Source organism: Elephas maximus, chromosome 2 (assembly GCF_024166365.1).
Source record: "Elephas maximus indicus isolate mEleMax1 chromosome 2, mEleMax1 primary haplotype, whole genome shotgun sequence".
Taxonomy (NCBI): domain Eukaryota; kingdom Metazoa; phylum Chordata; class Mammalia; order Proboscidea; family Elephantidae; genus Elephas; species Elephas maximus.
Window position 1 is genome coordinate 20,764,593 of NC_064820.1, and position 288,358 is coordinate 21,052,950.

Genomic DNA, 288,358 nt, shown 5'->3' on the forward strand with positions numbered 1-288,358 from the left:
AGCGGGCTCCTCTCTCCCCTGGACACTTGTGTTTAGTCCCAAGGACTTCCGAGTCCGGAATGATCAGCTGCTGCACACCACCTCCACCCTCTTACCCCCCTGGACGAAGACTAGGCAAGTGGCTTAACACAAGGGTGGTGTTATTTACATGTCGCTGTCTGTGGCTGATGCTCTGTGTTTTTACATGGTATTCTTATATTCTGTTTAGATCAATTTTCTGGATTAATAGCAAATTCTTGGGAAGAGGAGTCAGGCCTTTAGGAGAAATGGCTGATTCCAAGCCTGATTCAGGGAACGTTAAGGTAAGGATGGAAATCTTGTGCTTCAAAGCAAAAAAACTGTCAAAGGCTAATGCAATCATGTCAAAAGGATATTAAGGAATTATTGTCATTTTCTTAGATGTGGTGATGGTGCTATGGTTCTATAGAAAAATACCCTTATAGAATGATTAGTCCAAAGAACTAGTGAACCACAAGTACCACAGCCTCCACCAGACTGAGTCCAGCACAAATAGATGGTGCCCAGCTACCACCACTGACTGCTCTGACAGGGATCACAATAAAGGGTCTCCAGATAGAGCTGGAGAAAAACGTAGAACAAAATTCTAACTCACAAAAAAAAGACCAGACTTACTGGCCTGACACAGACTGGAGAAACCTCGAGAGTATAGCCCCTGGACAACTTTTAGCTCAGTAATGAAGTCACTCCTGAGGTTCGCCCTTCAGCCAAAGATTAGACAGACCCATAAAACAAAACTAGACTAAAGGGGCACACCAGCCCCGAGGCAAGGACTAGAAGGCAGGAGGGTACAGGAAGGCTTGTAATAGGGAACCCAAGGTCGAGAAGGAAGAGTATTGACATGTCATGGGGCTGGTAACCAATATCATAAAACAATATGTGTGCTAGCTGTTTAATGAGAAACTAGTTTGTTCTGTAAACCTTCACCTAAAGTACAATAATTAAAAAAATAAAAAAGAAAGAAAAATGCCCTTATATTTGGATAGATAAATGCTTAAGTACTAAGTGGTCAACTGTCATGTCTGCAAATCATTTTCAAATATTATATAGATCTGATTATAATATATAGTATATAGATCTGAACTATTTGAATGGTTTGCCGACATGATAGTTGACTCCTTAGTACTTAACATATATGTTGTATATTTATTACATACTTTGTATATGTTGCTAGTTAGTTGTTGTTGTTGTTAGTTGCCATGGAGTCGACCCCAGCTCATGGCTACCTTGTGTACAACAGAACAAAATGTTGCCTGGGTCCTGCGCCATCTCCATGATCCTTGGGAGGCTTGAGTCCACTGTAGTGGCTAACTGCATCAGTTCATCTCATTGAGGGTTTCCCTCGTTTTCACTGACGCTTTACTTTTACCAACCATGATGTCAGTTTTTAGTGATTAGACTTTCCTGATGACGAGACCAAAGTGAGCCTTGCTACCCTCGCTTCTGAGGAGCATTCTGGTTATATTTCCTGTATGATTGGCTTGTTTCTTCTTTTGGCAGTCCGTGGTATGTATATCATGTCTGCGGTATATACATATAAATTTCTGTTATATATGTATATATACAGTGTATCTTTCATCTAGCTAGCTAACTGTCTTGCTAGCATATTGCAAAATACAAGTAGTCCCCAACTTCTGACGGGGTTCCATTCTGATGAGTCTTGTAAGTTGGCTCTGACATAAATCGAATATCTCATCTTTTTCTAGTTTCCATTATTATTGCCTTTTATTATCAGTATTTTTATAAATCCAATCTTTATTTGTCTTTGGGGGTTAGAACATTACATACAAACTAACAGATAAATTCTAATATATACATACTGTCATAGGCACCTAGTGCTGCTATAACAGAAATACCATAAGTGAATGGCTCTAACAAACAGAAGTTTATTCTCTCACAGTCTAGTAGGCTACAAGTCCAACTCAGGGCATCAGCTCCAGAAGAAGGCTTTCTCTCTCCGTTGGTTCTGGAGGAAGGTCCTTGTCATCCATCTTCCCCTTGGTCTAGGAGCTGTCTGCACAGGAACCTCTGGGTCCAAAGGACACACTCTGCTCCCAGCACTGCTTTCTTGGTGGTATGTGGTCCCCCTTTTCTCTGCTTGCTTCTCCCTTTTATATCTCAAAACAGATTGACTCAAGATACAATCTAATCTTGTAGATTGAGTCCTGCCTCCTTAATTTAACTGCCTCTAATCCCGCCTCATTAACATCATCGAGGTAGGATTTACAACACCTAGGAAAATCACATCAGATGACAAAATGGTGGACAATCACACAACGCGGGAAACCATGGCCTAGCCAACTTGACATACATTTTGGGGGGGACACAATTCAATTCATAACACATACATATATAAAAAATACATAAATCATAAAAATGTATTCTGACGGTGAAGAAGAATTGGAAGACATTGGAATCTTCTCAGTTTTGGTAATAACTCCATTTGTGGAAGGTTCTGGGTCATCTGGATTATCTCTGAGAATGGGGATGGCATTTCCAGTCAGAAAAGTAGTGAAGGTAGTCTGTATGGTTCTTTTATTTTTTTCTTCATGTGGTTCTCCCATGGCTAGGTGTTTTTGCTGCTTTCGTTGAAACATGTCTTATTCGACTAAGCCCTTGGAAATTTTTACCTCAGGGGATGATTATCTGGGTATAGAAATTAGACAAATTTTGGATAATCTGTGACAAAAGACCTCTTTAAAATCTTAAAAAACAAAGATGTCACTTTGCTGGCTAAGATGCCATTGCCCCAAGCCATGGTCTTTTCAATTGCCTCATATGCATATGAAAGCTGCACAATGAGAAAGGAAGACCAAAGGAGAATTGATGCCTCTGAATGACAGTGTTGAGGAAGTATATTGAATACATATCATGGACTGCCAGAAGAACAAACAAATCTGTCTTGGAAGGAGTACAGTCAAAATGCTCCTTAGAAGTAAGGATGGAGAGAGTTCATCTCATGTACTTTGGACATGTGATCAGAAAGGACCAGTCCCTGGAGAAAGACATCATGCTTGGTAAAGTGGAGGGTCAGCAAAAAAACACGGGATGATTGATGCAGTGGCTTCAGCAATGGCCTCAAACACCACAACTATTGTGAGGATGGTGCAGGGCTGGGCAGTACTTTGTTCTGTTGTGCATAGGGTCACTATGAGTCAGAGACAATTTGATGGCACCTAACGACAATTAACAAAAGAGAGATGCACCAGAGAAGCCTTTTGCCCTCCTTTTTCTCCACCCTGTCCCCCTCTCATACTTTCCTCTTGCCTTGCATGGTGTCTTGTGCAGTGTCAGAACCATCTTGTGAAGATCGGGATGATATTAATAAATAAAAATGGTAAGAGTTATATGCCAGGCCCTGGTTAAGGAGTTTATATTATAGTAACTAATTTTATGCTAACATCAAGTGTATGAGAAAGTCACCATTATTATGTCCAATTTAAAGATAGTGAAACTGAGGTTCAGAGAAGTTAAGTAACTTGCCTGAAGTCACACAACCAAGAAATGGCAGAGATCAAATTTGAACCCAGGAGAGCAAGGCAAAGCCTGCCCTCCTCATTGCTACACTATACTGCCTTTCTAGAACCGAGAGAAATGTAGAGAAGCTGCGTAACCCTAGAACTACCTATCTCTAGTCTTCTTGTTACAAAAGATTCTTAAATGTCTGTATGTTTAAAGCCTTGAGCGCTTATTTGGAGGTTCTAGAATGATTCTCTTCTATCTGGGAAGGTTGTTCTCTTTGTCTGAAAGGGTAGCTTTGGGAGGAGTGCACATGGAGCACGAGGGAGGAAGGGGATGCCCCAACCAGCCGAATTAGCCCCGGTGATTAATGGGTGATAGATGTTGTAGACAGACCATCCTCACATGCACCCGTCTGTCAGTGAGTTGTACTGTGATTGCTTGCATGTCTCCATAATACTGGAAGGTATGCCACTGATATTTCAAATACCAGCAGGGTCACCCATGTTGGACAGATTTCAGTGGAGCTTCCAGATTAAGACAAACTAGGAAAAAGCCTGGAGATCTACTTCTGAAACACAGCCAATGAAAATCCTATGGATCACACCAGAATATTAGCCAATATAATGCCAGAAGATGAGCCCCCTAGGTTGAAAGACACTCAAAATACGTAGTGGCAGCAACAATGCACTTGAACATACCAAAGATGGTAAAGATGGCATAGCACCAGGCAACGTTTCATTCTGCCATACATGGGGTCATCATGAGTAGGAGGCAACTAACAACAACAACGTTTAAAGCCACTTTAGGTTGGGTTTGTATGACTTGCAGCCCGAAACATCCAAGTGATACAGTGTTTTTGAGTGTGTCTTCTTCTGGATTTCCTGACTACAGTAGTCTACTAAATCATGTTCTATCAAGAACTGATTCACTACATTCCATGCCTTCTCCACCAGTCATAGATTAGGAAAACATCCCAACGTCAGAGGAAGAGTAATCCATATATGGTATATAAGGCTGGTGTTGAAATACCTAGACAGTGACACAACAAGGTAATCCAATTCTGCCAGCTTTCCACACAGAGCCTATAGAAAAGGCCAGTCCCTCAGCATCTGCCCATTTTCTCTGATAATGAAAAACGAAGTTTGTCCAAAGGTATTGTGGGAATGAGAAGCTCAGAGATATGGGGAGACTTCCAAAAAAAAAAAAAAAAAAATGTATGAAAGGATGCAGTGTGTTTACTTAAAGATTCAGCTCCTATTATTCACTATGTTCTCATCACGTACTCAGCGTCTGGACTTCCCCAGTACCCAAAACCCTCTTCTGTGACTAAGCATTCAGACAGACTTCAAGTTGTAATTCACTGATAAGGTGGGCTGTTTTTCCTTTCTGGCTTAAGAAAATTTGGAAATATATGAATGTTCAAGCCATTCTGTCAGTTGTAAACATGGGTTTTGGGAATAACGCTGGGAACTCTTGCTTATAATGGCGCATGCTATGCTGAGCTTGGGACAGAAGAGACTCCCATTCACAGAAAGCTGCAGGAAATTCCCTTACGTCTATGTAGTCATCCTTCTTTCTTCTCCCTTGCTGCTGGGTGGCCCCCCCGCTCACCTTTCACCCTCCACAACTTTGGCTCTTATGTCTTACTACATCCTAGGGTTAAGTAGAGCCAAGTTTGCAATGGTAGAACAAATGGGTGACCAAAGAGGAAGAAAGAGCAAATCTAAGTGGCAGACAGCTCCTGGGCCTGTCACTCACCACAGTCTTCATTCATCCTTTCACTCACTTAGCAAATAATTATTGAGCTCCTATTTTTTTTTTACTATATACTGGTGACCGCATGTGTGCCAAAGGAGAATCGCATTCCATAGGGTTTTCAACTGCTGATCTTTGAGAAGTAGGCCACCAGGCCTTTCTCCCGAGGTGGCTCTGGGTAGACTTGAACAATCAAGTGTGTTAACAATTGTACCACCCAGGTTGCCATGAGTTGGAATCGACTCCAAGGAAATAGGTGTTTACTACATAATGAATGCTGAAAATAGAATGGTAGAAAATCTCTTTCTGAGAGAAAAAGGAACCTGATTGAGGATTCCATGGGGTTTTACTTCTTAATCTTATTTCAGTATTCAGTGTATGCAAACACCCAACATTATATTTATATCAAGCCTGTGAGATAAGCTGTTCTGGGGTTATTATTTCACATGTGAGAGCAGCAAGACTGAGGTCAAATGCCTTTTTCATATGAGATGGGTAAGTGGCAGACCCAAGCCTCAAACACACATCTTCTCACTTATTTTTAGCCTACAGCCCTGGTGGTGAAATGGTTAAGAGCTTGGTTGCAAGTGAAAGGTTGACAGTTCAAACCCACTATCATGGATTGAATTGTGTCTCCCAAAAGTGTGTGTATCAATTTTGCTAGGCCATGATTCCCAGTACAGTGTGATTAGTTGTCCACCATTTTGTCATCTGATGTGACTTTCCTATGTGTTGTAGATCCTACCTCTATGATGTCAATGAGGTGGCACAGGCAGCAGACAATGGTGTTAGTGAAGCAGGACTAAATCTACAAGATTGAATTGTGTCTTGAGCCAATCTCTTTTGAGATATAAAAGAGAAGCGAGCAGAGAGACAGGGGGACCTCATATCACCATGAAAGCAGCCTTGGGAGTAGGGCATGTCCTTTGGACCCCAGGGTTCCTGCATGGAGGAGCTACTAGTCCAGGGAAAGACTGACGACAAGGACCTCCCTCCAGAGCCAACAGAGAAAGCCTACCCCTGGAACCGACATCCTGAATTCGTACTTCTAGCCTCTAGACTGTGAGAGAGTAGACTTCTGTTTATTGTAGTTACCCACTTGTAGTATTTCTGTTACAGCAGCACTAAACAATGAAGACACCCACCTAGCTGCTCCACAGAGGAAAGATGTGGCATTTTGCTTCTGTAAAGATTACAGCCTAGAATACCCTATGAGGCAGTTCTACTCTGTCACATGCTGTCACTATGAGTTGGAATTTACTTGATGGCACACAAAAACAGTGTGACACCTTACACCAGAGTCTGGCCTGGGCAGAGCCAGCCACTGAAGTTGTCCTCACTAAGTCTCCCTTCACTGTGACACCTTTCTCATAGGGAAAGGAGGGGGCCACTGGCGGCTTCCAGCTTGATCCTGCTGGTTAGTCTTTGAAGTGAAAAATCTCAAGTTCAAAGAAACTGTTTTGTTGAACTCAGCTATTTGCCCTTGATCTGCTAGAAACCTTAATTTAATTAGCAATATAAACGTTGTAAAGATTTCACTTTCGCATCTTCGTTTAACTTACAGTCTTTCTTTTATTCCCAAGTGACATGGACCAAATAAGGAAAAAAATCTTAAATAAGATACAGCCTACACAATGCTTGGAGCCCTGGTGGTGCAGTGGTTAAGAGCTCGGCTGCTAACCAAAGACATTGGCAATTCAAGTCCACCAACTATGGGGCAGTTCCACTCTGAGTTGAAACTGACTTGTTGGAGACTGGTTTGGGTTTTTTAATACAGTTATTCTATCCATGAATAGTTTCGAACAGTACTGACCCAAATATGTGTACTTCTCCTGCTCTAATGAGTAATAAGTTGTAGTGAGAAATATTTTGAACTAAATTATCTAGCTATGTTCCAGAAAGACAAACTTCCCAGATTCCTTCATGTTTGAAATCATAGCGTATTAGAAAGGAAGGTACTAGCATGTGCTGACATAATCCATAGTCAGACACTTTATATATGTTTAAAGGATTCAGTTCTTACAAAAACCCTGTAGGAGAGGTATTTCTCTCTCTATGGATGAAAACAGCTGACTTTCTTAAGCTCACACAGCTGAGAAGTGTGACTCTAATGCTTGACTCCACACCTGGTGGCTGCTACATCCTATTCTATGCTGTCTTTGGGTGGTGCAAACCACTGCTAACCAAGAGGATAGAGGTTTGAGTCCACCCAGAGGTGCCTTAGAGAAAGACCTTGCTATCTATCTGCAAAAAATGCAGGCATTGAAAACCCCGCGGAGCACGGTTCTACTCTGACACACATGGCGACTCCACAAGTTGGGATCTACTTGACAGCCAACTGGTTTTTATTCGGTGTTAGTAGTTTACTATGCTTTTCGACCTGCCTTAAAGAAACCACCTGGTCCACTTCTTCCCCTTATTTCAGAGATGAAGAAAACGAGTCCCTGAATCCTAGAGTACTTGCCTGCCCAGGCCTGACAAAGTAGAGACAAAACCCAGACCATGGACTCTCCAGAGGACAGTTTTTTCCCTTGTACTTTTGCAGATGAATAATGATGGGAAAAATTGTCCTAGATGAATGCACTTCACCTCTGGGTCCTAGAGAAAAGCTCCCATCCCGGGAGGTGTGGCTTGCCTCTGAGCATAGGGCAACAATGCTGCCAGTGATAACGGACATGTCAGGCCATTCATGCCACAGAGACTGGTTCACCCCATTGCCATTTGTGTATGGTGTGTGTCTACCATCAGTTTGTCGTACTGCAACGGCTTGCATGCTGCTATGATGCTGGAAGTGATGCCATCGGCATTTCGAATACCTGCAGTGCCACCCATGATTGGCAGGTTTCAGCAGAGCTTCTAGGCTAAGACAGACCAAAAAGAAAGCCCTGGCGATCTACTTCTGAAAATTAGCCTATAGAAACCTTCTGGATTGCAACAGAACATTGTCTGGTGCTCTTACATTTGACATATCATTAGAAGGAATCAACAGCTAAAGGAGGACATCATGTTTGGTGAAATATCAAACTAACAAGGGTGAAAGAGACCCTTGGTGAAATGGCTTGGCACGATAGCCACAATGATGGATGTGAACATTCTGGTGATTGTGGACTAAGCAATGTTTTTTCTGTTGTACGTAAGATCACCATGAGTCAGAGTCAACTCGACAGCAACTATATATCTATCTATGGTGTGTGAGTGTGTGTGTGTGTGTGTGTGTAAAAGTGAAAGCTATGGGTTTACCTCTCCTCTGCGTGACGGTATCCATTTTAGAAAAATATCTGCCTTAAGCATCTTATTCCAGGGAAGATCCCACGTGGAAGTAGAGATACTGCTTGCCAAGATTTCGGGCCCTCATCTATTTCATGCCCAACCTATTGTTATGTAGATGTGGTCAGTATTTTGGGGCAGTTATTCGAGTTCACCAAGTCCCACAATGGTTGGTTTCGAATGGTTCTAGTAACAAAGAACATGACTAGATCTTGAGCTAAAATTGGTACCTACCGCTCATAATTTTTTCCTTTCATTTTCACCTAACAGAAAACAAGTAGACATGAATAAGTGACTGTTAATTTTTTTATTATTATTATAATTTTTATTGTGCTTTAAGTGAAAGTTTACAAATCAAGTCAGTCTCTCACACAAAAACCCATATACACCTTGCTACATACTCCCAATTACTCTCCCCCCAATGAGACAGCCCTCTCTCTCCCTCCACTCTCTCTTTTCACGTCCATTTCACCAGCTTCTAACTCCCTCTACCCTCTCATCTCCCCTCCAGGCAGGAGGTGCCAACATAGTCTTAAGTGTCCACCTGATCCAAGAAGCTCACTCCTCACCAGCATCCGTCTCCAACCCATTGTCTATTCCAATCCATGTCTGAAGAGTTGGCTTCGAGAATGGTTCCTGTCCTGGGCCAACAGAAGGTCTGGGGACCATGATTACTGGGTCCTTCTAGCCTCAGTCAGACCAGTAAGTCTGTTCTTTTTATGAGAATTTGGGGTCTGCATCCTACTGCTGTTCTTCTCCCTCACGGGTTCTTTGTTGTGTTCCCGTCAGGGCAGTCACTGGTTGTAGCCGGGCACCATCTAGTTCTTCTGGTCTCAGGATGATGTAGTCTCTGGTTCATGTGGCCCTTTCTGTCTCTTTGGCTTGTAATTACCTTGTGTCCTTGGTGTTCTTCATTCTCCTTTGATCCAGGTGGGTTGAAACCAATTAATGCATCTTAGATGGCTGCTTGCTACCACTTAAGACCCCAGACGCCACTCTCCAAAGTGGGATGCAGAATGTTTTCTTAATAGATTTTATTATGCCAATTGACTTAGGTGTCCCCTGAAACCATGGTCCCCAAACCCCTGCCCCTACTACATCGGCCTTTGAAGCATTGAGTTTATTCAGGAAACTTCTTTGCTTTTGGTTTAGTCCAGTTGTGCTGACCTCCACTGTATTGTGTGTCGTCTTTCCCTTCACCTAAAGTAGTTCTTATCCACTATCTAATTAGTGAATGCCCCTCTCCCCACCCTCCCTCTCTCTCATAACCACTAAAGAATGTTTTCTTCTCAGTTTAAACTATTTCTCAAGTTCTTATAATAGTGGTCTTGCACAATATTGGGACTGTTAATATTGATGATACAAATGCGCTTTTTCTCAATCAGGTCATGGTCATGCTCTTTAAAATTAAGAGGAAAAAAGAAGGAGAAGAAGAAAGAAAGGAAGGGAAATCACAGTCTACCTCTGAGAAACTTCCAAAAGCAATGTCTCATTCTTAATCAGGAATCATGGCCAGTTCTGACTCCTTCCAGAACAGTCTCCATTGACTCACCCTAAAATGACCTCCCATGGATCTTTTTTTTTTTCCAAGCCAAAACCAAACCCATTGCCCTCGAGTGGATCCTGACTCATATCGATGCTATAGGGCAGAGTAGAACTACCCCCATAGGATTTTCAAGGCTGTAATCTTTATGGAAACAGATTGCCACATCTTTGTCCCACGGAACAGCTGGTGGGTGTAAACCGCCGACCTTTCAGTTAGCAGTGGAGCTCTTAACCACTGGGCCACCAGGGCTCCTCCTTTTTCTTTAAACGGTCTGAAATGTATACTTCCATTATGTGGCTGGAGTTTTCAGAAATCAAGTGTTATTTACGTCACTCCCTTTCTGTTGTTCTTCCTCCCGCCCTCCTCCCTCCCACCCCAGCCACACCCCCACCCCATCCACACCATCTCTTCAGCTAGGAAATTTTTGTAAAGCTTCTTACTGGAATTTGCTGCATGTGGTTAAAATCTCCAACCAGTAAAATGTGAGCTTGGCACATAGAAACAGTTTTGTCTTAGAGCCACATTCAGAGCAGTAAGTTAAAATGAGATACATTCCATTTTCAGGCGGCTCCTGGTAGAAAATTCCTAAATCGTATAACCTACTGACCGCTCTGAAATCTAATTAAAATTCAGAACCCTGAAGAGTTTTGGGAAACAGATTGTTTGTAATTTGTACTGAGAAATATCTCAGTACAAGAGGAAATATGGAGGGAGTGGGCAACACCAAATTTTATGTGACATTCTAATGCATCATTTCTTTTGCTTTGCTTTGCTTGGCTTGGCTTTCCTTCACTTTTCTTCCCTTCCCTTTCTGGAACATCACCTGCAGAATGCGGTGGCCAAAATCAGTTGATAATTGTGGAAGCTGGGTGGTGGGTACTTCAGGTGTCTTTGCTTCATACTTTTGTGCATGCTAGAAAATTCCCATAATTGAAAAGAAAAGAATGGCCAAGATAAGTTATTATGGCTGTAATGGTTAAGTGCTGGATTGCTAACCAAAAGGTTGGAGGTTCAAATCCACCCAGTGGCTCCATGGGAGAAGAGACCTGACAATCTGCAAAGATTACAGCCCAGGAAACCTTATGGGGCCGTTCTACTCTGTCATATAGGGTCACCATGAGTTGGAATTGACCTGACAGCACACAACAACGACAACAGTATTGGGCTGTTCTCAGCTTGGAAGAGCCATTGGGGAGAACTAAACAGAAGCAGGAATTACATTGGGTTCAAACTTATTTTCCAAGGAGGCCTTTTTTCACTGTTTTCCTGGAACCTTAAGAATGATGTATTCCCGAACTGTGTCAACATGACCCCGCCTGGCAGGGGTCAGAGATGGCATGAGTACAAGACAGTTGAGAAAGCTATGACATAGCTAGTGGCTGGCTGAGAGAGTTTCCAAATAGAAATATGACCAAATCGATGGTTTGCAATTCGAAAAGTGACTGAAGCCAGTGACCCTGAGACTTCAGTGCTGTGACTGCCACATATGTTCTGCTTATCTGGGGGCCAGGATATATTGGTTTACTTTGAAGTTCTCCATGATTGTAACTGCTACAGGTGTTGCTCTTTTGGGTAATTCTCTGCTGCGCGCCTTTCAAACACTGCAGAGTATACAATCAAGCTCGGGGCAAATTGCTCTGTTTCAGATTTTCCAGTGGAAAAGAAGAACGCATATTAAGCAGATTATTTTTCCTTCCTTTCATCACACCAGGTAAGCCTTCTAAACCAGCTAATGCCCCTTCTGCGAGGTCTGGCAGCCTCCAGGCAGTAGCTGGGTGAATCAGATCTCCTTCCTCTGCCATATCTGTGGCTCCAAAGATTCCATTTTTACCAGAGGTAGAAACCAGCTGACCACGGGCCCAGTGTGCTGGTGCCCTGGCAGCTCAGAGGACAGGGGAAGAACTGAATGTGTGTGGGGCCCTGGAGGCTGACAAGGCCTATCTTGCCTGCCAACCTGTCATTACCAAGGAACACCCAAGTTCTGGGCCCTCCGGCAATCAGTCTCTCTTATACACACTTGCTCCCTCCCCTGCTGCCCTGTGGGTCTTCCTCTCTGACTCCTGACTCCTCTTTAAATCCCCCGCCAATCCTTTCTACTGGGCCTCCTGGAAGCTTTGCTCCATGGTGGATAATCCCTTCTGTGTGCTCAGAGTCTTCAGGGCAGCTAACCCTAACTGAAGTCTGGCTCTCTCCAGATTATCCTGGTTTCCCACGTTTCCACATTTCATCTCTCGGGCTGGTGACTCAGCATTACACCAGCACTCCATGGTCACTTGCCATCCATTACTCCTCCTCCTTTTGGAAAATATGCCCCCTCTGTAGAGTCCTTGACAGTCTTTCATTCCTCTCTCCATCCTTTCTTCCATGCTGTCCCCTATTTGATCTCCTGATGACTGCTCTTTCAACCTCTGCAATTCAGTCAAGACACCAGTGAGTGAGTGTATGTGTGTATGTGTACATATGTAGTGTTAAGTGTTCCATCTGCAATACCCATGACATGGATTCTAATCTGGACTTTGTACTCTCTAGTTTGTCTGACTTTGGGTACCTTATTAATCTTGTTAAGCATGTTAAGTCTTCCATAAAATGAGGATAACTGTCGTTCCTATAGTATAGGATTGTTGTGAGAGTTAAATGAGAAGATCCACATAAAGCCATTAGCCTGTTTCTGGGATAACTCAATAGATGTTAACTAGTAGTATATTTGGCCTATTTTCATTCCTTCTCAATTCTCACCAGTGCATCTTGGGAAACTTCAGTGTTATTTTGAACTATACGAACTATTCCCATCCACAGCTCCCTGCCTTTCTTACTCCACTACAAGCCAATACTGCTGTCTTACAACAGCCTTCTGGTCTACCCTTTCTCACAGGCCACCTTCTCCCTGCCAGTATCACTGCCTATCTTTTCATCACGTCAGCCATGTCCATTAAAATCCTGAATGCCTTCGCTCCTTTTTATTTTTTTCTGTAGCACTAGCCTGTAACCTTCAGTCTTGGTCGGGTGGGTTACTTTCACTACAGTCTACACAGGCTATGCTAAGATGTGTATGTAATTCATCTCATATGAATGTCATGTTTATTATAGGGTTATGTTTTTGTAGGTTTTCCATTATAAGCATCTACATGGAGCAAAACGACTCCCTATGCGCAACACAAGCTAGATTACATCTGAAGAATGTGGCCATCTACCACTCACCTGGAGATTTGGGCTTTGCTCAGTAATGACCTTGATCTCCCAGGGCAAGTTGTCTAGGATGCTGGTTTGGCAGGGAGTTGGGATGGCATTTTTTACATGGTAATGATTGCTGGGATACAAGGAGTCCTGGTAGGCAGGCCATAAGGTTGCCATGTGTGGTTGTAATTATCTGAATTGACTCGTTGAGCTAGGGTGAGGAATAGGATAGGATCTGTGAACTTGTGAACTGTAGGATAAACCCAGTTATGTTTCTATGCTTCCATGATTTTCTTTGATTACCTTTTCTTTAGTACTTTTGCCTGTTTCAGCCTGTCTCAATCCTGCTGAGACGAAACAAGGTAATGGATTTTGTTCTGGCTTGGGCCAGATCTTTAAGACAGAGCTCATCTTTTGGGGGGAAGAATGGTGGTGGCAGAAAGTCTGCTAAGGCTTTCTAAACAGCTGTAGCCCATGGAGGATGCCTGAAGCGGTAGGTTAATGACCATCTTGTCCCAGTGTCTTAGTCATCTAGTGCTGCTATAACAGAAATACCACAAGAGGATGGTTTTAACAAAGAGAAGTTTATTCTCTCACAGTCCAGTAGGCTACAAGTCCAAATTCAGGGTGTCAGCTCCAGGGGAAGACCTCTGTCCATTGGCTCTGGAGGAAGGTCCCTGTCATCAGTCTTCCCCTGATCTAGGAACACCTGAGGTCCAAAGGATGCGCTCTGCTGCCTGCTCTGCTTTCTTGGTGGTATGAGGTCATCCCATCTCTGCTTGCTTCTCTCTTTTATATCTCAAAAGAGATTGGCTTAAGACACTATCTAATCTTACTGATCTCATCAATATAACTGCCACTAATCCATCTCATTAACATCACAGTGGTAGGATTTACAACACTGGGAAATCACATCAGATGACTAAATGGTAGACAATCATTACAATACTGGGAATTATGACCTAGCCAAGTTGACAGATATTTTGGGGGGACACAATTCAACCCATGACACTCAGGGACACATAAAGTCAGGAAACTTGGGGAAAAGGTTTAGCTGTGTGTGTGCCTGGTCTTTCTCATCATGTTGAGAGGTGACATGGCCCTTGCTCAGAATGGAATGGAGAAGAAGGGAGAACGCTTGTGGCTACTGTGAAATTAAAATATGTCAAAGTACTTGTATTTTGTTTGAGGTTTTATGAATTTCCAGAGTATTAGAGACATTTCTATCCAAATTACTGAAAAAGTCCCCCAAAAGACAACTCTTGATTTACCATCACGTGGAGGATTTATTCACTCTTCTAATGTTATTGTTGGATGTTGTCGAGTCAATTCTGACTCACAGGGCCCCCAAGTGACACAGTAGAATTGTTCCATAGGGCTTCCTAGGCTGTAATCATCACAAGGAACAAGTTCTGGTGGCACAGTGGTTAAAGTGCTTGGTTGCTAACCCAAAAGTTGCTGGTTCGAACCTACCAGCCGCTTCTCAGGAGAAAGATGTGGCAGTCCACTTCAGTAAAAATTAAAGCCTTGGAAACCCTATGGGGCAGTTCTACTCTGTCCTGTAGGGTCACTGTCTTAGTCATCTAGTGCTGTTATAACAGAAATATCACAAGTGGATGGCTTTAACAAAGAGAAGTTTATTTCCTCACAGTAAAGTAGGCTAAAAGTCCAAATTCAGGGTGTTACTTTCAGGGAAAGGCTTTCTCTCTTTATTGGCCTTCTCATCAATCCTCCCACAAACTAGGAACTTCTTTGCGCAGGAACCCCTCTTCCAAAGGATGTGCTCTGCTCCTGGAAGTGCTTTCTTGGTGGTATGAGGTCCCCTGTCTCTCTGCCCACTTCTCTCTTTTACATCTCAAGAGATTGCCTCAAGATACAATCCAATCCCCTAGGCTGAGTCACTAACACAACTGCTGCCCATTCTCCCTCATTAACATCATAGAGGCACAATTTACAACATATAGGAAAATCACAGAATACTGGGAATCATGGCCTAGCCAAACTGATACAGACATTTTGGGGCGGGGGGAATAATTCAATCCCAGACAGTCACTATGAGTCAGAATCAACTAGATGGCAATGGGATTGGTTTGGTTATTTTTCAAATCTTTATGGGAACATATCTCCAGGTCTTTTCTCCCCCTGAACTGCTGGTAGGTTTTGGTTAGCAGCTGAGCACTTAATCATTGTGCCACTAGGGCTCCTGCTCTTAAGGGTGGATGTTTAGTAATCAACTCTAATTGCATGGTGTTTAAAGGAGGCTGTACAATTTGTTGGGAGAGCTGCCTCCACAGCCCTGTTAACCCACTGAAGGCCATGTGATTTAGCACAAGCTACACACACACGCTTAACTTTGCTCTGTATTCCCTGAGGTTGAAAATAACTGTTTGTTTTCTTATCTTTTCCTTTAAGAACTCATGGAGAATAGTAAGGGAACGTTTCTGTCAAATACTTTAAGCAGCTCAAGGGGGCAGAGTGATTTTAAAATGCCAAGAGGATGGTGAGGTTTGAGGGCATTTGAGGAGCCCTACAAAAGGCACTAGAAAAAATAGACATGTCTCCAGAACTCACTAAGGGCTGTGCATTTAAATATAAATAAAAATCAGTTTTATATGAAAAAAATGGAATATTGGAGGTGGATGTTGGTGGTGGTTGCCATCGCGACAGCTCCGACTCCTGGTAACTTTACGTATAACAGAAGGAAATGTTGCCTGGTCCTGTGCCATCTTTGTGATCACTGGTATGTGTGAGTCCGCTGCTGCGGCTATTTTGTCAATCCATCTCCTGGCTGGTTTTCCTCATTTTCACTGACCCTCTACTTTACCAAGCATGATGTCCTTTCTAGCAATTGGTCTTTGCAATGATGAAGGTAGGTAGACAGGAAAAAAGGGAAAAAAAGGAAAAAATACAGGAAACTGCAAAGGTTCTTTAAAACCTGTGTTTTAATTCTTAGAATTCCGCTCTGATGTTTCTGAATTTTGTCATAAATAATTAGGAAAATTAGTTGACCTGGGGGGAAAGAAAAAAAAAACTCTCACTGTGCCAGGGCAACCCTGCACTGGTGACTTGTCTGTGTGGATGAGGTCTCTTAGTGGCCTCCGTCATAGGGAGGTGAGGAAGCCCGGGGACCAGGAGTCGTAAGCAAGTGACTCGTGATCTAAGTGCCTTGATGTTGTCTCTGTTGTAGCTTCTTCCTTGAGTTCCCGTCACGTCCTTTTCTACGCCACTTCCCCCTGTTGTTCCTCAACTCTCAGTCCAAGAAATTTAGTTTTAGTTTGATGAAGAAATCAAATGTGTTTAAAAAATGAATTTCGTTTCATGAATAAGTCAAATGCTTTAAAAAGTGAACTGTTGGAAGAAAGTCCCAGTGATCTACTTCTGAAAAATCAGCCATTGGCAACCATATGGAGCACATTTCTACTCTGACACCCAGGAGGTCACCAGGAGTCAGAGTCAATGGCAACCGTTTTTTTTTTTTTAAAGACGGTATTGGCCGTGGCTATTGAACCACAACCGTAATAAAGAAGCCCGCTTTGTTAAAAAAGCAAATAAAGAAAGAAAAAACAGGTTGGAAACATAGGTTTCTAGCCTCTTCACTCTGTTTTTCCTCTTCTCCATTTGCTGCAGCCTCCGAGAGGGCACATACCGACCTTATGTAGCAAGAAGACCACTTCTCCTGGGAGATTCTACCCTCACTTGCTTGGAGTCAGCTGGAGGCACATCAGATGCCTTTTAAAATTAAATATCCTCCACTTCTAAATCTTGTTTTAAAGCTTGTGAGTTGTCTAGATTTTAGTGCCTGTGAATATCAGTAGGAGTTGCAGGGTGAGGGCAAATCGAGGGGACGGGAGGAGGACGTTTTTCAGCAGAGCAAGCACAGTTTGACGTTTACAAGAGCTGCATGTTATCTCTGACCTGGCGCCTTGGTTCACATTCCTATGCGGACTCAGATTTCCCGAGCACGTGTATACCACACCCCCCGCTTTTCGCCACTTCGCCTTTAGGAAAGCCCTGCATTAGCGCAGGTATCCCCCACGTTTCGAAAGTTCACTTTAGGCCACTTCACTTTCAGGAAAGACCTACATCAGTGCCCGTTTTTACTAACTGAAAAGAAATCCAAAGAATATTTTTGTTTTTACGAGAAAAGGCAAAAGTGTTCAATGTTTGTTTTGCAGGGAGCTGTTAAAGAGGCAGTGGGCACCCCCCAGCAGTGAGAGTGGCATCACCAAGCTCCTTCTGTACCTACGTTAAATCTGCTTTATATAGGCTGTGTATTTATCATATTGTCTTGATTATCTAGTGCTGCTTTGACAGAAATACAACAAGTGGATGGCTTTAACAAGAGAAATTTATTCTTTCGAAGTCTAAGAGACTAGAAGTCCAAATCAGGGCATCAGCTCCAGGGGAAGGCTTTCTCTCTCTGTCAGCTCTGGAGGAAGGTTCTTGTTATCAGTCTTCCCCCAGACTAGGAGCTTCTCCTTGCAGGAACCCCGAGTCCAAGGGACATGCAATTCTCCTGGCTCTTATTTCTTGATGATATGAGGTCCCCATGTCTCTCTGCTTGCTTCCCTCTTTGTATCTGAAGAGAGATTGGCTCAAGGCACAATCCGAATTTGTAGATTGAGTCCTGCCTCATTAACATAACTGCTGTTAATCCCATCTCGTCAACATCATCCAAAAAAAACCCAACCAAACCCAGTGCCATCGAGTCCATTCCAACTCATAGTGAGTCGATTCCAACTCGTAGTGACCCAAAAGGAGAGATTAGAACTGCCCCATAGAGTTTCCAAGGAGCGCCTGGCAGATTCCAACTGCCAACCCTTTCGTTCGCAGCCATAGCACTTAACCACTAGGCTACCAGGGTTTCCCATCAACATCACAGAGGGAGGATTTACAACACTTTGGAAAATCACATCAGATGAGAAACTGGTGGATGGTCATAAGACTGGGAATCACAGCCTAGCCAAATTAATGCATGTATCTTTGGGGGACACAACTCAACCCATGATGTATAACATTCCTGCTTTTACCGTACGTTAGTGTTGTTTTAGGTTTTATGTGTTACTTGGTATGATCTGGTAGGTTATTTTTTGGGTCTGGGAATGCTAAAAAAATTTTCCCTTATAAATTAATGGTAATTGTTTCTTCACTTTACATCATTTTGGCTAACAAAAGCTTTCGTAAGAACACTACTTTTGGATAGCAGGGGAAATTTGTAGTGACCTTCCAAACTAAAACAAAAGCCCATTGCTCTCAAGCCGACTCCAACTCATACTGAATCTATAGGACAGAGTACAACTATCCCATAGAGTTTTTACAGCTGTAATCTTTATGGAAGCAGACCACCACATCTTTCCCCCGCAGAGCGGATGGTGAGTTTAAACCACCTACGTTTTGGTTAGCAGCCAAGTGCCTTAACCACTGTACTGCCAGGGCTCCTTATATTGACCTTAAACCCAAAACCAAACCTGTTGCTGTTGAGTCGATTCCGACTCACAGTGATCATATAGGACAGACTAGAGCTGCGTCATAGGGATTTGAACTGCTGACATTTTGGTTAGCAGACGAGCTCTTAACCACTGTGCCACCAGGACTCCATATTGACCTTAAACCCAAACCCACTGCCGTTGAGTGGATTCCAAGTCACAGCGACCCTATAGGACAGAGTAGAACTGCCCCATAGAGTTTCCAAGGAGCACCTGGAGGATTTGAACTGCCAACCTTTTGGTTAGCAGCCGTAGCACTTAACCACTACGCAAAAAAAAAAAAAAAAACCCAAACCCATTGCCGTCCAGTTGATTCCGACTGATAACGACCCTATAGGACAGAGTTGAACTTCCCCATAGAGTTTCCAAGGAGTGCCTGGTGGATTTGAATTGCTGACCTCTTGGTTAGCAGCGGTAGTACTTAACCACTATGCCACCAGGGTTTCCACCACTATACCACCAAGGGCTAATTTTGGATGCTGTGAGTTAGCTATTTGAAGCTTCTGCTGTTGGAAAATGGATACTTTTTTCTTGAGCCAAGAGTGCCTTGTGCAATTTTTACCTAAATATATCTTACAAAAGGAAGGGGCCTCTTGTTTTTTAAAACAATTAACTTTTGACAATATTAAAAACATGAACCAGGTTTATGAAGGGGTTGAGTCCATTTCCTGTGTGCTTTGACTGCAGTGCCCCCTAGTGGATATTTTTTGTGCTGCATGTGGGTCTCATTTTTGAGCCATTTTCACATAAACATAAGAATACATTTTAAGAAACATTATTTTCTAAGGTGGGCCTATATTTAGTTTCTTGTTTTTTTTCACCCAGCTAAGGTTCACTTAAATGCATAACCAAATTGTGTATATGAAGGAGCCTTGGTGGCACAATGGTTAAAGTGTTTGGCTGCTAACTGAAAGGTTGGTCGTTCGAACCTTCCCAGCGGCTCCACAGAAGAGACCTGGCAATGTACTCCCATAGAGATCACAGCCTAGAAACCCTATGGGGCAGTTCTACTCTATCACATGGGGCTGCTGTAAGTCAAAATCGACTTGATGGCACCCAACAGCAACAACAAATAAATCTCTAATTGTTCACACGAAATTTTCTCTACAACCTTTCTTCCTCATCTTAGGAGAGAAGGATAATGTAGTAAGAAATGGCAGAGGAGGGAATTGCCACAAGGGCTTTTGAACTGTGGTAGGGAACATAACATGTGCATGGAGAAAACCAAAATGCCGAAAATATGACTGTACTGAAGCTGGGTAGCTAAGAGTAGGATGATTAAATTTTTAATAAACAGCATAGGGACATGAATTCACTGACATCTACTTTGTGCTGGAGAACTTGTGCCAAGTAGAAGGGGAGGAAAAGGCAGGTCCCTAGATAAAGCTGAATTTTTTTTTTATTGCTTTGCATAAAATGTGTCCGGCCAGTGACCTTATTCCCAATTTGTCCAGCCAAGACCAGGATCTCCAGCTGTTGGCATGTTCTCACTCATTCTGGTGTGAAGTTTTGATGGAAGCAAAGGTCCTGGCCTCTCCTCCTTGCACTGTAGCTGCCAAGAGATTGCAGAACGTCAAAGTCAAGTTATCATCTTGTACTGTACACAGATTTGAAGGGATCTCAAAACTTCTCCAAATTAATTGTAAAGTTATTGCAGAGATTCTCAGATTTTACTGAAAAAAAAGTAATAGTGAAGTGAAAATGTGTCTTCTAAGTAACTGCATTAAAATGAATTCATTAATAATCAAACCACTCTTATCATCTGTCACCCCACCCACTGTCAGTTTGTTGTATCGTGGAGGCTTGTGGTGTGTTGCTGTGATGCTGGGATCTGTGCTATCAGTATTCAGATACCAGCAGGGTCACCCATGGAGGGCAGGTTTCAGCTGAGCTTTCAAACTAAGATAGGCTAGGAAGAAGGACCCGGCAGTCTACTTCTGAAAAGCATTAGCCAGTGAAAACCTTATGAATAGCAGCAGAACATTGTCTGATATAGTGCTGGAAGATGAGCCCCCCAGGTTGGAAGGCACTCAAAAGATGACTGGGGAAGAGCTGCCTCCTCAAAGTAGAGTCGACCTTAATGACGTGGACGGAGTAAAGCTTTTGGGACCTTCATTTGCTGATGTGGCACGACTCAAAATGAGAAGAAACAGCTGCAAACATCTATTAATAATTGGAACCTGGAATGTACAAAGTATGAATCTAGGAAAATAGGAAATCATCCAAAATGAGATGGAACGCATAAACATTGATATCCTAGGCATTAGTGAGCTGAAATGGACTGGTATGGCCATTTCGAATAGAATGATCCTACGGTCTACTACGCTGGGAATGACAACTCAAAGAGGAACGGCATTGCATTCATCCTCAGAAAGAATATTTCAAGATCTAGCCTGAAGTACAACACTGTCAGTGATAGGATAATATCTACATGCCTACAAGGAAGACCAGTTGATTCGACTATTATTCAAGTTTATGCATGATCCACTAAGGCCAAAGATGAAGAAATTGAAGATTTTTACCAACTTCTACAGTTTGAAATTGATCAAATGTGCAATCAAGATGCATTGATAATTACTGGTGATTGGAATGTGAACATTGGAAACAAAGAAGAAGGATCAGCGTTGGAAAATATGACCTTGGTGATAGAAACTATGCTGGAGATCACATGGTAGAATTTTGCAAGACCAACAAATTGTTCGCTGCAAATACCTTTTTTTCGACAACAAAATAGTGACTATACATGTGGTCCTTGGCAGATGGAATACAGAGGAATCAAATCAAATATATCTGTGGAGAGAGATGATGGAAAAGCTCAGTATTATCAGTTAGAACAAGGCTGGGGCAGACTGTGGAACACACCATCAATTGCTCATACGCAAGTTCAAGTTGAAGCCGAAAAAAAATCAGAACAAGCCCATGAGAGCCAAGTACTACCTTGAGTATATCCCACCTGAATTTAGAGATCATCTCAAAATATACTTGATGCATTGAACATTAATGACCAAAGACCAGACAAGTTGTGGGATGACATCAAGGATATTATACACAAAGAAAGCAAGAGGTCATTAAAAAGACAGGAAAGAAAGATTGGACAAAAACGAATGTCAGAAGTGACTCTGAAATTTGCTCTCGAATGTCGAGTAGCTAAAGCCAACAGAAGAAATGATGAAGGAAAAGACCTGAACAGAAGATTTCAAAGGGCAGCTTGAGAAAACAAAGTAAAATATTATGATGAAATGTGCAAAGACCTGGAGTTAGAAAACCAAAAGGGAAGAACGTGCTTGGCATTTCTCAAGCTGAAAAAACTGAAGAAAAAATTCAAGCCTTAAGTGGTAATATTGGAGGATTCTATGGGCAAAATATTGAATGATACAGGAAGCATCAAAAGAAGATGGAAAGAATACACAGAGTCACTGTACCAAAAAGAACTGGTTGATGATCAACCATTTCAGGAGGTAGCATGTGCTCAAGAACCAATGATACTGAAGGAAGAAGTCCAAGCTGGACTGAGGACACTGGCAAAAAAAACAAGGCTCCAGGAATTGACAGAATGCCAAGTGAGATGTTTCAACAAATGGATGCAAGGCTGGAAGTGCTCACTCATCTATGCCAACAGAATGGAAGAGATCCATATTTACACCTATTCCAAAGAAAGGTGATCCAATAGAATGCAGAAATTATTGAACTACGTCATTAATATCACATGCAAGTAAACTTTTGCTGAAGATCATTCAAAAAGGGTTGCAGCAGTACATTGACAGAGAACTGCCAGAAATTCAAATTGGATTCAGAAGAGGATGTGAAATGAGGCGTACCTTTGCTGATGTCAGATGGATCTTGGGTGAAATCAGAGAATACCAGAAAGATGTCTACCTGTGTTTTATTGACTATGCGAAAGTATTCGAGTGTGTGGATCATAACGAAATTATGGATAACATTGTGAAGAATGCAGATTCCAGAACACTTAATTGTGCTCATGAAGAACCTGTACTTAGACCAAGGGGCAGTTATTCAAACAGAACATGGGGATACTGTATGGTTTAAAGACAGAAAATGTGTGCATCAGGGTTGTATCCTTTCACCAAAAAATAAATAAATAAATAATTTTTTTTAATTCAATCTGTATGCTTAGCAAATAATTTTTGAAACTGGACTATATGAAGGAGAACACGGCATCAGAATTGAAAGAAGACTCTTTAACAACCTGTGTTATGCAGATGACACAACCTTGCTTGCTGAAAAGTGAAGAGGACTTGAACCACTTATTGATGAAGATCAAAGACCACAGCCTTCAGTATGATTACAGCTCAACATAAAGAAAAATCCCTGCAACTGGACCAATAAGCAACATCATGATAAATGGAAAAAAGACTGAAGTTGTAAAGGATGTCAATTTTACTTGGGTCCACGATCAACGCCTAGGGAAGCAGGAGTCAAGAAATCAAATGATGCATTCCACTGGGCAAATCTGCTGCTAAAGATCTCTTTAAAGTGTTGAAAAGCAAAGATGTCACTCTGAGGACTAAGGTATGACTGACCCAAGCAATGGTGTTTTCAATCACCTCATATGCATGTGAAAGCTGGACAATGAATAAGGAAGACCAAAGAAGGATTGATGCCTTTTAATTACGGTGTTGGCAAAGACTATTGAATATACCATGGACTGCCAGAAGAACAAACAAATCTGTCTTGGAAGAAATACAACCAGAATGTTCCTTAGAAGTAAGGATGGTGAGACTATGTCTCACATACTTTGGACATGTTATCAGGAGGAATCAGTCCCTGGAGAAGGACATCACACTTGGTAAAGTAGAGGGTTAGTGAAAATAAGGAAGACCCTCAATGAGGTGGATTGACACAGTGGCTGAAACAATGCACTCAAGCATAACAATTGTGAGGATGACACAGGATGGGGCAGTGTTTTGATCTGTTGTACATGAGCTCCCTATGAGTCGGAACCGACTTGAAGGCACCTAAAAAAAACACTTGCTCCACAGAAGAAAAGATCTGGCGATCCGCTTCTTTAAAGATTACATCTTAGGAAACCCTACAGGGGAGTTCTATTCCATCATGTGGGGTTGTTATGAGTTGGAATCGGCTGGGTAGCACACGACAACAATACATTTATATGTACATGTATATATCCTTTCCACAGTAAAATGAGAGAAAAGTGAGGGCTATTCTATAATTATATATATATCTCAACCCTTTGCTGTCGAGTTAATTATGACTTATAATGTACTGACTCCATAGGACAGAGTAGAACTGCCCCATGGGGTTTCCAATGAGCTGATGGATTCAAACTGCAGACCCTTTTGGTTAGTAGCCATGTTCTTAATCACTGTGCCACCAGGGCTGTATATATATATATTTAAAAAACCAAATATATGTATATATATATAAATCCAAAAAGCAAACCCCTTGCCATCAAGTCGATTTCAACTCATAAAGGTCGGTGATTCGAACCCATTCAGAGGTGCCATGGGAGACAGACCTGGAGATCTGTTTCTTAAAGGTCACAGCCTGAAAAACCCTATGGAGTAGTTCTGCCCTGCATACATGGGGTCGCCATGGGTTGGAAATGACTCAATAGCAACTAACAAGAACAAACACATGTACCTAAATGCATATGTACAAATACATGTATAAAATAGTATATACAGTGTATTTGTCTAAAATATAAAATTGTCCTTACCTTTCTCTCAGTTTACCATGGAACATGGAAAAGTTTGTCCTGAATGGCCACCAGTCCATGCACTGGCATTTGAAGACCAGTGGAAGCACTTTGCATTTGAACCTCATGTTCTTTGGAAACCATGGTTAAGAGCTCCGGCGGCTAACCAAATCTTTGAAATTAGGAATCAGGACTTTATTGTTGTGTAATGATACATAAACTCTGAGAGATTTGGCCCTCTTGAGTTACAGCACTTGCTTGCTGCTGGTCTCTGCCTGCTTTGGAAGACACGTGAGAACAGGAGACCTCAGAGTATCTCAGGTGCCATAATACCTGGGGGGACTGCCTGGTTAATCCCTCTGAGTTTACTGCAGAACTGTGCACGAATCATTCCAGACGTACGGGATTGTTTCCTCCCGGTCAGGGCCTCAAAAGAAGAGATTCCAGAGCGTCCCTTGACAATGCATTCCAAAGTTCAGGAATGCTCCCTCTCAAAAAGAAAATTTTCAGATGCTTAGAATCAGCAGTTTAAAGCTGGAATGGGCCTAAAATCACATGGTTGAATTCCTCCAAGTTTCAGAGTCACTAATTAGCCTCAAAGAGACAAAGGGCAAGCAGAGCTTTACCAAATGGTCTTTGGGGGAGGCCAGTGCTTCTCCCTATGACCCACATAGCTAATCACCACGGCCCTGAATAAGGATGCCCATCTCAGAGGGTGGGTTCGGGAGGGACCACCTGAGGGCCTAATACCACCCCTAACCCCAACCCTCTGAGGTGCAAAGTTAACCTCTTCCTAACCCTACGAGATGAAGAAAAGCCAACATCAGTTTCCCTTCTCCAAAGCCTTCACGCGCTGGGCTTGGACTTGGGCCTCTTTGATTCCCAAGCATTCTCTTACCCCTGCTCGAACTTTCTGTCATTTATTTAAAGGCCTGGTTTCTCAAATATTTAATTGCTAGATTTTTTTTTTCTTCAGATTCTTATTTCCTTTTTCACACTGTTATGTCCCAAATAAACCACTGTAATTCCAGTTAGTATTGAATATTTGCATGCCATATGCATTCTCCTGTACCCTTTGGGGTCTGTTTATCACACACTCTCACTTATAAATGACAAGCGTTTGCTCTTGTCTTTCAATTTGCTTTATTTTGTCTTCTTCATTTTGAATTGAGTGTGTACTTCAACTGTTTGACTCAGTTTGTTGGTTTTTGATAATGTCTTTGTAGTGAGGTGCCAAAGAGAAAAATTAATAACAGACATCTTACTTCGATTTTAGGGTTTTTCTTCCCGTGAAACCAAATATTAACTGTGAAAATTTTTACTTAACTTAAATTTTAAAAGCTATCATGGCTGCAGGTAGATGGAGGACCAGAGACCACCTGGTGACCTGATAACAGTTGATCTCAGTAGAAGGGGGAGAGTAGCCTTCTGTCAATCATGTTAAAATTCCCCAGCAGTTGATCTTTTCTTCTCCCTCCTCTTCTCGTTATAAGCTCCAGTTACAACTAGCCTGTTTTAAGCCATTTGCTGTTTTTTTGGAATCAGAATTGTCTCCCTATATGTATATAGAATAAATGCACGGAATAAACCATATGTTTCAATCTCTTTGAGTTTTGATTATTTTTAACAGAGTTGAACATGGCTCCCCCAAAAGATACGTCCACCTTCTAATTCCTGGAACTGGCATATTCTCTCTGATTCTGGCCCAAAATTGGAGTGGAAGCAATTTATTTGGAAAAAGGATCTTTGCTGAGGTAATTAAGGATCTTGAGATGAGGAGGCCTGCATGGGTTATTTGGTTGGGCCCTAAACCCTGTAAGTGTTCTTACAAGTAACGTACAGAGGAGACGGTGATGTGAGGATGAAGGCAGAGACTAGAGTGTCGAGGCCACAAACCAAGGAAGCCAGAAGCTAGAAGAGGCAAGGAGTGAATTCTCCCCTAGGCTCTCCAGAGGGATTGCGGCCTTATCAACATCTTGATTTCAGACTTCTGGTCTTCAGCACTGTGAAGAGAATAAATTTCTCTTGTTTTGAGTCATCAAGTTTGTAATCTGCAATGACAGCCACAGAAAACTAATACAGCATCCAATATTCTAAGACTGTGTTTAACACCTGCACCCCTCTGTCGGTTTGTCCTACTGTGATGTCTTTCGTGTTGCTGTGATGCTGAAAGCTATGCCACCAGTATTGCAGAGACTAGCAGGGTCACTCGTGGTGGACAGGTTTTAGCGGCACGTCTAGATTTAGAAAGACAAGGAAGAAAGGCCTGGCGATCTACTTCCAAAAATTAACCAGTGAAAACCCTATGGATCATATCAGAATATTGCCCAAGAATTCGACTCACTTACTTTGGATGCCTCGTTGGGAGGGACCGATTGCTGGAGAAGGACATCATGTTTGATAAAGTGGAGGGCCAGTGAAGGTGAGGGAAACAAAGCCTCAATGACATGGATTGACACAATGACCACAGTAATGTACTCAAACATACCAGCAGTCGTGGAGATGGCACAGGACCAAGCGATGTTTCCTTCCAACACAAAGTTGCTATGAGTTGGAGCCAACTCAGCCGCAGCTATGAACAACAACAACAACAAAATGTTTAACACTTTTCCTATAAGGTGTTGCCAGTCATTGTTCCCCATATTTACTGTTATTTTTCAACTGTCAACATTTCATTCTATCTTTAGGTCACTGATCTCAGTCATTTTGTGTATTCGTTACATTTTATTTGCCAATTTATGGACTGTGGTCTAGAACCAGAGGCTTTTGTGCCCTTAAACCAAACCAAACCCATTGCCGTCGAGTTGATTTTGACTCATAGTGACCCTATAGGACAGAGTAGAACTGCCCTATAGGGTTTCCAAGCAGTAGCTGGTGGATTCGAACTGCTGACCTTTTGGTTAGTAGCCATAGCCCTTAACCACTGCACCCCCCAGGGCTTCTATTAAACAAAAAGAAAATCAAACCTGTTGCCATGAAGTCGATTCCAACTCATAGTCACCCTGTAGGACACAGTAGAACTGCCCCATAGGGTTTTGAAGGCTGTAAATCTTTATGGAAGCAGGCTGCCACATCTTTCTCCCGTGGCATGGCTGGTGGGTTTGAACCGTCAACCTTTCAGTTAGCAACTGAGCACTTATCTGCTGCACCGCCAAGGCTCCTGTTGCACCTTACTAGTAAACAGAAAATAAGTCAGTTCATTTCTACTTAACAAATTTTGGAGCAAAAGCTGAGAAAAGTTATAGAATTGAATGATTTAGAGCCATTAAAAGATGTTTTTGAGTAATTACAATAATTATACTCTTTTAGCACTTAGTGTGTGTTTTGGAGCTAGACTCCCTGAGTTGGAATCCAGCTTTGCCATTTGATCATGGTCAAGTTATTTATCTTCTGTAGGCTTCAATTTCCTCATTGTGAAATGGGTATAATAATTGTACCAACTCACAGTGTTGTGGTGAGGATTAAGTGAACTCATATGTCTTAGAACATTACCTAGGACATGGTAAGCGCCATATACAAGTTCATTATCGTTTGTGTGTTTATGCCTTGAATATCTGATTAGTGTGAAACTTCTTAAAAATGGGGATGGTCTTAGTTTTCATAATCTTGAATTATTCCCTTGGGCTTAGAGCATCAAGCAAGCACTCCTACATATATAACTCTGTGTAACCCTGAATATGGAGCCCTGACAGCGTAGTGGTTAAGAGCTTGGCTGGTAACCAAAAGGTCGACAGTTCAAATCCACTAGCCACTCCTTGGAAACCCTATGGGGCAGTTCCGCTCTGTCCTATAGGGTTGCTATGAGTAGGAATCAACTTGATGGCAACAGGTTTGGTTTGGGTACCCCTGAATATGGGGAATTTATGCATACATACATATGTACTCATCTAGGAGCAAGTACGGAACTGTATGATCATATAGTATTAACTTTTTTTTATTGTGCTTTATGCTATTGATAGCTATATTTAGGAGGCAGCAGCCATAGTGGCACAGTGGTTAAGCTCTAGGCTGCTAACTGAAATGCTGGCAGTTCGAACCCACAAACTGCCCCTTGGGAACCCTATGGGGCATGGGGCAGTTCTACTCTGTCCTATAGGGTCGCTATGAGTCAGAATCAACTTGACGGCAACAAGTTTGGTTTGGGGATGCAAACAGTTAACAAACTCAACTGCTAACCTGAAAGGTTGGAGGTTCGAGTCCACCCACAGGCTCTTCAGAAGAAAGGCCTGGAGATCTCCTTCTGAAAAATCAGCCATTGAAAACCCCATTGAGCACAGTTCCACTCTGACACACACAGGGTTGCCACGAGTCAGAATTGACTCGAAGGCAGCTTTTTTTCCTTTTCTTTTCTTTTTTTAAGTATGGTTTACTCTTGAGCCTCGTAAGGTATATAAGGTTATTTCTTTTTACGGAATTTTGTTTTTTCTGAAGGTGCCACATTTTCTTATTTTTGTTCTTTCTGAAACTATGATAAGTTTTTAATTTCAAAACGCTCTCGCAGAACTTTGAAATGTCTTCTCAGTATAATTTTCCAAATTCCCAAACGCATCAGATAATCTTTCGGTTAGATTTTTTCCAGAGACCTTCCTTCCACAAACTACTTTCGACCTGATCCAGCGTGGACTGTGTATTGTCTAGGTTGGCTGCACAGTCGTCATAGTGAGACTAAGCTTTGGTAGTCTCCTGTGTTAGAGACCACCTTCCTGAAGCCCAGTTCTCCCTTCTTGCTTTTGACCCTCTTTCTGCTGGGGTCCTTGACTGTCTGAAAATGTCTATTCTACCCTTAATTTTAACAGATAGATTGGGAATAAAATTCTAGACTGAGAACCATTTTCTCTTAAAATTTTAAAAGCCTCATCTTCTTGCTTCTAATGTTGCCAACCAGATTCCCGATTCCATTTGCTTGCTTCCTCTCTAGAAGGTTCTAGCATTTTCTCTTTATCTCTGTTGTTGTTTGGGGCCAGAGTTGGCTCCAACTAATAGCGACCCTATGCACAGCAGAACAAAACGCTGCCTGGTCCTGTGCCATCCTCACAATCGTTACGCTTGAGCCCATCGTTGCAGCCACTGTGTCAACCCATCTCATTGAGGGTCTTCCTCTCTCTAACTCTAGGTTCTATAATTTCAAGGTGGTGTGCCTTGGTGTGGTCTTTCTATTCACTGTGCTTGACTCTCAGTGGCCCTTTTAATATGGATACTTGTGGTCCTCAGTTTCTAGGAAAAAATTTTTTATAATTTTCTTTGATAATTTCCTCTTCTTGGAATTTCAGTCTGTCCAATGTTGGATCTCTGGTTTTGGAAATTTGTCTTATCTTTTCTCTCCTGTTATCTACTTCTTGATATCTTCATTTTACCTTTTAGGGTTTTTTCCATACTATGTTTAATCCTTCTATTGTAGTTTACGGAAACCCTGGTGGTGTAGTGGTTAAGTGCTACGGCTGCTAACCAAAGGGTCGGCAGTTCGAATCCGCCAGGCACTCCTTGGACACTCTATGGGGCAGCTCTACTCTGTCCTATAGGGTTGCTATGAGTCGGAATCGACTCCATGGCACTGGGTTTGGTTTTTTGGTTTATTGAAATTTATGTCTTGATTATCATATTTTTGATTCCCAAGAAATCTCTCTTGCACTCCATTGCTGGTTTCATATCATCTTGTTCTTGTTTAATGAACATAATCTCTTCTTCAATAGCTCTGAGGCTATTGATTACATATACTTATATTTGTTTGTATTTATATTAAAATTTCTCCATTTCTGTGCATCATCTCTGTTTCCTCTGAAGTCCTTCTCATTTCTGTCTCCAGTTTCTGTTGCAAGTTTTTTTTTTTTTTTTTATTTAAATACCTGGCCATCCTTGGTTATTCTTTTATGATGAGGAGTAAGGTATTTGTCATGGATTGAATTGTGTCCCCCCAAAAAATGTGTCAACTTGGCTAGGCCATGATTCCCAGTATTGTATGGTTGTCCACCATTTTGTCATCTGATGTGATTATCACATGTGTTATAAAGAGGCAGGATTAGAGGCAGTTCTGTTAATGAGGCAGGACTCAATTTACAGGATTAGGTTATATCTTGAGTCTATCTCTTTTGAGATAGAAAAGAGAATCAAGCAGAGAGAAAGGGACCTCATACCACCAAGAAAGGAGCTCCAGGAGCAGAGGGCGTCCTTTGGACCTGGGGTCCCTGCACTGAGAAAGTCCTAGGCCAGGGGAAGATGGATGACAAAGACCTTCCCCCAGAACCGACAGGGACAGAGAAAGCCTTTCCCTGGAGCTGGCACCCTGAATTCAGATTTCTAGCCTCCTAGACTGTGAGAGAATAAGTTTCTGTTTGTCAAAGCGATCCAATTGTGGTATTTCTGTTATAGCAGCACTAGGTAACTGAGACAATATTTAAAAGTGATTTGCAAGCTCTAGGTGTGTGGGTGTGGGCAGAGCTTGTGGATGAGTGGGCTTCACAGTAGAGTGGCTGGGGGCAGAGAAGTCTCCATTCTCCTATTGGGGAGTAATTGCTTGGCTGCTGCCCTTCTGATAGCAGGTTGTGGGAAACGCGCTGGGCATTCTATCACCATTAGGCAGACTTTCTGCTACCGGTTGCTGTCAAGCGAACTCCTGGCGACCCATGTGCGTCAGAGTAGATCTGAGCTCCATCGAGTTTTTAATAGTTGATTTTTGGAAGCAGATCACCAGGCCTTTCTTCCAAGGTGCTTCTGGGTGAACTTGAACTTCCAACCTTTTGGTTAGAAGTCAAGAATATTAACCATTTGCACCACCCAGGGACCCCAGACATTCTGCTAATCCCATTTTCATGCCTGTGCCTCACCTTCTCCTCCTCTGTACTGGGTAACAATTTGACTGGCATCTCTTGGAGTCAATTTCTCTAGTCAAGGATGAGGCGGGGAGGGCAGAGGTGCTTGTTTTATGGAATGACCTAGAAGGGAACCTGGGGTTTACTTGCTCTGCGCTGAGACTTTCTAACCAATCCCTGCGCTGTCCCTTTCCCTGCCTTCTTCTCTTCTTTTGGGTGTCTCCTGCCTCTTAGTCCTGGATCTTTGAGGGGTTCCACAGGGCACATGGGCTTTCAAACTCTCCTTGGAAAGAATGCAGTTTAAAACCTTTTTCTTTGTTAAAGGCACCGGTCATAGGAATATTGTTGTGAACTGTCTGACTGGGGGTAGTTTATTATGCTTAATTTGGGTTGAAAGAATCAACTGAAACTGCAGGCCAGAATCCACAAAATTTATTAAGTTTGTTGTTAACATGGAATTCAAAACTGTAACAGAACACTAAATTATCACCAAAAAACTCCTAAAAAAAACCAAACGAGTGGCTGTCCAGTCAATTCTGACCCATGGTAACTCATGTGCGCAGAGCAGAACTGAACTCTGCAGGGTTTTCAGTGACTGTGAACTTTGGGAAGCAGATCACGAGGACTTTCTTCCAAGAAGCCTCTGGGTGAGCTCGAACCACCAACTTGCAGTTAGTAGTCGCTTAACCACTTGCATTGGCGCATCAACCATAAACTGTCACCAGTTTGAAAGTCAATTTGTATTCTTTGGGACATTAGGTTGTGTTCTTGGGGATGAATTGAGGGATTTCAAAATAATCATAGTTTGGTACGAAACAGCCCTTGCTTTGTTACTCTGCCCTAGGACAGATACGGGAGGGTGCAGTTTCCTTCCGTGGATCCCAAGGAGACTGAGAGAACAAGATTATTCAAGGGAATCAAATTGAAAAAAAATTAGAATATCTTAGGTTAAGTAATTTCTTTTTATTGGTTGTATTTAGCGGTTGAAGAAACGTGTACCTTCTGAACAGTAGAGCTCACGAAGGCAGAGGAATGGCATCAGAGAAGTGACGCTAACTGTCCAATAAATATTCTTGAGCATACGGCTCCTGCTGATGGTACTGGGCCAGCAGAGCTTTTCATTCCTTCCCATGTAGACAACGCCTTGACCTCTTCATTGGACTCTAAATCTCATTCTAAACTTCTGAATGATGCCAACATCTTGTAATAGAAATTAAAGTCCAAATGTGTTTTTAGCTGGAATATGGCAGGTAGAATGAATGAATGATCAATGACATTGGTAACTTAACATTTATTCATTTCTTAATATATGCCACACGCTGGCCTAAGTATTTCATAGGTATTACATCGTTCATTCTCACCACCCCTATATGAGATATCGTATCAGTCAGTTTTCACTCGACTGAACCCAAACCCAAAACCCATTACCGTCGAGTCAATTCCAACTCATAGTGACCCTACAGGACAGAGAACTGCCCCATATGGTTTCCAAGGCTTTAAATCTTTATGGAACCAGACTGCCACGTTCTTCTGCTGTGGAGTGGCTGGTGGGGTTCAGCAGCAGACCTTTTGGCTAGCAGCTGAGCATTTAATCACTGCATCACCAGGGCTCCTTTCGCTCTCACTGCTAACCTAAAAAGGAGCCCTGGTGGTGCAGTAGTTAAGCACTTGGCTAATAACCAAAAGGTCTATGCTTTGAACCCTACCAGAGGCTCAGGGGGAAAAGACATGACCATCTGCTCCTGTAAAAATTGTTGTTGTTGAGTGCTGTCGAGTCAATTCAAACTCATAGTGACCCCATGTGACAGAGTAGAACTGCCCCATAGAGTTTTCTAGACTGTAATCTTTACGGAAACAGATTGCCTGGTCTTTCTCCTGCAAAGCAGCTAATGGATTCAAACCGCTGACCTTTCAGTTAGCAGCCTAGTGCTTAACCGTTGCCCCAGCAGGGCTCCTTCCATAAAGATTAGAGCCTAGGAAACTCTATGGGGAAATTCTCTGTCCTATGAGTCAGAAAAGACTTGATGGTGCACAACAACAACACTAACCTAAAGTTGTCCGTTTGAACCTACCCAGCAGTGCCATGGAAGAATGGCCGGGTGATCTGCTCCTATAAATGTTACAGCCGAGAAAACCCTATGGAGCAGTTCTACTCTGTCACACAGGGTGTTGCCATGGGTCAGAATGGACACGACGGTTTGTATTTTGGGTTTTGGTCGTATCAACTGATGCAAAGACACTAAGCTGCGCTGCAGTGATACGTAGCCCCTGTGCTCAGAGGCACGTGCTTCTTTCTCACCCACATGAGGGGCCCATTGTGAGGCTGTGTCCCTGGGGCCCCAGAGGTGGAGCTGTGCCTGTGCAGGGTCTTGGCAATCAGGAGAAGAAGGATGGCAACCACGAGCTGGTTCTTAAAGCTTCTCCTCAGAAGTGGCACGTGTGACACTTCTTACCTCGTTTCAGTGGCCAAAGCAAGTCACATGGTTACTCCCTACCTCAATGGGGCAGGGAGGTGTTATCTTATCACACAGGGTGGCATCTCAAATCCCACGGCCACGCTTGATACCAAGGGGTGGGAATCTACAATCTTCTGCCAGAGGAAGGGCAGCAAATATTTTGACTGATACCGTCTGCCACCCGTCTGTCAGTTTGCTGTCCTGTTGTGTCTTTCATGTTGCTGTGATGCTGGCAGCCATGTCACTGATATTTCAAATGCCAGCAGGGTCACCCATGGTTGATGAGTTTCAGTGGGGCATCTAGATTAAGACAGACTAGTACGAAAGGCCTGGTGATCTACCTCTGAAAATTAACCAATGAAAACCTAGGGATCAAAAGAGAATATTGTTACTTTGGACACGTCATCAGGAAAGACAGATCACTGACGGGGCATCACGTTTGGTGAAATGGAGGCCCTCGATGAGATGGATTGACGTAGTGACGGTAACAGTGGCTTCAAACATGCCAGCCATCGTGGGGCTGGCTCTGGACCCAGCAATGTTTTGCTCAGTTGTACATGGGGTCACCATGAATCGGAGCCAACTCAATGGCAACTGACAACCACAGGTAGATATTATCACCCATTTTACAGACGAGGGAAATGAAGCGAGTTAAAGATGCCGTCTAATTCCGAAACCCGGGGAAGGAAGGAATCATTTGAATACTTAGAAGATTGTATACATTTCATCTAATTAAAATGCAAACAAGACAAAACACAACAAACACACAGTGTCAAGGGCTGAATAATGCAGAAGTAATAGAATCAAACCCTGCATGTCACTTTTTTAAGACAGAAAAAATTAATTTTCACCTGCATCTTATTTTCAGAGCTTTGGGTGGGAAAGAACAATAAAACATTAAGATATTACCTATTAAGACTAACTCCCAAAGATTTTTTTTTCAGAAGGAACAATCTAATATTATTTGTACAAATCAGATTCTAAAATCTAGACTTTAGAGAACTTAGGTGGTCTCAGCCAGGATCCTGCTTCACTTTGGGGATTTTCTAGTGTCTTACATTCAGCATTTAACTTTGAAATTTGCCAAATATGAGAAATAGCAGTTGCAGTGCGTCTTGTTATATTAAGGGAAAATAATTTCACGTTACTTGAAGCACTTTATTTTCGCATTTCCTATCCTTTCTCATTCTGAGCACAGTTGTCTAAACAGTTTTTTCTGCCATAAGACAAGTAAGTATACGCACATTCCAATACTCCAATGTGTTTTCCAGTATACTGAAATGTTCATTAAAAAGTAACCACTTCTCTGGGCTTAGTATTTGCTAGCTGCTGTCAAGTTGGCCCTGGACTCGTGGTGACCCCATGCAGGACGAAATGAAATGCTGCTCTGTCCTGCGCCATCCCCATGAACGATTGCACATCTGAGCATTGTGATCCAAAGGCTTTTCATTGGTTGAGTTCAGAAGTAGATCACCAGGCTTTTCTTCCTAGTCTGTCAGCTCTGCCGAAATCTGTTCAGCATCATAGCAACACCCAAGCTTTCACTGATAGATGGGTAGTAGCTAGGCATGAGGAGCCATGGCATCAAACCCTGTCTCCCACATAAAACAAAACAAAACAAACTCATTGCCATCGAGTGGATTCCAACTCACAGCCACCCTATCCCATTTTCAAGGAGCGGCTGGTGGATTCAAACTACAGACCTTTCAGTCAGCAGCCGAGCTCCTAACCACTACACCACCAGGGCACATCCAAAAACCAAACCTATTGCCGGCGGGTAGATTCCGACCCATAATGATCCTAGAGGACAGAGTAGAACTGCCCCCCGGGGTTTCCAAGGAGTGACTGGTGGATCTGAACCGCCAACCTTTTGGTTAGCTGCCGTATGATTTAACCACTGCGCCACCACCAGCCCCCTCCAGGGTACATAAACCTGAAACCCACTGATTCCGACTCAGCGACCCTAGAGGACAGAGTAGAACTGCCCATAGAGTTTCTAAGGAGCACCTGGTGGATTCAAACCGCTGACCGTTTGGTTAGCACCCATAACTCTTAACCACTGCACCACCAGGGTTTCACCAGGATACAGAGAAGGCAAGAATTCTACCCCCAAACCACCAATGCCCTCAGTATTTATTCTGTTACAGAAATTAGCCGACTGGGTGACATTGTGTTTTCTTGATGGAGCCTGCCACCTTGTGGTTGTTTGGAAAATTGGAACGGCAAAAACTAGTCCTCTGTAGACTTTTTCTTCAAGAAAGATCTATCGAGCACCTGCTGTGTGCCAGGCCTTGTTCCAGACACAGAATATAAAACTGTGAATGAAATAGACAAGAAGCCCCAGCCTCATGGAGCTTATGTTTCATAGCATAAGAACTTGTGCATATAAGTTACTATTTAGAAAGGTGGTTCACCTTGATCAATCTGCTAAGCAACTATCCCACCCACACGGGTGCCCACCCTCTCTACCGTTCTTCCTGCTATGTGTGGGTGAAACGTCCCTGCTCCTTTGAAGGCCAGCCCTTCCACTTGTGCTCCCCATCCAAACACCTCGCCTTCTCAAGGACTTTGCATCTGTAAATGTCGCTGTCCTCCTACATCATTTAAAGCACCCTCCCCTGGCATGTCCCCCATCAACATATACATGCTCTGCAGGCTTCTATGGAGCTCTGGTGGCACAGTGGTTAAGAGCTAGGCTGCTAACCAAAAGGCTTCTACAGAAAAAAGAATCCTTCTTTAACCTCAAGTTCTCTCTAGCTAATGCTCTATTTATCTGCTTCCCTTCACAGTAAAACTTCCCAAAGGTTATCTAGAGTCGCTGTCTCTGCCTCTGCTCCACTGGCTTTAATTCAGGGCCTCTGTTATCACCTCTCTTTTGGAACCACTTCGGACAAGGTCACACACCATCGCCAGACACAAGGGGCCATTTTCTGTTCTCAGCATTTAGCACAGTCTTTCTCTCTTTCCAACATGCCTTAAATGGGTTGCCAGTGAGCTGATTCTGGCTCATGGCAACCCCATGCATGTCAGAACAGAACTGTGTTCCAGACTGTTTTCAGTAGCTGATTTTTTTGGCAGGAGATTGCCAGGCCTTTCTTCCTAGGTGCCTCTCGGTGAACTTGAACCTTTAGTCTTTTGATTAGCACCTGAACACATTAGCCATTTGTACCATCCAGGGACTCCTCCAGCATGCCTAAAACCCTTTGCTGTTGAGTAGATTCTGACTAACAATAACCCTATAGAAAGGAGTAGAACTGCCCATCAGAAGGAGCTGCTGGTGGGTTCGAACTTCTGTCCCCCAAAAATATGTGCTGTAAATCCTGACCCCTATACCTGTGGTTAAAATCTCATTTGGGAATAGGTTTTCTTTGTTATGCTAATGAGGCAGTATTCCTGTAGGGTGTGTCTTAAATCAACCTTTTTTGAGATGTAAAAAAGCAGATTAAGCAAGCAGAGATGGGGGAAAATAGATGTCACACCACATGAACATCACCAAGGACGCAGGGAAGAGGAGGTAAAAAGAGACAAGGACCTTCCTCTGGAGCCAACAGAGAGAGAAAGCCTTCCCCTACAGCCAGTACTCTGAATTCAGAGTTCCAGCCTCCTAACTCTGAGGAAATCAATTTCTGTTCGTTAAAGCCACCCACTTGTGGTATTTCTGTTACAGCAGCATTAGATAAGTAAGGCAGTATTTTCAGTAGTAACTCCTCCCAGGGGAAAACAATGTAATGAGTTGGGAATGAGGACCAACTTTGAATTGAGTTGTCAGGGAAGCGCTGAGAATGTAGCCTTTGAGTTTAGACTTGAATGACGAGAGCCAGCTATGGAAAAATGTGGTGAAGGATGTACAGGGCAGAGGCAATGGCTCATTTAGAACCCCTAAGGTGTGCTGGGGAGCCCTGGTGGTGCAGTGCAGTGGTTAAGAACTCAGCTGCTAACCAAAAGGTCAGCAGTTTGAATCCACCAGCTGCTGCTTGGAAGCCCTATGGGCAGTTCAGCTCTGCCCTGTAGGGTCACTGTGAGTCAGAATCGACTCAATGGCAGCAGATTTTTTTAATTTTGGGGGACACAATTTAATCCATAACAATACCTTCTTTGGTTCTTTTTATCCCCCACCTCATCCCCACAAGAACCTCCTCTGCCTGGCTTATTTTGTATTCCCAGCACCCAGGAACCATTTCTGGCAGTAAGTAGGTGCTCAACAAATATGCTCAGTTTGCATATGGATTCATATCATATGAATAGTGCCCCCACCCTGCCCCAACCTCTGAGTAATGTGGTATTTTTGGAAAACAAGAGAAGTAGGGAGGTCACTGGACTGACAGGAGAATTTCTTTTAGCCCTTAAGCAGATATTTTAACTTTATGGTGATTTAGGTTCCTGTCTTAGTCTCCTAGTGCTGATGTAACAGAAATGCCACAAATGGATGGCTTTAAAGAAGAGAATTTTTTTTCTCACAGTTCTAGAGGCTAAAAGTCCAGATCAGGGTCTCAGCTCTGTTGATCCCTTTTGTGAGCCATCCTTAGTTTCTAGTGTCCTCCGGTGATCCTTAGCATTCCTTGGTGGCTGTCTTTCCCCTGTGTACACCTCCGTGTCCACTCTGGTCACCTTACAACTCAGAAATGATCAGGTTCAGGACCCACCCCACAGTGGTCTGGCCTTATTAACACAACAAAGGAAAAATCCTCTTTCCATACAGGCTCACACCCACAGGTACAAGGGCCAGGAACTCAACACATATTTTTGGAAGACACAAAGAAATCCATAACACCAGGATTCATCTGATATCCTGAACACAAAGAAAAGGTATTTTACTGTATAATATTTAAAAATATTCCTTTCTGAAAAATGTCCTGCTTACTTACCATGCTTAATCTTTTATTTCTCTTTAAGATATCTTTCCTTCTCCTCTAGTTGGCTGACTGACCTTGCTTGCTTTCTCTCATTTTGCTTGTCTACAAGGAGATAATTCCTGGCTAGACTGACAAATATTGCAAGCTGTTTTTCAATTAAGCCAAAAAACCAAACCCATTGCCATTGAGTCAATTCGATTTCGACTCATAGTGACTCTAGAGGACAGAGTAGAACTGCCCCATAGGATCTCGCCGTCTGTAATCTTTACGGAAGCAGACTGCCACATCTTTCTTTCGAGGAGTGGCTGGTGGGTTCGAATCACTGACCTTTTAGTTAGCGGCCAAGCGCTTAACCATTGTACCACCAGGGCTCCTATATTTCAATCACTGGATAATAAATGTAAAATTAATGAGATTAAAATAAAATAAACCTCAGAAGGGAGTGTAAGACCCTTTTGATGAAAGTCAGGATTAAATGCAAATTTTTCATCACTTTATGTGTCAGATTTTGAGCAGATGAAAAATCAATGTATGTAAAAGGAAACTGAGTGTTTTGAAGGAAGCTTCAAACTGATGATTTCGGCAGGAGTAAATTATTAGTGATCTAAATAAGGCGTCCACCACTCGTCTGCCAGTTTGTCATCCTGTGGTGACTTGCAAGTTGCTGTGATGCTGGAAGCTTGCTGCTGGTATTTCACATACGAGCAGGGTCACTCATGGTGGACAGGTCGTAGCTGAGCTTCCAGACTAAGACAGGCTAAAAAGAAGGGCTTGTCAACCTATTTCTAAAAAAAAATTACCCAGTGAAAAACTTATGAATAGCAGGGGAACATTTCTGATATAGTGCCAGAAGATGAAACCCTCCGGTTGGAAGGCACTCAAAATATGACTGGGGAAGAGCTGCCTCCTCAAAGTAGAGTTGACCTTAATGACATGGATGGAGCAAACCTTTGGAAGCTTCATTTGCTGTTGTGGCATGACTCAAAATGAGAAGAAATAGCTGCAAAAATAATTGGAACCTTGAATGTATGAAATGTGAATCTAGGAAAATTGGAAGCCGTCAAAAATGAAATAGGATACACAAAGATCAATATCCTAGGCATTAGTGAGCTGAAATGGACTAGTATTGGCCATTTTGAATCAGATAATCATATCGTCTGCTATGCCTGGGATGACAGCTTGAAGAGGAATGGCATTGCATTCATCATCAAAAACAACATTTCAAGATTTGAAGTACAATGCTGTCAGTGATAGGATGAGATCCATACGTCTACAACGAAGATCAGTTAATATGACTGTTATTCAAATTTACCCACCAAACCGCTAAGGCCAAAGGTGAAGAAACTGAAGATTTTTACCAACTTCTGCAGTCTGAAATTGATCAAACATACAATCAAGGCGCATTGATAATTACCGGTGATTGGAATGTGAAAATTGGAAACAAGAAGAATCGGTAGTTGGAAACCATGGCCTTGGTGATAGAAATGATGCGAGAGATCGCATGATAGAATTTTGCAAGACCAATGACTTCTTCATTGCAAATACCTTTTTTCAACAACATAAACAATGACTACACACGTGGACCTCACTGGAAGGAATACACAAGAATCAAATCGACTACATCTGTGGAAAGAGAAAACAGAAAATCTCAAGATCAGCAGTCAGAACAAGACCAGGGGCCGACTGCAGAACAGACCATCAATTGCTTATATGTAAGTTCAAGCTGAAGCTGAAGAAAATTAGAACAAGTCCACGAGAACCAAAATATGACCTTGAGTATATCCATCCTGAATTTAGAGACCATCTTAAGAATAGGTTTGACACATTAAACACTAATGACTGAAGACCAAACAAGTTATGAGATGACATCAAGAGCATCATACCTGTATAAAGCAAGAGGTCATTAAAATGACAGGAAAGAAAGGACCAAAATGGATGTCAGGAGAGACTATGAAACTTGCTCTTGAATGTAGAGTAGCTAAAGCAAATGGAAGAAATGATAAAGTAAAAGACCTGAACAGAAGATTTCAAGGGCCAACTTGAAGGATGAAGTGCAGTATTATAATGAAATGTGAAAAGACCTGGAGTTAGAAAAAAAAAGGGAAGAAGACATTTGGTATTTCTCAAGCTGAAAGAACTGAAATAAAAATTCAAGCCTCAAGTTGCAATATTGATGGATTCTACGGGGAAAATATCGATCGACGCAGGAAGCATCAAAAGATGATGGAAAGAACACAGAGTCACTATAGCAAAAAGAATTGGTCGACATTCAACCATTTCACAAGGCACGTTATGATGAAGAGCTCATGGTATCAAAGGAAGAAGTCCAAGTCTCTCTTAAATTTAAATAAGACAAAAAACAAATGAACAAAATTAAAATACAAATTATTTTATTTTTTTTCTGTCAATATAATGCTTCAGAAATCAATTTTTGGTCTGCAATTCTTTAAAATTCACACAATATGTTTGGCATTTAGTAAGAATCTGAGAGAAGGGGGTTGTATTAGCTTCCTAGGGCTCCCATAAAGAAGTAAAACAACCTGGGTGGCTTGAAACAACAGATATTTATTGTCTCAAAATTCTAGGGGCTAGAAGTCTAAAGTTAATGTGTCAACAGGGCCAACCTATTTCTGAAGGCTCTAGAGGAAGCTCTTTCCTTGCCTCTTTACAGCTTCTGGTAGCTGCTGACAATCCTTGGCTTGTAGCTGCATCACTCCAACCTCTGCCTCCATTATCACATGGCAGTTTTCCGTCTGTGTCTCTTCTCTTCTTCTTCTAAGGATTTAGTCATATTGGATAAGGGCCCCCTCTACTTCAATATGACCTCATGCAAACTTAACTAATAATATCTTCAAAGACCCTGTTTCCAAATAAGGTCATGTTCACAGGTACTAGGGGTTAGAATTCCAGCATATTTTTTTGGAGGGATATAATTCGACTGTCAATTGGACTGGTATTGGCCATTTTCAATTAGACAATCACATAGTCTACTATGCCAGAAATGACAACTTCAAGGAGAATGGTGTTGCATTCATCATCCAAAAGAACATTTCAAGATCTATCCTGAAGTACAACACTGTAACTGAGAGGATAATATCCATACACCTACAAGGAAGACCAGTTAATACAACTATTATTCAAATTTATGCACCAACCACTAAGGTCAAAGATGAAGAAGTTGAAGATTTTTATCAGTTTCTGTAGTCTAAAATTGATCAAACATGGAATCAGGATACATTGATAATTACTGGTGATTGGAATGGGAAAGTTGGAAACAAAGAAGGATTAGTAGTTGGAAAATATGGCCTTAATGATAGAAACAATGCCAGAGATAGAATGATAGAATTTTGCAAGACCAACAAATTCTTCATTGCAATCACCTTTTTTCACCAACATAAACAGCGACTATACACATGGACCTCGCCAGAGGGAAAACACAGGAAGCAAATTGACTACATCTGTGGAAAGAGACGATGGAAAAGCTCAATATCATCAGTCAGAACAAGGCCAGGGGCTGACTGTGGAACAGACCATCAATTGCTCATACGTAAGTTCAAGTTTGCTGAGCAAATAATCTGAGAAACTGGCCTATATGAAGAACGGGGCATGAGGATTGGGAAAAGGCTCATTAACAGCCTGTGTTATGCAGAGGACACAACCTTGCTTGCTGAAAGTGAAAAGGACTTGAAGCACTGCACTTACTAATGAAGATCAAAGACCATAGCCTTCAGTATGGATTACACTTCAACATAAAGAAAACAAAAATCCTCACAACTGGACAAATAAGCAACATCATGATTAACAGGGAAAAGATTGACGTTGTCACAGATTTCATTTTACTTGGATCCACAATCAACACCCGTGGAGGGGAGGTAGCAGTCAGGAAATCAAAAGACTCATTGCGTTGGGTAAATCTGCTGCAAAAGACCTCTTTGAAGTATTGAAAAGCAAAGATGTCACCTTGAAGACCAAGGTACACCTGACCTAAGCCATGGTATTTTCAATTGCCTCATATGCATGTGAAAACTGGACAATGAATAAGAAAGACCGAAGAAGAATTGGCGCCTTTGAATTGTGGTCTTGGCAAAGAATATTGAATACACCATGGACTGCCAAAAGAATGAACAAATCTGTTTTGCAAGCAGTACAACCAGAATGCTCCTTAGATGCAAGGATGGTGAGACTACATCTTACATACTTTGGACATGTTGTCAGGAAGGATCAGTCCCTGAAGAAGGACATCATGCTTGGTAGAGGGCCAGCGAAAGAGAGGAAGACCCTCAATGAGATGGGTTGTCACAGTGGCTGCAACAATGGGCTCAAGCATAACAATGATTGTGAGCATGGCGCAGGACTGGGCAGTGTTTAGTTCTGTGGTACATAGGGTCGCTATGAGTTGGAACCAACTCTACAGCACCTAATAACAACAACAAGTTCAAATAGAAATTGAAGAAAATCAGAGCAAGTCCAAGAGAGCCAAAATATGACCTTGAGAATATCTCACTTGAATTTAGAGACCATGCCAAGAACAGATTTGAGGCTTTGACCACTAGTGACTGAAGAGCACATGAGTTGTGGAATGACATCAAGGACATCATACATGAAGAAAGCAAGAGGTCATTGAAAAGACAGCAAAGAAAGAAAAGACCAAGATGAATGTCAGAGGAGACTCTGAAACTTGCTCTTGAATGTGGAGCAGCTAAAGCAAAATGAAGAAATGATAAAGTAAAAGAACCGAACAGAAGATTTCAAAGGGTGGCTCAAGAAGACAAAGTATTATAATAACATGAGCAAACGGCTGGAGATAAAAAACCAAAAGGGAAGAACACGCTTGGCATTTTTCAAGCTGAAAGAACTGAAGAAAAAATTCAAGACTTGAGTTCCAATAGTGAAGGATTATATGGGGAAAATATTAAACAATGAAGGAAGCATCAAAAGGAGATGGAAAGAATACACAGAGACATTATACCAAAAAGGATTAGTCGAAGTTCAATGATTTCAAGAGGTGGCATATGATCAGGAACCCACAGTACTGAAGGAAGAAGTCCAAGCTGCACTGAAGGCATTGGCAAAAAACAAGGCTCCAGGAACCGATGGAATATAAATTGAGATATTTCAATAAACAGATGCAGCACTGGAAGTACTCACTCGTCTATGCCAAGAAATTTGGAAGATAGCTACCTGGCCAACTGACTGGAAGAGATCCATATTTCTGCCTACTCCCAAGAAAAGTGATCCAGCCCAACGGAGAAATGATCAAGCAATATCATTAATATCACACACAAGCAAAATTTTGCTGAAGATCATTCAAAAACGGCTGCAGCGGTATATTGACAGGGAGCTGCCAGAAATTCAGGCTGGTTTCAGAAGAGGACGTGGAACCAGGGATATCATTGCTGAAGTTAGATGGATCCTGGCTGACAGCAGAGAATACCAGAAGGATGTTTACCTGTGTTTTATTGACTATGCAAAGGCATTCGACTGTGTGGTTCATAACAAATTATGGATAACATTGTGAAGAATGGGAATTCCAGAACACTTAATTGTGCTCATGAGGAATCTATACGTAGATCAAGAGGCAGTTGTTTGGACAGAAGAAGGGGATACTGAGTAGTTCAAAGTCAGGAAAGGTGTGTATCAGGGTTGTAACCTTTCACCATACCTAGTCAATCTGTACCCTGAACAATTAATCTGAGAAGCTGGACCGTATGAAGAAGAACAGGCATCAGGATAGGAGGAGACTCATTAACAACCTGCGTTATGCAGATGACATAACCTTGCTTGTTGAAAGTGAAGAGGACTTGAAGCACTTACCAATGAAGATCAAAGGCCACAGCCTTCAGTATAGATTACACCACAACATAGAACAAAAATTCTCACAACTGGTCTAAGAAGCCACAGCATGATAAATGGAGAAAAGATTGAAGTTGTCACAGATTTCATTTTACTTGGATTCACAATCAACACCCGTGGAAGCAGCAGTCAAGAAATCAAAAGATGCATTGCATTGGGAAAATCTGCTGCAAAGGACCTCTTTAAACTGTTGAAAAGCAAAGATGTCACCTTGAAAACTAAGGTGTGTGTGACCCAAGCCATGGTATTTTCAATTGCATGTGAAAGTGAAACAATGACTAAGGGAGACTGAAGACGAATTGACGTCTTTGAATTGTGGTGTTGAGGAAGAATACTGAATATGCTATGGACTGCCAAAAGGAAGGAACAAATCTGTCTTGGAGGAAGTACAACCAGAATGCTCCTTAGAAGCAAGGATGGAGAGACTGTGTCTTCCATACTTTGGACATGTTGTCAGAAGGGATCAGTCCCTGGAGAAGGACATCATGCTTGGTAAAGTACAGGGTTAGTGGAAAGAGGAAGATCCTCAATGAGATGGATTGACACAGCGGCTGCAACAATGGGCTCAAGCATAACAAAGATTGTAAGGATGGCACAGGACCGGGCAGTGTTTGGTTCTGTGGTACATATAAGTAGGAACCGACTCTACAGCACCTAACAACAACAACAAGAATTCAACTTTCAATCAAAAAAGATAAAAGAACGCAAACCCGTTGCCGTCAAGTCGATTTCGACTCATAGTCACCCTGTAGGACAAAGTAGAACTGCCCTGTAGGGTTTCCAAGGAGTTGCTGGTCCATTCCAGCTGTCGACCTTTTGGTTAGCAGCCAAGTGCTTACCTACTGTGCCACCAGGGCTCCAGATGTTAAAAAATTCCCTAAGGTCCATCCTTAAATCTCGTATGATTCTGGGGTCCTCAGATTCAACAAGGTCTGCCTGAGATTAAAGGGGCAAAACAGTTTCAAAGGCTGGGAAGCCTCAGACTCCTTTCCCTGGTGGAAATTCTGACACAGTTCCAAGGAGAGGCTTCCTATTTCTTCCCTCCACCTCTCCACCCTCCACCTGTATGGCCAATCCCTGCTGTAAACTCTAGTACAAAGTTGCCTGTCTGGACTACAGTATTTTTACTTTCTCATAAAAAATGCATTAGCAGAATTATAATATGATGGTCTCTACACTTATGAAGATTGATACAATAAATGGCCTATGAGAAAATTTTTATTCTTCAGTAAAAATCATTATTGAAAGACTGTCCTTTAGGAAATTCAGTATCCTTTACGTAAAGGATACATCAATACATTCTTCTCATAGTTGATTGCTGGGAATATTTGTCTCTCCTGACATATTGGAAACATTTTCTCTAGTGGGAGTTAAATAGTTCATAATATTTTTATTTTTTTCCCTTGGTTTCCAGCAAGCTTAGAGATAAATTCCTCGTGCAAACATAGTGACATACTTCAGGTTTTCCATTATTGCTCTTTGCCCTCACATCCTCCCTAAGTCAATACATAGCTCTTGTTGCTTTTGTCTTTTCCTTAATGGTCCTATTGGTGGTGTTACAAAATCAACATCTTTAGGGCACATTTTTTCTGAGCATGTCTTTTGAATTGGGTCCTAGGCTAATCAGGTACATTTTCTTCTATAATCCTCAGAACAACCCCATGAGGTTGGTAATATTCCCATTTTCCAGATGAAAAGACTAAGGCTTAGAGAGTTGATGGAATTCGTTCAAAGTCTCAAAACTAAAAAGTGGAGGCAAAGGCAGGATTTGAACCCATTACTATTGTTCTAGTGAAAACACTAGGCTGATGCTCCATTAGAAATTGTACAAATAGTTTTATTAAAGGAAAAAAAAAAAGTTAGATTCCACAAAATGGAGAATCACATGGGCACTCAAACAAGAGGCAGCATGTGTTCTGGCTTGCAGGGAGAGCAGTGAGGTATTTATCAGGCAGAGTGAAAAAAGGCAAAATGGTTTCACATCAAGGAGGGTACAGGGGAAGGAAGGAAAATTTACAAGGGCTTGTCAAACTACAAGCTTTCTTAACATCAGTTTCTAACCTAACATCAATCTCTTATTTCCAGATACAAATTGTTTAAAGCATTATTTCTAAAGCAAGCCATGTAAACATTCCTGATGTGGGAGTTTAGTGATTGATTATAGGCTGGTTCAACTTCAGTTGGAGTCCTTGAAATGTGAAAATTGACCGTTTGGTTAGGAAGGAGATTAAACCAGCTCTAACTTTAAACCATTCAAAATGTAAACATGGCCCATCTGGCTAGGAGGAAGTGAGTCAGGGCCTGATAGCAGTTAAGACAGCAAGATTATTTACATGTTGAAGGCACTGGGTTGGGTTAAGGCCTGGATTTCTACACTTTTTTTGTGTCACAAGCTATCAGAACTTTCACAGAAAGCTGGTTTGTCATTTGTAGAAGGCAGAGGCAGTCTTCAAACCTAGCTGCAGCTTAATTTAAAATAGAATTTCAATTTAGGTTGGGATTAACCATTTCAATTACGCCAAGAAGCCCCAGTTTTAAGGTTTTCTTATTCACTATCTGGAAACCCTGCTGGCATAGTGGTTAAGTGGTATGGCTGCCAACCAAAAGGTCCACAGTTTGAATCCACCAGGAGATCCTTGGAAATTCTACAGGCAGGTCTACTCTGTTCTATAGGGTTGCTATGAGTCGGAATTGACTCGATGGAAATAGGTTTGGTTTTGGTTGGGTATTCACTATCTAACACCTAAGCTTGGCCATTCAGTCACTAAGATTTATTATCTCTCCTAGCTGTGTTCCAAAGGAGTTCAGCAGGTGTCAAAGAGAACTGGTCAGTAAGCATTACTTTTTTTATAGAAAAATGAACAAAATAACGAACAGAAGACTTTTATCAGTAGAATTGATATTAACCCTTTCATAGGAGACTGAGACTATTACCCCAGAAGAAAGAAATAACATTTGAAAAAAAGAAAGAGCCTAATCTTATGGGTAACTAAATATATGCAACTCAAAACCATTTTGCACCTACGAAAAAATTTAAAATGCACTGGTGCTGGAGCTCTGGGCAAACGAGTTCTCTCAGGTTTTTGTGGTTCCACTGAAGTTGTTAAATCTCATTGGAGAGCAAAAGTTATAAAAATCGGCATAGCCTTTGATTGATGGAACTTATTTCTAGGAACTTATACTGAGAAAATATTTCAAAAGTAGAAAACTATGGGCTTAAAGCTGTCATAATAGCATTATTAGGAGTCAAAAATGGAAAAGAAGATAATTGACCTCCAAAAAAAGTCAAATGCTCGAGTGATTTTGACGCAGCAGCAATCCTGTGTAATAGGGAAATCATTCAGATATACTGAGAAAGACATACTGCGTGGAAAACTCATGTAAATTCCTTGTCAGCTCTGTTCCCCTCTATTCCCCTTCTTTTCTGACCCTAATCACCTGCAGCTAGATCAGACTTCACAGACTGAAGGGCATACAGAGTTCTCCAGTCTGCCAAGTCTACCCAAGACTGTAGATACCAGCTGTAAGCTTGAAAGTCCCAGTAACGCCCTTGTTTCTGACCTGCTAGCTACAAATTTGGGATTTTCCCACTACCCCTTTAGAATGCCAGTCGTAAGATCAGGAGTCCTCAGGCGTCCTCACTTTTGATCTTCTGGCTACAAATATGGGGGTTCCTTCTACCCTCTCAGGATACCAGGCATAATCTCAGGGGTCTGCAGCCTCCCTCACGTCTGACTTGCTGCCTTCCACCACTCCCTTGGGTTTGCTAATTTGCTAGAACAAGCCACAGAACTGAAGAAAAGTGCTATACTTAAAATTATAGTTTTATAGCAGCCAAAGGATACAAATGAAGAAACACATAGGGTAAAGTCTGGGAGGGTTCCCAACATGGAGCGTCTGTGGCCCAGAGCCTTTATTGGGGCTTCATTAAGTAGTCATGATTGATTCAACCATGTCCCCATCACCCCCAGGTTGGCTGTTACCACGTGGTGGGTCTGGCCTGGCCAGCCCCTCCCTGAGTCATCTCATTAGCATAAACCCTCAGATGTGGTCTGGGGACCTCAACACAGACACTCTAATTATTGGGGAAAGTTCAAGGTTTTAGAGGTTATCTCTCAGGAACCAAGGACAAAGATCAAATTCTTTACCCCACGCTTACAATGTTATATAGAAAACAGAATGCAGACTTTGTAAGTGTGTTATTGTGGGCCCATCGATACATAAACTAAGTGAATATATGGACGGAGTAGGTAGGGCTGACTATAGGCTGAAACTGCCTTCTTCCTGTAATCACTGCTCATTTGATAACCAAAAAGCCTGTTGCCCTGGCGTTGATTGCAACTTGTAGTGATCCTATAGAACAGAGTAGAACTGCCCCATAGGGTTTCCAAGGAGCAGCTGGTGGACTGGAACTGTCGATCTTTTTGGTTAGCAGCTGTAGTTCTTAACCGCTGCACCATCAGGGTTCCACTCATTCGACAAATCCCCTCAAAATGAACGAAGCTCTGGGGGGAAGATTTTTTGTGCCAGAGGTGGGCTGGGGTGTGGCATTCCAGACACCTGCACCACGAGTGGAATGTCTGTTTGCTCTCAGGTCAGAATGAGTGGAGATAAGGGGACAAAACTCAGAGTGTTGGAGCTGGAGCCAAGCTCTTCATCCAGTGGAGTCACTAATTGAAAGATGAAGCAGCAGAAAGGTGGGTAGGAAGCAGAAACATGGTGCTCAAAAAGCAGAGCCCAGAGGAAGATGCTGAGAAGGCAAGCTCCATGCAGTGATTCCTCAGCCTGAGACATTTCTCCTGAACACCCTCCAAAATTCTATATTCTCATTACCAAAGTGGGGCTCAAGCATAATGATTGAGGGTTGACTCGACGGCACCTAACAATAACAACATTACCAAAGTAATAAATGGCTGTTGCAAAACATTCATTCAGTGTAGAATTTTATAACATGGCATTAGAAAGCTGAACTACTCTTCACCCCCATCTCTGAAATGCCACCAATTCTCAGCAAGAGCTACTGTGCAGACTTGCGTAAAATCCTACAGACGTTTTCTCATATATTTATTTGTAACATACATGGGATAATATTCTATGTATTGTTCAACATTTTGTTTTAGGGACCTTTCCTATGTTTTTTTTTTCTTTTTAAATTGTGGTAAAAGTATATATTCCTTCCATCTTCTTTTGATGCTTCCCGCGTCATTCAACATTTTCCCCATAGAATCCTTCACTATTGCAACTCAAGGCTTGTTTTTTTTCTCCAGTGCTTTCAGCTTGAGAAATGCCAAGCGTGTTCTTTCCTTTTGGTTTTCTATCTCCAGCTCTTTGCACATGTCATTATAATACTTTGCTTTGTCTTCTCATGCTACCCTTTGAAATCTTCTGTTCGGCTCCTCTACTTCATCATTTCTTCCTTTTGCTTTAGTTACTAGACGTTCAAGAGAAAGTCTGAGTCTCTCCTGACATCCATTTTGGTCTTTTCTCTCTTTCCTATCTTTTTAATGGCCTTTTTTTTTTTTTTTTTTTGCACGTATGGTGTTCACAACTCGTCTGGTCTTTAGTCATTAGTGTTCAGTGTCTCAAATCTATTCTTGAGATGGTCTCTAAATTCAGGTGGGATATACTCAAGGTCGTATTTTGGCTCTCGTGGACTTTTTCTAATTTTCTTCAGCTTTATGTACTTTGGACACGTTATCAGGAGAGACCAGACCTTGGAGAAGGACATCATGCTTGGTAAAGTAGAATGTCAGCAAAAAAGAAGACGCTCAATGAAACGGATTGACACAGTGGCTGTAACAATGGGCTCAAACACAACAACGACTGTGAGGATGGCACAAGACTGGGTGGTGTTCCGTTCTGTTGTACACGGGGTTGCTATGAGTCAGAACAGACTCGATGGCACCTAACAACAACCCAAAAATATATATAACAAGATACTTGCCATTTCAACATTTATCACATGTACAATTCAATGATATTAACTACTTTCATGGTATTGTATGACCATCACCACCATCTGTTTCTAATTTTTCCACCACCCTTAGCAGAGGCTCAGTGCCCCCTAAGCAATAACTACTGCTTCTCCCTGGTAACAACCAATAAACTTTGTCTCTATATATTTGCCAATGTATATTTCATATAAATGGAATCATACACATTTGTCTTTTTGTAACCGACCTATTTCACTCAGAAGATGTTTTCAAGGTTCATGCTTATTGTAGCATGCATCAGGACTTCATTTTTCTTTATGGTCAAATAATATTCCATCATACATACACCTTGTTTATCCATTCATGTCAATTTTGATGCAATTAATATTTTAATTACAATAAAATAGCTTTTCCTTTTTGTTACAAGTCTCCCAGTAACACTGATGTTTCAAGAAGGGAACTATGATTTCTTTCCTTTTTTTTTTTATTTCTTAGCATTTTATTCTGCTTCTGCACCTGAGTGAAGTCCTTTTTTGCAATATCTTATTTAATCCTCACAACATCTTTATAAGTAGATACTTTACTTACTGAGAAGGAAACAAGTTCAGAGAGATCTAGCAATTTAGGAAACTATGCTTTTTTCATACGTGGGCACTCTGTCCTCCTTAAAACTACTAACACAATACATGTAGGTTTTTTTTATTGTTATTTTTAAATATCCTCAATTGTTTGTGTCATTTTTTTGTTAACACATTCTAAGCCTGGCTTTCTTGTTTATCTTACCTTTTTGCTTGGGGAGAAATCACTCTGACATGGAGTTCAGCTTATCTCAGTAGGAGATTCCAGGGCTGGAGAAGCAAGAAGGTTATGATAAGTATTTGGGAGTCTTAGGGAATCTCTCAGAAGAGCAGAGTTAGGTAGAAGTTGAAGTTTGGACAGTGTTTGCACTTGGAAAAATAAGCAAAGCTGCACCTCCTTTTTTTATTTATAACAAAAATCTGCATGCTTCGCACTCTGTGTGGCAACTTGCTTTTTGCACTTACCAGTTTCTTTTGGACACCCTTCCTGGGATTGGATTTAAAGTAAAAACATTTTGTTTCCCAGTAGTGGGGTGATCTAAGCGGAGAAGCTGATGGTGCTGAGTGGGCGCGGACTTAACGCTCAGGCGATTTAACACCAGAACCTCTACAGTCTAATTTATTCAGAAGTGGAGCCACGTGCATAATCTGTTTCCCAGCATTCTTTCTGCTGTTGTAAAGCAACTTGTGTTCTGAAGGGTTTAGTGGGTGATTACGGAGGAAGGGTAGCCCAAGAATTCAGGAGTGATTTCCGAGGGCCAGGTTTCTCTGCTCTAATCCCCTTCCTGGTGTCTGGGGAGACAAGGAGGCACTGCTGGAAAAAGGCCTCGCTGGGTCAGGGTGCAAACACTTGTTTATCCTGGGTTTTATTTGTTTTCTTAATAGAATAATACTGGTGAGTAGAAGGGTACTAAGGAGGCTTGGTGGTGCAATGGTTAAGTGCTTGGCTGCTAATTCAAAGGTCGATGGGTTGAACCTAGCCAATGGCCCTGTGGGAGAAAGACCTGGCAATCTGATCCAGTAAAGACTACAGCCTTGGAAACCCTATGGGGCAGTTCTCCTCTGTCGTATAGGGTCCCTACGAGTCAGAATCAAGCTGATGGCACCCAACAAAAGAAAAGTACTTTGGGCTAGGAAGGACGAAGAGGATTGGTGGCACACTACAGGCTATGAGATGGAGGAGAGGGTTGGAAATGAGAAATACTGTCCCAGGGCAGCATGAAGGCTTTCTGTTTCAACTTGGTAGTAAACAAATGTTTGTGCTGGTTTCTGAGATATCTTTTTACAGAACATAAAGAGGAAGGCGAAATAAGGAACTGAGGTTAAGCTGTTTTCTTCCAGTTACTCAGCGTGCAGTAACAGGGAATAGAATTTGAAATCCCCAGTTTTAATCTTTTGCATTGCTCTTGAAGTGACCACCTACATCTGTGTTATGGGGGGAAAAGCGTGGTCAGGGAAGGGGCAGGGTGCACGAGGCCAGTCCTAAAAGGGAAATCTCCCTGAAAGTTTTGCTCCTCCACATCTGAGGCCTTTCTGCAGACAGGCTGAACCACAGCAAGGGGCGGCTGTACTTTGTGGCATGTGCTTGTGAAAAAGAAAATCAGGCCTTTTCCAGCTGGGCAGTAAGTTCATGCCCATCTGAGCCAGTGTTTCTCAAGTTTGGCACTATGGCCATTTTGGACAGGATAAATCTTTGTGGTGGGAGCTGTCATGCGCACTGTAGGATATTTAGCAGGACTGCTGGCTTCTATCATTTGATAAAATCAGTTGCCTTCAAGCCGAATCTTCTACTGTTCAGGTAGTGCAAACAGTTAACACTCTAGTCTACTAACCAAAAGGTTGGAGGTTCCAGTCCACTTTGGAAGAAAGGCCTGGCAATCTACTTCCGGGCAATCAGTGATTGAAAACCCTACGGAGCACTGTTCTAGTCTGACGTGCATAGGGTAGCAGTCAGACTGGACTCTACAGCGAATGGTTACCCCTAAATGCCAGTACCATCCTCCCACCCCGCAGTCGTGACAACCAAAAATGACTCCAGATGTTGCGAAATGTCCTCTTGGGGGCAAAATCCCCCTGGCTGAGAACCACTGATTTAAACAGAAGTTCTTTCACCTGCTATGAGGCTGTAAAAATCCAGGGGTGGGAGGGCAGGATGACGACAGACGAAGTAACTCTATGGGTTTCAGTATTTTCCTCTGATTAAAAATCATAAATATATTTACGGGGAGAAAAGGTGTACGTATTATGTAATATTGACTGTCTGGCCTTTAGTTTGCAATTCATAGAGGAGCCTTTGTGAACGAATTGCAGCAGTCGAGAGGAATTTGCCTTCAAATTCTATAGCTGGGTCTCTAAGTTTAGATTAATTTAGTGGCCTTGAACGGATGCTATTTATAAAGGTGTTGAGCAGAGGTGGCTGGGCCAATGCTGGGGTGACACCACTGTCACCCTAAGTTTGCTTTTGTGTCATTCACACTGGTCTGCATCTTCTATTTGGGATCTTAACCTTCTTTCTTCTATTTAGGAAAAAAGGAAGAGGAACCGAAGGCAAATGCAGGGCCTCTTGGGTAATATGGAGGGTACAGAGAGGGGAGTCCGGGGTAAGATTTCGAGGTGAGATGAGGTTTATGTAATAATCTATCGTATCTGTCTAAATTGACACGATATAGTTTGAAAAGCTGAGCATACATTGACATTTTTGTGAACAGACAAGTAATACAAGTGATAGTAAGTCCAGTATTTTGCAAACAATTCTATGGTAAGTCCTTCGGCAAAATGAGTCATCACTGAGGAATATGTCTTTTTTGATAAATATTTTCATAATGCAGGTTTTGTTTTTATTGAAGCAAGTTAAGCAGACAATTAAAAATAACAATGGAGTTCATTTTACAGCCTATGAAGTCCAGCTTTGCTTATTGAAAATATATTAATTCCATTTGGACAGTAAAGCAGTTTTTTTTTTTCTTTATGAGCCAATTAAATTTTGGCATCTTTAACAAATGCCCCCAAGTCCATTAGTCTGTAATCCAAACAGCTATGTGACACTTTCAAGATTAACAATATTAGTATAACAATTTTCTAAACTCCAGAGCTCCAAACGCTTATTAATTAATTCCCTAAAAAAAAAAAAAAAAAGTGCATACACCCTAAAAAATGTTAGATGTGAGAATGAACAACTAAAAAAGAGACTAAAAGGGTCACCAAATTGGATTTTATATAGTGATGAATTTGTGGCAAAATGTAACATTTTGGTCACCATGTGACGATTTGACGTATATCTACAAATCCTGCAAATCTTCCACTCTCAAGATTAGAACACCGTCAGTCAGATAAATCATTATTTCGTTAAAATAAAGGTGTTTTTTTTTTTTTTGTTTGTTTTTTACCTTTAAGAGGACTAGTAAATCTGATGTTAGACAAAACTGAGCTGACCTGCAGTTTTCCTCTTTGGTATAAATCTTTCCCATCGGTTTCTATGGTAACCTGTGATCTGTATTCCAATCACACCTTTGAAGGGTTGGTTTTCTCCATCATGAAAATTTAGCCGCAAGCATTTATGTCGTCTTCTTTTAAAAAGATTGGGAAAAGAAAATAGAAAGATGTTGACGCCCACAGGCTTATCATTTAAACACAAAAGGAACATACATTTCCTAATTTTAAGATAATTTGCATGCCTAGAAGATCACAGGGAAGATCACTGGGTGCTTAATGAAAAACGACTCAGCTCTCCTAACAGACACAGTTGGTAAATGTTTCGGGCATAAAATTGCAAACATTCATCTAATGGGGTAAAAACCTAGCGTCTTACTCACAAACGTTTAAAGATGACAGCCTTGGAAACCCTGTGGTGCAGTTCTACTCTGTCCGATAGGGTCCCTATGACTCAGAATCCACTGGAAAGCAATGGGTTTGGTTTGGGTTGGGTTTGATTCTCAATGGGGAGTGACTTGTCTCTCAGGTGACATTTGGTAATGTCTGGAGACATTTTTAATTGTTATGACCGGGGAGATGCTACTGGCCTCCAGTGGATAGGGGCCAGCCAGGTTGCTAAATACCCTGCAATGCACATGACAGCCCCCACAACAAAGAATTATCAGCCCCCTTTTTAAAGGTTGATATGAGGTCTGTGAGACATCTAGCCTCATAGACGGGTGTGCTGGAATCAGGGAAGTAAGCCTTTAGATAAATAAAATGCTTTGGCAGCAACTTTATTTGTAATTTGCTTCCCTGTTCTAGTATCATATTCACTTGTTATTTCATTTAAATGGCAAAAAATAGAAAACCTAAAAAACCCACTCTGTTCTTATGACCTTTTGGTGAAAATGCAAACAGTTTCAGCTTGCATGTCTTGAACAAATTTTGTGCGGCCCCGTAGAAACTGCTAAACCGGGTAGTCAAGGCTTTTTCCGCTACAAAAACTGCTAGAATAGTAGTGGGTCACCATCGCCACGTCGCTTAAATTATATACAGTTAAGTTCTGAAGGAGCCCTGGTGGCTCAGTGGTTACATGTTTATCTTCCTGTTATGCAAAAATGGACTTACCTTTCTTCAGTTGGATAAGGATTCAGTTGTCTTTGTCGTCTGATCCCCCCCACCCAAATCATTTTGTCACCTCCATTCTGGAGGTCAAACCTGTCCCAAATCCACTCCCAGGTCAGGGGGGCAGATCCACCTTGGAGAAGAACTCAGTGGGATTCTTGGCAGGGATGCAGGCAAGCATGAAAGTAATCCAAGCACCGCCAGAGGGCGCTAAAATGTTGCATATGAAAGTTGCCAAGGTTCAGACGGTTTTTGCAGATTTGTAAAATTGGCTTTGTCTAATGAAAGGGCTACCATTGGACGCATTTCCCTCTTGCCAACAGGTAAGCAAGGTGAGCAGGACTTTCCCCTCGGTGGTTGTTTTGTGTCCTGGTGGTACACCTTGGGACACCCAGCACCCCGCACCTGGCCAGGCTTTGGGCCGTGCGCTTCCCAGCAGCCCGCTGGGGCTGCCTCGTCTAAGGCTGTTTCTGAGAACTGTGGCCTCCATCCAAGCACATCCATCCAAAAATACTACGGCTCTTTTCTCAGGGTGCTTCTCTTCCCTCTGTCCTCTCCCAAGTCCTGAGAGCATCCTCGCTGTGCCGACGCCGCGCGCCCTGCAGCCGGACTCTGGCCGTCGCGGGTCTCCCGCCCGGCTGTCTTCCCGGCTCAGCCCTCCCGGCTAGGGGGCCGCCTGCCGTGCGCGTCTCCTCCGCGGAGGCGCGGGGCAGAGTTGCCTGCCGTTGGAGGCCACCCTCAACCCCGCGGACGTATGTCCCGGTTGGCTGAGGGGAGCCACCAGGTCACCCCCAACCCCACTGCCCTCGGTGGGAGAAGCCACCTCCCCGACGTCGGGGGTGGGAGGCATCGGGGTGCTGAGAAGGGTGGCTGGTGGCACGGTGCGTCGTTCCACCTCGAGGCAGCCCTTAAGTCTGAGAGAGAGCCTGAGCACTTCTTGTTCAATCCTTTCAAGTGAGAGAGAGAGAGGGAGAGGGGGACGGACGGTGACAGTGAGAGGGAGAGGGAGCGAAAGTGCCCACCGACAGCCCTGGCGCGGCTGGGGGGAGGGAGGGGCGCCGGGGCCCGAGCAGAGGGGGAGGGAGGTGGGGGGAGGGCTGGGATGGAGGGGAGGGGAGGGGGTTGGGATGGAGGGGAGGAGAGGGGAGGCAAAGGGGGCCAGGATGGAGGGGAGAGGAGGGAAGGCGGCCTGGGGACCCTGATGGAGGGGAGCAGCTAGCGGCGGGAAGGGTCGGGAGGGAGGCTGGGCGGGCTGGCGGGGGGTAGGGGAGACCGTGATGTAGGTGAGAGGAGGGGAGGGGAGGCGGGCGGAGGCTGGGACGGAGGGGAGGGGAGGGGAGGGCGAGCGGCGGGCGGGGTCGGGGAGGGAGGCTGGGCGGGCGGCTGCGCCGGGGGAGGGCGCTGGGCAGGAAGGGGAGGGGGAGCGCGAGCGCGAGAAATGCAGAGGCTGCAGCGGCGGCGGCGGCAGTAGCGGCAGCGGTGACGGCGGCGGCGGCAGCGCTCCGACTCGCTCCTCGCTCCGGACTCCGCCGTCGAGCCGGGGAGAGCGCCTCCGCCAGCAGACACCAGCCGGGCCGACGACGCCAGCGACCCGGGCCCTTCGGCGGCACTGCGCGCATCCCGGGCGGTACAGGCACCCAGAGCCGGTAAGGAGGCGCGCCCGGTGGCCCCGCTGCCATCGTGACCCGGGGCTCGGGGGACATCGGGGACCCGTGCCCCCACCGCACCACCCTCCTTCCCCCTTCGTTGTCCCCCCTCCCCCCGCAGCTGGACGTGCGGGGCCCAACTGGACGGCGGCGGGCGCGGGGTGCCTCCCAGAGGGCTCCCCAGCGCTCCGGGGAGACTGGGCGACGCGGGTCCCCGAGGTGGGCGGCTGCAGCCACTCGCCGGGGGCCGGGGAGAGGTTGATAAGCAGAGCTGGAGGAGCGGCAGCGGGGAGGGTGGGCTACTGTTTAAGGAGGAAATGCCGAATGCGAAGCCTTTAAGCGCATTGAGTCCCAAAGGGACGGCTTTGTGGGGCTGAAGGCAGCGTGTCCGTCATCTGAACGACTCACAGCCTAGAAGAAAGCGCTCAGCGCGAGGGGCGCAGCAGCAGAAGATGGAGGGTGGGGGTGGGGTGGGGCGGGAGGAACCCGGAGCAAGAAGAAGGGGGTGGCCCGCGGTGGACGCCAATGTAGTCTGACCAGAAGGAAGGGGGTGGCTTTTGGGTTCGGCACATGGGGACGCTTGACCCGCGGGACTCCCGAATCTTGGCTTGGGGTGGCCAAGGAATATGAGGTTCACACGACAACGCGCATCCCTGCAGAAGCCCCATCCTGATCAGATCAACGCCCCAGCCTTGCCCATAGCCGAATTCCCTCCCCACTAACTTGTGGGCGCCTTCTGAACATTTTATTTTCTCGAGCCTTCGGTTAAAGGATTGCGCTGGGCGCCTCCGCCCGCGGCCCCCGCCGGGGGGTGTGAGCTTGAACGTGACAGCGCGCGGCCCCGAACCCGGCTCGGCCTCACTGCAGGCCAGGGTTTGGGGTTTAGCAGCTGCTGCCTAAAGCGCTCGCGCTGAAACCGCACACCCATTCCTGACCCCCACTTCTCCCCACAGACAGAAAAATAAAAATTCCAGAGTCCCTGGAGCCGAGCGCGCACACAATGCATGGCTAGGAACCGCATTCTTTTCATGAATATTCATCGAGCGCTTAGCTGGGCTACTTATTTGCTTCCCCAGAGGTAGTTCTGCCTTGAAACGGACTCCGTGGTCAGCTTCTGCCTGTGTAATTTTCATTCGGCTGAAATTAGCACAGCGCACATGGGTGATTTTAGAACCTTGTAAAGGGTTGACACGCCTCGGTCTCTCCCGAGGTCCCTACCACGAGTGTGGCTGGTTAAAATCAAACACTAGAATCAAGGTGGCCTTCTGGCTCTAGGGGTGTGGATCAGCCCCCCGGGATTACAACCCGGGCTAACAGACCCCCAGGACTGCGGGGAAAATGAATGAATCGGGACTGTAATTACCTATTCCTTTGTCTTGGCGTCGCGCATGCGCCGGAGAGCAGGGTGTGGAGGGCCCGGGCCGCCCCATCTGATCTCTCCATCATCTACCCACCCACCCACCTCCTTTCCGAAGCCCAGGAACAAAGGCGTTTTCCCTAAATGTTGCGTGAACCCCTTGGACGCGAATGACAGTTTCCCCAAGGTGTGTCTCTTTTTTCCCAGGCTGTCTCGCGTCTTTTGCTTTCTCAGTGATTTCAATTGACCAAAAATGAGATTGGCCTTTATGTTGAGGGCAGAGATGATTTAAAAAAAAAAAAAAATTTTTTTTTTTAAACTGAACATTCTTATTTTCTTCTCTAGTTCGGCCCATTGTTCTTTTTCCTGCAACATATTGCATTGCAGCGACGGTGGCTCTCTGAATTTGCATCGATTAACCGTTTGTCTGACAGATCTTTGTTGCTGGACCTTTGATAAGGGACATGGGCTCAAAACTGACAGTGAGTGTTGCCCTTAGTGACACTAGTTGGGGAAAATGAAGACATCTTGGCGTTTATACCAACAAAATGGCCTACAAAAACTAGAAGAGAGAAAATGGTTACCTCTGGATCCTAACGCTGGCTGTTTTCTCCTGAGTCCAACCTTATTGTTTCATTAAGAATGCCCAAAGGGAGACTCCATGGAGATGGAAATCCACTGGCCAGGGAGGAAGAAGGCAGCTCAGCCAGCTGGAGTGAAGATAGTTGATTAAGTGCACAAGGCTTCCTTATTTTATTTTTTTTAATGTTTTTTGCAATATCTAACAGTAGTCATGCTACCTATCGCCTTGATGGCTGATTTTCCTTTCAACGATATATTATCCAGCTTGTAGCCCCTTAGATTTCTTTTTGGGTTGGTTTGGTTTTATCATCCAAAAGTAGACTTCTTGTGTGTATGAAATGAAATAGGAGGCTAAATATTATATTTTGTAATGGTGGGTTATGTTGAAAAGAATTTATGCTAAGTATTCCCAGTAGACCCTGGTGGAAAAACACGTGGCATCAAATGCAAACCATCTTTTGTTCTTTTTAATAAGAACTTGATATTGACCGAGCATAATATATAAGAGCCTATGCTTGCATTGAACGTAGGAGGCTGGCTTGGCTGCCTGCTAGGTGACCTGAATTATACCCTCTTTGCTATTTAGTTTTGAGTGGTTTATTATGATTTAGAAGATAATATATACTTCTCTCTCTTTTTCTTTTACATATTTTTTTGGAAGGCGAGTGAGTTGAAATATATACAAAATTCAGTACCATTTGGCATATCAGTATACCCCTAATTCAGTGGGCCTTGGGTTTTTGAGGAAGATAATGAAAAAATTTTTAGATAAAATTAAAAAAAAAATTATCAATGATCTTTTTCCTTTAGCTACCTAGCTTTTTGCCAGACCTTAGTAGGTATAGAAAGAGAGCTAGTTAGGCCTTTTGACAAAATCCACCAACACTATCTCGACAGTGGCATTTCTGTCTCAACCCATGCTGTAATTGTGGTGTGTCGATAAAAACCTTTTTCCCTCCCAAAATCCTAATTTCAATGCTCAGTGGAGAAGAGCCCCGAGAGCTTAGGCTCACTGTCCTTTTAGGTATCTCTAAAAAAAAAAAAAAAAAAATTTTTTTTTTTTTTTTTTTATAACACCTTAGATTTATGCTCAGTGGAGTAGAGCCCCGAGAGCTTAGGCTCACTGTCCTTTTAGGTTCACCAGAGCAAACCATAAGATGGTCTAAGATGGGGTGTGTTCCATTTGCTTATTTTTTAAATTTTACCTTAAGAACAATGTCATTCCATGGTCAAGATACACAGTATATGATATGAGGAAAAAAGTTAGGTTTGGGAGATTGGGAGTCGGGTGGTTGGCTACTGTAAAATGGATGCCTGCGTCTCTTGTAAATAAATGCAAAATCCCAAACCATTTCGTAAAACAATTAGGCTGATTTTATATATATATGTATATATATATATAATGTATTATATATAACAGATATTATATATAATAAATTTAACATATTACATAGACATATTAATATATATATTTTATTGATGACATGAAACTAAACTAGTTGGTATAGAATATAAAAAATATAGTTTCTTCGTATTTGTCCTTGGGAAATAATCAATTTGTCATCTTCCAAAAACTGTATTTAAAAGGGAGAGTCGAGCTAGTCTACCAATAAGCTCACGTCCAGTTTCTACAAATGTAGTCCGAAAATAAATGGGTTGCACTGAACATTGGAACTTAGCCTTAAATTAAGATGTTCATTTACAGGTTAAGCACTACTGAACTTTTAGAGTTTGAATAAACAATGCTTACTAAATAAAGGATTTATAAAATCATTTCGTCTTATTTTTTGTGATCTCATGAAATTCTGTTTTATAAAATGGCCAAAAAAGACTTATAAACTAATATTTGCCAAAAGCAATTGCCTTTGGTGTCTGATTCTGTTGAAAGAAACACATTGGATTTGCTTAGGCCTTTATCTTTCCTATCTGTAGTTTTTACCTATTTATATCTTGTTGTTGAGAACGTATAGCAGAACATACACCAACTCAATGATTTCTGCTTGTGCATTCAGTGACATGTTGATTACATTCCTCAAGTTGTGTGACCATTCTCACCCTCCTTTTCCTAATTGTTCCTCCCGCATTAACATAAACTCACTCATTTCCTATGTAATCTTTCAAGTTATTGTCAGTTTGGTCCTGTGTAGATCGTTCTTAAAAGAACATAGTGGTCAAGGCAGCCATTCTTTGCTAGTTAAGTTAAACTGTCGTTTGATGATTAATATCTTAATGGAAGCAGCAGTCAAGAAATCAAACTACTTATTGCATTGGGCAAATCTGCTGCAAAATACCTCTTCAAAGTGTTAAAAAGCAAAGATGTCACTTTGAGGACAAAGGTGAGCCCGACCCAAGCCATGGTATTTTCGTTCTCCTCACATCCATGCAAAGACTGGATGATGAGTAAGGAAGACTGAAGAATTGATTCCTTTGAATTATGGTGTTGGTGAAGAATATTGAATATACCATGGACTGCCAGAAGAACAAACAAGCTGTCTTGGAAGATGTACAGCCAGGGTGCTCCTTAGAAGTGAGAATGGTGTACTTCGGACATGTTAGCAGAAGGGACCAGTCTCTGGAGAAGGACATCATGGTTGGTAGAGTAGAAGATCAGTGAAAAAGAGGAAGACCCTCAATGAGTTGGATTGACACAGTGACTGCAAATGGGCTCAAACATGGTAATGATTATGAGGATGGTGTGGGACCAGGCAGTGTTTCTTTCTGTTGTACATAGGGCCACTATGAGTCGGAACCCACTGGACAAGTACTTCACAACAACAATGATTGTCTTAGCTGGTACAACTGGAAACCAGGTAACTGCTCAGGAAAAAATCCTGAATACATAGACAAGTTGAATGCCTTCAATGGCTGTGAAATCTTTGTCATTTTATTAAATTTTCCCAACTCACTTAACCCATTTCCAATTTATTTTCTCTCTTAAGATCTTAAGTAACCCATTGCAACATGAGCTTTTCTGTTTGGCTTCATTAAAGTGGACAGGCATCAGGAAATAACTATAAGCTGCAAATAGAATTTATTTTTAAAGATAAAAATACCCTTGCTGTGGGGTGCATATTGGGAAATGGTGGAAAGAAACTGGATTTGAAAATTTCTAGACAGTGGCTAAGCCACTTTGGACAAATTACTTCACTTTAAACCTCTCTGAATCTCCCTTTCTTCAACTGTAAAATTGGGATAGTAATTCTTATTTTTAGTTTCTAATAAGGACCATACATAATGTCTGAAAAAACGAAGACTGGATCTTAAGGACCCCTCTACCTGTCAGTCTACTCTTCCAACACATTCAGTGTGGTTGACATCACTGACTAGTTTCTGGATATTGAGCTCCCTGTTGAGGAATGAGGATCTGAGGGCCTTTAAGTGGGTTCAGTCAGAAGTAGGCCATCTCAGTCTCAAAGAGGCCCACATACTGTAATTCCTAACTTCCTGTCTTTGTGTATATACATATTTGAAATTCTGTGAGGCACCATGTGGGAATTTTGTCCAAAAGTGCATGAGGAAGTATGAAATCAGAATGGTCAACCTCATTGAATTTCCCAGGGCTGCTTATGGAACCCAACAGATGGCATTTAAGTTCTTTTGAGAAGATATATGGGGGTGGGGTGGGGTGGGGTGGTGTCTGAAAACCACAGCAGTTTCCAACTTGCCAAAGGAAGGTAGGACTGTTCCCTACATGGCTATGGCAATTAAGACAGACATCTAGGTAAATGTCACAGGAGACCAATTGTCTGGTGAACCTTCTCAAGAGCAAAAGACAGTCACGTAGAATCACATTCTTACCAGAATATAGTTAAATTGTAATTTGGAGAAGACTGAAGCCTAAGGAGCGGTGTGATTCAAGAACAGTCTCCTTTTTTCTCTCTGGAAGTCAGAAATGGATGAAATGGGAGTGAAATAGGGTGTGTTTTTCTTTCTTTATACCCTAAGGATTTAAATAACTTAAAATCAGACTTTCCAAAGGCAGTACGTTTTTGAACAAAAACAGGGAAAGCAGAGATTTATTTTCTGACTAGCCAAGGCCATCCATGCCGTGAAGGTGCTATTACTGCAGCAGGCTTGGGAGTCTAGGGATAAATTCCTGAAAGCATCGGAGGGTTAGAAATAGAAACCATCTGTGAGCACAACAGGGCTCCAGGCCTAAGGAAACACTTCAAGGTAATATAGGAACAGGGTGTTCAGTGGGGAAGGCCAGGCACTTCCGTAATATTTTCTCCTGTTACTAAAACTTGGTTTTCAATGGATTTGGGGGATGAGGGAGGAGGGACTGGTCTTCTTTGGTTAGTTTTGTGAACTTCTGTTTGAAACATATATGTCAGCAATTGTTTATTCATTGTATAGAGGATATGGGTTTTAGAAAGCATAAATTGGAGGGCGAGTTGTAATGAAATTGGACTTCGAAGCCAGATTCATTGCGTTAGAATCCTGTCTCTGCTATTTACTAGCTGTTTGACCTGTGGCAAATTGCTTATCTTCTCTGTGCCTCAGTCCTCCTCTGTAAAGGAGATTGTAATAGAGGGTTATTGTAAGGATTAAGTGAAATTGTCATACACTTAGAACAATGCTTGACATATATTAAGTGCGTATTTTTAGTTTAATTTTTAAGGCAAATTTATCATAAAGTCGTGAGAATACTAGTTCTATTTGCTTCATCTTCTCCCTCTATAGCTATTCATTTGCTTATCTCAAAGAGACCACCACGGCAAGGCAGGCCAGTGGAGGTCCCTGGGACAGTAGTTGGTAGAGCATCGGCATTTGCGTAGAAAGGGTCCCCCAGGTGTGGTTATGATATCTTGAATATGTTGGCAGGACACTTGTACTAGTTTCAAAGTCCAAAGTGGGTGGGAAGTTAATACAACCCCACCCCGGCCTCCATACTCGATTGGCATTTATCAAAATGAAAAAATAAATGTGAAAGTCCTTGGAACTTCAGAGACCTTCAGAGAAAGGCCCACATTTAGTATGTTGAGTCAGGACTCAACTTGATTAGCTGTATGACCTTGACTATAAAATGTAATTCATTTAGATTCCTGAAATCACTTAGCTCTGTTGTGTTCCGAATCTAGCCGCATTCATTAGCATTTAAAAGAAGTATCTTTTTCATTAGCCAACTTAGATTTGTTTAAAATTCTAAGATAACAGTATTAAGAACCTAGGGACGTCCCAGCTTATCTACACACACACCCATTCTCGCGCGGGCGCACACACACATACCCACACCCACACCACAAATTTGGTACGCCTTTTTTTATTTTCCCATGTCCTCACCACCCCCATGGGAAGCCCTCATTGGTAGCACAGTGGTTTAAGAGCTACAGCTGCTAACCAAAAGGTCCAGCAGTTCGAATCCACCAGGCGCTCCTTGGAAACTCTATGGGGCAGTTCTTCTCTATCCTATACGGTCACTATGATTTGGAATGGACTCGATAGCAGTGGGTTTTTCACCACCCCCATATCAGGAATAAAACAGAGGCTCATATTATGCAAGAATGTAACAAAGGTGTTGTTACCTTGTGGACAAATCTTGGCAAGCAGTTTTCCCCGTGGAGACTTTGGTCACTGTGGTCTCTTAAAAACAAACAAAAAAATTCCCTGGAATTTCGGATATTTGGCGTGGATCAGTCCAGTGAGTTGGAACTGACAGTGGGTTTGTTTGCTTCCATTGGGTTTGCTTGGTTCCATCGTAGAATCAGTCTTAATGTTTCAGGCATTTAATTCAGGGATACGCCCAAGTAATTTCTTTTTGACTTCTGGATACTTGTTTCTGTTGTTGAGTAAAGGTAAACTCATTTTACAACTTATTTACATTTTGTATAAATTCTTTATTTTTCTTCTAATACTTTTGAACAGGGTTTTGAATTATATGGATTCAGGAGAGAAATTCTATATTCACTTTATCTGTCAGGTGTTCAGTGTGAGGAAAGGAAGTTTTGAATATGGAAGTTGCATTTTTTTTGGAAAGCTTCCTAGTTTAGGTGTGGGGACAAGATTGGAGGTTTATTTATTTATTTTTTTGGGGGGGGGAGTGGAAACTGAAAGGATGAGAATGGATATTTCTTTGACTATATGTTGTAACGTCATGTGCTGTAATTGAATTTTATCCCCTCAAACACCTCGAAAATGCATTCTACCTGTGAAGAAATGGAAAATGTAGGGGTTCATGCACAATGGCCCTAAGAACCCACAGTGAATGGAAAGTGATGGAATTTGAATGTCTGTCTGATGGTTTTCAGCCCTATTCCACTGGCCCATGCTACACTGTAGTTCCCATAAGCCTGACCATTGTATCTTATGTAACATGGACCCTTGAGAAAATGGTTAGCCTTCTAACTTAGTAACATCTTCAGTATTCATTTAGAGAGAGTTGCACTAAGTTCTCCAATTAAAATTAGTTATCATGGAAGACATGTAGCCTTTAACCATTTAATCAGTAAATACATTTAAGTCACCTGCGGATTACCGGGGATTCTTGTCATAGTTCTACTCTGTCCTATAGGGTCGCTATGAGTTGGAATCGACTCGACAGCAATAGGTTATGGGGTTTTCTTGTCATAGTGCACATGAACTAATATGCTTTTCAAGAATAATGACAATGATGATAAGGGTTATAGATGGACGTGTGTTGGTTTGTCGTCTTTACGTTGCTCCTTATACTTCACAGGTGGAAGTAATCACCCAAATGCCTTAACTTAATTCTGGCTTTTGGGGTGCTGGTCAAGAGATTCTGGTAGGCTCTTTTCCAGCTGTGTAGTTAGGGTTGCCTAACTAGCAATAAGCCAAGTACTAAATTGTGAACCTGTTTTTGTTTTCTGCCTCCATGTAGGATTCATTTACAGATAGGGGTGGCTGCCTTTAAATACCATCCTAAGTACAATATCAGTCCTTTGTTAAATACTTGAGTCATCATGACAGAAGCTTTGAAAGCTTATCACTGAAACCCTTATTTTGGAACTGAGAACGATCTTGGAAAAGTTAGTGCTCGTTCAAGGTCACATGGGCTGGTTAGTGGCTCAGTGGAAACCCAGGTTATTTCCCAATAAAGCCTCACCCTTGGACACCCCCCTCATGAGAGAGAGAGAGAAATAATCACAGAATGACTGATTAAGTCAAACTCCTACTTAGTGTCTGCAACTTAAAAAAAAAAAAAAAAAAATCCTACCATTCTTTTACCCTGGGAATAATTTTTGAAAATCTAGACTTGGTTCCATGAGGTCCTCCCCCCTCTCCCTCAGCCTCTTGCTCTTCTGCCTTCTAACCCATCCCATGGGCCTCTCTTTGGGAACTCATCAGGTACTGCCTGCTATTACCTTGTCCATGTGTCTACTTTTCCCCTCAACATGTTTCTCTTTGCTTCCTAAATCATATGTACAGGGTTTCCTTCATATGCCAAAGAATAATTGGCATGCATTCATAGTGTCTTTCCTCATAAAGCTGAATTTTAGTGTTGTATCCTCATTTTCCTCCTCAAGATGGACATTGGTGCAGGGGCAGGGGGCTGCAGATAGAGGGTACATGTTAGGAAAGAAAGCCAGGTGGTTTTAGACTTGACTTTGAGAGCGGCAGAGGGAGATGCTGAGACTCTGGGTGGAACAAATAGTTAATGTGCTCGCTGCTACCCAAAACGTTGGAGAATCTGAATCCACCCAGAGGCATCGCAGAAGAAAGGCCTGATGACCTACTTCTGAAAATCAGCCGCGGAAAACCCTGTGGAGCACAGTTCTGCTTTAACGCACGTAGCGTCTCCATGAGTTGGAACTGACTCCAAGGCATCTGGTTTCAAGGGAAGTGCAGTCCAGCATCCTGCCCTAGAAACGCTCCAGAGTCTCTTCGAAGGTCCAGCATGGACGATGTGGTGGGGGTGTAATGGATGGGTATGAGCTATTATACTATTAGCAGTGTTATGTGGCTTCTTGGTTTGAAGCCTCCATGAAAATAATGCTTAATCTTTTTCTCTTGAGAATCATCATCGGTGGTATTTGGGCCCATTTAGAGGATTTAAAAAGATCTGTAAATTTCTGAAATAGTCTTTCAAACAGGGGACTTAAGTACTTAAGTTGTTAAAGCACACTTCATATAAAGCTTAATTTTGGGATGTTTGAAAGTGATGCCAGCAATGTAAGCTGTTTTTGTGAATTTGTATCTGGACAAATTGTGATAAATTTAGTTTTAGGTTAGACACGGTTTTATTTTCATTTTTTAAAAAATTGTATTTTGTTGTCGTTGAGGATATACCAATATACACAGCAAAACACACCAGCGGTTTCTGCGTGTACTATTCAGTGATACTGATGACGTTTGCTGAGTGCTGCAACCATTCTTGCCCTCCTTCTCTGAGTTGTTCCTCCCCCATTAACCTATTCTCACTGCCCTTAAGGTGCCTATCTAATCTTTTGAGTTGCTGTTGTCGCTTTGATCCCATATTGATAGTTCTTTATTTTCACATTGAAAATGGTCTATTTAGAAGTTTTTTTTTTAAAGTGGAGATAATATATTTTTTCAGAGAAACCTGCAGTCAATGACTTAGCAGATTTCATAGTTGCTTTTTTTAATAATTAGTCATGCAGATTTAGAAATGAATCCATTCCTTGAACAAACTCAGATAAAAACTTTTCTCTGCTTGTGAAGAAGTATGTTAAGAGAACACCTTTTCCAGGTTGAGCTGTCTAAATAACAGGTTTCCTGGATTGCCTCAAATCAGTTTACCCGTTTACAGCCCGTTCAGAGCACCATTACCACATAGACTAATACAATAATAATAATAAAAAAAAATACAATAGGGAAGTTAAATAGTAACAAGGTCTGTTTGGGAAAACAGTATATTGAAATGGAAAATCTCAGCAGCCACCCACCAACTGTGAGAATGTCCCTGTTCATATAAAAGAAACGGCTCCTTAGAATTGTGGGTCTTCAGAGTCATTTCCTAAGCTTCTCTGAGCTTGCTTTGGAAACCGCAGAGGCCATAGGAATATTTGCTGTCTTTGACCTTTACAAAATATTCTCGGGTGTTTTAATGGAGGGTAGCCACATCTGTGCTTACTTTGGCTTATTGAAGATGCCTGGGGAAAAGAAAAACCTAGAGACCTCAGTGATTTTAAAGGTGGGAAGATTTGCAGTTAGTCTCTTCTCCACTTGGGTGTTTACTAAAGATATTAGTATGACTAATAAGCTGACCTGGAATTTTCTTGCAATAACTCATTTTTCTGAGGAAAAATGAAAGAATCTCCTTACAATAGTAGTGACAGGAGCTCCTGGGGTTTTTCGTGATCACCCAACCTCAGTGAATACCATTCTATTGACGGAAAGTTGACTGTGGTGTTAGTGTTTCTTCAAGTAGCCCTGGAGATCTTTTGTTGAGACCTCCAGCTCTGATTTCTCAGGACCCTCCCAACCGGGCTTTAGAAACCTGGTTCTGGACTTTTCAGTGTTTGCTTTTCAGACAGATAATAACAAGTGTTTGTTCTGAAGTTCTCTGGGAGTTTGTTAATACAAGATTGATGGTGGTTTCCCAGATAGGTATTTCTTTGTATACTCCTGCCTGGTTGTTCTGTATGTTATCTGCCTTCATCCAACTCAGTGGTTGACTAATGAAAAGTCTTATTGAAGGTTTGGTTATTTTTTCATTGGCGTAAGAGACAAAGCGCATGTACGCCTGTGCACATACACAGACAAAACATTAATCACTTACCAGGTTCTTCTCCATCTTTTCTCTTCTAACTGATTTTATTTCCACTGTCCAGAGAACTTGGCATTGATTTCATTTGTTTTAAAGTCTTGGGTGAGTAGGTGGGGATGGTCAGAAGAGAACTCAACTTATCACAATGCAGAGAGAAGTAACTACAGGAAGGAAAGATAACAAATGATTTTGCTAAGGTAAGAGTTGTAGATGGAATGAAACTCGTAATGGGAAAGTGTTGTTAATATTTCTAAGGTATTACGTTTAACTTACTTCGAACTTCGAATGCAGACAAGTGAACAAGAGTTAAAAAAAAAATGAAATGTCAACAAGCTTAACATCTTCCCTACCTCCAGCCCCCCCAAATCATGTTGATTAGCCCTGCTTTAAAAAAAAAAAAAAAAAAACCACTTTGTTGCACTTTAAACTTCAATGCTGTCAATAGCAACCCATTCTTTTACTATGTCCTTGTATCCAGCAACAAATACTACAATGTTAAGGGGAGAAGGAAGTGGTGGTTAGAGAGAGCAGTTGGCAAACTAAGGTTAATGTACTCCTGTGGCTAAGAGCTTGGCTGCTAACCAAAAGGTTGGCAGTCCGAATCTACCAGCCACTCCTTGTAAACCCTATGGGGCAGCTCTACTCTGTCCTGTAGGGTCTTTATGAGTCAGAATTGACTTGATGGCAATGTGTTTAAGGCCACCCATTAAACTTACTCTCTTTGGATAAGAACTGCTACTTGTAGATCTTACTGCTGTGTTGATCCCCATTGGCTAGGTAGACGACGCAAAGGAGTACCCTTAGTCACGTCTGTAGTGGGCTTGCCAAGAATTTCAGATAATAGACAAAGAAGTCCAGAATGATGTAATACTGCAAAAACTGTTCCTGCTGTTTCTAAGGCGAGTGAAAGGAACGTAAGCTAGTTTTGAGTTGGGCGTGATTCCTGTTGGGAGATGGTGAGCAGTGGGGGAGATGCAGTGTTTTTTTTTTTTTTAGACCCCCTAGGGTATTATAGACAGTTGTTAATATTAGTGGCATACAGCATGGCAAACCTGCATGCCCTGACATGTTAACAAGTGTTTGCCTAGTTTACCTGGTAGAGAAAATATCTTAAATGATTGAACAAATGTTTTAGAATGCTAGCATGCACGGTGGTTCCAGGGTGAGGTTTAACAGTCTGGGGAAGCATTTCCATTTCAATTGGATTCTGATAACATATTTAACTACTCCGCCAGCTAATTAAACTGCCCTGCCTTTCTAAAGGGAGAGGCATTTGTGAACAGTAGCCTTTCTTGTTAAGCACTGTTGTGGATGGTAAAACCCTTCTTAAAAGGAAGAAATGGCTGTACTTACAGGGGGTTTCAGCAGGGTGATTTTGCAGCCAGGTAAGTCCCATGTTCCTATGCTCTTGGATGGGGAGAGGGGAAAGTCACTTCTGGGTTCTTTGGAGGGTCTGGCTTCCCCTTAGCATGGGCAGGGTTCCTGGTAATTGCAATACAGGAAGCAAAACTCCCTCGTTCAAGATCAGCAGTCAGTGACTCCTTGTTTCTGAGCCCTACCACTCCCTCTGCAGAATTTTTTAGGGGAAAAAAGGAGAATAGAGCATGAGAGGAGGAAGGGGAGGGGGAGGAGAAGTTGGGAAGACACACATGCGGTAGAAGTGGTACAAAGGCAAAAACCAGCTGCCATCGAGTCGTTCCAACTCATGGTGACCTCACATATGTCAGAATAGAACTGCTCCTTAAGGTTTTCGTGGGCTGATTTTCTGGAAGTAGATCGCCAGGCCTTCCTTTGGGAGAAGGACATCAATGCTTTATTCCTGTTTCACATTGGGAAAGATGGGCCCCTGTGCCAAATGCTGCTTCACTAGTACCTGCCCTCAGGAGGAAGGAAGTGGGCAGATTGGCAACCGTTGAGCCCCTGGTTTATTCCTTACAAATCCATGTGAGGCAATCATACCCTATACCCGTTGCCATCAAGTCGATACCAACTCATAGTGACCCTGTAGGACAGAGTAGAACTGTCCCATAGGGTTTCTAAGGCTGTAATCTTTATGGAAGCAGACTGCCACAGCTTTCTCCCTTGGAGCGGCTGGTGGGTTCAAACCATTGACCTTTTTGGTTAGCAGCTGAGTGCTTAACCACTGTGTAACCAGAGCTTCTGGAGGTAATCATTAGGGCCCCCATTTTGCCTATGAGATGCAAAGAAGTTCATTTCCCCAAGATTCACATAGCTAGGAAAGTTAGAACCTAGTCTGGGATTCAAAGTCAGGCTTTTCATGCTCCATTTTACTGGGATTGGCCAAGGGATCATGCAACTACCAGCCTTCTTTTTCGTTTCCTGGTGGTCATGGGGACGTGAATGAGGCCTCAGGATCCTTTTCAACACAGTGATCTAGGCGCCCCTGCCAATCAGTAGATACTAACGTGGTTATGCCTGTTCTTCATTCCATCACCGTATATCATGATGCGTTCCCTCTGCAAGAAGACTTTCCCATTGGGGTATCCGCATACACAACTTTTACAGGAGAATGAGTGAAGAGAGGAAGATTAACTTGGTGACTGCAGTGTGAAAACGTAGCCAGTCTCAAATTTTCTAAATTAAAATAAAGTTATTTTGGGAAGGACCATTTAAAAATCTACCAATGATGGCAATGATAGAGAGTGCTTCTTGTTCTGGATAGAAGTGTTGACCCAATGTCTAGGCCAGTTTAAAATCCTAATCTAGCATCCATGTTTATTGGTAGGAATTTACCAGACACTTACCTTGGGGCAGGTTTTACTAAATGGAGGGCTTGGAGTTGAAGACATTGGAAGACAGAGGCTGTCAGAAAAGTAAAATGTGGAAAGAGTGGTTGGTGTTTAGCTAGAAGGTATATAGATACAGCTGGACATGAAGGAAGGGAAGTTACAGGTACCAGGAATCATATGAAGTTGATGCTTAAGGGAGTTTTTTGGGGGGCTATTTTCAACAAGTGTTGATGTGGGTGTGTCTATAGTTAACACTTTTGAGAGGCTGTCTGAAAAAAACCGGTTAACAACTTTGTGGGTGTAGACTCTCAAATAATTCAATCATTGCTTCTCTGTTTCAGATTTCAGGTCACATCATGTTGTGTTAACTATGGCAATAAAAAATCACTTCATTAATCAACAGTAAAATTGAATAACAATTTTATTTTACTCCACCAGGTGAACCCACTGGCCCCCAACGTGAACGTTGGTACTGTTTAATAGTTTTCTATGAAAAGTTCCACGTGTGCATGGTTTTCTACCTTAGAACATGTGATGTGAGTGACTGTAGAATTTAAAATTTTTAATTCTTTAGTTTATGCAAGTTTGTCTTAGCTAGTGCAGCTGTAGCACAAATACCACAAATGGGTGGCTTTCGAGAATGGAAATTTCTTTTTTCCAGAGTTCTGGGGGCTGAAAGTCCAAGTGAGGGTCCAGCCTGTGTGATCCCTTCCTGATTGGTAGCCCCGGGTGCTCCTCGTTTTCCTTGGTTTTTGGCGATCCTCACATTGGCGTCAGTCTACACCAGTATATGCCTGTCTCTGTCTGATCTGCTCTTTCATAACTCAGAAATGTTTAGGTTTAAGGTCCACCCTACACTGATAGGACCTCAGCTGGTTGATTGATTAGATTGCACTGTGGCAGGTGATCTGTTCTACTCCAGGCCAACCGATTTAATCTCATGGTCATATCAGAACAGCATATGGACAGGATTTCAATCCGTATTTTGGGTAGACACAATTCCATCCATCACAAACTTGTATTTTGAAGGCAAACGCAATGGTCTCCTTGTAGGGCTCACTTCCTTGGTCAATAGCACCTGCAGCCACTCATGCCAGAAAACTGGGCATGTCTTTGCTAATTCCCATCTATTGCCTTTCCTGGGTAACAAAGCTCTAGCTATTCTACCTTGAGGAACCCTATGGCAGAGTGATTAAGCACTTGGCTGCTAACTGAAAGGACACCTGTTCAAACACCCCAGTTGCTCCATGGGAGAAAGAAGTGGCAGTCCGCTTCCATGAAGATTACAGCCATGGAAAGCCCATGGGGCAGTTCTGCTATGTCCTATAGGGTCTTTATGAGTCAGAATTGACTCCAGTGGGATATCTCTCACATATGTCCATTTCCCTACTCTAGGCCAGGGATTTAGTCAAAGCTTCTATTCCCTTCCTGGATTACTGTGCTAATACTCGTCTACGTGCAAGCATGGCATTTCTCTGTCTCAGACCTGATATAACTTTCTGTTACACTTAGAGTTCACTGTTAAACTTGGAATTCAAATACTTTTCTGATCTGAAAGGTCTGGTGTGTTCATCTATCTTCCTCTTCAACTTCCTTTTCACACTCACTGTCTCACCCACCCTCTGTTCTCCAGTCACACCTCCATCTTTCAGTTCTCCCAGGGCTCCAAGCTCTTTTCTACTGTTTCTTCTGCCTGGAATACTCTTTTCTCCGCTTTTGAGATCCCCCTAGTGCAGGTCTCAGCTTAAATGCCACTTTCTCTGGGATGCCTTCCTGATTGCCCCTGCATCTCTCGAAGCACTTGGCTTTTTGGTCTATCCACTTATCAAAGTTGATGTGATTATTTAACGTTGTCACCCACTCTAGATGAAAAGACCCAGGAGGCAGAGGTATGTTGGCTTTGTTGACCTATCATAGTTGCCTATAACAGTTTCTGGTACCTTCCAAAGCACTCCATATGTGTTCAACATCAAAGGTTGCCTACGGTACATTACACTCATGAAGGGCAGGTTACACATGTTTTCTGAAAGTCACCTTTGGCAGCTGAAATGACTTCCATACATAGACATTAAATTTCACGTCCACTCGTTAGTGCTTACTATGAAAATGAATATCTAATAAACTGCAATTAGTGCAGTTACATTGTTTCCAGGCTGTCGCCTTAGTAGTAATTGCTCTAAAGCCCGGAGACTTTACAAGCGGACAGTGCTAATGGTTCATGCAGGCAAGCTTCCTTCTAAGGTAGGATCTCAAATGAAGACTTAAATTGTGCGTTCTCTGTGGGAAACAATATCACATGGTGGAACCTTTTCAGAAATACACCACAACGTGTAGAAGCTGGAGCTGATTGTAGCTATATTCCTTGTCCATTCTTTCAAGTCGTTGAATGTTGGGGGTCTGCTCCAGATTGGTCATTATTGGGCACCTTAACCATGGCATATAGTAAATCGGGTTCTGTGAAGTCAGAAGTATCAGGCCACTAGACAAACATGCGGCTTTTAAAGCTTTATGCATTAGGTGACTGGGAAATCTAACGAAGTAAAAGTGAATTTAGCCCGGACTCTGCTGTGACTGCTTAACTCTAAATTGTGAGTCCCTGGAAGCTAGGACCTTGCTTAGTTCATCTCTGGACTTCAGCTTCTAGCATAGAAGCTGTGGTTGGCCTGGTAAAGGGCTCATTGCGTGGAATGGCAAGTTTCCTGGCCCTTTGACATCACGCTGTACCGATAAAGCATATTGCAGAATGTCGTGCTTTGCAATACTTCCGTATGCGGGAACTAGTTCGTAAGGAACCTTTAACTGAGTTCACGGTGTTTTTTTTTTTTTCTTTTCTTTTGGGTGGTGGGGTGGGGCATAATTAAGACACAGACAAAACCCAAACCTGTTGCTGTATAGTTGATTCCAACTCATGGCGACCCCATGTGTTACAGAGTAGAACTGCTCTAGAGGGTTTTCTTGGCTGTGATCTTTTTATTATTATTATTGTGCTTTAGGTGAAAGTTTACAGCTCAAGTTATACACATATTGTTTTGTGACATTGGTTGCAGTCCCCACAATGTGACAGCACACTCCTCCGTTCCATCCCGGGTTCCCTGTGTCCATTTGTCCAGTTCCTGCCCCTTTCTGCCTTCTCATCCTGCGTCTGGACAGGAGCCGCCCATTTGGTCTCGTTTATCTGATTGAACTAAGAAGCATGTTCCTCGTGTGTATTATTTTTTGCTTTGTAGTCCTGTCTGATCTTTGTCTGAAGAGTGGGCTTCGGGAATGGTTTCAGTTCTGGGTTAATAGCATTCAGGGGTCCCTCCAGTCTCTGTCAGACCAGTAAGTCTGATCTTTTTACATGAATTAGAATTCTGTTCTACATTTTCCCCTGCTCTGCCTGGGACTCTGTTGTACTCCCTGTCAGGGGGGTCATTGGTGGTAGCCGGGCAACACCTAGTTCCTCAGGTCTCAGACAGGTGAAGTCTCTGGTTCATTTCTTGGCTGTAATCTTTACAAAGCAGATCACCAGGCTTTTCTTTTGCAGCACTGCTGGGCCGGCTGGAACCACCAGTTTTTCGGTTAATAGTTGAGAGAAAACCATTTGCTTCACCCAGGGACCTATAGGTAGGACATTTGTGATTTATTCCTCCCTCACTGCCCGTTGTCATGTACACCTTGATGACTACTGTTCATTTTTCCTTGTCCCAGCCCCGAGTGTCATTGGCCTTGGGTTGAACAAAGATTATGAGAGATAAATATTTTCATGTCAGCCCCGAGATCTCTTATTAGGTCAGTGTTTAGTTTTTTCTAAGGCTGACATTTATTGATGGGATTCTTATTAAATTAAAAGAAAATGGCTGTAGTTTTCACAATGATATGAAATTGATTTTTTTTTAAAGTAATCTGTAGTTAAGAAATAATAATACAGGGTCCCAATCAAACCAGACCCGTAGCTGTCAAATCAACTCCAATGCATAGTGTCCCTATAGGACAAAGTAGAACTGCCCCATAAGGTTTCCAAGACTGTAATCTTTATGGAAGCAGACTGCTACATGTTTCTCCCACTGAGCGGCTGGTGGGTTTGAACCGCTGACCTTTTGATTTGCAGCCAAGTGCTTAACCACTGCACCACCTGGGCTTCTTAGGGTCTCAATAAGCAAGCCTAATTCTAGCAGTATGATTTACTCATTCTAAAACATTTCTAGTTACTGATGACCCTTTTTTTTTTTATTGTGGTAAATATATATGTAACAACATACTTGTCATCCAATAATCTTCACATGTACAGTTCAGTGACGTTAATTACGCTCATCGTGTTGTTTAGCCATCACCCTTGATACCTTGTTCACCACTTTTTACTTTACTTGGCTTTGCTTTTACATATGAAAAGTGTATTTTTAGTTGAAGTGGTTGCAGGGTTTTAATTCTTACATGTATGAGCTGAGTTGGAGTATAATACATTCTCACACTAGCTGCATAATTTATACCATAAACAGTTGGATCTAACAACAACAGCGTTTTACTATTAAGTTATTATTTTGTCTTTAAATTGTTTCACTTCAAAGTAAATTCAGTTCATGAATTAGCCAATGGCATTCTCTACAGTGGCAACTCCTTTATCTCTCTTTTCCCTAATCCCACTTCCGCCTAACATACGAGAAGACACTTTCATAGACAAGGTTTAGGCCTGGGGATCTGAAGGAACTAGCCAACAGGAAAGGAGAGCACAGCCCTGGAATATCCAATTCCTAAAGTAAGATCAGTCTGGGCTAAACTGAATAGTAGAATAGAAAAAGTAGCCTGGGTGGTGCAAACAGTTAAGCACTCAACTACTAGCTGAAAGGTTGGTGGTTTGAATCCACCAGAGGTGCCTCGGAAGATAGGCCTGGCGATTTGCTTCGGAAAGATCGCAGATCAGGAGGCAAGTGACTGGTGAGTTAAGAGCCCTAAATATGGTCTAAGATAAAGAATTACCTGCCTTCTGATTTTTCACGTACCAAACTTCAGGCTTTGTTTGGAAGTCTTGGCTCCTGTTGTACAGTATATACTTGGAATGTGTAATTAGCCAGAACTATACGGTATCAGTGGCTGAGCAGGACTTTATGGCACACATGTGTAACTGGGGTGACTAATATACCTTTTATTGTGTAGTTCCAAGCAGTTCACTAGATGATATTTTCCTCTTTTTTTTTTTTTTTTTAAAACCCTTCTCTAACATGACTCACTAGGGTTGTAGCGTCATTTTGGTTTTAAAATTGGGGAATCCAAACAGAAAAGTTGCTATGGCTGGAATGTGGAAGCTCAAGAGATGATTGGCGTAGAATGTTTAGTTTCTGCCATCTTTGAACTCCAGGAAACGTTTCCCACAGGCTTCAGTCTTCCGCTATTGTGGGTACCTGCTCCATTCACCTTGAATTGTGTGAAGATTTATCTATTTCTGCTGTATAAATAAAGCTATTAGGTTAGACACGCAGGGTGTACATTTATACTTTTGAGGCCATACGTAAAAAAAAAAAATTATTTTGTATAGTTAAAAGGAAGGTACGAGCACTGCTTTTGTGAAAATCCATTGTTTATTGAAAGATCAGTGGCATTTGTAACCTGGTTTCTTAAGACTAAACTCTTTAAAAGCAGTTCGAATGGCTGAAAAATACTCTCCGAAAGTATGCTGAAAACTTGTTTTTGTGCATATGAATTAGCAGCTGATGTGGGGTTTATCTCCACTATTAAATGCATTGTGGGAACATCGAAACCTCATCAAAATATAGCAGAAGTACTGTTTATTAATTTTTTCTTTTTTTTTTTTTTTTTAATGTTTATTTACTGAGCTGAGAGAGGCAATGACAGGTTTCCCTCCTTTAAGGAGCTTATGGTCTGGCAAAAGGAGACAAGTAGACCAGCAATTATGGTATTGGTACGCAGGTGCGTGGGGCTCCTGTGGAAGGACAACGTCGGGGCTGTTAACCAGCAGCGAGTGCATTAAATTGATTACTCAGACCAATCATTACGGTTGTTTCTTCCCTGTTCTGCTGTCTCTCAGTACATAAACTTCTTTCACGTGACTAAGCCGTCTGAAATATCCCAAGTTCAATTGGCTATTATGTAAAAAGATTCATGTAAATATCACTTTTGAGAGTATGGGAGAATTCAGGATTGAATTAATTAAGTTCAAAGGTCTTAATTACTAGATAGAAAAGACATTGGCGTATCTTGAATTCCTATCAAATACCGAGTACTTTGAAATTAGAAAGTAGAAGAAAAGCTTTCTAAGAATAGCTAGTTCTTAAACTACAGTTAGCGTGTGCTTATATCTCAGGCCTTATCCTTACAGGGACTGTCAGACCTCTTGGGGAACTGTCCCCTGCAGATGCTCCCTCAGGCCAGCTTACCTGTGTTAAGACAGGTTGGTCAGCTGAGGAAACAGAGTTAAGAGTTGCTGTTGCTCCCATCTTCAAGATTCAAGATTTCAAGTCAGATAAGTCTGACTTTGCAGGATCGTGAATATCTTTATTCTAGGGAAGGTACTGCCTGAATCCAAGGAATGAATGGTCTTTTGTCCTTTGTTCCAGGGGAAGATGTAATCTCTAGGAAGGCAAGCTGGGATACCTATAAATCTTTTTGAAATCAACGTGACACACCGTGAAAAAACGGTATCTCTACCAACAAAACATTTTATTTTGATAAACTGGCTTTGGGAAATGTTAGTTCCGACGTTTCTTTGGTGGTTTGGTAAGGTGCTAGTGCTAGTGCCAAAGTAGGTAACAGCTCATTTTTCCATTAATGTTTCGCCATAAAACGCACTGCCGTCGAGTCGATTCCGACTCATAGCGACCCTATAGGACAGAGTAGAACTGCCCCATAGAGTTTCCGAGGAACGCCTGGTGGATTTGAACTGCCGACCTCTTGGTTAGCAGCTGTAGCACTTAACCATGATGCCGCCAGGGTTTCACCATAGGAGTTACATTTCCCTACCCATCTAGTCAGTTATACCTGTGGCTTTTGCCCTAACTTGTTGGGTTCTCATGACTCCTGAATTGCAAATAGATTATAGAGGTAGCTGGGACTCTTCAACAGGATCTTTTCTCTTTGAAATGGAATGTTTTTTTCTGAATTGAAGGATGGGCTGAAAATCTGTTCTTAATATTAACTGGTTGCCATTGAATTGACTCCGACGTGTGGCCCATGTGAAGTGTTTCCTGGAGTTCAAAGATGGTAGAAACTAAACATTTTATTCCAATCACCCTTTGAGCTTCCTCATTCCAGCCACAGCAACTTTGCTGTTTATATTCCCCAATTTTAAAACTCAAATGATGCTGTAACGCTAGCAAGTCATGTTAGAGAAGGGTTAAAAGGATCATAGATTTATGGCAGCTTGGTAACCTATCACTTATCATTCTGCTAGCCTTCACACAGCGCTTGGCCTGTAATTGCTCAGTGTGAACTAATGCATTCATCTTTGAGGCTATTCTACTTCTGGAGAGACTAAAAACCCATTACCCATTGCCATCAAGTTGATCCTGACTCCTAGCAACCCTATAGGACAGAGTAGAACTGCTTCATAGAATTTCCAAGGAGCGCCTGGTGGATTTGAACTGCTTACCTTTGGCTAGCAGCCGTAGTGCTTAACCACTATACCACCAGGGTTTCCCTGCAGAGATTAGCAGACATTAATTTATTATTGCATGTATGTAAACCAGTGTTTACATTTGTGGGGATCTTGGCCAAATCATTTCTTGGCTGATAAATGAGAATTATTTATTCTCTGTTGCTGTTCTGTCCTGTATGGTTAGATGGCTAGTAAATATGTCCCGAGAGCATGGCCTAAGAGTTTAGTTGTTGTCTCATTGTTTAGGAATACAGAAAAACTTTAATAAGAGGAATTAAAGATTTATATCAAGTCCTCCTCATAGACCCAGATACCCAAAAGTTGAGTGGTACAAATGTGGTGAGTAATATACTTTTGATCAGAGCTCTATCTTAAAAAAAAAAAAAAAAAATTCTTAATAGACGGCACCGCTATAAATCAGTCACAGTTCTAAGTATCAAAAAAACTGCTTGTGCTGCTGTGCAATTGCCTTGAAATCTTCAAAAGCTGGGATTTCTCTGTATCCCTTGCAGGCTTGCAAATGGAATCTGCAGGTCTACACTGAAGTAAACAACTGGGAATTCTTCTTGGAGGTGGGGTATAAGGAAACTGATAAGACTCTGATTAGGGACCCAAGGAATCCTCCTTTCAAACTCTGAGCTCATCTGGAATGTTTTTTATGAACTGAAGGATGGGCTGAAAAATCCGTCCTTAACATTAGCTAGTTGCTGTTGAATTGACTCTGAAGCATAGCGACCCCACGTGTGTCAGAGTAGAACTGTGCTCCGTAGGATTTTTACTGGCTGATTTTTTGGAAGTCCAAGGCACCTCTGGGTAGGCTCAAACCTCCAGCCTTTTGGTTAGCAGCCAAGATCATTAAACTTTTGCGTCACCCAGGAACTCTGTGTTTAACATTAGTGACCTGGGTAGTTTTCATTTCGAAGAAGGAAAACTACCTTCATCTGTGGATGAGCTTGCACACATCACAGGTGTAGGCCTCTGGAAATGAGGTGCTTAAACAGGTTCTGTAACCCGGCCCTTGCTAGATGGGTGACCCCTGATATTGTTGTCACAAGTCAGAGTCCTTAGTGTTCTCAGTGTCACCAAGCCAGTAACAAATATAATGTTTATATTAAGAGGCTGTTAAGTCATATAAATGCTTATTTGAGGGATTATTGTCTTTTCCAGTTCTCTGTTCCATTCTTTTCTGGATATATCTAAGCAGTTTGACACTTCTGCTAACACTTTATTGGATTTGTGACCTGAAATATTTTAGTGAAATTTATACCTGTGCTACCTGTAACTGTGCCTTTCTATTTTTTTTCTCTACTTAAATAGGTCTGCTTTTCCAGAATAGTCCTAGACTTTCCTTTCTTCTTAAAACCTCATCATTTTGGCCTTTTTTTCTTTTTTTTACTGGAAACGTGGTCACTTTTTTAACCAACTCAATTTATATAACTGGCTCTCTGAGTTTTTACTGAAACCAAAATAAAACTTCAAAGAAACTGCAGAGGCTCAAGCCTCCCTCCTCTCCCTTTTAACTAACACCTACTGCTGTTTATCTTGGAAATAATTTCATGTTGATTTGATGAAGCATGTAGTTAAGCGTTAATGGAGACCGATGCCAAGCTTCTGAACGTTCTGGAGTCATCCTTAATATTCTTTGTTGTGTGTTTGATACCAGTGCTCTATGGAGTCCATGGGTGCTAGCAGTAAAACTGTTTTCTTGACTCCAAATAATCTCAACTGAATGGAGCCACAACCATTTCAAACCTGAACTTGACCCACCTTTTCATCTTCATCTACCTCTGTCTCTTCCTCCTTTCTTATGGCACCTCCAGCTTATCAGCCTGTGTTTCTAGCATCATTAACTGTTCATAAGTGCTGATACATATCTGTTGTGTGGCATAAATTATATGACTATTGATTGATTATGAATTGTATTGAAATATTGTGGTTAGTTGCCATCGAGTCAACTCCAACTCATAGTGACCTTATGTATAAACAGAATAAATGTTGCCCAGTCCACCGCCATCTTCATGATCGTTGGTGTATTTAAATAGAGATGTGACTTAATAATAAGTTTTCAAAGAAAACTTTGTAGATTTTTTTTTTTTTTTTTTGAGAATAAACTATTATCACTATTTTCTATTCAACTTTGGTTACCTTGGGTAAACTTTTAATATCTTTCCACTCAGAAGGAGAATTGGTTTAATGCTTGCCACGTTTTAGCCAAGTAAAAAGCCAGTTAGCTGGGTTCATCCAATTAAAAAAACCCCATTGCCACTGAGTTGATTCGGACTCATAGCGACCTCATAGGACAGAGTAGAACTGCCTCAGAGTGTTTCCAAGGCTGTAATCGTTACAGAAACAGATTGCCACATCTTTCTCCCTCGGAGTGGCTGGTAGGTTAGCAGCTAAACGCTTAACCACTGTGCCACCACCAGGGCTTCAATAGAAATTATAAATGAATTGGGAAATGAAGCCATATAGCTCTTGCTCTTTGCCCGAATAAGAAGCATGTGACTCATTGCTACACACTGCCTTCAACTCTTTCTGAAAGATGGTATGACAGACATACATGAAATATGAAAATATAAAAACTCTTCTTATTCATTATGTCTTTTCTCATTCAACCATGTTAGAGATCACCAAACTCGGGGTCCAAATGAAATAAGTCAAAGTTAGTGCAAGTGACAGAAGGCAGTGTATTCAGTGGTAACCGTTTGACCTCACACCTCCCTTGTGGCATAGGCATCAGTTTCCTGAAGGCCAAGCTGAGATAGCTGGAGGCCATCTGTCTTCATTACAGCCTCAGTTATCTTCCTTCCAGGGCTTTGCAAAGAAAAGCTGGGCCCCTTAGGGCCCCAGTTAGGAATTTAGATATGGGTACCACCTGAGAATCTGATACTGTCCTTTTACGGTTGGGAACACAAGCATAAAGTAAAGAGGCAAGACTCTACTAGCCCCAGATTACCTGGGAGAGCCTGGATTCCCCCTAAGATCTGTGAATTTTCCAGAGCCTCGTTACTGATCACTCTAGTCATGTGGGGGCGTTTGTTTTTTCTCTTCTTTAGTCTGTAGTCTTATGGTCGGGACTGATTATGTTGTTGTTGTTAGTAACTGTTGAGTTGACTCTGACTCATGGGAACTTCATGTATACAGAATGAAATGTTGCCCAGCCCTGCGCCATCTTCATGATTGTTGGCCAATACCTGTGGATGTTTGCTGCTGTTACTGCTCCTTCTGAGTCATGCATATCAGCAAATGAAGGGCCTGAAGGCTTTACTTTGTCTGCCTCATTGAGGTCAACTCTATTTTGAGGAGGCAGGTCTTCCTCAGTCATATTTTGAGTGCCTTCCAACCTGGGGGACACATCCTTGAGCACCATACTAGACAGTATCCTTTTGTGATCCATAGGGTTTTCATTGGCTGATTTTTGGAAGTAGATCTCTAGAACTTTCTTCCTACTCTGTCTTAGCCTGGGAGCTCTGCTGAAACCTGTCCACCATGGGTGACCTGGCTGGTATTTGACATATCAAGTGCCATAGCTTCCAGCGTCATTGCAACATGCAAGCCACCACAGTACGACAAACTGACAGACAAGTGGTGGAGTGATTATAAAGACATAATTTTAAACAACTGCTAAATAAAAATACCGTTTTGTGGTTTCACTTTTAAGTTGGTAACATAAACCGGTATTAAATAGAAAGTGAAACTATGTAAAGATTTATTGAATTTGTTGTTGTTGAGAATGTAGACAGAAAAACATACCCCAATTCAACAATTTCTGCATGTACAATTCAGTGACATTGATTACGTTCTTCAAATTGTGCAACCCCTCTCGTCCTCTTTGTCCTAATTGTTCCTTCGCAATTAATGTCAACTCCACTGCCCCCTAAGCTCCTGTCTTACCTTTTCTGTTGTTTTTGTCAGTTTGATCCCATATACCAAACCCATTGCCATTGAGTCAATTTCTTCTTATAGGAACCCTATAGGACAGAGTAGAACTGCCCCACAGAGTTTCCAAGGAGCATCTGGTGGATTCGAACTGCCAGTATGACCCAAGCCTTTTGGTCCACGTTCCATCGTCTTAACCTGCCTGAACATTTCATTGAATGTGGAAAATTAATTCGTTGCTTTTACTTGGCGTAACTTTTCTTAAAGAAAAACAAGCAGTTGCCGAGTCAGTTCCGACTCTTGGCTATCCCGTGTGTGTCAGAGTAGAGCTGGCCTCCGTGGGGTCTCCAGTGGCTGGCTTTTTAGAAGGAGATCCCCAGACCTTTCTTCTTAGGCACCTCTGGGTGGACTCAAACCTCCAGCCATTCAGTTAGCTGCCAATCATGTTAACCGTTTGCACCACCAGGGTCTCCAATTTTTCTCTTGCTTCTTTAAATGAGACTGTACTGTTGGAACATGAATGTTTTCATAGGTCTGCCCGAGACCCAGGGTGGAGCCAGCATGCATAGCGGCAGGTTCCTTTGAGCCCTGTGTGCCCCAGCTGTCACGGACGCTCCTTCCTTGAGCCCTGTCGGCCGCACTGGGTGCTCTGGTCCAATACACGAGAACAAAACGGAGGCTCTGATGGGGACCTGCGGGATTCAGGGGCAAGGCTGCAAAAAATGATGGAGCCAGAGTGCAAACTTGGACTTTCCTGAGACTCAGACTTAAGCATTTTATTTTCATTTTTGACTAAGTCAGAGTCTCTTCATTAACAGACTGAACTATGCTGAGGGCTCCCCCAAAACGCACGGTGTGCCGCATTTTAAATATAAGAGGTTATCTCCAGAGGAAAACCCTTCTGTCTCTCCCACTCGGTGGCACTTCGTATGCTTTCTTGAGTGGCAGAGAAATAGTAAAATCACTTTTAGATGCTATCCTAGTAGTCTGCTCCCTGGAGTAAAGTATCTTTGAGGCACCGTTAATGGTTTTAGCAGTTATTATAAACTGCGGTGAATATGTAGTTTCTTTTTAGATTCTATCAATGACTCAGTTTTTAACCAAAAGACAGGGAGAGGTAGAAAAATGTTTCTTATGCCTCCATATCTACAGTGAGCGGGTGAGCGTGGTCCTGCGGCTGTGTCTCCTCCTAAGTGCTAATGTCAGGACTTCTCGTTTAAGGAGGGGATTTGGTGATTGCACACACATTTGCGTTGCCATTAGTCTAATTAATGATATGTTTAAACCGAAAAGCCAAACCCATTGCCATGAAGTCACTTCCGACTAATAGCGACCCTATAGGGCAGAGTAGAACTGCCCCATAGGGTTTCCAAGGAGCACCTGGTGGATTCGAACTGCCCACCTTTTGGTTAGCAGCTGTAGCACTTAACCACTACGCCACCAGGGTTTCCATTAAGAACCTGTGAATTCTACACATTATAACTTTAAACAACAACAACAAAAATGTTAACGTTATTTGTAGCAGTTCGTTCTTCCTCAGTGTATTAATATCGCACTGGAGTGGAGGTCTAGAAAATAACATATCAACTCAGTTAAGAAAATAAAAGTAAGAAAATTTTCCTTCTAAAAACAGATTTTTTTTGGAGGTAGGTGTGATATCTTTAGGTAAATGAAAACATACTTGTAAAGTGACATTTTTACAAGCCCTCGTATCCCCATCAATTTGTGCATTTATTAAAAATCTGGGTATGAGAGCAGGTCATGTGTATAAAGGGAGCGAGAACATTCTGGGGCATCTGTAGCATACTGCCTCCAGCATCCGTACGTGGCATGTGACCAAAGGACACCCTAGGAGAACTACCTGGGCTGAAATCTTTGTTCTACCTCTTCTTTATGTCTACCTGGCCTGGGTAAATTCCTTCCAGCTTCTGAGCTTCAGTTACGTTGGATCTAATTTACACTGTTGATGTCTGTGTTTTACCCCATGTTATTAGCTCAGCAGTTAAGTGCTCAGCAGCTAACCTAAAGGTTGGCAGTTCCAACCCACCCTGTGGCTTTGTGGAAGAAAGACCTGGCGATTCGCTCCTGTGAAGATTTTAGCCTAGAAAATCCTATGGGGCAGCTCTACTCTGTCACATAGGATCACTGAATTAAAAATCGACTCAACAGCACGCAACATTGTAAGGATTAGCCAAGCTCATAGTAGCCTTTCAGTAAGTGGTGGTTGTCACTCTTATTCCCCTCCCCTCTAATCTAGATCCTTGTTTGTTTCCTTCATAACATTTATGAGAAGTGTAATTATTTTGTCTGTGAATTTGTCTTGTTCATAGACTCTGTCTTACTGCATGATCTTAATGTTGTGAACCCATCTTACTTGGTGTGACTGTTTTGGGTCAGCTCACATGTCTAACTGGATATAAACTTATAAGAATATTTGTAACTTGGAGAAATCTGCATTCCCTAACTGCCTTTCCCACTTTGCTTTAAAATCTTTCTGTTAAAGGTCTTTGAAAAGTGACATTTCCTCTGGAGCCTGCACATTTTGGCTGAGGCCATTGGGTAGCACCTACCTTCTGTCACTTAATGTTGTTTGGATTTCTGAATGTTGGATCCTTACTTAGGTTAAAGTTCTGAACCCACAAGGTGCTGACCACTGGATCTGAGGGCCTTTAAATCCGGAGGCTCACAGTGTGAGAAGGCGACGTAGTATCTATAAAGACCAGGGATCCTGACTTCATGAGTACCGACAACTACGTGATGTTTCCACTTGAGATAACCTGTTGTCGTCGAGTCAACTCTGACTCATAGTGACCCTATTGGACCTAGTAGAACCGCCCCATAGGGTTTCCAAGGGTGTAATCTTTACTGCCACATTTTTCTCCCACGGAGCAGCTGGTGGGTTTGAACTGCTAACCTTTCGGTTAGCAACCAAGCACTTAACCGCTGCATGCCAGGGCTTCTGTTCATTTGAAATAAAAGGTTGAAAAATATAGAAGTTATCATGCCTTTATTCAATTATGGGAGAAATCAGTTGAATACCAGGTTGCCGATAGGTGTTCATTCTTTATACTCTCAGGCTTTGGAGACTGAGCTGAAGCTGTAAATCTGCTTCTTCAGAAGAGGCTAGTGGTTGGGCAGTCAACTTTGATGTGGCCGGTGAACCTCCTGGGGCAGCACTTAAGCCAGCCGTGGAGGAAATAACCGCTCAGGAAAAAAGCAAAACAAACCTAGTTGCTGTCGAGTTGGTTCTGACTCACGGCAGCCCCACATGCGCAGAGTAGAACTGAGCTCCCTACAGTTTTCGAGGCTGTGACCTTTAGAAAGCAGACCACCAGGTCTTTTTTTGGAGGCTCCTCTAGGTAGGCTCAAACTACCAGGCTTTTGGTTAGTAGTGAGGCACTTAACCATCTGTGCCACCCAGGGGCTGAACTGCTCAGTGTGATTTAAGAAATTGTATCTCTTTCGGTATTAGGCAGTGGCAGGAATGAAGTATGGTCATATCAATGCGCTGACATTTCCTAAATAAATTCATGTTCCAGGTTTATTCAAAAGAATCAATAGACTTCATGTTATGAGAATCATGGAATAAATGTATTGCAGAGGATTTGGAAAATCTTTAGCAATTTATGTGTTTTATTAGCAATGCCTCAGTCTTTTCTGGAAAAGGACGCTGATAACTTGGAAAAATTGTGAATCTCTGCGGCACAGATTGGCCAATAGCCCCCCAGTTGTGAGGCTCCCTCTCTCTCATTTTCAGTTGCTTATGGGATTATCTCAGTTCAGACTTGTACATTCCAGATCTGGGGTAGTGGACAGATGGTTCATGCTAGTCAGTATTTTGGAAGATGTATTTTAGACAGTTCTTGTAGACACGTCAGAATTCTCACTTTGGCTATAAATGCAGCCATTCCTTTGCACATCCTTAAATTTAGACCACTGCTTGTAAACTGTTGTCATAAAAGGACCTATTTCCCCATCCAGTATCTATTATGTGGAGAAAATGCCCAACAGGGGTGTGCTTCATGGAAGCCTGTGTGTGAGCTGAGTCTGTTCATTTGATGTGAAAACAATCGTGTCCTACTTTAAAATTAAAGATTTCTTTTTTTCCCCATGGTATACTGTTGCTGTGTATGGTAGATAAGGATTTTGTAACTAAAATTGATTTCTCACTATCAGTCGTATACATGGCAGCCCGCTCTGAATCATGGCAACCCAATATACAACAGCACAAAACATTGCCCAGTCCTGTGCCACCTTCATGATCATTGCTATGCTTGGGTCTGTTGCTGTGGCCAATGTGTATTTTGGGTGTCTTCTAACCTAGGAGGCTCATCTTCTAGCATTATATTGAAAAATATTCTGCTATGATCCATAGGGTTTTCATTTGCTAATTTTCATAGCTAGTTGTCAGGCCTTTCTTCCTAGCCTTAGTGTAGAAACTCCTCTGAAACCTGTCCATCTTGGGTGACCCTGCTGCTAGCTGAAATATCCATGGCACAGCTTCCAGCATCATAGCAACGCACAAGCTATCACAGTAGGACAAACTGACAGGCAGGTGGTGGATAGCTGACTATGCTGCGTAAATTTAAATGTGAGGTTACTTCAGCAGAACCATTGAAAAGTATCTGCTTCAGCTCTAGCTGGACATTAGCCTGGGGTATGATGGTGTTTAATAAGCATTAACATAAGATGGTTCAATGTTGATTCAACCACTGAATGTGCTTATTGCATAAACACTAGAGTTAATAAATCCAAGTTCAAACTCAGAAGGACAGGAGGTAATGTGCTCCATTGTAGAATGTGTGACTTCCAGCCCACAGTGTTGCCATGTGTCCTAAGCCACAGTTATAGGTGCTCACATGAAACAAGATGGCGCCTGATGACTCTTTTCTTAACTCCATACTTTGCTAAAACTACACTCCACTTTGCAATTATGCTAGCTTTTAAAGTGCTTTACATGTTGGTGTACCTGTCTCAAGGCTCCTTGGTTATGTTTTTGCTTCATATACTACCATTCCCTAGGCTCCAACTGAAAAAAGCCCGTTGCCGTTGGTTGAGTTGATTCCGACTCATAGCAACCCTATAGGACAGAGTAGAACTGCCCCATAGGGTTTCCAAGGAGCAGCTGGTGGATTCCAACTGCTGACCTTTTGGTTAGCAGCTGAGCTCACAACCACTGCGCCACAGGCTCTACCATCTCTCAATTATAGAGGAAAGTGGAGTGAGAAAAACAGTCATCAGGTGCCATCTTGTTTAAGTATTAAAATATACATACCTCCCATATTAAATATAATTAAAAAAAAAAAAAAACCAGGTGCTGATGAGACGATTCCAACTCATGGTTACCCCATGTGTGTCAGAGTAAAGCTGAACTCCAAAAGGGCTTTTCAGTGGCTGTGAAGTAGATCACCAGGCCACCTCTGGGCCTACTGAAATAGTCCAGTGCTTAACCATTTGTATCACCTGGGGACTCCTAAATATAACTTCACTATAAATCTGTGTGAGTTGTAGAAACTAGTTGGGATAACTATTATTGAAGACAGTTGCCACTTACGAATTAAATTGAAGATTTCCTTTTTGCATTTTGGATATACTATTTTATTTTTTGAGATCTCAACCTTTAGGCTTTCCAGGACCCTTGTGAGCTCAGACGATTTTGCTCTGTCCTTGCAAGGCCAGTCGTTGGAACCATCCCCATTCCTGGCTCTGCCTTGCTTCACCTCTGGGCAGGTATAACCTGTGTGAGCCCAGTAACTCTCCTGACAGCCTTCTTTTTCTCTTGCTTTCACCCAGAAGTCAATTTGGCCAGAGGTAAGCCATCTGCTCCTCCCTGGTGCATGCCTGTGGTGGTGAGTCAGGGTTTTATCTTCTGGATTGCAATGTTCTGGGTCTTCTGCCTGGTGGCTCCCTACTAAGCTGTGGGGCCAGTGAATGTCTGGATGGATGTGATTCACTGATGTGGAATTTGAAAAGCCAAACCGAGTTACTACTTCCATGAGATTTTTCCAGTCCTATTTAATCACTGTCAGGGCATTTTCCCATTTTCCCAACATGAATTTTTTTTTGCCTATGGAAAATCTTATGCTACATACAACCTCTTCATCTTTTTTAAACTTCACTTTAGACTCAAGCATATTTTGTATCATTGGCTTCCCCCCCCCGCCACCATATTCTAACATTTCATTGTCTTTTCTTGTGTTGCACCTTCCTGCTTCTTTAATTTTTCTTTAACCCACAACTTAATCTAAATCTTTTTTTCTTGATCATCGCTAAGGCAGCCTCTCATCCTAATGAGTTCTTAGGGTTTCCTACTGCTGAGGTTCACTTTTGCAAGTGCTGTCTTGTCCACCTGTATTAAATGCTTCTTCTACTTTGTTTTGATGTATGATCCAGGCAACTATAAATATAAGTGTGTTCCTTGATTGACTTGTCTATTGTGAAATTATCTGCATTGATTTCATAGTAACTATTAAAAATCAACAGAATTTTTTAATATGATTTTTTACAGCATCAGTACCTATTTTATATGAAGCAATTCATTTAGTGGTCTTGGCATATTCAAGTGATATAATACTCTAAACCCTAATAATTGGGAAATTTATGTGTTTGAGAGTAGATAGGGAGTCATATACCAAATGTACTGAGTTATTTTAACCTGAATTTTTGGTGTTCAAACAGTGGATATAAGAATTCTACTCTCTGTTAGCATTAGGTTTTGCTGCATAGAAGAGAAAATTAAAAAAATTATAGTGGTTTAAATAAGAGAGAAACTTAATTTTCTCTTACATAAAAAGTACAGAGATGGGCTCCAGGACTGATGTGGCAGTTTAGAGGTGTGATCATGGTTCCCAGCTCCTGTCTTTCAGCACTTTCAACCTCAGCATTGATTTCCATCCTCATGGTATAACGTGGATGCTGGGGCTCCATCCATCTTTGCCTAGCAGCAATAGGAAGCATGGATGAACAAAAGTTTTCTCAGAAGTACATGCAACACTAGCTCATACTTTGTTTGCTAGAACTTGGCAGTGCAATTGTAACAGATTTTAAGGGCACAAGCAGTTGGACATGAGAATAAAGTTGTGTGGTACAGGTTGGTCCTGAAGGAACTTCGTGTTCTCTGGGTGGATGGGTGGTTCTAGTCTCTTGGATGGAAACATGTGAAAAGGAGCAGGTCCAGGTAGGTGGTAAATGGTGAAGAGCTCCCTTGGGGAAGTGTTAAGTTAGAGGTACATGAGACACATCCATGTTGGTCAGTGGTAGATCACGTTGTTCACAAGTCTGAGAAGATAAAGTCACTAGGCTAGAGAGACTAGACAAATCCTCAGCATCTGCACTAAGTAAAGGGCAAAGTGGGAAAATCCCACCTTTGTTGCTATCTGCATGGTAATGATCAGCATGAATTCAATCCCCAAAATGTGGGAATGGATCCAGTCCTCAGCTTCCCACTTTTCCATTGTCATCACCAACCACCCAAGTAACGCTCTCTTGGACCCTAACTGCCTGGAGCTTGGATCAGAGCTCACAAATTAGATGAACACCATCCTTCAGACTGCCAAACAGACAGATGTCACCCCCTGCTGACTCTCACTGCCTCGGTGGGTTTGTTAATTCCCTGGAATAACTCACAGAATTCACAGAGAGTATACCGTATTTATGGCTACAGATTTATTACAACCACAAAGGATACAAACAAAGAGATGTATAGGGTGAGCCCTGGGAGGGGTCCCAGCACAGAGCTTCCACGTCCCAAAGAGGGATGTGTTATCCTCTCCCGTGTCTGGTCACCAACCAGGAAGCTCATCTCAGCTTTAGAGCCTAGGGCTCTTAAGCCCTGTGGCCATGATAGATTCCATCATGCTTCCTGCAGCTTAGTCAGCATCAGGCCCCAGGTAGTCCTTCTCAGTCTGGTCAGCCCCTACTGATTAGCCTCAGGTGGTCTGGCTCTCAGGAACCAAGACCAACGGCCAAGTTGTATTTCACCAGGTCACATATCACCTTACAGCATCCCAGAAGGCTCCTGAAACTGCTGGGTAGAATTAAAGAGAAGCTTTGACTCAGGGTGAACTAATGATAAGAAAAACTGCTGTATTTTCTTTATCTTCACTTTTACTATTGGACTATAGTTTGATATTATGGGAGCATCATGAGGATGAATATTTTATCTTCAGAGAAGGCCAAGTGTGATACAATCCGAAGGGTGCCACAGGACCACCTATTTGCTCAAGTGGAGCATTTAAGTCTTTATTATCTTATTTAAGTTTTGTAACACCTTTCACATGCAGGTATTATTATCCCTATTTTATGCTTACAAAACAGCAGAGGTTAGGTGACTCACTCTACACCACAGAAAGAGATGGAACCCTTGATGTGGTTTCAGGTTTTTGTGGATTTAGTCAGTGGTGTCACTAGGGTTGGTGCCACCCAGTGTGGTAACTCATGGTGCCACCCTCCCCCCCACGGACCTCAAAACTAACAATCAAATTGTTTTATAAAATCTTTCTACTTTGAATTACAACATTATTAGTAACAGAGTTAAAGCCTCTTTTTTTTTTTAATTCTTTTCTCCTCCTGTAATTACTACTTCAGTCTCAAAAAAGTTGTTGATATAGGTTCCCAAATACTAATTACCAAGATATTATAGCTGAAACACCAGAAAATTTGACAAAATCAATGACTATAAAAACACCTGCAGCAACGAAAACAACAGCTCATGCTATTGACAAAACCACTAATGGGAAGCATCATTGTGATTGAATCATAATGTCAGCTCTGACTGAGCACATTAGAAGGTTCAAAAAGTACATTAGCACAGAGTTTTAGCCCTGTAGGTATGCCGATACATGGAAGCTAGGCTTAGAAAAAAATGTTTTTGTTATTAAAACTAACTACAGGGATATTTTAATAAAAAATAATAAATATTTGCTGAGACACTGCACAGAAATTTTATGGACAGTAATTTTAGTGTCAGCCCATCTGACGGTGTCACCCAGTGCTGTCCATACCCCTCAGATCCCTCTAGTGACACCACTGGATTTAGTGCTGGGTAGCACTGGGTCTTCCTGAGAGGTTAAGTAATTTGTCCATCCAGAGGTTTTTTTTTCCCCTTTTATACTTTCTTTTTTTTAATTGTGAGAAATATGTATGCAACAAAATACTTACCATTTCAACACTCTTCACACATTCAGTTTGGTGACATTAACGTATGTGCATCACGTTGTTTAATCGTCACCTTATTCCTTCCCAAATGTTTCCATCTTTTCCAGGGTTCTTGTTGTGCTAAGTGCTGCTTTAATACTTCAACCTCTCTTTTTACTCTCAGGCAGTCAGAATACACAGGATAAATGATTAGAGTAAAAGAAAGACTATTTTGTTCCCCAAACTTTTGTTTATTTTTTTATTGTACTTTAGATGAAGGTCTACAGAACAAACCAGCTTCTCATTAACAGTCAGCACCCATGTTGTATTATGACATTGGTTAACCCCCCCACGACATGCCAACACTCTCCATTCTCAATCTTGGGTTCCCTATTACCAGCTTTCCTGTCCTCTCTTGCCTTCTAGTCCTTGCCCCAGGGCTGGTATGCCACTTTAGTCTTGTTTTGTTTTATGGGTCTCTCCAGTCTTTGGCTGAAGGGTGAACTTCATGTTCCCCAGTCTTAAAACGTTCCTGTGTGGTGTTCTTTTTTTTTTTTTTTTAAACTGATAATGGTGTTGCAAACCCAAAAGAGCCAGATTAATCTTTGGAGCATCCTTTAGACTTGATGGGAAACCCTGGTGGCTCAGTGGTTAAGTGCCATGGCTGCTAACCAAAAGGTCGGCAGTTCAAATCCATGAGGCACTCCTTGGAAACTATGGGGCAGTTCTACTCTGTCCTGTAGGGCCGCTTTGAGTTGGAATTGACTCAAGAACAATGGGTTTTTTTAGACTTGAGTGACACCATCATTTGATAGTCAGAACTGAGTCAGTGCTTAAATAGGTTTATCTAAGACTCTAGAACAGGAGTTGACAGACTTTTTTTTTTTTTAAGGACCAGATAGTAAATATTTTAGGCTATGCTAGCCATACAATTTCTGATACAACTACTAAGCTCTGCTGTTGTAATGTGAAAGCAGTCATAGAGAATACACAAACAAATGGACAAGGTTGCATGCCAAGTCTTTATTTTAAAAAACAGGCAGCTGGCCCAATTTGCCGACCGCTGCTCTAGGAAAAAAAAAGTGCTAAATTCTAGAATTTCTGTCTAATCCTTCCGGTAAAACCATCCAATAAGATTATGAAAAGAGCCAATAGTTGCTATTCTTTTTTGTTTCCAGAATTCAAAATACTTTAACCAATTATCATTTTTAAAGTGACTTCTCACGGTAATGATTGTTTAGAAATGAAATAACAGTTTTAGAAGCATTGTTAAAGTATAAAATTAGGTTCCCCACCTTGTTCTCTGTTCTGTCTTCTCCTGGGCAGTCTTGATCTAATTCTGAGTTATCAAGGGCCTTTCCAATCCCCCCAAAATAATTCCTGCCTTTTAAAACTGCTCCCTAAGTCATGGAGATCTTTGAGGACCAAACTGAGAATTTTGGGTGGCTTTGTTTACCAAAAAAAAAAAAATTTTCTTTCTTTTTTTTTTTGTTTACCATGGAAACCCTGATGATGCAGTGGTTAAGTGCTATGACTGCTAACCAAAAAGTCAGCAGCTCAAATCCACCAGGCACTCCTTGGAAATTCTGGGATAGTTCTACTCTGTCCTATAGAGTCGCTATGAGTCAGAATTGACTCGATGGCAATGGGTTTAGTTTTTGGTTTTTGTTTACCACATATAAGCACACTTTATACCTGTGGGGTTACAAACTGGATTCTGTGAACTATAGAAATCTAGCTTGGATTATCACTTTAGTAGCTAATTTGCGGGTATTATGCTTGCCAATGATGAGATCACGGGCACGTTCTGGAGGATTTATGGAACAGGAAAACTCTCCAATATTAATTCCTACAGCTGGTGTTTTTTATTTGTATTATGCAGAAGAAACAGATATTCGATATATCTAAATCTTAGAAAAGCATTGTAAGTGGACTTTGCCTGTTGCTAGTTTCATGATCAGATTGTAAATCACCATTCAAGCGCCAATTGAGAGTTTTGGTGTTTGGACTAGACTGGATTTTCGAGGCAAAATACTTTTTACTCAGAAGAAAGAACAAACTAGGAGGACTTTAGCACTTTGTATGCATATCAGTGCTGCTGATGACAAATGAGCGTAGGTAATTTGTAAGGGACTCATAAACAGGTTCTCTATTCTTTTTAGCAGTTTGTTTTCATTTACTTGTAACTGAAAAAATAAATTCGCACTGAAATAATGGCAGTCCATACTTTGTGTTCATTTGAAAGTGCCCTTCCCGCAGGCCCCCCAGACAGGCTGCATACATTGTGGTGATATAGGGGTGCCCCTGTAACAAATGCACCTTCTCCCTGCTGTGATAACCTATGGCTTTTCTCAGGCTATGGGGAATAACATAATTCTCCTGGTACAAAAGGTTCTGTTAATTTTAGAGTGAGTGGGGGAGTTGGAAAGGTTTGGAGACTTTTCCGAATTTATAATCATCACCTATAGCAGTGACACTTCACTAATTCCAAGTAAAGGGTGACCGTTTTCCCCACTTACAGGATGGTTCAGCATCGTTTTTTAGGACGTGCAGTTCTGTTACTTTCGAAGCTACGTGATGAACAGCATAAGTTTGTGTGAATAAGTAAAGTGAGATGAATTAGCAGAAATATTCAATTTGTGGTCAGAGCTTCATTGTAGAATGAAGTACTCAGTGAACTTCTTTATTGTTCTGAAACTATAGATGGCACCCCATTTATGAACTTAACATTTTTCAAGTATACGATTCAGTGAGATCCCTTACATCAGTCATGTTGTGCAACCCTCACCAACGTCCTTCAGCCACTTTTCCATCTCCATAAACAAAAAGCCCTTGCTTCCTAAACAGTGCTTTCGTTCGCCCTCCGTCCCGCCTTTGGTGACCACTATTAAACTCTGATCTCCATGTATTTACTTATTCTAGGTGCTTCATATGTGTGAGATCATGTAATATTTGTCCTTTTGTGATTGACTTATTTCACGCAGCATAATGTTCTCAAGGTTCATCCATGTCATGACGTGTATCAGGACTCCATTTCTTGAATTTTGGAGAAACCACAGTTATTTCTCAAGTTTTAATTTGAGTAAGAATTGCAAATCCCGTTTTTGAGTCACTACATAGTGTGAATGATTGTGATCTAGAAGAATGAGGGTTTACTGTAGATCGCGCTGTTGGTACTGATTCCAAAGACATTTTAGGCTTATATTAGAGAGGAGGCTGACAAAAATGAAGAGACTAAAGCTTAAATAACACCATTTACCTTGGACATCCTACTTCAGTAGACACCAAAGGAAGTAACAAGGTTCTAATATTGATGTTTACCATGTTAGATGCCCTCACTTTTATTGGTGGACTTAGGCAATTTTAGTTTACTTTCTGCTTCTTTTTTTTTTTTTTTTTAATTGTGCTTTAAGTGAGAGTTTACAGTTGAAGTTAGTTTCTCATACAAAAATTTGTACACACGTTGTTATGTGACCCTAGTTGCGTTCCCTATAATGTGTCAGCATACTCCTCCTTTCCACCCCAGATTTCTCACGTCCATTCAACCAGCTCTTGTCCCTTTCTGCCTTTTCATCTCACCTCCAGACAGAAGCTGCCCATTTAGTCTCATGTATCTACTAGATAAAAAAAAAAATTTTTTTTTTTTTTTATCTACTTGAGCTAAGAAGCACATTCTTCACAAGTATCATTTTATGTCTTATAGTCCAGTCCAGTCTTTGTCTGAAGAATTGGCTTCGGGAATGGTTTCCATTCTGGGTTAACAGAGAGTCCGGGGGCCATGTCTTCTGGGATCCCTCCAGTCTCTGTCAGACCATTAAGTCTGGTCTTTCTGCTAGAATTTGAGTTCTGCACCCCACTTTTCTCCTCCTCCATCAGGAACTCTGTTGTGTTCCCTATCAGGATGTGGTGATTGGTGGTAGCCGGGTACCATCTAGCTCCTCTGGTCTCAGGCTGATGGATCTCTGCTTCTTTTTAGTTTTCCAATGGACTGAAGGTAATAGCTGTGACTTTTCTTCATGTTACATGATATCCTTATTCTAACCAGCATCATTTTTACTAATTTATTTGTATATTTTGGCCCCTTGTTTAAAACATGTCAACAGTTTTGAACGTCCAAATTTTTCTGTATTGGTATTTACTGTGTTTGTGTTAAATACACATGAAATGTTAGAGGTGAAATTGCAGAAACCTCATAGGCTAAGAGATGGGAGGGCCTAGTGTTGGGGTCACAGAGCTAGGAGACGCTGTTCTTACAAAGATTCTCCTTCCCTTCGGTTCACTTAACCTATTTTAGGTCCTTCTGTCTTCATGCTAATAACAGAGTAAAATAATCTACCCACTTAGTACTAGAATAAATTCACCAGGTTTTCCCCCAGGAAAACACATTCATGACTCACAGCATACTATTACCTTCCAAGCTTTTATTATCTGCTCTCCTTACCATCCACAGTCTGGTGGGATCTGTGATACCTGTGCAGATTCTGAGGCTGCTATGTGTTTTGAAATCTCTTGCCCCACATTGGATGCCTAATGTCAATCAGGAAATGAAATTTGCAACCCACTGCCTGTGACGATGTTACAGAGTGTAGGAAGTTGTGGGGGTGTGGGGTTGGTGGTGGGTATGAGTAATAGAACACTCAGGCTCGTCTGCGCTAGGCTGAGTTTTGCCAGCTCTTATCAGTCAGATAAACATTCTTGTGTTAAATGCATCTTCTCTATCACTTCCACCTTCTGTTTGAAAATGAAAATATGTTTGCCTGTGACTGTTACTGAGTTAGTACATACAGCCAGTATGTACGCCTCTCCTCAACCATATCTGTTGCAACTTCAGAATTGCTTCAGCCTCAAGGTGACACCGGTATATTCCATTTAGCAATGTCCTATAGACCAGAGTAGGTTTATAGCCTGGGAACTCAAGACACCTACACGTAGGAGAAATGGGTCGAGCGCATAGAATAGGCTACTTGGTCTACCAATCAGAAGGAATTGGTGCCTGGCTGAACCTTGAGGTGTCTATCAGTGACATCTGAGGTTTAACATAACCTGTCCCTCGTACACGTCTGATATCAGCACGAATTCCCTCCCTTGCCTTTTAGTACCCCACTTTTTAATAGCTCACACTTTAGTCCACATCTCAAGATAGTGCAAAACAATTGAAGGCCATTCCAAAGAGATCCCAGAAATATTTGAGTCTCTGCCTATGTATTTTCTACTCTAACTCTTGCAAAATAAATGGACTTTCTATTGTTAGAATTGTATAAGCCATGCTGCCAGATTCTAGCCTCCAGGCTAGCATTTGCTCTCTTACCTTTGACCCTTTTAAGAGGCATGGTTTTGTTTTGTTCTTTAATCATCTAGATTGGAAAGAACTATGGGAGATCAGAGACCACCTTGTTTCCCATTGGGTGCTCTCTGGCTTTCCTGAAATGAACGAGCAATGGAGTTGGGTGCTCAGTGAAACCTAATTAATTGTATACATTATCACTGCACACTTGTGAAAAGACTCAAAATTACAGACCTAAGGATACCATTCTAATCATTTATGTTACAACTGAAACAACTAAGGCCTGGGGAATTAAAAGTGGCTTTTTTTTTTTTGTTTAACATAAACAGCTAGTTAGTGACTGAGTGAGACTTAAGCCCAAGATGAAAGGATTGTTGAAGGATTCCAGTTCACAAAATCACGGACAAGGGAGTCAGCTCCTTTTCTGAGGATGTTGATTTGGGTGGGTTATTCATGGCTTAAACACCCAAGAGGGACTCCACTGAAGTATTACATTGGTGCCCGATTCAAAGTTGAGTGTGTTGGGGTGGTATTTAACAATTTGATCCACAGGATGGGTACCAAGATGATACTGGTATGGCCTGGAATGCAATACCACCTTCCCACTTTTCCAAGAAAACTGCTCCTGGATTCAGGCGATCTAGTTTTCTTTACTTCCTTTCTCTAAGCCTATAGGAAAAAAATAGTCATGGTTGACTTCTTGCTTAAATTGTATAGGGTTCAGGGAGTTATTGTTAGCTGCCATCAAATCTGTTCCGACTCATGGTGACCCCATGTGTGCAGAATAGAATTCCTCCATTGAGTTTTCAAGGCTGTGACTTTTTGGAGGCAGATTGCCAGGCCTGCCTTCCGAGGCGCCCTGGGTGGATTTGAACCACCAACCTTTCAGCTTAGTGGTTGGGCACTTTACGCCTTTGTGCATCACCCAGGAACTCCTAGATTCGGGGAGGGTATGAGGTAATTCGTTCCTTTAATTTGAGTTTGAGTATATTATTTCGTAGCTGTAAGGTGGAAAATAAAATATTGTTAGGGAAAAGGTTTACTGATATTTCCAATTTTAAAACTATTTCTGAACGCCAAAGATATGGTACCTGGCCCTTTGCCATAGCCGCTCAATTAACTAAAACAAGTAAGATAGAAATAAAAGTTGGGGTAGATGTTCTTTCCCTGACCGTCACCCTCAATCACGTTTTAAGGCACATTCTCCATTTTGATTTTCGCGTTTTCCCTGGAAGCATTTTCCCATGCGTGCTTAGTCATTTGGTGTTCGTGGTTGACATTCATCTTTCCCCAGTGTGAGACATCTGCTTTTATTGTAAGATTTTGCCCACTTGGTAACATTTACTTGCTTTTAACATACGCAGATTATATAATGGATATTCCAGGTTTTAATATAGGACTTAACTATTAAAGGAAAATATTTAGTATTTTTATTATAATCAAATCAACTTCCATGCATGTTTGCCAGTTTTGAACGCAGTGACTTGTTCCACCTCTGTGTTACATAACGAGCCCTGGTGGCTTGTTATTGGCACAACAGTTAAGTGTTTGGCTGTTACCTGTAAGGTGGGCGGTTTGAACCCACCCAGCAGCTCCGTGGTACAAAGACCTGGTGATCTGCTCCTGTAAAGGTCACAGCCAGAAAACCCTATGGGGCAGTTGTCTTCTGTCACATGGGGCTGCTATGGATCGAAATTGTCTCAATGGTACCTAACAACAACTATGCTACTTCATCTTTAAACTGGTTTACTTCCTATCACATTGTAACAGGGCTGAGAAGTAGTTTTAGGTCAAGGAAGGTAAACAGAAGTTTATTGAACATCTAATGTACACCAGGCACTGAACTGTACGCATTCCTGCAAGTATTCCATGTAATACTGTCAACAGCCTCCCCCCCGTGCCCCATTTTTTCTCTAATAGGTGAGGTTGAGTTTGCTGAGACTAACTTCCCTGTCCAAGTTCATATAGCTGCACTTGGCCTGCTGACCCCATTGCCCATATGCTTTCTCCCACAGAGTCAATGGGATCAGGGCTCAAAACTTGTTGGCAAGCCATCAACGTTCCATGTGCACTAAAAGAGAAAAACCTGTTTTCTGAAACGTGGATTCTAATTACATAAAGTGGATGCTTCTGAAAACAGTATCGTCTCACAGGGCAGGCTGCAAACGTTGAACAATTGCAGCCTCGTGTTATGCAAGAAGGAGTTTATAGAGCCGAATAACGACAGTGCTGTTTCCCCTTCACTGACAGAGTTGCTGGGGTAAGAAGGGACTGGTCAGGCATGGGGTGAGGGGTGTCTCTGCAGTTGATCTAACTGCTGTGTGGTTGGGAGCCTTGCTCTTCTAAGCAGGCTGCTTCTGTCTTGTCACTCCATGGCTAAACAATGGCCCTAGGAAGGAAGGGAGTGGTAGTAGCAGAGTGTTGGGGAGGGTAGTACCAAAAAACAAAAAAACAAACCAAACCCATTGTGGTTGAGTCAAATTCTGACTCATAGTGACCCTAAAGGACAGAGTAGAACTGCCCCATAGTGTTTCCAAGGGGTGCCTAGTGGTTTTGAACTGCCGACCTCTTGGTTAGCAGCGGTAGCTTTTAACCACTACACCACCAGGGTTTCCAGTAGGGGGATAGTGGGGGCAATTGACTGCTCTGGAGTTTCTGGTAGGGAGAACAAAAAATAAGCCAGTCGCTGTCAAGTCAACCCTGACACGTGGCAACCCCATGTGTGTTAGCGTACACCTGTGCTCCATAGGGTTTTCAGGGGGTGATTTTTCAGACGCGGATCACAAAGCCTTTCTTCTGAGGTACCTCTGGATGGACTTGACCCTACAACATTTCAGCTGGCAGCCAAGCGCATTAATGGTTTGCAGGACTCTGGGTAGGGAGAAAAAGCCGTTATAATTCTAATTCTTTGTAGCTCTGATAGCGAAATTATAAACAAATATCTCAATAGTCGATGAGATTTCATTAGGCCTAATACCACGCTGTTCTGTCCATCCTTACGTCCAGGTTAGAACAAACTAGGTTTTCTGCCATGCTTGTTCCTAGCTTTATAAAAAAAAATAGCCACCAGTGTATCACACCGATCTTTGGGATTTTCATGTGTAATGGTTTTTATAGATAATGCAGAAGTGTGAACCGACTCCATGTCTCTACAATCTCCTATGTATCTGTAATTCTCAGTGTTCCCTGAACCACCTGCTTTGGCTTTACCTGGTCACCTTTAAAAAAAAAAGATTCTTAGGACTCACTGTAAAAACAAACCAAAACAAACCAAGCCTGTTGCCATCAAGTTGATTCCAGCTCATAGTGACCTTATAGGACAGGGTAGAACTGCCCCATAGGGTTTCCAAGGAGCAGCTGGTGGATTCCAACTGCCAATCTTTGGGTTGGCAGCCAGGCTCCTGACCACTGTGCCACCAGGACTTCAGCACCCACTCTAGACCTAGTAATTAATCTCTGGAAAGAGACCCCCCATCTGCGTTTTTTTTTTTTAATTCTCTTACCTCATGACCATCGGGTGGCTTTTTTTTTTTTCTTTCCTATCTGCACTTTTAACAAGCTCTTCAGATGATTTCTCTGTGCACAAATTCCATTACTCCTATTTTGCACATTATACAGGGAAGTAAACAAATATAAGGAGCCCTGGTGGCACAGTGGTTAAGTGCTTGACTGCTAACCAAAAGGTTGGCGGTTTGAACTTACCCAGTGGCTCCAAGGGGGAAAAAATCTGGTGATCTGTTCCTGTAAAGATTACAGCCTAGAAAACCCTTTCGGGGCATCTACTCTGTCACATAGGGTCACTACGAATCAAAATTGATTGGACAGCACCCAACAACAACACAGACAAATAAGACAAGTTGAGTGACTTTGCTGCAAGTCACAGCCTGAGTAAGGGGCAAATTGGTATTGAGTTATAGTTGGTTCTGTTAGAATTCATTCCCATTCACTCACTCACTGAAAAAGTACGTATTGAGCTTTTACTGTGTGCCAGGTCTGGGGATGAAAGACCTAGTCTCTCTTCTCTAGGAGTTCCACAGTTAGGAAGGAATACTCCCCAGAGTTGGTTTCAAATCTCAAAACATTCTAGGATTCAAGCCTTCAGTGCTTCCTCATTTCTGCGTGTCTCACTGGTAGTCAAGAAGCTTGTATTTGAAGAAGGTAAAAGTATGAGGGGTGGGGAGGAGGGAGTACGAACCTGGACAGCTTGGGGTGGAGTGTTTGGTGGAGAAATTTGGGAAGATAGATTTGGATTTTTAAGGACGTGTTGGATCAGAGATGGCATTAAATGCTACCCCTGTTATTTGAGGAGTACCAATGTAGTGCAAGCAGTTAACGTGCTCAGTTGCTAACCAAAAGGTGGGAGGTTCAAGTCTACCCAGAGATGCTTCAGAAGAAAGGCCTGGTGATCTATTTCCCAAAAATCAGCCCTTGAACAGCCTGTGGAGCACAGTTCTACTCAGGCACACATGGGGTCACTGTGAATCGGGGTCAACTTTACGGCAGCTGGGTTTGTGTTCTTTGAACTCAACGTTGCAGTAGACTCTTGAAGATAAGTTCTTCACATACTATTCACCTGTGACTTTAACACATTGTTTCATTAATTCAGCAAACATTTATTGAACCCCTGTTTGTGCTAAGCCTGGCACCAAGAGAAAAACAAATTTTTTAGTTTAATAAATCAAGGACATATGCAATGAATTTTAGAGTGGCTTTCATTGAAAATTATTAAAACATGAAATAGCTTTTAGACTAGAAATACTACATTTGCTTTGGTGCCAGATGAAAAATAACATATTAAAATGTCAGTACGTAGCAATTGTAGGTGGTTATTAAAAACTGTGAACCGGCCCTTCATGCTTGAAGATAGAAATTACCAGAAATAAAATTGCAGTTATTCCAGACATAGGCAGACCTCTCCTCTTCTCCTTGGCCACGAGCCTGTCTTTGTCGGGGGAGCTACATTGGGTGAATCTCTCAGGGCTCCAAAGTCCATCATGGTCTGTCTAGTCCATTAATAAGCAGCAAAAACATCTCAGTTGCTTCAAGTTTTTTTCCCCCATGCTTTACTTTGAATTTTCAGAATTCTAAATTAGCTGTGGTGCTAAGATATATTAGCCTTCTGGGTCTGTGGAAGAGAGAAATAGTCCAGAAATGATCTCAGTAGCTTCCATTTCCTGAGCTGGTTGAGGTTCACTTACTAGCCTTATTGACTAAAAGAGCAGGTGATTCATGTAAGTCTTAAGTTAGGATGCTGCAACCAGGGCTTTTGAAAGGACCACCCGTTAAGTGCAAATAAATAACGATGTGAACGCACAAGTGACTCTAAAAGCATGCTGGACTATTGATGAGAATGAATAATACATGTTTTCTGATGGTGTTTGCTGCATGTGGCAGGAAACTTTTAAAAAGAAAAAGAAAAACTCTGAATAATGTGTATATTCAGTCAACCATTGCATTCAAAGACAAGCTATCATCTGCCATCTTTATAGCAGCATCATTGATTCAGAGTTTTATGGTTAAAACTTATAAAAATCAATTAGGAGCTACACTTTGAAAAATTGGCTCCTGTGATATGCATAATGTGCCCTGGCATTGCAGTGGTTGAAGCACTCGGCTGCTAACCAAAATGTTGGTGGTTCGAACCCACCAGCTGCTCCATGGGAGAGAGATGTGACAGCCTGCTTCCATAAAGATTACAGCCTAGGAAACCACATGGGGGAGTTCTGCCCTGACCTATAGGGTCACTATGATTCAGAACTGACTTGACAACAGTGAGTGGGTTTTTTTATGATATGCATATAGTAAAATCTCGCCAGTATCATTACATTGATTTCTGCATTCTCATCTTTAATTATGTGATGGGTCCTAATGGCAGAGAATATGTCACTGTGGATGATGCCTGAGACTTGGCTGTGTCTCATTTAATGGGATGGAAATTTCACTTATACTTTAGCATATTTATTTTTTTCTGTTAAGTTAAAGCTGGGTTTATCTAACTCAATTAGTAGTCATGGTTGTATTGACTCATCTCAGAAGTTTATAATTGGAAAATTGCATTTTTTGCATTGCGTAGCAAGCCTGTAACATTGTGGCAATGTGTAGCAAACCTGTAACATTGTGGCAGTGTATAGTAACCCTGTAACAGTGTTGCAGTGTATATTAAGCATGTAACAAGACTGTGACATTGTTGTAGCGTATACTAAGCCTGTAACATTGTTGTAGTGTATAGCAAGTCTGCAAAATTGTTGTGGTCTGTAGTAAGTCTGTAACATTGTTGCAGCGTATAGTAAGTCTGTAACTTTGCAGCATATAGTAAATCTGTAACACTGTTGCAGCATACAGTAGGTCTGTGACATTGTTCCAGTATACAGCAAGTCTGTAACATTATTGTGGTGTATAGTAAGTCTGTAACATTGTTGTAGTATATAGTGAGCCTGTAACATTTAGCAAATATTGACCATAAAACAAAATCTTTGCCATCTAATACATGCTGGGTAGATATCTGAAAGAAGGCTTTAAGTCAGTATTCAAGGGAGGTCAGATCTATTTTACTGCTAGGACTTCCAACATAATACAGCAGAGTAGGAAAAGGTACAAGAATAATGATGCAGATCCATGATCAGAGATGAATGGTTTTGTCTAAAGATTTAAGACCAGATTTCATAATAAGGAAAGAATAAGGATAATAAAAGAGTTCCTTTTTTAAAGAAATAGGGTCTTTTTTATATTTACATTGAGAGTATATGTCTAGATAACAACTTACCTAAGAAACTCAAAGTTTCCTAAAACAAACCTGTTGGCTCTACTTTTGCACATCAAGTTGTTTCACAATAAAACCTCTCCAGGTTTAGTGGTCACTATGCTAGTCTTTTAGTATTGTAGTTGGTGAAATACTTGTCATTTTCCTCTCGGTATTTAAGAAATCCAAAGTGTTGTAATGTGAAAGAACTGAGAAGTTAAATGACTAGACAGATGGAGACCTAAAATACTGAAAGATAAATGACCATTTCAAAGATACATGATCTAACATTTATACAGAGAGATCTTATTAGAGTCTTTGCTCTGGTACTTGGCTCTGGAATAGCTCAGATTTGACTGTATTCAATTAAAGAAGAGTGCTGTCGAGTCAGGGAACACTCCTTGGATTTTGAATTTATCTTTCTCCTCTCCCTTTCTCCCCCATTTAAATACAGTGTCCCTCTTCCCCAAGTTTAATCCTATCCTTCTTTTCTGAGTCTTCAGGACCTTGCTCTATCGATTATTTCTCTCTTGTCTTTCCATTGTAGTTCTTTATTCTTTTTTTGCCTTACCCCTTTTTTCTCATATTCTCAGTTCTCCCAAATCCTCATAAACAAATGAATTAAGCCCAGTCTTACTAGGTCCTTGCAAGTTCCTATCTTGGCCTTTACCGTCACTTAACCAACACTCTTCCATGTAACCATTGTGGATACCTGGCTCTTCTGGTTCCTCATAGGCTCTGTGAGCCCTTCCGAAGAGGCAAGTGCCTTCACCCCTCAACCTAAGTCCTCCGGAGGCATCAGTGACAGCTCATCACCAGATCGAATTGCACAATCTTAGCTTCTTATCTGCCTTACCCTTTTTGCATACGACTCTGCTTTTTAAAGCTCTGTCTTCTTTTGTTGACAGTAGGTGCTTCAGAAACAATTCACCAGTGAATTGATCACATCATCTCACTAATCCAGTGAACATTTGTTGAACCCCTATTTGCTATTTGTGTTCATTTTGATTTCTGAGACATAATTTTTTTTTTTTTTTCCTTTCTAACTCCTTTAAAAGCTACTTTTCTGTTTGCTACTGTCTAAATATAGACATTCTCCCTTTTAGGTAACCTTTGTGGATTTATATTCTACCATCCATTTACTTCAGGTCAGTGAGAATCCTCACCACTCCTGAATGTGAAGAGGGTTTTCTTACAGTCTTGACGGGACACGTCTTATTTGTTCCCTCTCACATAAATGCTTTGCTTCTCTATCTTCATCTGTAGGAGGCTCATCCATCCTTCAAGGAGGCTTCACTCAAGAGTCGGGTGCCTGGGTTCAAATCATGTCTCTACAAGCTACTAGTTGTATGATCTTGAGTTTGTTCCTTACCTCCTATGTAATTTAGTATCCTCATTGTAAAGTGGGGAAAGTAATAATTCCCTCCTCATAGGGGTGTTGAGACAGTTAATGGGTTCATAGGTGTAAAGATCAACTATTAAAAGTCTTAGACATGGTAAGTACTCTATATGTAAGTACTCTCACTATTTCTACTATCTCAAATTCCACCTTCTCTATAAAACTTCTCTCAACCCCCTGACCCCAAAAGAGCTTCTGGTGAAACTCTATTATTTCCACTCTCTTGTGACACTTTTCTGCTAGGTGACTGTTGTTGTTGATAGGTGCCAAGTCGATTTTGAATCGTAGCAGCCCCATGTGACAGAGTAGAACTGCTCCGTGGAGTTTTCTGGGCTGAAATCTTTATGGGAACAAACTGTCAGGTCTTTCTCCAGTGGAGCCACTCTGGGTGGGTTGGAACAGCCAACCTTTCGGTGAAGAGCGGAGTGCGTAACCGTCGTATCACACCGGAGTGGGCTTTCTGCTCACATATTCGCCCGTCATGACATACACTTAGTTGCTGTTGTTAGTTGCTGTTGAGTTGGCTCTGACTTGTGGTGATCTTTTGTATAAGAAAATGATATGTTTAGCCTGGTTACACTTAGTACACCCTTCAGAAAAGATTCTTTTCCACTAAGGTCCAGTCTATTTTTCTAGAGTAACTTGTGAACACTGGCTGTTCTTAGGCTATTCTGCAGGTAGACTTTGGATCAGAGATCCCCAAAGACACTTTGAGGGTGATTCTGTAGGGTCCTTCATAAAGGAGAAAAAAGGGGAATCACTTGGAATTAATCCTGTTTTGTTGGGGTTGTCCGGTTATGCCTCAAAAGAGGGGATAATTAGGAGGACTTTCTGATTTTATAGGACAACTCGTTCTTCATCACCTCTTTGGGAAAAATGGGTTGTAGAAGTATGTGTGTATACTTTTTTCACATATTTCTTGCACATTTTTACAGTAAAACACAGTGCTGACATTTTTGTTGTAACAAGGGAACAAATTGTCTTGAAAATGTTTTCTCTAAATTTTTATTCCTAATACTTAACAGGTTTGCCTTAGAAACTTAGACATGGGTTGACAACTCTTAAACTGTAGCTGTCTCTCCCCAGAGAACACTCCCAGCCCCTAAATGCTGATAATGTATGAATTGCTGAATGGAAGCTTTGACTGAGTCAGACACTGACAGCAGTAACTCCAACAATGGAAATTACCACCAGGCATTGATGAAACCTGACAGCCAGTCGTAGGACAAGACCTGTGGCAGAGCGCGTACTGGTAGGAACGCCAAAAATACACATAGGCTATGTTATCTTGTAGTCCGCGTTCCCCTGCTGTTATTGAGAATACTAGTTTTGTCCATTTATAAGGAAAGGGCCAGTAATTTGTGAAAAATTAGGAATTATTGGACTTAACCAAATGTTTTAGGCTGCTCTCTTTTTATTCTTACTGGAAACACTTTTTGAATGCAGTTGTGCTCCTTTCATTCTCTGTAATGAATATGATTTTTTTCTCTTTTAGTCCAGCATTTGCTTCAGCTGGGTTTAATCAATAATTTGGATTTTTCTGGCCTGAGTAATTATAAGCCCAGCTTGCTGGTGTTGAGTTTCCCTGTAGATGCGACTCATGAGTCAGTTGTAACTTCATATGTTACTTAAAAAAAAAAAAAAAAAATCAATAGTAGATTGCCTGGTATATAACCTGTTTAACCTTTGCAGCCCTGGACTGATGAAAGCAAGCACCTCCCCGATACATTCTTATCTCTTATTGTAGTGTACAGAGGCCAAGTTTGGTAGTATATTTTGAATTTTATATTATTATGTTGTGATCTTGGCTGATTGCTCTCTGAGTAGATGCTGCTGACTTTTGATATATCCTGATTTTTTCTTTCCAACATTAGTAAATAGTAGTTTAGCTGAATTAAGAGATATCAGAGGGATCAAGCTCTTCAATTTACAGAGCATCTACTAACTGACTGATTGATAAGTGAACAAAACTAGATCCCTCTTACTACTCTTATAGCCCAGAAAGGCTGGTGACATATATATATAATCAGTTGATGTCATATTGATTCTGACTCCTGGTGACCCATATATGCTCCATATGGTTTTCAATGGCTGGTTTTTTGAGAGTAGATTGCCAAGCTTTTCATCCAAGGCACCTCTGGGTAGACTCAAACATCCAACCTTTGGTTAGCAGCTCAGTGTGTTGTTTACGCCACCCAGGCACTCTGAAACATATATGGTAAACAGTAATGAGAAGTGGAATGGCGTAAGAGTAATACAAGAAGGTTCTGCAAAGGTCATGCAAGTTCTCATTATTTCCCATGAGTTTAGATTTCCCAAGCAGATTGTGAACATGAAGAACCATAGTTTTCTATCTTAGAGCCCAGCACTTTACTGGGCTTATGTTGAAACAGTGATGGGAGGAAGCATGTTGTCATCGATATTAGGTGCTCTTGAGTCGATTTTCCATTGACAGTGACCCCATGTGACAGAATGGAACCGACCCATAGGGTTCCCTAGGCTGTAATTTTTACGGGAGCAGATCACCAGGTCTTTGTCCTGCAGAGCTGCTGGGTGGGTTTGAACTGCCAGCATTTCAGCTAGCAACCAAGTGCTTAACCATTGTACCACCAGGGCTTCTTGGAGGAAGCATAAGACATTGCAGTTGAGGAAAATGAGGACTGGAGCTCTAGGACCACAGTTCTAGGGCTAAGCTGGGAAAGGTAGAATTTGGGGAAGAGGAGAACATTATTAGAATACTGGAAGGGGTCTTCTATGATAGCTGGAGCTCTCAATTTTTTTGTTTGTTTTTTTAGCTGTCTGCCGTGATCTGCTCTGGCTTCTGCATTATGGAGGGAGCTTCTTTAACTACCCAGATAGTTTAGTTTTAACTGAAAAGCCTGGGTTGGGAAAGAACTGAAAAGGTCTTAGCTACTCTGCCCCTCTTCCGCTTTAGTCAAGGGACCTTCCAGTCTAATCCGTAGGCTGAAAGTGCATGTGGCTGAAAACTTGCAAGAGCTTTTCTAATATCTTCCAGCATCTTCCAGCTGTACAGCCCATCTTCCTTGTTGAAAATAAAGATGAAAGAGTGTTTACTTAAATCCAGGCTAATAAGACATCTCTTCTACTGGGAAACACAAAAAGCCACTTAATCCACTTAAAATCCGCTTAATTTTTATTCTTTAAAAAACATCTACATTGCTGTAAGTTATTAATTGCTTTCTCATTTCCTGCCAAGCCTTCCAGATTGTAAGTTCCAAGTTTAAAGGATTGAATAATGTCCCATATTTTTTTCAAAGCATTACTGCTTAAATGGTTTGAGGTGTGTTATATATCTGGTACATGTAGATAGACCTAATTTTGTGTGTTTCTGTAGTTCTGCTGATAAATGGAGTACCATGCATTCTTGTATTGAAATGATTAATTGCCTTCCAAAATACTAGAGTATTAGGTGTGCCAAAAAGGACATTCACCTGGAGATATTTTATAAACATAAATGGTGATAGTGAAATGCACTTTGCCCAGATTAAGAACATAATTTTGCTTAAAATGAGGACAAGCACAACAGTACGATTGGTGGATCGGGCTTGAGTTTTGTACCTAGACTGGAATCCCAGCTCAGCAGATTGCTCACTAGAGGAACTGGAACAAGTTACTCTTTCCCCATCTTTCAGTAATACCTGTGGTGTGAGAGGATTCAGTGAGATCACTGCAAAGTTCCTGGCATGTACAATACCCAGATCCACTGCCATTGAGTTGATTCCAACTTATAGCGACCCCATAGGGTTTCCGAGGCTGTAAATCTCTACCGAAGCAGACTGCCACATCTTTCTTCTGCCGAGCCTCTGGTGGTTTTGAACTGCAGACCTTTTGGTTAGCAGCCGATTGCTTTACCCACTGCACTACCAGGGCTCCAAAAAGGATTGGTTTTTTAATTCACTTAGTTAAAATTACCTAGGCTATTGTCTTATTTTTCTCTGTTGAAAATAGCAGACAAAATTCAAGAGTAGTGACCCATGTACCAGGCATGCATCATACTCCATACCTTGTTTGTATATTTCTCATTTAATCCTTAGAACAATGCCAGGAGATACCCCAGAGTGACAAAGGCTTGGCCAAAGATACACAGCTAATGTGCTGCAGTCACATATTAACTCTGTCAAGAAACATTGATTCATTCTCGGCATCCTTCTAAGGCACATGTATTTCCTTCTGATTATAAGATGGAAACAGAATCAAAAGGAGGTCCTGATCACATGAGGAAGCAGCAGTCAAACCAAAAGCAAGACTCCAGGCTCTGACACGCATTGCCACATATTCATGTTGGTTTTGTTTTAGACTTGCTGACATCTTCTCCAATGTAACCTGTTGGATACCATCTGTTATGAGCTGACTTGTGTCCCCCCCAAAATATGTATCAACGTGGCTAGGCCATGATTCTCAGCCTTATGTAATTATCCTCCATTTTGTGATCTGATGTGATTATCCTACGTGTTGTAAAGCCTAACCGGTATGATGTTAATGAGGCAGGATTAAAAGTAGTTATGTTAATGAGACAGGACACAATGTATAGGATTAGATTGTATCTTGAGTTGATCTTTTTTGAGATATAGAAGAGATTAAAGAAACAAGCAGAGATCAAGGGACCTCACTACCACCAAGAAAGAAAAGCCAGAAGTAGAGTGCATCCTTTGGATGCAAGGTCCCTGCACTGGGAACCCTCTAGACCCAGGGAAAGATTGATGCCAAGACACATGAAGATCTCCATGGTACATCGGGCCCAGGGTCGTTGAAAGGAGATAAGGACCTTCACCCAGGGCTAACAGAGAAAGTTTTCCCCTAGAGCTAGAGCTAGAGCCCTGATTTTGATCTTCTAGCCTCCTCAACTGTGAGAGGATAAATTTCTGTTTGGTAAAACCAACCACTTGTGGTATTTCTATTATAGCCGTACTTTTTTTTTTAGATAACTAAGACATTATCCTTAATAATGCCCTCCTGCTGGTTCTAGATGAAATGGAAGATTGGCTGGGTATTAATTAATCTAGTGTTGTATTTCAAGATAGAAATTTGGCAGTGAATGGGACCTTTGTATGGTTCAAACTGCCCCATATAGAAAGTGCCTAAAGATTTTTAGTGAAAGAAAGAAGACAAGAACAGCATGTGAAGTAGTGACTGTGGTAACTTTCAGATGATCATGGAGAAATTTGATATCAATTATGTTTATATTTTGTTTTACTCATCAGTTAATATTTATTTGCCACTGATTTTTCATTAAGCCACAGAACTGAGTTGTCCATTCATTGACAGTGATATAAATGTAAAGACATGCTAATGAGAAACGGAACTGGGAGATATCATCATGGAGTATGCAGTCATTGAAGGAAGAATACAATGCATACCATCCCTGTGGTTTTTAGGGTAGTTAATTCCTGGAAACTGTGCCATTATGCAAGACTGCGTTTTCTGAATAGGGTCAGTGATATAACTGGGATTTGCATTTTTTATCCAAAGTCATGGGCAACACTGAGTAGTGGATATAACCAACAAAGTGTTATCAAAATGAAGACTCACCGGTTACAAATGATGATCCTCCGTATAGCAAAACATCTAAAATTCAGTAAGTAGGCTGGAATAAACATGAACATTTAATTAACAGTGCTGTTGCTTGTTACCAAGATACGGAAGGGCTCTTGAAAGTTACTTGGTTATTTGGATGACCCAGGTCTCCAGGGGAGCTCTTCCAGGAAGCCTGTTGACACACCGTTACTAAGACCTGCCTCGAGGGACGAGAGTCTTTTTCAAGTTGGTGCTGACAATGCTGCTGTCGTTTCTTCTACTCAGAGCTCCTTTGAATCCAATACTTCTCCTTTTCTCCCTCATCTGTATCTTACCAGACTAATTAAATCATAATTTGTTTAAAGGACTAAAGAAAGGAAACAGTGATAGTTCATAGAGGCCTCACATTTCATTGGAAAACCATACAGACAACTTCCATAATGACTACAATCTCCACTGGGCACAGTCCTGCTGTGTAGGGCTGTGTCTTAGGACATTCTTGATTGAATCCAAAGGAATGTAAAGGCAGTGTGGACAGGATGTGTTCTCACTTGGTACCAGCAGTAGAATTTTAGAACCTCAGTCAACACAGTCCTTCAGTGGAGGACATGATGAAAGTATTCTATTACTCCCAAGGACAATGGGGTCAGCTCACCGCTTCACCCACCAGAGCAATTGGTAGCCACCCAACTTGGGCTCCTTTGGTAGCACTGGAGGGCTAGGGCAAGCATCTCAACGGGCTTCCTGAGTCCTAACACCATGACTTCACTTTGGTGCAGAATGGGGTCAGGGTTTTAATCCTATCCTTCAGCATACTCCCATTCTTGGGTTGCTTGTGAAGAGTTCCTGTTACAGAAACTTGTGGAATGGAATATTTGGCTTCAGGTTCCATAAGTTAAAAATGCAGAAACAGATGGGGTCCAGGAGTAGATTTTGAGAAGACGAGCGGCAGTACAGGGAGAGCAAAGAGAGACTTGATTAAAAATGAGCAGCTCTCTCTCCTTCTTTTGATCTTTCTTTTATGTAGGGGTGGCCTTCTTGTGTTTAAAGTCACCATGACCTCCTGGTGATATTCCCAAAGCAAAACCATTGGCATTAAAAGCTAGAACTGCCCTGAAACGCTTTCCCAACTTATAAACTCCAAACAAAATCTTCTAAAATGTTGCATTCCAATAGATCTGTAAAAACAGTGATATGTCCCAGTTTTTGTTTTCTATGGCTTTTCCATTACTGTGAATGTCGAAAGAAATTATCCCTTTATTTTGAAATAGAAAAAGCAATTCAGGACAGATTTCTTAGTTAAGACTGTTTAACTGGGTTCTGAACATATAAGAGAATCCAGGAAATGGTATGGGCCTTTATGAACAAATTAAAAAAATTTTTTTTTCCTTTGAAGAAATGCTCTGTACTAATAAGCTTAACTGAAAATAAACAAAAAAAGATTCCTCCTAAAATAAGTGCCATAACTGATTGGTAATAACCGTGTTTATGTGTTAAGCCCCTCAAATTTGTTGAAGGAAGGAAAAAGGAGTAAGTCAGCAATTAAATGCTTCAACTGTGGTAAAATTTAGACCATGTTTTGTGGTACTGAACAATCTCAACGTGTATTCTGTCTCAGAAATTTAACCTACTTCATAAAATTCAAGATACTTGTATTTTATCTTTTTTTTCCTTCCTGATCTTAACCTACACATAAATAAAATTGTCCTGTATATTTTAAGTATCTCTTGCTAGCTCTTGAGGGCAAAGGAGTCTGCGATGAGGAACTGAAGAACATGTTAGCATTTACTGAGGCGGAAGTGAATTTTGCCGAGAACGTAACTGCTTTTACTCACCAGTAGCAAGTGGGAGGAAGCAGATTTCTGGCAGAGAAAATACCCTGGGTGGGAGGATACACATGGCTCAGCTCTCACTAATAGAGTCCCTGGGAAACAGCACTATCTTGCTTTAGAAAATAGGCAAGTTCTCCCTTTGCAGTGAGCTTGTGCTGGAGCCCTGGTAGCACAGTGATTAAGAGATTGGCTGCTAACCAAAAGGTCAGCAGTTCAAATCCACCAGCTCCTTGGAAACCCTATGGGGCCATTCTACTCTGTCCTATAGGGTCCCTATGAGTTGGAATCGACTCGACAGCAATGGGTTTGGTGTTTGTGTGTTCCTGCAGATTTGAAAACCCTGTCCACAATATTAACTACTTCTGGATGAGGCGGCAGAGATGATGGTGGCAAGAAAATAATCTCCACACTTGTACAAGTTCACTTATGGTTTATAAATGAATCTGCTGTATAGGGAACAGATTGCTTAGTCAGCTTTAGATTACTGAGCACTGAGCTTATATATGTAGATGATACAGAGTGGGGAAAGGAACTTGTTTTAGTTTAGCTTTACAGGCTTGGCAGTTGTTCTAACATCACGGAATTTCTACTTAAGAAGCCCTGGTGGCACAGTGGTTAAGAACTTGGTTGCTAACACAAAGGTTGGAGGCGTGAACCCACCCAGTGGCTCCATGAGAGAAAAAACCTGGTGATCTGCTCCTGTAAAGATTATAGCCTAGACAGCCCTATGTAGCAGATCTTCTTGTCACATGGAGTCACTATGAGTCAAAATCAATTTGACACCACCTAACAACAACATACTTCTGTTTGAATTAGAAGGCTCCTCACCCACCCCTATTTTTCAAGAGTATTGGGTGGATATAGTCTAGAAATCTGGACCTAAGAACTCTTCCCATTTTTCAACACTTCTATACAACACTAAACTGAATGCCATGTTAGTTTTTGATAATTGTGAATGGTCCTCCTTAGAGTGATCTAGTTGCCCCTAGATGGTGCAGTCAATGTGCTTGGTTGCTAACTGAAAGGTGGGAGGTTTGAGTCCACCCAGAAGCACCTCAGAAGAGAGGCCTAGTGATGGACTTCCGAAAAATCAGCCATTGAAAACGATGAGTCACAGTTCTACTCTGACACACATGGAGTCTTCATGAGTTGGAGTCGTCTGGACATCATTTGGATTTAGAGTGACTTAAACTGGAAACCCTGGTGACATAGTGGTTAACTGCTGCGGCTGCCAGCCAATAGGTCAGCAGTTCAAATCCACCAGGTGCTCCTAGAAATTCTATGGTGCAGCTCTACTCCATCCTATGGGGTTACTATGAGTTAGAATCGACTCAATGGCAATGGATTTGATTTTGATTTAAACTGTATTTGAAATGGTTGTTTTAAAATGCCCGTCAGCTGGTAGTGCTTAGCATTGCATAAAAGGGGTAGATGATCAGCATTTGGTTGTTTTTAGGCAACACCCTAGCTCAGAGATTTTGGGTCTAGGCAAATCTTGCTGAGTAGGACCACTAATGCTTGGCCAAGGACCCATCAGAAATAGTAGAGAGGGAGTAACTGAAGCATCTTCTGTCACCACAGTGAGGAGAAGCAGCTTTGTGCAAGAGAAGCTAATAAGACCTGATTTCTCTGAAAACTAACTTCATCTGGGATATCTTCAGTGTGACGGTCCATCTCGACTCATCACTTCCCAGAGCTGACACTAAAAGCAGTTCCTAAATGTAATTGAAAACGTTAAAAATCTTTATTTTTTGATGAATACTTGGATATTGTTTTGGAAATTCAAATTTCAAAATTTTAACATGCTTTGAATATGTTGAAATCAAGCACAATGGCATCCAATCATAGCAGTTAACCAGCTCGTTGTCAATGGAATCTTCTGGGTGAAAGATGGTGATAATCTTTATGTAGTGATTAGTGGGAGTATAGAACTTTATTGATTCTGTCACATTTTTCTCAAACATAACATTTTGCTTAATGCCATAAACATACATACATTCATATATACATACACATACATACGTATATACATATACTTACACATACATACATACGTACATACACACACACACATATATATATATATTGTTTTTGGTAGGTACCATTCAGTCAGTTCCGACTCATAGCAACCATATGTACAGCAGAAGGAAACACTGCCTGGTCTGTGCCATCCTCAGAGTCATTGCTATGTTTGACCTCATTGTTGCAGCCACTGTATCAGTCCCATCTCCTTGAGGTTTTTCCTCTTTTTCTCTGACCCTCTAATTTACCAAGCATGATGTCCTTCTCCAGGGACTGGTTCCTCCTGATAACATGTTCAAAAGTAGGTGAGATGAAGTCTGGCCATCCTTGCTTCTAAGAAGCATCCTGGCTGTACTTCTTCCAAGACAGATTTGTTCATTCTTCTGGCAGTCCATGATATATTCAATATTCTTTGCCAACACCATAATTCAAAGGTGCCAGTTCTTCTTTGGTCTTCCTTATTCAGGAAATTTGAAAATACCATGGCTTAGGTCAGGTCCACCCTAGTTCTCAAAGTGATACATATTTATATATTCCTCCCCCAGCCCCCACCAAAAGAGAATGAGCCTTAAAGGTAAACCTAGTCCAGTCTCCTCATTGTGCAGGTTAGGAAATTTGCAGCTCAGTGGGGGAAGTAACTTGCTCAGAGTCTTACAGCAAATTGTGACAGCAGGAGCCAACACACTTGCCATTTTCAGTAAACCATCACGCTGGGTGCCAAGTAGCTTGTTTTTGACACAGGCCTTAAAGAAAATATTTTAAAATTTATTTAATTTTTTCCTAAATGACTTATTGTCATTTTCCCTTTCCCCTGTATTTTTTCAAATGAAAAAGACTAAATTTTAATTCATTAGGCTATGTTGACAGGTTGGCTTCTTCTAAGGTGTCTTGATCATCTAGTGCTGCTACAACAGAAATACCACAAGTGGATGGCTTTAACAAAGAGGAATTTATCCTCTCACCATCTAGGAGGCTAGAAGTCTGAATTCAGAGTGCCAGCTTCAGGGAAAGGTTTTCCATGTCTCTGTCAACTGAGGGAAGTTCCTCGTCACCAATTTTCTCCAGTCAAGGAGCTTCTCAACACAGAGACCCCAGTCCAAAGGATGCACTATTCTCCTGGCTCTTGTTTCTTGGTGGTATGAGGTCCCCATGTCTCTCTGCTGGCTTCTCTCTTTTATGTCTCAAAAGAGATTGGTTTAAGACACAATCTAATCTTGTAGATTGAATCCTGCCTCATTAACATATCTGCCACTACTCCCATCTCATTAACATCATAACCCATTGCTATCTAGTTGATTTCAACTCATAGAGACCCTATAGGACAGGGTAGAACTGCTCCATGGGGTTTCCAAGGAGCTGCTGGTGGATTCTAACATCCGACCTTTTGGTTAACAGCTGTAGCATGCTGTAACTCTTAACTACTTTGCCACCAGGGCTCCATAGAGATAGGATTTACAACACATAGGAAAATCACATCAGATGACAAAATGGTGGCCAATCACATAATACTGGGAATCATGGCCCAACCAAATTGATACACATATTTTTGGGGGACACAATTCAATCCATGACATAAGGCAAGAAAAAAGTTAAATACATGCTAAGAAGGTCCTGGATGAGTTGATTCTGTCAGCAGCCAAGTCGTTATATTTAAAAAAAGCCAGTTGCCTTTGTGTCAGTTCCAACTCATGGCGGCCCCATGTGTGTCAGGGTAGAACTGGCTCCACAGGGTTTTCAATGGCTGATTTTTTTTTGGAAGTGGTTTGCCAGGCCTTTCTTCTGAGACACTTCTGGGGGAACTCAAACCTCCAACCTTTAGGTTAACAGCCAAGCACATTAACTATTTGTACCACCCAGGGACTCCAAATCATGGTATAGTTTGTGAGATTTGTGATTGTTTAATGATATTCCATAATAATTCAGTTTGTAGAGCAGGGGGTTTGGCTCTGTTTGTCCTCTGGATTGTGTGTACAAAATAAACATTACTCAGATGATTTGAGTGGCTCAGGAACCCCTTCTGTTCCTTCTTGTTCCCTGATAGGTTTCTTGAAGCAAAAGGAATAAAGAATTGGAAGAACTTTCAGAAAAGATCATCTCTGTCTTTTAAAGAGTATCTTGATTACAACATTTCAAATTTCTTTGTCCTTAATCCCCCTAAGAAATTGTTTATATAAAGTTTAAGCTCTCAGTAGTAAAAGCCTATTTATTTATTTATGTATTTTAGGTTTACTATTTTTATAGGGTTGCTATAATTTGGGATCGACTCGATGGCAATGACTTATAGTGGCACTATGTAGTATCACTTTTTTTTTCCCTGTAAAGTTGAACATTAGCTTGTAAACAGGCTTTCCTTCTAAGAAAAGAGATCTTTGTAAGCCCCAAGCCTGAGCAGAATCCTTTTCATATTTGTTTTGGAGGAAGAATTAAAACCTCATTTTTAGACCATTGATTACTTCCTTTATGCAATTGTTTCTGAAGTCACAAAAATCTTCACTCTGTGTAGGCTCCCCAGCTGGGAAGTTGCTATTTTATGCACCTTTCTAGGCATAAAGAAGTTTAGAGAAATATGCCTCTGGAAGTTTCACGAAAGTTCATAAATGCACACTTGCATTTATTACAGAAAGTTGATTTTCTGCCAATAAATAAATGTTTGTGTCTTGGGAATGAGTGTGTGGTGTTAGCTAACAACAATTCTATGAAGTCAATCTCTGGAGGTGGGTGTGTATTACATGTATTCTTACACCTATGCAGACTCTTTCTGAGTTACCTGACAGAGGTGTAGGCAAAAAAGAGAGACAGGCTGGTGTGATCAGTAGGTGCCATTGGTCCTCCCTCGAACCTCCCAGAGCCTCCCTTCTTCTCCTGCTTCCCCTCCCACACTGCTTTGATCAACTCACAGTGGTAGAATGACGTGTCCTGTATTCTCTTCACCAAAAAGCAAAACATTAATAACATTTCTTCGGCAATGTTTGTTTACTCTAGTATGCAAACCAGAAAACCAAACCCATAGCTGTTGAGTCAGTTCCAACTTGTGACAACCCCATGTGTCTCAGAGTAGAACTGCACTCCATAGAGTTTTCAAGGCTGTGACCTTTTGGAAGGAGATCTCCAGGCCTGTCTTCTGAGGCACCTTTGGGGGGTTCAAATTGTCATCCTTTTGCCTAGTAGTCAAGTGCTTAACTGTTTGTGCCATGGTGGGAGTCAGTTAACTAGATATGAAGCCCAAAACCAAACTTGTTGCCCTGAAGTGCTACAGAGTAGAGCTTCTTCCTTGGGGTTTTCTTGGTTGTAATCTTTAAAGCAAATTGCCAGACCTTTCTTCCATGGTGCTGCTAGGTGGGTTCAAACCACCAAATTTTAGGTTAGTAGTTGAACACAGTTGGGTTAGTGATTAACTGGAGAAACTATTGAAGTTGTCAAGGATTTTATTTTACTTGCATCCACAATCAAGACTTATGGAAGCCGTGGTCAAAAAATCAAACAACATACTGCATCGGGCAAATCTGCTGCAAAAGACCTCTTTAAAGTGTTGAAAAACAAAGATGTCATTTTGGGGACTAAGGTGCACCTGACCCAAGCCCTGGTGTTTTCAATCACCTCATATGCATGTGAATGCTGGAGAATGAATAAGGAAGATCAAAGAAGAATTGATGCTTTTGAATTGTGGTGCTGGTGAAGAATACTAAATATACTAAATATACCATGGACTGCCAGAAGAATGAACATCTTGGAAGAAGTACAGCCATAGTGCTCCTTAGAAGCGAGGATGATGACACTTTGTCTCACATACTTTGGACATGTTATCAGGAGGGACCAGTCGTGGAGCAAGGACATCATGTTTGGTAAAGTAGATGGTCAGTGAAAAAGAGGAAGACCTTCAAGGAAATGGATTGACACAGTGGCTGCAAGGATGGGCTCAAGCATAGCAATGGTTGTGAGGATGGCGCAGAACTGGGCAATGTTTCTTTCGTTGTGTGTAGGGTCGCTATGAGATAGAACCAACTTGATGGCACCTGACAAGAAGACTTGAATGCAGACCGTTTGCGCCACCCAAGGATCTCAATTAACTGGATAGAGGCTTGGTTTCATAAGAAAGGTGAAACAGGATTAGTCACAAGACAGTTGTGGGAGATTTAAAATACAGGCAGTCCTTGGGTCAAGTATGTCCAATTTATGGACAACGTGTATTTGCACTTTAATGTTAACGTAAATTTGTCCTCACGTTGAAACGACTGAACTAATCACTGGAAACAAATTCTTCATCACAATCGCCTGCCCTGGTTGCACCTGCAGCTTTACATCATTGAAAAGGATCTGAGCCTTTTCTTGTACAAAAGCCAAAAGCCAAACCCTTTAACAACTCTATAGGACAAGCAGAACAGCCCCATAGGGTTTTCAAGGAGTGACTGGTGGGTTCAAACTGCCGACCTTTCTGTTAGCAGCTGAGCGCTTAGCCACTGTGCCACCAGGACTCCTCCTTGCAGTAAGGCTAAGTAAAAATCCTGAGCACCTGTTCCAGCTTACCTACAGATTCTTAAAGACACATTCAGGAACTGATCTCATTCATAACCCGGGGACTGCCTGTAGTGTATGTTAAAAACCCAAACCAGACCCTTTGCTGTCAAGTTAATTCTGACTCAGTGACCCTGTAGGACAGAGTAGAACTGTGCCATAGAGTTTTTGCAAGGCTGTAATCTTTATGGAAGCGGACTGCCACATCTTCTGCAGAGCGTCTGGTGCATTTAAACCATGGACCTTTCGGTTAGCAGCCAAGCACTTAACCACTGTACTACCAGGGCTCCTTACTACCTATATGTTAGTACCTTAAAAATATTAAGCTATTTGATATTTTATAGAAGAAAAAAATTTCATCTGTGGAAAGTAGCAAGAAAAAAAGGTATTTGACAGCGTTACCTTTCCACACAAACATTCCATGTTTAGCCTATTAGCATAGGTAAGATGTAGATCAAGTTTTTCACCTTTCTTGTATAAAATTTGAGGCAGCAAATGAGTTTTAACTAAAAAATTTGAATTCTTTTTCTGTCTTGGTGTCCAAATTGAAGTTTTCTCTGGTCCCCTTGTACTGTGTGATGAAAAGGCGGTGAGAATACAGTAAAAGATAAAATGATATTTTTGCTGCGATCACTCCGTTACTAGCTCAAATGAGGAGAAAGCAGATTTGATGACTAATCTATTATTTTTATCTCTGTCTGGTAAATTATTTCTTGGTATAATGATCTGTTAAGATAAAAAACAAACACTTGTAACCTCTTGAATTTTTTTTAAGTATATAAAGCATTCAAGTGAAAGACAGCCCAGTTTTAATATTAGCAATATGGTGGCAAATTTCTTATTTTCCACATATACAGAGTCAACAGCAGCATGCTGGGAGCACACATACTATACATATTTATATAAAACAAAGAAAAACTAAACCATTGCCTTTGAGTTGATTACAAATCATAGCGACCCTCAGGACAGAGTAGAACTGCCCCACAGAGTTTCCAAGGAGCGCCTGGTGGATTCAAATCGCCAACCTTTTGGTTAGCAGACATAGCTCTTAGCCACTGTGCCAGCAGAGTTTCCATATATATGTATATACACATATCCTTTCAGTTCCTTATTCTTTGTAATTCTTACAGTTGCTTATAATGCCTGATACTAGAACTCATGGGGCTTGGGAGGCGTACCTACATTCTACTCTTCTGTTTGGGTATATTAGTGTCCTAGGGCATCAGTAACAAATTACCACAAGCCAGGTAGCTTAAAACAAGAGAAATTTATTGTCTCAGAGTTCTGGAGGGCAGAAGTTAGAAATCAAGGTGTCGGCAGGGCCATCCTCCCTGTGAAGGCTCTAGGGGAAAATCCTTCCTTGCCTCTTCCTAACTTCTGGTGGTTACTGGCAATCCTTGAAGTTCCTTGACTTATAACTCTATCCCACCAGTCTCCGCCTCCATCTTTACATTGCCATCTTCCCTCTGTGTGTGTGTGTGTTCTCTGCTCCTTTTATAAACACACCAGTTGTATTGGATTTAGGGAGACCCAGACCCTGAGGGCTACAGGAGCCCTGGTGGTACAAGTGGTTAAAAGCCCGGCTGCTAAGCAAAATGTTAGCAGTTTGAAACCACCAGCCACTCCTTGGAAACTCTATGGAGCAGTTCTACTCTGTCCTATAGGGTCACTATGAGTCAGAATCAACTTGATGGCAATAGGTTTGCTTTTTGATTGGGTGCTACAAATTGTTAACACATTCAACTGCTAACCCAAACATTCGAGGTTCTAGTCCACCCAGAGGTGTCCTGGACAAAAGGCCTCCTGATCTACTTCCAAAAAATCAGCCATTGAAACCCCCATGGAGCACAGTTCGCTGACACGCATGGGGTTGCCATGAGTTAGACATCAGCTGGTATTTTTTTTTTAGTCCAGTGTGGCCTCATCTTAGTTAATGAACATCTGCAAAGACCTATTTCCAAATAAGGTCACCTTCTGAGGTTCCAGGTGGACATATGGTTAAGTGCTACGGCTGTGAATCAAGAGGTCAGCAGTTCAAATCTGCCAGGTGCTCCTTGGAAACTATGGGGTGGTTCTAGTCTGTCCTATAGGGTCGCTATGAGTCGGAATTGACTCAATGGCAGTGGGTTTTATTCATCCCTGTACATAGGGTTTACAAGCACAGACTCATATAAGAATTGAAAAATTAGAAGAGAAGGAAAGCAACTAACATTTATTATGGGACTGGGAAATGTCAGACGTTGCACTGATACTGCTCATTAAGGTCTCACAAGATTGATGTTTTTTATTTTATAGGATATGGAAGGACAGTGAGGTTAAGTAACTTGCCCAAGGATTCAGGGTGTGGGTACTGTGGCCCTGGGATTCACATTGACATCTGATGAGTCTATCATGCCCCACTCTGCAAAGATTCCTTGAGCTAATTCTTATCCAATAGTTCCCAGATAAAACACCCTGAAGTTTCTATCTCTACTGCTGTAGTCTTTTTTAGCTATTTTCTGTGCCAATTTTCAGACATAAGTCTATAGTTTTGGCCCTTTGGTGTAAAATTTTCTTATAATTTTGAAGGACAGGTCTTGAGGTTACTTTCCTTTGAAATGTCATGGCTGAGAGATCAACTTTAGTGTTTGGTTATTGTATAAACAAATAGAATTTAGTACAGTGCAATCTGCCTTGGGCTGCATTTACTTGCTGTACCACGGAACGGCCACAGAAAGCCCTCAGTGTGGAGAACCGGAAGGCAGTCATGGCCCTGGTACACTGTAGCTTAGGTTAGTTTAAGTGACTTGCAGGGTGGATTACTAGTTGCCGTATTTTTTTTTTTTTTAATTCTCTTTTTAACTTAGATCCAGCTTCCAAGTTTCTACATGGAATGAATTCTTTCAAAATTGCAAGTCATAGAAATGAAGGGAAATAAGTAAGCTTTATGTCCATGTCTCTCTCTTCTCTCTTAAGGGTCTGGAGATAAAGGTTCACTGGCAAATAGGAAGATGAAACGTTTAGGGGCAGAGAGTCCCTGATGTACTGAATCTCTTCCTTACCCTGGCGACATCCTGAGTTCCGAGCCATCCCAGGCTGCACCATCCTGTAACCCTGGATGGGTTTCATTTTGGGGATGAGACTTCTGCCCTGGTTGCCTGGTTCTTAATGTCGTTCCCTCTGACCTCCTAAGAGGGTGCCTTCCTGCCTTAGCTAATTCTATTGGATTTGGCCTTTTGCTTATAGCACCAGCTCCATGAACTCAGCTAGAGTTTCCTTATCAGTAAAAGGAAGAGGTTAATGGTATGCTACTTTATGGTACTGTTGAGAAGGTTAATTCAAATGATTTAGGTAATGTGTTTAGGATTAAGGATATGCCTCATACTACTTAACAAGAAAACAAAAAAATCAGATCAAACCTGTTGCTGTCGATCTGATCCTGACTCATGGCGACCCCATTATGTCAGTCAGAATAGAACTGCTTCATGGAGCTTTCAATGACTGTGATCACTTCTAAGGCATCTCCGAGTGGATTTAAACAACCAACCTTTAGGTTAGTAGATGAGTGGTTAACTATTTGTGCCACCAAGGGACTCTTAACACCTCCTAAGAAACAGTTAATAAGTTTAAAATTATAAATATTATTTACCTGTGGACCTAGGCAAGATCTTCACCCAAATCATCTTGGGAAAGGAGCAGACTACCCTGCTTTTGCAGAGTTCTAGGGCATTCTAAAAGCCTCTCTCTGATACCCGCTTATAACTAACACTGTAAATTAGTAAAAGCAGGAGTGTCTCTCAACTTCGTGTCTGAAAAACAGATTTCGAGACAAAGTGCGTTCACTTTCTACCCGGAAACTCATCGCAGCTGGGCTTGAAACAAAGCGTAGACTGTGGCCGTAACTGTGTTTCAGAAAACCAGTTTTAGTAACTTAGATTTTAGGTTTGTGAACTTTAAACCTGTGGAGATAGCTGTATAGAATTTCATGCTGTGTGTGCCAGATAGCAGTCCTCTATATTATGTAGGCGATCCACGCTATATTTAAACTGCCTTTTGTTCTGTAATTTCTAAATTGGTGCCTGGGTTTCTATTACGGAATTGGAAGAGGATAGGAATGGCTGGCGTGACAGGTTTTCTATTTTTCAGCTCAACATCATGTACCAGAGTGCATCTTGAAATATAGAGATGGAATTATATTTATTATAGACCATTCATGTAGACCAGCCAATAAAAAAAAATCAAAGAAGTGTAAACTGGCCCCAATTTATTTCTTTATTTTCATTTATTACTTTGTGACTTCTTGTGGTATAAAAGTGTATATAATTGTATTTGTACCATATACGTTTGCTTTCATTTCTGAGGGAGAAATAGCCAAAAATTACATCACATAGAGCCTATTGGTTGTCTAAAATGAATTATGACCAAAATCCACTCCTTTTTTTTTTTTTTTTAAAAGACATATAAGAGAAATTCTTTCTCTACATAGATAAGAAAAACATTCCTTGAGGATAGGAGCAGTATTTTATTTTTCAGTTTATTGCCTTTTTTTCTCCCCAACTATTAAAGTTGGTCCAAGAAGGAAATTAGCATATAAAGTGGTGGACAAGTTTAGAATGAAGACTAGTACTCTCGTAGGGTTGCTATGAATTGGAGTTGACTCAGGGGCAACAGGTTCGGTTTTTTTTTTTACCCAACACCCAACTTTTAAACAAGATATATGTAGGTATTTCACTATCGTGAATCATAATTGCAAGGAGTGTAATGAATCAACAGCAAATTTTCTGTTCCAAATGGGTGCCATTAAAAAAAGAAAGGAATAGATGACTGGACAAGGAGTGTGTCTTAGTTTGGTAGTGCTGCTGTAACAGAAATACCACAAGTGGGTGGTTTAAAGAACAGAATTTTGTTTTCTCACTGTTTTGGAGGCCCAGAGTTCAAGTTCAGGGTGTCGGTAGAGCTATGCTCTCTTTGTGTTGATTCTAGGGGAAGATCCTTCCTGGTCTTATTCAGCATCTGTGTTTTGTTTTTAGGTGCTATCGAGTCATAGTGACCCCGTGTGACAGAGTAGAACTGCTCCATAGGGTTTCCTAGGCTGTAATCTTTATAGGAGCAGATCGCCAGGTCTTTCTCCTGTGGAGCTACTGGGTGGGTTTGAACTGCCAACCTTTCAGATAGTAGCTGAGTTCTTAACCATTGTGCCATCAGGGTTCCTTTCAGCATCTTTAGCCATGGGTGTTTCTTGGGTTGTAGAGGGATCCTCAGGTGGTGTCTCTCTTTTTATAAGACACGACTCAGAAGGGGTTAGATTTAGGACCCACCGTACCCTGGTTGGAAACCCTGGTGGCGTAGTGGTTAAGTGCTACAGCTGTTAACCAGAGGGTCGGCAGTTTGAATCTGCCAGGCACTCCTTGGAAACTCTGTGGGGCAGCTCTGCTCTGTCCTGTAGGGTGGCTATGAGTTGGAATCATCTCAACGGCACTGGGTTTTGTTTGGTTTGGTTGTTTTCTACTCCTGTATGACCTCACTAACATAACAAAAGAAAACTTCTATTGCGTGCAGGGGTTAGGACTACAACATGTTTGGGGGACACAATTCAATCCATAACAGAGTGCTTTACCATTCTGCCATGGGTAGACCCTGACTGGGACAGAATCAGGTGGTCTTACCTGTACTCTGTAACCTTCACTGGGGCCCGGGGAAAGGCGTGCACTCATTCTCTCCTGGACTTGGCTTATTTGTGGGGACTAAAGGGGACAGTGGAATGTGACGGTCATGATTTATTATGGATAAGCAATCAATTTTCCTCCAAAGAGCAGCATTTCAGTTGGTTCTTACTTGTATCTGGTGCCATAAAAATGCATTGGAAGGAAAAGTTAAAAGCCATGCTTGTTTTGCTCTGGCAACTGTTCTGGATTGACGTGGATTTATGTTTTGGTACCAGAGGAGAAAAATTTAGGATTCAACTGTAGTCTGAGGTTCTTAAGCCAGAATCACAGTGGCAGCCTCAAAGGAAGTTGGAGGCTTCATGTTGAGTGAAAAAAGCTGTTAATGACCACCAAACTTGCATATGCAGTTTGTGTTCTAATCAGGAAGATGATACCAAAGAAGAATTTTATATTACTATGGATTTTTTTTTAAACCAAAACCACATTTTAAAAAAATGAGCACAGATCGAACACAATTGATAAAACATAGCAGGAAGCTACGCTTTTCATGACTTGGGCAATAGTTTTCCTTTAACTGGTTCTGCTTCCTAAAAATGTGGATGGAATCCTACCTGACTTTGGTCTTTGAAGATATATTTGCTTATCTGGACACATTTAGAAATGAGAGTTTGAAAACAGCTTGTATTTTGAGATTATTTTCTAGAAAACTGTGATGTGTGCTTTATCACAGCTGTTCAGGTTCTCTGGGCAGTGTTTTAACATTATGAAGGTGTGCTGACTACAAGATTCTAGATGTAAAATGGCTGCCGCCGCCATTTTGTATACTAGTGTTCAACACCTGGAATTTGAATTAGAAGCAGGAATACAGATAAGAAACAAATATTGCTCCACCTCTCTCTACAGTTGACAGATAGGCTTCCTCTCTAATCCCTGATTCTTTGATTTCAGCTTATTATTTCCTAACCTTGTTGCAGTGAAGAGCTCTGTACCTGAGCTCTTTCATTTTTCAACTGCAGCCTCCTTTCATCTTCATAGTTGGCTTTTTTTTATTGTTGTAAATACATATATAACACATTTGCCAATTCCACGTTTTTTCAATTTAGTGATCTCACTTACATTAGCTATGTGCAGCCACCACCGTATTCACTGCCAAGTGTTTAGTCTTCTTACTTGACAAGTAACCCATTTTGTGTTTTGTTGTGTCTCCGTACAGAACTCCACGATGGGAGGCAAGCTGAGCAAGAAGAAGAAGGGGTACAGTGTCAATGATGAGAAAGCCAAGGACAAAGACAAGAAGGCTGAAGGGACAGGAACTGAAGAGGAGGGAACCCCGAAGGAGAATGACACCCAGGTGGCTGCAGAGACCACTGAGGTGAAGGAGGGCAAGGAGGAGAAGCCAGAGAAGGATGCCCAGGACGCTGCAGACAAGACCGAAGAGAAGGAAGGTGGCAAAGACACAGCCGTAGCCAAGGAAGAAGCGCCTAAGGCAGAGCCCGAGAAGACGGAGGGGGCGGCAGAGGCGAAACCCGAGCCCCCAGAGGATACAGAGCAAGAGCAGGCTGCAGCCTCCACCCCCGCAGCCAGCGGTGACGCCCCTAAAGCGTCTGAGGCCAGTGCTGATGCCAAGGCGGAAACCACAGCACCCACTAAAGTGGATGACAAGAGCAAGGAGGAAGGGGAACCCAAAAAGACTGAGGCTCCCGCAGCTCCTGCCGACCAGGAAACGAAAAGTGACGGGGCCCCAGCTTCAGACTCAAAACCTAGCAGCACTGAGGCTGCCCCATCTTCCAAGGAGCCCCCTGCCGCGACAGAAGCACCTAGTTCTACACCTAAGGCCCAGGCCCCTGCAGCCCCAGCAGAAGAGGCTAAACCTGCTGAGACCCCAGCAGCTAATTCGGATCAAACCGTAGCGGTGAAAGAGTAACAAGGACATCCTATGGGAAAAAAAAAAAAAAAAATACCACTTAACAAAAACAACCTGTCTCTCTCTGTCTCTCTCTCTCTTTCTCTGCTATCCTAACTTGTTTCAGATTGATTGGAAGTAATGATAAATGTATTGCCCAAGGAGAAAAAAAAAAAAAAAAAAGAATGTTGTCCCATCAAGGGAGGGAGGGGGTGGGGAGAATCCAAATAGTATTTTTGTGGGGAAATATCTAATATACCTTCGGTCAACTTTGCCAGTCAGTCCTGGATTTTAAAGGTAGCGTCTGAAAGTCCAGTACATCTTTGGTACCTGAACTGTTCCGTGTGCCCCACTGCTAAGATCCTAGTATCTTTTCTTCTACAATGGGGTTGGGAGCGATGCATTTGATTCTGCCCACAGGGCCTGTACCAAGGCAATCAGATCTTGATGAAAGCAGTATTTTCTGTGTTTTCTTTTTAATTTACAGCCTTTCTTATTTTGATAATTTTTTTTTTTTAAATGTCGTGGATGAAGCCAACTTTCAGACAGAGCCCACTTAGCTTGTCCACACGTATCTCCATGCCAACCCCCCATTCTTCCTCTCCAGATATTTTTGGGAGGAACAAACATTCTCTCATCCTACTTAGCCTACCTAGATTTCTCATGACGAGTTAATGCATGTCCGTGGTTGGGTGCACCTGTAGTTCTGTTTATTGGTCAGTGGAAATGAAAAAAAAAAAAAAAAGTCTGCATTCATTGCAGCTCCAGTTTCTCTTCCATTCTGTGTCACAGACACCAACACACCACTCATTGGAAAATGGAAAACACACACACACACACACACACACACACACACACAAAATGTACAATGGATGCATTGAAATTATATGTAATTGTATAAATGGTGCAACAGTAATAAAGTTAAACAATTAAAAAGAAGTCAGAAAGACTATTGGTTTTCTTTGTCTTCTCCACCCCACCCTTAGAACTACCTTGGCCAAACAGAACACTCTGTACTGGGCATTTTCTTGGAGATATTTGGATAGAAAGTATAAGCTTGGGGGTCCTTCAATTTCCATGAAAGTTATCTGTTTAAAATAAATAGCTGGATCGGTGTCAATAAGTTCTCTTGGAAGAGGCTAAACCAAAAAAATATGCACCCTATAAAAATGTATTGCCGTTGATTTATTTAAAAACAATTGTGTTGAATAAAACACATTAAAGACAAATAGAATTGGTTTTGAAGGTGAGGAAGAAAAGAGTAAGATTGGATAGAAACAAGCTGGATGTGTGTAAATTGTGGAACCGCTGATGATTATTTTATTCTACCCCTTCATTATTTTTATGATAAAGTCAAGAAAGGGGACCCCAAGGCTGTGAGGGAGGCAGTGAGACTGCCACCATATGAAAACAAATGTGGAACTGGCCTCTGTGGTGGCCTGATTCTTGTTCTGGTTTTGCCACTAATCACTTGCATGGCATTTAAGTCACTTCCAACTTCTCAAGGTGTCCCTTGCCTTAAATACAAGGAGGCTTAGTCTTTATGATCCATCTATAAGGCAAGGCCTCTTTCAATTCTGAAATCTTTAGTAGTTTCTGTACATGCCTGGAGACAATTTTATATTACGGTGAATAGGGATATAACAACAGATGGATGCCACCTCCAGCCCTTAATTTCTCTTCCAAAGCTTGAATAGTGACCGTAAGTTTACTTAGGTTCCACATATGCTGTTGATGGAGACAGGGTTAGAGAATTGGTATCGGGGAATTTCACTTCCAACTCATGGTGGCCCCATGTGTTCGAAGCAGAACTGCTCCATAGGTTCTCAAGGCTTTTGGAAGCGGATCACCCAGCCTGTCTTATAAGGCACCTCTGGGTGGGTTTGAACTGCCAAACTTTCAGCTAGTAGTTGAGTGCTTAACTGTTTGTGCCACCCATGGTTCCTTGAGCTTGACCTTAACCACCTCAAAGTTTTCCTATGCTTGAATCTGCTAAGAGTCAGGATTTGGAGGGAGTGGGTGGTGGGTGGTAATTGCCCAACACTATTTAAAGTTACCCAACACTCAAACACAATTTCACACTTTAGAAAACTAACATAGGAAATTTCTTATAGGTTTTGTGAAATAGAATTAATTTCCAAAGGGTCCTTTGTGACACCGTGGATGAGGATGCAGCTGGTTCCATCCTTAGGGGTTACATCATACTTGGTTAAGCAGAAATGGAGAACACAGTCCTCTCCAGTTTCCGCCCCAGTAGCTTGTAGTCTGGATATTCCTAAGATGTTGCCAGTGAATCGTCTTGGAGAAGACAAAATGGTGAGACGGAGCAACAGGCAAATACATGTCAAGTTCAAGGTCTGTGATCACCTCTTCGCACTTTAGAGTAAAATCAAGTTAAACTTTTAATGCTTGAAAGCTCAGCAAACAAGAAATATGTAAACTCATTAACCACCAAGCAACTACTTTGGGTAAGAAAAATAGCAGGGGAACATCTGGGCCATTCCTGACATGGCGTAGCATATGTAAAATAGCTTCCGGATGGAGGTGGGTGCTGAGAGGGCAGGGATTCAGTGAACCGTGGAGAACATTTATGTAGTTACTAATAGTGAATACCATGTATTTCTTGCAGAAAACGTGGAAGTAATAAGTTACATGTTCACCTTTTTCTTTCCCCCCTTTAATTAAAAAATCACTAGGCTTTTTGGTGACAACAGTCGAATCAGCCTCTGGGATTAACATTTATAACTCTAAATATATACTAGCAATAAGGAGACATTTTCCTCAGTTTATTTACACTTAGGGTTGTTCAGTAGGATGAAGGAGAAGTGTAATCATATATATGTGTTGTTGTGTGCTGCTGAGTCGATTCTGACTCAGTGCGACCCAGATTGAGGACAGAGAAGAACTGCCCCATAGGGTTTCCAAGGCTGAAATCCTTACGGAAGCAGATTGCTAGGTTTTTTCATCTGTGGAGTTACCAGTGGGTTTATATTGCCAACCTTGTGGTTAGCAGCTTAGTGCATAATCTTTGTGCCACCAAGGCTCATATACAAATCTATAGATACAGATGTATGTATGAAAGCAAACCAAACTGGCTGCCGTTGAGTCGATTTCGACTCATAGCGACCCTATAGGTCAGAGTAGAACTGCCCCATAGGGTTTCCAAGGAGAGGCTGGAGCATTTGAACTGCCGACATTTTGGTTAGCGGCTGAGCTCTTAACCACTGTGCCCCAGGGCATCATACACACACACACACACACACACACACACACACACGGAAACCCTGGTGGCATAGTGGTTAAGTGCTACAGCTGATAACCAAAGGGTTGGTAGTTCGAATCCACCAGGCGCTCCTTGGAAACTCTATGGGGCAGTTCCACTCTGTTCTATAGGGTCGCTATGAGTCGGAATTGACTCTACGGCACTGGGTTTTTGTTTATACATACACACAGATGCATACCTACAAAAGCTGGAACCTGTGTAAGGTGGAAACCTGTCAGAGAAGGAAAACACAAATATTTTCCACTAAAAACAAGCAATAGAAAAGTGGTAAGACTGCACCCTGCCAAAGGTGAAAAACAGGGCAGTTCCATCCAATTCTGGCTCTCAGGTTTCATTGTATATATATATAAATTAATTTAATTGTACAAGCAATTAAAGAATACCAGAAATCTGATCACAAAAGATATTTAAACCATTTTAACCTAAACATGGTTCATGACATTTAATTTTACCATACTTACGAAAAAGCACTTAAGTCGTAGTTTGAATTGGATATTGAGCAGAAAATCTAGTATGTGTGGGAGTAAGTGGCTAAGCAGCCAGGAAGGTAACAATGTCAGGTGCCCACGTTAATTTCGGATTAACCCAGATTCTTCCCTTCTGAACAAGGGAAGGAGTGAGTACACAGGCTGCTAAGCAGGCAAGCGAGAACTATTCGGGAAATCATCACCTCATCAGCTCGCTAACTCAAGCGTGTACAGTGACTCCTCTATGGAGAGTGAAGGAATTGGTGTCTAACCTTCGTGGGTGCATATCCCAAGGTGGGGGGGTGAAGCTCAGGAATCCGCATTACCTTGTCCAAGGTCACCAAGCTTGTCGCTCCACCTCGAGGGTCCTCTCTGCCGACACTGCCTCCACATAACTGGGGTTCTCCTTGCAGTCCAGTGTGACCCTAGCTGGCCTCAACCCTAAGAGAAAGCTGTCTTAAGCCTGTCCCTGGCCAGTGACATGGAGGCCACACACGGGCACAATCCTGGAGCACCATCCGCCTTTCTCAGCCTCTCTCAGGGGGGCCAAAGTCCAGGTCTAGTGCACAGATCTGGTGCTGATGAGATTTAGACATTCTTTAGTTAAACCCTGATGGTTAAGTGCTATGGTTACTAACCAAAAGGTTGGCAGTTTAAATCCGCCAGGTGCTCCTTGGAAACTCTACAGGGCAGTTCCACTCTGTCCTCCAGGGTCGCCATGAGTCGGAATTGACTCGACGCCTGTGGGTTTGGTTTGGTTTTGTTTTTTGTAAGGAGTTCCTGGGTTGTGCACATGGTTCATACATGTGCTCGCCTGCTAACTGCAAGGTTTGAAGTCTACATCCCCCCAGAAGTACCTCAGAAGAGAGACCTGGTGATCTACTTTTGGAAAACCAGCTATCGAAACCCTATGGTACACAGTTCTGCTCTGAGACACGTGGGGTGACCAAGAGTCAGAAGCGACCCAGTGACAACTAGTTAACTGGTTAAATTGGGCCAGTAATTACGTGCTAGCAGAGGCAAGAGGGCTGCATTGCTACACAAACTCTTCATAAAGCATCCCTCTGAAACTGTAATTCCCAGAACATGCAACATCATGGCCTATTGAAGTGTGGTATCTTCACTGAACCACGTTCGGGCCATTTCAGTGAACGTCTCCTGGGAGAGCCAGGTCTCGTGATGCCCGTCTTATGCTGTTCCTGTACGGATATAAGGCTTTTACATGCAGCAGATTTCAGCCAAGTTTCATTTATAGGAAAAACATCTTTTATTTATAATATTTGGAACTTATGAAATTTTATATTTTGATGTTAAACAACATTTGGTTTCAGGATTAATAAGATTAACTTCCATCCTGTTGATTTCTATCCTGCTTTTCAAGGGTAAGTGTGCACTTATTTTGAACTTTGTGTTTAACTAATTTGCACAATAATAAACACTGGATGCTGGCAGGGTAATTTTGCGAATTTACCAAATAGCGGTACCGCCAGTAATTGTGGGATGAGTCATCAGATGAACTTCTATGTGCATGCTTATAAAAGAGGCAAACTTTGCTTGACTTAAGACCGACACTGTTTGATCTGCTAAGTGGTTTATACACAATTTAAATATTTAGTACAGGGATTACTATTTGGCCAGGGTGTGACTGTGGTAGTGGAAAAACCAATAGGGCAATGTGTAAGGGGTTTTTCATGAAGATGTATCTCTATGATTAAAAAAAACAAAACAAACAAAAAAATTTCTTATTAGTACCATTTGTCAGTTTGTTCTACTATGGTGGCTTGTGTGTTGCTATGATGCTGGAAGGTATGCCATCAGTATTTCAAATACCATCAGGGTCATCCATGAAGGACAGGTTTTAGTGGAGTTTCTAGACTGAGGCAGACTAGGAAGAAAGGCTTTGCAATAAACTTTTGAAAATTAGCCAGTGAAAACCCTGTGGATCACAAGAGAATATTACCCGATACAGTACTGGAAGATGAGCCCCTAGGTTGGAAGGCACTCAAAATACACAGTGGCCACAACAACGGACTTGAGTATACCAACAATTGTGAAGATGGCACGGGACCAGGCAACATTTTGTTCTGTTTTACATGGGGTCACCATGAGTCAGAGCTGACTCAGTGGCAACTAACAACAACAACAGGCCTTATTAGCCTGTACACTTTTGGAGCCCTAGTTGCACAGTGGTTAAGAGCTTGGCTGCTAACCAAAAGGTCCACAGTTCAAATCCACCAGCCATTCCTTGGAAACCCTATGGGCCAGTTCTACTTTGTGGTATAGGGTAGCTATGAGTCAGATTTGACTCAATGCCAGTGGGTTTTTTTTTTTTTTTTTTTAATGATTTTGGTACAGTATGAGTCGGAATCAACTCAATGGCAATGGGTTTGGTTTGTTTTTTGGTTGCTACAGTAGAGGGTCAGCGCAAAAGAGAAAGACCCTCAATGAAATGGATTGACATGATGGCTGCCGCAGTGGGATCAAACATAGCAACGATTGTGAGGATGGCGCAGGACTGGGCGGTGTTTCATTCTATTTTACATAGGGTTGCTATGAGTCAGAACCGATTTGACAGCACCTAACAACAACACATGCTTCCTGCCTTTTTAATGGCAGAAATTTCATTAGTGTATGAATTCCAAAGCCCAGGACCCATTCTTTTAGCATATGTCTCCGAGTTTTTCTCAGTCTTCATTTTGTCAAGAATAATGTTTCATTCTGAAGCTGTATGCTTCCGTCCACCTATGTATTTAAGTAAATTCCTAGAGGGAATATCTTTTTTGAAAACTGATCTTTACAACAATAAAAATTAAAAAAAAGAACTATAATCTTTAAGAAAAGTACTTAGGGTGAGTGTGCACATTGAAATAGAAAAATCAAAATATCCTACATAGACTTCACTCTCATATACATATGATGTTCATATATAGCATATATATGTACATATCACGTATACATCATGCTTATATGTATCGTGTATACTTGACTCGACGGCACTGGGTTTTTTATCTGGGTTATACTTGACCTTCATATTTTCCACGATTGTTCCTCATTTTGTTTTCTTTGAAGGTAGTTTTATATTTCCTCTAAGAATAGGAAAAATTCACTTTTGACAGCATTCATTTATAAATTAATTAGAAGTCCCTGGGTGGTAAAAGCTCTTAAGCACTTGACTACTAGCCAAAACGTTGGTTGTTCAAACCCATCTAGAGATGCCTGGGGAGGCAGGCTTGGTGATTTGCTTCTGAAAGGCCACAGTCTTGAAAACCCTATGGAGTGGTTCTACTCTGCGCACATGGGGTCGCCATGAGTCAGAACCGACTTGATGGCAACTAACAGCACCAGTAGCAGCATAAACTAACTGGCCCTTATATTATGTGTCCATTTCTTTTGTTTGAGTCTCTCAGGTCAATACAGGAATTGTTTAAAAGACAAAATAATGGGGTAATATGCACCGATTTTGATTTCTTTAAAGAACGATCATATTGGTTTCTTCACATGTGTCTTTACTTAGGTGGTTGTTGTTTTGTGTCATTGAGTCAGTTCCAACTCATAGCTACCCTATAGGACAGAGTAGAACTGTCTCATAGGGTTTTTAAGGAGCAGCTGGTGGATTTGAACTGCCGACCTTTTGATGTGCAGCCTAGCTCTTAACCACTGGGCCACCAGGGCTCCATTTTTACTTATGTGGTCCCAGATTTCAGAGATTAAGGGTAAAAGAGTCTCAACAAAAATGTTCTTTTGGAGAATTCTCATCTCGCATATGCTTTTTACATATATTTCATTGATTCTGGAGCAGAGAGTTTCAGGTCATCGACAGCTTTGTCAGGCTACAGGCTTCCCTGAAGCCCTGTGTGTAGAAACATACACAAAAGCTTAAAACAAAACAAAACAAAAACCACTTTGTTTTTAAAACTTGAACAAATATTCTGATAAGTTTTAAATAAGTTATCTTAAAGACTGAGTTCCAGTGATTAGAAAGATAAGATGGTTCCTGGCAACCTCACTGTCTTTTGGCTTCTCCAGCTATGAACTCATTCAAGTAGAAAATATGATGGAGCAGGGAATAAAGGCTCAAGGCTCATAACTGAATGGATTAACCCTTAATGTCAATTGGATCTTGGTTGAGAGACACACAACCAGAAGGTCAACCATGTCATGTTATTAGTCAAAGGAAAAAGGCACCAGTTTTACTTCCAGGAAAAGAATTCACTCCCAACACACTTTTTTGTTAACCAAAAGGCTGAGGAGGAAAGTGTTAACCCACCCCCCGCCTCCAAGTAAAGAAACTAATTTTTAAATGGAAAAGATCACATTTCTGTGTTTTAAGGACAGTAACAGTTCAGTTTGAAGTTTCTCCATGAAAAGAAAAAGGGAGCGGCAAGTTTGATTACTACAGCCTTTCACCCAGGTTTGGGAAATTTGATCCTTAAAGGCGAGCCCCGTTGAAAGGAACTGACTCTAAGATCTTGTAGCAACAGTGAACAATTTCCATCCTCCTCTGCCTCAGCAGAGACATCTAAGAATAGAGCTAGCACCCAGCCGGAACCACCCACAACAGCTGACAGAGTCTGACTAGTATGCAAATGCCCAGGCTTTCTGTTTTGTGAGCTGGAAGGTAATAGAGACTGTATTTTGCTTGCTACCTATTCAGCTGCTTTCCCTTTCAGGTGCTGAAATTACCTTGACATTCTCAGCAAATTCCACCTTTTCAAAATAAAACGCACACACACACACAGACACACATAATAGTAAAAGCAACAAAACCCAAAATAGACACAATTATAACACAAACTGATTAGAGTACCTGAAAGATTTGCTCACACTTCTGATGCTAGTCAGAACATTATTATAATGTTTTTGTCTATTTTTCCCTCCTCTGTTCCTTTTTTTTTCTGTTCCCTACCCTGTTTCCTGTGTTTTCTTTTTCTTATCAAATCCCCTACTTCTACTTATATTTTTTTGTGGGGGGGTCAGCTAATTAATTTATATAGCAATAATGGGGCTGTATTCCTTCTTCCATTTCTTCCTTCCTTCCTTGCTTCCCTCCCTCCCGCCCTTACTCCCTCCTTCCTTCTTTCTCTCTTTCCTCCCATCTATTTCATTCTGAGACAAACGCTTACACTGGGCCAGAGCTATAACAATTATATATATCTTAAATGTATAGTTCTTAAATACATTTTAAGGGCATAGTTCTTTCTAGTTATAGAATGTTGAGTATATCCCCCCTGAATTTGGAGACCATCTCAAGAAGAGATTTGACCCATTGAATACTAATGACTGAAGATCAGAGGAGTTGTGGAATGTCATCAACGACATCATACATGAAGAAAGCAAAAAGTCACTAAGAAGACAAGAAAAAAGAGAAGACCAAAATGGATGTCAGAAGAGACTCTGAAACTTGCTCTTGAACGTAGAGTAGCCACAGCAAAAAAAAAAAAAAAATCATGTAAAAAAGCTGAACAGAAATTTAAAAGGGTGGTTAGGGAAGTTTTAGGGAAGACAAAGAAAAGTATATAATGACATGTGCAAAGACCTGGAGTTAGGAAACCAAAACGGAAGAACATGCGTGGCATTTTTCAAGTGGGAAGAACTGAAGAAAAAATTCAAGCCTTGAGTTGCAATATTGAAGGATGCCACAGGCGAAATATTAAATGATGCAGGAAACATCAAAAGAAGATGGAAGGAATACACAGAGTCACTATACCAAAAAGAATTGGTTGAGGTTCAACCATTTCAGGAGGTAGCATATGATCAAGAACCGATGGTACTGAAGAAAGACGCCCAAGCTGCACTGAAGGCATTGGTGAAAAACAAGCCTCCAGGAATTGACAGACTACCAACTGAGATGTTGCAACAAATGGGTGCAATGCTGGAGGTTTTCAGTCATCTAAGCCAAGAAATTTGGAAGACAGCTACCTGGCTAATCTACTGGAAGAGATCAACATTTATGCCCATTCCAAAGAAAGGTGATTCAGTAGAATGTGGAAATTATTGAACAATATCATTAATATCACACACAAGTAAAATTTTGCTGAAGATCATCCAAAAGCAGCTGATGCCAGAAATTCAAGCTGGATTCAGGAGAGAATGTGGAACAAGGGGCGTCAATGCTGACATTAGATTTACCTTGGCTAAAAGCAGAGACTATCAGAAAAAATTTTTACCTGTGTTTTATTGACTATGTAAAGGTATTCAACTGTGTGGATCATAGAGAATTATGGATAGCGTTGCAGAGAATAGGAATTCCAGAACACTTAATTGTGCTCATAGGAACCTGCACCTAGGCCAAAAGGCAGTCATTTGAACAGAACAGGGGATACTGCGTGGTTTAAAATCAGGAAATGTGTGCATCCCTGTTGTATCCTTTCACCATACTTACTCAGTCTGTATGCTGAGCAAATAGTCTGAGATACTGGATTATATGAAGAACGGGGCATCGGGATTAGAGGAATTAGAAGAAGACTTATTAATGACCTTTGATATACAGTTGATACAACCTCATTCCCTGAAAGTGAAGAGGACTTGAAACACTGATGAAGATCAACGACTACAGCGTTCAGCATGGGTTATACCTTAACATAAAGAAAACAAAAATCCTCACAACTGGATCAATCAGTAAACAGCTTTGTGATAAACAGAGAAAATATTACATTGTCAAGGATTTCATTTTACTTGGATCCACAATCAACATCCACGGAAGCAGCAATCTAGAAATCAAAAGACACATTGTATTGGGCAAGTCTGCTACAAAAGAATTCTTCAAAGTGTTCAAAAGCAAAGATGTCACTTTTAGGACTAAGATGCCCCTGACCCAAGCCATTGTATTTTCAGTGGCCCCATATGTATGTGAAAGCTGGATAATGAATAAGGAAAACCAAAGAAGAATTTTTGCCTTTGAATTATGGTGTTGGCAAAGAATATTGAAAATACCATGGACTGCCAGAAGAACAAAGAAATCTGCCTCGGAAGAAGTGCAGTCAGAATGCTCCTTAGAAGCAAGGATGGCGAGACTTCTTCCCATGTACTTTGGACATGTTATTAGGAAGGAACAGTCCCTGGAGAAGGACATCATACATGGTAAAGTAGAGGGTCAGCAAACGAGTGAAAGACCCTCAATGAGATGGATTGACACAGTGTCTGCAACAATGGGCTTAAACATAGCAACAATTCATGAGAACGGTGCAGGACCAGGCTGTGTTTCATTCTGTTGTAGGGTCTCTGTGAGTCAGAACCAACTCCATGGCACCTCACAACAGCAATAGTATGCTGAATTTGCAAGACCCTCATTCTTCATTGCTCAGGAAGAGAAATGCAATTGCTTGGAACTCCTCTCTTCCTTACTCATCTTCCTTCCTTTACTGTTTATTCAAGGAGTAAGGCTAAGGGAGGCTATGTTTAGGATATATGGTAGCAGTCAAACTCTTAATCACTGCATCCTCAGGGCTCCATGTTTAGGATATAAGGTATCTGAAATAGTCCTTGATGTAGAGTGCTTATTACAAGTAAATCTGGAAGATCCTACCACAGAGAGCTCAATTCCAGAAGACACGGGAAAGCTTCCTAAATGCCAGACAAACTGGCTATATAAGAATGTTCTTGGATATTAAAATAAAAACACTCCAGGCCCCAAGCCAAGATTCTGATTTAGTAGTTGTTGTGGAAAGTAGAGGAGCCCTTGGGGGGGGGCGGGGTGCAAATGGTTAAAGTGCTCAGATGCTAAATGAAAGTTTGGAAATTCGAGTCAGCCCAGACATATCATGGAGAAAAGGCCTGGTGATCTATTTCTGAAAAATCAGTTTTTGAAAACCCTGCGGAGCACAGTTCTAGCCTGACATATATGGGGTCGCCATGAGTCAAAGTTGACTCTGCCACAACTGGTTGGTTATGGAATGTGGAGGGTGGACATCACTTTCATAAACACTTATTCTCTGACCTTCAGCAAGTTATTTATCATCTTTGAGGCTCACTTACCTCACTAGAGTAGAGAAATAATAATGACAATTGTGTTGCTGCATTTTCAGTAAGGCATGGCAGTAATTGGCTTATGACATATACTCAACGAACCAGAGCTATTCTGCCTGAGACCTCTGCTCCTGAAGAAAGCCGGGATCATAAGCTCCAGCCTGCCTTTCCTACTTCAATTGTAGAAGAAAGATGCAATGGGAAGACGTTTCTTAGTATTTCCTTGGAAGTACATGAAAAATGTCTATGACCCAGAATCGAGACTCAATTATCCTACAGAGGACAGCCCAGTTTGTAGGTAAAAAATAAAACACATACACAATGCTTGGAAACCAGATTTTTTTTGAAGGGATGGGGATAGGGTGAAATTCAAGGTACTTTTCCTGAGAAGATTCTAATTAAATAACCAAGAACTAAGATATGACACAAGGTGGAAGAACAAACTGCCTTTAGGGAAGGAAGATGAAGTAGCTTTGCTAACTCTGTGGCCTGGGCACGGAATGGACTTCTCAGAGCCTCCATCCATGTGGTTGTCTAAGGAGTGGAGAGTCATACCTGGCTCAGGGCCTTGTGGGTGGACTGATGGTAGACTATGGCACAGCCCCTGGCTCAGAGTAGGTTGTGGTTATGTGGATACACTATAGTGCCGCTCATTCCCTTATGGAACAAGGGAGCAATTGGGACCGAGGCCATTTCATTTTCCTTTGCCCTGATTTTTATGACCAGTATCTCTCTTAAAGAAAAATCCTATTTTATGGATTAACTGGGTTTGGACTTTACTCATTCTGTTTATCTAGCATTTTTCATATAGGTCTGCTCTCCTAGTGTGTCCATCCTCTCTCCCTCCCTCCTTCTCTCTCCACTTTACACTACACCAGTGACTTCTCAAAGAAGGGCTTTATAGAAGTCTCGCCCATTTCACTTCATCAAATATTAAGTAGCTACTCTCTGACAGTTGGAATCCCTGGGTGCTGCAAATGGTTAACACTCTTGAAGGAGCCAAAAGGTTGCAGGTTTGAGTATACCCAGAGGTGCCTCAGAATAAAGGTCTGATGATTTACTTCCTAAAAACCAGCCATTGAAAACCCTGTAGAGCACAGTACTATCCTAACACACCACGGATCAGAGCTGGCTTGATGGCAGCTGGTTGGATGGGCCCGGTATTTTATTCCTGCCAGTGCTAGAAATGTAATGGAGCATAAAAACAGAGCCAAGAGCTCTCCCCTGAACTCTGTACTCCAAAATTCTACTGCCTTCTGGGTTTTTTTTTTTTTTTTTTCTGGGTACTCCACTTGGATGTCTAACAAGTATCTCAGTGGTTAACACGTCCAAAAGGGAACTTCTGGTTTTTCTTGCCAACCGTGCTCCTCAAACCTTTCATGGCTCAACTAATGGCAAGTTCATCTTACAGGTAATCACACCAACAACGCTGACTTCACCTTTCAGTCATCTGCTTCCATCATGCTGGATATCTCATAGGTCAGCAAATTCTATAGACTCTAATGTCCGCTACAACCAGGATCCAATCACTCAAGCCCTCCTGGTCCAAGGTCCCATGGATCTCTTATCCTGATTATTGAAATAGCCTCCTAGCTGATTTCTCTGCCCCTTCTTGCCCTCTGACACTCTTCTCAACAGAGCAGCCGGAGCAATCTGCTAAAACACAAGCAGAGGTAAGCTCAAGCTCAAGACTTTCCATTGGCTCTTCATATCACACAAGAGCAAAAGCCAAAGTTGTCGCTAGACCGTATTATGCAGAAGGAACAGCTGCTCACTAGATCCCACAGACAGGACTGGCAACATAATTTGTGAGGTTCAGTGCAAAATGAAAATGTGCAGCTTCTTGTTCAGATATCATTAAGAATTTCAAGACAAAAGCAGAGCGTTAAAGCAGGCACGGGGCTCCGGAGCAAGGGGCTGTATGTACTGTACAGGTGGCTCACCCATGAAGCTGGCCCTGCCTATAGGCTCTCTGTCAGATGCCCTTCCTTCTGTGCCTTCCCCAGCCCCTCATCTCTCTGACTGGCCTCCCATTCACTCTGCTCAACCAGGCTGGCCTCCTGGCTGTTCCTCCAATAGGAACACCCAGGCTCCAAGCTGCCTCAGGGTCTTTCTGCTGGCTAGTCTTTCTGCCTGGACCTTTTCATCTCCCTCATGACTTTGCTCAAATGTCCCATTCTCAATGAGGTCTTCTTTGACCATCCTATTTTAAATTGCAACCTGTCGTGGATTGAATTGTGTCCCCCAAAATATGTGTCAACTTGGTTAGTCCATGATTCCCAGTATTGTGTGGTTGTCCTCCATTCTGTGATTGTGATTTTATGTTAAAGAACATTAGGGTGGGATGTAACACCCTTATTCAGGTCACATCAGTGATCTAATGTACAGGGAGTTTCCCTGGGGTGTAGCTTGCACCACCTTTTATCTTACAAGAGATAAAAGGAAAGGGAATTGAGCAGAGAGGGAGGACCTCATACCCCAAGAAAGCAGCACTGGGAGCAGAGCAGGTCCTTTGGATGTGGAATTCCTGCACAGAGAAGCTTCTAATTCAGGGGAAGATTGATGACAAGGATCTTCCCCCAGAGCCGACGGAGAGAGAAAGCCTTCCCCTGGAGCTGATGCCCTGAATTTGGACTTGTAGTCTATTAAACTGTGAGAAAATAAATTTCTCTTTGTTAATGACATCTACTTGTGGTATTTCTGTTATGGCAGCACTAGATGATCAAGACACACCCCAACCCCCCATGCCTTTTTTCTCCCCCTCCTTCGTACTGATAACCATTAATGTATGATACATTTTTCTTAATTCATTCTATGCCTCTTTCCCCTGTAATATAAGCTCCATAAAGACAGGGACTTTTGTGTTTTTTGTTCACTGCTATACCTCCAGTGCCTAGGACAAAGTAGACAGTCAATATATCTTAGTCAAAGGAGTAAATGAGTTAATAGCAAAATTAAATGGTAGAATCGTGGAATTAAATAAGTAATCACCCCAACAAATGTAAAATTAAATCTAAGTTGTGTACTGCTAAGGAAAATACCAAGTTCCATGACAGGGAGTAACCAGGAATAGGTTGGGGAGAAGGAACAGTGTTGCAGGCAGAGGGAATAGCATGAACAAATCAACTGTGTGCTGAAGGAATAAGGAACATTTAAGGAGCTGAGAGAAGCATACGGTAGCTGGAATTCAGAGACAAAAAGGAAAGGAGGAAAAGAGGAGTCTGCTATGTTGCTGAGGTCAGACCGAGCAGACCTTTGCAAGCCATACCAAGGATTCTGTCTTCATCCTAAGGATAATTGGAAGCCAGAATGGCTGTAAACAGAGGGGCGTAGGGAAAGGAAATAAAATATTATTCTAGGCTCAGTGAGGAGAATAGATAGGGGCACAGGCTGGATTCCTTCAGCCTGAGGAGGCTCTTTGCAGACATCTGACTGAGAAGTGATTGTAGCTTGGGTGACAAAGAGGGCAGAGAGAAGATGGAAAAAAGTGGGCAGATAAAGAAGGTGATATTCACAGCCTGAGGCAATGGATTGGTTAAGGTGTGTGTTCTCTATAGGGGCAGTATTGCCCTCAAGGGGCGAAATTGGTTTCCTGAGCAGGGAAAAACTGGTTCCCTGGGAGTGACGATTTCTCAGATAACTAAGGAAGAAGGGAGCTGAGGTGATGTGCAGATTATTAAATAAGGGGAGATCAAGACACTGAGAGGCCTGGACATGAGATGAGTTGTCCATATGGAAGACAATGTCACTCAGGAGGCTGGTGGTGGAGACTTGGAGAAAGAGGAGTGACCAGGAGCCTGCAACAATAGTCAGAAGGAGAGGGTGATCTGGTAGCATGACGTCAAAGTCTCAAAGCAGACTTGGTCTGGTCGTTGCTGTTTTTACGAGAAGGTGGGGGAATAAGCTTCTGGAAATGGTGGTGGGGAGCACTTGAGAGGCCTGCTGGGGAATTGAGGTCCCCATGGGCTTTAGTTAAAATAAGGAGGTAGAAGGGGTGCTCTGAAAAGAGGGTTGAAGGTAGAAAAGAGTTTGCCATGATGAGGTCGTGGTTCTGGAGGCAGGGAGTAGGACTTGGAGTGCAAGAAAATACAGTGCATTATGGAGATGAGCCTGGTGCCGTAGTGGTTAAGAGCTACGGCTACTAACCAAAAGGTCGGTAGTTCGAGTGCACCAGGTGCTCCTTGAAAACCCTATGGGGCAGTTCTACTCTGTCCTGTAGGGTCCCTATAAGTCGGAATCGACTCGATGGCAATGGTATTGTTTTGTTTTTTATGGAGATGATGGTGTGGTAGTGAATGGAGGCCCATGGTGACTTACACTGGTGCTGATTGATGATGACTAGAGATGAGACATGGATGGTAGATGATAAAGGAATGAAGAGTTTCAAGCAAACTCCTTCTGGAAAGGGCCAGACAGTAAATATTTTAGGCTCTGCAGGCCATGTGGTCCAAGTTGCAACTACACAACTCTACCGTGGTGCAAAAGCAGCCACAGTCTGGAAATGGCAGATTCCAATAAAGTTCTAATTATTGACACTGAAATTTGAATTTCCTACTATTTGCGCATGCCACAAAATAGTCTTCTTCTTTTGCTTTTTTTTCCCAATCATTAAAAAACATAAAAACTATTCTTACCTCATCAGCCGTACAAAATCAGGGAGGAGACTGGATTTGGCCTGTGGGCCATGGGTTGCAGATGGCTAGCTTACAGCAGTGGTTCTCAAACTTGAGAATGCGTAAGAATCACCGGGAAGATGTGTTAAAACACAAACGTTTGGGCCCAGCCCTGGAGTTTCAGTAGGTCTGGGGTGGGCCTGGTCATCACATTTCTCACAAGTGCCCAGATGATGGTAACGCTCCCGAGATTGTACGTGGAGGAAACAAAACAAAACAAAAACCCAAACCCACTGCCTTCTAGTTGGTTCCGACTCATAATGAGCCCAGTGTTACAGAATAGAACTTCTCCATAGGTTTTCTTGGCTGTAACCTTTATGGAAGCAGATTACCAGGTCTTTCTCCTATGGAGATGCTGAGTGGGCTTGAACTGCCAACCTTTCAGTTAGCAGCCAACTCCAAACCGCTTGTACCACCCAGGGACCTTTGTACATGGAGATCCACTAGTTTAAAGATAGGAGAAGAAGACGGAGAAGGAATAAAGAACTGTCCACGTTGGGCCAAGATAGGTTAGCAATAGTCACCTGGTGTCGCTTAAAAGCCTGTATAAACTTTGAACACAAATTGTTGTTGTTGTGGCAGAGTAGAACTGCCCCATAGTTTCCAAGGCTATAATCTTTATGGGAGCAGAGTGCCAAGTTTTTCTCCCACAGAGCCTCTGGGGAGGTTTGAAGGGCTAACCTTTTGGTTAGTAGCCAGGAACTTAACCACTGTGCCATCAAAACTTCTTTTGAACACAAATTAAAAAAACCCGTTGCCATCGAGTCGATTCCAACTCATAGCTACCCTATAGGACAGAGTAGAATTGCTGCATAGAGTTTCCAAGGAGCACCTGGTGGGTTCACGTTAGGAGACAGGATGGTGCACATAATAGATTTTCAATAACCAATAAATAACACCTGTTCCTCAGCCTGAAAAATTCTACCCTCTGATGTCTACAAGACTCATTCCCTCACCTCCTTCAAGTCCTTGCTCAAATGATACCTTCTCAGGAAGGCCTACAACCCCAGCCACATAGTAACATTGTGGTCTGTGCCCTCTGCTCACACCTACCCCTAGCCCTCCTCCTTTATTTCTCAGCACTTATCATCTTCTGTCATACTGTATGAGACCCTGGTGGCGTAGTGGTTAAGAGCTACAGCTGCTAACTAAAAGGTCAGCAATTCGAATCCACCAGGTGCTCCTTGGAAACTCTACGGGGCAGTTCTACTTTGTCCTATAGGGTTGCTCTGAGTTGGAATTGACTTGACAGCAACGAGTTTGGTTTGGCTATCATACTACGTAATGCACTTTGTCACTGTGTTTATTATTCATTCTTTGTCTGTCAGCCCCCTCCTCTAGAATATAAGGTCCATTTGGGCAAAGATAACAGACAAGTGGTTGAAGCACTTGACTACTCACCAACAGGTTGGCAGTTTGACCCCAACAGTAGCTCTGTGAGAGAAAGACATGGCAGTCCGCTTCCGTAAAGATTTACAGCCTCAGAAACCCTATGGGGGCGGTTCTACTCTGTCCTGTAGGGTTGCTATGAGTCAGAATCAACTGGACAGCAGTGGGTTTATGTCTAACTTGTTCATAGATGTCTATCCCAAGTGTTGAGAACCATCTCCATGGCCAGGTCTTTGTAAGGACTTAAATATTCCAGGATGAATGGGTGAATAAATGATACCAATCTATTTGGGTTTAAGTAAGAAAATGTATGAAGTGAGCCTGATACTTTTGAAGAATTTGGCAAAACTTTTACTTGCTCATAGTGAATCTCAGGCATCACAAGAAATTGAGGATGCATCCTTTCATAAAATGTTATAATCCTGGAGCTGCAGGTTTAGTCTCAAAAATCACAATTTAGCATTAAAAAGAGCCTGAGCAACCCACTCATCCAACCACTTCCTGCTACAAAGGAATAGACCTTATCATTATCATTAACTTCAACACACACAAAAAGGATAATTTCAAGGATCCCACTCAGGATCACCACATCCTAGCTTTCTACCCTTCTGCCTCTAGTTATTGTTGTCAGGTGCTGTGGGGTTGGTTACGACTCACAGCAACTGCGTATGATAGAGTAAAATTGTCAAAACCATAGGGTTTTCTTGGCAGTAATTTTTAGGGAAGCAGGCTTCCAAGTCCTTCTCCCACCAAAGCCTCTGGGTTTGTTTGAGCCACCAACCTTTCTGTTAGCAACCGAGTGCTTAATCCTTGCATCACCAGGGTTCCTTTCTCTCTCTAGTATCACCTCCAATAATTATTTAACACTTAGTGAAATTTACAATCCATTGATTGTAATCTTACCACGTTTCAATATTCTTCTCCTTCCTGGAGTCCTAATTTTCCTACAACGTAGCTTAAATGCCGTCGTCTTTCATTAAATATATCACCTTAACTACATCCTCAACCACCAGACACACTCTCCACCATCTTGGGAGGTAGATGTTATTATTATCCCCATTTTACAGGTAAGAAAATTGAGGCACGAGGGAAGAGCCCAGCCAAAATTCAAGCTCAGACTCCAGGGCCTCCAGCCCAGAGTCCAGAGCCTCCACTACTTCTCATTTTACTGAGGTTTACTTCACCAGTTCTTTTACTCCAATTGGCTGATTAGTGCTTACACTTTAAAGGTGGTTTGACAAGTGCTACTCCAAGTGTGGCCCACCCACAGACCAGGGCCCACCTGGAGCTGTGTGTTACCCATCCATGCAGATCTGTTCAGAAAATGAGAATTAGTGTTTAGAAACGTAATTTGGTAACTCATTTTATGTCTGTTGACTCTACTAATGAAAGCCGGTGCTTGTATTTTGTATAGCTTTTTTTAGTTCATTTTTCCTGGTAGTTTATTTAATTGTCTTTTACAGAATTAACAGTCCAGGATTTGGTTACACTATGGGGCCCTGGTGGTGCAGTGGTTAAGCATTTTTGGCTGCTAACCAACTCTATGAGTCAGAATCGACTCCATGGCGCTGGGATGGGTTTGGTTTGCAACCAATGGTTGGCAGCTGGAATCCACCAGCCACTTCTTGGAAACCCTATGCGGCAGTTCTATTCTGTCCCTTCAGGTCGCTAGGAGTCAGAATCGACTCAAGGGCAATGGGTTAAGAGGTTAACGATCCAGGATAGGCTTGGAATTTAAAAACAAACAACAACAACAAAAACCCTTTTTTTCACAGATAATTTAGAAAGCACTGATTTAAACAACTAAAAGTACATAAACTTGTTTTTATTTATTCCAGTATATTCTGGATTCCAATTATACTAAAAGCCATCATTGTGGCTTTGAGCAAGTTGTTCAGGTTAAATGACACAAATAACTTTAATTAACTCTTAAACTCAATCCAAAGCTCTTTGAAATAAAGTTATTAAATCTCTTTCCCAGTGTTTTTCTCACAACTCTTCACATCCCCCTTATAACAAAAGCCTTTGCCCCTGACTATATGGAGGATTATCGTTGTGGCAATATCTACTTAATGAAAAATAAAATTTTGACTTTTTTTTGTGCCTATTCTGCTATATACTCCTTTTTTTTTTTAATTGAAATTTAAAACTATGAATTAGAACAAATTGAAAGTCTATCTTACAGGTTTATTTAGATCTGCACGTCATGAACTTGAGAGCCTTGGAATTACATGCAGGGCTTGGTAAACACAGAGATTCTGGTTCCCTGAGTCTGGGATGAGGCCCTTGAGTCTGCAGTTCTAACAAGCTCCCAGGTGGTGCCCACGCTATGGCTATGCTGAGCACCGATACAGATAACAGGGGTCCCTGGGTGGTGCAAATAGTCAGCACACTTGGCTGCTAACCAAAACGTTAGAGGTTTGAGTTGAACCAGAGGTGCCTCAGAAGACGGGCCTGGCAATCTACTTCCAAAAAACCAGCCATTGAAAACCCTTCAGTGCGAAGTTCTTCTCTGACACATGTGGGGTCCCCAGGAGTCAGGATCCACTTGACAGCAGCTGGGTGCTGATTTGGACATAAACGTCAACCAAACCAAACCTGCTGCCATCGAGTGGGTTCTGACTCATAGCGACCCTACAGGACAGGTGGAACTGCCCCATACGGATTTCGAGGATTTGGGTATCAGTAACACCAGAACACCAGATCGTTTTGTGAATTCAGTCAAAATATGAATTTATTCAATTATTTTATTGTATATATTTTTAAATGCATTTTAACGATTTAAAAATGTTTTGAAAGAGAGTCATATGAAACCTAAGATATTGGAGAAGATGACTTAGGCCAACCGTAAACTCCACATACTGACCAGCACGTAGCATTTTACACTTTGTTTCATAAAGGTTTGCAGAGAAGACAAGGGCCGGGAGTGACAAAGTGGGTTGAAGGACTCACCAAGTTCAATAAAACAGTTGTGAATGGAATTACTGATTCTTGGGATTGTGCATATTTTAATCTACTCTAATCAATGTAAATAAAATTAACTCTGCCAAATATTGTTTCCCTTTCATTTGACCCCACTTCCAATCCAAAAATATTGCCAAGGAATCTCTGATTACGTAAAATATCATAAAGCCCTCAAAGAAGTGTGATTTTGAGTGATCTTCCCCATTTTCTGCCTTCTTCCTTCTTCCATTCATCTTCTAGGAACACACCCACACCCCTTCACCGTCTTCCTCTTTGTCCTTTCATCTGTAGGAAGCTGGTTATAGACTCTACTATTGAGTTTAAAACCAAGACAAACTGGTATCAGGGACTTTAACTTTTCCAAAAGGCACATTCCTCTTTCTTTGGCTTACATACTATTTATACAGGAAAAAAAAGGAGACAATGAAATTTGAAGTTACCTGCAAAGAAGAATTAGCTAAGCAATGTCATAGCAAACTCTACCATGGTCTGGTATTTCCCGCCCCCTTGGTTTCCTGTTGATTCTAGTTGGTAATGGATGTGTTTTATTAACTGATAAGGGAGTTTCATTTCCTTGGTTATTAACCTGTCAACTTCCATATAAATTGATGGGAATCTTGAAAGAACAAAAACAGCTCAAAGTTTTAATGTGCAATTAAACCCCAAATATCAATGTGTTTCAAGGGGACTTTTTGGCTGCCGATTGCTTTGTGTACAACAGTGGTCTTGTATTGGAATGCTTGCATATTAGAAAAAAGTAATTGGACCCTCCAGTATCTCATGTTGTTTGGCCCAAATAGATCTGTTTCCTAACCCAAGGAAAGATTTCATTAAAAACAGCTTGCACCTCATTGTGTAAACATAAACGAATAGCTCTTTATTCAGAGTTGATTCACTAAGAAGCATGAAAAAACACATTCATGGTGACTTTTGCAGACACACATGAGCTTTTAGCCAACACACCATAGGATAAAAAAAAAAAAAAAACCCGCTGCCGGATAGGGTGCCTATTATCAATCTCACAGTAGTAAAATTCAATATCAAGTAATTTAACTCATTCCTTCCATCTGGGTAACATTTATTTAGGTGGAAGCAATTAATGAGTGGTTTATGCACAACAGAAAGAAACAGTACCCTGTTCTGTGCCATCCTCGCAATTGTTGCTAAGCTTGATCCCATTGTTGCAGCCACTGTGTCAATCCATCTCATTGAGGGTCTTCCTCTTTTTCACTGATTCTCTACTTTACCAAGCATGATGTCCTTTTCCAGGGACTCATCCCTCCTGATAACATGTCCAAAGTATGTGAGATGTAGTCTCATCATCTTTGTTTCTAAGGAGCATTCTGGCTGTGTTTCTTCCAAGACAGATTTGTTCATTCTTTTGGCAGTCCATGGTATATTCAATAATCTTCACCAAAACCATAATTCAAAGGTGTTGATTCTTCTTCAGTCTTCCTTATTCATTGTTCAGCTTTCTGGAGGCGATTGAAAACACCAGGGCTTTGGCTACCGCATCTTAGTCTTCAAGGTGACATCTTGGCTTTTTAACACTTCAAAGAGGCTTTTGCAGCTGATTGGCCCAATGCAAAGCATCTTTTGATTTCTTGACTGCTGCTTCCATGGTTGTTGAGTGTGGATCCAAGTAAAATGAAATCCTTGACAAGTTCAATCTTTTCCCCCTTTATCATGATGTTGTTTATTGGTCCAGTTGGGAAGATTTTTGTTCCTTGTGAGCACAATTAAGTGTACTGGGATTCCCATTCTTCCTCGATATTATCCATAATTTGTTATGATCCATACAGTCGAATACCTTTGCATAGTTAATAAAACACAGGTAAACATCCTTCTGGTGTTCTCTGCTTTCAGCCAGGATCCATCTGACATCAGCAATCACATCCCTGGTTCCACGTCCGCTTCTGAATCCGGCTTGAATTTCTGGCAGTTGCCTGTCGATATACTGCTGCAGCCGCTTTTGAATGATCTTCAGCAAAAGTTTACTTGCGTGTGATATGAATGATATTGATGATACTGTTTGATAATTTCCACCAGAGGTGCTTAGAAAGAAAGGCCTGAAGATCTCATTCTGAAAAATCAGCTATTGAAAACCCCACGGAGCACAGTTCTACTGCAACACATATTGGTCTCCATGAGTCGGAGTCTACCCTACGAACATATGGGTCTCCATGAGTCGGAGTCTACCCTACGAACATATGGGTCTCCATGAGTCAGGGTCTACCCTACGAACATAAGGGTCTCCATGAGTCAGGGTCTACCCTACGAACATATGGGTCTCCATGAGTCAGGGTCTACCCTACGACGACTGGTTTTTTAAACAATGAGTAGCCTGAAAGTGTTAATTCCCCTCCAGGTCCTGTCAGTTAGTCTAAGGAAGAGCAAAATTCTTAAAGTTGAAAATACTTCATTTAATAGGAGAGCTGGTGCCAAAGATGTAGGTATGTACTACAGAAGCTACCAGGTTTTCCACATAAGCTGATGTACAGTTCTCCTGGAAAGTGGCTTTACTCAGAGGTAGCCTGTCAGCTTTCCTAAGGAGCTGCCCCAATTCTGACCTTTCCACACCAACCTGTGTGCTGCTCTCAAGGCAAATATCAACCCGGAGCACTGCTTGTCATCACTCCACTCCTAATCGTTTACCTCAATCTAACATGCTTGCGTGTTGCTATTATGCTGAACAGGTTGCAGTAGAGCTTCCAGACTAAGATGGTCTAGGAAGAAAGCCCTTGCAACCTACTTCGGAAAATCAGCCAGTGGAAACCCTATGGATCACAACAGGCCCATTTGAAACAAGTCATGTGGATGGTACAGGACCAGGCAGTATTTTGTTCCCTTATGCATGGGGTCGCTGTGAGTTGGGAACTGCTCGAAGGCAGCTAACAACAACAAATTAATTTTATAGTAATGGAAAATAAGACTGAGAGAATTTAACTAATTTTCACAATGGAGCAATAGTTGCAAGGATTATAACCCAGCTCTCCTCACTTTCTGTTCTGCTTATTTGATCAAAGGGAAAAGCTGTCTCAAATATTCAGCCAGAAGTAGTCACTTTTCATATTTTATTGCCTGTACATTTTATGGGGGCAATGGTGGCTCGGTGATAGAGTTTTCACCTTTCATGGAGGAGACCCAGGTGGGATAGGTGGAGCATGGTGTGGAGTGAATTTCTGAGGAAGGGAAAAAAAGAAATAGGCATATATGTATATATATATATAATTTTAAAAAGCATAAAACAAAACTTAAGAAAAAGTTTTTGGGTTTTTTAAGAAAAAGTTAAAGTACGATGAAAGATAACCATGCATTTTTCAAAAATAATACAGAAAGAGAAAAGAAAACTATAGTATATATAAAAATAAAGGAGAAATATTCCAGAAAGGGAGGAAGGCCCAAGAGGGAGAAATTGTATTCATTTATCAGTCACATTTATGCAAAGACCTTTAGAATTTTTAAAAAACTCAAGCCCATTTTTGTTTTCACTGAAAAACAGTGTTTCTCCCAGAGTATGTACTCAGTAAGTGTTGAATTGAATTTAAATTACCTTAGTTTGGCAAAATTATGTCTTTTTCACGGTGCACTGAGAGAAAAATCATTAAATGGATTTTCATTTTGCTTTTCATAAATGTCTCAATAAAGGTGCACCAGTAGAAAGTTTTCCTTTGCAAGAATATTATGGTCTCCTGTTATCTGCTCATATAGAAAGAGCTCCCCTCCCTTTTCCTGCATGAAAACTGCCAGTAAGAGAGACCTGTGTAGCCCACAGTGGCAAATTTCAAAGGCTTCAGCAAGTATTCTAAGTGTCTTGAAACAGACTAGTCACTTCCAGAAGCCACCAGAACTCTCATCTTTGTTGTTCGTACAATGTTGCTGTTGTTTTATTTCAACCACCCCAGCCACAGAACAGAATATTTGCTTGGACTCCACTTCCGTGTCTGTGTTTATTTGTTGTTGTTTGTTGCTATTAGCTGCCGTCGAGGTGGCTCCCAACTCATGGCAACCCCCTGCACGCTGGAACAAAGTGCTGCCATTTTGGATTGTGGATCCGATCGTTGTGCTCCTTGGGTTTTTATTGGTTGGTTTTCACATGCAGGTTACCAGGCCTTTCCTCCTAGCCTGTTTTGCTCTGGAAGCACTGCTGAAACCCGTTCAGCATCATAGCAACACTCGAGCCTCCACTGACTGATGGGTGGTGACCGTGCATGAGGTTCACTGGCTGGGAATTGAACCCAGTTCTCCCACGTGGAAGGAGAGAATTCTACCGCTGAGCCACCACTGTTCCTGTATTTGTTTAGAGCTTTGCAACTGCACTGCACATTATTAGGAATGAGAGAAGTCTTTGGGGAACTTCAGAATTCCAGTTGGAGAACTCACTGCTGTAAGACATTTCACAGGTGGGGAGGCTTAATATTCCTTTAAGATCATCTCTGCTTTGGGAATTTCTCTAATACAGTGTTAAATTTCATTGAGAAGTTTACATTAATAAATCTAACTTCATGAACTCACCAATTTTCTAAATAAGGATTATTGTTTCAAACAGCTTAGAATATATCTTAGGACTTATTCTTGCCCACATTTCACGAAATTATACTACACAAAAGAATTTCACATTTGGAAGAGATTTTCTTCAGCTTTCATCTTCTTTAGACCTGTCATATGATCAAATAGTTGACCTGATAACTTTCCAGAATAGGGTGGTTTCATATTTACTTAAACGAATAGCATGCTATCCTTTACTATACATGTGCATGATAATTAAATAAAACTTTAGAATTGGTCATAGAGACCATCTGGCCTCACCTTCTAAATTTACTGATGAGAAAATTGAGGGCCAGGGAGGTTAAAAATTCTCTCCTTAGATGACTAAAAGAGCCAAAATTAGAAATGAAATCTAATAATTCCAGATGATTCTTTCTTCCACTCTAACATGGTATTACTCTCTTGCTTGAAGGACTAAGGTGCGCCTAACCCAACCCACAGTCTTTTCAATTGCCTCATGTGCATGCAAAAGCTGGACAATGAATAAGGAAGACAGAAGAAACATTGATGCCTTTGAATTACAGTGCTGGTGAAGAATATTGAATATACCATGGACTGCCAATAGAACGAACAAATCTGTCTTGGAAGTACAGCCAGAATGCTCCTTAGAGGCAAGGATGGTGAGACTTGTTTTATTTACTTTGGACATGTTATCAGCAGGGAGGAGTCCCTGGAGAAGGGCATCATGCTTGGCAACGTAGAGGGTCAGCGAAAGAGAGGAAGACCCTCAACGAGATGGATTGACACAGTGGCTGCAATGATGGGCTCAAGAATCAGCAACGATTGTGAGGATGGCGCAGGACCCGTCAGTGGTTTGTTCTGTGGTACATAGGGTCGCTATGAGTTGAAGCTTGACAGCACCTAACAACAGCAATAATCTGACCTCTGCCAGTCACTGTTTTAGGCACTGGGAATAGAACAGTAAATAAAATAATAAAATCCCTGCTCTCGTAGAGATATATCCAGTTGAGTAGAGAGGCAGAAAATAAGCAAACAAGCAAATACATGTCAGTTGGCAAAAAGTGCTATAAAGGAAAATAAAGGGGAGGGGAATAAATGTGATGGATGATAGACCAGGAAGACCTCTCTGGTAAGGTGACTTTTGAACCAAGACCTGAAGGAAGTGAGACCAACCCAATTACTCGTTCCATTTACATTCAGGAGTGCTGAGAATTGGGAGTGAGAGATGGGAGTAGAGGGAGTATAAAAATTAGATTCCCTTGGTGTTTTTCTAGGTTTGCTCTTTTCTAGTCCTTAATTCATTTCTGAGTCTGTTTCCAAGTCATATTTAAACTTCTGAAAAATGTTTGAAATGATCCCACAGTGATGAGGAACTAAATATATTTCAGCCCCTAACTGAGTGCCTAACACAAGATAGTGTTGTTATTATGTGAGTTGCCATCCAGCCAGCCCCCAACTCATGGCGACCCCATCTATGCACAATGAAATGAAAGGCTACCCAGTCCTGCGCCATCCCCATGATTGGTTGTGGATCAGCCTGTTATCCATAGGGTTTTCACTGGGTGATTTTTGGAAGTAGGTTGCCAAACCTTTCTTCGTAGTCTGTCTTAGTCTGGCAGCTCCCCTGAAACCTGTTCAGCATCATAGCAACACACGAGCTTCCATTGGTAGATAGGTAGTGGGTGTGTATAAGGTGCACTGGCCAAGAATCAAGCCCAGGTCTCCTGCAAGGAAGGTGAGAATTCTACCACTGAGCCATCATTGCTCCCAGCGACATATAATAACCCTTCAATAAATCCAAACCTGACTGTTGCTGTCGAGTCAATTCTGACTCGTAGCGACACTATAGGACTGAGTAGAACTGTCCCATAGTGTTTTCCAAGAGGGCTTGTGAGCCCTGGTGGCTTAGTGGTTAAGCATTGGGCTGCTAATCAAAATGTTGGTGGTCTGAATCTACCAGCTACTCCTTGGAAACTCTATGAGGCAGTTCCACTCTGTCCTATAAGGTCACCGTGAGTCGGGTTTTGGGTTTTTGGTTAGCAGCCAAACTCCTAACTACTGTTCCAACAGGGCTCCAATAAATAGTAGTTGTTATTATCAAGAATAAATAACTGAAAAGAACATAGTGCTAAATACCTTACAGGTAACTGCAAATTCTGAGGTAATTTTTCCTCTTTGGAAGGCAGAGAAGTGGCAACAAGACCCTTGTGGAGAGAAAAGCTTTGCACAGATTTGCCCTCTTCAGACTGTTCACCTGTCTTATATTCTTCCAGTGGTTGGAGAAATAGACTGGAAGTGTTTCTCAGTAAATGTGCCATTTACTGTCTGCCATACTGAGAATAATCAGTACTCCCTGATTTGCCAGTGGACTTGCTCTGGGTTTTGCCCTGAAGTTACACAAATCTTGTTGTAAAAAGCAAACGAGAAGAGATTATTGTGTTTCTGATTGTGTAACTTGGCATTCACCGAATCTCTAATTTACTTATTTAACAGGCAACTGCTGACATCATTGCCTGAAGTGATATCAAGCAGGCCTGATCCCAGCTTGTTTGCCACCCAAAGTCAACAACATTTAAATGGATTGTGATAATAAAAATTCCATTTTTATCTAGAGCCAGATATCTGGTTGTCTTAGTCATCTAGTGCTGCTGTAACAGAAATACCACAAATGGACAGCTTTAACAAAGACAAATTTATTTTCTCACAGTCTAGTAGGCTAGAAGTCCAAATTCAGGGCATCAGCTCTAGGGGAAGGCTTTCTCTGTAGGCTTTGGAGGAAGGTTCTTGTCATCAACCTTCCCCTGGACTAGGAGCTTCTCAGGAACCCCAGGTGCTGCTTTCTTGGTGGTATAAGATTCCCATGTCTCTCTGCTTGCTTCTCTCTTTTATATTTCAAAAGAGATTGGCTTAAGACACTATATAACCTTGTAGATCTCATCAATATAACTGCCACAAATCCATCTCATTACATCGTAGTGATATTACAACACATAGGGAAACCACATCAGATGACAAAATGGTAGACAATCATATAATACTGGGAATCATGACCTAGCCACATTGACAGATATTTTTTGGGAAAACAATTCAATCCATGACACTGGTCAAATAGTTGGTGATATCTGAAGTGTTATGTTTTGAGGAATGACTTGAGCTAGAGTTGAGGAGATTTGGAGATATTCCTAGTCCTGTTTTGTTTTGTGCCCCCCCGCCCCCCCCAAATGGCAGCATAGTCTTTGTATCATTCTAATTCCCCATTATATAGAGGTTTTTTTCTCTGCCCCATGTACCTTGCCAAAGCTTGTAAGACTTGTATTTATGTTTACCTAATTGGGACAATTCAAGTGGCCCTAGTGGCACAGTAGTTTAGTGTTCGGTTGCCAACCAAAAGGTTGGTGATTTAAACTCACCAGCGGCTCTGCAGAAGAAAGAGGTGGCAGTCTGCTTCAAAAAAGATTGTTGTTGTTGTTGTTAGGTGCCGTCAAGTCTGTTTCGACTCATAGCGACCCTATGCACAACAGGACGAAACACTGCCCGGTCCTGTGCTATCCTTACAATCGCTGTTATGCTTGAGCTCATTGTTGCAGCCACTGTGTCAATCCACCTCATTGAGGGTCTTCCTCTTTTCCGCTGACCCTGTACTCTGCCAAGCATGATGTCCTTTTCCAGGGACTGATCCCTCCTGACAACATATCCAAAGTATGTAAGACGCAGTCTCGCCATCCTTGCCTCTAAGGAGCATTCTGGCTGCACTTCTTCCAAGACAGATTTGTTTGTTCTTTTGGCAGTCCATGGTATATTCAATATTCTTCGCCAACACCACAATTCAAAGGCATCAATTCTTCTTCGGTCTTCCTTATTCATTGTCCAGCTTTCACATGCATATGATGTGGTTGAAAATATCATGGCTTGGGTCAGGCGCACCTTAGTCTTCAGGGTGACATCTTTGCTCTTCAACACTTTAAAGAGGTCCTTTGCAGCAGATTTGCCCAATGCAATGTGTCTTTTGATTTCTTGACTGCTGCTTCCACGACTGTTGATTGTGGATCCAAGTAAAATGAAATCCTTGACAACTTCAATCTTTTCTCCATTTATCATGATGCTGTTCTTTGGTCCAGTTGTGAGGATTTTTGTTTTCTTTATGTTGAGGTGCAATCCATACCGAGGGCTGTGGTCTTTGATCTTCATTAGTAAGTGCTTCAAGTCCTCTTCATTTTCAGCAAGCAAGGTTGTGTCATCTGCATAACGCAGGTCGTTAATGAATCTTCCTCCAATCCCGATGCCCTGTTCTTCTTCATGTAGTCCAGGTTCTCAGATTATTTGTTCAGCATATAGATTAAATAGGTATGGTGAAAACATACAACCCTGACACACACCTTTCCTGACTTTAAACCAATCAGTATCCCTTGTTTTGTCCAAACAACTGCTTCTTGATCTATTTAAAGGCTCCTCATGAGCACAATTAAGTGTTCTGGAATTCCCATTCTTCACAATGTTATCCATAGTTTGTTGTGATCCACACAGTCGAATGTCTTTGCGTAGTTAATAAAACACAGATAAACATCCTTCTGGTATTCTCTGCTTTCAGCCAAGATCCATCTGACATCAGTAATGATATTCCTGGTTCCACACCCTGTTCTGAAACCGGCCTGAATTTCTGGCAGTTCCCTGTCGATATGCTGCTGCAGACGTTTTTGAATGATCTTCGGCAAAATTTTGCTTGCGTGTGATACTAATGATATTGTTCTATAATTTCCACATTTGGTTGGATCACCTTTCTTGGGAACAGGCATAAATATGGATCTCTTTCAGTCAGTTGGCCAGAAAGCTGTCCTCCGTATTTCTTGGCATAGATGAGTGAGCACCTCCAGCGCTGCATCTGTTTGTTGAAACATCTCAGTTGATAGTCCATCAATTCCTGGAGCCTTGTTTTTCATCAATAAAGATTACAGCTTTGAAACCCTATGGGGGCAGTTCTACTTTGTCCTATAGGGTCTCTATGAATTGGAATTGACTTAAAGGCAATGGGTTTGGTTTTTGGTTTTTAATCAGGTCAATTTAGTCGTAATCGTTATGGGCTGTACAAGTCACAACTTAATTGAAGTCATGTTTAGATTTGTAACATCAATTATGCCATTAAAAAAAAAATTCAACCAAGTTTTCCTTCATGTATTATAATACGAATTGTTAATTCACCCTGCAAATTGTCATAGTTAGCAAAGACCACACAGACGTGGCAGTTTTAAGAAAGATATGTCGTCTTCCTTAATCTAATAAAACATTTATCTTAGTAAAAAACAAGAACCTTACACCAATGTCCACTGCAGCACTCTTCACAACAGCAAAAAGACGCAAACAACCTAAATGTCCATCAACAGATGAATGGATAAACAAAATGTAGTACATAAATACAACATTACTCTGCCATAAAGAGAAATGAAATCCTGATACATGCTACAACATGAATGAACCTTGAAAACACTATGCTGATTGAATTCGGCCAGTCACAAAAGGGCAAATATTGTATGATCCCACTTAAACGAAAGAGGCAAATGTATAGAGACCAATGTTTATTAGTGGTTACCAGAAGTGGGAGGGAGTGGTGGAAGAGGAATCTTAGCTTAGGGAGCTTTGAGTTTCTGTTAACATCGGTGGAATAATCTGGAAACAGACAGTGATGATGGCCGCATAACATGATGGACATGACGAACGTCACTGAATCATGCGTGTAAAAATGTGGAACTGGCAAGAGTCTTGTTATATACATATTTATCACAATAAAACAATTAAAAAAAAAAAAGGAGATCCTTGTTTACGTATTTGCTATTAAAACTTCTGCACTTGTAGAAACCAACTCAAGCTCCGTTTTCGGTCACTTTATAGTTCTACCTTCTCAATACGTCAGATTGCTGACAGATGGAAGCTTTCAGAAAATCCTCCCCAAACGTTAAAAGAGAAACATAGCAACAAGAGGCCTTCACTGTCTCAGAGCTGAGTAACCCAACTGCGTTATCTTCAAAACTTAGGCCAAGTGCCAAACAAAACAAATACCGTTAGAAGAAAAATTTCTCTACTAGAAAAATATTTCCTGACCTTGCAGCCTCATTTGCCTTGACACGGTAAACTACACCACACAGACAGACAAGGGGCCTGTCAAACACTGAGCCTGTGCATGCTGCAATGTCCACCTTCCCACTAGAGGTCTTTAAGGTCAAGGGTTTGTATTCCTGGCGTCTGATAATTAATGGGATGGTGTATGAAGATGGCAAGAGTAGGTGCTCAAGTCATGTTAGGTACTGAGCAAATTGGTTCAATACATCTCCTTTCCTAAAACTTGAAAACAAGAAACGGGGATTTGCAGTATGACCAAAATATAAGAAATATTTTAATTGAAGAAATTTATTTTTGTTGGCAATGTATACAACTGTTATCATTAAGGTTGTGTGTCAACTTGGCTGGGCAAAGGTTCTCAGTGGTTTGTCGGTTATGATGTAGTTTGGGAGTAGTATAATGATGTAATCACCTCCATGATGAGATCTAATATAATGGGATCACCTCCATGATGAGATCTGCTGTGAGCAGCAGTTGAAAGGGAGTTTCCTTGGGGTTGTGGGCTGCATCCAATATAGGTGGATTTTCTGGCAAGGCTCTAGGGTTTTGCTTGTTCTGGATCCTGTAAATGGCTCTTGTTCATCTGACTTCTGGTTCTTGGGACTTGAGCTAGCAGCTTACCTGCCATCTTCCCTGCTGATCTTAGGATTTAATGGCTTCCACAGCCTGTGAGCCTGACTTTTCGATCTTGGATTCACCAGCCCCTGTGGCTACGTGAGTCAGAGAAGCCACCAGCCTGATCCATAGACTTGAGACTTTCCAGCCTCTATAACTGTGTGAGCCATTTCCTTGATATTAATCTCTCTCTCTCTATATATAGATAGACACTTGACTAGTTTTCTATCTCTGGAGAGCCCAGCTTAATACAACAACCAAACATACATCCATTCACAATTTCTACATAAACAGTTCAGTGACATTGGTTACATACTTCATATTCTGTCAACATTCTCACTATCTCTACCCATATTGTTTCATTTCCATTAATTTAGGCTCTTTGCCCCTTAAAATCCTCATCTGTGCTTTAGATTTAACTGTTTTCAGTTTACACTCATCTAGGTAATTCTTTGTATGACAGAAATGCTCAAGGCTAACATTCTTTATTAATTGGGCTAAACTCTTGTTTAGTTTGGAAACCCTGGTGGCGTAGTGGTTAAGTTCTACGGCTGCTAACCAAAAGGTCAGCAGTTTGAATCCACCAGGTGCTCCTTGGAAATTCTATGGGGCAGTTGTACTCTGTCCTATAGGGTTGCTATGAGCCGGAATCGACGGGACGGTGATGGGTTTTGGGTTGTTTAGTTTAATGATGGCTTCATGAGAGAGTTTTGGTTCAAGGTTTAAAGATTATTTCCAGGCATTAGACTTAGTGGTTACCCCAGTCTCAGTGGTTCCAGTAAGTCTGGTTTCCAAATGAATTTGAAGATCTCTTCCATGCTTTTCTTCTTTTACTCAGGATCTATCTGTTGAGTTCTTATTTGAATCTGTTATTTGCAGGTGTTGAATAGATTCTTAAGGAAAGGATACTGCAATCATTTTGTAGGAATGTGCCATTTTAATTTGTTTCAAACCACCTCCACCATCTGTCTTTCTCCTCCACTGGACAATAAATTGTTTGTTTATATAACTACACTGGCTATCAGAGTGGCCAGTTCCACAGTAATTTCTAGAATGGATCTGTTGTTAAACTTAGACTTTGAGCGGTTAACCATAAAATAGATAAGTAAGGGGTCTCCTGAATAAAAATATTCCTCCCCACTGACAATTTTGTATAGAGGTGCCTACAGTCCTTTAGAAACTTCTGTAGAAGGTACTCTCTCCCATCCAGTGTAAGGAAAATGGGGAGGAGCCAGGAAGATTTTTGTCATCTCAATTGGAAAAGACTGGAAGCCTTTCCCAAGCCCTGTACCCATGCTGTATAAACTCAGGATCATTATATCCTGTATTGGATTTTCCATGGAATTGAGTCTTCTCAGTGGAATTACAGTGCTTCTCCATAAAAATAATCATATTTCCTTAAAACGCAAGAGGATCAACTAGAAATCTTCCTTTACAGGGTTGAGATTTCTGAGGCAAAGGATGTTGCCTGCAGAAATGTTTTCAGATACCAGCTCACCTCTTCAGTCACCTCTCAGGCCAGTAAAGCAGACAATTGCCAAGGCAGCCCAGTCTCGCTGGGCCTACTAAGAATGGGTAAGGACTACAGAGAAAGAATAGAGGGCCAACCCGCACCAGGAACCTTGAGAAGTGAGGGAGAGGGAAGCTCCTTCTGAAGTGTGTTACTCTGCTTCTGGAAGATGAATGACTGGATTTTCCAAAGGCTGTAGTGTAGTAGAAAGAACACCGGGGAAATAAGGAAGGAGGAAAAAACAAAAGAGAGGGAAGGAGAGAGGAAAGAGTAAAGCAAGGGATGGAAACATTTTCATAGTTGTGATGCACGTAGAGCCCTTACAAGTAAAGCAAGGTAGTGGGTCTTATTTCTGCTTAACTAATGAGGAAATATCCACCACTTGACTGTTAGTTTGTTGTACTGTGGTGGCTTGCTGTGATGATGGAAGCTATGCCACTGGTATTTCAGATACCAGCAACGTCACCCATTATGGACAGGTTTCAGTGGAACTTCCAGACTGAGACAGGCTAAGACGAAGGACCTGGAGACCTACTTCTAAAAATCTTGGCCAGTGAAAACCTTATGAATAGCAACAATACATTGTCTGATTGAATGAACACATCTGTCTTGGAAGAAGTACAGCCAAAATCGTCCTTAGAAACAAGGATGGTGAGACTTCGCCTCATGTACTTTGGACATGTTATCAGGAGGGGTCAGTCCCTGGAGACGGACATGATGCTCGGTAAAGTAGAAGGTCAGCAAAAAAGAAGGAAGACCCTCAATGAGAGGGACTGACACAGTGGCTACAACAATGGGCTTAAACATAGTAATTGCTGTGAGGATGGCACACGACCAGGCAGTGTTTTGTTTTATTGTATCTAGGGTTGATATGAGCTGGAACTGACTCGACAGCACCTAACAACAACAACAACTATGAGGAATTGAACTTCAGAAAGGTCATTTGGCCTAAACCTCACAGGTAGTGATGTTGAGACTTGAACTCATATCTTCTGATTCCTGGTCCTGTGGTCTTTCTGCTAGAAAAGCTACAGCATTTTTTTTTTTTTTCCTTCCTTTTACATGATTGAGCACACTTAAAGCTTCCAAGAAAGATTTGCTTGCACATGGGTAAAATGTACAAAGACACTCACTGCAAAATTGTCAGCAGTCCAAAACTTTGGAAACAACCTAAGAGTGCATCAGTAGGGAAATAGTTAAATAAACTATACAGTTTTGTCCCTAAAAACATGAAACAGGTCTATATGCGCTGATGTGGTGAGATTGCCACAATATACTATCAAGCAAAAAATAAAATGTCAAGCAACTCAAGGTTCCCAGGGGTGAGGATGTCTCCACCAGGGCTGGAGAAGATGTACTGTCTCTTCTATGTCTAGCTGAAATCAGCAGCAGCTCTTCTGGCCCCACCCTCCAACCCAGACAGGCTTGTTGTTCTTCTGTGCCATCAAGTCGATTCCAACTTGTAGCAACGCTATAGGACAGAGTATACCTGCTCCACAGGGTTTCCTATGTTGTAATCTTTACAGGAGCAGATCATTAGGTCTTTTCTCCCTCTGAGTGTCTGGTAGGTTTGAACCATCAACCCTTTGATTAGCAGCTGAGCACTGAACCATTGCGCCACCAGAGATCCTTCCCAGACAGGCTATAGGCTGTGAAAACAACTTAGCTTTGTTCTTAGTCCCTTTTGAAATGAACTTTTTGGAAGAGTCTAGGCTATATCTCCAGAATAGGAAGCCTTCTGTATAGAACTTTCTGTATGAGAGAAACCCAGAAAAAGTGAGTTCCTCCAGGAAGCAATTCATTCCAGGAAGGCACTCCAAGTTAACAACACAGAAAAGATGACTCCTTAGCATAGAGGACCAGCTACGTTCAAACAATTCAGAGTTGAAAGGTGGAGCAGAGGAAAGAAATGAACAACAGGTTTCAGCAGAAACTGTGAGGAGGGAGACAGAAGTTGGGTTTCAGTCTTTAAGGAGTACCAGTGCCAGTGGTGACCTTGAGACAGTGGCTTAAGCTGCCAACTGGCTGCTAGGCTAAGACCTAAGCCAATTTGCCTCAGAACAATTTTTCCTTCTTTGAAAGACCCAGAGTTGCAAGAATTGTGAAGGATTGAAGATATGTGGCTGGGAATCTCGAGGAGGTCATAAAAGTGTGCCAGTTGTGAGCAATGGCCTCCCTAGAAATGACACCTGCCAGGGTCCAGCTACTGTGACTCCCTGGCAGTCATAGTCATGGTGAGAGTCCTCAGGGTCCCCTGCGGTTGGCATCTAGGGAAGAAGGTGTTTTCCCCATCTGTGTAGTTAAACTAGACTGCTATAAAGCTCATGTCACAAAACTAATTTGAAACTCATGAAAGATTCCAAAATAATATCAGCCTGAGAACATTATTTGTTGTCATTAGTTGCCTTCAAGTTGTCTCCAACTCATGGGGATCCCATTCTGTGTACAACAGAATGAAATGTTGTCTAGCCCTCTGCCATCTCCACCGTTGTTGGTATGGTTGAGTCCATTGTTGCAGCCACTGTGTATTTTGAGTGCCTTCTTTTTTTTTTTTTTTTCTGAACTAGGGAGCTTGTCTTAGGCTGGGTTCTCTAGAGAAGCAAAACCAGTGAAGCATATATATCATATTTATACTTATATCAAGGAAATGGCTCATGAGCTGTAAAGGTTGGCAAGTCCCAAGTCTGTGAGTAAGGCATCAGGTGTCAGGCAGGAGGCTTCCCCTGACTCATGGAGCTGCAGGAGCTGACAAAGCCAAGGTCCATAGGTTAGACAGCAGGCTTCCGGCTCATGGCTGCGAAGGCTGACAGATCAAAGATCTTCAGGTAAGATGGCAGGCTGCTGGCCTAAGTCCCAAGAACTGGAGGTAAAATGCTGATGAACCGAATGCAGGATCCAGAGCAGAGCAAAAACCAGCAAACTTTGCCAGAAAGTCCAGCTGTATTGGATGCAGGTCATACTCACAAGGAAACTCCCTTTCAACTGACTGGTTACTCATAGCAGATCTCATCATGGAGATGATTCCATTACATCGGATCTCATCATGGAGATGATTACATCATTATATGATTGTCAAACTACATCATAACTGCCAAACCACTGAGAATCATGGCTCAGCCAAGCTGACACACGACCTTAACCGTCACAGGGCTCATCTTTCAGCACTGTACTGGACAGTATTCTGTTGTGATCTATAAGGTTTTCATTGACTAATTTTTGAAAGTAGATTTCCTGGCCTTTTCTCCCAGTCTATCTTAGTCTGGAAGATCCACTGAAACCTGTTCACCGTGGGTGACCCTGCTGGTGATTGAAATACCTGTGGCATAGCTTCCAGCATCATAGCAACAAGCAAGCCACCATAGTATGACAAACTGACAGATGAATCACGGGAGAATTTTATTGTCCAAGGGCTAACCTGAGGAATGATGAGGGGATAAAAGGAAATTATTAGTAACAGGAGTGTGACTATTCCAGTGTTTATGGGGTAAAAGAATTTTGCCAAAGGGTTCATGTGAGCGACTGACAAATTCATATTACTAATGGAAACAGATGATATACCAAACAAAAATGTCAATAAAATATTTCTCATGACCAATGTAATCTGCTCTGATTTTCCTACTTTCATGATTTTATTGAAATATTTGTTTCTTGCAATGTGGGCCTAATTGGAACTACATTTCATGTAATCAAAATTCTATTCCTACCCTCCTAAATTTGCCTCAGGCCACATTTTAATAGTTTAGAGAAGTTTACAATCACTGAAGAATATTAACTAAATATTATGTTCTATTATGAATTTAAGGTTTTAAGTAATTATTTCTAGAAATTCTATAATTTCTAGAAATAATTCCACATCCTTTTTTAAAAAACCAGTCTTTCAATTTCTAAAACTTAAATAGTCGTACATCATCTTCCTCTCACTATTAACTCTGTCTTGTTATTTCAGAGTTTTGAGATCAAGTAAGCTGGTCAAATATGAGTCCCCTCATATGCCATTTATAACTCAAGAATATATATAATCCTTTTGGGAAATACATTGCCACCCAAGGTTATACTATCATGCAAGATTAGAGCTATAAACTAGCCCGAGGTGGTGTCTTAATACGTACCTTTGTCCTTATTCATATGTGATTAGACACAGATTGAGGGTAGGGGAGACAGAGTTACGGGGTGAACTCAAAGACAGATAATGCTGATGTGACCAAATAGAAACCCAGGGCTCAGGTTGGCCCCACAAAGTTGTTTTATTTGGTCCACGGGTTTTTAAAATTTTACATGAGCTGACATAGAAAAATTGGGAAATCTAAATGAAAAGTTGGAAAATCCAAATGAAAATCTAAACTGGAGTCTTCCTTTCAGAAAAAGATCCAGCAACTCAGGTCCCGAATTCCCTATACCTGAGCCGCAGCTGACCCCAGAGCAGATTTCCACAGTCCCCACTTACCCTAAATGACTCCCATAGGCCCATGAGATTGCAAACCTTGGACTAAGGGATGAAGCAATGCTACTGAGAAGGCAAGGTGAGTGGTGGAGCAAAAACTAAGGACGGGATGAGAGTTAGAGATGAAGTATAAATCAGAAGTGGTAGTTCTGTTTGTCATCATTTGGCAAACGCAGTGATTTTACATTTTGATACGGCATGAGAATGTTCTGCTTAATGCCAGAGATTGCTTGGGGCTTTGTCCTGATATCTGCAGATGTGAAGAAGGATCAAAGATACTCCTCATTATAGCACCACCAAGGAGGACAGTGTGTGTCTGGTGGGTAATTGAAAAGAGAACAAAAACAAACAAAAAAAAACTGAACCATGCAGGACATGGAATATAGTTTGTTTCTTTGTGATTTGGGAGTCTTTATGCACACCAGGAAGCATCAAAAGAAGATGGAAGAAATGCATACAGTCACTGTACCAAAAAGAATTGATGTTCAACTATTTCAGGGGGCAGTATATGATCAAGAACTGATGATACTCAAGGAAGAAGTCCAAGCTGCACTGAAAGTGTTGGCAAAAAAAAAAAAAAGACTTTGGAATTGATGGAATACCAACTGAGATGTTTCAACAAATGGATGCTGCTCTGGAGGTGCTCGCTTGTCTATGCCGAGGAATTTGGAAGACAGCTACCTGGCCAACCTACTGGAAGAGATCTATATTTGCGCCTATTCTAAAAAAAAGGTGATCCAAGAGAACGCAGAAATTATCGAAAAATATCATTGGTATCACATGCAAGTAAAATATTGCTGAGGAATTCAAAAACAGTTGCAACAGTACTTCAACAGCAAACTGCCAGAAATTCAAGCTGGATTCAGAAGAGCACTTGGAACCAGGGATATCATTGCTGATGTCAGATTTATCTTGCCTGAAAGCAGAGAATACCAGAAAGATGTTTACCTGTGTTTTATTGACTATGCAAAAGCATTTAACTGTGTTGGTCATAACAAATTATTTCGAAGAATGGGAATTTCAGGACACATAATTGTGCTCATGAGGAACCTGTGCATAGAACAAAAGGCAGTCCTCTGAACAGAACAAGGGGATACTGAGTGGTTTAAAATCAGGAAAGCTATGCTTCAGGGTTGTATCCTTTCATCACACTTATTTGATCTGTGTGCTGAGCAAATAAACTGAGAAGCTGGACTATACGAAGGAGAATGAGGCATCGGGATTGGAGGAAGATCATTAACAACCTATGATACGCAGATGACACAACTTTGCTTGCTGAAAGAGAAGAAGACTTGAAGTACTTACTGATGAAGATCAAACACTACAGCATTCAATATGGATTACAAGTCAACATAAAGAAAACAAAAATATGCACAACTGGACCAATAAGTGACATCATGATAAATGGAGAAAATGATGAAGTTGTAAAGGATTTCATTTTACTTGGATCCACAATCAATGACCATGGAGGCAGCAGTCAAAAAATCAAAGGTTTGCATTGGGCAAATCTGCTGCAAAAGACCTCTTTCAAGTATCAAAAAGCAAAGATGTCACTTTAAGGACTAAGGTGAGCCTGACCCAAGCCATGGTATTATCAGTTGCCTCATATGCATGTGAAAGCTGAACGATGAATAACAAAGACTGAAGAAGAACTGATGCCTTTGAATTATGGTGTTGGCAAAGAATATTGAATATAACATGAATTTCCAGAAAAAAGGACAAATCTGTCTTGGAAGAAGTATAGCTATGATGCTCCTTAGAAGTGAGGATGGCGAGACTTTGTCTCACATACTTTGGACATATAATTAGGAGGGACCAGTTCCTGGAGAAGGACATCATGCTTGCTAAAGTAGAGGGTCAGCAAAAGAGAGGAAGACCTTCAAGGAAATGGATTGACACAGTGGCTGCAACACTGGGCTCAAAGATACCAATGATTTTGAGGGTGGTGTAGGACCAGGCAGTGTTTCGTTCTGTTGTACGTAGGGTTGGTATGAGTCGGAACTGACTTCATGGCACCTAGCAACAACAACAACATGCACATCAGATAGTTTACTGTTCACTCTTGCACAAGGGTGCTTTCAAGAGTTCCTGAGACATGTGACACTACCTGTCCCCCTGCTTGATGGACCCAGAATACGATGCTTCTGTCTGCTTTTTGTAGCTCTTCTGTCTTTTCTCTCTAGAGGCACCCATCACCCATAACCTATTCTCCATCTTTCTCCTCTACTCCCTTATTTACAGATAATTGTCCAAAAGAGGGACTGAAAACTTCTGGAGAACAGTGCCTAGGCTTTGTGTCAAGAGTTTCCTTTGATTTCTGCTATGGTCTTTGTCTTGGTTTCTTACTGTTGCATAACAGAAATACCACAAGTGGGTGATTTAAAAAAACTCAGAAGCTTGTTTTCTCACAGTTAAAGTGGCTAGAAGTCCAAATTCAGGGAACCAGCTCTAGAGGAAGGCTCTCTTTCTATAGCTTCTGTGGGGGAAGATACTTGTAGCGGCTTCTGTGACCCCTGCATTCCTCGGTTCCTTGGTGATCTCCACGTGGCATCCCTCTTCCCTCATTTATGCTTACTTCTGTGCTTAGTCTACTTTTTTTAGATCTCAGAAATCGTTAGGTTTAAAATGTGCTGTACACTGATATGGCCTCATTAGCATAATAAAGAAAACCCTTACATCTACCGGTATAAGAGTGAGGATTTACGACACTTTTCAATCCACAGCAGTCTTCTTTTGCTTATTCTGGGGTTCATGTCTGATGAGTTTCCATAAGGCTGATTCCCAGATAAGGGAAACATCACAGTACTACTACTTCTAGAAACTGGACTGTTTAGCCCTTGCAAAATACACTTGCCATATTTAACTGGTAATTATACATACATATATAAAATTAACAGTACAATTTCTGGATGTAGTAGTACTGTGACCTTATATATATATATGAGTATGTCATTGTCGTTTATATATATATATATGTCATTGTCATTGTTAGGTGCCCTCAAGTCAGTTTCAACTCATAGTGACCCTATAAGACAGAGTAGAACTGCCCATAGAGTTTCCAAGGAATGGCTGGTGGATTTGAACTGCTGACCTTTGGTTAGCAAGCAGCTGAGCTCTAAACCACTACGCCACCAGGGCTCTGTATATAAATATATACATATTTATATTCATTACTATTCATGATTTTAACTCTAAATATCTACTTAAGAAGATGTTTCCCCAATTTATGAGTGATCCAAGATAATAGCCATCACTTGTCTGTCAATTTGTCATACTAGAAAAAAAGTCCTGGTGATCTACTTCCAAAAATTTGCCAATGGAAATCTTACAAATAGCAACAGAACTCTGTCTAATATAGTACTGGAAGATGAGCCCTTCAGGTTGGAAGGCACTCAAAATACAACTGGGGAAGAGTTGCCTCCTCAAAGTAGAGTCGACATTAATGACAGGAATGGAGTAAAGTCTTCATGGCCTTTATTTGCTGATGTGACATCACTCAAAATGAGAAGTAACAGCTGATAGATAGACTCAATAACCACAACAATAGGCTCAAACATATCAAAGATCATGAAGATGGCACAGAACCATGCAGCCTTTCATTCTGTTATACATAAGGCCTACTTGATGACAGCTAACATCATTGACAACAAAATACCAAATATATATATATTTTTCCATGATTAGACAAATTTATGGAGCTTTGGTGGCACAGTGGTTAAGAGCTATGGCTGCTAACCAAAAAGTTGGCAGTTCGAATCCAGCATCTGCTCCTTGGAAACCCTATGGGGCAGTTCTACTCTGTCCTGTAGTGTTGCTGTAAGTTGGAATTCACTCAATGGCAATGCATAGATAGATTTATAATAAAAAACAAGTTTGGAAGGTCCAACCCTAGCACTGTTGTGATTTTATGGAAAGAAACCAACAGGTTCTTCCACAAATGACCACCAACATAGCAATGATTCTTAGATTCGACCAAGTCAGGAGAGCAGAGCAGAAGGTGAAAGCTGCAGTGTTACTCTTCTTGTATTGCGCCAACTGTCACTCAATCCTTTGATATGATCACTAACCTCTCATGTTATTGTCTATCCTTCCCCATGTTCACTTCTTTTACACCTACTTCATGCACATACATACACATGCAAACAGACAACACCTAGACATGTTCTCCATTAATTGTCACTTGTTTGCCCACATACAAACTTTAAATAATCATAACCTGCTATCTGAATCTGAACACCTCAGTCCAATTTCTCTTTCCTTTATCTATCCCTGATAAATATGGACTTATCAGCCATGCTCTTATCAGACCCCATTATCTATTAATAATTGCCCCTCCCAAACCACATTAGTACTTCTCTAGGAATGTTGCCCTTTTAGAGGTCTGATTAAATAGGCAACAGGGCATGGAACTCCAGCCTTATTTCCAACATGAAAACAGCCTTTTGTTTCAAATTATTATTTTTTTTTTGCCAAAGGGTGAATATAATTTATGAAGACCAAAAGCATAATTCCTCAAGGCAGTAATTTAGTAACATCTCTTTAATATTGTGGAAGTCAGACTCTTGGGAAATCTAGCCATTTCAAAGAGTTGAATGCAAAAATAAATTGAGTATCTAAAAAAAAAAACCAAACCCATTGCCATGGAGTCGATTCCAACTCATAGTGGCCCTTATGACAGAGTAGAACTGCCCCATAGAGTTTCCAAGGAGTGCCTGGAGAATTTGATCTGCCAACCTTTTGGTTAGCAGCCGTAGCTCTTAACCAAAATGCCACCAGGGTTTCCAGTTGAGTATCAGCATGGAAAAATTGGGAGGTGATCAAATGAGGAAGCATACTTAATATCATATGTATTTATCCCCCGTTTGCTGAACATGTGCCAAGCACGTTTATGCTCAGTACTCTCGCTGCTTTCCTCCTTGCAGTAATTCAGACAAGAGAAAGAAATACTTTCAAACAAAATGACTGGTCAAACAAGGACAAGTAAGGTTTTAAGCCTGATTTAAACTAAGACTCTAGCCATAAATCCACAGAGACTAATATTAGAAAATAGCAACATAAAAATATGAGTGCTGTCAAACATCTATTTGAGGTTGAGATTTCTATACAGTAATAAAGAATAGCAAAAATGTGTTCAGTACCTACCATGGGGCCAGTGCTGTTAACCCTATTCATGCTGAGAAGTCCACGAGGTAGGCACAGTTATCATCCTTATTTTATAGATGAGGCTGAGGGTGAGTAGCTCAGTCTGGATTACTAGCTGTTAGACAAAGAGCTAGAGTCTGCGTCAACAACTGCCCTACCATCTGCCAGCATAGTACCAGCAAGCAAGAGAAATAAAACTTTACTTCTTACCTGGTGGTTTGGCTTTTTGTAAGGGCTTTGAAATGCTGCACTATGCCATGTGTGGTTGTTGTTTTTAGTTGACTTTGAGTCAGCCTCTGACTCATGGCAATCCCATGCACAAGGGAACAAAACGTTGCCTTGTCCTTTGCCATTCCTGTGATCGGTTGAGGATTGGACCATCGTGATCCACGAGGTTTTCATGGGCTAATTTTCAGAAGCAGATCTCAGGCATTTCTTCCTAGTCCATCTTAGTCTAGAAGCTCAGCTGAAACCTCTTCAGCATCATAGCAACACACAAGCCTCCACCGACAGACTGGTGGTGACTGAACATGAGGTGTATTGTACTGGCCAGTAAGTGAAGCTGTATCTTTCTTAAACACACTTCTGGCCTTCTGTCCAAGACTTTACATTTGATATTCAGGCAAGTTCCCCTCCTCTGTTATACAAGCACATGAGGTGAGCATTTAGGACAGATCTTATCGTGGAGCAAAGATCATCATCCGTGCCATGGGATTTAAGGATGCCCATTTTCCAAAAATCTCTCTCCCTTTCGCTGATTACACTGCCTCAAGTTGCACTTCCGGGAAGCGTGTGAGAGTGGCCACAGAGTCACAGTTTAATGTGAATGTGGCTTCAGATTGATTTCTGCCATCCCAGTCAGTGGACAGCAAGGCCACCAGGATGATGGGATGTTGTTACGGCAGAGGTGGATCAAAGATCGGCAAGTGTAGAGAGAAGCAAGGGTACAGATGAGCAAAAGCAGAGGGTGTAGGGGCTTGAGAATGAGTGACGAGATGCTTAGAAGAGTAGGCTGGAGGCAGCACCCAGCAAACTCTAGTGAAAACACCTCAAAGGCAGCAGACAAGTACAGACTTGTACCGACAAGTAGCCAATATTGGTTTCTTCTTTAATCCTACGTTGTTGGAAATAGTAGAAAGTTAGCAATGAAGCCAGTTAAAGGAGCTGGTTGGTCTTGTTTAATAGAGGAAGGAGTGTGATCGGATTTATCTTTCCCTTTTCAACTGGTTGAATTGACATCTTAGGCACAGTAGAAATTACGGTCAAAAGAACACGACCTGTACGGTTTCTGGTGAGAACAGACATAGTCCAGTCATCGTCTCCATGGGGTGTGACGTCCACACTGGGGACTGCAGGATGGTGTTAGGTGGCTAGGAACCAATATGAAGTAAAAATGAACCACATAGTTGTTCCCTTTTGGGGTTCCTTTGAATGAAGTCCAGGTTAAACTCTCAGTTTAGTCTACTAGGTCTTTAACACCACTCTAGCCAGTTGCCGTTGAGTCGATTTGAACTCATTGTGACCCCCTGGGTATTAGGGTAGAACTGTGCTCCCCAGGAGTTTCGATGGCTGATTTTTTTGGAGTAGATCATCAGGCCTTTCTTCTGAGGCACCTCTGGGTGGGCTTGAACCTCCAACCTTTTGGAAGTAACAGCCAAGCATGCTACTTCCTAATCTCCCTACTTGAGCAAGGACACTTACCAACCAGAGCCTGGGGCAGCCCCCATTACCTGGCTAGAATTCAAGTGTGCATTCTTCTCAGGTACCTTCTATTTATGGCAAGTAATACTGGTTTTTCCATTTTGATAGTGAAATGAAGTTTCCCTTTTAAATAAATATGTCAAAGTAAAAGAAAAAACAAGTAAACTGATTTGAAGAAAACATTAAGTAAATAAGTCCAAATGTTACAAAATGCAGCAAAATCATGTTTATATGTGAGTTACTAAAAAAAAAAAAACCCACTAAAATCATTAGAGACATCTTTAGTATGTGCGTATAGTATATATGTGTGTTTGTCTGTGTGTGTATGTACACATTCATATATATTCTGACAGGTTTCAAAACTTAAGTCTAACAAAGAATATATATATATTTTAGGGAAAGTGTTAGGTGCCGTTGAGTCATTTCAACTCACAGCAACCCTAGGTACAAAAGAACAAACCACTGGCCGGTTCTGCACCACACCCACAATTGTTGCTATGTCTGAGCCCATTGTTGCAGCTACCATGTCAATTTTCTGAGTGTCTTCCAACCTGAGGGGCTCATCTTCCGGCACTATATCAGACAATGTTCTGCTGCTATTCATAAGGTTTTACTGGCTAATTTCTTTTTTTTAAGAAGTAGATCACCAGGTTCTTCTTCCCAGTCTGTCTTAGTTCGGGAGCTCCGCAGAAACCTGTCCACCATGGGTGACCCTGCTAGTATTTGAAATACCAGTGGCATAGGTTCCAGTATCACAGCAACACGCAAGCCACCAAAGTTCCACAAACTGACAGATGAGTGGTGGATAATTTTAAGGAAATAAACATCTATAATTCCTAACTCTTTTCTTTTGTAGTATAAACTGTCAACTCCCAATGTTAGTATTAAAATTAAACCTGTATTTTCACAAAGGAATATTTCTTCATAACCAATTGAGAGTTTAAATAGTAGATGATAAAGCATGCTATAATTTTTTTTTCTGGAGATTTTTAATGGTACATAAAGAAGACACGCTTTATCCCCCAAAGTAACCAGAAGTATGTCGCTCATGAGTCTGAGATTCTGTCCAGTCACTAGGCAACTAGACAAAATCTCTTTCCCCAAACTTTAAATAACATTTTTGTCTCAAAATTACAGGTCATGGTTCTTCTGTTGGGAGACAGCATCGGCAAATACCTGGAAATATCAGAAACATCTACCTCCCTGTAACCCACACCCCATCTCAAGACATTGTCAGTTAGAGTCAGATTCATTATGATGGAGAGATCAGAGTGGAGGAATTGGCCCAGAAATACTCCTGAAACTATAATGTGTAGCCTTGTTATGCTCTGACTCCTCCCTGTTCAGGGACATGTTGATTCTGGCAGCAACACCCAGTATTCAGAGAATTTGGGAAAACTCAACACTTTCCAGGCAAGTGCCATTGTTAGAGTATATACAATGGAATAGCGGGACCATCTATATAGGAAGCAGAATGGGGTTGAGGGATCCAGGAATAGGTGCAATTCAGAGATTCTGCAGTAGCATCTGCAGAGATTCTGGGAAACTTGTGTTGGCTGCTTGACCAGGACTCCCACACCAGAAGAGGACTAACGAGATCTACGTAGGCCTAGATCTTGGAGAAGTACAGATATGGGAAAACAGGTACTGGGATAAGCTTCAGATCCACTTACTCTAAGTGGAGTCCAAGAGTGGATTGGGCCTCAGGACCATAGCTACAGTGCCCTTATCAGAGGATACTGATATCAATATAGTCTTCATTAAGTCTTTATTAAGCCTCAATATTGGGTTAAGGCTTCCTAAGCCCCCAAACTCTCTGAGGTGAGGTATGGTTCTTGATCTGGGAGGGGGCAAAGATGAATCTCCATGTGGGGGTAAAGTCTCCCCAGCAGTGGGGAGAGGAGGAATTGACAGGATGAGAATCTGACAGGGCCTGTTGACTTAATGGATGGTGTCACTGTGATCTTTCCATTCCCACTTGGACCTCTTTGTGAGGTCCAACGATCCAGCCTTCTAAGACAGGCAGGGTATGTTCTGACTCAGGTGTTCTTGTTCAGGGACAGGGATTATGTTACATTATATTAGAATCTAGGCTGTTTGAGAAGATCACTCAGAGATTAAGACCCCATGCATGTCCCCACGTCTTCCGTACATTCCCCATTATGTACACTCCAAAGTTGCGCAGCCTTAACTTAAGCCAATTTCTATTTCATTCATATGTGAATGTGGGTGTAGAGGGGAAGGAGAAATGGTCAGTCATCCTATGAGAAAAAGAAAACAATAACTCTTAAAATACTTAAAGGTACAAAAGCTGTCATTGAGCTGTCTCTTTTCGGAGGTCAAGCAATTTCACAAAGATTGTAAAAGATCACACACACACACACACACAATCACAAATATCTCTACTTTCTGACCTCATCTACTGTCTCCATGCTCAGATGGGTTGGCAGCTTCTTTTGCATTTGATTTGCTGGTTCCTGGTAGATAGGTTCATTTCTAGACCCAGAGGATACTGATTTCAGTCTAGCCTACAACTATCGCCCTAGGACCTTGACCTTCGTAAGTCCTCAAAGCCCACACAAGACTTTCTTCTGACTCTTCCATAAGCCCAAAACTGTCTTAAGAAACTATGCAGAGCCATAGCCTAAGATTCAGAAAAGGAGCCCAAAGATCAGCACAACAAATATGTCTGAATCAACAGCAACACTTTGGCCTCCTCTTGTTTTGAGAGTGGCAATGGTTTGTAGCTAGTATAAAATCACTCATAAATCTGAGTTAGTTTTTGCTTCCAAAAATTGGAAGATAGGAAAAATCTACAGGAAGAACTCTGATGGGAATGTTAGAAGGACTTTGTGAACCTGCAGGCATAAATACACAACTAACAAAATGGCAGCCTTTAAGAAAGTAACCAAGAGCTAATTTAGAAATTCAGAGTTATGGACTACTGACAATCCAGATGTTTCCTTAAAGACTGAGATTATAAGAAAGTATCAATCACGCTAGGTAGATGACTTTTCAGAATTTCTCTCTGAAGTTGGCCTCCTACGTTAAATGAAGACACTACAAATGTCAACATGTTTTTAAAAGTAGAGTAATCTTAAATACCTTGTAACCTTACCTAGATTATTTTCATTGCATTATAAGATTCATAATTGGACAAGTTTATGTATAATAACAGAATTCTTTCCTTTAAAAAATATAACATAGTGATAGCATCTTTTTGTGTGTTTTGTATAAATTAAATTTTTATACAAATTAGTAAAATATAATGAAGATATAGGAATGTGCATACTAACATTTTATAATTGAACAAAAGTATGAACATACTGTATTTTTACTTATGCCAGGGAGAAGAAAACACCCTGACTAATAAAAAAAGCACTGGTGGCATAGTGGTTAAGAGCTCGGCTGCTAAGCAAAAGGCCAGCAGTTTGAATCCACCAGCCGCTCCTTGGAAGCCAGAAGCGGCAGTTCTTCTCTGTCCTATAGGGTCTCTATTAGTTGGAATTGACTCGACAGCAGTGGGTTTGGTACAGTAATAAAAAGAAAATCTGTAAGGGTATCATGCACGTTTCCATTAGAAGTGCACCAAATCACCATAGATTTAGAGAGAAGGTAACATTTATGTTAAAGTTTATTATAGGAGCTCTGCCAGAGTAAGCTTACTCTCTTGTTTCTTAATAACTCTGATGGATTGATTACAAACATTGTACGTAAACTCCTACTTCTTTGTTTAAAAAAGGTAAAACTACATAATAGTTTTAATTGTCTTTAGAGAGACTTAGAGAATTACGTAAGGACATGCCACCTCTTTGAATCAGTCCATAGTAGACCACTGAACTTCCTATGGAACCATCAGGAGAAGGTACAACTTAGATTCTAACTGGACTTACTGGTCTGACAGAGACTGGAGGAACCCCTAGATTACAGCCCCTGAACACCCTGCTCACTCAGAACTGAAGCTACTGGACAGGAAAATTTGAGGAATGGACAAGGGGAACCAGGGTGTAAAGGGAAAGGGGGACAGTGCTGACACATTGTGGGGATTGCAACCAATGTGACAAAACAATCTGTGTATAATTTTTGGAATAAGAAATTAATTTGCACTGTAAACTTTCATGTAAAGCACAATAAAATTAAAACAACAACTTAGATTCTAAAATAGATGTTAAATTTCCAGGAATTTAAGAAGAACCTAACGATAAATGTTTTGCTTTGTCCAACGAACATTAAACAGTTTTGAGGCCTTTCTAATTATTTTTATTTTGTCCAAATTTAAATTGAGTAATGCAGAATTTTCAGCAAAATTGCTATAAAGCTATCAACTAAATTACTGTCCAATTTCTTATGAAGACTATGATGCTTAATTTTATATGTCAGCATGGCTAGGCTATGGTGCTGTTTTTTGGCCAAACACTAGTCTAGATGTTACTGTGAAGGCTTTTTGTATGTGTGATTAACACTTACTTACCCCGTGGTACTGTGAAAGAAAAGGCCCGACGACATGTTTCCATTAATATGGAACACATGGGGTCACCGTGAGTTGGAATCAACTTGATGGCAACCAATGGCAACAACAAAGGAGATTACTCTCAATAAGGTGGGTGGGCCTCATCGAATCAGTCAAAGGCCTTAAAAGCAAAAACTGAGGTCTCCTGGACAAAAAAAAATTCTGCTTCAAGGCTGTAACATAGACACCTGTCTCAGTTTCCAGCCTGCCACTTGCCCCACAGAGCTCAGACTTGCTAGCCCCTACAATTGTGAGAGCCAATTCCTTAAAATAGATCAATCTTTCTCTCTATCTCTTTCTATCTCTATGTTGCTGTTGTTAGGTGCTGTCGAGTCAGTTCCGACTCATAGCCACTCTATGTACAACAGAATGAAACACTCCCCGGTCCTGCACCATTCTCACAGTTGTTGTTATGCTTGAGCCCATTGTTGCAACCACTGTGTCAGCCCATCTTGTTGAGGGTCTTCTTCTTTTTCAATGACCCTCTTCCAAGCATGATGTCCTTCTCGAGTGACTGGTTTTTCCTGATAACATGTCCAAAGTATATGAGATGTGGTCTCGCCATCTTTGCTTTTAAGGAGCGTTATGGCTGTACTTCTTCCAAGACAGATTTGTTTGTTCTTTTGGCAGTCCACAGTATATTCAATATTCTTCCCCAACATCACAGTTCAAAGGTGTCAATTCTTCTTTGGCTGTTTTTATTCATCGTCCAGCTTTCACATGCATAGGAGGTGATTGAAAACACCATGGCTTGAGTCAGGCACACCTTATTCTTAAGGTGACATCTTTGCTTTTTAACACTTTAAAGAAGTTTTTTTTTTTTTTGCAGCAGATTTGCCCAGTGCAATGTGTCTCTTGATTTCTTGACTGCTGCTTCCATGGATGTTGATTCTGGGTCTAAGAAAAATGAAATCCTTGACAACTTCAATCTTTTCCCTGTTTATCATAATGTTGCTTATTGGTCCAGTTGTGAGGATTTTTGTTTTCTTTAGGTTAAGGTTTAATCCATACTGAAGGCCGTGGTCTAGAAACTGCCAAATCACTGTAATCCTACATTTTAAGTTGTCTTTCTTGGCAATCATAGATATACGTTTTGGTAATGACAGGAGGATCTTCATTGGTCGAACAAATCTTACCCTTCACTAAATGCTAATAGAAAAAGGTAAGACTGGAAAGTACATGGGTCATTTTTGCTTTTCTTTTATGATTTGTTTATGTGGAAGTTTCCCTAAAAGATGTTTTCCAAGGTTGTCCTAGCTATTGTCTTTATACCTCAGGGCCCAGTTGATGTGGCCTCGTGAGTCCTTGTGAGTCCAGCTCCAGCTGCGTCACATTTTAGGATGGGGAATAATGGCTGCAATGTTTTCTCCTAAATCACTACCCAAGTGCTGGAAAGGGCCTGAATCAGAAACTCCGGGGATGTGTCCAATAATCTGTGTCTTAACACGTCTTCTAGGCATTTGTGATGCATGAGAACCACCGCTGTAAGCCAGCCACCTGTAAACCACGACCCAGGGGCCAAATCCAGCCTGCTACGTGATTTTGTACAGCTGGTGAGCTAAGAGTGGTTTTCACGGTTTGAAATGATTGAGGGGGGAAAAAAGCAAAAGAAGAATATTATGTGGCATGTGCAAATAACATGAAATTCAAATTCCAGTGTCAATAAACACAGCTTTATTGGAACCCCACCACACCCATTCTGTTCTGGATTGTATGTGGCTGCTTTCACACCATGGCAGAGTTCTGTAGCTGTGACAGAGACCATATGGCCTGCAGAGCCAAGCCCTGGTGGCACAGTGGTTAAGGATTTGGCTGCTAACCAAAAGTTGGCAGTTGGAATCCACCAGCTGCCCCTTGGAAACCCTATGGGGCAGTTCTACTCTGTCCTGTAGGGTCACTTTGAGTCAGAATGAACTCAACGGCAATGGTTTTGGTTTTCTGTTTTGGCTCTTCCAGGAGTTTGCTGACCCCTGCTCGAAACCCTTTGTTTCTTTATTAACCTCCATCTCTACCTGTCCCCATCCTTGTGTCTGAGGTCAGCTGGTATCATTCAGTGGCACCGGCAGCTTCCTACCAGTTGGTGGAACGCAAGGTCAAAGAGGTGGTTAACCTTTGCCATAGCATGCTGTAGTGCAGGGAAGCAGAGCAACCTCCATTTCCATATGTGAACTCGAATTCCGTGGCTCTGCCCCAGGAGAACCTGACCCCTGTGTAGTTTGCATTCACATTTTTGTTTCAGGGTTTAGGGAATATATTTCCTCAGCATTTGATTATGGATCTGGTTTAGCAGAAAAGCCTGTGGGAACGGTCTGCTGTTACTGTTGGTTCTGTCGAGAATGCTTTGGCATGCAGATGGTGGGTTACTGCAAATTACAGAACTGAACATTCGTGGTTTCAGGACATGGCAGTTGTCATTCTAGGTGAGATTATCTTTCTGTCAAGTTCAGGACCTCACTTCCTGAAAAGGGTCCTCTCCTAATACTTCCTGAGTTAAAGACACGTATGCCCCCTGCAAACTGAGGAAGGCTTATGGATGCAAGTGTATTGCCTGTGGTCAAAAAAGAGGGTTCCTCTGTTCTCCTTGGCCCTGCAACCAGCAGCTTCTTTCTGAGGCTGTGTGCTTATTTGCTTAATACCAGCAGAATAGCCACCGGAACTGTGTGGTCTGTGTTAAAATTAATCTTTTAAATTACTTAATAATGTGCTGCAGAAGCAGCCAATTGTACACGGACTACTCAACTGAGCTACTTTTTTTTTTTTTAATTGTGCTTTAAGTAAAAGTTTACAATTCAAGTCAGTTTCTCATAGAAAACTTATATACACATTGTTATGTGACCTCAGTTGCTCTTCCTACAATGTGACAGCACACTCCTCTCTACCCTGTGTTTCCCATGTCCATTCAACCAGCTCCTGTCCCCCTTTGCCTCCTCATCTTGCCTCAAGACGGGAGCTGCCCACATAGTCTCGTGTGTCTACTTGAGCTAAGAAGCTCACTCCTCACCAGTATCATTTTATGTCTTTATAGTCCAGTCTAATCTTTGTCAGAGAGCTGGCTTCAAAAATGGTTTTAGTTTTGGGCTAACAGGGAGTCTGGGGCAATGACCTCTGGGGTTCCTCCAGTCTCAGTCACACCATTAAGTCTGGTCTTTTTACTAGAATTTGAGGTCTGCATCCCACTTTTCTCTTGCTCCATCAGGAATTCTCTGTCAAGTGAACTACTTTTCACATGAAGAGGAATGTTTCACTTTGGTTGTAATTTTACATTACTTTATGTGAGTGTCTGAGAATGATGCAATTTGACTTTACTTTTCCCTGGGGAGATGTCAGCGAATTCTCAGTTCCTTCCAAGAAGCTGGTCTTTGGGATTTGTGTGGCTGACTTCGTGATCTCGCTGTTTGATTCTAAAAAGGCCTGCAGGGCTTCAACCAGGTCTACTGGGCTTTGTCTAGTGGAGGAATGATTGTGTTTTGTGTGTATGTGTGTTTGTGTGTGAGGGTATTGAATGTACAGGTGTCCGTACCTTCTTATAAGGAGGGAAGAACTGGCTGAATTCTAAACTCAGCCCTACAGAGTGATAGAAGGAGGAGCATTATGGAGATTTTAAATGATAGCAAATACAAAGGGAGGGCTATATTTGAATAAAATCATGGTTGATAATTACCAAAAGTTTTACCTTAGACAAGGCTGTCAGTTTCACATAGAAAACAGCTTTCAGAAAGTGCCTGTTGAGAAGGTGTTATTGTTGTTAAAAGCCTCCAATTTTCAACTCATAGTGACTCCTTGTGGCAGTGCACATAAGATTTCCTAGGCTCTAATCCTTATGGGGGAGCCCTGGTGGTGCAGTGGTCAGTTTGAATCCACCAGCTGCTCTTTGGAAACCCTATGGGGCAGTTCTTCTCTGTCTTATAGGGTCACTATGCGTCAGAACAGACTTGACGGAAATGGTTTTTTTTTGTGTGTGCTTTTATGGGAGCAGATCGCCAGCTGGGTTCAAATCGCCAGCCTTTCACTTAGCAGTCAAGTGCTTAACCATTGCACCACCAGTGCTCCTTATAGAGAAGGTAGGAAACTACATTTTACTTCCTTGCCATCTGGAAAGAGAATAGGGCAAGATCAGGTGAAAAGAAGAAGGGGAAGCATGGGGAATTTGGGGGAGGAGAAAAGTATAGAAATACCAAGACTGAGAAGGAGGTCTTTGGTCTATTTATTCAAATTACTTTTTTGGCAACTTTTATTATGAAAAATTTCAAAGATACAGAAAAGTTGAAAGAGCAGTTTAATGAACACCTATATACCCACTCAGCTAGCCTGAACAAATTGTGAACGTTTCCCCTTATTTATTTTATCTATTTTTTTATCCACCTATCGATCCATCCATTTGTCCATGCCTTGCCCGTCTATCTGCCTAATTCTCCATCTCTTCACCCATCCTATCCATCAATCTATCTTTCCATGTCTCTTTCTTTTTAAAGCCTTTTGAAAATAAGTTATAGATATCGTCACCCTTGATCCATAAACACTTCAGCAGGCTTCTCTTCCAAATGAAGACACTACCCCGTATATCTTTATTACACTTGCAATAAAATATAGTTAACAATAATTCCTTAATATTATTGAATGCATACTTTTATTGAGTTTTTATGTTCAACTATTCTATTCTTCACATTGAGAAGTTCTGTATTCTTCTTAAAATTTGCCCCTTTCATGTACATGTTTTAAAGCTTTTTTTAAAAAAGTCTTTAAGCATACTAAATATCGCTGTTATCTATATTGTGTCAAATAATTCCAGTATTTACAATTTTATTATTTATCATTATTATTTATGATTTTTGCTGATTCTCATCAAGAGGTCTACTCCTTGTGTTTCCTGAATTTTGACCAGAAGCTGTCCATCTTCCTTGGACATTTATTAGTGAGAATTCTTTGAGATTTGGTTTGAAATTCAGATCCTCTGGAGAGGATATGGTCTTGTTTCTGCGTGCAACAAACCTGAGAGTATTTTAAGGCAATTATCTGCTTGAGATGATTCAGGTCACATAGGTAGCGGAACTTTAGACTGAAGATTAGTATAAGGGTCTTAAGGGAGATTTCCTGTTTATCCACCCAGTACCAGCTTGAGATAGATACACAGTTTTCATTTTGTATCATTTTGGTTTTGGCCTCCTTTGTGCATGATGTATTTCTTGTTTACTTTTTTTTTTTAGTTGTGCTTTAGGTGAGAGCAAATTAGTCTCTCATTCAACAACTTATACACTAACTGTTTTGTGACACTGGTTACAATCCCACAATACCTGGAATGTGTCAACACTGTCCTCTTCTCTGCCCCAGGTTTCCTGTTTCCATTCGTCCCGTTTTCATGTCCCTTCCTGCCTTCTTCTCTTTGCTTTTGGGCAGCTGTTACCCATTTGGTCTCATTTACATGGTTGAGTTAAGATGCACCTTTCTCACATATGTTATTGTTCGTTTTATGGACCTGTGTAATCTTTGGCTGAAGGCTTCAGGATCTTGTTTACTTTTGAGTTCCAACATTAGGGAAAGGGTCTCCTACTAGGTTCCCCAGCTTGGGTGAAAACTGGACTTTATTGCATTTCCAGAGTTCAACACAAAGTCGTCAGAACATGGCAATGTTTGGATTGGCTTGCTTTTCAGGGTTTCCAAGTTCCCGTTTTGGGGGGACTTTGTAGTACGGGGGCTATACTTCTAGAAAGAAGTATTCCATAAATTGTTCACTAGGGTCATAAGAGAGAAGAGTCAAGGAAGAATAAAGCTGACTTTCCTATAGGGAAAGAGTTTATAGCTTGTGTTTAATTCCCTGTCTTGAAATAGCCCAGAATAATGATGGTGTAAAGTTCTGCATGCATGATTTTCTATTTTATTTATATCAAAAACATTAAACAACATGGATTTCATCTGACTGTGTACAAATGCTTGTTGGTCTTGCAGCAGTGGAGTTACACATTGTCCAGAAAAGGACATTTTGCCCATTCCAAACCAGGGGAACTAAAAAATGACTTTATAGCCAGAAGGCAGAGCTTCTACTCTTCATCTTTAGATGTTTCTTTAAATCCACAAATGGGGAGCTCCAAAGGGAAGCGAAAGATAAAGGTGAATTTTATGGTTGTAATCTTTAGGATCAATTCTATGGAAAGTCAAATATTTGGCATCTATGACTATTTTTATGACTACTCAGATGAAGGAAGTCAAGGTCTACAATTTGACTGAGTGACCATCACAATTAACCACCCTGAAAATGCAAAAGTGTTGGAAAGTAGAAGAATAAAGTTCAGTAGATAATTTATCTTAAAACTTTGAATTTTACTACCTGGCGATATAGGAAAGGATTATCTTTCTTTATGTTTATTTTCACAATTTTGTTCACTAATAAAATCCAAAGCTTTGAGGTTTTATGTACTCAAGTAGGACAATGGAATATTAGGTCAGATTTCCAAGTACATTTACTCCAGAGAGATTCCATAGTCACAGTAGGAATAAAGGATGGGAAATTAGCTTTTTTTTTCTTTTTTTTTTTTTTTGCTTCTTTGTTTCTTGTTGTTGTTAGGTGCCGTCGAGTCGGTTCTGACTCATAGCGACCCTTGCACAACAGAACGAAACACTGCCGGGTCCTGCGCCATCCTTACAATCGTTGTTATGCTTGAGCTCATTGTTGCAGCCACTGTGTCAATCCACCTCTTTGAGGGTCTTCCTCTTTTCCGCTGACCCTGTACTCTGCCAAGCATGATGTCCTTCTCCAGGGACTGATCGCTCCTGACAACATGTCCAAAGTATGTAAGATGCAGTCGCATCATCCTTGCCTCTAAGGAGCATTCTGGCTGCACTTCTTCCAAGACAGATTTGTTCGTTCTTTTGGCGGTCCATGATATATTCAATATTCTTTGCCAACACCACAATTCAAAGGCGTCAATTCTTCAGTCTTCCTTATTCGTTGTCCAGCTTTCACACGCGTATGATGTGATTGAAAATACCATGGCTTGAGTCAGGTGCACCTTAGTCTTCAGGGTGACATCTTTGCTCTTTAACACTTTGAAGAGGTCCTTTGTAGCAGATTTGCCCAATGCAATGCGTCTTTTGATTTCTTGACTGCTGCTTCCATGGCTTCTTTGTTTAAGATGTAGGAATTATCATGTTGATTTGGCCACTTCCTCTATGCACATGCAGACCACATAGATGTCAGGGTGCTGAGAAGCACATAGCCTTGATTCCTCCAGAATGTTAAAGAAATTGTAAACCACCAAAAAACCAATCCCATTGTCATCGAGTTGATTCTGACTCATAGCGACCCCATAGGACAGAGTAGAACTGCCCCATAGAGTTTCCAAGGAGCGCCTGACAGATCCGAACTGCTGACCCTTTGGTTAGCAGCCGTAGCACTTAACCACTATGCCACGAGGGTTTTCTTGTAAACCACAGCACTGTTAAATTCAAATCACTGGATATGGAGGTGTTGTCTGTTAGGGCTAGGTTTTTACCTGAATTTTCCTTAAAAAATTCTTCAAATATGGATGAAGACAAAGTCCCTATACACTAGAAAAAAATTGATGGTATTTCCTTCAGTGCTTTCCTCTGCTTCTTTAAAAGTGCTAATGAGAAGCAACGAAGCAGGAAAGGATAGGCTGATACTGCGGATTTGAGAAGATAGAGCAGCTTCTGCCCTTGGGCCTGTTCCAGCACTCCCTGGGCCACCCATCTAGCCCAGAGAAGCGCAGCAGAGCATTATCATGTAGCTTATCTTCATTCCTTTCAGTTAAACTTGTTCTCCGACTCGGTGTTGGAGAATTTTGGCACCAATATTTAAAAACGCCTACATTCAACCAGCCATCTATAAATTCTTTGCTTTCTGCTGTCCTTTCAGTTCTGTTCTCACTGCACCATCTTGGTAAAAATTCCAGTTGGCACTGGTTTAGTATTTTAACTGGCTTCTTGACTATCATCTCTTCTCACACACGACCACCCTGTCTAGGACTCACTGTTAATTTCTCCAAAAGCAACTTCGCTCAGAATGTCCTGTGCTCAAAAACTTTTAATAGCCCCATCATGGCTACCTAGAAAATGTCCAAGCTGTATAATTTTGTTTTTAAGATCCTTCATGATCTGGCCCTAAATTTGTCAACCAACTTTATTTGTCCCTCACAACTCATTATAAGAATCTTCTGTTTTAGTTGTATCTGTGCTCGACTGCTAACCTAAAGGTTGGCGGTACTGCAAACGATAGGCCTGAAGATCTGCTTCTATTGCGATTACAGCCAAGAAAACCCTATGGAGCAGTTCCACTCTGTAACACACTGGATTGCCATGAGTTGGAATTGACTCCACAATTATTTTTTAACTTTCTGAAAATATCATATTGTAAACATCGAAGCAAACAGAAATCATTATTTTTGTAATGTGAAAGCTCAAGGCAAAACGTTAAGGATGAAGACCAATGGATGCAGCAAACTTATTTAAGGACTTATTAGCTGTATAACTCTGTATGAATCTTGTATGATCTTTCTTATAATTAACTCTTTGGTCACATCAGGTGGGTAGACAGAATGATGTGACCAAACCCATCGCACCTGGAAGCAGCAGATCGCGTTGTGTAGGAAGCTTCGTCTTTGTAGGGCTCCTTCCTCCAACTTCTCTTTCTCTGTCCTCTTCTTTTGAACTCTCCTCTTGAGCATTTATTATTAACAACATCTGCAGTCCCATGTCCCTGAACATTTGCCATCTTTTGGACAGCTGGGTTTATTTTGATTGATGTTCCGCTGTTCACTGTGCAAATACAGCATCACTTTGAACATGATTTTCAGTTTGATGAATGTTCTGAGGGTTTATTATGCAAGGGTGGTCTTGTCCACAGCATAATCGCCTTTCAAGTTTGGCAGCTTCCCACAATGCCATATTTATTACTCAAATTCCCTCTTTTTCCCCCTAATTCTAAACCCTAGATTCCTTTGTTCTTAAAAATCTTGTGATCAAATCAATAATTTTGTATTAAAATATTATTTGTGTATTTTAAATCTCAATTTTATTTTTGGGCATATCTTATACTGTACATAATACACTAATACATTAGTTATGCTATTATTTTTTAAAGAAATAAATGCACTTATATTGAGGTCAATATATGTTAAACCTTTTAATAACTGGTCAAACTGCTTTCCAAAGTGGCTGCACCATTTTATCTTCCCACCAGCAATGCTTGAGAGTTCCAGTTTCTCCACATCTTCATAGACAACACTTCTTTCTGTCTTTTTTTTTTTTTTTTTTTTAATTACGGACATCCTAGTGGTATAAAGTGGTATCTCATTGGTTTTCATTTTCATTTCCCTAGTAGCTAATGAGGAAACGCTGGTGGTGTCGTGGTTAAGTGCTACAGCTGCTAACCAAAAAGTTTGGCAGTTCAAATCCACCAGGTGCTCCTTGGAAACCCTATGGGGCAGTTCTACTCTGTCTTATAGGGTCGCTATGAGTTGGAATTGACTTGATGGCAATGGGTGGGAAGAGCTAATGTTTCTGAGCATCTTTTCAATGTATATCTTCTTTGGTGAGATATCTATTCAAATCTTTTATGGGTTATCTTTTAATGCTTTCTTCAAATAAGTGAACCCTCTACAAGTACAGGAGTAAAATTTCTTACTTCTGTGTACCCCAAATACCTGCCTGGCACAGAATAAGGTCTTGTCCATAATAGTGACCCAAATGCCCACAAAAAAGATGATGATTTTATAGATTAAATTTAAAGAAAGTTTAATGTTCTGATCTCACTGACTTCACAAACTCAAATACAGTAGCCGGGCTGGTAATATAAATGCGCAACTTGGGTAGACTTTTTGGGAAATAGTTGTGTAGAGGGACTACTTAAAAAGACAGTTAACAACAACAACAAAAAAAAACCCAAACCTGTTGCCACTGAGTTGATTCTGACTCATAATGACCATATAGAACAGAGTAGAACTGCCCAATAGGGTTTCCAAGAAGCAGCTGGTGGATTCGAACTGCTGACCTTTTGGTTAGCAGCCCAATGCTTAACTATTGCACTACCAGGGCTCCAAAAAGACAGTTAAGTTCGCTTAAAACAAAAATCCCTGCGCTGGTCAAGGGAATTCACTTATCACTGGATTTGACTCTCAGGCTATCGGATTGATAGCCCTGGTTAGATGGACACCAGACCTTTTACAACCAAGCCTAATTCAGGATAAGACAGGGCACTACCCAGGCTGTGTTTCCCTGTCACTGTAGTGTTGAGTATCTTGTATGAGAATTTCTGCAGCCTCCTAAGTCGTCCTCCTGTCTCAGACTTGCCATAGTCCTCTATGCTGCAGTCATGAGTATCTAAGTGCAGCTGTGGGGATGATGTGGCCGGGTCTGAAATTCTTCTAAGACTCCTCCCCCCTCATTGAATCAACTCCAAATGCTTTAACATGGACAACAAGGCATAGCCTGTTTTGGCTTCTGTACCCCTCCAAGGGGAGCTCACCACAGCCTCTTCCAGTTGCACCAATGCATTGCTCACCTTTCCATCACTAGCTTTTGGTCCTGGAACTTCATCTTCTTGTAGGATGCCTCTCCCAACACTGATTTCCACCTTCAGCTGAAAACTCCCTCTTATCCTTCTCAGCTTACCTTTGATGCAAACCCTCCTGTATACCCCTAGAAGACCCCATGTTGCTCTTGTCTGAGCATGTTTGACATTTTATTGTCATTTCTTCTTTTCTTATTTAGTTTCTCTGCTATTGGAGGGCAAGACCTTTGTGTATCTTATTCATTGACGTATTTTCAGTGACTAGCAGGTGTACTTGTAAAGAGGAAGAACTCAAAGAGATTGCATGGCTGGTCAAACCAACTGATTTAGGAGTATTGTCTTGGTTATTATGGTGAAGAAGCAGTGAGCCTGGCTGGAAAGGATGAAGTAAAACTCATTTACCTGCATGACAGGTTAGCATCTGATTTTCACTCATATTCTCCTCTGGGTTTGGAACTTGGGGAAACATGTAGCATATTTTCTAGAATTGAGCTTGCTGGAGATGCTCAGTCAGATTATATCTGGAACCCAGAGATGGGAAACTAGATAATGAAACTCCAATCTGCTGAGCCATCCAACGTGCTGTCTGACAGGTCTTTTCACTCTGCTTTACTGCTATAGGCTTTAGTTATACATTCCTTCCTCCAACAGAGTCCCCAGGGAATATTAATACCTAACATATTAGTTTCTGAAATGTGCCGAGTGATGATTATCTAACCAGTTTCTTGCCTAAACAAACAAACAAAAAAAAAAACTCTTGGGGCTGGAAATGTTAGAGATCTGTTTGTGCCAAAAATATGACTTCATTCTCTTGTTTTCAAGAGCTGAAGTCCTCTGCAAACCTGTGGGGTCATGTAAATTGGTGTAACTTTCATTTGAAAAAGGAAGTGTACACTTAGGGCTGAAGTTGTCGAAGATTTCATTTCACTTGGATTCACCATCAACAACTATGGAAGCAGTAGTCAAGAAATCAGATGACATATTGCATTGGACTAATTGGCTGCAAAAGACCCCTTTCAAGTGTTAAAAAGCAAAGATGTCACTTTGAGGACTAAGGTGCACTTAACCTAAAAAGCAAAGATGTCACTTTGAGGACTAAGGTGCACTTGACCTAAGCCGTGATATTTTCAATCTTCTCATATGCATGAGAAAGCTAGACAATGAATAAGGAAGACTGAAGAAGAATTGCTGGCTTTGAATTATGGTGTTGATGATGAATATTGAATATACCACAGACTGCCAGAAGAATGAACAAATCTGTCTTGGAAGAAGTACAGTTAGAATGCTCCTTAGAAGCGAGGATGGTGAGACTTCATCTCATATACTTTGAACATGTCATCAGAAGGGATCAGTCTCTGGAGAAGGACATCATACTTGGTAAAGTGGAGGGTCAGCAAAAGAGAAGATTCTCAAGGAAATGGATTGACACAGTGGCTGCAACATTGGGCTCAAACATAGCAATGATTGTGAGGATTGTGCAGGATCAGGAAGTGTTTCCTTCTATTGTACATAGGATCTCTATCAGTCAGAACTGACTCAAGGGCACTTAACAACAACAACATAACAACATCCCATTTTAAGGACCTAATCCTGGATTTGAGTGCCTCAGGAAATGAGAAATGATGAAGGAAATGCTGTTTTGTTACACCCTTTTTTCTTCTTTCTTGGGCAGGATCAGATCACTTTTATAGAGCTTGCCAGGTATATTCTCCAAATTCTAGTGTAATAAACCCTGCCAATTATGCTTCTCATTCAACTAGTTTCCTGTGGGACTGTTGGCAACACCACAATAGAAATGGTGAATTGCGGGGGTTCTTGCCTTTGATGTTAGGAATTCTTCAATCTCTAATCCTTGAGAGTTAAAAAAGCAAATAAAAAGGCTCTAATTCCCTGTACTACTAATTGGCACGGAACTAATTTAATGGTATTTGAACAACTCATTTACTTGGCAAGTTGGGGAAAGACAGACTTCCTGTTGAGTGTATTAATAAGGTATTTTACCATTTTAAACACCAAAACATTTATTTAGCTATTTTTATAGGCTACAGAACATGCTTCTCTGCCTTATTAAGCATTGTATAAAAAGCATAATTCGATGCCATATTCATCGTACAAACCCCAGATGTTGTATCGTGGTTCAACGTACTGATATGCCCAGAGCCCCTATCAAGATGTGTTAGTTGATCCTTCGCTAAATGGCCCCAGGCTCTGCTGTCTTTGTTTCCTCCCTTTCCATCCTTCCTGCCTGCCTTTTTGTCTTCCTTCCTTCCTTTTTCCCTTCTTCCCTCCCTTTCTTTTAAATTTTGGGGTCTATTTTTTAAGAACAGTTTTTCTGTCTCATTCTTGCTGTCATCTCTCACTTCTTTTTGCTGATAATAAGGTCTGTTTTAGCAATCTACTCCACACCCCTTTCCTGATCTATGACTTCAAAACTTACCACACATTAGACAAATATATCTCTAAGCATGTTAGAACTTACATGAGTGGTTAAATGTACAGACACTCTCTTAAGCCAAAAAAGCCCAAACCTGTTGCCATCAAGTTGACTCCAACTCATGATGACCCCCTGTGTTATAGAGTGCAACAACTCCATGGAATTTTCTTGGCTGTAATCCTTATGGAGATCGCCCTGCCTGTCTTCCACAGATCTGCTGGGTGGGTGTGAACTGCCAACCTTTAGCTTAGTAGTAGCACAAACAGTTTTGTACCTCCCAAGGACCTTGACACTCTCCTAGGGGTCAAAATAAGGACGTTAAGTACAATTGATTATATCTGATTTGGCTAATTTTTAAAACTTTGGACTTTTGTTGTTGTTTCTGGAAACTGAAGATATTAGGCAGGTGAACTCTACAGAAGTGATACCTTTTTTCATTATATCTGAACACTCCAAGTAAAGTATACAATCCTAGAATAAATCCTTACTTTGATTCTTTTTTTTTTTCAGGCTGTGAGAATGAATACGACTGTATGTATTATTCTAAAAAAGCTGAGAGAGAGAATGAAAATGAACCTCAAAAGGGTTTACTGTTGGTCCAGGGCTTAACTATCATCTTTTAGACATTTGATTTTTTTTAGCTCATCTCAAGGTTATCAGAGTCTGGAAATTTGAAACAGGCTAACTAAATTCATAATTTTCTGACTTAAAAATCAGAATGGCAATTTATAATTTTAAGATATTTAATAGGATAACTGGAAATGACTTTTTGCCTAGGACACTGTCTACTGCCAGGGTGATAGGTCATGTCAGGGACCAAATAACAGGAGATTGCCTGGTGGCGGAGACTTATACCAAGGGATATTGTCAAGAAACTATGGTAGATTGAGAAATTGCCATGTGAACTCTACAGACATTTCTATTCAGATAGGTAGTACTGGCTGTTAGTATTGTTTTTCTGAATAATTCTTTATACACTGACAAATTCAGACTTTTTGGTTCTATGTCCCATGCAAACTACGATCAAGTGTTATAATAACATTTCTTTGCGTAAGCATAATATGATGCATCTGTATTTAAGTTAACTTTAGTCTACACTTGTCTTAGTCATCTAGAGCTGCTGTAACAGAAATACCACAAGTGGGTGGCTTTAATAATGAGACTTTTTTCTCTCACGGTCTAGTAGGCTCCAAGTCCAAATTCAGGGTGTCAGCTCCAAGGGAAGGCTTTCTCTCTCTGACGGCTCTGGAGGAACTTCGTTATCATCGGTCTTGCTCCAGTCAAGGAATTTCTCAGGCTCAGGGACCCTGGGTCCAAAGGATGTGCTCTGCTCCTAGTGCTGCTTTCTTGGTGGTATGAGGTCCTCTACTTTCTGCTCACTTCTCTTTCCTTTTATCTCTTGTAAGATAAAATGTGGTACAGGCCACACCCCAGGAACACTCTCTTTACATTGAATCAGGGATGTGACCTTAGTAAGGGTGTTACAACTCCACCCTAATTCTCTTTAAAATAAAATTACAATCACAAAATGGAGGACAACCATACAATACTGGGAATCATGGCCTAACCAAGCTGATATATCTTGGGGTGGCAAAGTTCAATCTGTGACAACACTCTAGAGGCAGTTGAAGTACCTTAGTCAGAATTCACCTTCCAGGGTGAGTAGTTAATATCTGAAGCACCATAATGGGGGACCAGCCCTTCCTTTACTTACTGCTTATAATATCTTGAAGTCTATGTTAAGAGATTTATTAATTAGCAACTGGAACTTAGGCAATCATTTTTCTTGGTTGAAAGGGTTGAGTTTCAATGTAAGTGCTTGGTTAGAAACATTAGCTTGGTCCCAGTGCTTTTAGTGAACACTGTATGCAGAAACAAATCAAAACAAAACAAAAGAGAAAACCATTGCCATCAAGTCGATTCTGACTCATAGTGACCCTACAGGACAGAGTAGCACTGCCCCATAGGGTTTCCAAGGAGTGGCTGGTGGATTTGAACTGCCAACCCTTTGGTTACCAGCCAAACACTTAACCACTGTGCCATCAGTGCTCTGAACAAAGTATACCAAAAAAACCAAGCCCATTGCCGTCGAGTTGATTTCCAACTCATAGTGACCCTGTAGGACAGAGTAAAACTGCCGCATAGAGTTTCCAAGGAGCGCCTGGTGGATTCGAACTGCTGACCTTTTGGTTAACAGCTGTAGTAGTAAACCACTTTGCCACCAGTGCTCCGACCAAGGCATAGAACCCAGGAAATGCAGCGGGCTAATGTGGTTTTTTTTTTAATGTGGTAAGGTGGTGCTCATGGACTACTGCTGTTTGTCCTACATTTCTCTGTTTTAGGGAGGACACCTGACTCTGAGGCTGGATGATCCTGTCCACAAATATCTTTTAATCTGCCTGAGCATGAAACTTTCATGCAAGTTGCTTGTCAGAGTGCCTGAGGACAGAGTGGGGAATTTCCCAAGCTATGAGACAAGGTCTTATGACTGTTTTACACCCACTCGCTAGTATTTGTGTATTTGTCAGAATTTGGTCTTAGACTTGCTTTCCTTGTCATCCACCACCTGGTAGCGACTTTGAGGGGAGAGGCATGCAGCTCTCTATCAGGAACGATAGTCTGAGGGGTCATTGATTGTCCATCTTAAGCCAACACGGGTAATGCCCTGAGAGCCAGTTAAAACAGATTGCTGGGCCCCACACGATGGGTTTCTAATTCAGTAGGTCTGGGGTCTACCACGTGTTTGTCAGTTTGTTGTACTGTAGTGGCTTGCCTGTTGTTATGATGCTGGAAGCTATGCCACCAGTATTTCAAATACTAGCAGGGTCACTCATGGTGGAGAGGTTTCAGAGGAGCTTCCAGACTAAGACAGACTAGGAAGAAAGACCTGGAGATCTAATTCTGAAAATTAGCTAATGAAAACCCTACGGATCACAATAGAATATTGTCTTATATAGTGCTGGCAGAGGTGCCTGCTTAGGTTGGAAGGCACTCAAAATACACAGTAGCTGCAACAATAGACTCAAGCATAGTGACGATCATGAAGATGGCACAGGACCAAAGTTTTGTTCTGCTGTACATTGAGTTGATCTGCTCGAAGGCAACTAACAAGAGCAACTACAAGGTCTGGGATGGGGCTGAGAATTTGCATTTCTCCAGGTCCCAGGTGATGCTGATACTGCTCTGGGAGGGACCATACTTGGAGAACCTCTGAACTAGATTTTGTTACGGTGGCACCAATCACCCAGTCTCAATGGCTTAAAACAACAAAGATTTATTTCGTACTCACACTGCACATCCACCGTGGGTTCGTTGAAGGCTCTGTTGTGCACCATGGCACATCTTATTTTGGAACCAAGGCTATGGAGCCACTGCTATGGGGAGCATTTCCAGTGGCGGTGGATAGAGAAAGAGTACCGGCAGGTCAAAAACTGGTGATTAAAAGCCTGCTCACAGTTCATTGGATCAGACTGGCCACGTGACTACATCCTTCCACAGAAGTGCCAGGAAGTAAACCCTACCTTGCGTCCCAGAGGAGGGAATTCTGAATATCTGTAAAATAGCACCAGTGATAACCACAACCCCTACACAATTCTAACTCAAAGAACCTGAATGACAGCAGAGCAGCCAAATTGACTTACATCCATTCACAATACTTGGGCATAATACAGCAGATGTCATCATGGCCTAGGGTACCTAAACTATAAGTTTAATCTTCTGGAGTAGAATTGGAACTTATATGAATCTTTTTTTTTAAATAATTTTTATTGTGCTTTAAGTGAAAGTTTACAAATCATGTCAGTCTCTCACACAAAAACCCATATACACCTTGCTACACACTCCCAATTACTCCCCCCATAATGAGACAGCCTGCTCTCTCCCTCCACTCTCCCTTTTTGTGTCCTTTTCACCAGCCTCTAACCCCCTCCACCCTCTCATCTCCCCTCCAGGCAGGAGATGCCAACATAGTCTCAAGGTTCCACCTGATCCAAGAAGCTCACTCCTCACCAGCATCCCTCTCCAACCCATTGTCCAGTCCAATCCATGTCTAAAGAGTTGGCTTCGGGGATGGTTCCTGTCCTGGGGCAACAGAAGTTCTGGGGGCCATGACCACCGGGGTCCTTCCAGTCTCAGTCAGTCCGTTAAGTCTGGTCTTAGGAGAATTTGGGGTCTGCATCCCACTGCTCTCCTGCTCCCTCAGGGGTTCTCTGTTGTGTTCCCTGTCAGGGCAGTCATCGGTTGTAGCCAGGCACCATCTAGTTCTTCTGGTCTCAGGAAGATGTAGTTGTTGGTTCATGTGGCCCTTTCTGTCTCTTGGGCTCGTAATCACCTTGCGTCCTTGGTGTTCTTCATTCTCCTTTGATCCAGGTGGGTTGAGACCAATTGATGCATCTTAGAAGGCTGCTTGCTAGCGTTTAGGACACCAGACGCCACTCTTCAAAGTGGGATGCAGGATGTTTTGTTAATAGATTTAACTATGCCAACTGACTTAGATGTCCCCTGAAACCATGGTCCCCAGACCCCTGCCCCTGCTACTCTGGCCTTTAAAGCATTCAGTTTATTCAGGAAACTTCTTTGCTTTTGGTTTAGTCCAATTGTGCTGACCTCCCCTGTATTGTGTGCTTCCTTTCCCTTCACCTAAAGTAGTTCTTACCTATTATCTAATTAGTGAACACCCCTCTCCCACCCTCCTTCCCTTCCCCCTCTCGTAACCACAAAAGAATGTTTTCTTCTCAGTTTAAACTATTTCTCAAGTTCTTATAATAGCGGTCTTATACAGTATTTGTCCTTTTGCAACTGGCTAATTTCACTCAGCATAATGCCTTCCAGGTTCCTCCATGTTATGAAATGTTTCACAGATTCCTCACTGTTCTTTATCAATGCACAGTATTCCATTGTGTGAACATACCAAATTTATTTATCCATTCATCCGTTGATGGGCACCTTGGTTGCTTCCATCTTTTTGCTATTGTAAACAGTGCTGCAATAAACATGGGTGTGCATATATCTGATAGTGTAAAGGCTCTTATTTCCTTAGGATATATTCCAAAGAGTGGTATTGCTGGATCATATGGTAGTTCTATTTCTAGCTTTTTAAGAAAGTGCCAAATCAATTTCCAAAGTGGTTGTATCATTTGACATTCCCACCAGCAGTGTAGAAGTGTTCCAATCTCTCCACAGCCCCTCCAACATTTATTATTTTGTGTTTTTTGGATTAATGCCAGCATTATTGCAGTGAGATGAAATCTCATTGTAGTTTTGATCTGCATTTCTCTAATGGCTAATGAAAGTGAACATTTCCTCTTATATCTGTTAGCTACCTGAATGTCTTCTTTAGTGAAGTGTCTATTCATATCTTTTGCCCATTTTTTAATTGGGTTATTCGTCTTTTTGCAGTTGAGTTTTTGCAGTATCATGTAGATTTTAGAGATCAGGTGCTGATCAGAAATGTCATAGCTAAAAACTTTCCCAGTCTGCAGGTAGTCTTTTGACTCTTTTGGCGAAGTCTTTGGATGAGCATAAGTGTTTGATTTTTAGGAGCTCCCAGTTATCTAGTTTTTCTTCTACGTTGCTTAAAATGTTTTCTGTACTATTTTTTTTCCATGATCTTTATCATTTTAGATTTAGGTCTTTGATTCATTTTGAGTAAGTTTTTGTGCATGGAGTGAGGTATGGGTCTTGTTTCATTTTTTTGCAGATGATATCCAGTTATGCCAGCACCATGTGTTAAAAAGACTGTCTTTTCCACACTTAACTGTTTTGGGGCCTTTGTCAAATATCAACTGCTCATATGTGGATGGATTTATGTCTGGATTCTCAATTCTGTTCCATTGGTCCATCTATCGGTTGTTGTACCAGTACTAGGCTGTTTTGACTACTGTGGTGGTATAATAGGTTCTAAAATCAGGTAAAGTAAGGCTTCCTACTTTGTTCTTCTTTTTCAGTAATGCCTTATTTATCGGGGGCCTCTTTCCCTTCCATATGAAATTGGTGATTTGTTTCTCCGTCTCATTAAAGGATGTCCTTGGGATTTGGATCAGAATTGCATTAAATGTATAGATTGCTTTTGATAGAATAGACATTTTTATAATGTTAAGTCTTCCTATCCATGAGCAAGGTATGTTTTTCCACTTATGTAAGTCTCTTTCGGTTTCTTGCAGAAGTATACTGTAGTTTTCTTTGTATAAGTCTTTTACATCTCTGGTAAGATTTATTCCTAAGTATTTTATCTTCTTGGGGGCTACTGTAAGTGGCATTGATTTGGTGATTTCCTCTTTGATGTTCTTTTTGTTTGTATAGAGGAATCCAACTGATTTTTGTATGTTTATCTTGTATCCCGATACTCTGCTGAACTCTTCTATTAGTTTCAGTAGTTTTCTGGAGGGTTCCTTAGGGTTTTCTGTGTATAAGATCATGTCATCTGCAAATAGAGATACTTATACTTCTTCCTTGCCAATCTGGATGCCTTTTATTTCTTTATCTAGCCTAATTGCTCTGGCTAGGACTTCCAGCACAATGTTGAATGAGAGTGGTGACAAAGGGCATCCTTGTCTGGTTCCCAATCTCAGTGGGAATGTTTTCAGGCTCTCTCCATTTAGGGTGATGTTGGCTGTTGGTTTTGTATAAATGGCCTTTATTATGTTGAGGAATTTTCCTTCTATTCCTATTTTGCTGAGAGTTTTTGTCATGAATGAGTGTTGAACTTTGTCAAATGCCTTTTCTGCATCAATTGATAAAATCACGTGATTCTTGTCTTTTGTTTTATTTATGTGGTGGATTACATTAATTGTTTTTCAAATATTGAACCATCCCTGCATACCTGGTATGAATCCCACTTGGTCATGGTGAATTATTTTTTTGATATGTTGTTGAATTCTATTGGCTAGAGTTTTGTTGAGGATTTTTGCATCTACATTCATGAGGGATATAGGTCTATAATTTTCTTTTCTTGTGGTGTCTTTACCTGATTTTGGCATCAGGGATATGGTGGCTTCATAGAATGAGTTTGGTAGTATTCCATCCTTTTCTATGCTTTGAAATACCTTTAGTAGTAGTGGTGTTAACTCTTCTCTGAAAGTTTGGTAGAACTCTGCATTGAAGCTGCTCTGAGCAGGGTTTTTTTTTGTTGGGAGTTTTTTGATTACCTTTTCAATCTCTTCTTTTGTTATGGGTCTGTTTAGTTGTTCTACCTCTGTTTGTGTTAGTTTAGGTAGGTAGTGTGTTTCTAGGAATTCATCAATTTCTTCTAGGTTTTCAAATTTGTTTGAGTATAGTTTTTCATAGTAATCTGATATGATTCTTTTAATTTCAGTTGGGTCTGTTGTAATATTGCCCATCTCGTTTCTTATTTGGGTTATTTGCTTTCTCTCCTGTTTTTCTTTTGTCAGTTTGGCCAAAGGTTTGTCAATTTTGTTCAGTATTTCAAAAAACCAGCTTTTGGTCTTGCTAATTCTTTCAATTGTTTTTTCTGTTTTCTATTCCATTTAGTTCAGCTCTAATTTTTATTATTTGTTTTCTTCTGGTGCCCATGGGTTTCTTTTTTTGCTGTCTTTGTATTTGTTCAAGTTGTAGGGATAGTTCTTTGATTTTGGCCCTTTCTTCTTTTTGTATGTGTGCATTTATTGATATAAATTGGCCTCTGAGCACCACGTTTGCTGTGTCCCAAAGTTTCTGATAGAAAGTGTTTTCATTCTCATTGGATTCTATGAATTTCTTTATTCCATCCTTAATGTCTTCTATAATCCAGTCTTTTTTGAGCAGGGTATTGTTCAATTTCCAAGTGTTTGATTTCTTTTCCCTGCTTTTCCTGTTATGGATTTCCACTTTTATGGCCTTATGGTCAGAGAAGATGCTTTGTAATATTTCAATGTTTTGGATTCTGCTAAGGCTTGCTTTATGACCTAATATGTGGTCTATTCTAGAGAATGTTCCATGTGCACTAGAAAAGAAAGTATACTTGGTTGCTGTTGGGTGGAGTGTTCTGCATATGTCTGCGAGGTCAAGTTGGTTGTTTGTGGCATTTAGATCTTCTGTGTCTTTATTGAGCTTCTTTCTGGATGTCCTGTCATTCACCGAAAGTGGTGTGTTGAAGTCTCCTACTATTATTGTGGAGCTGTCTATCTCACTTTTCAATGCTGATAGAGTTTGTTTTATGTATCTTGCAACCTAGTCATTGGGTGCATAAATATTTAGTATGGTTATATCTTCTTGGTGTAATCATTATACAGTGTCCTTCCTTATCCTTTCTAATGGATTTAACTTTAAAGTCTATTTTGTCAGAAATTAATATTGCCACTCCTGCTCTTTTTTGATTGTTGTTTGCTTGATATATTTTTTTCCATCCTTTGAGTTTTAGTTTGTTTTTGTCTCTAAGTCTAAGGTGTGTCTCTTGTAGGCAGCATATAGACGGATCTTGTTTTTTAATTCACTCTGCCACTCTCTGTCTCTTTATTGGTGCATTTAGTCCATTTATATTCAGGGTAATTATGGATAGGTATGAATTCAGTGCTATCATTTTGATGTCTTTTCTTGTGCGTTGACAGCTTCTTTTTTCCACTTGATTTTATGTGCTGAGTAGATTTGCTTTGCATATTGTCCTTTCCTCATATTTGTTGTTGTTGATTTTATTTCTGCTGAGTCTGTATTTTTCCCTTGTATTTTATTTTGATGTGTAGGATAGTTTGTCTCCTTTGTGGTTACCTTATTATTTACCCCTATTTTTGTAAATTTAAAAGTAACTTTTATTTCTTTGTATCGCCATATCTTCCTCGCCATATGGAAGGTGTATGATTACATTTCTTCATCACTATTATTTTAATGTTGTCTTCTTTTATATAATAACATCGCTCTTACCCTGTGTCGGACTTTCTTTGTTTTTTTTATAATCTTGCTTTGTTTTTTTGGATTTCCCTGTTTGGGTTGACTTCTGGTTGTGCTGCCCCAGTGCTCTAGTCTTGGGTCGATACCTGATATTATTGATTTTCTAACCAAAGAACTCCCTTTAGTATTTCTTGTAGTTTTGGTTTGGTTTTTACGAATTCCCTCAACTTGTGTTTATCTGGAAATGTCTTAACTTCACCTTCATATTTAAGAGATAATTTTGATGGATATACGATTCTTGGCAGGCAATTTTTTTCCTTTAATTTTTTAAATATGTCATCCCATTGCCTTCTTGCCTGCATGGTTTCTGCTAAGTAGTCCAAGCTTATTCTTACTGGCTCTCCCTTGTAGGTGACTTTTCTTTTATCCCTCGCTGCTCTTATAATTGTCTCTTTATCTTTGTTTTTGGCAAGCTTGATTATAATGTGTCTTGGTGACTTTCTTTTAAGATCTACCTTATGTGGAGTTGGATGAGCATCTTGGATAGATATCTTCTCATCTTTCATAATATCAGGGAAGTTTTCTGCCAACAAATCCTCAACAATTTTCTCTGTATTTTCTGTTATCCCTCCCTGTTCTGGTACTCCAATCACTCGTAGGTTATTTCTCTTGATAGAGTCTCACATGATTCTTAAGGTTTTGTCATTTTTTAAAATTCTTTTATCTGATTTTTCTTCAAATACGTTAGTGCCAAGTGATTTATCTTTGAGTTCAGAAATTCTAGCTTCTACTTGCTCAATTCTGCTCCTCTGACTTTCTATTTAGTTATCTAATTCTGTATTTTTATTGTTAATCTTCTGAATTTCTGATTGCTGTCTGTCTATGGATTTTTCCAGCTTATTAAACTTTTCATTATGTTCCTGAATAATCTTTTGGATTTCTTCAGTTGCTTTATCTGTGTGTTCCTTGGTTTGTTCTGCGTATTGCATCATTTCCTTCCTGATGTCTTGAAGGGTTCTGTATATTAAACTTTTGTATTCTGCATCTGGTAATTCCAGGAATGCACTTTCATCTAAAAAATCCCTGGATTCTTTGTTTTGAGAGCCTGTTGAGGTGACTATGGCCTGTTTCTTTATGTGACTTGATCTTGACTGTTGTCTCTGAGCCATCTATAAGTTATTGTATTAGTTTGTGCTTGCTTACTGTGTCGTAGCTGCTTGCTTTGTTTTGGTATACCCCTATGGGTTGCTTGAGTAGCTAGCTTGATTATTTTCGCCTTTGGAGCCCTGATGTCCTGTCCCCAGCTGGCTAGGGCTGTTATCAGGTATATCAGTCTAGGATTCCATTCAGTTTTCTTATATGAATTCAGCTCAGGTTTCCAGGTAGCTGATATTAGGTGTGTGGTACAGACTCTGTCCTACAGTCTAAGAGGGGCAGGGGTGATTGGCGTATATACCCCGTATCTGACTGCAGCAGGGGGTCATGCTCTGAACAAGGCTAGGGGCTGAGAACCGACCCCCAAGTGTCTCTGAGGAAAATGCATCTCTGTTCCCTAGAGCTTGCTGGTGGGTCGGTTCTGCAGAGGGACCGTGGGCACCCAAAGTTTTTGTTGTAAGGACTGGGAGCTACCAGTTATCCCTGGACCCGTGTTGAGGGTGGCTGGGCAACCCACATTGAGCCACCAGTCCTTAGGTCCCTATTGTGGGTAGGTGAGGGCCTTGTTTATTAGGCAAATCAATGTCAAACATCAAACAGCCACCTCTCCACCTCACGGCTGAAATGGTTGGAGTTTGCCAACAAGGGCCTATTCTCCTGAAATAGGCCCACTCAGGTCCATGCAGAAGGGACAGGTGATCAAGGTCCACAGACAGTTTATGCCTGGACAGGAGCCACCTCTGTCCTGAGCTCCCCCAGTTAATGGAGCTAGCAAATTATCTTTCCCCCCCGTCCCGTTGCAAATTTTTTCCTTCCCCAAGGCCGGGAGGATGGCTCCAGGTGCTCACCAGGGTCTATCTCAGGCCTAGGAATTCAGCCACTGAAGCTGGGTTGGGGGTGGGGGGGTGGGGTAAAATATACGCAAGTACTTAGCTTTTGCCGAGAGCGCCCTCCCGCTCAGGTTCCGGAGGTGTGAGTGGGCTGTGTGGCTGCTGCTTCTCCCTGAGGAAACTGCGACCGAACGCTAGGACCAGTCCGCTGCTGCCGCGCTGCCGCTCCGGGAATGGTGCCTGAGGGCTCCCCGCGATTCAGGTCCGGTAAGTCCTCTCCACTTCTGAACAGTCTCTTCCTTCCCCTGCACCTCAGTTCATTGTCTAAGCTTGCCTTTGATGCTCAGGGCTCCCAGCTTGTCACAAATATACTTGTTTCACTTGTTTTTTCGGGTCTTTGTTGTAAAGAGGGCTTCACGGAAGCATCTGTCTATTCCGCCATCTTGGCTCCGCCTCCGGAAGTTATACGAATCTTATTGGTACCACACTTACAAAATATCTCTAATGAGGTGGTTGCTCTTAGGAATATGGTTACAGAGGCCTAGTGGTGCAGTGATTAAGCACTTGGCTGCTAACTGAAAGGTCAGTGGTTCCATCCCAACAGCCATTCCAAGGGAGAAAGATGTGACAGTCTGCTTCTGTAAAGATTACCGCCTTGAAAACCCTATGGAACAGCCCTACTTTGTCCTATGGGGTCACTCTGAATCAAAATCAAATCTATGGCAGTGGGTTTTATGTTTGTTTGTTTTTGGTTAGGTATATGGTTAATCCATTTCTCCCCCCCCTCATTTTATTCTTAGATTCAATCACAGAAACCATGTTTTCTGACTTTCTATTTAAATTTTGAGGATACTCTTGGTTTTAGAGGTCTGCTGCCAGATGTGCTGACTATAGTCTTGGCTCATTGATGAGAACAAAGTTTTGAGAATTCCGGCTATCAGCCAATCTTCCTTTGTGGCTTGCTTTCTTTCTGTTTCACCCTCCTTCTCCTTCTTAATTCAGATTTGCCATCAGTTTTGCCCACCACTTGTCTGTCAGATTGTCGTACTGTGGTGGCTTGCATGTTGCTGTGATGCTGGAAGCTATGCCACTAGTATTTCAAATACCAGCAGGGTCACCCATGGTGGTCAGGTTTCAGTGGAGCTTCCAGACTAAGACAGACTAGGAAGAAGGATCTGGCTATCTACTTCTAAAAAAATTGGCCAGTCAAAAACTTATGAGTAGCAGCAGAATATTTTCTGATATAGTGCTGGAAGATGAACTCTTCAGGTTGGAACGCACTCAAAATATGACTGTGGAAGATCTGCCTCTTCAAAGTGGAGTCAATTTTAATGATGTGGATGGAGTAAAGCTTTCAGGACCTTCATTTGCTGATGTGGCACGACTCAAAATGAGAAGAAACAGCTGAAAACATCCATTAATAATTGGAACATGGAAAGTACGAAGATTTAATTTTACTTGGATCCATAATCAATGCCCATGGAAGCAACAGTCACGGAATCAAATGACATGTTGCAAACCTGCTGTAAAAAAACTCCTTAAAGTGTTAAAAAGCAAAGATGACACTTTGAAGAATTAAAGTATGCCTAATGCAAGCCATGGTATTTTCAATGGTCTCATATGCATGTGAAAGCTGGGCAATGAATAAGGAATGTTGAAGACTGAGGAATTTATGCCTTTGAATTATGGTGCTGGCGAAGAATATTGGATGTATCACGGACTGCTGGAAGAACAAACAAATCTGCCTTGGAAGCAGTACAGCCAGAATACTCCTTAGAAGTGAGTATATGGCAAGACTGTACTTTGGACACTTTATCGGGAGGGACCAGTAGAGGATCCACCAAAAAGAAGAAGACCTCAATGAGACAGATTGACAGAGTGGCTTTGAGAATGGGCTGAAACATAGCAATGATTGTGAGGATGGTGCAGAACCAGGCACTGTTCTGTTGAACATAGGGGTCTGTATGAGTTAGAAATAACTTGACGGCACCTAACAACAACAACAGTTTTGACATTTTTGAAACTGGAATAACCTGTTATTGTTACTGTTTGTTGCCTTTGAGTTGGCACCAACAGAATGAAACCTTGGCCAGTCCTGGGCCATCTTCATGATTATTGGTATACTCAAGTCCATTTTTATGGTCCTTGTATTTTGAATGCCTTCCAACCTAAGGACTCATCTTCCAGTGCTGTATCAGACAATACTCTGTTGCGATCCGTTGAGCTTTCTTTGGCTCATTTTCAGAAGTAGATTGCTACTGGTAGTAGGGAACCCAAGGTAGAGGAAGGAAAGTGTTGATGTGTCTGTGGGGTTGTTAACTGATGTCATAAAACAATATATGTACTGTTTAATGAGAAACTAGTTTGTTCTGTAAACCTTCATCTAAAGTACAATTAAAAAGAAAAAAGAAGATAAAAAAGAATGAGGTAAACGTGCTGATGATCTTAAAAAAAAAGAAAAAGTAGATTGCTAGGCTTTTCTTTCTAGTCTGCCTTAGTCTAGAAGATCCACTGAGATCTGTCCACCATGCGCGACCCTGTTGGTATTTGAAATACAGTGGCATAGCTTCCAGCATCACAGCAACAGGCAAACCACCCCAGTACTACAAACTGACACACAGATGGTAGGGAAAAACAGTGTTAAATTTAAACTTAAATTTTGGCTCCAGCACTATTTATGAAGACCCCTCTCTAACTTTTCACTTTAACAAATGTTCATGTTAAACACCATCCTCTTACTGGTTCTTAATTACTTTCCTGCCAGCCAGAGAGGGAGCAAACTGTGAGGGAACCAGCCAGGGTAAGCTCTGCTTGTTTTGCATTCTTTAGTTCAATTGCTTCAGTTCATCAGGGAAATAAAACTGTCAGCACAACATCTCTGAATGCAGATGACATTGGTTGGGTATATAATTCAAAGGATTGCCCAGGGCTAAAACCACTGTGTAAGCTTTAATTAACTGGGGCACTCAGTGGCAGGTGCTGTAGGGGGGAGCACTATGGTTATAAATGTTAATTTTTTATGTGAATGTAGGGAAAGTCCTGAATGCATTGTTTTATAATTAATTTTCTTATAAGTTATGAATGTCCTAGATTTCCCCTCCAGGAGGGCTATAGAGATCAATTAATTTAATGCAATTTTGTTTTTAGAGGTTCTTCTCCTAGCCATATATTTATGGCTACAATTTTACTTCAGTTTCTTGTGTGGTTTTCTAGAACTTGGAATAAGCTCTGCCTTTAAAACAGCTAATTAATGATCACTACTATGCCTTTTGGACTACTTTAAGTTCTTTGGGTGTGTTTGGGGTTTTTTACTATGCCTTTTGGACTACTTTAAGTTCTTTGGGTGTGTTTGGGGTCATAGGTTGAGGCAAGATGAGGAAAACTCATGATTGTTTTAGAGTTTCTGATACTTAAGTCACTTATTGCAGGAGGCATACAAGTATTTGTCTACCAAATAAATTCTTGCTATTTTTTTTAGTATGGTTATCCTGGAAATCGGTTTAAGCAAGTCGAAGTATTTTGTCTTATGCAAAATATTACATATGTTCTAATATTCCCTTCTTTTACAAGTTGAGTTTACCATTCCAATTTATTGTTAACATTGATATTTTTATTGTTGCTTAAAGCCAACCTTTAGACAGGAACAACTAGGGCCAAACAATTTGTGTTTGCCCCAAGGCTTAGAAACTAGGCTGATAAGACCTTTTTCAGTTTAACCAGATTTTCAAGTAGGGGCTGAACTGCCAGGGTCATCTGAAGCCCTGGGCAGTGCTGAATTCAGCCCGGGGGGAGGTGGCAGAGCTCTGTGGTACATAGAAGCAAATTTTCCATAAAGGACATGCTTCTTTTGAAAATTAACATGTTTCTCAAATCACAGCATGTCTGTGATATTTATTGTGTGGAGGTTGGAAACTCATCAAAGCAAATACTCTATCCCCACTCATGAGACCTACCACTCGTCTGTCAATTTGTCATGCTGTGGTGGCTTGCCTGTTGCTATGATGCTGGAAGCTATGCCACTGATATTTCAAATACCAGCAGGGTCACTCAAGGTGGACAGGTTTCAGGGAGCTTCCAGACTACAACAGGCTAGAAAGAAAGGCTGGAGATCTAATTCTGAAATTAGCCGGTAAAAGCCTTATGGATCATTACAGAATATTTTTGATATAGTCACAGCATCAGGAAAGACCAACTTCTAGAAAAGGACATCGTATTTGGTAAAGTAGATGATCAGTAAAAACAAGGGAAACCCTCAATGAGATGGATTGATACAATGGCTGTGACAAAGGACTCAAACATACTAATGATTATGAAGATGGTATAGGACCAGGCAATGAGGTTAGTTCTGCTATAAGTAAGGTTGCTGTGAGTTGGAGCCAACCGGGCAACTAACAACAACAATCTGTGAGATGTTCTTTCTCTACCTTAAAGTCTACGTTACAATCAGCATATGGCTCTGGAGCCAATTGTTTAGTTGAATTCAAAAGTTTCTCTTTCTGTACAAACTTGGTCAATTTACTTAACCCCATGTATCTCATATTCCTCATTTGTAAAATGAGGACAATAAGAGAATCTATCTCACAGGATATTGAGGACATTAAACCCATTGCCATCCAGTTGATTCATAGAGACACTATAGGACAGAGTAGAGATGCCCCATAGGGTTTCCAAGGCTGTAATTTTTACAAAAGCAGGGTGCCACATCTTTTTCCTGTGGAGCAGCTGGTGGGTTCAAACCACTGATCTTTTGGTTAGCAATCGAGCTCCTGATCACTTCTTTACCAGGGCTCCTCTACTGAGACAAACAAATGATATAATATGCAAATAGTAGCTTGAACAGTACCTGATAGATAGTAAATAATAAACGTTGTTGTTCATTACCGTCCAGCCGATTCTGACTTACAGTGGCAGAGTAGAACTGCTCCTTGGTTTCTAAGGGTTTTCTTGGCTGGAATTAATACCTTTGAATTATGGTGTTGGCAAACAATATTGAGTATACCATGGACTACCAGAAGAATGAACAAGTCTGTCTTGGAAGAAGTACAGCCAGAGTGCTCATTGGAATTGAGGATGGTAAGACTTTATCTCACGTACTTTGGACATGTTATCAGAAGAGATCACTCCCTGGAGAAGGACATCATGCTTGGTAAAGTAGAGGATCACTAAGAAAGAAGAAGACCCTCAACAAGATGGATTGACACAGTAGCTGTAACAATGGGCTCAAACATAGCAACGATTGTGAGGATGGTTCAGGATGGGACAGTGTTTTGTTCTGTTATACATAGGGTCACTACGAGTTGGAATCGACTCAAAGGTACCTATCAACAACACCAACGATCTTAATAGAAGGAGTTCACCAGACCGTTTCTTCCATGGTACCGCTGGATGGGTTCCAACTTTGAACCTTTAAGTTAGCAGTCGAGCACAAATCATTTCCTCCACATAGGCACTAAACACGAACCATTGGCACCACATAGGTACCTTTCAGACAATGGATAAGGAAGACTGATGAAGAGTTGACACCTTTTAATTATGGTGTTGTAGAAGAATATTGAATATACCATGGACTGCCAGAAGAATGAACAAATCTGTCTTGGAAGAAGTATAGCCAGAATGCTCCTTAGGAGCAAGGATGGTGAGACTTCTGGTGAGCAGCCTGAGCTCTTAACCACGGTGCTGCCACAGCTCCAATAGTAGTACTCAATAGTAGCAATCGTAAGACTAACAGCATGGAGGCAAAGAAATGCAATGTTATTAGGAGGGACTTAGAGAAGGACATCATACTTGGTAAAGTAGAGGTCAGTGAAAAAGAGGAAGACCCTCAATGAGATAGATTGACACAGTGGCTACAGCAATGGGCCCAAACATAGCAACGATTATGAGGGTGGCTTAGGACTGGGCAGTGTTCCATTTCATAGGATGTCTATGAGTCAGAACGGACTCAAGGGTATCTAACAGCAACAACAAGGGACCTTTCAATAAATGTTAGAAACTATGTTTATCTCTCTTGTTCCCTCTCCTTCTTCCTTAAGCAAACAAGCAAGAAGTATAGATTGTCACCCTCCAGGTGTAAGACATTGTTGGATTCACAAAGACATGTAAGTCTTGCTGTAACAGACTTTAAAACAATTGGCAAGACAAATCATAAATAAATGATGATTTAGAAAATACAATTGAGAAATAAATTCTCAGTACATCAGTTTTCAAATAAGTGATCAGTGCATGTGCACCAGAGAATTTTAGGAGGAGGAGAAATGACTCTGGAAGGAAGTGGTCTGGAAGACTTTACTGAGGAGGAGTAATGTGGCTGGGTTTAAAAAATTTTGGTGGGGGTGAAAATGAGGAGCGGATGAGAAGAGAATACTAGAGTATTAAATAAACTCAAAACCAAACTTGTTGACCTCAAGTCTATTCCAACTCATAGTGACAGAGTAGAATTGCCCCTACAGTTTCTAAGGAGCTCCTGGTGGATTTGAACTGATGACCTTCTGGTTAGCAGCCTGAGCTCTTAACCACTGTGCCACCAGGGCTCCAAAATATTCAATAGTGGCAATCATAAGACTAAAAGCATAAAAAAAAAAAAGCATGGAGGCAAGGAAATGTAAGATGTGTTTGAGGAATAGTAAATAAGTTTTTTGGCAGGAAAAGTACTCTAGCAATGAGTATTTGGATAAAAAAAAAAAAAGTGGGTTAGTGCCACTTTGGGTGGGGGGTGGGCTTGCCAGCACATTTATGTCAGAATCATCCTTTTAGTGAAGTTGAGTGCTAATGTTTTAGTTGGAGGTACATATTTGATTCTTCTCTACCAAATTATTGTTAAGTGATTAGCACCTAACAACAATTAAAATTCTATTCTTTGTAGGGTCAAAATATGCTCATTAACATGATCTACCCATTACTGTGGAGTTGATTTTGACTCATAGTGATCCAATAGAACACAGTAGAACTGTCCCATAGTGTTTCCAAGGCTGTAAATCTTTACAGAAGCAGACTGCCACTTCTTTTTCCCTCAGAGCAGCTGGTGAGTTTGAACTGCCAACCTTTTGGTTAGCAGCTGAGCACTTAACTCTTCTACTACCAGGGTTCCATTAGCATAATCAAGACTATAAATATAATCAAGACAATACAAGGTTATGGACACGTGTCAAACTCTCCACAGAGAACCTTTTCGTATCTTCTTTTATAGCTTCTTAAATGGCCCTTCAAGCTAAACAGGTATAATACAATATTTATCTGATACCATATAGTGTTTACCTGTTTTGAAAAATTGCACATTCTTGGGGCTGTCCACTTTAGAGCCATGGGAAATGCTCACTGACCTGGCAAAAGAAAATATTCAGACTTGGATCAATAAGTAAGTACTTATGTCATATTAAATTTAAGTATCTATTGAAACATTTCCAGTGTTGCCACAGCCTACCATTTTTTCAGGTACTGATGCCAAAATAATATTGAACAACTTGAATAATTTATGTATTCTTTACTTTGTCACATTTTTCATTGAACTCACCAAAATCCTTAAAAATAATTTCCACCTTTTAGAATGAAATGATTTTATGTAGACTGATTGTTTTATTAAGGCTTCTAGAACAACATATATAACCCAAGTGTCAAAGTTGATGTTTTGCAAGATGGAAGTTTCTTTTATAAAATACCCAATTAAACTCAGATCCAAGGGATATATTCTTGATGACAAATGCTTCCTCTTTTAAAATTTTTTCTTTTTTTTAGTGACCATAATCAAGAGCAAGAAGGAAAAGGGAACAAAGGAAAGTAGGAAGGAAGGGGTAATGTAGTCCAGTGAGACTAAGTTCGGACTGGTTGGGCGTTCCGGGTGTGTTGTCGTTGTTGTGTGCCGTCTACTTGATTCCGACTTCCACCAACCATATATGATGGAGTAGAACTGCCTCATAGGGTTTCCTAGGTTGTAGTCTTTATGGGAGCAGATCACCACATCTTTTCTCCCTCGGAGCTACTGGTGGGTTTGAACTGCTGACACTTTGCTTAGCAGGCTAGTGCTTAACCACTGGAAACCCTGGTGGTGTAGTGGTTAAAGTGCTATAGCTGCTAACCAAAGGGTCAGCAGTTTGAATCTGCCAGGTGCTCCTTGGAAACTCTATGGGGCAGTTCTACTCTGTCCTACAGGGTTGATAGCAGCTGGAATCTACTTGACACTTGAAGGCACTGGGTTTGGTTTGGTTTTTTGGCTTAACCACTGTACCATCAGAGCTTCTTTCTGTAAGTGTTGAGGCTTTAATTTTAACTGTGCTTGGAATGATTAAGTTTGGGACAGGAAATTAAATCAATTCTTAGTAGTCAGAACTCCAGGTGGTTAGGCCTATCCTGTCTATTGTTTCTATAATGTCTACCATGACTTTTAATGCAAAGCCGAGGTGACAGATTAGAAGAGTAAGTTCAGTTTATCAAAAACATGCTCTTGAGTATTTAATGAGGTGCTTAACATGACTTTGTGGAGCTGTGGCGTTTTAGCTACACAGCAGTCATGTGGTGAGCTTGTTATCAGGACATTCTCCTGGGCCTCACTCCCCTGATGTTTGGGTCAATAAATCTGACATGGAGACTGGTAATTTTAATTTTTTTAAAGCTCTTTAAAAGGCATCAAAGGTTATTGTGATGGTTAATTTTATGTGCTGACTTGGCTAGTCTATTTAGTCAAACACTGGCCTAGGTATTTTGTAGATCTTATTAACATTTATAGTGAGTTGACTTTTAAGTAAAGAAGATTGCCCTTGATAATGGGGGTGAGACTCATCCAATCTGATGAAAGTCTTCAGTGGGGAAAGAATTTGGCCTCAAGACTGTAACATAGAAATCCTGCCTGAGTTTCCAGCTTGTCAGCCTTCCTTACGAATTTTGAACTCAAAATTGCAACATCAACTTTTGGTTGAGTTTCCAGTCTGTTGGCCTGCCCAATAGATTTCAGACTTTTGAGCCTTTACAATTGCCTGAAGCAATTTCTTAAAATAAATCTCTCTGTCTCTCTATTCTATTTGTTCTGTTTCTCTGGAGAACTTCAACTAATGCAGAGATTTTGATATGTGGTTGGATTTGGAAAACACTGACTTTGACACTATTAAAGAAAACCTTTGGTGAAAGCAAGACATTTTGGGCAAAGATCAATAAGACAATTTACAACTAAGCACCAAATTCTGTGGTTTGTGTCCTCAGTGCTAGAGGCTTTCAGAAATGGAAATACCAGTGTGGGCTAGAAAGCTGGTCAAAGTTTCATGAATGATGAAAGGTTTAAATTGAGTGTAAGGGAATTAGTAGACCTTAAAGGAGTCAGGAAAGAGTGGAAGGCAATCTAGGTCTAGAAAACACAAAAGGGGAATGCCGTGAACTGATAAGATGGCATGTGTGTGCTGAGGAAACATGGGGTTGCTGGGTTTAGATTTTGGAAGGTGTTGAATGCTAGCCAGGTAGCAAATGTAAATTGCTGAAAAAAGATGAAAGAGTCGCCTTGAAGATCTCCAACCACTGCCCTGGCAGTAAATGACACACTGATTTTCTGCTGTGGTTTCTGGTAGGCATGGAGTCAAACTCACTTAATAGGAAGTTTAATGGAGTCTGGGGCAAATCAATCTCATGCTAGGATGAAGCAGTCTCTTGTATTCTGATGGCCTGTGCACTTTTGGGTTGTAGATTCTTGCCAGTTTGAGCCACTGAGACCTGAAAACTTTTTTCCACCTTGGCATTGATTTCCCGGTTCCAGAAGCCTTATTTGGCTCATGGCAAAATTGACATCCAGATTCCTTTCCTTTTGTATTAATCTCCAAGATCTCTGGCTCCTTTTGATCCCCTATTGTTTTGTTTTGCTTTGCTTTTTTGCTTCCTGGTCCTAGTGTTAGCATTGACAGCTGAGACCATGGAATCTCTAGATGCTCCTTCATCATCTTGGACCTCTCTGGACCCTTGATTTATTTATGGGATGATGGGAGCTGTAATAGGAGTCCCTGGGTGGTGCAAACAGCTAATCTTGGCTACTAAACAAAAGGTTGGCGGTTTGAGTCCACCCAGATGCACGTTAGAAGGAAGACTATTTTCAAAAGATCATAGCCATTGAAAACCCTATGGAGCAAAGCTCTACTCTGACACACACGGAGTCACCACGAGTTGGAATTTGCTTGACAGCAACTAGTTTTAACTGGGAGCTATATTAGTTATTGATTACCCCTAAACTTAACAGCTTAAAACAAAAAACATTTATTATCTTATGCTTTTGAGTGTTGGGAGTAGATTTACTGGGTGGTTCTGCCTCAGGGTGTCTCCTGAGGTTGCAGTTCAGATGTCAGCTAGGACTGCAGTCATCTGAAGACCTCGCTGGAACTAAGGGATTCACTTCCAAGCTTACTCATGTGGTTGTCAGCACACTGGCTGTTGACAAAGACCTTAGTTCTTTGCTGTATGGGGTTCTCCATAGGGCTGTGCACAGTGTGATCAGTGGCTTTCCCTAGATCAAGTGATCCCAGGAAAATGAGGGCTAGTGAGCCAGAGAGCACTTAAGATGGAAGCTGCAGTCTTTTATAGTCTAATCTTGGAAGTGACATCCACTACTTCTGCCATAAGCTGTTGGTCACACAGACCAGCTCTGTCTGGTACGATGTAGAAGGGGACTATGAAAGGGTATAAATATCAGGAGGTGGGGATCATTGGGGGTCAATTAGAGGTTGGCCACCCCAGAAATCTTCATCCCCATTTACTTGTTCAACACTCTTCCAGCTCTGTGCCTATCTACATGCTTCCTACATCTGTCTTGTGCCAATATTACACAGGAGAGACACTGAGCACTTATCTGGAAAGCATCAATACAATTATGGAACTCATTTGCATAGTAAAAGTCATAATGAGTACCATAGAGGATACTAAACAATAGGATATGAGCTCTTGTTCTCAAGACTTTTATGATATAGTTGAGAAAGCAGAATACACACAAGAGGAGGCAAAGTCCTTCTTATGGCAAGATATAGAAATTCAACTTATAGCTTAGGCAAAAAGGGGAATTTACTAGAAGGTTCGAGTAGCTATAGAAACGGCAGGGGTGTGGAGACAGCTGGATTCCAGGCATGAATCCTAACAGGACTCTTCCTACCCATATATCATCTCTGCTACTCTGTCTGTATGGGCTTCATTCAGTCAGATTGGCTTTTTTCCCATGACGGCTGTTATGAATTGAATTGTGTACCCCCCAAATATGTGTTGTAAATACTAACCCCTATACTTGTGAATGTAACCCCATTTGGGAGTACAGTTTTCTTAGTTACGCTAATGATATCATATCAGTGTAGGGTGTGTCTTAAGCCAATTGCTTTTGAGATATAAAAGTGTAGGTTAGGGATAGAATCAAGGAAGCACAGATGGGGGAAGGGGTCATGCTACCTGAAGATTGCCAAGGAACCTAGGAAGAGAAGTTGGAAGAGACGAGGATCTTTCCCCAGAGCTGACAGAAAGGAAGACCTTCTCCTACATTTGGCGCCCTAAATTCAGACTTCTAGCCTCCTAAACTGTGAGACAATAGATTTCTGTTCGTTAAAGCCTCCCACTCATGGTATTTCTACTACAGAGGCACTAGATAACTAAGACAGTGGCCAACAAGGCTTCTGGCAGCTCTTGGTCTGTATCTTGAAGCCATAAGATGTAGGAAGCACTAGGCTGATTGTGTGTGGTTCCAGGTGAAGGAAGGGCTTTAATTGGCCCATCTGGTTCGGATGCCCGTTCCTAGACCAATCAGCATCCATCCATTTTTTTTATCCTGCCATCATCAGGAATCGGCACTGTGGCAGACATTGGCTGGGTGCTCTTTTCTACTGTCTTTTAAAGTTCTGGTTTTTCTCCGTCCTTTTATTATTTCAGTCTTCCACATTCTGCCTAGGCTGCTTCTTCAGGATAAGTCGGAAACTTCCTAGACTGTACAGAGTAGCACCTAACTTGCTGAAAAGCACTGGGTTTCTAACAAGGAGTTTCTGACAGGTTCTTTCTTTGGAGAAAAAAATGTGAGAAAGCAAGGGGGATATAAATGTCTTTGTTTTCACCGAAGTACACTCAGAATGAATAATTAAGAAATTCATACTTAACTCGGCAGCATTATCAGAGCTGTTAATCCAAAAAGGTGGATGAGGGTGTGGGTGTGTTTGTGCTTCCAGAAGACAGGTGGGAGTTCTTGAGTCTATATTTCTGTTAACAGTTCCATCCAGCTCCACGGTGAGGACTGAATTCTCTTCTGGCTGAGGAGAGCTGTTTTTCTGGAATGACACAATAAGAGAGAGAAAATAAGTGGCTACTTACACCTGAAGGGGGAGGAGGGAACCTGTTGCAGTCAGTTGATTCTGACTCATAGGACAGAGTAGAACTGCCCCATTGGGTTTCTAAGGAGTGGCTGTTGGATTTGAACTGCCGATCTTTTGGTTAGCAGCTGAGCTTTTAACCACTGGGCCACCAGGGCTTAAATGATGTGATTTCAGGAAAGACATAGGGTCCCAACTCCCAAATAACTTCCCAATTCTAGGCTTAGTATCAAAATTCCTTTGTCAGAGTGGCAAAATATTTTATTCTACTGTTAAAAAAAAAAAAACAAAACAAAAAGATAAAAATATTTCAGATAGAGTTAGGACACTGATGTAATTTCTTTTCTAATTTTTTTTTTTTTATTGTGGCAGAAATATACACAACAAAACATACACCACCTCAACAATTTCTAGATGGACAATTCAGTGACTTTGGTTATGCAATTTCATAATCAGAGATGTTGGTAAATAATATCAAATTCTTTCTTGGATTTATTTTTATAGGATGAGGCGTGTGTGTGTGAATAAGGCTAGGAACATGGACCTCAAACTCTGCCTAACACCCAATCTTGCCTAGTTCTCATTATGATATTAAATTCTCATTGTACTTCATACCACATACAATTCATATCATTGGATGAGAATTCTGTCTGCAAAGTAATAATATAGTCAGAACTTGGACTCTTTTGGAATTTTTAATTCTTTGGCTATTTAACAATTTCTTTGGATATTTGCATTCTGCAAGGTTAGCTCTCTCAGAATTTAATTTTTTAAACAGAAACAAGTCAGCTAACTTTTCTCTCCTCTCAAATATCTTGTTCAGGAGCAAAGAAAAGTTCAACATTCCTTTCCCAATGTGATATCTTTCATTACAGCATTATCTCCTTCATGACAGCATTTGGATATAATTCAAATCAGATAAAGTTGGCATTTATTTAACGCCCTTTAAGAAGAACACAGCCAATTAGAGATTGTTGAATAATAAACACATCATTGAGGTTTCCTAGAAAGGGCTCAGTAATAAGTTTTGAGAGCTCGGTTACAAAGCATGGTTGTTGTTAGTTTTTAAGGGCATGTGTATCCTTGAGACTCTGGGATTCTCTTGTCAGCCTCAAACTCCTTTTCTTGTAGATGTTTCAAAGAAAGTTCTTGTCTGGCTGTTTTTATAAAGTCACCAACATTTTTTACATTGTTGCCTGGGAGAAGAAATTGAGTGGAAATAAGCTTAACAAAACTGCACCCTGCTCAGTTCAACCAGCTTCAAATCAAGTTCATCAAATTTGTATCAATAGATTATTGTATTTTTTGAGGGCTTATTATGATCCGTCCCCACGAGTCTGTCAGTATCTTACTGTGGAGGCTTGTGACTTGGTGTGATGCTGAAAGCTATGCCACTGGTATTCAAATACCAGCAGGGCCTTCCGTGGTGGACACGTTTCAGTGGAACTTCCAGACTAAGACAGACTAGGAAGAAGGACCTAGTGGTCTACTTCTGAAAGGAATTAGCCAGTGAAAACCTTATGAATAGCAGCGGAACATTGTCTGATATAGTGTCAGGAGATGAGCCCGTCGGGTTGGAAGGCACTCAAAAGATGACTAGGGAAGAGCTTCGTCTTCAAAGTCCACCTTAATGACGTGGATGGAGTCAAGCTTTAGGGACCCTCATTTGCTGATGTGGCATGACTCAAAATGAGAAAACAAACAGCTGCAAACATCTGTTAATAATTAAAACGTGGAATGTATGAAGTATGAATCCAAGAAAATTGGAAATAGTCCAAAGTGAAATGGAATGCATAAACATCGATATCCTAGTCATTAGTGAGCTGAAAGGGACTGGCATTGGCCATTTTGAATCAGACAATCATATAGTCTACTATGCTGGGAATGACAACTTAAAGATCAATGGTATTGCATTTATCATCAAAAAAGAACATTTCAAGAGCTACCCTGAAGTACGAAACTGTCAAAAAAACCAAACCAAACCCATTGCTGTTAGGTTGATTCCGACTCATAGCTGCCAGTGATAAGATAATACCTATACACCTACAAGGAAGGTCAGTTACTACTACTATTGTTCAAATTTATACACCAACCACTAAGACCAAAGATGAAGAAATTGAAGATTTTTACCAACTTCTCCAGTCTGAAATTGATCAAACATGCAATCAGAATGCATTGATAATTACTGGAGTTTGGAATGTGAAAGAGGGAAACAAAGAAAAAGGATCAGAGGGTTTAGTTGGAATATATGGCCTTTGGAATAGAAATGATGTTGGAGATCGAATGATAGAATTTTGCAAGAGCAATGACTTCATCATTGCAGATACCTTTTTTCACCAACATAAATTGTGACTATAGACATGGACCGTCCCAGATGGAATACAAAGGAATCAAATTGACTACATTTGTGGCAAGAGACAATGGAAAAGCTCAATATCATCAGTCAGAACAAGGCCAGGGGCTGATTGCAGAACAGATTGCCAATAGCTAATATGCAAGTTCAAGTTGAAGCTGGAGAAAATTAGAACAAGTTGATGAGAGCCAAAGTATGACCTTGAGTATATTCTACTTAAATTTAAAGACCATTTTAAGAATAGATTTGACCCATTGAATACTAATGACCGAAGCCAGACAAGTTGTGGGATGACACCAAGTGCATCATATATAGAGAAAGCAGAAAAAAGCAGAAGGTCAATAAAAAGACAGGAAAGAAAGAAAAGACCAAAATGGATGTCAGAAGAGACTCTGAAAGTTGCTCTTGAATGTTGAGTAGCCAAAGCAAAAGGAAGAAGTGATGAAGTAAAAGAGCTGAACAGAAGATTTTGAAGGGCAGCTCGAGAAGACAAAGTAAAGCATTACAATGATATGTGCAAAGACCTAGAAATAGAAAACCAAAAGGGAAGAACATTTCTCAAGCTGAAAGAACTGAAGAAAAAAGTTAAGCCTCGAGTTGCAATACTTAAGAATTCTACGGGGAAAATATGAAATGATGCAGGAAGCATCAAAAGAATATGGAAGGAATACACAGAGTCACTATACCAAAAAGAATTGGTTGTCATGGTTGATAGTCAGCCATTTCAGGAGGTAGCATATGGCCAGGAAGCGACAGTAGTGAAAGAAGAGGTCAAAGCCACACTGAAGGCATCGGTGAAAAGCAAGGCTCCAGGAATTGATGGAATACCAATTGAGATGTTTCAACAAATGGATGCAACGCTGGAAGTGCTCACTCATTTATGCCAAGAAATTTGGACAACAGCTACTTGGACAACCTACCGCAAGAGATCCATATTTATGCCAGTTCCAAAGACAGGTGACCCAACAGAATTCAGAAATTATGCAACAATACATTAATATCACAAGCAAGTAAAATTTTGCTGAAGATCATTCAAAAGTGACTGCAGCAGTACATCGACAGGAAACTGCCAGAAATTCAAGCCAGATTCAGAAGAGGGTGTGGAACTAGGGATATCATTACTGATGTCAAATGGATATGTCTACCTGTATTTTATTGACTATGCAAAGGCATTCAACTATGTGGATCATAATAAATTATGGATAATATTGCAGAGAATGGGAATTCCAGAACACTTAATTGTGCTCATGAGGAAACTGTACATAGATCAAGAGGCAGTCTTTTGAATGGATACTGTGTAGTTTAAAATCAGGAAAGTTGTGCATCAGAGTTGTATCCTTTCACCATACTTATTCAATATGTATGCTGAGCAAATAATCTGAGAAGCTGGACTATATGAAGAAGAATGGGGCACCAGGATTGGAGGAAGACTCATTAACAACCTGTGATATGCAGATGACACAACCTTGTTTGCTGAAAGTGAAGAGGACTTGAAGCACTTATTGATGAAGATCAAAGACCACAGCCTTCAGTTTAGATTACACCTCAACATAAAACAAAAATCCTCACAACTGGACCAATAAGCAACATCACAACAAAAGGAGAAAAGATTGAAGTTGTCAAAAATCTCATTTTACTTGGATCCACAATCAATACCCATGGAAGCAGCAGTCAGGAAATCAAAAGACACATTGTATTGGGCAAACGTGCTGCAAAAGACCTCTTTAAAGTGTTAAAAAGCCAAGTTTCACTTTAAGGACTAAGACGTGCCTGACCTAACCCATGGTGTTTTCAGTTGCCTCATATGCATATGGAAGATGGGCAATGAATAAGGAAGACCAAAGAAGAATTGATGCCTTTGAATTATGGTTGTTGGTGAGGGATATTGAATATACCATGGACTGCCAAAAGAATGAGCAAATCTCCTTGGAAGAAGTACAGCCAGAATGCATCTTAGAAGTAAGGATGGTGACACCATGTCTCACATACTTTGGGCAAGTTATCAGGAGGGACCAGTCCCTAGAGAATGACATCATGCTTGATAAAGTAGAGGATCATTGAAAATAGGAGGATCCTCAATGAGATAGATTGACACAGTGGCTGCAACAATGGGCTCAAGCATAACAACGTTTGTGGGCATGGCACAGGACTAGGCAGTGTTTCGTTCTGTTGTACATAAGGTCCCTATGAGTCAGAAATGACTTGATGGCACCTAAGAACAACAACAACAACTATGATCTGAGCACTACAATTAATAACATAGGTAAGTACTTTAGATGACAATACACAAATATACAAACATATACACAGGAATATCAAATAGGAGGTAAGTGTCAGATGGATAATTCACCTGAGGTGATGCCATATTCAGTATCTTAGTTGTGGAGGTTAAAGGTAGTATTTTGGAGGAGTCATTTTTTTTTTTTTGTATGGCTCTCTTAAATTCAGCAGTTCGAATCCACTATCTGCTCCTTGGAAATTCTACGGAGCAGTTCTACTCTGTCTCGTAAGGTCACTATGAGTGGAAATCAACTCGATGGCAATGAGTTTTTTTATTTTTTGACAGGAAGAAGTTATACTTATAAGGATTTAGGGACGATGAGCTGCCAGAGGAGCAAACAAATCTGTCTTGGAAGAAGTACAGCCAGAATGCTCCTTAGAACCAAAGACTGTGCCATTGAGTCAGTTCCGACTCATAGCGAACCTACGTGCAACAGAACTAAACACTGCCTGGTCCTATGCCATGCCCACAATCTTTGTTATGCTTAAGCCTATTGTTGCAGCCACTGTGTCAATCCATCTTTTTGAGGGTCTTCCTCTTTTTTGTTGACCCCATACTTTATCGGAAAACCTGGTGGCGTAGTGGCTAAGTGCTATGGCTGCTAACCACAAGTTCAGCAGTTTGAATCCACTAGATGCTCCTTGGAAACTCTATGGGCAACTTTACTCCATCCTATAGGGTCGATATGAATCAGAATCAACTCAGCAGCAGTGGGTTTGGTTTGATTTTGGGTACTTTACCAAGTATGATGTCCTTCTCCAGGGACTGCTCTCTTCTGACAACATGTTCAAAGTATGTGAGACATAGTCTTGCCATCCTTGCTTCTTAGGAGCATTCTGGTTGTACTTCTTCCAAGACAGATTTGTCCATTCAAGCAAGGATAGCAAGGATAGTGAGACTTTGTCTCAAGTACTTTGGATATGTTATCAGAAGTGACCAGTCTCTGGAGAAGGACACCATGCTTGGTAAAGTAGAGGGTCAGTGAAAGAGAAGAAGCCCCTCAATGAGATGAGTTGACACAGTGGCTGCAACAATGGGCTCAAGCATAGCAATGATTGTGAGAATGGCACAGGACTGGTCAGTATTTCTATTGTACTTAGCGTTGCTATGAGTCAGAACCAATTCAATGGCACCCAACAACAGCAACTCAACCCTCTTAGGGTGCCAACCATAAGCTCAGGGGTTCCCAGCCTCCTTCACTTCTGACCTGCTGGGTCCTACTACTCCTTTGGGCTTGATAATTTTCTAGAATCACTCATAGAACTCACGGAAAGTGCTACATTTATGATTATAGCTTTATGATAAAGGATACAAAGCAAGATCAGCGTAATGAAGAGACACATAGGAAGAGGTTTGGGACAGCTTCCAATGCGAAGATTCCACGTCCCAACGGTTGTGCTGTCTTCCCACGTTCATAGATGTCTTTCACCAACTGGAAAGCCCATGGAGCTTGAGTCCAGAGCCTTTATTGGCATCGTGAAGTAGGCATGATTGAGGCCTCATTGCATAGGCATGATTGACTGGATCATGTTTCTCTCCACCTTCTTGAGGTCAGCTGATATCAGGCCATGCTGTGGTCACTGTGGTTATTATACCTTAGCACAAACCCTCAGGTATAGTCTGGAGGCATCTGAATTACTCCACAGGAAATTCTACAGGTTATTTCTCAGGAATCAAAGACAAAGATCAAGTTATGGGGGGGTCAAGTAATTCTTAACCTCATAAGGTATGTGTTCTGAAATATATTTTATTGATGGTGTGAGCAATCAAAAAATTCTAGGTGAAAGATGATGGTGACAGGGCTTTGGCAGTAATAGTAGAGATGGAGAGAAGTAGATGGGATAAGTTCTGGAGATAAAATTCACAAGATTGCTGATGAGTTGGGTGACACTAGACACTGTGTGCGAGCCTCGGGGACACATATGGATGAAAACATGGCCTTGGTCCTTGCAAAGCCCATGGGTAACCTTGCAGCCTTAATGAGGGGCAGAGTGGTATTGTCTCTACTAACGATTGAGAATGTAACAATTTTCAAGCTTTTGTTGATTTGCTGCCTTCACACTTATTATGGCTCACTGTTTCCAAGGAAAAATAAATTACACTTCCTTTCAGGGCAACCTCTTTGGAGAAACCTAGGGGCCTCCATCGACATTACTTTCTCTGGAGTTGTGTTGTGGGGGCGGTTGAGGTGGCAGAGAGTAACACGGACTATCAAGGTAAACAATTCAGAGTTATATATTGAAAAAATGCTACGTGTGTGTGTTCAGAAGTCTTCTTCTTTACAGCCACTCTAGTTTTACCACCTTACCAGTTGCCATTGAATTGGTTCTGACTCATGGGCACCCCATGTGTGTCAGAGTAGAACTGTGATCCACAGGGTTTTCAATAGCTGGTTTTTTGGAAGTAGGTTACCAGGCCTTTCTTCCAAGATGACTCAGGGTGGACTTGAACCTCCAACCTTTTGGTTAGCTGGTGAACACATTAACCGTTTGTACCATTCGGAGACCCTGACCCTGGCTCAGGTTTTTTTTTTTTTCCTTGAATGAGTTCTTTACTTGAAATTAGAAATTAAAAAATAGTATAATAATTTGGGATTAGCCAACTCTCTGCGCGGCCAAGAGCTCAGGGCTCAAGGATGAGTAGCAAATTTCAGGTGGGACTTGGGGGCAAGGTCTGAAGCTCTCGTTTGTTCTTCCTGAACATGGTGATAATAGAATGTAACCCAGAGGTCTGGTGATTTTCACCTGTGAGAAGTTTTTGCCCTTTGCCAGGCTTGATGGAGATCTTAATACCACTTCCCGGCCCGGCCCCCACCCCCCAACCACCTATGTCAAAGACATTAGTGAATGCTTTTGTTTCCTAGGGCTGCCATAATAAAATGCCACAAATTGGGTGGCATGTAAGGAGAAAAATGTATTGTCTTGCATTTCTGGAGATTAGAAGTCCAAATTCAGGGTGTCTGCAGGGCCATATTCTCTCCAAAGGCTATAGGGGAATATCCTTCCTTGTCTCTCCCAGCTTCTGGTAGCCCCAGGTATTTCTTAGTATTCTTCGGCTTATCGATGCGTCTTCACATGGCCATCTTCCCCCTATATGTCTTCTCAGTCTCTTCTCTTTTTTTAGGACACTACTCAGATGGTATCAGGGCCCATCTGACACCTATATGATCTCATGTTAATTGATCTTAACATCTGCAAAGACCCTGTTTTCAAGTAAGATCATGTTCACATGTATAGGGATTCAAACTTCAACATTTTTTTTTTTGGTCGGGGGCGGGGAGGAAGGGCAATTCAAACCATTAACAGTGAGCAATATTAAACTTATTGAAAATGTTGTGTCCAGAAGGTATTTGTCCTTTTTCAAGTCTACTCTCTTCTAGCGTTCAGGAAACCTTTCCTTCATGGAGCCCTGAACCCCACTTCATCTATCTCACAACATTATTTCCTTCTGTAGGGCACACCCTGCCATCATGTGCTCTTCAAATCATCTTCTGCACCAACATCTAAAAAGGAAAAAAAAAACTTTTCTATGTTGCTACAGTTGTGCTTATGATAAGATGAATTTTGAGTTCTAAATGCCTGTCCAACAAAGGACCTTTTGGAATATAATCTGTGTTTAAGTTAGAGCCCATCTTCATCTATTAGTCACAAATGTAGCCATCAGTTAGTTGCTGGAAGCACATTGTGCTCTACTTGTCTTGGGTGTGTCATATAAAAGTCCTCTAAGAAACAGGAAAATGACATTTTCAATTGTCATAGCATCTCTATTTTTCATGGAAAATTAAACCCTAAGCAAATAGTTTAATTAGGTTTTGTTAGGTAATTATATTATTATTCCAGTATGTTCTAGTAGGTTAAAACCATTTTTTAATAAAGACACAAAGTCATTATTTTATAATAAAAAAAGTGAAAGGAACTACTGTACCACATTTTTCTTGTTTTTGGGAGGGAGCGAAGGGTTGGGTTCTGTATTTTTGGTCTTGGACATTTGAAAACAGTAGAAGACAAACTCCCTGTACTCTACAAACTCAAAATCAAGGTGGGGAAAATTGAACACATATGCCCAAAGTGAATCAAGGCACTTGGTGTGTTCCGTTGATGGCCAGAGGCCAGGCAGAGAATTCACTATTTAGCCTGGCAAATGCTTTTTGTCTGTACCCTGAAGAGAAGAACCGCAGAACTATGTCAGAATAGGGGTTTGGATAAAAAGAAAAATATAGGTAGAAAATTTAAAATCTTCAGATGGTGAGCAATTGACATGTTTTCTGACTGTTCCATACCATTTGAACACCATTGTCTTGCCTGGAGAGTTCCCTGCCTGTATTGGTTTCCCATCCCATCACTACTGTAGCAATCACCACCAACTTAGTGGCTTAATACAGCACCAATGTATTGCTTATAATTTAGTAGGCCAGAAGTCCAATTCAATCTCACTAGGCTAAAATCAAGGTATTAGCAAGGCTGGTTCCTTTGGAGGCTCTGGGGCAGAATCCATTTCCTTTCCTTTTGCAGCTTCTAGGGAGCACCTGCATTCACTAGCTCATGATCTCTTCCTTCATCTTCAGAGGCAGCAGGATAGCAGCTTCAAATTTGCTTCTCTGACCTCTGCGTTCATTGTCACATCTCCTTCTCTCTTGCTCTGACTCCTTTGCCTTCCTTTTGTAAATACACACATGGTTGCCCTGGACTGACCCAGTCAATCCAGCATAAACTCTCATTTCAAGATTCCTAATCACATCTGCAAAGTCCCTTTTGCCATGTGAGGTAACACAGTCATAGGTTCCAGGACTAGGGGCCATTATTTTGTCTACCATACTAAGGTTCAGTCCTATGTCCAGAAGCTCGTATTCCCAGCTTCCTTTGCCAGGCCCAGGACTAGGGTGAAATGAGTGAGACATTCACCCTGGGAGACAAATTTAAAGGGATACCAAAAACTCAGTAATCGAGATAAATACTATTTTAATGAAATATTAAAACAAAAACAAAAACAAAAACAAAAATTAATTTAAAAAATCTATGATGGACAAAATATCAAAATTTTAAACAAAGACAGACAGGACCAGTATTACGAATTGTTTCTTTTGCCTCAGGCTACAGTATGGCTCGACAAGGCATTACCACCCCTTTTTTTTAAAAAAAAAAAATTAATTTTGGCAGTAACATACACAACAGAATACACACATTCGCTATTTCTATCCGTGTTGTTTCCCCACCATTGACTTCGACTTTCTGCCCCTAAACATCTCATCTGTGCTTTAGGGTTACTGTTGACAATTTGGTCTCATATAGATAATTATTTAAAAGAGTGCAATGCTCACGGTGAATATTCTTTACTAATTTAGCTAGACAGATGTTTAAAGATGATTTCATGGGATAATTTTGGTTCATAGTTTGAAGATCTTCCTCAGAGTGATAGATTTGGGGATTCCCCCAGTCTCAGTAGATCCAGTAAGTCTGGACTGTGTAAGAATTTGAAATTCTATTCTATACTTTTCCTCTTTTAATCAGAATTCATCTATTGATTCCTTGATTGAAATGTCCAGTAATGGTAGCTGGCTGGGCACCATCCAGTTCTTCTGGTTTCATGGCTAAGGAAGCAATTAGACCTGCAGTCCAGTTCCTTCTCCAATTCCTGAGTCTCCTTCTTCCTCTCCTGTTCCAAGCAAATAGAAACCAATTGTTGTATCTTAGATGGCCATTGATCAGCTTTTGAGACCTCAGCCACTACTTATCAAACTAGGGAGTGGAATAGTAACTCTAAAAACAATATTAAGCCAATAGACTTGACAGTCCCATGAAATGACACTGTCCTTTGCATCTAGAGCAAAGGTACGTGGCGTAGACTATACAGATGAGACGCACTTGTGCTGGACTTTGGTTTAGAAAGAGTGACATTTTTCACTCTGATGCCTGCAGTTTTCACGCTGAGTTGGCTGGGACATGCACAACTAAGAGAGCAGGAGTGGACAGCTTGTCTGGCCTCAGAGGCATGAGCTACAGAGCCTGGGCGCAGTTCCTTTGGGCCAACGTCAGTGGCCTGTGGGTCAGAAGATGGTGTAATTTAGGGTTTATTTCTGGTTACATACCCCTAAGTCACCAGAAAATTCTGAGAGCTACCTATTATCCTTTACTAAATTCCGGTTCTGCTTTAAATAATTATTAGGCATTCATCAATGTTATAAGGGCAATATAGATAGATGGACAAATAATAGATGGTTAGATAGCTGCTTTCAAGTCAACACTGACTCACAGTGACCTTCGGACAACAGAAGGAAACAATGCGTGATTCTGTGTCACCCTCACAATTGCTGGCATGTTTGAGTTTATTGTTGTGACGTTTGTGCAAATTCACCTCACCAGGGGTCTCCTTCACCCTCGTTGGCCCTCTGCCTCACCAAACATGATGTCCTCCTCCAGCAATTGATTCCTCCTGTTGTTATGTCCAAAACAAGCGAGTCAGGCAATATTCTGATCCATAAGTTTTTCATTGGCTGATTTGCAGAAGTAGATCACCAGGCCTTTCCTAGTCTGTGTCAGTCTGGAAGCTCCGCTGAAACCTGCCCACCATGGATGATCCTGCTGGTGTTTGAAATACAGGTGGCATGGCTTCCAGCATCACAGTACTGTTCAAGACACACAGTACCACAAATTGACAGGCAGCTGGCGGAAGGGCTACAGGGCAGTGCCTTAATTATCAACTGTACGGGCCTCATCTAAAAACCCTGATTCTAATATTCTCTAGAACCTAAAAATAAAATCGTTACTTCTCTGTTCCTCACCTGTATACTTCCCCAGTTCCAAATTAATAGCTTGTTCAGGGCTTTATTAGTAATAAGAAGATATTGACTTTATCTTTGCTCACTGAATAACAGATCAATTCTTGTTGGAACCATGTATGAGATGATAGAAAGTTCTTTCTAATTTGAGCCTGGGCTTTTTCTCTGTGTGTGAGTATTCTGGTACAGGGGTAGAATCGTTTGTGGTCTCCAATTTCAAAATTTCCAGACATTATATTCCAGTTGTTAACGCAGCTGGTTTACCTTTGAAGGGTCAAAGATGCCAGGGGATATCTAGCTTTCATAGCTCTTTTTTCTCCGTTTCAGCTCTTTTCTTTCTTCAATCTTCCTTATCTTCTTGCGCAAACCTGTTTAACCGAATTGAGGACATAATCAGTCATGCATTCAGGAAATAATTTCTTTAATCATATTAAGAGATTGACATTGTGATCACATTACAAATCTGTGTGTCATCGAAAATAACAGGTAAAAAATATAAGAAATTTTTACGAATCAAGGTAGTTGAAGTGAAGGAGGCTGTCAGCTTCTTTTCCAGGAGTTTGGACCGTATCCTGTGACATTCTGGCCAGTCTGAGAATAATAGTGGACTCCTCTTCAGTGGATTGATTGAAAGCCTAGTTCTCGCGTGCAAAACCAGGGGGTCCTCTAGCAGTTCCGCTTTGCTCCTCCTTATTCCTTCCTTACCTCTTTGACCCTGCCATTCCTAAGCTGTAAGGTGGTTTATGATATGCTGGTAAACAGGACACTACAGTCTACAACTGTGGCCTTTCTACACTGAAGTGATGTGTAAAATACCCTTTCTTTGATCTCTTTCAAGTGAAAACAGCAAACGGTTATTTGTTGAGTACGGACAAAATGCCCAGCACTGTCATAGGTATTACCAGAGATAAACATAAAAGCTTCAAGCCTTGCCCTTCAGTAACATACAATCTATTTGGAGAGTGGATTTTTTTTTTATTTAAGAAAAAAAAGAAACAAGATATGAAAAAGCGGGATCAAGTGCAAAATCGTGGGCATAGACTATACCACATGCAACTTAGAAGTTCAGAGAAGGAACAGACCAATGATGGTGAGACGGGGCTATTTGGGAAGGTTTTTTTTTTCCCCACACTTAATAGACTACAATATAGTGTAAGCATAGCTTTTTTTGGGGGGGGGATTTTTTTTTATTGAACTTTAGATGAAGGTTTACAGAACAAACCAGTTTCTCATCAAACAGTTAGTACACACATTGTTATATGACATTGACTAACAACCCTGTGACATGTCAACCCTCTCCCTTCTCAACCCTGGGTTCCCTATTACCAGCTTTCCTGTTCCCGCCTGCCTTCCAGTCCCTGCCCCAGGGCTGGTGCGCCCCTTTAGTCTCGTTTTGTTCCGTGGGCCTGTTCAGTCTTTGGCTAAAGGGTGAACCTCAGAAGTGGCCTCATTACTGAGCTGAAAGGGTGTCCGGGGGCCATACTCTCAGGTTTTCTCCAGTCTCTGTCAGGCCGGCAAGTCTGGCCTTTGTTTTTCAGTTTGAATTTTGTTCTACATGGAAGGCTTTTTTGATTAGTGTGTAGCCTCCTTCCCCACCAGATAACTCAAGATGTTAGAATAGGAGTTAACAAAGGCTAGAATCAACATGAGGGCAATGGAGGTTTCATAGTAGAATTCTCACCTTCCATGAGGGAGACCTGGGTTCAGTTCCCAGCTAATGCACCTCATACGTACCTACCACCCATCTGTCACTGAAGGCTTGTGTGTTACTATGATGATGAATAGATATCAGCAGACCTTCCAGACTAGAGACAGACTAGGAAGAAAGGCCTGGTGATCTATTTGTGAAAATCAGTGAATGAAAGCCCTATGGATCACAATGGTCTGATCTACAACCAATCATGGGGATGGCCTAGGACTGGGAAGTGTTTTGTTTCATTGTCCTTGGGGTCACCATGAGTTGGGCACCTAACTGATGGCAGCTAACAACAACGATAAAAAGAATTGATATGATTAAAAAAAAGGTAGTTGTCAGCCTGGATTCAGTCAGGAAAATAAAAACCACTTCAGACATTTTCAGCAGAGAAGAATTTAATATGGGGAATTCAATTACAAAATGTCCAAAAGGCTGGGAGAGCAGGAAATGGAGAGGGGTTTTCCAAAATGAGAAACTACAGACTCTGCTACCAGTCCTCAGGGGTCTGTCCCCATCTGTCCCAAGCTGCTGCACAGGAGCCTAGGGTTGTCTGTTGTTTTGCCATCACACAAGCTGTCTTGCAGAATCCACAGGAGCCTAAAGCCTTAAAAGGAACGGTTCCTTCCACTGTCTAATCTTCCATGAGGGCCTCGTGTTGGCAGAACCTCCCCTGGAACTCTGCTAGCGAGGCAGTGTGTGAAGTGTAGTTTCCAGGCTTCTAGCCCCTGCTGAGAACCAACAGATGGCAGCTGGTATGGGAGTGGTAGGATGCAAGAGCTATTTTAGAAAGATTTCTAAGATAGTGGCAGAAATCTTAGGTCCCCAATAATGACATCCCTTTTCTACCATATACTGAATTCCATTACAGCTGCATTTGAGTTTTGTTTTGTCTTTTACTTTCTATTATTTAGTTATATTGTATGTCTTAGTTCTATCTCTCTAAGTGGATTTTTCAAGATTGGGAGCATTACTTCATTTATCAACAAGCAATAATTTGCATGTACAAGGCATAAGACACCTTCCCAGATGCTGAGGACAGAGCAGTGAGCAAGGCAGTCAGAATCGGCTCTCCTGAAGCTCACATTCTAGTGGGTGGGGGAGTGGGCCGGGAATAAACACAGAAATGCATGTTTAATATTGTGTGGTGATAAGTGCTTGGGAGGAAAATAAGTAGGGTAAAGTGAAAGGAGCCTTGGTGGCACAGTGTTAAGCACTTGGCTGCTATCTGTGAGGTCATTGGTTCAAACCCACCAGCTACTCCTTCGGAAAAAGATGTGGCAGTCTGTTTCTGTAAGATTTACAGGCTTGGAAACCCTATAGGGGAGTTCTACTCTATCCTACAGGGTCACTGTGAGTCAGGATTGACTTGACGGCAATGGGTTTGGTTCTTTTGGCTTAATGTGACAGAGGAGGATAGTGGTGGTGATAAAACAAAAACAGAAACAAAAACAAAAAAACAAGCCCGTTGCCATTGAGTCAGTTACGACTCACGGCGACCCCATGTATTATTATAGAGTAGAATGGCTCCATAGGATTTTTTTTGGTTGTGATCTTTATGGAAGCAGATTGCCAGGCCTTTCTTCTGTGATATTGCTGGGTGGCTTTGAACCACAAAGCTTTAGGTTAATAGTTGAATGATTAACTCTTTGAGCCACCCAAGGGCCTATGTTATCAATGGCTCCAGGGAAAGATTTTCTGATATGAGGACCCATAGGATATGAAAGGCGTCCCTGGGCGATGCAAACAGTTAAAGTGTTCAGCTGCTAACCACCCAGCTATGCCTTGGAAGAATGGCCTGGTGATCTAGTTGTGAAAAATTAGTTATTAAAAACCCTATCGATTACGGTTCTATTCTGATTCTGACACACATAGGGTCACCCTGAATTGGAATTGACTGGACGGCGACTGTTTTTTTTTTTTTCTTTTCTTTTAGGATAAGCAAGAGGGAGCTATGTGTACGTGTGTATCTAGGGAAAGAGGTTTTCAGGCAACTGAAAGAGTAAATGCAAAGAGTTGAGGCAGGAGCTTGAGAAATGGCCAGGAGTCCAAGGAGGCTGGAGAGGAGAGAACAAGGGGAAGGTGGGAGGAAAAACAGTCAGAGGTAAGGGGAGAGGGGGCAAAGTCATATAAGACTTATCTATCTTTTGTATTCTTCATAGAGTTGGCTTTATTCTGGGAACATAACAGGTTTAATGCCAATACCCAAACCCAGCATCTACCACCTCAAGCATTGCGTGGTTCTTTTCCCCTTTTCATTTTTCTTCACTCTGGTGTGGCTCTGCAGCTACATTTATTTTTTCCCTGTTATAAAATTGCAACACCACTTGCACAAATAATGTGTAGACCGGTTATTCCTATAGGTAGGTTGCCTTAGCAACGGGACAGCTCTTACCCATTTCAGCAAAACCTTATCAATAGAGCGCTCTCACAAGAGATGGCTGTTCACATCATTAAATGACTAATACATTTCTCTTCCCTGCCTTCACCAAGGTGATGCTCAGATTGCTAATTAGATGAATGTCAGTCAACTGAACGGCTCCCCAGGAGCAGAGACTAAGAAAACATAATCATAGATTGAACCTTGGCAGTCACAGGAGACAACCCCAAGGTATCATGTTTTTTCAGTTTCCTCGTTATACCCCAGCAAATCTTTATCCCTTCAGGCAAAGGCATGTGGGTTCCATGTTGAACACCTGGCATCTATTTAGACCTGCTAGTTTTTTTTTAGTATCCATTACCTAGCATGCCTTGGGCAATAAGGAAGCTGTGTTTGGAAGGAGAACAGAGTGTAATCCAGTCTTGTCAACTAACAATGAACAGGTATGTGGGTCCCTGAAGGGGCAAAATAAAGTCAAATAAATGCACCCTTAACCTGTCAGGTTATAACTTAAGGGACCTTGCACCACTTAAATTCTTTAATTCATGGTAAAAGCAGGCACATGAACTAAGATTTTTTGTTACAGTAAGTTGTGCCTCTTGTCTAAAACATTTATGAGAAATCTAAGGAAGAAACTCAAAAGAAGATAGGTTTGGTTTTCATTATTCTAGGTATCTAAGTGTAACTTCTTTTTTAAAATGTGAGGGGTTAAGAAAGAAGTGAAACCAGGATGCAAAAGAAATATGGCAGCCAGAACAAAAGTGATTCTCATTATTCTAACAACTTCCTCATCCCTTTTTTTTTTTTTCTCATTTCCTTAATTGTAGCATTTTTATATGGTAAGATTATTAGGGAAGCAGGAAAGAATATCCAGTCAGCTATGCATCAGAATTTGTGTCATAATTGTTTTATATAGTACAATCAAGTTAAAAAAAATAATCGTATACCTTGACAACAGCAAAAGATTACATGTCCTGGGTAAAATTAAAATCTCATATAATTGGATACTTTTTCAGCTAAGATTAACCAATACCTTTCAAGACTGTGGTATGGTTCGCTTAAAACAAAAGATGATTCGCTTTGACAACACAGTGTATAAAGGACTGAACTGAATGAATTAACCAGTGATAGGGTTTTGGCCCTACAGGAATGTCTCTCCACCGCACGTACGGTGATAGCGTATGACCGTTTATGTAATTTCCCAGGACTGTCAGTTCTATCAGTAGATTATCTTCTTCTGCAAAGCAGAAACCATGCCTTTCATGCCTTGAGCTGTCTTAGCTTCCTAGGGCTGTCATAACAAAATAACACAAAGTGAGTGGTGATAAAGAATAGAAATTTATCGTCTCATAGTCCTGGAGGCTAGAAGTCCAAGCCAGGGTATCAGCCATGTTGATTCCTTCTGCGAGTTCTGATGTTCCATACTTCTCTCCTAGCTTCTAATGGCTACCAGTAGTCCCTGGAATTCCTTGGCTTGTCAATCAATCTCCACATGGTGAATGACTTCCTCTGTTTGTGTTTCTCCTTCTGTGTCTCTTCCCCAGTCTGACCTCATTAACTGATAACATTTTCAAAGAAAAACTATCTCCAGACAAGGCTGCATACATAGGTACAGGGATTAGGACTTCGACATATCTTTTTGGGGGACACAATCTAATCCATAACAGCAACATTCTCTTCCATCTGATTATAGTCATTGCTAATACTGAACTATAATATTGTAGATTCACAAGAATCGATACCCTGCAATGGTTAGTTTTATGTGCCAATATGGCTAGACTATAGTACCCAGTTATATTATCAAACACTAATGTAGGTGTTGCTATGAAGGTATTTTGTACATGTGGGTCTACTTCTATAAACTAAACAGCTCTCTTACTGAGAAAGCCTAATGATTTGTTTAGGAAACTTTTTGCAAGTTGGATTAAACATAGCACTCATCAAACTAGACATTACCACCTTATAAAATTAAGTTGTTTGACTGTGGGATTCAACCTTAAAAACATTAATTGGTAAATATTCTTTACAGTTGCATTTCTAGTAATAATAATAAGACTAATATAATAAAAAAAATGTCTAAAATCATGACCAGCTGCAAAACAAACGGCTCCCTCTGCGATTGGAAGCATCCACGAACAGAGACATTGAGAGTTTCATCAGGCCAGAGTGGTGCGGTTCAAAGCATAGGGGGCAGGGTACCTGCATGAAATTTTAGTACCTTAAAAAAGGATGCCAGAACCTGGACATGGTTTTAAAACAGACACCCACTGAAGGATGTGGCTTCTGATGCTGGAGAGGGAGAATGGCATGGGTGCTTAGGGTATTCTCATAATTGCCATCAGTAGAGATCTGTTTGAGAAGATGCTGGGCACAGAGCTCATTCTAAGTACTTTTCCAGGAATGTAGCCATAAGTAAACAGCTTTTGGAAACGGCCTGGAGCCATTTTGTGACAGACAGCAGAAAACTGGCAACAAATGTCTCGAAAGTGAATTTCCTGTGCACATGCTAAAATATGTGGCTTTACAAATTATCACAAGTACCATGAAACCCATGGTTTTATTACGCACATGAAGTTTTTTTTTTTTTTGCTCTCTTGAGTTAACTAGCTACATTTGAGGAGTCTGACATAAGATTGTATATTAGAAATTGGGCAAACTAGCTCAAGGGAGGATTAGAAGGGATGATTTTTGGGATTGGAACCAAGTGTAGCTTAACTCCTTTCTGCTGAAGTGGCTTCTTTGAAGGTTATCATCTCTCTCAAGATCAAGTCCAATGTCTTTATTCTCTATGGCTTCTGTGGAATTTACTCCTCCAACACCTTGCTTCCTGACATTTCTTTCCCTTGACTACTTTTTCTCTCTCCTCTCTGTTGATTTTCCTCTTTCTCCTGCTCTAGCTTGTTCAAGCTCTTTCTTCTTTATAGAATGAAAGTTATGAACTCTCAAGAAAAGCCTGGAGTCCCTTGGCAGCGCAAAAAGTTAAGCACTCAACTACTAGCTGAAAGGATAATGGCTTAAACCTACCCAGAGGTGCCTTGTAAGGCAGGGCTGGTGACCTGCTTCCAGTTCATAGCCTTGAAAACCCTATGGTGTAAGTTCCACTCTGCACACATGGGGTCACTATGAGTCAGAGTCGACTCGATGGCAACCAATGACAACAAAAAGGACGTTGGCACACAAACACAAAAAATTTAGTGTATAATTTGTCATCACTGGGAAAACAAATTTTCTAGTCTCAACTTTTCATACTCTCCCTTATTTCTCTTTCTCACCTTTTGGTGAAGAAGAAGAGGGTGTTTTTTAATCACAGTAAAACATGGAATTATGCTGAGGTTCCCTTAAAACTGGCCAGAGATGGGTTTGCTTGTGTTGTAGCTGCCTCAGTCTGGAGAGTGGGGAAAACCTCTGTCTAATAATACGAAAGAGAGAAGGGAACCCAAACTCCGAGGAGCTTTCCTCCCAGGATGTAGCAAGGAACATGGGTCTTGGAGGCCTACCCTGGCAGCATGTGTCAGGAGAAACAGGGAGGGTGACACTGGGCATAGGGAAGGGTGAATCAGGAAGGTGGAAAAACAGGAAGTGAATTGGGCCGAGGTGGCCTACCTTAGCCCTACTAGGCACGACTGAAGATGCCTTTGGGAAAAGCACAGAAAAGCTGTCACACACCCTTCTCATTTTGCATGTTTGTGAAGGGCCAGTAGTTCGGCTGTTCCTCCCAGGAGCGGACTGTGTCTGCCTATTTTGCAGCCACTATCTGAATGTTTAAGAGGCCCAGCCTGCCCCAAACTGTGTATGCTTCTCTTTCCTTCTATTGTGTCTCATACTCCTGCCTCTGATACCTGTAACCTATTTGTGTTGAGTTGATTCCTACCCCTAGCGACACTATAGGGCAGAGCAGAAATGTCACATAGGGTGTCCAAGGCTGTAATCTTTAAGGAAAGGAGCCCTGGTGGTGCAGTGGTTAAAATGATCAACTGCTAAAGGAAAGTTTGGTGATTTGAACCTGTCAGCAGCTCTGAGCGAGAAAGATGTGGCAGTCTGCTTCTGTACAGGTTTACAGCCTTGGAAACCCTATGGGATAGCTATGAGTTGGAACTGACTTGATGGAAGTGGTTTTTTTTTTTTTAATCTTTATGGAAGCAGAACACCACATTTCTCTCCTGCTGAGCAGCTGTCGGGTTTGAACAGCCAACCTTTTGGTTAGTAGCTGAGTGCTTAACCACTGTTCCACTAGAGCTCCTTTTTTTTTTCTCTAAAACAAACAACAATAACAAAAACCCAACCCCGTTGCCACGGAGTCGATTCCAACTCATTGCCACCCTATAGGATAGAGTAGAACTGCCCAATAAGATTTCTAAGAGCAGCTGTTAGATTTGAACTGCTGACCTTTTGGTTAGTCGCCAAGTCTTAACCACTGTACCACCAAGGCTCCAATTCCTCTCTAGTACTCATTTATTTACAACACTGGGCATGATAAGGTGATAGAAGACACATGTAAAGCAGGGGTGGAAGGAAAATCTCCAGTAACTACACAAACCTGGAAACAGGGCGTCATATTTTCTCATAGCTACCAAACAAAGCACTTCCCAAAAAGCATTAGTGAATAATATAGATTTTACCGAAGGTTTTCTGCAGAAATACAGGAGAGGGTGTATGTTATATAGCCAGGAATTTAATTAAATTCCTATAAGGACTGAAACCAATGTAATTCCCTGTCTCTGCGTTAAACAATACTGGGACCAAACATTATTTTCCTGTCCCTGTGTCAAACAGTACTGGGAGCAGGCACACTTTCCTGACTGCATGTCAAATAATATTGAGAACAAATGAAAAACAAACAAATAAAAAATATTAGCTACTTGCACAAGGAAAGACTTACTCCTGGAAGACAAGATGGTGAACTTCTCAAGACTAACAAGTAGCTCTGGGGGCTGGCTTCCAGACCCACTCACTGTGCTCATCAATCTACAGCTATTGCATCATAAATTCTTCCCAGACCCAACTAGTTACCTACTTTTCAAGACTTGCCTTAAAATTACCCAGCTTCTAAAACCTCACAAATGTGTTTCCCCAATTTCCCATTTTGAGACACTGTTAAGCTCTGCAAAGCCTGGTTCTTTTTATGGCAGAAAGTATAGTAAATCTGTTGTCGTTAGGTGCCGTCAAGTTGATTCTGACTCCTTACAATACTGTGTACAACAGAATGAAACGTTGCCCAGTCCTGTGCCACCCTCGTGGCAGTTGCTGTGTGTGAGCACATTGTTGCAGCCACCGTGACAGCCCATCTCATTGATGGTCTTCCTCTTTTTTGCTGACCTTCTACTTTATCAAGCATGATATCATTTTCCAGGGACTGGTCCCTCCTGAAAACGCATCCAAAGTATGTGAGGTGATGGCTCACCACCCTCGTTTTCAGGGAGCATTCTGGCTGTACTTCTTCCGAGACAGATTTGTTCATTCTTCTAGCAGCCAATGGCCCATTCATATTCTTTGCCAGCACCGTAATTCAAAGGCATCGATTCTTCTTTGGTCTTCCTTATTCATTGCCAGCTTTCACATACATATGAGGTGACTGAAAATACCATGGCTTGGGTCAGGCGCACCTTGGTCCACAAAGTGATGTATTTGCTTTTTAACACTTGAAAGAGGTCCTTTGCAGCAGATTTACCCAATGCGATACATCATTTGATTTCTTGACTGCTGCTTCCATGGGTGTTGATTGTAGATCCAAGTAAAATAAATCCTTGACAACTTTAATCTTTTCTCCATTTATCATGATGTTGCTTATTGGCCCAGTTGTGAGGATTTTTGTTGTCTTCATGTTGAGGTGTAATCCATACTGAAGGCTGTAGCCTTTGATCTTCATCAGTGAGTGCTTCAAGTTTTCTTGGTTTTCAGCAAGCAAGGTTGTGTCATCTGCATAATGCAGGTTGTTAATGAGCCTTCCTCCAATCCTGATTCTGAGTTCTTCTTCAAATAGTCCAGCTTCTTGGATTATTTGCTCAGCATAGAGATTGAATAAGTATAGTGAAAAGATACAACCCCGACTAACACCTTTCCTGATTTTAAACCACGAAAGTTAAGCAAGAGGTTTTCCTGGTGTTTTTTTGCGAGGTCGATTAGATATTTTTACCCCCTCTCAAAGTCCTTCAATGTCCAGGCTTTTCCTAATTCTTCCTCCACATAGCTCGTAGCTCTCCCCCACCCCTCTCCCTCAACTTTCCTTCTCTGAGGTAGGGCAATTCAGAGCAGACCCAGCTGGGAAACTCATAGGTCCCAAATGGTCAACCATCACATAGGCTTACCGAGCATTTACCCACCCAGGCAAATGGGTGGTAAATTTTTATTACCCGTCCCTGTCTAGGGAAGTTAGTACTATTTGCTGCATAATGGTACATGTTATAACTCCACCCAGGAGTCTGGATAGTGTGGAAGTCTCCACGGAGTTTTCAATTCCTTTTTGTCTTCTCTCTCTTACCTATCTCAGGAGGCTGAAATAGCTGTTTGGCAGCTGCTTCAGAAATGGTTTCAAAGTGTGGAATCAGCAGATGGCAGGAAGACACATTCAAAACTCTGACTGTGCTATAATACTTCCTGTCTTCCAAGGGCAAGAGAGTTCATTTTTCTGTGTGGATACAGATTTACAATGAGTATATACTCCTTCCCACCACCTTGCCCTGTTTTAGTACCATGGCTTGTCAACGTTGTGATATAATCCCCCTCACCCAAAGGAAAGGATATAAGAAAACCTAGAAATTCTTTGAGATTAACCAGAGATTAACTGTGAAGTTTTTAGAAGTGTGGTAGAATTATTTCAAGCACAGGCGTGCTGTTAAAGTTCTCCAGAAATATAATTTTAATGATGATATAATGTTCGTCACAAGCACATTCAATAATTTTTCTTTACTGTTTCCCCATTGATAGACATTTAGGTTGTTTATAATTTTTTAAAATGCTTTTTAACATCCCTGAGCAAGAGTCCTTGTCTGCATTCCTTGCTGTTTTCTTTCTGGATGAATTTCTGGGTGTAAAATTACTGGATACAAGGCTATGACAATTTTAAATGCCTTAAGCACTTTCTGTACAAGGGTTTCCTGTTGAAATTTTAAGATGTTCCTTGTGAAATGGGGACTCCCTGGATGGTGAAATGGTTAACACATTAACTGAAAGGTTAACTGGGCCGCTAACTGAAAGGTTGGAGGTTTGAGCCTATTCAGAGGCATCTCAGAAGTCCTGAAGACCTACTTCCAAAAAATCAGCCATGGAAATCTACTGTGACACACGAGGTTGCCGGGAGTTGGAATCGATTCAACTGCTACTGGGCTTTTTTTGTTTTGTTTTTTGGTGATTTGGATTAATTTATACCAGGGAAAATATACAGTTATTCATTGATATTACATGCTGACCTTATTCATACGGAAACTGTGCCTCTGCATACCAGTATGCACCAAGTGGTATCTTTGTTTTTGAGTAGCAACCAGATGCAGTGGACGATAGTCAGGGTCTGTCTGTTTAAGGAAAATCCTTCACCACTTTAAATGCCGGATTCAAGAAAAGCCAGGATTAGAGCCCCAGGGACACTGGGCTTTGTGGAGCACAGGATGGCTGTGTGGCAGAAGCCTCTTCCTGCTCTCAGCTGAGGTGACGGCTTCTGCTGAGAAGTGCTCTGCTGTCTTGGGATGTTTTTCTGTGTTTTGTTTTGACCAGAACTCACTGTACTTTGGAAAAGCCAGTCCCCCTCCTCTCTACTTCCCTTATGTCATGTTGAGAGTGGTGCGTGTTTCTAAATTGTCTAGCCAGGCAGAGCAATTAGCGTTCAAGGAGACAGGAGGCCGCCTGCTTCCAGAATGAATGGTTTTCCTGGGAACAGCATTGAACACATGGCACTGAGCAAGGAAATTTGCCAGCAACGTTGCTCGGTGCTGGCTCCCCTGTGTGGTTTTATAGATATTGTTTATATTTGCTGGTGCTCTAATAAACAGCCCTTTTCATGGGGCAAATCCTTGAAATCATTTTATTTCCAACACAAGTCCCCATCACTTGTCAGTCTACAGCACAGATTCAGCTGAGAGTCATTGTGATTTCTGCTGTTTTTGGGTAAATTCATTCAGCCACCTGGGCAAAGGTTTCCTTCAACCACTCAGTCTTCAGATATTTCTTCCTTGGTCACCGTGGGTCAGATCCTGTGCTGGACACTGGGATAGAGTGAGGAACAAGACAGACAACTTCCCATTTCTTATGGGACTCCCAGACAATGAACAGACAACAAAAGCAACAAGTGTCAGATACTGATAAGGATATCCAGAGAATTAAAAGAGCCTGCTGTGAAGGTCAGACTCTATTTCTTACCGGGTGGTCCAGAAAGGCCTCCTGCAGCTGAATTCTGAATGACAAGAAGCATTGGCGTGTGTAGAAGAGAGTACAGAATGTCAGGCCAAGGGAGCAATCAGTGCAAAAGCTCCAAGGCAAGAAAGCCACTGATGTATCCAAGAGAGCCAGAGGAAGGCCAATGGGGAAAGGACTTAACAGGCAAGGGAATGTGGTATGAAAGAAAGTTCACTACGCAGTCAAGGGCCAGATCCTGAAGGGCATTGAGAACCAGAAACAGGTGATGATATTTTATTCTAAGTGTGGTAAGAAGCCATTGGAGGGTATAAGCGGAGGATTGACATGTTGTGATTTCTGATTTAAAAAACCCACTCTGCTGGTTGAGAGTAATCGTATTACAGGGCCAAGGGAGTAAGCAAAAAGATGAGTAAAGAGCCTATTGTATAGAGTCATCCAGTTGAGCGATGACTATGGGTGGGAATAAAATGGTAGCAGATGAAAAAGAATGTTGGAATTGGGCTATGCGCTGGAGGTAGAATTCATAAGGGAATGCAGAAAGAGAAAGAAATATGGGTAACACCTAGCTTTCTTGCTTCTAGCTGCTGTTGAGTTGACTTAACTCATGGCAACCCCATGTGCATCAGAGGAGAACTGTGCCCCACTGAATTTTCAATGGGTGGTGAATTTTTGGAAGTAGATCGCCAGGTCTTTTTTCCCAAGGTGCCTCTGGGTAGAGTCGAACTCGTAACCTTTCGGCTACCAGCTGAGCATGTTAACCATTTGCACCACTGAGGGACAGCTTTCTTGCTACATGTCACCAGATTGCACTGATCGTTTTTGCATATTCAGCAATCACTGAGACAGAAAGCATAGTTTGAATTTCATGGTTCTCAAAACTTATTTATATTGTCGTTATGTGCTGTTGCGTTGATTTCGATTCATAAAGACCCTATTGGCCAGAGTAGAACTCTCCCATAGGGTTTCCTAGGCTGTGATCTTTATGGGAGCAGGACGCCAGGCCTTTTCTCCTGTGTAGTGGCTGGTGAGTTCCAAACACCTACCTTCCGGTTAGCAACAGAGCACTTAACTGTTGTGCCACCAGGGCTCCTTTTATTTATTTATTTATTTATATGACTTGACAAGATCTCATCCTGTCCCCGGCAATTTTAGGGGAGAGAGGTGAGGACGTACTGGGAGGAAAGGGGAGAGTTAGAAATACTAACTGATGTACTGTATTTAAACATTTCCCACTGACTGATAATTTCATGCCCACTGTACAAGAGAAGGAATGAAGATTTTATGTGTGCATGTATGTGCATATGCGTGTGTGGACAATAGCCTGCAGTGTAGTGAACCTCTGCCTTATTCCAGGGGTCTTGGAGCTGCTTTCATTCTGAGGCTTCTTATCAAGATGCTGATCTTCTTACCAACAGGCTTCTTACCAAGATGGTGTCAGCAAAGTTTTGCAGCAGGGTGGGTATCCCTTCTGCTGGTGGGCAACTAGGGTTGAACTGGCTGCTGTTGAAGGAGAATCCTCCCTGGACAAGGATGGGAAGGACGGCAGGCTGTCCTTGGCTACGTGATGCTCACGAGAGTGACACCTGTAGGGGCTGTTGAAGGTGGGTCACTCAGATCTCCTAAGGCTCTGAGGGCTCAAGCAAAGCCCCGGCATCCTGCCAATATGAGACCCCCCAAGTCCAGCTCTCTCTCTAAGGACACCTAGACCTCTCTTTTCCTTTATTTCCCCCTATTTCCCTAGCCCAGAAGAACTGTTTTCTGATCTTTGGGGAGAAATCTCTTCTTCTCCTGGGATGTTTCTGCTAGAAATTTCCTTCTCTCTTGTTTTGCACAGCCCTTAGTGTAAAATTCCAAAGGCATTGATCAGGCTTTTGGAAACCAAAAGCTCTGAGCCCTGAGTTCATGCAAATGGAACTCTGAACCAGGGCAAGGCAGAGGGTGGTGCTGAGGTGTTTTGGAAAGGAAAAGGAAAAACACTGGAGAAAAACAATTTTTTATCTCAAAGTGCTGGCCTGACCTATCAGGACCAGGAACTGAGTTCAATATTTTTCCTTTTAGATAATTCACAAAAATCTGCTCTCTGATCAATTTCTAAAAAGATGGTGCTAAGTCAGTTTTTAGTAAGTAACAAAGGAACAAACGAAAAACCAAACCCTTTGCTGTCGAGTTGATTCCCACTCATAGCCACCCTATAGGACAGAGTAGAACTGCCCCACAGGGTTTCCAAGGAGTGGCTGGTGGATTTGAACTAACAGTTTTTCATAATTGCTTGAGGAGCTACGCAGATATCTGAAGAAGCTGTGGAATAGTAGAAATAATCTGTAGCCATAAAGAGTCTGTTAAAAGGAAGTAAGGACAATAACCTCTATTTTAAAATTTTCCTCTCCCGGGCCCCCCATTCTACTAACATAGTCTTTTCTTGAAGCCTTCGTCCCATTCCAGGCTGTTCTTTCTCTTTGCCTAGAGGCTGATGTTCTCTGAAGGGGGCTGTATGCAGAGGATTGGGGTGGGGAAGCCAGATGATCTATTTGGGTGTGTTGTTGTGGGCCCTCAGGTTGATTCAGACTCATAGCAACTGTACATGACAAAGTAGAACTGCCCCACAGGGTCTCCTAGGCTGAAGTGTCTATGGGAGCAGATCACCAGGCCTTTTCCCCCATGGAGCTGCTGGTGGATTTGAACTGCCGACCTTTAACCTGTAGTAAGAAAATATTAGAATTTACACTTATTTTGTACCAAATCCTTTAGAAATTTCTCGTTTTTTTTTTTTTTTCTTTCTGTTTCTTGATGTTATGGATTAAATTATGTCCCCCAAAAATGTGTGTATCAGTTTGGCTGGGCCATGATTCCCGGTGTTGTGTGATTTTCCTGTATGTTGTAAGTCCTGCCTCTGTGATGTTAATGAGGGAGGATGGGTGGCAGTTGTGTTAGTGAGGCAGGACTCCCATCTACAAGATTGGATTGTGTCTTGAGGCAACCTCTTGAGGTATAAAAGACGGAAGTGAGCAGAGAGACAGGTGGATAGCATACCACTAAAAAAACACTGCCAGAAGCAGAGCGTGTCCAAGGGAACATGATGAGAAGGCGGACAGAGAGAGAAAGCCTTCCCCTGGAGAAGAAACCCCAAATGTGGACTTTTAGTCTACTGCGAAGAAATAAATTTCTCTTCTTCAAAGCCATGTACTTGTGGTATTTCTGCTACAGCAGCACTAGATGATTAAGACACTTTAAGTTCATAATATTAGTAGCGCAGTGTAAAAAAAAACACAAAAAACAAACAACCCATTGCCGTCAAGTCAATTCTGACTCATAGCCACCCTATATGACCGAGTAGAACTGCCCCAGAGAGTTTCAAAAGAACAGCTGCTGGATTTGAACTGCCAACCTTTTGGTTAGCAGCCGGGCTCTTAACCACTGCGCAATCACAGTGCAAAAAAAAAACCCCAGTGTCATCGAGTTGATTCTGACTCATAGCGACCCTATAGGACAGAGTAGAACTGCCCCGTAGAGTTTCCAAGGAGCGCCTGGTGGATTTGAACTGCCGACCCTTTGGTTAGCAGCTATAGCACTTAACCACTATGCCAGTCACAGTGCACTTGTATATAATAAAAAAGTAAATATGATTGCACAGTAAAAATGTTTGGAATCCCTGATCAAGAGCTCTCAAGGATTACATTTAATTCACTTTTTTTTTCTTCTAAGTTTGATTTCCTATCATTGGTCCTCAAAGTCTGATTTCTTGTTAAAAGCGTTCATTCTTACTCTCCTCCAACCTCCAGTTATTCTTCTGTTGGTCTTGGGTTGGGCCCAGTAATCTGCATTTCAAGGAGGTAACCAGCTGTTTCTTGAACAGATGTTTGGAAAAGAATTCAACATTTTCACTTCCAGTTTGCCCATAGTAAAAACCCATTGCCTTGGAGTTGATGCCGACTCATAGTGACCGTGTGAGAATCTCCATGTAAAACACAAGACTACTTTATACTCACATGGTATGACTTACCTGCAGGTGTTGACTAACTGAGGCACCTTGCCCTTAATTACACCCTTCACGTTGTCGTTGTTAGGTGCTGTTGAGTCGGTTCCGACTCATAGCGACCCTACGCTCAACAGAACGAAACACTGCCCAGTCCTGTGCCATCCTCACAATCGTTGTTATGCTTGAGCTCATTGTTGCAGCCACTGTGTCAATCCACCTCACTGAGGGCCTTTCTCTTTTCCGCTGACCCTGTACTCTGCCAAGCATTATGTCCTCCTCCAGGGGCTGATCCCTCCTGACAACATGTCCAAAGTAGGTAAGATGCAGTCTCTCCATCCTTGCTTCTAAGGAACATTCTTGTTGCACTTCTTCCAAGACAGATTTGACCGTTCTTTTGACAGTCCATGGTATATTCAATATTCTTCGCCAACATCACAATTCAAAGGTGCCAATTCTTCTGTCTTCCTTATTCACCGTAAAGCTTTCACATGCATATGATGCAATTGAAAATACCATGACTTGAGTCTGTCAGTTTCTCGTACTGTGGGGGCTTGCACGTTGCTGTCATGCTGGAAGCTATGCCACCAGTATTCAGATACCAGCAGGGTCACCCATGGAGGAAAGATTTCAGCTGAGCTTCCAGACTAAGACAGACTAGGAAAAAGGACCTGGCAGTCTACTTCTGAAAAGCATTAGCCAGTGAAAGCCTTATGAATAGCAGCAGAACCCTTCAAGTAGGTCTTGTAAATTGAAGCAATGGCCGACCGTGTGTTCTTGGCCCCTGTCCTAGATTTAGTAGTGGAATGAGACTATTTGTGATATTCACCCACTGTAATCATTTCAATTCTTGCCTCTACATTTCCATGCATTGCTTCTGTGTTGTGAGTGAGCAATCATATCTCTGCAGTTGTCCCCTGTAGTTATGAACTAAGTGACAGTGACTTCAAATGATGCTTCCTTTGGTCTGCTTTTCTTGCCCCAAAGCATGGTCCTCTGTATCTGGTAGATGACCTTTAACATCAGATCCTTAATACTTACATGCAGTTATGCCCCCAGCAATGCTGGAGAGGAACATGTTCATGAATGAGCTGAAGATGTGACCTTTCAAATATCACTTCTCTTAAGATCTCAGACTGTGAGATGAATGCAGGCAAAATGGCACGCCAAATGTTATCCAGCCTGATCAGTATCATTTACTCCATTTCTACCAGGGTTGAAAGCATTGGTGTTTTAGTTGTCGATTATGTCTTCTTTCTACAGATCTCAGGGAAGGGGACAAAGGGAAAATAGATGAAGGAAGGTCATTGCATTGTGAGTGGGCAACAATCTCATCTAGGGATATTCAGGAGTTCCTGGGTGGTGTAAATGGTTAGGCTCTCATCAGCTGAAAGGTTGGTGGTTCAAACCCAACCAGAGACTCCTTGAAAGTAAGATCTGGCCATCTCCTTCTAAAAGGTCACAGCCTTGAAAACCCTATGGAATGCAGTTCTACTCTGCACACATGGAGTTGCCATGAGTCAGAATTGACCCAAAGGCAAGTAACAAGAAGAAGTGGCATTCAGGCGGGGGTGTGTATCCGTCAGGCTGTTAAGTACAGATTTTTAAGGTTAGTGTGGAAGCCTGGAAAGTTTTAATGAATTTAACTTCCTCAACCTCCATATACGCTCTTTTTTGGAAAATGGTCTGTCTTAGAATACTTCCGTAAACTTGCTCAACCATCCTCCTTCCCACCTCACCTGTCACAATCTCCGTTTTCCTGCTTTAAAAAGAACGGCATGCCCCTCTCCTATCTCAACTCTTACTATGCTGCCCTGCTTCAGATGTAAAAACCTCAGGGAGGCCAGATAAATGGGCAATTCAAAATACTATATTGATATCAAAGAAGCTTCTTGGCCTTCTGTCCATCTCACCTATCCATCTCATTGAGATGCATGGCCCCCAAAAGTTACTTTTTATTATATATTGTTTATCAAAACTTATATATTTCTACCACCCTATGTCATTTAGTTGTACTATGGTGGCTTCCATGTTGTTATGATGTTGGAAGCATGCCACTGCTATTTCAAAAACTGGAATGGAGGACAGGTTTCAGTGACACTTACAAACTAAGACAGACTAGAAAAAAAGGCCTGGCCATTTACTTCTGAAAATTAGTCAATAAAAACCCTATGGATCACAACAGGATATTGTCCAATATAGTGCTGGAAGATGAGTCCCCTAGGTTGGAAGACACTCAAAAGGCATAGTGGCTGCAACGATGGACTCTAGCATACCAACGATTGTGAAAGATGGCACAGGACCAGGCCAGGTGTAGTAGGCAACTTGATGGGAACTGACGACATTATATATTTGTGTTGTTTTGATCAGTGTGGACTGATAATAATATTAGTGATTCCGTAATTAAAAAAAAAAAAAAAACTTTTAGCACTTAAAACCAAGTCAACAGAATCACTTAAAAAGTACATAATTTAAATTTATCTACTTCGATCACTTATGATAAAGTTGTATTAGTTTATTACAACAAAGTAACAAAGTACTGCACATTAGGTGACTTATAAGAACAGAAATTTATTGTCTCGTGGTTTTGGAGGCTAGGTCCAAATCAGTGTCTTGGCCCGACCACGCTCCTTCTGAAGTCCCTAGGAGAAGATCCTTTCTTATCTCTGCTAGCTTCTGGTAGCTCCAGGTGTTCCTTTGCTTGCGGCTACAGCGTAACTCCCTCCCCACATGTTTTCCCTTTATCTGTCTCTCTGTGTCTCTTAACCTCTTTTATTAGGATTCCAGTTGTATTGGATTCCAGTTTGAATTAGGGCTCGCCCTACTCCAGAATGGTCTCGTGTTCTCTTAACTGATAATATCTTCACAGACCCCATTTCTGGACAAGGTCACATTCACAGGTATAAGGGGTTAGGACTTCAACATGTCTTTTAGAGGAGTGTGATTGAATCCATAACAAGGGTGATCAATTAAAGACATTCAAACTAAAAATATATCACCTTATAGTAAATCGTGTGGGGAAATGAAATAAAGAATATGATTTTAGGGAGAAAGGGAATAATGTAAAATTTTTGACCTTTACAAAAGACCTTATTCATGTGTTTTAAAAATAGATGATGGTAGGGATCAAATTGTTCTGATACTTAGAGTAACAGTTTTATTTTAAAATATCAAAATTTAAATATAATGCCAGAAATTACACCCTTTGCAACCATTAAAACTAACAATAAAAAATTTTTACATGTCAACTTAAAAATGTGTTATATAATCAAAAGTTTGAAGGTCTGATCACTCGCTAACAACTTTTTAGAGTTCCTGTTGGAAGCGTGGGAAACCCTGGTGTAGTGGTTAAGAGTATGGCCGTTAACCAAAAGGTGAGTAGTTCAAATCCACGAGGCACTCCTTGGAAGCCTATGGGGGCAGTTCTAATCTGTCCTTTAGGGTTGCTATCAGTCAGAATCGACTTGACGGCAATGTATTTTTGGTTGGAAGTATTATATAATAGATATAATCCTTCCAGTTATTCCTCAGCTTTTAGTTTATTGGTATGTTTAAACATTCTCATGAAATCTTTCATTCTCTTAGGATGCAGGAACTTGAACACTTTCGTATGCTGAGTAAAAAGAGCTAGTAAAGATGAATATATGGAAGATAGAGTTGAGAGCCACCACCGGTCTGTCGGTTTGATATACTGTGGCGGCTCGTGTGTTGCTATGATGCTGGAAACTATGCCACTGGTATTTTCAAATACCAGCAGGGTCACCCATGTTGGATAGGTTTCAGTGGATCTTCCAGACTGAGACAGACTAGGAGGAAAGGCCTGGTGACTTAATTATGAAAATTGTTGTTGTTCGTGTTGTTAGGTGCTGTTGAGTTGGTTCTGACTCATAGCGGCCCTATGCACAACCGAATGAAACACTGTCTGGTCCTGTGCCATCCTTACAATCGTTATGCTTGAGCCCATTGTTGCAGCCACTGTGTCAATCCACCTCGTTGAGGGTCTTCCTCTTTTCTGCTGACCCTGTACTTTACCAAGCATGATGTCCTTCTCCAGGGACTGATCCCGCCTGACAACATGTCCAAAGTATATAAGACGCAGTCTCGCCATCCTTGCTTCTAAGGAATATTCTGGTTGTACTTCTTCCAAGACAGATTTGTTTGTTCTTTTGGCAGTCAATGGGATATTCAATATTCTTTGCCAGCACCACAATTCAAATATGTCAATTCTTTGTCTTCCTTATTCATTGGTCAGCTTTCATATACACGTGAGGCGATTGAAAATACCATGGGTTGCGTCAGGCATACCTTAGTCCCCGAAGTGACATCTTTGATTTTAACATTTTATAGAGGTCTCTTGCAGCAGATGTGCCCAGTGCAATGTGTCTTTTAATTTCTTGACTGCTGCTTCCATGGGTGTTGATTGTGGATCCAAGTAAAATGAAATCCTTGACAACTTCAATCTTTTCTCCATTTCTTATGATGAGAATAAATATGGACATAGATAAATTTGGTGGCATTGGTGGTTCTGACGGAGGAGGGCAGTTGTTTCACGAATACAAGCAAATTGCCTCAATCCTCCTGTTGAAGGAAGAAAAGCAAATTTTTTGAGGGTGAGGAAGGGAGGAGTTGAGCGGGTGACATTTGAGATGTGAAGGTTTGGAGGGGAAGCAAGCAAAGCTCTACTAAGAGATTGAGAATGAGCACTGAGCACTAGGTATGTCCTTACTATGGGTTTTTTTTAGTTATCAAAATAATTTTTTAATAGAATTCAGTATTTCAATTGATTAGATCTTGCATCATTAATATTTTTCTGCTGAAAGGAAAATATAGTATCAACATATGATGGATTTTCTTTTAACTTATTTTTAACTTTCTTTAAACTTTTAGATTATACTCTGATGCCAACGTTTCTTATATTGCACATTGCCATCTTTCTTTTATTCTTTCCGGTTTTGTTCAGACGTCCCGTGGGAATTTTTTTTTTTTTTTTAATTGAGTTTAGATTTCTCTGTTCCTAAGTGTCTGAAAATATATTTATTTGACATGCATGGTTGATTAATGATATGACGGTGTACAATTTTAGTCTACAGATGTTTTAAAAATTTAAAAACCTTGTTCCATTTTCTTCAAACAGCTTATATTTTTATGAGAATGTTATATCCCTGTCATTCTCCTTTCACTGTAAGTAACATTTCACTCTCTCTCTCTGAAATCCATAGGACTATTATTTTTAACCTTGGTTATGAAATTTTGCAAAGTGTAGGTCTTCGCTTGGGATGATGCAGGACTGGGCAGTCTTTTGTACTGTTGTACGTGGGGTTGCTATGAGTCGGAACTGACTCAGTGGCACCTAAAAAAAACAACAGGTCATATTTATTTGCCATGGCTATTTTTATGTGAATCAAATCTTGGACTAATTCTCTTAGGATGAACTTCTATTAAGTTTTGCTCACAGGAGAGAATCTTGCTGATTTATGATTCTTTTCCCCAAGCTGCTGATCTCTAACCATTCTGACAGCAGGTGATTCTTTCAAGGTTTACAGAGCTTTACTGTTTTCATCTTCGTCCTTTCGTCACAACTGGAAGAGAACCTACTGAGTCTCCTTTTGTGTTCAGTTGTGTTTTCTTCATGGTGAGTCAATCTCAAGCCTTGCCTAGGGCTTTCTGACTCCCCTGACCCTCAAGGCTCTCCATCCACCTTTTTAAATGTAACCACAGGGGCGTCCTAGGGGATGCTAAATGGGAACTTCTGTTCCAGCACAGCAGAAGGGGGAGGAAAGGCTCTCAGGCAGGTCCCAGGCCAACGACTTGTGTCTCTGAGGGAGCTGGCTGGTGGCGTTGGCTAATGGGCTGTGTCCAGACATTTGTTGCTGCCTTTTAGCCTCTTAAACATAAACCTGGCACCCCCTCCCCACAGTACTATCTGTTCTTTAGCTCCTTACCCCCCTCATTGGTTGTTCTTCATTTTCTATGCCAACGATTCAAAACAGAATGTTAGGGTAAAAATAAATTTAATATAAAAATTAAGTAACTTGTTTATCCTTCCAGGGCTCATAAACAAAAACCTTTTCATGAGTCTTGGATTAAAAATCTTTATCTTAGCTTTTTTTTTTTTTTTAATTAAAACAAATTTGCACCAGGTGTTACTTTTGCTTGAGAATACCAATATCTAGTATGCCTTTTAGATCCACCATGTCACATAATGTAACACACTTTTATTATTTGTTTATACCCTGTCTCTCATACTTGATTCTGTCTGGTACTTGGTACAAGAGTGGGTCCACCATGGTTAGTAATAACTCTGTAATGAAGATTATATTCTTCCTGACCATGACAATCTAGTATTGGAGGGGTCTGATGAATTTTCAAAAGTGATCGACTGCTATCATGGATTGACTTGTGTCCCTCCAAAATATGTGTCAACTTGGTTAGACATGATTTCTAGCACTGTGTGGTGGTCCTCCATTTTGTGATTGTAATTTTATGTTAAAGAAGATTAAGGTGGGATTGTAACACCTTTACCATGTCACATCCCTGATCCAATGTAAAGGGCCTGCTTTACCTTCTATCTTATAAGAGATAAAAGGAAAGGGAATCAAGCAGAGAGGGGGGATCTCATACCACCAAAAAAGAAGGACTGGGAACAGGATGCATCATTTGGACCCTTTTTGGAGAAACTCCTAGTTCAGGGGAAGATTGATAAGAAGGACCTTCCTCCAGGGACGACAGAAAGAAAGCCTTCCCCTGCAGCCGGCACCTTGAACTTGGGCTTCTAGCCTACTAGACTGTGAGAAAATAAATTTTTCTTTGTTTAAGCCACCCACTTGTGCTATTTCTGTTATAGCAGCACTAGATGACTAAGACAACTGCTAACTGAAAGTTTGGTGATTTGAAATCACCGACAGCTCTGAGGAAGAAAGATGCAGCAGTCAGCTTCCGTAGAGATTTACAGCCTTGAAAACCCTGTGGGATCACTATGAGTTGGAATCAACTTGATGCAGTGGATTTGACTTTGGGGTGAGTTTTGATACCTTGAACCACAGACATTTTCAGGCGAGCAGTGGGTTGAGTGTGATTTAATTTGGAAATGGGCTACCTAGGCAGGTTGCAGCTGCAAAACGTGGGCCAATCCCCAACTTCCAACTCCCTAAGGGAAAGGAGCTTAATTTGGGGGCTTCTGTTTGGGAAAGGCTTTGTTACAGGGCCTGGAGAGACCTCTCTGTTGCGTCCTAGGACAGGCTTACCGAGGGGACCATCTTCTGATCCAGCTTTTCTTTGTTTTCAATTCTTTTGTATTTTCTGGGCTTCAGAATAGATCTGGACCTTCCACTTTTTTTTTTTTTCCTCACATTTTTAAAAATTTAACATAAAACCATGTGGGTACAAATCATAAATCACTAATTCTCTGGTTCAAGAAATGTAATTTAATTTATTTTTCTATAATTCAACTCTAGTCCTTTCTACCAGGCAGCAAAACCTTTAAGATAATTTAGCCTTCCACTTTCCTCCAAGTATTTTTCGTAGGTGCAAACTCATTTCTAAGGAGCTTTACACGGTGCTTTTGCCTGGATGGAGGTAGGAGGGCGCTGGTTGTCACTGTCATCTACCCATGTCAGATCTGCAAAGAGCAGTGGGTCCTGCCACCTTGTTCACTGGCTTGTTCAGATTGCACTCTTTTGGGGAATTTGGCTCTTATGCTGAGTCCCTGCCTAGCACTGCTTACAGAAAGCACTCCCCTGCCTCCAGCAGGTCTACGTGATTGACCTCTGGTCTGTATAACCATCCTATTTGTCTGCTCCTCCATCATTGTGCTAAGGCATTGCTCAAATCTGGGGTCCTACTTCGTTCTATTACTGCTGGACCTTTTGGTGGTTCAGTGGTAGAATTTTTGCCTTCCACAAGGGAGACCTCTGTTCAATTCCTCGCCAACGCAACTCATGCACAGCCACCATTCATCAATGGAGGCTACCACGTTACTATGATACTGAACAGGTTTCAGCAGAACTTTCAGACTAAGGCAGACTAGAAAGAAAGCCTGGTGAGCTGCTTCCAAAAACTAGCCAGTGAAACCTAATGGATCACTACTGGCCAATCTGCAACTGATCATGGAGATAGCACAGGGTGGGGCAGCATTTCATTCCATGGTGCGTGAGGTTGCCACGAGCTGGAGCTGGCTTGGTGGCAGCTACCAACGACAACACTGTTTTCCCAGTACCTATCTGGGCCCTTCTAGGAATAGGGTCTCAGTCCCAAGCCTCTCATCTTTGGGGACAGGAAGGAGAGTGGGGCAGGCATAGGGCTCCCCCTCAGATACCCACCAGCTTTGAATTCTCTCTGTCTTCTCGAAATCGCTTCCCTTCTTCTTCTAGTTACAGAAAACTGCATCTCATCTTCAAGACAGAAGACACCATCCCTGCCTGATATGAGTCTTCCTTTCAAGTGTTTCAAGAACTGAACCTAGACTTTTGAAGCTCAAAAACCAAGAAATAGCAGCTGGCTCCTTGCCCTTCTGTCCTTCTTTATCCCATTACTCAGTTTTATTGTTCTCCACAGCAGTTTTCACCACCTGGCACTTTTTGTATTGTTTTCTCATTGACTTTTCTCCACTAGAATACAGAAGTCTGTGGAAATAGAGACTTTGTCTAATTTGTTCACCTCTTTATTTTTAGCAGGCGCTCTGGTGGTGCAGTGGTGAAGTGCTCAGCTGCTACTGAAAGGTCGGCAGTTTGAACCCACCACCAGCTCTGTGAGAAAAAGATGTGGCAGTCTGTTTCTGGAAAGATTACAGCCTTCAAAACCCTACGGGACAGTTCTACTCTGCCCTATAGAGTTGCTATGAGTTGGAATCAACTTAATGGCAATGCGTTTATTTTTAGCGCTTAAGACAGTGTCTTGTACAGACATGATGTTTAATAAATACTTATTGAAAATATAATGAAGAAATGAGTGAAATTGACCCTCTTGTTCTTATGAGTCAGTCCTTGTTTGAAGTAGTGAAAATAGGGTAAATTGACCTGGGCTGGGGGGAATGCTATGGGATCACAGATCCCAGAGAAAAATAACTTGGTTAATATCTCAAAATGTTGTTCCATTATATGTATGTATGTGCTGGTAACTATACTAGTTAAGAGTTCACTGTGAGAATGCTATTGGTGTTTTTCCTAAAGGTAGAAGTCTGTTCGCATTTCCTTGTGGGTAGGTGAATTTCATTTCCTGGTGTGCTTGTCAGAAGGAACTTGGCAGTGACCATTTGCCTTAGCATTGCTCAGTAGAGGTTTTTTGCTCCCAGTCATATTCATGTCTTGTAAGTTTGAGTCACTGTAAAAAGGTCTTGTCTACATTCTTCTTGGAAACTATTGATAGAGGTTACTGCAATACTACTATGGAATGTAATAAAACATAAAAAAATGGAGAGACTGTTGGGAAATGAGCCTGGAGTTCATAGAGTTATTCTTTTTCTACCAAATACATTAGTTAAGAAAATACATGTCTCGATATATATGTATTTTTTACAGGTAGAACATTTTTTCTAAGCTCCCCACTCCCCACCCACTGCTGTCAAGTCGATTCCGACACTTTGTTCTAAGTAGAACTAACTTTAACTCCTGCTCTTTTCCAATCTGAATTGGGTGTTAAAGAACATAAATGTTTTGAAATGACTTATTGACTAGCTGAAAACCCTGGTGGCATAGTGCTTAAGTGCTACAGCTGCTAACCAGGAGGTCAGCAGTTCAAATCCACCAGGCACTCCTCGGAAGCTCTATGGGGCAGTTCTACTCTGTCTGATAGACTCGCTATGAGTCAGAATCAACTTGATGGCAATGTGTTTTTTTTTTTTTTTGGTACTAAATAACTTGTGTATCCCCAGTTGAGAGAGAGGACATAAACAGCACACCTTGAGGGAGAAGCAGAGACAGTCTACGAGGTGATAAGCCTTAGTGCATATTCTCCTGGGTTACGGGAGGGGAGAAAGATTTGGAGTTCTCTTTGAGAGGAAGCAGTTTCCAGTGGACGACAAGCACCAGCAAGACTAACATTTTAAGTCATAGGTTTAGTTTTAATATGAAATGATTACTTTTTATGTAGGGAATTAATGTTTGTGCAGCCACTTAAAAACACTAGGCAACAACAAACGCTTTTATACCAAACACTCCCAAGTTATATTTTGGGGATTGAAAACATAGCTCATTTTTACAGAATCTGGGGTGTTTGAAGTAGTTCTATTTCCAGGAAGAATTATGGGCTTTCATCATGATTCAAGCTCTAGTCAAAACCTCTTCCTCCTGGTAACTCCCAGCTGAGATGTTTCTCATTTTCTGCAGCAGTGTTCCCTCAAAGACACAAATAAACGAGGCCGTCCTTTAAATGTACTGAAAGCACTGGCTGTAATACATCACGAAAGGTGATATCTTCTCTGAACTGAGCCACTAACTCTAATGTAGCTGTCTTTTAAATCTGAATTCCCAGGGGCTTGGTTTCAAGCTTGGCTCAGGGTCAAGCTGCCATTAGGAGATTTGTGTGGTGACGCCAATCCACTCTGGGCAATTGCCCCCAGGCTTGTAAATGTTCCCAGCCAAAGGGCAAGACACACTTTAATATCATTTTGTAGACAAAAGAGGTACAATATGGAAATGTTATTATGGTATCCACTTAAAATGAGCTGTTCACAATGATATGTGTACGAGAAAAGTAATAATATCATTAAATTGGAAAGAAAAAGATATTTCTGCCCCGTTGGTACTTTTCCCATTCTAGAGAAAGCTCAAATAAGGGATTGTTTAGTCATGTGGCTGTATTAATCATGACACCCTGACTGTATCTCCATTATGTTCCTGAAGGCTGTGTTCTTGCCCTCTCCCACATATTTGCTGCCAAATGGACCAATTTATCAATGAGACATTCTAAAGCTGGTGGAAGGGATACATTACAAGCTCTCTTTGTTTTGATTCCTGCTTTATGGTTTTATGGTTAATGAGTGGATGCAGACTTGGCCAAAGATTCAGCTCGCTGTAGGTGCTGAGCTACCAGCGCTACTGTTAGTACCTGGGAGCTATTGTTTCTTGTTCCCCTTGAATTTGGCAAAAAGATTTCTTACTGAGAGTTAAACTTTGAAATCAGCTCATATGGGGTCAGAACAACAGGATTCTTTAAATGGAGAAAATGGCTCCCAGGGTCTTCTAACCCTATGGGTATGTTCTTTTATTAGCTGTGATACCTCTGTCATTCTGAAGGGAGGTTGAGCCCCACTTGGAAGCTTGGAACAATGGAAAACATGGGTAGTCCTCATCTAAGTACTGTCTAGGGGTAACCAGTCCTCAACAAGCAACCTCAAGTGCTAAGGGTCCCCATTTGCATGACCCTTCCTATTCTAGAGATCGAAGACCAACAATATTATATTTCCAGTTATCGAATTCTCTCTGTTCTGATTCCAAATTCACTAGGCCACTTTCTGAAGGTACTTTTTTTTTTTTTTTCTTTGATAGGTTTGCATGGCATTTCTCAGTTTAGGGGGTCATGGACATTTTGATTTTATGCGTGCATCTTACTTGGTAGCTGTGAATATGCAGATCTAATATTCAGTGATGAAATGGAATGTAAACGGAAGGCAGAAGAAGAATTGATGTGTTCTAGTTGTGGCACTGGTGGAGAATGCTGGATATGCTGTAGGCTGCTAGAAGAACCAACAAATCAGTCTTATGAGAAATTCAACCAGAATCTTCCTTACAATAGAGGATGGCATGACTCTGACTATCTTACTTCGGCCGTGTCATCAGGAAAGGTGAATTGCTAGAAAAGGACAGTATGTTTGGTAAAGGGCCAATGAAAACAAGGGACAAGGTCAGTGAGGTGGATTGACACAATATCCACAACAATGGACTCAAACATACAAACGATCATGATGACCGTGCAGGACCGGGCAAGCTTTTGTTCTGTTTTGCATTGGGTTGCCATGAATTGGCGCTGACTCGACGGCAACTGACAACAACTAACAACTAACAACTAACAAGAGAACCCAGCTGAATGGGTACTGGTTGTACACCCACTACTGGCTGATGTCACTCTGTGAAGCCCTTTAGGATAGAGCAGGGAGTGCCCCCGTGGCCAGTTGCCAGTTTCCATTTGAAATTATTTGCAAGCCTTCTTGCCATTTTCTCTCTCACTTGAGGCTTTCTGTGTTTGATGTGATAGTGTTGTTGCCAGATGCTCATTCAACTTTCAGACCAAACCAAACCAAACCAAACCAAACCAAACCAAACCAAACCAAACCAAACCAAACCAAACCAAACCAAACCAAACCAAACCAAACCAAACCAAACCAAACCAAACCAAACCAAACCAAACCCAGTGCCGTCCAGTCGATTCCAATTCATAGCGCAGGCAGCTGTGATAATTTTCATTAGCTTCCTAGGTGGCAAAATGAGGGAAAACATTAAACTATGTGTTGCAGATGGAACTCTTGAAAACCATTAATTGTGCACCAACCTTTATTATCACTTTCAGGCTATACCTTCTTTGGAGAAAGGCTGCTCGATTTTGGGAAGGGCTCCTTAGCACATGGCAACATTTTTGACTAAGTGGGTCGTAAAATCATGGAGCCATGTTGGAACTGGATGGCGCCTGATTGTCTAGTGTAGCAGTCATGTTTCCAAGAAAACTGAACTCCAAAGAGGTTAAATCACTTGACCCAAAACATATGGCCTGTTTTCTTTTTTTTTTAATTTGCTTTCTTGATTTGGGCAAGTTTCTAGTAGTTTCTGTGAGTGTACTCTCTTGATCATGGATGTTTTTAACATAATTATCCTGATACCTCTTCAATTATTAACATTCAGTTTAGGTAAGCTAAGTCTTACCCAAATTACTCTAAAAACTACACAATATAATTTTAAAGAAGCAGCAAATGTTGTATTGCAGGACATGCCAAAGTAGTCTAAAAACCTATTGCCGTCGAGTTGATTCTGACTAATAGCGGCCCTATAGGACAGAGTAGAACTGCCCCATAGGGCTTCCAAGGAGCACCTGGTAGATTCAAACGGCTGACCTTTTGGTAAGCAGCTGTAGCACTTAACCTACTACGCCACCAGGTTTCCTAAAGTGGTCTAGTCCTGATGAATGCGACAAATCAATGGCTGCGCCCTCAGGAGGAACCCATGTGATTCTGCATCTACTGTTTCTATGACCCAGTGTACTTTGTAACATCAGTTTGTTATTCACTGTTATTTGTGTTATACGCCTTTAGTTGCAGGCTGATGATGACAGAGAGCCTCTAAGAGATAGCTGTAATAGGCAGGCTTCTCAGATGGTCCCCAATGGTCACTGCCTCCTGGTCTCATGCCTTTGTGTCCCTTTGAGTATGGTCTGAACCTAGTGACTTGTTTCTAAATATCTGACTGTGGTAAAGGTGATGAGATTTTACTTCCTTGACTGTGTTAAAAAAGACTTTTGTGTGGCCAGTAACCAAAACTAAATTAATTGTCCTTGAGTTGATTTTGACTCATGGTGCCTGTCTTAACTATCACTGCTGCTCTAATAGAAATACTACAGGCGGATGGTTTTAACAAAGTTTATTCTCTCACAGTCTACGATGCTAGAAGTCCAAATTTAGGGTGCCAGCTCCAGGGGAAGGCTTTCTTTTTCTGTCGACTCTGTAGGAAGATCTTTGTCATCCATCTTCCCTTGGTCTGGGAGCATCTCAGCTCAGATACCCCAGGTCCAAAGAATACTCCTGGCTCTATTTTCTTGGTGATATGAGGTCCCAACGTCTCTCTGCTCGCTTCTCTATTTTATATCTCAAAAGAGATTGAATTAAAACACAATCTAATCTTGGAGGTTGGGTCCTGCCTCATTAACATAACTGCCTCTAATCCCACCTCATTAACATTATAGGTAAGATATCCAACACATAGGAAAATCACTAGGAATCATGGACTAGCCAAATTGACACATATTTTTTGGGGGGGACACTACTCAATCCATAACAGAACCCTCCATGTGTTACAGAGTAGAACTGCTCCACAGGATTTTCTTGGCTGTAATCTTAACAGAAGCAGATCACAGAGTCTTTCTTCTGTGGTACTGCTGACTGGGTTTGAATCGTCAACTTTGAGGTTAGTTGCTGTTCTTGTTAGGTGCCGTTGAGTCAATTCATACTCATAGCACCCCATGTAACAGAATAGGACTGCTCTGTAAGGTTTTCTTGCCTATAATCTTAATGGAAACAGATTGCCAGGTCTTTCTTTCATAGTACTGCTGGGTGGGTTTCAACCACTAACCTTTAGGTTAGTAGTTGAGTGCAAACTGCTTGTGCCACCTAGGGACCTGTGTTGCCAGTAGACACTCTCTATTGCTTTCTTGGCTTGTGCGCTTTGATGAAGCAAACTGCCACGACAGAGATGTCCACATGACAGGGAACTGTGAGGTACCTCTGGCCAAAGCTGTGAGGAACTGAAACCTTCAGGTCAACTGCCAGTGAGGATCTGAATCTTGAAAACAGCTACATAAGTCTGGAAGTTGATCCTTCCCAGTAGAGCCTTAAGATGGCTTCGGGTCCGCTGATAGATACTTGATTGCAGCCTGTGAGTGACTTTGAAGTGGAGGATCAACTTAGCTCCACCAGATCTCTGACCCACAGAAGCTGTGAGATTGTAAATGTGTATTTTAAGCTGGTAAATTTTGGAGTAATTTGTTACAGAGCAATAGATAACTGATATCCATAGCAAAAGGGGAAAAGATCACTTTGTAAGCATAAGAGGCTTAACTTAAATGCATTTCCAGGCATGCTAATTTTTGCACTATAAAAAAGCAGAACCAAAAACTTGTTACTGTCGAGTCAATTCCAACTCACAGCAACCCGGTAGGAGAGAAGAGAACTGCCCCATAGGGTTTCCAAGGAGAAGCTGGTGGATTCGAACTGCAGACCTCTTGGTTAGCAGCCATAGCTCTTAACCACTGCTCCACCAGGGCTCCTTTTGCATTTTATACAAGACCTTAATTTAGCAATTACAACATAAAAAAGCATTTCTAATGGAAATACATTCAGACAAGAACATGAAACACTTCTCTGTTCCCTTTAAACCCGTGAAGCAGCATGTTTGACTTCATGCAAAATTTGAATTGCACTTGACTTTCTAGATTGTAGCAATTGTGAAGTTTGGAGACAGTCTGTCAGGACATTTTCCATTATCGTATCTACCGGTTGCCATTGAGTAAATTCCGACTCATAGCAACCCTATAGAACAAAGTAGAATTGCTCTATAGGGTTTCTAAGAAGTGGCTGATGGATTCAATCCGTCAACTTTTTGGTTAGCAGCTGAGCTCTTAACCACTGTGCCACCAGGGCTCCAATTATCATATTAGTAATTACAAAAATCCTAAGAGACATTATTTATTGAACACTTGCCATACGTTAGATAAGGCACTCACGATGAACCTTATTTCATGGACTCTTTCACCAGCCCTAAGATTTTTTTGTGTGTGTGCTGTCAAGTTGATTCTGACTCATAGCAACCCCATGTGACAAGTAGACCTGCCATACAGAGTTTTCCAGGCTGTAACCTTTATGAAGGAGCAGATCTCCTGGTTTTTCTCCTGAGAAGCTGCTGGGTGGGTTCACACTGTTGATTAGCAGCTGAGTGCTTAACCATTGTACCACCAGGTCTCCTTAGCCCTAAGATAGAGGTAGCATTATCACAGTTTTTTGGATGAGAAAACACAGGTTTGCATAAGTTTCCCAACCGCTGGTATGTAGCAGTGATGGCACTGGGACCCGAGTGTGTCTCCCATGAAAGCCAACGTTCATGGAAAACAACCTGTGCTCTGGGTTTTTCAAATTTGAAAAGTTGTCTAAAGTGACATCCATTCTTCACCTCTGACTTGTTCAACTGAAGGAAGCGGGCCATCAAAGATCCTACCTTTGTTTTGTTGAAAAACAAAACCAAAAATAAATAAATAAATAACTTCCTGACTCTAAAAGTCATTATTTTCCTAAGGGCAGATTAGCAATAAATCAAATTTTGTGTTGTGATATTTTTACAGTTGTTCTGTCATGGTAGTTTTATTACTGTATGATCTTTTCCTTCCACATAAATTTTTGTTATACCGTATTAACAGTTAAATAAGTTCACTGAAGACAGGAGTACATTTCTATACTTCATCATCCGCAGCTACGTCTCACACTGTATTTTGTAAGATACAAGCTTCAAATAAATCTTCTTTGATGGATTTCATTAACTCTGAACTGAAAAAAGTGATAAGCAGAGAAACTGCTCCTTTTCTGGGGAGGGTGATCAGGGGCCAGGGATCTCAGGGAAGAGCTATGGCTCAGATTATGCTGAAAATCAGGACAGGTTGCCATGAGATCAACCTTAGGGATTCTCTTGGGTGTGGCCTTGCTCCAGGACCACGTCTCAGAGATTTAGCAGCTAAATTAGGAAGAATAATCATTCTTATTTGCCTGGGACTGGGGAGTTTCCCAGGACCCGGGACTTTCAATCTAAAATGGGGAAAGCCCCAGACAAACAAGGAAGGGTTGGTTGTCCTACCAGGTATGTGCAATAGGGTGCTGTTTTTGCTATATTTCCATGACTTGTATTCTCTGCGAGGTTAAGTCAACCAACTAACCAACCAGCCAACCAACTTCTGGGCATTTTAGAGGTGTATCGGAGCCTATTGAATAACAAGTTTCTTGTTTTTAGCTACTATCAAGCTGGCCCAAGACTCAAGATGACTCCATGTACAAACGAATGAAATGCTGCCATGTGTCCTCCCCATGACTGGCTGCAGATCAGACTGTTGTGATCCATAGGGTTTGCTTTGGCTGATTTTTGGCAGTAGATCTCTAGGCCTTTCTTCCTAGTCTATCTTAGTCTGGAAGCTCTGCTGAAATCTGTTCAGCATCATAACAGCACTCAAGCCTCCACTGATAGACGGGTGGTGGCTGTGCATGAGATGCGTCGGCTGGGAATTGGACCTGGGTCTCCCTCAGGGGAGGGGAGAATTCTACCACTGAGCCACCGCTGCACCATTGTTAGCTAGATTTAAACAATCAAGTTCAGCCTGTAAGATCTAGCCATACTTTGGAGGTCATTATCATTAATCTTTATCTGCAATGTGCAGACGGGGCTCCTGGGTTTTTTCCACGTTACAGATATTCTTTGAAGTCCTGGAGAGCTTTGCCCACTAAGCAGCTAGATAGGGGGCAGGGAGAAATGAAACCAAGGTATTAGCATACACCACAGGGCCAGGAGAGCCTATCAAAGGCTCACACACCAGGCTATTTAATTTGATGGCCTGCTGGGTAGAAAGATACCTGCTAGGCAGGGTAGATTTGAAGAATCAAATGGAGTATAAATAAGTATAATTCACATTATTATTTCTTGACTATACTCACACATGGATGAAAAGTTTTTCCTACCATAAGAAAAATATTTTTTTAGAGCTGGCATATATTTCTTACCACTTTCTCTGGGCCATTACCCAAAAAACCAAAACCAAACCTGTTGCCATCGAGTCAGTTCCAACTCACAGTGACCCTAAAGGACAGAGTAGAACTGCCCCGTAGGGTTTCCAAGGAGCACCTGGTGGATTTGAACTGCCGACCTCTTGGTTAGCAGCCTTAACTGTTAACCACTATGCCACCAGGGTTTCTGAGCCATTACCCAGAGACTTGAAATTTGGTGGAGAATATCACGCAATTAAACTATTTTTTTTCTTACCTCCAAATTGTTTTAAACTTCCAGTTGGCATTGCCTGGTTGTTTTCCTTTCCCATTCATGGCAGTTGTTCTTCCAGACCTTCCTCTTAGGCCCAATCCTCTTACAACCTCTCCTTCAGCAGATGACCTTGCCCCATTCTCCATTGAGATTAAAAAAAAAAAAAATGCCATTGGACCTAATGTCACAATTTGTCACCACCAGTTATAACAACCTGTTTCCACCTGCGGAGTCCCTGGGTGATACAAACGGTTAACACGCTTGTCTGCTAACCAAAACGTTGGAGGTGTCAGTCCACTCAGGCATTTTGGAAGAAAGGCCTGGTGATCAACTTCCAAAAAATCAGCCGCTGAAAACCCCACGGAGCACAGTCCTACTCTGACATGCGTGGGATTGCCATGAGCTGGAGTTGACTCAGGGCAACTGGTGGCACCTCCACCTGCACCCATGTCTTCCTCTCCTGTTCACCTGTCATGGAGGAAGCTACCTCTTTTTCCAAGGCCAACCATTTTACGTGTGCTCTATGTAGGCAGCTTCTGAGTTGGGCCCCAGTGATCCCTGCTGACCGAAGGGTCAAGGGAGAAAGATTTCACAGTTTGCTTCCACAAAGGTGAAACCAAAAACACCCGTTGCCATCAGGTTGATTCCAACTCATAGCAAACCTATAGGACAGAAGGAAACTGTCCCATAGGGTTTCCAAGGAGAAGCTGGTGGGTTTGAACTGCCAACCTCTTCATTAGCAGCTGAGCTTTTAACCACTGCACCACCATGGCTCCTTGGGAACCCCACGAGGCAGTTCTAGTCTGCCTTATAGGGTCAGTATGAGTCAGAATCAACTCAATGGCAATGGGTTTGTTTTGTTTTTTTTTTTTTGATCCTTGTCTCTTTGTACTTATGCCCTGTGTAATTCCCCTTTCTCTGAGAATGAGCTGTACCTAGTGACTTGCTTCTAATGAATAGAACATGGCAAAAGTGATGGGGTGTCACTTCCCAAATCAGGTTATAAAAAGACTGTGGCTTCTGTCTTTTTTATACTATCTCTCTCACTTGTTTACTCTGACGAAGCACTTGCCATGTTGGGAGCTGCCTCAGGGAGAGGAAAACGTGAAAGGACCCGAGGGAAGCCTCAGGTCAACAGGGATCAATGAACTGAGCCCTGAGTCCAACATCCCACCAAAATCTGGATCCTGTCAACAACCACATGAGTGAGCATGGAAGTGGATCCACCCCCAGTTGAGCCTTCTTTTCTTTTCTCTTCCTTCTCTGCCCAAACTCTAAATGGAATCCTTCAGCCTCTTATCTTTTCTCATTATACTTTTTCCTTAAGTGATTCCAACAATTGTCATGGATTTAAATCAATATTTATGCCAATGACTCCAAAAATTTTTTCACTTGCTCATATACATAGATAGCAAATATATAATCAAAATATTTGATATATCTTCTTTGAAGTCACAGAAACCTGTCAAACTTATCTTAGAAAATTGCAAGAATCAATAACTTGCTCTTCTAACTGCCATCTTGTCCCCCGCAGCCATTTTCCAGACAACAATCAAAATGATCTACTTCTTAGTATATTGTTGTTGCTGGGTGCTATCAAGTTGATTCTGACTCATAGCAACCCTATGTACAACAGAGCGAAAAGCTGCCTGGTCCTGCACCATCCTCACAATCATTGCTATGTTCGAGCCCATTGTTGGCAGCCACTGTGTCAATCCATCTTGTGGAAGGTCTTCCTTTTTTTCCCCGACCCTCTACATTACTAAGCATGATGTCCTTCTCCAGAGACTAGTCCCTTCTGATAACATGTTCAAAGTATGTGAGACAAAGTCTTGCCATCCTCACTTCTAAAGAGCATGCTGACTGTACTTCTTCCAAGGCATTATTTGTTTGTTCTTCTGGCAGTCCATGGCATATTCAATATTCTTCACCAACACCATAATTCAAATACATAAATTCTTCTCCAACCTTCCTTTTTCATTGTCCAGCTTTTTCATGCATATAGGGTGCTTGAAAAGACTATGACTTGGGTCAGGCACATCTTAGTTGCCTTTTGCCCTTTTTTAGTCTCTATTTCCTTTGCTTGGTTCTTTTTTAACCCTTATTATGGATTATATTTATTTCATTTATTTGGGTATTTATTTGTTTTTTGTTTGTTTCCTCCAGTAGAAGTTAGGCTCCAACAAAAGGGAGGATTTGTGTCTGTTTTGCTAACAATATCACCTGGCACCTGGAGTATTAAGAGGGCCAATACAAACGTATGAAGGAATGGAAGAACCTGACTCTTTCCAGGCAAGACAATCTTGCCATTCATTTTCAACTATATTTTCTCACAGAGAGGAACAAAATGAGAATTAGAAAGCTGTAATTGGAAAATATAACTTATAAAAGGTAATAGTTATTGTGTTTATACAAATAATACGAGGTTCACTCTAATGAATTCAAGCAAAACAGAAAACGTGTTGTTGTTAGGTGCCGTCGAGTTGGTTCCAACTAATTGTGACCCTATGTACAACAGAATGAAACACAGCCCAGTCCTGCGCCATTCTCACAATTGTTATGCTTGAGACCATTGTTGCAGCCACTGTGTCAATCCATCTCATTGAGGGTCCCCCTCTTTTTTGCTGACCCTCTGCTTCACCAAACATGATGTCCTTCTCCAGGGACTGGTCCCTCCCGATAACTAGTCCAAAGTATGTGAGACGAAGTCTCACCACCCTGTCTTCTAAGGAGTATTCTGGCTGTACTTCTCCCAAGACAGATTTGTTCATTCTTTTGGCAGTCTATGGTATATTCAATATTCTTCGTCAACATTTTAATTCAAAGGCATCAACTCTTCTTCGGTTTCTTTATTCACTGCCCAGCTTTCACTTTTATATGAAGTAATTGAAAACACCACGGTTTGGGTCCGATGCACCTTAGTTCTTAAAGTGACATCTTTGCTTTTTAACACTTTAAAGAGGTATTTTGCAGCAGAATTGCCCAATGTAACATGTTGTTTGATTTCTTGACTGCTGCTTCCATGGGTATTGATTGTGGATCCAAGCAAAATGATATCCTTGACAACTTCAATCTTTTCTCCATTTATCATGAGGTTGCTTGTTGGTCTAATTGTGAGGATTTTTGTTTTCTTTATGTTGAGGTGCAATCCATACTGAAGGCTGTGGTCTTTGATCTTCATCAGTAAGTGTTTCAAGTCCTCTTCACTCTCAGCAAGTAAGGTTGTGTCATCTGCATATTTCAAGCTGTTAGTAAGTATTTCTCCACCCCTGATGCTGCATTCTTCTTCACATAGTCCAGCTTCTCAGATTATTTTCTCAGAATAAGTGTGATGAAAGGATGCAACCCTGACACACACCTTTCCTGATTTTAAACCACACAGTACCCTCTTGTTCTGTTTCTTGGTCTATGTACAGGTCCTACATAAGCATGATTAAATATTCTTGAATTCCCATTCTTCACAATTTTATCCATAATTTGTTATGATCCACGCAGTTGAATGCCTTTGAATAATCAAATCACATGTAAACATCTTTCTGGTATTCTCTTCTTTCAGCCAAGAAGCACCTGACATCAGCAATGATACCTGTGGTTCCATGTCCTCTTCTGAATCTGACTTGAATTTCTGGCAGTTTCCTGTCAATGTACTGCTGCAACTGCTTTTGAATGATCTTCAGTAAAATTTTACTTATGTGTGATATTGATGATATTGTTCAATAGTTTCCACATTCTGTTGGATCACCTTTCTTTGGAATGGGCACAAACATGGATCAGTTCCAGTTGCTTGGCCAGGTAGCTGTCTTCCAAATTTCTTGGTGTAAACGAGTGAGCACTTTCAGTGCTGCATCCATTTGTTGAAACATCTCAACTGGTATTCCATCAGTTCCTGGGGCTTTGTTTCTCATCAGTGCCTTCAGTGCAGCTTGGGCTTCTTCCTTCAGTACCATTAGTTCCTGATCATATGCTACCTTCTGAAATGGTTGAACTTCAACCAGCTCTTTTTGGTACAGTGACTCTGTGTGTTCCTTCCATCTTCTTTTGTTGCTTCCTGTGTAATTTATCATTTTCCAAGCCACCGCAGTACGACAAACTGACAGATGTGTGAGGAGAAAATATGTAGAATCATATAAAAGTTAACTCCAAATTTCATCATCAGAATACATGATTATTACACAGATGTGTGAGGAAAAAATATGTAGAAGCATATAAAAGTTAACTCCAAATTTCGTCATCAGAGTACACAATTATTACTTTAGACATCTTCCTACTCATAATACAGACACAAAGTTATTATTAGTTATATAAATTAGGCTTATGCTCTGTATGGAAACCCTGGTGGCGAAGTGGTTAAGTGCTATGGCTGCTAACCAAAGGGTCGGCAGTTTGAATCTGCCAGGCGCTCCTTGGAAACTCTATAGGGCAGTTCTACTCTGTCCTGTAGGGTCGCTATGAGTCGGAATCGACTCGATAGCACCGGGTTTGGTTTTTTTTTTTTTTGGTATGCTCTGTATGACTTTTAAAAATTAAATAATAAAAAAGAAAAAAGTGCCAGACTTCATATCATTGCAGCTCAAATAATTTTCTTTTTTAAAGGCACCTCAAAGTTTAAGAAAAATAAATTTGGAAAACCTTAGTAAATTGAAGTCATTGTATTTTTAAACAATATCTTTAAGTTTTAAATTGTATTAATAACTTCTCATTCATCCTTTTACTTCTCCCTCTTCTCCTAATGTTTGGTGGTTATATTGTAATGCTCTAATGGTACCATCATTTTGAAGTTGTTTAGCTTTGATTCCGTATTTAAATTCATTCTCAACTCATCCCTTAAACATTTATCATTACTTCAATCTTTAATATTTAACAGGAACTTTTTTCTGTCATTGATTTCTACTTTAAAAAAAAAGTATAGCGTAGGGTTATATCTTCTTTATTTTTGTTCCTGTTGGTGATTTTTTTCCTGCCTTTTTTTGGGGTGGAGGGTTATTTTTCATTAAGTATTAGAAGAGTTTATTTGTCAGAACTTTTGGTTGTAGGTTACAAAAACCCAACTCAAGCTAGCTTAAGCAAAGTAAGACATTTTATTTTCTATGTAAAGGGGAACTTTCAGGGGGTGGACTAGCATCAAGTATGGCTGGATCCAGGAGTGCAAATGCTGTCCGTGGGAATTTCCTTCTATGTCTCAGGTCCATTGGTGTTCTTCTGAGGTGTGCTCTTTACTGTGGAGGCAATGAAGTCTACCAGCATCTCCATCATCTTCATAGGCAGTATAACAAATAATACAACTTGCAGAATAAAAAAAAAATCATTATATTGCATTTGCTAAATACAAGGTTAGATGTCTCAGTACGCATTCTTCTTTAATTGACTATTAGTCGTATAGATAAACAGTTATCTTTATATAAAACAAAAATAGAACTTACAATACCTCTTCTATCACTACTTCTGCTCTCTATTCAGCCTCCACTTTCAGTTCTTCTGGTCACACCACAGTTGAATACCCCAAACTAGTTGACATAATTGGGGAAATTGATCAGGCACAAATCATTTCCTTGGGAGAGAGAAAGACAAGATTATTTTAGAGGATTGCATGGGATTTTCTTGATGATCTAAAATAATATTTACCTGCCAGAGAACAGAAGGAAACAGCTGTTGCTGTTACCTTGGAAGCTGTCCATACTTGTCGCTTTCTGCTTTGCTTGATGTGGGCACCCTGTCTCTGGGCAAATGTGACAATGGGCAGCCCCAAGGCTGAATAAGCTTTTATTTCAACTCTTTAAAAAACAAAACAAACAAACAAACAAAAGCTTCCCAAAGAAATCCAATATGTTTCTCAGGTGCTAGGCTGAAAATTCTGCAAACACATATCTAATCTATTTATGGGCCAACCAAACCAAACCCATTCCCGTTGACTCAATTCCAACTCCTAATGATCCTATAGGACAGAGTAGAACTGCCTCATAGGCTTTCCAAGGCTGTAAATCTTTATGAAAGCAGACTGCCACATCTTTCTCCCTCGGAACAACTGGTGGGTTCAGTTGGACATGGGCCCCATTAAAGGTGCCATGGATTCCATTGCAAAACAATGTGTGAATATTGGTTTATGTGAAATCCTGCGTGCAAATGGAGATGGTATTTATTTAATAATTCTCACTGGGGTGGAGAGTCTTTTCTTCCTGGGATCTCCAGCATGTATTATAATAAGCACTGAATGTTAACAGATCTGAGCAATCAGTCTGTGTGTTAGACATTGGAATAGAAGTAAAAGAAAAGAAAACAAAAAAAAACCCCAAAATTACTACCTGAATAATTAGTTGTTTGCTGAATTTAATCTTTGCATTCTGTGACTTAGTAAATGTTCTTTTGTACAATGAGTTGATATTCAATTAACTTGTAATAATTACATTAATAATTCTAGAGCATTAATTTGAGTCTCCTTAAATGTTTTTGAGCATTTTCTTTGTTAGTCTGTTCTAGCGGACTGAGTCATAAGTATTAATTACTTGCTAAGTATTCACTTTTTTCTTCCTTCTTTAATTTTTTTTTTAATACAATGACTAGCATGTTGCACTAATCTGAAAGAACTCTTAAGAGTTTTTCAATTATTTGAAAGTTATTAGTAGTTGGTGGGCAAAGAGATTTTATTCAGGTGTCCAAGCACATGGCAAAACGAAACTGGCTTAAGTTATTGAATTTCTGCTTCCATTGAAAAGTTGTTTAAAAATGAAACTGGAGAACGTGTAATTACCCCCAATGGAATGATTACGGGACATCGAAAAACTGGTTGCCCTAGGTGGTTAACTGCATGATTGAGAAACGATAATGGCATGGATAATGGGAAACTTGTCCAGCAGTGATCTCGATTAGCATTTGGATTCTGCAAAGCACAAATAGGTTAACTAAATACCAAAGAGCAATGAACTGCCTAGGATTTGCATCTTAAAATGGTGGTTAAGAATTCAAGAAATCAGAATATAATATTTATAACACCAATGGTCAAAATAGCCGCCCAACTTCTGGTACTTGTGAATGTAGAAAGCCAGAAGGGGTCATACTCTTCACTTATGTAGTTGTTAAACTACTAATTTTCTAATGATTGCTTGTTATAAAAATGTAAAATAGGGCCAGAAGCTTTAGAATGTATTATTCACACTGTAATTTTGGTTTATGTTCTTCTGGAATTTTTTCTAATGTATAGTTTTTGAAACAGTTGTAATCAAGTTGCAGTTAGGATTTAACCTGACTTTTTTAACCTGGCACTGTAAAGGTCACTTAAGCTTACAATAGCAAAACATCTGGAAACAAAGTGAGTATGCACTGTACTAAATGGACATATTGCACTCTTAAAGGTAGAGATTATGAAGATGATTATCATTTTGCAATGCAATGGGTTTCTGTTTACATGTGGCCTTTTGGGCCCTGGGTTTGTAGTTCTGCCACAATGATTTGCTAGGCCACAATCTCGCAAAGGGATCAGACAGCTTTACTATGCAAATGAGGTGCATAAAACTCTTACGTGGATTGGTCCATTACTATGTGATGTGGCCTACCAAGGAGATTGGTCAGTTTTGCCATCTTGTTAGGCTTATAAAGGCTAATCCCACAGAGGACGGAGGGGGTTTTCACTGCCATCAAGAAAAAAAGCCAGAAGCAGGGCACATCCTTTGGACCTGGGTTGCCTGTGCTGAGAACTCCCTAGACCCAGGAGAGAGAGAGAGCTATAACACTGAAGACAGCCAGGCATGGCTAGAGAAGGCATGGCAGTGGCATAAGCGGCAGCAGCAAGAGTCTGCAGAAACCGGGAGACTGGCACTAGATGGCTACAGTGGGCTTCTTGGACCACAGAGTGAGGCAGCTGCTTGGGTTTGCTAGCCCATGGATCAAGGGAGCTGAGTGCCTTTGCGTAGGCTTGCTGGGAGAGTGGGGGTGCGTGTGGGCACTTGTCTCCAGAGCTAAAGAGCTGTAACTCTTGCTTGAGCAGGGCAGAGATGGAGAAGAGGCTAGCATAGCTGAGAGAAGGACTTGCTAGCCAGCCTGAGGAGAGGCCAGCTTGGCTGAGAAGCACAGCCTGACTATGGGCATAGCCAGAAGGAGCTGAGTGCAGTCCTGGTTGGAAGTTGTCCTGATTGGTTAACTGTATACTGTTACTTTCAAGTTGACCCTGATCCTGAATTGCAGCCTGTTACTTCCTTAATAAACCCCATAAGTGTGAGTATGATCTCTGAGTTCTGTGTGGCCGTTGCAACAAATTAGTGAACCCAGCAGAGAAGTAGAGTGGTGGGAAGTAGAGGGGAGGATGATGGGTGTCAGAATTGGTAAAAAGGTTGGAGAACAGAGGTGTATATCTGACCTCCACTTCATAGGAATTGGCTTTGGGCTGATTTTGATTCTCTCTTCTTCTACGTTACATTTTATTTAACAATTCCCATGTAGTTGACTATTCAGATTGTCTCCATTTAATAATTTTTGTTGTTACAAATGAGACAAATGTTGCAATACATGTATTTTTTTATGTACACAGATTTTTCCAGAACTTTGACTGCTTCCTTAGGAGACAATTCTTGAAGTGATAAGTACAATAGAAGTAAATTCAGAAGAACTCAGAAAATGGGATAAAGAACCATAGGTCAGTAATTTTGATAAATTAATGGAAGATATAAAGATGATTTTGATGGATAAGAGAGAGCAAAGGATGCCACAGCCCAAAATATATAAAGAGAAGGTCATGGTAGAGATAGAAATTGTTCTGCTAGAGCCCCAGAGGGACTCCATGCTCAGAATCTGCAAATATAAGAAGAAAGACAGGAGGAAGCTACTGGAGTGATGGTTTATTGAAAGACTAGCTGCCAGTGGATCTGCCAGGTGCCTTCCACTACCCCTGCCCAGGGCATATGCACCTGTCATCATGCAGAGTGATGGGCAGCAGAAGCTTGTGCCACCCACGATAAAACCAGAGAGTTGTCTAAAGTATTGGTGGGATATGCTTAGCTAGCACTCCTAGGTGGGAGATGACATGAAGTATGAAAGGTATTTTAATTATCTATTATGGAGGAAAAAAGTATCTCAAGACTTAATGGCTTAAAATAATAATGATTTATTTTTTTCCAGGATTCAGTGGGTTGGCTGGGCTCTGCTGGATGGTTCTTTTCCATCTGGTGTTGGTTTTGTAACTCATGTCACAAAAGTCAGCTAGGAGCTCAACTGGAGCTGAAGAATCCAATACGGCTTCCCTCACATATCTGATGCATCAGCTCGAGTATCAAAAACCTCTCTGGGTTTCCTGGGCCCCCCTCTCTTTCTCTTTACATTGTCTCATTATTCTAAAGTCTAGCTCAAGATTCTCTATATAGTAGAGATTCTATGAATGCAAAACAGAAGAGCTGCAAAATCTCTTAAATCACACAGCATCACTGCCATTCTATTCCATTGGTTAAAGCAGGTAATGAGGCCAGCTCAAGTTCAAGGGGAGGGAAAAGAGGCTCTACTATTTGATGGGGGAATGACATTCATGTACCTGGATGGAAAGGATTACTAATGGCCATTTTTGCAGGTATGTTACCACAAAATTGGTGACTAGGCATGCTTGCAGTCTAAAGAAGATATTTTTATTGCTATTCCTTGACCATATGCATACAGCTAAGAGCCCTGGTAGTGCACTCGTTAAGCATTTGGCTGCTAACCAAAAGGTCAGTGGTTGGAACCTACCAGTGGCTCTGTGGGAGAAAAAGACCTGGTGATCTGCTTCCGTAAAGATTACAGCCTAGGAAATCCTATGAGGCAGTCCTACTCTGTCCTATAGGGTTGCTATCAGTTAAAATTGACTCAATGGCTCAAAACAACAACAACAAAGGAATCAGTACTTCCAATAAGTAGAGATGACTGGTGGGGAAACAGAACTACACGAAGACTGACACTCATATTGCCAGTCTGATTCTGTGAACAGACAATGAAGGAACCCAGACATAAAAAAAAAAAAAAAAAAAAAATTACCAACATGAAAGAAAAGGGCCAAGATGAAATATACAACAATTGATTTTGGAGGAAAGAAAGATAATTCGGTGACTAGAATAGACCTTCAAAGAATTATGATTAGTGTCTGTATCAGTTTCCTTCTTCATGAAAAAAGGCACGCCTTTGAGGACAGAGATGTGCTGAGCCAAGTCATGGTACTTTCGGTCACCTCATATACCTGTGAAAGTTGCACAATGAATAAGAAAGATTGAAGAAGAATTGATGCCTTTGAATGTATGGTGTTGGTGAAGAATATTGAACGTACCATGAACTGCCAGAGGGACAAAAAAATCTGTCTTGGAAGACTTTGTCTTACATACTTTGGATGTGTTATCAGGAGGGATCAGTCCATGGAGAAGAACATCATACTTGGTAAAGTAAAAAGCAAAACAAAAAATTCCATTGCCGTCAAGTCGATTCTGATTCACACAGACCCTGTAAAATAGGATAAAACTCTCCCACAGCGTTTCCAAGGAGCGGCTGGTAGATTTGAATTGCTGACCTTTTGGTTACCAGCTGAGCCCTTCACTACTGCACCACCAGGGCTCCATGGTAAAGTAGAGGGTCAACGAAAAAGAGGAAGCCCCTCAATATGGGATTGACATAGTGGCTACAACATTGGGCTCAAACACAGCAGCAATTGTGAAGATGGCACCAGGACAGGGCAGCCTCATTCTGTTGTTCATAGGGTTTCTAGGAGTCAGAACCCACTCAATGGCGCCCAACAACTTTAATTTCTTTTTGCTGTTGTAACAAATGACCACAATCTTAGTGGCTTGATTTTATTATCATGCAGTTCTGGAAGTCAGAAATCAGAAATGGTTCTCGCTGGGCTAAAATCAAGGTGTTAGGAGGACTATGTTTCTTTCTGGAGAATGTAGAGGAGAGTTTGTTTTCTTGCTTTTTCCAGCTTCTAGTGGCCCCCTGCATTGCTATGCTCTTCGAAGTCATTAATGGCTGCTTGAATCTTCCTCATGATGCCATCTCTCAGGTTCTGACTCTTTTCCCCCATCTCCATTTAAGGACCCCAAGATTACAATGGCCCCACCTGGATGATCCAGGATAATCTCTTTATTTTAAACTCAGCTGATTACGGTTTCTAATCAGCTAAGTTTAATTCCACCTTGTCATGTGACATAACATATTCATAGGTTTCATGTAGTAGGATATGGACATCTATCAGGGGAGGGGGTAAGCATTATTTAGGCTACCATTGTGTCCTAGGGAATTTGGAGAAGAAACACAATACTGTGAACATAGGAATTAGGTAGTGTTCTTATGATTGACTCTCATATGTTGGCAGATTCTCAAACATACTACATGCTCAGTAAACACTAGATTGTTGGTTGGTTGAAGGGTGGGGGACAGTAAGAATCGGGCCCAATGAAGTATCCAGGATCTGGTAACATGGATAGTTAGGAACAAGTGTAGGAGTATCTGTGGAGGCATCATGTGAGTATTGAGCTAATGAGCAATATCTTGCTTTCAGATGTGTGCTTACTAAATGGTATTTTAGAGGGAGGAACATAGAAAAGATTCCAAGAGAACTTGGAGTCTTTGAGTGATTCTAATTGGGAAGGAGTGGAATATCTAGAATCATAAGTGATTGTTATGGATTGAGTTGTGCCCCCACCACCTCCAAAATGTGTGTTGGATGCAATCCTGTTTGGAAATAGGATTCTCTTTGTTAGGTTAATTAGATCACACTCACATAGGGTATGCTCTAAATCTAACCACTTCTAAGTTATAAAAAGAGTAGATTGACAAAGAAACACAGACACAGGGGAAGATAGATGACATGTGAAGATTGTCTACAAACCAAGGAACCAAGGATTGTCCAGGGCTTCCGACAAGAAAGGAATAGACAAGCTGAGCCCCTGGTTTGGACTTTTAGCTTCCAGAACCGTAAGAAAGTAATTTTCTATTCTTTAAAATTACCCACTTGTGGTATTTGTGTTAAAGCCGCACTAGGTAATTAAGACACTGACATTATTTGTCGTATGTTTCAGAACTCTCTTATTCAGGTGACGAAGTCAATTAATAAGGAACCCTGGTGGTGCAGTGGTTAAGCGCTCAGTTACTAATCAAAAGGTCTGAGGTTAGAACCCACCAGCCAATCTGTGGGAGAAAGATATGCCAATCTATTTCTGTAAAGATTTGCAGCCTTGGAAACCCTACGGGGTGGTTCTACTCTGTCCTATAGGGTCACTATGAGTTGGAATCAACTTGAGGGCAACAGGCTTTAAGTCAATTACTATTAATGAGGATGTAGGGCAGGGTTTACTTCCTGCATAAATGTTGACAATGACTTGGGCCGAAGGAACCAGCTTCAAGATCCCACATAGACAACTGGACTGCAGAGTTAGAAGAGGCTGGAATGCCCATAGAAATTAGCTTTTTCCACAATTAGTTTTCCCAAGTTTCTTACATGCACTGACAATATGGGAGATTCTCCACAGCAGGACTTCTTCTCATCTATCACTCTTCAAGACAAAAACAATCTCCCCCATGGACTGAAGCCATATGCCTTGTTAGTTTACGAGGCAGCGACTTCACAGTGGATGTCTGTTTTATTTCTTTTTAAAATTCCATGAATCTTGAAATAAATTCTTTTTATTTAGTGTTCTTCATATATATGTAAACAAAACGTTCCACTTAATCTAAACAACCAGAGCTTTAAATTTTGAATAACTGTGAGAAAATTGAGTACCAGAGATTCAAGGAAAAACCCCTGCAAACACTCTGTGACTTGGTCCCCTACCCCCAAAGCTTACTTTAATGATAAGCCATTAAATTGAGATTTTCTCAGGATCTGGGACAGAAAACAGCACTTTAAAACCCACTAGAATGTTTTTTGTTTGTTTGTTTGGTTGGTTTGCTTCAGGATGGGTAACTTTGGCATGTGATAGAAGATATCTTTTGAGTTATCTCAAGAATAAAAGCTTTAGTTTTATGAGCAGGAATTTGTGTCATGCTTTGTGTCATGAATAATCCTGCATGACATAGTCCATGACCCTTTAGCATCCTGGAACACAGGAAATTTTCCAAGTCTTACTAAGAAAACAAGCAGAAGCATTTTGTTACTTTCTGGTTTAAATTTACAGTATCATACTTCAGACTCTATTCCACCCAAAAATCTGAAGTGCAGGTTCACAGATTTCATGAATATTACAGGAAATAGCCTTGATATTTGGCTTCACGGTGACCTATGCCTATATCTATTTGTCGTAAGACAGTTTTTATTTTAGAATAATTTTATATTTGCTGAAATGTTACAAAGGCAGTACAGAGAGTTCCCTGTACCCCTCACCCCGTTCTGGTTTTCCTTCTGTTATCATCTTACATTACTGTGGTACAGTTGTCCAAACCAAGTGACCAACATTGATACACTGCTACTAACCAAACTCCAGGCTATAATTAGGTTTCACTGGTTTTCCCATTAATGCCCCTTTTCTCTTCCAGGATTCCATTCCGAACACCACATTGCATTGGCTTGTCTCCTTAGCTGCCTCTGGCCTGTGATAGCTTCTCAGTCTTCATATTGCATTGCATTATCTTGATAGTTTCAAGAGTATTGGGCATGTGTTTTTATAGACTGTTCCTCAATTTAGGTTTGTCAGATGTTGTTTTCACAGTTAGACTGGGGTTATGGGTTTGGGGGAGGAATAATCCAGGGATGAAATGCTCTTCTCATCACCTCATATTGGGGAGTATATGATGTCCACATGACTTATCACTGTTGATATTATCTTTGATCACTTGATTAAGTTCGTATTTGCCTAAAGTGTTTCTTCGCTTTCAAGTTACTGCTTTTCCTTGTCCACACTCTATTCTTTGGAAGCCAGTCATAAATTCTGCCCACACTCAAGGACTCAACGGGGTAGGAAGTATTAGGCTCCCCTTCCTGGATGGGGTGGGAAGAATCTGCATATATTATTTGGAATTCAAAATGGCAATTTGAAAATGTTTTTAATCTAAGGATTCTACCCTCAGTTCACCGCCCATCTGTCAGTTTGTCACACTGCAGTGATTTGCATGTTGCTTTTTTTTTTTTTTATGATACTGGAAGCTATGCCACTGGTATTTCAAGTACCAGCAGGGTCACACATCATGGACAGGTTTCAGCAGAGCTTCCAAACTAAGACTGACTAGGAAGAAAGACCTGGCAATCTACTTCTGAAAGTTAGTCAGTGAAAACCTTGGGATCCCAACAGAATGTTGTTTAATAGAGTGTTAAAATGAGTCCTCTAAGTTGAAGGAAAAAAAAAAAAACTCATTGCCGTTGAGTTGATTCAGAGTAGAACTGCCCCATAGGGTTTTTAAAGCATGGCTGATGGACTCAAACTGCTGACCTTTTGGTAAGCAACTGTAGCTCTTAACCACTGCACCACGAGGGCTCCTGTAGGCTGAAAGTCATTCAAAACACACAGTGGCTGCACCAATGAACTTGAGCATACCACGGGATGGCACAGGGTTGGGCAAAAGTTCCTTCTGTTGTACATGGGGCTACTATGAGTTGGAGCTGACTCATAACAACTAATAACAACAGCACTCCATGGACCTATATGTTGTATTGTGAAGAAAAACCCACTGCACACCATGACATTAATGCAAGCTTTTCCTTATTCTCTCTATCTTGAGTAAAGAATGTGTCACAGATGGCGTGTTGACACTCTTATATGTTTTGTCTAAAATGCCCAACAATATTGACCTATGCAGGATTGTGGGGAAGCCAGTGTAGGGAGATTTGCATATTCCTTTGAATGTATTTTCATCATTGAATGAAATGAAGCTGAATTCTAAATATGCGGTAACATGAACTCATTGAAGTCAAACCCCAAGGTAGGGGATAACAAACATGATATAGCTACACATTTGTATCTCTCAGTTTAACCATGACTCTATACACTCAGTGGACAGCTGAGCAATTGGCTCCTATCTTGATTTGCATCTCTACTTCCTTTTTTGCTCCCTAACATTGATCTCTAGAGTTGATAATTGAAGTTGAACTGAACACTTCAGCTTTGGGGGCTTAACGCATGGCTGGTTGTAGAGCTTTAGCTTAGACACTGATCCAAAAGGAACCTGTGGCTTATCATTTGCTGTTAGCCATCCACAACTAGACTCTTCTAGTAGATTTCCGTCCAAGAATGCTGTACGGTGGGCATCGTGTTGAAATTTGTATTATTTCTGGCCATATTACAGGTCCACAGTGATGCAAATTGTTTTTGCTCAACTAATAACCTAAAGATCAGCAGTTCAAATCCACCCAGTGGCACTGTTTAAGAAGGGACTGAAGACCTGTCTTTGTAAAGATTACAGCCAAGAAAACCTTATGGAGCAATTCTGTTCTGTAACACGTGGGGACGCCATAGTTGGAATTGACTCGACTGCAGTGGCTTTGGTTTTGGGTTTTTATGGCCATATTTGATGTCTTTGCCTTCTAAAATATCCTAGAAAGCCTGGTATCATTCTATTTATTGACACTAATTTGATGACAAACGAGCCCTGCTGGTACAGTGGTTAAGTGCTCGGCTGCTAACCTAAAGGCAGAAGATTTGAACCCACCATCTGCTCTGAGGGAGAAAGATGTGGCAGTCTGCTTCTGCAAAGCCTTGAAAATCTTATGGGGCAGTTCCACTCTGTCCTGTAAGGTCACTATGAGATGGAACTGACTCAACAGCAATGAGTTATTAGGATGACAAACCGATGCTGGCTTTGGACATCAAATTATTGCTCACTTCCTAATAGTTGAACCCTTCAGTTTTGTGTCAGAGTTGGTCATTGGTGAGGGAAGATGCCTTTTTATTTTATTTTAATAAAGTAGCATTACCTTTCTGGGTAGAATGAAATACAGTCATTCATTTCACAGTGGGGTTTAAAAGCTTTTGTGAGTTTTCTATCTGAATTAAGCCCATGCCCTTTCCACTGTGGTTCAGGGCTGCCATTAACCATGGCTCAGTGGACCACCTGTGGCCCTGGTACAGTGAAGTGGTGGACAGTTCCGTATAACCATGCCTATTACCTAGGGGGATTTTGCAAATATTTCCCCACTCACTCAAGGACCAGAATATGTCACCTTCCAAAAAGGTACTAATTAATCAAGTAATGGACTAGGGAGTGGAGAGAAGATGGGGTAAGTGATTCTATTCATTAAGGTAATTTGAAAATTAACTCCTTGAAAGATATTATCATATAGTAGCACTTCTTCAGAATAGTTCAAATTTTCCTTAGGCTTGCCTGATAATAATTCCAGGAAGCAAGACCAACTAAGTATCATTATGTCTGTTTAGTACGTAACGGAACAGAAATGTGGAAATGAATTAACAACTCATGGGTGCACCTCCTCTCCCCTATTCCAAAGCTTAATTTGAATGTAAATGAAACCAGCATTTCACTGGGGAGGTAGCTTGACAATTTGAATAGGAAAATGAAAACCTTAGCGCTTTTGCCTATTTTTCAACAAATTGTTGTCCAATAAAATTTTGGTAATTTGAGAATTTTGGAGGGTGAAACTGGTTGCTATAGTCCTATTCCTCTTGTAAAGTAAGAAAGACAAGGGGGAAGGGGTGCTCCCTAAAAAAAAAAAAAAAAAAAAAAAAACCACTGCCGTTGAATCGATTCTGACCTCATAGCGACCCTATAGGACAGAGTAGAACCTGTTAAAAACAAACAAACAAAGGAACCTGTTGCTGTCCAGTTGATTCTGACTCATAGTGACTCTATAGGACAGAGCAGACCTGTCTCATAGAGTTTCCAAGGAGGGCCTGGCAGATTGGAACTGCTGACCTTTACGGTTAGCAGACATAGCTCTTAACCACTGGGCCACCAGGGTTTCCCAGGGGTTAGAACAGTCTGGTTTAATGGCAGTTGTGAACATTGCAGAATGGATTATGTGCATGTCACAGTTTAATTGAAAGTTACCAGTTAGGAGACTAGGGGTAACTTTCAGGTTTGTATAACACAGATTTGGCAGAATCCACTTCCTAGATCTCAAAATGGGCTTTTAATTTTTGGAGAAAGAATTCTGATTTGTCCCCAAATGAACCTGTTCCAGCTCATTTTGGAGTTAGCATATTTCTCCAAGTGTCAATTCCTTATTGATTGTCTGGAAATTACTACATAATCTGACTCATCCGGAGGGCAGTTTTGGGGAAGTCTCATCCTCAGAATGGCACCAAATCTAAAGTTGGAAGGTGTTGAGGGAGGGGAAGAGAGCAGTTCCAACAAGAAAATGAGCCAGAATGGAAAATCCAAAGCCCCAAGAACTGGAGATCTCAGTGTAGTGAAACTGGCCATTTATCAGAGCAGAACCACACAATGTGTGCTTTGACTGGAGCCAGAGTAAGAACTGGAAAAACAGGAGAGAGGCAAGGAAAAAGGCTTAGAAGAGAGGGCAGAAATAGAATAAAACAAACAACCTGAACCAAACATCCCGCCAATGAGTGTTCCGACTTAGAGCGATGCTATAGGACAGAGTAGAACTACCCCAGAGTTTTCCCAAGGCTGAAATACTTAGGGAAGCAGATCTCCACATCTTACACCTGCAGAGAGATGGTGGGTTCAAACCATCGACTCTTTGGTTAGCAACCAAATGCTTTAACCACTGTGCCACCAGGGCTCCTAGAATAAAACAAAATAACAAAATGTAATGAAAGGAATTGTTGTTGTTGTTGTTAGGTCCCCTTGAGTCAATTCCGACTCATAGCGACCCTGTGCACAACAGAACGAAACACTGCCTGGTCCTGAGCCATCCTTACAATCATTGTCATGCTTGAGCTTATTGTTGCAGCCACTATGTCAATCCACCTTGTTGAGGGTCTTCCTCTTTTCCGCTGACCCTGTACTCTGCCAAGCATGATGTCCTTCTCCAGGGACTGATCCCTCCTGACAACGTGTCCAAAGTATATAAGACACAGTCTCGCCATCCTTGCTTCTAAGGACCATTCTGGCTGTACTTCTTCTAAGACAGATTTGTTCTTTCTTTTAGCAGTCCATGGTATATTCAATATTCTTTTCTAACACCACAATTCAAAGGTGTCAGTTCTTCTTCGGTCTTCCTTATTCATTGCCCAGCTTTCACATGCATATGATGCGATTGAAAATATCATGGCTTGGGTCAGGCGCACCTTAGTCTTCAGTGTGACATCTTTGCTCTTCAACACTTTGAAGAGGTCCTTTGCAACAGATTTACCCAGTGCAATGCGTCTTTGATTTCTCGACTGCTGCTTCCATGGCTGTTGACTGTGGATCCAAGTAAAATGAAATCCTTGACAACTTCAGTCTTTCCTCCATTTATCATGATGTTGCTTATTAGACCAGTTGTGAGGATTTTTGTTTTCTTTATGTTGAGGTGCAATCCATACTGAAGGCTGTGGTCTTTGATCTTCATTAGTAAATGCTTCAAGTCCTTTTCACTTTTCAGCAAGGAAGGTTGTGTCATCTGTATAACGCAGGTTGTTAATGAGTCTTCCTCCAATCCTGAATGAGGCATCAGGATTGGATTGGAGGAGTCAGGTACTGGGTGCTGCAAAGAGTTAAACACTCAGCTACTAACTGAAATGTTGCAGGTTCGCGTCCACCCAGATGCACCATAGAGGAAACGGCTGGAGATCTATGTCCAGAAATTTGCAGTCATGAAAACCCTATGGAGTGCAATCCTACTCTGAAATATACAGGGTCACCATGATTCAGAATTGACAGCAACTTGTTCGGTTTTGATTTGGATGAATGAGGAGCAGTTGACTGTGGAGAAGAGCTGATACCAGGTCTGGGCATGTCCCAGTTACCTAGTGCTGCTGTAACAAAAGTCCCACATGTGTGGTTATAATGAGCAGAAATCTGTTTTCTCACAGTTCAGGAGGCTAGAAGTCTGAATTTATGCCATCAGCTCTAAGGAAGGTCCTTTTTTGTCTCTTTCAGTTTCTAGTAGCTGCCAGTAACCCTTGGCACTCCTAGGCTTGAAGGTTCCTCCACTTCTTTCTTCACATAGTATCTGTGTTCCTCTGTCTGTTCTGCTCTTTTTATGAGACATCATTCAGAAATGATTAGGTTTAGGACCCTCTCAATTCTGGTATGACCTCATAACATAAGAAAACCCATTTGCAAACAGGGTCATATTTACAGGTACAGGAGTTGGGACTTCAACATAACTTTTAGGGAGACACAATTTAATCCACCAACCCCATTGCAGTCGAGTGAATTTTGACCCATAGTGACTCTATAGGACAGAGTAGAACTGTCCCATAGGGTTTCCAAGGAGTGGCTGGTAGATCGAGCTGCTGACCTTTTGGTTAGCAGCCAAGCTCTTAAGCACTGTGCCACTTAGGGCTCCATTTAACTCCTAACAGGCCATAATGAAACATGAAACATTTTGCTGTGTAGGAACTCACTATGCTACAATACATCATGGCCCATCAGTAGCTGATTATATTACAGCACGACAAATAGTGGCTGAAAAATAATTAAGACCTTGAGCTAGCGAGAAAAGCTTGAATTATGCTTTTATATTTTGCTAAAAAAGAAGTTACTAATGAAGGAGGTGTTAAATTTAAAAGCTAAATTTTGAGTTAAAGGGTTCAATTCAGTGAGCTGCGAAAGCAACATGAGGAATAAGCTTATTCTTTGATGTGCTGGGAAACTCATGTGGAAATTACAATGTACCTAACAATTGAGATAAAAAGATTGGAAATTAAATTTTATAGGAAAAAAAAGTGTTGCCTTGACATTGTTACCAATGCAGTAGGGGCAAATCATGAGACATAAATGTTGAAGAATGAAATGAGTAAAAATAAAAATAAAGAGGAATGAACATAAAAAGGATGAAAAAATGAACATTATATATATGTGTGTGTATATATATATATAAAATGTTATATGGAACCCTGGTGATTAAGAACTCAGCTGCTAACCTAAAAGTTGGCAGTTTGAATCCACCAAGCTGCTCCTTGGAAGCCTTATGGGACAGTTCTACTGTGTCCTATAGGGTTGCTATGAGTTGGAATTGACTCAACAGCAACAGGTGTTTTATATATTAAATATTTTATGTATTTTACAGATTTGTAAATATATAAAACATCAAACCACTTAATCAATGCCCTTGTGTTCCATTTTATTCTTTCCCCTCACTTGCTTTTTTAAAGAAAGAGCTCTGTTTGTTCCTCTTCCTGTTTCAGGATTTCTGTGTCTGAAATCTACTCAGAAGGTGGAAGTGCTAGTAGGAGAAAAGTCTGCTTGTGTAATGAAAATTCTTAGCAGAATGTAGATTCTGAGAAGGCTATTTTATTGGACTATGCCTCAGTGTGCGACTGACCCCTCTCCCTCCCCCATTTCCGGTAGGCTTTAAGCACACTTTTCTAGGGCTTTCAGTGCTCATGTATTATTGACAAGTAATCCCTTTCTGCATTCCCAGGGGTGCTTTATGAATCCTGTGGTGAGCTAGCACTTTAGCAAGGGGAAGTTAGTAAGTAAGGCTGTTATTTCATCATGCCAGCAAGCAGAACAACCAGCTCCTTACCTGTTGTTTACTAATTAAACCGGTAGCAACAAAACCTCTTTGGAATAGGAAGTCCAGAACCTGTAGTTCTACCGCACATCATCTCTGGCCCCTGAAGAAGAGGTTGCTGAGCCTCAGAAGGTGGTTCTGAAGGAGAAGAAAGGGAAAGATAGAGGTAACCAAGGCCCCTGCAATGAGGTAAATGGAGATTACCTAGGAAACTCCCCGAATTAGTCTTCTCACTTTTCAAACATGTCTGGCATGCCTGGTACATTGAAAAAGAACTAATAAACATTTAAACAGTAAATAGATAAGGTAACACAAGAATTACAATTCCCTGAGTTTGGAGGGACGTTGCCTTGCCCTCTGATTGACGTTTGTTTATGTACATGTGCAAAGATTTTGCAAGTGAACCCCAGAGTGAGAGAATAATAGGTGGTCAGTGTTGCCCCAACAACCTGCTGGACTTCAGGCATGGAAAGGTTTGGGAATACTTGTGGGCTAATAGATTTTTTTTTTTCAACTGCACTAGTTCCATGGGGATTCTTTTCAAATTTTGAAACAAGCAACCAAGTAGGATTGTCTCTTTTTTTTATTTTTATTTTTCAAGAGTTAAAATGAGCCAAATTTAGAGTGAATTTTGAAGGCACTTTCTCACTTTATTTTTGGAATCGAGTGAAGATAATTTTTATCTATACCAGATCTTCACATGTATGTGAGAGGAAACACAAAGCCCTGGGTTTGTTTTTATTTTTTTTAAGTTATTTTATTTTCATTATTGTTGTTGAAAATATACACAACACGACGTACACCAATTCAACAATTTCTACGTGTATAATTCAGTGACCTATTGAACCCCGTTGCCATGGAGTCGATTCTGATTCATAGCGACCCTATAGGACAGAGTAGAACTCCCCCATAGGATTTCTAAGGAGTGGCTGGTGGATTCGAACTGTCAACCTTTTGGTTGGCAGCCGAGATCTTAACCACTACACCACCAGGGCTGCAACTCAATGACAGCCCTGAGTTACTTTAATTGGCAATACAGAGTAGGAGATTTAGAAAGGGCAAATGAGGTCAAGCTCTTCCTTATTGTCTCTGTCTTGAGTAAAGAACATGTGTCAGGTGCCATGTTGATACTCATATCTTTTGTCTAAAACATCCAACAATAATGACCCCTGCAGGATCGTGGGGAAGTCAGTGCAGGGAGATTTGCATATGAGGTCATGTGTTCCAAAGTTTCTCCTATTGCCACTGAGGAATCTGAGCCTCCCAGTGACTGTAATAACCTTGGAGTCCCTGAGTGGTGGAAGTGGTTAATTCACTCGGCTGCTAGCCGAAAAGCTGGTGGCTCTAATCCACCCAGAAGCACTTTAAAAAAAAGACCTGTCGATCTACTTCCAAAAAATCAGCCATTGTAAACCCTTTGAAGCATAGTTCTGCTCTGACCGACTTGGAGTCAGACTCGATGGCAACTGGTTTTTATAATAACATGGGTTTTCTGAGTCAGGGCTGCCTGCTGCAGTGGGCCAAAGAGGAAGTCCCCAGGCCAATCTGCAGGTCCTTTCCAGAAGAGCTGCGTGATTGAGAGCCACAAGATAGAGAAGGATGAGGCCAAAGCAGGCTCAGGGGACCAAGCAAGGCCAAAGGCAGGTTTGGAAGGAGCTGAGTGTGGCAAGGAGCTGGCTGGGCAGGTTGACTGTCAGGATTGCAAGTCAAGGAGCCAACATCATAACCAGAGAGGTGGCACAGATTCTTCTAAGGGTATTTAGTGATTAAGCCTCTCATTCTACCTTCCTAGTAGAACTATGAAATATTCGTTACTGTCTCCTTGGGCTAAGGAGGGTGCTCAGGGTAGCAGAGCTGCTCTGGTTTTATCATTATTGATGCATCCACCCAAGGACCTGCCAGAGTTGTTGGAATAGACCCAAAGGTCACCTCGTGCCACTAGTCTTCCGATTCTCTTTCCCAGAGAGAGGCTGAACCTTCCTCCAATTGTTAGCAGAACTGCTACATCTTAGGTTGTTTGTTTTAGGATTCCCAATAAACTTTCCTTTCTGGGGAGAGGAGGGGTGTATTGTTGTTGGTGGTATTTGAAATGCTTGAAAATGTTTGAAAAATGACGAATCTAATCTATTCTCATTTTACAAATGAGGAAACTGAGACCCAGAGAGCTTAATTGACTGACCTAAGATTCCACAATTAATGGCACAGATTGTTACCACTCTAACCTTTCAACCACCAGAGTTGTTGTCTGGTGCCATCTAGTCGATTCTGAGTCACGGTGACCCCTTGTGCTACTGAGGAGAACTGTTTCATAGGGTTTTATTGGCTGTCATCTTTACAGAAGCAGATCACCAGCCCTTTTCTTCCACAGTGCCGCTCGGTGGGTTCAAACCGCCAACCTTTTGGTTACCAGCCAAACACAAACTATTTGCGCCACTCAGCGTTTTCTGTTGATGATTCTAAAGAAGAACTAGGGCATGGAGAAGAAGACTTCAGGTTTTGTGTGTGCTATCTGTAATTCTGTTTTAAACTATGATGTGTCTATGTGGCAGGAATCATCTGTGTTTGTGTGTAATCTCTCTTTAATAACAGAGTAGTAACGTGGATTGAGGGAGATGAATTTTTTTTTCTTATGTGAATAATATATGATAATTCTAAGGAACCGTGGTGGTCAGTGGTTAAAGTGCTTGGCTGCTAACCAAAACGTTGGTGGTTCGAAGGCACCAGCTGCTCAGAGGGAGAAAGATGTGGTGATCTGCTTCTGGAAAGAGCACAGCATCGGAAGCACTAAGCAGCAGTTCTATTCTGTCCTATAGGGTCACCATGAGTAGGAGTCGACTCTTCGACAATGGGGTTATGATACCTCTTAAGAACTGCTTTGCTTGATAAAAATAGGCTACTAATCTTGTATGAAAATAGAACCTAGTTCACATTTCTTGCTTTTGGATAATTCAGTTGATCGATTTCATCTAATGACTGCAATTTTAGCCAACTGGAGGATTTCTTCACATTTATAGAGCGCCCACTCAGAAACAGAAATAATTATGTGTGTTAACTTTTAAAATGTATAGGAGTGGTTACCTTTCGGTTACCAGCCAAACACAAACCATTTTGAAAACCTAACCTCATTTGATCATCTTACATTCAACATTTAAGTAGTATTATTTCTGTTGTGTAGTAATAATGCAGTGTTTATCTCCAATGTTGTTACAGAGTGCCATTGAGTCGATTCTGACTCATGGTGACCCCGTGTGACACAGTAGAACCGCCCCATAGGGTTTTCCTGGCTGTGATCTTTTTTTTTTTTTTTTAAATAATATTTTATTGTGTTTCCTGTAAAGGGTTTACATGGTAGTTTAGGTTCCCATTCAACAATTTCTACACAAGTTGTTCAGTGACATTGGTTACATTCTTCACAACGAGTGAACATTTTTATTATTTGTTTGGTTGTTCTGCTTCCATTAATCTAGTTTCCCTGTTTCCTTACATTGTCATCTTTGTTTTAAAGTAACTGTTGACCATTTGGTCTCACATAGGTGATTTTTTTTTAAAGGAGTTAGTTTCAGTTCAAGGTTTGAAGAGTATCTCAGGACAGTAGACTTGGAGAGTCCTCCAGTCTCAACCAGTCCAGTAGGTCTTTTGTTTTTTTAGGAATTTGAGGTTTTGTTCCACATTTTTCTCCAATTCCGTCAGGGTCTGTCTATTGTGGCCTTGATTAGAATGGTCAGTAATGGTAGCCAGGCACCATCTAGTTCTTCTAGACTCAGGGTAGAGGAGACTGTGGTTCGTGTAGACTATTTGTCCTGTATACTAGTTTCTTCGAGTCTTTGGTTTTCTTCTTTCTGTTTTGTTCCAGATGAGTAGATATCAATAGTTGTATCTTAGATAACCAGTCACCAGCTTTTAAGATCCCGGACACCACTCACCAAACTAGGATGTACAACATAACTTTATGAACTATATTATGCTTTGCTATAGTTTTTATGGAACCAGATCTCCAGGTCTTTCTCCTACAGAGCTGCTGGGTGGGTTCAAAGCTTTTGGTTATCAGCCAAGGGCTTAACCTTTTTGCCAACAAGGCTCCTTTTATGTTCAATAAGAGAATGAAGTGCAATCACAGCCAGAAGTGAATAATACCCAAAGATATTTTTCCTGTTGCTATCGAGTCAGTTCCAGCTTATAGTGACCCCGTGCACAATAGAACAAAACACTGCCTAGTCCTAAGCCATCCTCACAATTGTTGCTGTGTTTAAGCCCACTGTTGCAGCCACTGTGTCAATCCATCCTGTTGAGGGTCTTCCTCTTTTTTGATGACCCACTGCTTTACCAAGCATGATGTCTTTATCCAGGGAGTGATAACAGGTCCAAAGTATGAAACGCGAAGTCTCACCATCCTCCCTTCTAAGGAGCATTCTGGCTGTACACATACACACACACACACAAACACACACACACATCAAAAAAGCATTGGTGGCACAGTGGTTAAAGTGCTCAACTGCTAACTGAAATGTCAGCTGTTGGAATCCACCAGCTGTTCTGCAGCAGAAGGATGTGGCAGTCTGTTTCTGTAAAGATTTACAGCCTGGGAAACCCTACGGAGGCAGTTCTACTCTGTCCTACGGGCTTGGCATGAGTTAGAAATGACTCAAAGGCAACTAACAACAACAACATGGTAAGTACTCAATATTTTTGAACTATCTAAAAATCTTAAGGAGAAAGTACGTGTATGGTAAAGGAAGAGCCACCTTCAAAGTTAAGTCACTTGACTAAGCTAAGACCCTTAAAAAAAAAAACCTGTTGCCATCGAGTCGATTCTGACTCATAGTGACCCTACAGGGCAGAGCAGCACTGCCCCATAGAGTTTCCAAGGAGTGCCTGGTGGATTCAAACTGCTGACCTTTTGGTTAGCAGCCATAGCACTTAAGCACTACGCCACCAGGGTTTCCAGGCTAAGACACAGAAGTATGTTAATGAACAGTGGGTAAGGGGCTTTTGTAATAACTTGTCCTTGTCCTTGTCCTTGTCCTGAGACTTAGTACTCTACGAATAGGTGTCTTGAGCTCTACGTAAACAGTGAGAAACCTATCTGTTGGAGGGAATGAACACATGTTCTAGCTTTCAAGCTAATTAGTGTGATAGTCCTATTTCTTTTCTAGGTTAAGGAAGCAAATCTGTTCTGACATGATGCCAACTAAATGCATGATCTGATTGTTCCAGTTATCCTGTGCCAAAAAAAGCAAAACTGGGCTTTCTAGTGTTCATGACAGAATATTGAACACATTTGGTGTTAGCCTGCCTGAGAAACGAGGCGCTATTAAAAGCTTTCTAGGCAATTTGAACCAGGTTGCTGAGCTTTGAAAAAATTCTACAGTCAAGTTTAGAAGACCAAAGAACTCGGAGAACATACATACTCTGGGCTCTTACAAAGAATGCAGCGCTCAAGCAAATATGAATCATACTCAGAGCAATGCAGACATGAATAAAAGTAAGGGCAGATTTTATGGGAGGGAGGAGTGGGAAAAGGACAGTGTTATATGCATCTGTAACACAGGACAGAGAGAAGTCCAGTGTATCCCAATAAACTAGGACCAGCTTGAGGATCCTGTGAGATAGGGTTATCACTTGGAACTCGGGTGAGGCCAGGAACAATCTGCTGGACATCAGTGTCATGCTCAAGCTTCTATTCCTTGAATGAGCCAAATTAAATCCAGTTCCAGAATTCCTCTGGCAGTCGTATCTTGACATTCACCTAGATAACTGGTTTCTGGGTAAAGTATCTAGAGGAAAGAATCAGGAAACCTGTTCCAGAATGTATGGGAACAAGGGGACAGGACAAAACCTCTTCACATAAAATCATATTTCCTCATATACAGACTGACTCAATTATTTCTAAGGCATTTTTTTTTTACTCCTAAAATATTATAATTGCATGAAAGAAATGTGGTAGTCTTATTTCATAGGAGGAATCATTTTTTCAGCCAAAAGATGAAAAGGTGCTACCAGTATGTTTAAGAAGAGGACGGTCTATGTACCCTTGACTCTGCAGGGTTGGCCACCAGTTGCCCTCTTAGAATGAGGACCTGATGAAGCTCTTAGAATTGAGACTGTGAAATAAGAGGTCACACAGACTGCCCTTCCCTTCTTGGGTAGTGCCCATGAGGGCAAGATGACCCATCCTGTGTATGGAGTAGGGGGTCAAGGGCCCTAGCTCCATCTGGGACACCTGGCAAATTGTGGGTGAGGAATGAGAGACTGAGATTCACACAAACAGCTCCAAGTTTCTTAACTGAAAGTGAGGTAAGAAACTGGCTTTGTGGAGAAAAACAAAGGTTGTGTGTTCAGTTCCATGCTGAGGTTCCTTCATGCTTTCCATTCAGGGTTCAGGCTTTCCTTCTGGGATCTGTCCTTTCCCTCAAGGCTGCCCTAAATGTTTGTTTGTTCAGAAGGACGTTCCCTGGAGGGAAATCCTAGAGGGATTTGCCTGATTCTGCATCTCTCATCTGGGCAGACACTAGAAGAGCTGGTTTCAGATATTTCCCTTGGCCTGTACCTGAAGAGTCTCAATTCAGAAAACAAAGAGGAATGGGGTTGGAGGCTCATGGAACATTATTAAAATATAAGTCATACCTACATTATCAGGTATATAACTTGTGACCTGGCAATCTCAGAAAATGATGATAAAATCATACTGGCTTTTCCGCCCTGGGATTGTAGAGACAGACCCTGTGGCAGAAATCTTTTCTTGCTCTGTCACAGCCCACTTTTCTCCCCATAAGGAAACAGCTTGTTAAGCAGGTGATTCAAAGTTAGATTCCCACAGAGGCATACACTTAGGGGTTATCTTTCCTCAGGAATGGGGAAATACTTTCACATTCAGGAAGGAACACTGAATTAAGAGTTAGAAGCTCTGGGCTCTGCTTCCAACACTGGCACCAGCTTGCTATGTAGCCTTGAGTGAGGCCTCAAACCTCTCTGACCCTCAGTGTTCTCTGCATTCAGATCGAATGTTGACATTAGATGATCTGTGGTGCAATGTGCTTTCCTGCGCGGCCATTTCCTATAGCGCCATACTGTCCATGTTAAAAAACAAAACAAAACAAAAACTGGAATACCGTATGGCAACAGGAACATATATTTGAAATTTAGGTTGTCATCATAAGTTTGGGATTGGAACACTGGCTCTTAAAAAGAAAAAAAAAAAAAGATTTTTATAATTATTTCCTTTGAAAACCCTCATTTATCCTGAGGATTTTAATAGAGCATCTTCTCAAGACTCCAAAAAAAAACAAACCAGTTGCCATTGAGTTAATCTTGACTCGTGGTAATCCCATGTGTGTCAGAGTAGAACTGTGCTCCACAGGGTTTTCAATGGCTGTGATTTTTCACAAGTAGATCACTGGGGCTTTGTTCTGGGGTGCTTCTGGGTAGATTCAGACTGCCAACCTTTGAGGTCGGTAGCCAAGTGCTTAACTTTTTGCTCTACCCAGGGACTCCTTCTCAAGACACAGGGATGTATTATTCCCTGCTTGGTTCAGAGTCTGGTTACCAGGCATGTTCACCTGTTGTTGTTGTTGTTAAGTGCCGTTGAGTCAGTTCCAACTCATAGCGACCCTATGCACAACAGAACAAAACACTGCCTGGTCCTGAACCATACTTAAAATCATTGTTATGCTTGAGCTCTTTGTTGCGGCCACTGTGTCAATCCACCTCGTTGAGGGTCTTCCTTTTTTCCGCTGACCCTGTACTCTGCCAAGCATGATGTCCTTTTCCAGGGACTGATCTCTCCTGACAACGTGTCCAAAGTATGTAAGATGCAGTCTCGCCATCCTTGGAGCATTCTGGCTATACCTCTTCTAAGATTTGTTCATTCTTTTGGCAGTCCATGGTATATTCAATATTCTTCACCAACACCACAATTCAAAGGCGTCAATTCTTCTCCGATCTTCCTTATTCATTGTCCAGCTTTCACATGCATATGAAAAAAAAAATGCATATGAAGCAATTGAAAATACCATGGCTTGGGTCAGACGCACCTTAATCTTCAGGGTGATATCTTCGCTGTTCAACACTTTGAAGAGGTCCTTTGCAGCAGATTTGCCCAATGCAATGCGTCTTTTGATTTCTTGACTGTTGTTTCCACGGCTGTAGATTGTGGATCCAAGTAAAAAGAAATCCTTGACAACTTCAACCTTTTCTCTGTTTGTCATGATCTTGCTTATTGGACCAGTTGTGAGGATTTTTGTTTTCTTTATGTTGAGGTGCAATCCATACTGAAGGCTGTGGTCTTTGATCTTCATCAGTAAGTGCTTCAAGTCCTCTTCATTTTCAGCAAGCAAGGTTGTGTCATCTGCATAACGCAGGTTGTTAATGAGTCTTCCTCCAATCTTGATGCCCCATTCTTCTTCATAAAGTCCAGCTTCTCAGATTATTTGCTCAGCATACAGATTAAATAGGTATGGTGAAAGAATACAACCCTGACACACACCTTTCCTGACTTGAAACCAATCAGTATCCCCTTGTTCTGTCTGAACAACTGCCTCTTGATCTATGTAAAGGTTTCTCATGAGCACAATTAAGTGTTCTGGAATTCCCATTCTTCTCAATGTTATCCATAGTTTGTTATGATCCACAGTCAAATGCCTTTGCATAGTCAATAAAACACAGGTAAACATCCTTCTGGTATTCTCTGCTTTCAGCCAGGATCCATCTGACATCAGCAATGACATCCCTGGTTCCATGTCCTCTTCTGAAACTGGCCTGAATTTCTGGCAGTTCCCTGTCAATATACTGTTAGAGCCGTTTTTGAATGATCTTCAGCAAAATTTTGCTTCCGTGTAATGTTAATGATATTGTTCTATAATTTCCACATTTGGTTGGGTCACTTTTCTTGGGAATAGGCGTAAATAAGGATTTCTTCCAGTCAGTTGGCCAGGAAGCTGTCTTTCATATTTCTTGGCATAGACGAGTGAACACCTCCAGCACTGCATCTGTTTGTTGAAACATCTCAATTGATATTCCATTAATTCCTGGAACCTTGTTTTTCTCCAATGCCTTCAGAGTAGCTTGGACTTCTTCCTTCAGTACCATTGGTTCCTGATCATATTCCACCTCTTGAAATGGTTGAACATTGACTAATTCATTTTGGTATAATGACTCTGTGTATTCCTTCCATCTTCTTTTGTTGCTTCCTGTGTCATTTAATATTTTCCCCATAGAATCCTTCACTATTGCAACTCGAGGCTTCAATTTTTTCTTCAGTTCTTTCAGCTTGAGAAATGCTGAGAGTGTTCTTCCCTTTGGGTTTTCCATCTCCAGCTCTTTGCAAGTGTCATTATAATACTTCACTTTGTCTTCTCGAGACGCCGTTTGTAATCTTCTGTTCAGTTCTTTTACTTTGTTAATTCTTCCTTTTGTTTTAGCTGCTTGATGCTTAAAAGAAGTTTCAGAGTCTCCTCTGACATCCATCTTGGTCTTTTCTTTCTTTCCTGTCTTTTCAATGACCTCTTGCTTTCTTCATGTATGATGTCCTTGATGTCATTCTACAATTCATCTGCCCTTTGGTCACTAGTGTTGAATGCGTCAAATCTATTATTCAGATGGTCTTTAAATTCAGGTGGGATATACTCAAGGTCATATTTTGGCTCTCGTGGACTTCCTCTGATTTTCTTCAGTTTCAGCTTGAACTTGCATATGAGTGATTGATGGTCTGTTCCACAGTCGGCCCCTGGCCTTGTTCTGACTGATGATATCGAGCTTTTCCATTCTCTCTCTTTCCATAGATGTAGTCAATTTGAAATCCGTGTTCCATCTGGCGAGGTTGATGTGCACAGTCACCGTTTATGTTGGTGAAAGAAGGTATTTGCAATGAAGAAGTCGTTGGTCTTACAAAATTCTATCATTCGATCTCTGGCATTGTTTCTATTACCAAGGCCATATTTTCCAACCACCAATCCTTCTTCTTTGTTTCCAACTTTTGCATTCCAATCGCCAGTAATTATTAATGCATCTTTAACGCATGTTTGATCAAGTTCAGACTGTAGCAGCTGTCACTTTGTCACACTGTGGGGGCTTGCGTGTTGTTGTGATGCGGGAAGCTAT

At 41.4% G+C, this 288,358-nt stretch overlaps 1 protein-coding gene and 2 long non-coding RNA genes across 5 annotated transcripts; 1 reads left to right on the plus strand and 2 right to left on the minus strand.

Moving 5' to 3' along the window:
• Nucleotides 1–19,983: 19,983 nt before the first annotated feature.
• On the minus strand, nt 19,984–27,554 carry LOC126063234 (uncharacterized). The gene is made up of 3 exons (XR_007514224.1): nt 27,352–27,554; nt 26,874–26,957; nt 19,984–20,260 (listed from the first exon to the last, which is right to left on the minus strand). It is a non-coding gene; the product is annotated as an uncharacterized LOC126063234 (long non-coding RNA).
• Nucleotides 27,555–28,523: 969 nt separating this feature from the next.
• On the minus strand, nt 28,524–56,374 carry LOC126063240 (uncharacterized). 2 transcript variants are annotated; one of them, XR_007514233.1, is made up of 3 exons: nt 55,407–56,374; nt 51,070–51,134; nt 28,524–28,625 (listed from the first exon to the last, which is right to left on the minus strand). It is a non-coding gene; the product is annotated as an uncharacterized LOC126063240 (long non-coding RNA). The 2 variants fall into 2 exon arrangements; XR_007514230.1 differs by lacking the exon at nt 28,524–28,625 and adding an exon at nt 49,925–50,258.
• A 476-nt stretch (nt 56,375–56,850) lies between these two features.
• BASP1 (brain abundant membrane attached signal protein 1) lies at nt 56,851–127,838 on the plus strand. Of its 2 annotated transcripts, none has more exons than XM_049861438.1 (2): nt 56,851–57,049; nt 126,210–127,838. In XM_049861438.1, exon 2 carries the CDS (start codon nt 126,219–126,221, stop codon nt 126,918–126,920), a length of 702 nt encoding a protein of 233 aa, XP_049717395.1. In that variant the 5' UTR covers nt 56,851–57,049; nt 126,210–126,218; the 3' UTR covers nt 126,921–127,838. The 2 variants fall into 2 exon arrangements, with proteins under 2 accessions (XP_049717395.1, XP_049717406.1); XM_049861449.1 differs by lacking the exon at nt 56,851–57,049 and adding an exon at nt 74,324–75,032.
• The last annotated feature ends 160,520 nt before the right edge of the window (nt 127,839–288,358 follow it).

Coding starts and splice junctions, on each gene's coding strand:
- BASP1 (XM_049861438.1), top strand. CDS start 126,219: ATGGGAGGCAAGCTGAGCAAGAAGAAGAAGGGGTACAGTGTCAATGAT.